The 288,358-nt window shown below is 40.9% G+C and overlaps 1 protein-coding gene across 2 annotated transcripts; it reads right to left on the bottom strand.

Moving 5' to 3' along the window:
* Positions 1-63,614: 63,614 nt before the first annotated feature.
* Positions 63,615-272,663, bottom strand: SOBP (sine oculis binding protein homolog). 2 transcript variants are annotated; one of them, XM_070733306.1, is made up of 7 exons: positions 272,065-272,663; positions 227,532-227,670; positions 218,980-219,165; positions 202,547-202,698; positions 138,729-138,824; positions 84,285-86,242; positions 63,615-64,432 (listed from the first exon to the last, which is right to left on the bottom strand). In XM_070733306.1, the coding sequence occupies exons 1-6, from the start codon at positions 272,158-272,160 to the stop codon at positions 84,287-84,289; spliced, it is 2,625 nt and encodes an 874-aa protein (XP_070589407.1). In that variant the 5' UTR covers positions 272,161-272,663; the 3' UTR covers positions 63,615-64,432; positions 84,285-84,286. The 2 variants fall into 2 exon arrangements, with proteins under 2 accessions (XP_070589407.1, XP_070589408.1); XM_070733307.1 differs by lacking the exon at positions 138,729-138,824.
* Between the last annotated feature and the right edge of the window lie 15,695 nt (positions 272,664-288,358).

Here is a 288,358-nt window from a genome sequence, read left to right as displayed (position 1 = left end):
CACCGTGGTCACCGCGCCTTTTCCTCTCCCTCAGCTCAACCACGGTGGCTCCCTGAGTGGAGGCAGAGGTGGCGGCAATAACCTCTGCACTTTCTATGGCAGCGTGGCTGGGCTGCCTGGAAGGAAGCGGCAGCTCCGAGGAATGAGGCGCTGGCGGTAGACACAGGCGGAGGGAGGAGAGGGAACCAGGAAGCCACCATAAAGCCCAAGACCAGCCACAGGACGACCTTCAGCCAGGGGCACCGGAACCGCGCGCAGCCATGGTGGGAGCAGCATGAGGTAGCAACGAGGCGCGAGGACAAGCAGGCAGCTTGGCGGAGGGGAAGCGCTGAGGGGCTCTCCTCCTTCCCCACCCCCGCGCTTCTCTCCCGCCCTGGCTTTCGCTTCGCCCCATGATTTCCCCGCAATTTCATCCAGGCCACCTCTTGCCTCCTTTTGAACTGCGGGGAAATCTGCGGGCAAAGCAAAAGCCAGGGCGGGAGAGAAGCGCGGGGGTGGGGAAGGAGGAGAGCCCCTCAGCGCTTCCCCTCCGCCAAGCTGCCTGCTTGTCCTCGCGCCTTGTTGCTACCTCCTGCCTTTTTCCAGGGGCCTTTGGAAGGCACCCAGGGAAGGGGGAGGATTGGGGGTGGCTGCAGCGGCTTCTCGTCCTCCTCAACCGGCTGCTAATGCCCGCCCGGCCCCTCTTGCAGTCCCTTCACGGAGCGCTTTTGTCCCAGGCTGTCAGCGAAAGGGCTGCAGGACAGGCGGGGCAGGCGTTCTTCTCACAGCTGAGGTAGAATTTGGAATGTCGGGGGTGTGTGCGTGCGGGCTCCACATCCCCCTGCCACCCGGAACATTTAAAATAAGAAAAACCTTCGCTGGCCTCCGCAGAGAAGAAAGGAAGAGAGAGAAAGAGAGACAGAACAAGAGAGACATAGCAAGAGAGGCAGAGAGAGAGAGACAGAGAAAGAGAAAGAGAGAGAAAGAGAGCTAGCAAGAGAGAGAGAAAGAGAGACAGAGAGAGAGAGAAAGAGAAAGAAAGAAAGAGAGAGAATGAAAGAGAGATAGCAAGAGAGGCAGAGAGAGCAAGGGAGAGAGAAAGACATATAGGGAGGGAAGGAGGGAGAGAGAAAGAGAGCAAAAAAGAGAGGAAGAAAGAAAGAGGGATGGAGAGAGAGAAAGAAGGGAAGGAAGGAAGAGAGAGAAAGAGTGAGGGAGAAATAGAGCGAAATGGAGGAAGATTTTTTTTTTGTCAAAACATTTCTTTAGCTACCCCCCCACCCCCCTGTTCAGTGTTCCCCAGGATTTTGAAAATATGAATAATGTGCCGCGGCTCAAAAAAGGTTGGGAAACACTGTTCTAGTCCAACCCCCTGCTTAGGCAGGAAACCCTACACTACTTCAGACAGATGGTTATCCAACATCTTAAAAACTTCCAGTGTTGGAGCATTCACAACTTCTGGAATCAAGTTGTTCCACGGCAAAAAAAAATTTGCAGCCCTTCACTGGTCATAAACAGAGGTGGGTTCCTCTGGGTTCGGAGCAGTTCACCTGAACCAGCAGCAACCCACAATGACATCACAGAACCAGTTCTGCTAGTGCCAGTCCATGGACACTGCCCTCTTTTTAAAAAAATAAATAAATTATTTTTTGGGGGGATTTATTAATTTTTCTTTTGTGCATGCATAGAAGCTGAGTTTCCAGCACTCTGCATGTATCACCATCTTGTTTTCAGCTTTTTTTTTTTTTTAAGTGATATTTTTGGCACTGTACATGTGTGCACTCACAAGGTGTGGCCACACGGCACGGGAGGAAGAGAACTGGCAGTGAGGTAAGTTAGACCCCCATCTCTGGACAAAAGTAACTTTTGAGTTGTATGTGTGATAATTTCAAACATTAGTTAAGAAAGGGGTACCTGTAATCGGGAACAACCTCACCATTTTACTGTTCTGTAAATGGGTGTCTTGGGATTGGCCATATCCACCCTACCAGCCATTGCACACAACCCGGCCTAATCCAAATGGTCGCACAGTTCATATTTGACAAAATTGCTTTTCTGTTTGTTTGTTTTTTAAATTTTGCACAATCTTTGGGATTTTTAATATTCCAGTGCAGGGATGAAGATACAATGGTCCTGTTAGTTATCGCTGAAAACATTTAACAGCAGTGGAGAAATGGATTGAGTTTGCTGAGACTCGGAGATTAGCAAAAAGTTGGAGACGACTGGTTCTCATGGGAAATTTAAAATTGATTGATTTTCCTGGATCGGCTCAAAGCATGACCAGCCCAAGCAAATATTTATTTACAAATCACATTTAAGATAGGATAATGGGCTAAACTGGATATTGTTGGGTTTAACTACTCTACTACATGCTTGCACTGTCTTGTAAACACATCTCTATGGTCAGGTCACAATTAAATGAACAGTGTGTCACCTTTTGATGACCAAAAGGCGCAGATACCCTGCAGGCTATATAAACCTCTGCAGGATAGATGCTCCCCCCTTCTTCTTTCTCTTCTACCTCTTCTACCTTCTTCTGTGTGTGCTCCATTGTCCTCGGCTGAGGACACATGTGTGAGATGAAATCCAAAGCCATCCTCACACATGGGACCATCCAGAAGTTATTAATATGGACTGGAATATAAACGTATCTGCCTGCAATCTATCAATTGCATGAATCAACATAATTGTAAGTAAAGATTGTATTTTTCATCTTTATGAAGGAGTGATCATTCATTGCTACCAAATGAGATTCTGAACCACGTGTTATTTCTTGCCATGCTAACTCCGCTGCAAATTAAGCCAGCTGAACTCTGCTAATACAAATAATATTAATAATAATCAAAATACCCAACAGATATAGGGTGAAGTTAGAACACAAGAGTGTGGGTTGTATTGGGAGAAAGTAGCTGTGGTGCCAGGTTCTTCAGTTTTTGGATTATTGTTTGGGGTTTTAGTGTGTTTTTGTTCTTGAACATAAGCTGCCCAGAATTTGGTTGAAGATGGGAGACTATAAAAATATTTGAAAGAAATAAATCTTAGCATCCATAAATGCAGTAACCCCCAAGTGTAAGAACAACATACATATATCTACAGACGGGTGAAGGGGAAGGCAAAAAATTAGGACACACACAAATACTTTGAATTTCCTTTTACATGTTGCTGCTGGATTGTGCTCAACTGTTTGTGGGCAATTAGCTTTCTTATTTTTGGAAACTAGACATTTCTCCTCTCTTCCTACCACTTTTATTCATTGCTGTAAGTTAAATATTATGGAAACAAGTCTGCTTATTATTTGCTTTGTAAGATTTGTGCTAATGCTAATAAGCAGCAGCTGTGAAGCATTTCCTCGCAAATGGTTTCTAGGCTGTGGTTCTATTAACACACATGTTCTGAGAAAGTATGAAAAATGCACAGTGCCCCTTCTGCCCCCACTCCCTGCATGACACAGCATGAATTCCAATTTGATTCAAAATTCATTTGGAGTTAGGAAATGCATTGGAGCAGTGATGGCGAACCCTTTTTGGTTTGCATGCCAAAAGGAGCTGTGTGGGTGTGCTAGCCTGTGTGCACATGCACACACCCCTTCCCCCCCATATGCACACACACACACGTGCCAACTTACGCCCTGCACACAATCTCCCCTATCCAGTAATGGGCAGCCAAATTTTTTAATGCCACACTGTGGGTGTGGCTTATTTGGTGGGTGTGGCTTAATGGTCATGTGACCAGGTGGGAGTGGCTTGAACGATCATCAACTTTCAAGTGAACTCAACTTACAACCAGCCATGTGACCAGGTGGGAGTGGCTTGAACGATCATCAACTTTCAAGTAAACTTGACTTACAACCGGCCATGTGACCAGGTGGGAGTGGCTTGAACGATCATCAACTTTCAAGTGAACTCGACTTACAACCAGCCATGTGACCAGGTGGGAGTGGCTTGAATGATCATCAACTTTCAAGTGAACTCGACTTACAACCGGCTGTGTGACCAGGTGTGAGTGGCTTGAACAATCATCAACTTTCAAGTACTCGATTTACAACCTTACCAGTGTGGGTGACAATTTGCTTTGTACGCTCTCCTTCCTGGGTTGCCCCCCCCCCACTTCAAGTTGGGTAGCTAGGTGAATGGGTGCTGCCAGAAGCATAAATGCTGCCAGGGCCGCTTCCACCCACACCTTCTGCTTGCACCTCAGGCAGAAGGTGGCCACGTGAGGCTGGAGGGGAACCAGGCAGGAGAGAGGGAAGCTCGTCCGAGGCCAGGAAGGAGGAAAGAGGAAAAAAGCGAGGAGTGCAGATGCAGCAGCAGCAGCAGGGGAAAAAAGGAGAGCCGAGCCAAGACCAATAATCCAGGAAGTGACAGCTACAGATGAGCTGGAGCTGCACACGCATCTTCATTTCTGTTGTACATACTCCTGGTCAGTTGGAGGATGATGAAGAGCTTGAGGACTCTGATACTGATAGTGTTTATGAATTAGTGATAGGCCCTGGGTTACAGGTATTAGAACAGGTGGGAGTCCAGCCAGAGGATGTTGCTATGAGTCCAGAATCTAGTGAGGAAGAAACAGACGTTCGCTGGGTCAATCCTCAATTCAGAAGGGTCCAAAAATGCAAGGAACGGGTGTTTGGAAAAAGATATTAAGGGGAGGAATGGGTTAAATACTGGAGAGACGTATTTGGTACGTCAGGGGGCCAGTGGGGAAGAAGGGTGGAGTTTCAATGTTGTAGTGCTAAAATGAAATGTGTTTCTGTCCAGCTCCCGAGCGAGCAAGTTCATTCCGTTATTTTACAGTCATTCCTGCTGCTTTTGAATCATGCTGTGAGTACATAAATCTTGGGAGACGGCAGAGGCTGGGAGGAATGTATGTGGAATGTAATTAAGAGAGATAACGGGAGAAAAGGAATGTGCTAGTCTGAACTGCATTTTGAATACGGAAGTGAAGAGAATAAAAATGGAGTTTCTTTGTTTATGAAATACTGCATTTAGTAAGAGTTATTTTTAATAGCTAAAGTTCTACCAGAATCCAGAACACCACCAGTGGAACTATGTTCCACCCCAACCTGCCTGCTGCCTACCCCTGCTCCTATCCTCTCACATGCACACAGGCCTTACAGCCTGGGACGGTTAAATAATATGCAAACTGGCAAACCGGAAGTTTGAAAAACCCACTTCTGGTTTGCCCATTGCTTAGTTCTGATGCTAAGGAGTTCTAGTCCCCACTCCCAACCTGAAAATAAATCTGATCCAAATGCAAAACTCAAGCAGAGGAGTTTCATTTTCACTTTTGCTTTCACAGCAGCTAGCAGCTTTACTACAGAATGGTTGAACTAAGCCACACGCAAACTCCATCCTGTCTCCTTCTTGCTCATACAACAAATACTGTTTGAGTTTCCAAACACCCCTCAACTCCCTCACACACTAACGGGACCCTAGCCAGATGAATGCCAATGGATACTGGTAGGCAGAGACAGATTTTTCCCCCTTAGTTTCCTCCTCAGTTCAGATGAATCTTTTGCTTCTACTGTATCACCTGTTAAAGGGAAAAGAGGCAAAAACATAGGAAAAGATTTACAGATGTGATTAGGAAACCACAAGTAAGGGAAGCTGCTTGTTTCTTCCATGGCCTATGTGGCATGCTCCGTTCACCTGACAATCTGGTCATCCTCCAGCCAGACAGAAAAAAACAGGAATGTGGTTTACTGGGGGGGTCCTGAGCAATTCATCTGAGGGACCAATTGAAAGTCTATGCTATGCAAGTGTGTGAGTGTGTGTGTGTGTGAGTGAGAGAGAGAGAGAGAGAGAGAGAAAGAGAGAACTCAACAGAATTGTAAAGCAATAAATACAAAAATTCTCTGATGTATCACGTTTTGCCCAAGTTTGAATAGGATTTCTGTAAAATGGTATAAATCCCTTAAAACTGGTATAGTTTGCAGTTTTACAGATTTTATGTCTTGGTCATATTTCCATGAATGTCAATCTCTTTGAGGAATGCCTTAAGCAAGGCCTTGAATATTGCCATGGGTGTGCCATGAACTTGAAGTAGGAAATATAAATGGAAGTACAGTGATACCTCGTCTTACAAACGCCTCGTCATGCAAACTTTTCGAGATACAAACCCAGGGTTTAAGATTTTTTTGCCTCTTCTTACAAACTATTTTCACCTTACAAACCCACTGCCGCTGCTGGGATGCCCCGCCTCCGGACTTCCATTGCCAGCGAAGCGCACGTTTTTGTGCTCCCGAGATTCCCCTGAGGCTCCCGTCCATGGAAAACACAGAGCTCCGGAGGTGAGATTTCGAGGACTTCGGTGTTTTTGTGATGCTGTGGTTTCACTGATGCTCCCTTCACTGGGAAACCCCACCTCCGGACTTCCGTTGCCAGCGAAGCGCTTGATTTTCCAATGCTGGAATTCCCCTGCTGGGATTCTCCTGCAGCATCGCAAAAACACAGAAGTCCAGAGGTGGGGTTTCCCATGGAGGGGAGCCTCAGGGGAATCCCAGCAGTGCAAAAACGGGCGCTTCGGCTGGCAAAAGGAGTGAATTTTTGGCTTGCACGCATTAATCACTTTTCCATTGATTCCTATGGGAATCATTGTTTCGTCTTACAAACTTTTCACCTTAAGAACCTTGTCCCGGAACCAATTAAGTTTGTAAGACAAGGTATCACTGTATTTATTTTTAAAATTCCTCAGCATTTAACTATTTCTTATTAAATGCTTCAAGTGTTTTGCAAATTATATATGATATATTATTATATTATATATGATATCTGCACCTGTAGGAAATTATATATGATATATTATTATATTATATATGATATCTGCACCTGTAGGAAACTATATATGATATATTATTATATTACATATGATATCTGCACCTGTAGGAAATTATATATGATATATTATTATATTACATGTGATATCTGCACCTGTAGGAAATACACAGTACATGAAACATTTGGAAGGTCCAATGTGTTTTCTCTCTGTGTCTTTCTCTCTCTTCAAACCGATAAAGCAATTTGATTTTAGGAGACATCAAGCAGGGAGGGGAAAAAGAGAGTTTGGTTTAATGGTTAAGGCACTCGGCTAGAAACTAGGAAAGTGTAAATTCTAAGTCCTGAAGCCAGCTGAGTGACTTTATGCCAGTCAAAGGCATACAAACGTGGCAAGGATAACCCACTTTTGAAATCTTGGCAAGAAACCTACAGGGTCTAATCCAGGCAGTCACCAGGGGTCAACGACGACTCAAGAAACCAAAAAGAACAAGGAAGAAAATTACAATCGAAACCACTTTCCAAAAGTTGCTAGTAAGTTTGTTTGACTTATGCAACCTTCAACATTGAATCAGGAGAACGGCTTCGGATTTCGCACAAATGCTTACACGACAACCCTCTGCTAGTCATCAAATCAACTCCATTTTTGTATTATTTATTTTTTTTGTCCAGGTTTCTACATCAGCTTTTTAAAAAAGGCATTACTTAATAAGAGCTGCAATTACTTTAATTAGCTGATGGGTTCCTGAAACAATGAAATCTACTTTCAAGGTCTCAAAGAAGCCCAAGGAATAGATTTCTTTTATTTCTTTTATTTTTATTATATTTATATGCCAGCATTGCCCGGTTAACGGGACCTGGAGAAGGCAAACTCTGTGGGACATAACCGGCCACTGGGAGATTATATATAACTTACTTACTTACTTACTTATTTATTTATTTATTGTTAGAGTTGAAAGGGACCATGAAGGCCATCGAGTTCAACCCCCTGCCCAAGCAGGAACCCTATAGTACATCAGTCAAGTGGCAGTTCAATCTTCTCTTAAAAATGTCCAGAGTGTTGGAGTTCACACCATCCGCTGGTAGGTTGTTCCACTGGTTGATCGTTCTGACCGTCAGGAAGTTCCTCCTTATCTCCATGTTGAATCTCTCCTTGGTCAGCTTCCAGCCGTTGCTCCTCGTCCGGCCCTCTGGTGCCCTGAAGAATAAAGTGATCCCCTCCTCTCTGTGACATCCCCTCGTATACTTGTAGACTGCTATCATGTCCCCTCGTATACTTGTAGACTGTTATCATGGATATGAGGCAGAAGACAGTCCCGTAGGTAATCTGGTCCCATGCCACTTTTTAGGTCACTTTACATGCTGAGCATTTATTCCATTTTTTAAATAATTGCTTACAGTATGTACAAACGAAGGAGAGCGCAGTCAGCCATTAGGTCTTGACCAAACCATCAAAAATATCTTAAAATATTCATGTACAGTGGTCCCTCTACTTAAGAACTTAATTCATTCTGTGACCAGGTTCTTAAGTAGAAACGTTCTTAAGTAGAAGCAATTTTTCCCATAGGAATCAATGTAAAAGCAAATAATGCATGCAAACCCATTAGGAAAGAAATAAAAGCTCAGAATTTGGGTGGGAGGAGGAGGAGGACAGTCGCTGCCGAAGGAAGAAGATGAGGTGAGAGGGATCAAAAAAATCCAAAACTTTAAGGGTTAAAAGAAAAGCAGGACTCTGAGGAGGCGAGGAGGAGCACACGCCTCTCTCCATTCACTCTGGACTACCAAACCCTCCTTAATTGCCGCCGAAAGGCTCCTCTGGCAGCCCAGAAAAGCCCAAGATGGCTGGGATTAAAGGGGGAATGTCAGGAAACTGTCCGGGCCTTCGTGCCACTCTCAAATTTCCTGGGAAATTTTTCCGGGCTCGGATTCTTCAGTAGAAAATGGTTCTTAAGTAGAGGCAAAAAAATCTTGAACACCCAGTTCTTATCTAGAAAAGTTCTTAAGTAGAGGCGTTCTTAAGTAGAGGCACCACTGTATTCCAATTTCCACTGTTCTGTCAGAGTAATGGGATATCAACACAGCTATTCTGATATACTTTTATGACCATATTTCTCAACTAAGAACACCGATTATTTATGAATTAAAATGTAATGAACTGATCAGATCTCTCTATTGAGAACAATACTGTCAATTTATAAATTAAAGATACACATAAATGAGATTTACCACAGATCCGTTGTAATAAGAGGACGGTGGCTCCCAATGCCTACATTTCTGTGACTAAACGTAACACGTGTTTCATCTTTGATTTATTTCTTAACAAATGACTGGTTCTGTTAGCTTCTAATTAGATTCACATTTCTGCTGGAAAATTGCATTGCCGTTTTCCTATATTGGTCTCGTCGGCTTGCATCATAGCAACACCTACTGCATATAAAAACCAACTAAGAGGCTGTTTATATTTTGAAACCAAACGACTGCTGCAGAACTTGCATATAAATACAACTGGCTCTGATTTGGGCCTTTGCATACAATGACGGCCTTTCTCCCCTTGTGTCACTCAGCGGTTCAACTGCATGACATCATTTGCCTCACTATTCTCGACCTTCTCATCTAACGGGGCAGTTTCTCAGCTTTCCGTTTCACGACACAATTGCTTTTTTCATTTTTGAGCTTTATTTTCCCCTCTAATTAGTATACAGTGGACGTAATTCCGCTCATCTTGGATTAAGAGTCACAGTCAGGAGGAGGAAGAGGAAATTATAAGTTACCTCAGGTTCCATTTCCACAGGCATCTTTGAAATATTTAACTATCACGTCTGCCTTCGGTCCTATATTCAATTTATATTAATGTTATTAAAATGACATATGAAACACTAACCATTTTATTACAGCGTGAGAGTTCCTGGAATACAGTCCAATTCATGACATATGAGGAATATTGACTTGAATAAAGAGTGTGTGTATGTGTGTGTGAATGTATAAATGCACATTCTGGTAGTCCTCTTTAGCAGCTGCCTCAGATAGTGAGTCACAACAGTGATGGAAAAGTAACTTGGCAACTAATTCTCACATTTACAACCTTTGCTCTTCTCCCCCCCCCCCCCCCCCAGCATTATAGACAGCTAGTACGTGTCTGAATGGTTTTGTTTTTCCCTTTTCCTGAGTGGAAATATTAAAACTCGGTCAATAAGTGAATAAGTAAATGAAAAATTACATGACCGCAACCAAGTCTACGGAGAGGGGCGGCATATAAATCTAATAAATAATAATAATAATAACCATGCTTGCAATTTTACCTCAGCTTTTTCTTTGCTTAACTGCACGGCTCTCTCTTTCTCTCTCTTTCTCTTTCTTTTTCTCTTTCTCTTTCTCTCTCTCTAGCTCTCTCCCCCCCGAGTTGCTTTACTCTGCAATAGCAATAGCACTTAGACTTATATACCACTTCACAGTGCTTTACAGCCCTCTCTAAGCAGTTTACAGAGTCAGCATAAATTGCCCTCAACAATCTGGGTCCTCATTTTTTACCAACCTTGGAAGGATGGAAGCCTGAGTCAACCTTGAGCCTGGTGAGATTTGAACTGCTGAACTACAGCCAGCAGTCAGCAGAAGCAGCTTGCAGTACTGCACTCTAACCACTGCGCTCATGTAGTGCAGTGCAGACCGATCGTCAAAAGCACTCACAGTTTTGTGACCTTAATTAATTGAAACTTCCCTTGACCTGCTGCAGATGCTGCCTGAAATTGATGAGACTCTAATCAGTCTAAAGACCTTTGTTTCTCTCAGATGGGCTTGGACTTGTTGTAACCTGTCCGCCGCCTGCTCAGCTGATCAGAGATTCTGAGAATCGAGAGACGGGTGTGGGTTGGTATCCTAGGCCAGTGTACTTGGCACCTGAGTCTGATAGCGAGGAGGTTGGAGATGATGTGGAGTCAAAGGCTGAAAGCCAACCAGGGGCTGTAGCCCCTCCAGACATGCTCATGAATTACTCAGGGGAAGAGGAAAAGCCTCTTATTGATGCTAGGGTATGCAGGAGTGTCAGAAGACAGGACAGGAACAGGAAACTCTCCTCACGACTCAGGGCAGTTTACAAGAGTAAAAATAGACACAATGTTCTGTCGGGCTCTCTGGTAGACTCCTCCCAAAAATTCACAGGTACAAATTTCAGGCACACACACGTTTGAAAATTCAAAACAATGTTCTTTATAAGGAAAATTCACTTAAACCAAGCCCTCTTTTGGTATAGTAAAGAGCACTCATCTCCAAACAAACTGGTAATTTGTACAAGTCCCTTATCAGTTCTGTGATACTTAGCTTGCAGCTGTGAGGCAATTCACAGTCCTTCTTCTTTCACAAAGTGAAACACACTTTGCTCTGGTTTAGTTTCAAAGCGGGGAAAAATCAGCACAGAAAAGGTCAAAGTCAGTAAAACAGTTACGAAACACAACGATCAGATAATCCTCCACAATGGCCAAACCCACAGGCTGCTATTTATAGCAGCACCACTAATTACCACAGCCCCACCCAACCACAGGTGGCCTCATTTTCTTTGATAATAATCTCTCAGTTGTTGTTGCCTATGCATCGCTCTCCGCATGCGTGGCTGTATCATTAACTCTTGTTCTGAATTCAAGGAGGAGCTAGATAATTGATCTCCTTCTGAGCTGTCTGCCACACTCTCCTCCTCCCTGTCACTCATGTCTTCTTGGTCAGAGGAGCCTTCATCGGCAGATTCCATCGCGGGGCAAAACAGACCTGCAACATGTGGATGTCTCCCCCACATCCACAGTCCTTGGGGCAGGAGCTGGGCCAGAGCTAACCACAACACACAATATAAATAGAATATAATTTTAAAAATTAGGAAAAAAAATAGATAAAACCCAATGTAAGAACAATCAATCATCCCTCATTCATGCTAATGGCCCAAAACTATCGCTCACGGTCCCCAGGCCTGCTGGCATAAAAGTGTTTTTAACACCTTTCGAAAGGCGAGGAGAGTGTGGGCAGTGCAAATCTCCAGGGGGAGTTGGTTCCAGAGGACCGGGGCCACAACAGGGAAGGTTCTCCCCCCACGGACCCACCAGTCGATATTGTTTAGCTGACGGGACCCGGAGGAAGCTGACTCTGTGTGACCTAACTGGTTGCTGGTATATGTGAGGCAGAAGACGGTCCCGTAAAAATTACAAAATTGTTTCAAAAAAACCTGTTCCAAGTGCGACCTTACCAAGGTCTTTTAAAGTAGTATTAACACTTCATGGGATCTTGATTCTATCTAGCAATGGGCTATGAGCCGGAACGCCAAATTGCACTCGCCGCTGCGGCTCGTAAGTTCTTGTGGGACCAGTGCGATTTTGCTGCTGCACCTGTAGAGGTAGCAAAATTGCACCCGTGTTTCAGCAAGGTTTTACCTGCGGATCCGTGTGTGATTTTGCTACGTCCACAGGTGCAGCAGCAAAATCACGCCGGTCCCGCAACAAGTTACGAGCCGCAGCAGCAAGCACAATTTAGCATTCCGGCTTGTAGCCCACTGCTGATTCTATCACTCTTAATGCAGCCTAGAACTGTGTTGGCTGTTTTGGCAGCTGCTGCACACTGCTGGCTCATATTTAAATGGTTGTGTTTTTCTCACCTAAATGTAGAATCTTACTTACTATTTTTCTTGCCTAAATGTAGAATCTTACTTCTGCGTCTGAAGTGTGGTGATGAAAAAACATTGCAGTTGGTTGTCTATGCATGGTTGGGGGAGGATTCACAAAACCATGAGGCACCCTTATGCTATTTACTGCCTATCTCTGCAGAAGTGTTGTTTGTGTGGGCAGTGGTTGAAACAAAATATTTACTCTGCATTTGGGCCGGTAATGTGTAGTTACTACTGTGTTAGGGATGCCCAAATCTCCCTATTTCCTACCAGCCGCTTGGAGTGATGCTTCCAGAATCAACTCTTCTTCTTTCTCTTTCACCTTCCTGTCATTTTTTATCCGCTGTGTGTAAAACGGACAGCTTCCTGCTTCCATCGCTGATTTATAGTTTGCATTCAATCAGTTCCCCACAGCCTTTGTTGCTTCTCGGCCCTAATCGAAGCTCTTTGTTGCGCAGAAAAATGAGTGCTTTTTAAAAGACCGCATGCTTTTTCTCCATGAACACCCTCCCATTCCCCCCACCCCACATCAATGGCTTGCCATTAGTCAGGAAGTTTCTGTTAACTAATTGTTAACCTATTATTTGAGCCCATAAAAATTATTGAAAGGCCAAGGGAAAAAGCTGCTGAAATGAGGAATATTTCTCTGTGATCGTCCAGGGAGGAATAAAAAGTGCTACAGCCAGCAGAATCTATAAATGTATATGGAAAGGATATTTTAGTAATGGCAATTAATCAGTAAATCCCCACCCTAATAAGACAATCGCTGCAGGATGGAGATGATTATTACACGTAACATTTCTCGGAGGTGAAAGAAAAGGCTTCTTTTAAAGACAAGCCTGGATGCTATTTACATAACCAATGAAATAACAAACGCTATATATTATCATTTAATTGTTATTCAGAGCCACAAAAGTAACAGGACGGACGCTTGAAAATTTCAACCTATGTTCCATAATATTAGTAGATTAAAACAAAGTTACTCAAGTATTTTACCGCTCTGCATCTGAAGTGTGGTGATTTTGTTTTTCTAAAAAAATATTTATGAGAAAGTAAACACATTATCTTGAAAAAAACTGTTCCGGCTGCAAAGTTCTAGGAATTGAAAGATTATGAAGATTTACACATTTAAAGAGCTGAACTGACATTAAGGTTTGTTTTACGCAGTTGGTTGGCATATGGGCAAAGACAGCCGAAAGTGACTCCTGTATGTCAGCAGGAAAAAAGAGCAAAATGTGTACCACAATGTTGTCACACGTAAGTACAGATAAGCAACATTCCAGGAGAGCCACAAAAAGATGGAGCTTGTGTCATATTGTCACTACGGAATATTTTGTCATTCTGACTGATGCTGAGCAATGGGCACCTACAAGTGAGACTGGGACACAACTGCAACCCAAAATGTCTTTTTTAGCAGCCATCAGAGTCCCTCCATTTTGAGGCGGGAAGCACTTTTGAGAAGATTGAACAAAGCTTGAAGAAATATCTTAGAAGGCTTTGCAGATACCCGGGAAAATCAGAACAAACGTCAGAACAACAGCGGTGGAGAACTTGTGGTGGTACATGGAGCCATATGTGAGGGCATGCGAGGTATTGCCTATGTCAGCTCCAGCACACATACGCGTGATGGCTAACTGATTTTCAGCCTTCTTTTTGGCTGTTTCTGCTCTCCCCAGGCTCCTGAATCCTGGGGGTGGCAAAAAACGGCCCAACGAGCCAACTGGAAGTTTAGAAATAAACTTCTGGTTGGCCTGTTGGGCTGTTTTTGCTGTCCTAACTTCCCAGGCTTCAGGAGGCTTTCCTGTATACTGGGGATGGTGAAAAACAGCCCAATGGGCCTACTGGAAATCTATAGGCTTCAGCGAGGATGGTGTGCATGCCTGGGTGGGACTGCTTTGGAGGGGGGTTGTACGCATACCCAGAGGGAGGGCATTATGAGTGTGGGCATACACAAACTATAAATCAGCAATGGAAGCAGGAAGCTATCCGTTTTACACACAGCGGATAAAAAATGACAGGAAGGTGAAAGAGAAAGAAGAAGAGTTGATTCTGGAAGCATCACTCCAAGCTGCTGGTAGGAAATAGGGAGATTTGGGCATCCCTAACACAGTAGTAACTACACATTACCGGCCCAAATGCAGAGTAAATATTTTGTTTCAACCACTGCCCACACAAACAACACTTCTGCAGAGATAGGCAGTAAATAGCATAAGGGTGCCTCATGGTTTTGTGAATCCTCCCCCAACCATGCATAGACAACCAACTGCAATGCTTTTTCATCACCACTCTTCTCCCCCCACACGTAAATATAAAACACCACACTTCAGACGCAGAAGTAAGATTCTACATTTAGGCAAGAAAAATAGTAAGTAAGATTCTACATTTAGGTGAGAAAAACAAAACACACAGGGACCGTACATGTGGTACATTGCTCAACAGTAGTAGTTATGAGAGGGATATGGGAATCCTAGTGGACAACCATTTAAATATGAGCCAGCAGTGTGCAGCAGCTGCCAAAACAGCCAACACAGTTCTAGGCTGCATTAACAGAGTGATAGAATCAGAAGTGGGCTACAAGCCAGAATGCTAAATTGTGCTCTCTGCTGCGGCTCGTAACTTGTTGCGGGACCGGCGTGATTTTGCTGCTGCACCTGTGGACGTAGCAAAATCACACACGGATCCGCAGGTAAAACCTTGCTGAAACACGGGTGCAATTTTGCTACCTCTATAGGTGCAGCAGCAAAATCGCACTGGTCCCACAAGAACTTACGAGCCGTAGCGGCGAGTGCAATTTGGCATTCCGGCTCATAGCCCATTGCTAGATAGAATCAAGATCCCATGAAGTGTTAATACTACTTTAAAAGACCTTGGTAAGGTCGCACTTGGAACAGGTTTTTTTGAAACAATTTTGTAATTTTTACGGGACCGTCTTCTGCCTCATATATACCAGCAACCAGTTAGGTCACACAGAGTCAGCTTCCTCCGAGTCAGCTAAACAATATCGACTGGTGGGTCCGTGGGGGAGAACCTTCCCTGTTGTGGCCCCGGTCCTCTGGAACCAACTCCCCCTGGAGATTTGCACTGCCCACACTCTCCTCGCCTTTCGAAAGGTGTTAAAAACACTTTTATGCCAGCAGGCCTGGGGACCGTGAGCGATAGTTTTGGGCCATTAGCATGAATGAGGGATGATTGATTGTTCTTACATTGGGTTTTATCTATTTTTTTTCCTAATTTTTAAAATTATATTCTATTTATATTGTGTGTTGTGGTTAGCTCTGGCCCAGCTCCTGCCCCAAGGACTGTGGATGTGGGGGAGACATCCACATGTTGCAGGTCTGTTTTGCCCCCCGATGGAATCTGATGATGAAGGCTCCTCTGACCAAGAAGACATGAGTGACAGGGAGGAGGAGAGTGTGGCAGACAGCTCAGAAGGAGATCAATTATCTAGCTCCTCCTTGAATTCAGAACAAGAGTTAATGATACAGCCACGCATGAGGAGAGCGATGCATAGGCAGCAACAACTGAGAGATTATTATCAAAGAAAATGAGGCCACCTGTGGTTGGGTGGGGCTGTGGTAATTAGTGAGGCTGCTATAAATAGCAGCCTGTGGGTTTGGCCATTGTGGAGGATTATCTGATCATTGTGTTTCGTGACTGTTTTACTGACTTTGACCTTTTGTGTGCTGATTTTTCCCCGCTTTGAAACTAAACCAGAGCAAAGTGTGTTTCACTTTGTGAAAGAAGAAGAACTGTGAATTGCCTAACAGCTGCAAGCTAAGTATCACAGAACTGATAAGGGACTTGTACAAATTACCAGTTTGTTTGGAGACGAGTGCTCTTTGCTATACCAAAAGAAGGCTTGGTTTAAGTGAATTTTCATTATAAAGGACATTGTTTTGAATTTTCAAACGTGTGTGTGTCTGAAATTTGTACCTGTGAATTTTTGGGAGGAGTCTGCCAGAGAGCCCGACAGAACAAATGAGATTAGATTAGATTTATATTAGATTTATTGGATTTATATGCCACCCCTCTCCGCAGACTCAAGGAGCTTTGCAACAGGACGTGAACCTGTTGATTGTGTATGTCCGCTGCCGACACAGGGACCCCAAAAGCAATTTCTTTTGTCTCCCCAGCTAAATAGGCATTCTGTATTTTATGACATTCATACCTGCAGATTTAAATGCAGCTAATCTCATCGTCCTATAAACTATGAATACGTTTAATGCAGTGTATCGTGTAAAAGGATAACATGTTGAATGACAGGCTCTACATGGGGGTATTGGACCTGAGTGACAAAAACAATCCTCCTTTATGTAAATGAGAATTTTTATATTTTATTTTTACATCTGTGAGTGAAACAGCCTTCCTGATTCTTTTTTCCACCCAGTCGGGATTCATAGCTTGCATTACAACCCCCCCCCCCCTTTATAGCCAAAGTCATCAAAACTTGCCATAAATAGGAGAAGGGATGAGTGGCTGTGGAACCAGAGCACAGGTGGCGGAGCTCACCCAAAGGCTATTTGAGCCGTGGGTGATCTTCCACTTTCATTAAATGCATCTCTGGCTCCATTAATTAAATGTTCGGTTTAAATCCCATTCTACAAAAGACTGAACATTTCATCTTCAAAAAAAAGCCCAATTTTCTCTAATATATAAAAAAGGCTACAGAGCCACAAATCCCCAGAGCTGCAGGGAGGGAGAGAGAGCAGAGAGAAAAATTCTGATGGAAGGGATGCAGGTGAATGACACTCTCCGTGGTAAAGGGCTACTAGGAAACCATCCTTTCGCAGGACACAACAAGGGTCCCACAACCCTGAGGACGTGTCCATTCCACACCTCTCTTGGTAAGCACTGATGCATATGATGTGTATGCAGTAATGTGCTGGTAATGACCTATAAAGCCCTACATGGCATCTGACCAGAATACCTCCAGGACTGCTTTCTGCCGCACGAATCCCAGTGGCCAATCAGGTCCCACAGAGTTGGCCTTCTCCGGGTCCCGTTGACTAAACAATGCCATTTGGTGGGATCCAGGGGAAGAGCCTTCTCTGTGGAGGCCCCGGCCCTTTGGAATCAACTCCCCCCGGAGATTCAAATTGCCCCTACTCTTCCCGCCTTCCACAAGATGTTGAAGACCTATCTATGTCACCAGGCATGGGGGGAATAACTATCTTTTCCCCCCAGCACCATCTTTTTCTGACTGTAATATATGAGAATGGTGTGATTGTGTAGTAATGATCGTTTTTTAATATTTATGGGTTTTAAATTTGTTTTTAACTTATATGGGATTTGTACTTTGTATATTGTATTGTTGTTGTTGTGAGCCGTCCTTAGTCTTCGGAGAGGGGCAGCATACAAATCTAATAAATCTAATCTAAATCTAATGGGAAGCCAAAATTTTTACTGCCACACTGTGGGTGTGGCTTATTTTGTGGGTGTGTGGCTTGATGCTCATGTGCCTGGGTAGGAGTGGCTTGCTGGCCATGTGACCAGGTGGGAGTGGCTTGAACGATCATCATTGTTCAAGTGAACTTAAGTCCTCAACTTACAATCTCATCAGTGTTGCTCGCTGGGGTGACAATTTGCTTCACGTTTCCCACACTCTACTTCCTGGGTCGCCCCCGCCTCAGACTGGGTAGTTAGGCGAACAGGTGCTCATCAGCTGTTGAGAAAAGATGGGGGAGGAAAAAGCCCCCCCCCCCCCGGCAACTTCTGCCAGTGCTGGTCTCCCTGCCACTTTTCGAGGAGGAGGACGGGAGTGTTTTAAAAAAAAATATCGGAAAGCAGAGGGAGAGTCACAAGGCTATTATTGCCGCATGACGCCTTTTCATTTCAGCTGCAGGCAGAGTGAGGGCTTCGCATGGGGGAAAAGACCGCAGCCCAGACTGCTTTGGCGTGGCTTGGCTCAACTCTCCTTTTTCCCCTGCTGCTGCTAAGCGCTCCTTGCTTTTTTCCTCTTTCCTGGCCTCGGGAGGTGGCCGTGTGAGGCTGGAGGGGAGCCGGGCAGGAGAGAGGGAAGCTCGTCCAAGGCCAGGAAGGAGAAAAGAGGAAAAAAGCAAGGCGCGCGCAGAAGCAGGGAAGAAAAGGAGAGCTGAGCCGAGACCAGTAATCCAGGAAGTGACTGCCGCCTGTCAGTTGGAGCTGCGCTGCCCCTGGTCAGTTGGAACTGCGCATGCAGGTTCATTTACGCCGGTGGAACTGCATTCCACCTCGTCCTGCCTGCTGCCCACCCCTGTGTGTACGGAAAAGGATCTTCCAAGACATTCTTCCCAAAATCCCAAGGCTGGATTAAGAGACAGATTCAGGAAACCAAATTAAAGTATCATCTGTTTTTAGTTCACAAGTTGGCTTGGTTACCTAAGGATGAAGACTTGGGCTTGCTTTCCCCAGCTTGTTCTGGTTAGTGCATTATTTACATTTCCTGCTAAGAGAGCAGCTTACAATTTCCAACTTAGTAAGGTTTTGGGCTGAGATCTGAAGATTCCAATTCTGAATATTATGCACATTTCTTCCCTCTCTTCTCTTAATGTTTTTGTCCCCTTCCTTCCTTCCTTCCTTCCTTCCTTCCTTCCTTCCTCCTTCCTTCCTTCCCTCTTCCTTCCTTCCCTCTTTCTTTCCTTCCTTCCTTCTTCCTTCCTTCCCTCTTTCCTTCCTTCCTTCCTTCCTTCTTCCTTCCTTCCTTCTTCCTTCCTTCTTCCTTCCTTCCTTCCTTCCTTCTTCCTTCTTCCTTCCTTCCTTCCTCCTTCCTTCCTTCCTTCCCTCTTCCTTCCTTCCTTCCCTCTTTCCTTCCTTCTTCCTTCCTTCCCTCTTTCCTTCCTTCCTTCCTTCTTCCTTCCTTCCTTCCTTCCTTCTTCCTTCCTTCCCTCCTTCCTTCCTTCCTTCTTCCCTCCCCCCCTCCCTTGCAAGTTACAGAGGGAAACAATCTTTGTGTATATAGACACAAATACTGAAGCCTTCAGCAAGAAGGGAGGTTCATTACAGCCAGGGAAGGCAAACAAACACAAGTGATTTGGAGCGGCTGAATTTCAATCCTTCTCAACATGCAAACAGATACATGCATAATTTGGTACAGCAGCAAGCTTTAATTTGGACAACGTGACTTTCCAAATTCCCTAACACAATGTTAGAGGCAGAAAGACATAGCAAAGAGCCTGTATAAAAGACAATAAGGCAGCCAGTAGAGATGTTTCATCCATATGGGGCCACAGCAAGGGAGGCTTTCTTTCTGCTGCCAGGCAATAAGGCATGCCCGTTAATACACTAAGCTACTTGGACAGATACAGTTACTGTCTTTATATTGAACAGCAAACAGAATCTTTACATCCCAGAAGAAAACAAAACATATTACAACTGGATAGCCTTCCAAATACATTTCCCCACAAAGATACAGGCATGGGTCTTTGTGTGTTGGCAGGACCTTAGATGCAGTGATCATTCACTGTAAGGATACGTGTTCTGCCGGCGTGTCCCAACTGCCTGTAATTACAGGGTAATTAGTCCAGAAGGACACACACCACACAATAGAAGAAAAACCAAAAGTCTTTATCAACAGAAAAGCAGAAAAAACTCCCTTTTAAAATGTCAAAAGGATTTTCTGATGCACACAAGGCACAGGTTAAATGCAATCCAATTTCTCGCCCAGTAACTGGGAAATTGAGTCCAATTCCAAAGTCCAGAAAGTCCACACACTTGAACAGGGAAACAGCAAAACCACAATCTTGACGAAACTATGAATCAGATAAACTTCCACAAGGCTAAATCAGCACGCTGCTCTTTTTATCTGTAGCACTAATTACAGCAGCCCCACCCAACCACAGATGGTGTCACTTATCTCCTGTAATAATCCTTCAGTTGTTCTCTCCTATGCATCACTCTCCGCATGCGTGGGTCCGTCATAAGTTCTTGTTCAGAATCCAGGGATGATACAGATGATTGATCTCCTCCTGGGCTGTCTGCCAAACTCCCCTCTTCCCTGTCACTCACGCTTCCTTGGTCAGAGGAGACTTCGTCGGGAGATTCTATCGGGAGCAAAACAGGCCTGTGGCATGTGGCTGTTTCCCCCACCTCCACCTCCACATTCCTTGGGGCAGGAGCTGGGCCAGAGCTAACCACCACAGATACGGTAGTCCATTTAGGCTTTGTGAAGCCTGGAGAGGCTCAATGTGTTTGTCTGAATGTTGCCTTGTAAAGAATGCTTTAAAAAAAACCCCAATAGATAAATACATCATTGAGCCATACAGGAACCCAAATACGCCCATGTTACACCAACACTCCGCAGTCTGCATTGGTTGCCGATCAGTTTCCGGTCACAATTCAAAGTGTTGGTTATGACCTATAAAGCCCTTCATGGCACCTGACCAGATGATCTCAGGGACCGCCTTCTGCTGCACGAATCCCAGCGACCAGTTAGATTCCACAGAGTGGGCCTTCTCCGGCTCCCGTCAACTAAACAATGTCGCTTGGCGGGACCCAGGGGAAGAGCCTTCTCTGTGGCGGGCCCCCGCCCTTTGGAACCAACTCCCCCCAGAGATTAGAATTGCCCCCCCCCTCCTCACCTTTCGTAAACTTCTTAAAACCCACCACTGCCATCAGGCATGGGGGAACTGAGATATTCTTTCCCCCTAGGCCTTTACAATTTACGCATGGTATGTCTGTATGTATGTTTAGTTTTTATAATAAGGTTTTTTTTTAGTTATTTTACTATTGGATTGGATTGTTACATGCTGTTAAATAAATGAATGAATGAATGAATGAATGAATGAATGAATGAATAAATAAATAAATAAATAAACCCATAGTCTGCTCTTCCATTTTTGGATGAACATCACCATGCATGCAACCCGTTATAACTAATTAACCTAAAAATCCAGATCCGTTCTAAATATTTGGTGACAATTGTGTTAAATGTATACTGGATCAAGAGTGCATTCTTCATAGGGTAGGAAGGCAGATTTATGTATTCCTAATTATATTTCCAAATGAGCGCCCCAGTTAACAGATTAACTCCCCAGGGTAAGAAATAAAACAAGTCCAACAGAAATGCAGCGATTAATTCCTGCAGCTTCCTGATCATTTGATTTCGCTGCTCTGCATATCAATAAGGGCAGTGAAGGCCCTGTACAACTGGTGGCACTAATGAATGTTGTACGATGCAAATTAGTTTTTGCATTGTGGATGCACGGCCAAGAATTTAATGCTGAACGTCCATATTATAAAACACTAGCATTCCAGCCATTCCACAGAGCCTATAGGTACAGTAAATGTTATTCCAGATACCATGTTGTAACCACAGAGCCTCAGTTGATTCAGTGAAAGTTTGTTTCATTTTATTTGTAAGCTGTGGTCCAGCCACACTAATCCCCCGATGCAATAACTTATAAAAAATTAAGAGAATCAGTATGGTAAGATGGGTAACATCAGACCAGGATTTAGAGATCCAAGTTGAAATTCCAATATAGCTACTTGAAATACAGTATTGGCCAAATACTAATTCTTTAGTTAACATCTTAACATATTCACCATGAGGCTAAACTAGGATAGTATGAACAGGGACTATCAATTGAGATTCTTGGGCTGGAGGAAGTAGTATGGTACAGTAATCAAGAAATGCAAAGTCAGTACTAAAAGTAATAAATTCACTGGACAGTTTTAAAGATTATACCAATTTTGCAGCAGCAAACAGAGTTAAAAACTGTAACTACAATTTAAATGACTGCAAAGGACCATGAACATAGAAAAATATATTTCATTACTGGTATTTTCTAATAGAAAACAGGACAATGACCAACTACATTTCTGTGAAAGACTTTGGCCAATCTCAGAGGATTTAACTAAGAATTTGCATGCTGGTTTTGCAACCCAACAAGATAGTCACAGACTTCAGAGGATAATCAGAACTGCAGAAAAACAGTTACTGCCAACCTGTCTTCCATTGAGAACCTGTATACTGCACGAGTCAAAAAGAGGACTGTGAAAATATTTATTGACCCCTCGTATCCTGGATATAAATTGTTTCAACTCCTACCCTCAAAATGACGCTATAGAGCGCTGCACAGCAAGACAAGTAAACACAATAACAGTTTTTTCCCTGAACGCCATCACTCTGCTAAACAAACAATTCTCTCACCACTGTCAAATTATTCATTAACGCTGCATTACTATTAATATTAGTCTTCTCATCTTCTCCCACTTATGACTGTATGATTGTATTGCTTGTCTCCTTACAATTTATATTAATATTGATTGTTTCCAGATTGCTTATCTGTACCCTGTGAAAATCCTGTGATTCTTGTGATTCTTGACAAATGTATCTTTTCTTTTATGTATACTGAGAGCATATGCACCAATGACAAACTTCTTGTGGGTCCAATCACACTTGGCCAATAAAGAATTCTATTCTATTCTATTCAGAGGTCTCTACTTTCTGTTCTCACCACTGAACTTGAAGTAGATGTGGGTTATCAAAAAGAGACTTTTTCACATATCAAATGGCTGGATAACTCAGAAGTAGGTAACTCTCCCCTCAAAATAAAGATATTTTGAACTGGCCTCAGAAACCAAGCAGGTGCCTCTACAGAGTGGAGAATGAATATATTCCAAATAATTATCAGCCCTTCAGAGCTGTGGTTCCAAAACTATTTCAAAAGCAGCCCCATATCAAATTCATTGGAAGATCCTGGATGCAATTGTAACTCTGACCACTCCTGTGTTGGCCCCGAGTCAGTAGAATCGTTTGCCGTGCTGTGGATTGTGCTCAACACACTGTCTATGGGTGCCTATTCTAAAAGGAGGGGGAAAGGTGCTAGTTCTCATTACTTGGTGACATGAAAATGGACATTGGTCTATGATGAGAGTTAGTGTTTTCTTGAAATGCGATCCAATATTTGGAGATCCAGTTTGTGATTCAGTAGGAATTTGCTAAAATAAAGTATACGTAAATTCTTGACTGAACAAAATCTTTGCCACATAGATTTCTGGTTCATTGAACTTGTGCCATATCAATCATTTTGTAGCATGTAAAGTGTTTAACTCTTCCTTTACCTAAGACTTCTGCTGGATACAATCCAGAAATATTCTTCAGGAAAATATGGATGGGAATAATCTATAAGGCGAGTTGCTGCTAAATAGCCCTTCAAAACGTGTTCCCATTGAGATGTGTATAACTACTACTCCATCATTTTGTTGCCCACAGCCAAAGGACATTGTAACCAACCTTCTCAAACAGCAGCTCCTACTTTCTAGGAACACACAAACCGGGATTGTACTCTCCAGGACCTCTTTTCCCTGGATCTCTGGTGAATAGCCAAGCAATTCTGAGGAAAGCACTTGCCATTTTTAGAAGTTACAAACTCATCAGCCCCTAAACTAGCAGCCTAATCCTTCCTTTTCCATGTGGTGTCTTCCCATTTCCATTTATGCCTCAATATCGGTGCTTGAGGAAACTGTCTTCTTGAAGAAAGCAAAAACCTTTCTTCTTCATAGATAACGAAGGTGGTAATTCATAGGTTTTGGATATTACCTATAAAGCCCTACATGGCTTAGGGTCTGACTATTTACTGGATTGTCTCCTGCAACATAAACCTATAAGATTGCACAGAATCAGCCTTCTCAGGGTCCCATTGACTAAGCAATGTAGGTTAATGGGACCACAGGGCCTTCTCTGTAGCTGCTCTATGGAACCAACTCCCCCCCCCATTTGTTTTTGTACTGTTCCCACTCTACTGGCCTTTCGAAAAGCCATCAAGACCTAGCTTTGCGGAAAGGCCTGAGGGCCGTGAATCTTAACATCTGGCACAACCGAGTCATGTTTGATTGGTATGTACACTGTTGATAGATTGAGTTTAGGGATTTTATAGGGGGTTATTGTTTTAGTATAATGGAGTTTTTGTAGTTGTTATTAATATTTGACTTCTTTTTTATTATTGTATTATATTTGTATTGTTGTAGGCCGCCCCGAGTCCTACGGGATTGGGCGGCATAGAAGTCTCCTTAAAACCCACCTCTGTTGTCAGGCATGGGGAAATTGATTCCCCTGGACTGTTTCTGCTTTATGTATGGTTGATATGAGATGTATGATTGCTTTTTATATTAAGGGTTTTAAATTGTTTTAATCAATTGGATTTGTACTGTTTTGTAGTTGTGAGCCGCTCCGAGTCTGCGGAGAGGGGCGGCATACAAATCTAATAAATAAAATAAATAAAAATATATTTCATTACCGGTATTTTCTAATAGAAAAAAGTACAATGACCAACTGAATTTCTGTGGAAGCCTTTGGCCAATCTCAGAGGATTTAACTAAGAATTTACATACTGGTTCTGCAACCCAACAAGATAGTCACAGACTTCAGAGGATAATCAGAACTGCAGAAAAACAGTTACTACCAGCCTGCCTTCCATTGGGAACCTATTTTTATTTTTATTTTTATTTTTATTTTTATTTTTATTTTTATTTTTATTTTTATTTTTATTTTTATTTTTATTTTTATTTTTATTTTTATTTTTATTTTTATTTTTATTTTTATTTTTATTTTTATTTTTATTTTTATTTTTATTTTTATTTTTATTTATTTTTTATTTTATTAGATTTGTATGCCGCCCCTCTCCGCAGACTCGGGGCGGCTCACAACAACAATAAAAAACAATATATCACAAATCTAATATTAAAAAGTCTCTAAAAACCCCTTACTTAAAAAGCAAGACACACACACAAACATACCATGCATAAATTATATAGGCCAGGGGGAGATGTCTCAATTCCCCCATGCCTGATGGCAGAGGTGGGTTTTGAGATGTTTACGAAAGGCAAGCAGGGTGGGGGCAATCCTAATCTCTGGGGGGAGCTGGTTCCAGAGGGTCGGGGCTGCCACAGAGAAGGCTCTTCCCCTGGGTCCCGCCAGACGACATTGTTTAGTCGACGGGACCCGGAGAAGGCCATCTCTGTGGGACCTAACTGTATACTGCACAGAATCAAAAAGAGGATGAAGATAGATAGATAGATAGATAGATAGATAGATAGATAGATAGATAGATAGATAGAATTCTTTATTGGCCAAGTGTGATTGGACACACAAGGAATTTGTCTTGGTGCAGATGCTCTCAGTGTACATAAAAGAAAAAGATACATTTGTCAAGAATCATGTGGTACAACACTTAATGATTATCATAGGGGTCAAATAAGCAACGGAGAAAAAATATTAATAAAAATCTTAGGATGCAAGCAACAAGTTACAGTCATACAGTCCTAAGTGGGAGGAAAAGGATGATAGGAATGATGAGAAAAAACTAGTAGAAATAGAAGTGCAGACTTATGGTTAAGAATAAAACACCATACATACAGCCAACGCAGACTTGTTAAAGTTGAGACAGACCTTTAACTCCTTTATTTCCCTCCAGCAGGGAGGGAAACACAACTGAGTGTACGTTTGTCCATGTGTGTGTGAGAGAGGGGGGGGAGAGAGAGAAAGAGAGAGGGGAGGGAGGACTGAAAGGGACCAAAACTGAGTGATGCATTTCCTTTTTCTTTCTTTCACATACATTATAACAAAAAAGCACAAAATTTCCATGTTTTATTTGTGAAATATTGCACGCCCCCCCCCCATCTTATTAGGAAGGAATTATTGGAGCTGTTTTATAAAGTGAGAATTATTGGGTTGAAAGGGTGAAACAGCAATTCCTGGATGAAGGTTTAAGATGAATTACACTTTCCGGAATTGGATTTCTTTGTAGAAATTTTTCTTTTTTTTACCAATTTACAGAATGCGGCCTGGCATTTGGCGTAAAAATTATTAATGATTTCCTTAGCTTACGGTCCAAATGGCTTTTTATTATTATTATTAGACCTGTGATCTATCTCATGGATTCTTCCTCTGTGGAGTACTCTCTGATACATTTATGAGCCCCAAGAGACTTATGATGGTTTTACGGCCACCCAAGGGAATAATTGCTCCTCCACCCTTCACTTTCAGGAATATGGTTCACTCCACCAGTGAGTTTGAAAATAGAAGTGTGCCAGGAGAGCAGAAAGGCCTGAAGGAGGTTGCTGGGGAAAATGTAAACATTTTCAGAGTCATTACACTATTCTAAAGCTGTTGAGATTTACAGTGCTCCCTCGATTTTTGCGGGTTTGAACTTCGCAAAAAGTCTATACCACGGTTTTTCAAAAATATTAATTAAAAAATACTTTGCGGGTTTTTCCCCTATACCACGGTTTTTCCCACCCGATGATGTCATATGTCATCGCCAAACTTTCATCTGCTTTTAATAAATACTTTTTAAAATAAACGTTAATAAATAAACATGGTGAGTAATAATCTAAATGGTTGCTAAGGGAATGGGAAATTGCAATTTAGGGGTTTAAAGTGTTAAGGGAAGGTTTGTGATACTGTTCATGGCAAAAAATAGTGTATTTACTTCCGCATCTCTACTTCGCGGAAATTCAACTTTCGCGGGTGGTCTCGGAACGCATCCCCCGCGAAAAGCGAGGGAACACTGTACTATCCTTTCCGTCTCCCTCAACCTCCAATAGCTTTAGTGGGAATCCTTTGGAACATGGAAACTGTAAAGCCAATGGAACCGTGTTTCTGAAGTAAAATGGCGCCCCAGGATTCTGTAGGCTATCATGCCAAATTAATCATGTTAGGCTTTCATGTCTTATTTTATGCCCAAATATCACACAATCACAATGGTTATTGTCTCACAAGTATCTGCACAGATGTGCCTCCTTTTGCATTTTAAAATATGGCAGGTAAGTTCTCGACTTACAACCACAAAAGAGCTCCAAATTTGTGTAATTAAGTGACACATTCGTTAATGTGTCTCAACATAGTTGTTAAGTGAATCATTACAGCTGATACGTTGATAGTAAGGCAGTTTAAGTCAATGGTTAAACCACCTTTCTAATGCCGTGACCCCTTAATACGATTCCTCATGTTGTGGTGACCCCCAATCATAAGTCTAGCACCAATTCTTCCAACGGAGCTTTCACTTGATTGGCAGGAAGGTCAGAGGGACACCCCCACTGTAAACACCTGATTGGTCAGATTGTAAAAATATGTTCCAAAGCGCCAGGATAGAAGCTTTAGTTCCTAACACTGTGGGAAATTTGTCTTTTCCCATGGTCTTAGGTGATCCCTGTGAAATGGTCATTTGACCCCCAAAGGGGTCCCGACCCCCCAGGTTGAGAACAACTGGTTTAAGTGAATCACGCTTGCCCATTGACTTTGATTTTGATTGGATTGGATTGGATTGCATTTGTATGCCGCCCCTCTCCGTAGACTCAGAGCGGCTAACAACAGTAGTAAACAGCATATGACAATCCAATATAAACAGCTAAAAACCCCTATTGTAAAACCAAACATACATACAGACCTACCATGCATAAAATTGTAAAGGCCTAGGGGGAAAGAGTATCTCAATTTCCCCCATGCCTGGCGGCAGAGGTGGGTTTTAAGTAGCTTACAAAAGGCAAGGATGGTGGGAGCAATTCTAATCTCTGGGGGGAGTTGGTTCCAGATGGTCGGGGCCACCACAGAGAAGGCTCTTCCCCTGGGTCCCACCAAGCGACATTGTTTAGTTGACGGGACCCGGAGAAGACCCACTCTGTGGGACCTAACTGGTCGCTGGGATTCGTGCAGCAGAAGGCGGTCCCTGAGATAGCCTGGTCCGGTTCCATGAAGGGCTTTATAGGTCATAACCAACACTTTGAATTGTGACCAGAAACTGATCGGCAACCAATGCAGACTGTGGAGTGTTGGTGTGACATGGGCATATTTGGGGAAGCCTATGATTGCTCTCGCAGCTGCATTCTGCACGACCTGAAGTTTCCGAACACTTTTCAAAGTAGCCCCATGTAGAGAGCATTATAGTAGTCGAGCCTGGAGGTGGATGAGGACATGAGTGACTTTGCTTGTAAGAAGGTTACAAGTGGTGACCACAAGATCCTGGGACACTGCAATTATCAAAAAATGAGTCAGTTGCCAACCATCTGAATTTCCGTTATGTGACCATGGGGGTTGTAAGTGGAGGACTTAACAGTTCACTTGAGCGATGATTATCATTCAAGCCACTCCCATGTGATCACATGGCTGACAAGTCAATCCTACCCAGTCACATGACCATTAAGCCACACCCACAAAATAAGCCACACCCCACAGTATGAAAAGCGATCATAGGTCAATTTTTTCAGTGCCCTTGTAACTCTGAATTGTCATTAAATGAACTGTTGTAAGTCAAGGACTACCTGTATACTCCTTTAAATGCAGAAATACATAGATGTCTTACATTGTGACATTGAAGCAAGTAGATAGTTCAAAATATTATATTTTAAAAAAACAACAACAGGTGCTTTCTCAGGCTGTGGAGTTTTTAAGTGCCATAAAACGGCAACAAAATTGCTTATGTTTTTTTTTTACTTCCAGGAAAAGAAATGTGTGTGTATTTCTCTACTCAAAATCACAACCTGTTCTGGATATTTTTGGGTACTCTTGTTTGGCATGGGTGGACTCTGTGCTTCTGCCTGAGGCAGCAAAGTGTCTTGTAGAGACAGTTAGCAATAGCATTTAGACTTATATACCGCTTCATATGGCTTTGAAAGCCCTCTCTATGCGGTTTACAGAATCAGCATATCTCCCCCAACAATCTGGGTTCTCATTTTACCCACCTCGGAAGCAGTAATGAGCAGCCAAAATTTTTACTGCCACACTGTAGGTGTGGCTTATTTTGTGGGTGTGGCTTAATGGTCATGTGACTGGGTAAGATTGGCTTGTCAGCCATGTGATCACGTGGGAGTGGCTTGAATGATGATAATCGCTCAAGTGAACTGTTAAGTCCTCCACTTACAACCTTACCAGGGTCGCTCGCTGGGGTGACAATTTGCTTCGCGTTTCCTGTGCTCTCCTTCCTGGGTGGCCCCCCCCACCTCAGGCTGCGTAGCTAGGCAAACGGGTGCTGCCAGAAGCATAAATGCTGCCAGCGCCACTTCCACCCACGCCTTCTGCTTGCACCTCAGGCGGGAGGTGGCCAGGGGAGGCTGGAAGGGAGCTGGGCAGGAGAGAGGGAAGCTCGTTCAAGGCCAGGAAGGAGGAAAGAGGAAAAAAGCAAGGAACAAAGACGTAGCAGCAACAGGGGGAAAAAAGGAGAGACGAGACGAGACCAGTAATCCAGGGAGTGACAGCTGGAACAGTGCATGCATCTTCATTTCCGCTGGTGGAACTGTGTTCCACCCCGTCCTGCCTGCTGCCCACCCCTGCTTGGAAGGATGGTAGGCTGAGTCAACCTTGAGCTAGTTGTGAGATCTGAACTGCTGAACTACACCTAGCAGTTAGCTGAAGTAGCCTGCAGTACTGCACTCTAACCACTGTGCCACCCCAGCTCTAGTTAGTTTACAAGTAGTAGTAGTAATAATAATAACAACAACCACCACCCTCCAAGGTGCTTTTGCCTTCTCTAGTTAATAACCCTCACAAGAGCTCAGAAAATAGGACCCACTTGTTACTCATCAGTCACTTAAGGATGATGTGAATCTTGTGACAGATTGCTAGGTCAGGACCCCAGAAGCACAATGGCTTATTCACTTGAGCACTGAAATGGTGGTGGGGCTGAGAGCCCTGACTTAACCCATTCAGCATTCTGTGAGGATTAGGAAACAGGAGGTTCCATTAAATCCGAACTTCACTTGCATCTGGATTTGACTGTCATGGGCTCAGCATAGCATCAAGCTTCCACTTTTTATCCTTCTGTGTTCTGCAATTTGAAAGCCTAAACACTGAGTTGCCAAGGCAGATTGCAACTTTCAGATGTTGTTCATCTAAATAGGACATATCCATTTTGTAACGTGGCGCTGCTATGACCTCTCTTTTTTTTTGGTTGCTGTTTAATGCTGAGGGTTTAAAGTTTTTGTTTTCATTGAAATGGCAGGCAGCATGAGGCCCTGAGGGAATGGAGATAGCAAGGGGAACATTTGGGAAGGCATGTAGAGAGCTACAAATCTGAACTTTTGATTTCTAGCCATCTGTGCCTTTAAATTCAAATATTTGATTCGGTGCAGAGACTCTAAATTTAGAGGCTACTGCTGAATAAAAGACAGTCACTCACTCTTAATGATTTTCTCCCCCTCATTACGGCTTCCTTTCATTTATTTATTTTTTTTACCTCCCATTCTGATCTTTCTTGCCATGACTATTTTGGTGTTCAGTGTCTCTTGTTCCTTTCATCGGATGGTTATTTTTTCACTGCCTGTGGGCTAATCACTGCTCTTACAAATATACTTTGGCCCTCATCCTAGAATCAGCCTAGTGTGTCTATCTATCTGTCTGCCTATCAATCATCTAACTATCTATTTCCCTTTGGGAACATTTCTGTCACTTAAATACGTTCATGAATTCGCCCAGGTGTGTTCATTATACAGTGAATCTGATTTCAACCCATAACCTCTCCATTTATTGGTTGAGATTTTTCTTCTACAGGTATAATGCCGGAATCCCCAAAGACCTTTTGAGAGGCAAATCAGACAATGGCTGAAAATTGTTTTCCCTAAATTACTGCCCTTGAGATAGAGTTGATTATAATTCCCAGCACTCAAAGGCAACATGATGGGAATTGTAATTAAATGCAATACAGGGGACATGGGAAAAATCTGGCTAGAACAATTGGACATATCTCTGAAGAGTAAAAACCCAATTTGATACAGCTGAATCTTTCTCTGTAGGCCCAGTTCTATACAGGGTGTAAGCAAAAATAAGGTGTGTAAAAGAAGCAAACACTGGATCAGGGATGAAATCCAGCAGGTTCTGGAGAACCGATGGTAGAAATTTGGAGTAGTTCGGAGAACCAAAAAATACCACCTCTGGATGGCCCAAGAGTGGGATGGGAATGTGGATTTTGCAGTATCCTTCCCCTGGAGTGAGATAGGAATGGATATTTTGCAGTGTCCTTCCCCTGACACGCCCACCAAACCACACCACGCCCACCAAGCCATGCCCACAGAACTGGTAGTTTAAAAATTTGGATTTCCCCACTGCACTGGATCCATTTGGGGGCTGGTTTTATTGAAACTGGGGAAAAATAGAAAGCCAAAATGGGAGCACTTCTAAATTCAGAGGTGAAAGATTAAGTCCTCCCACTGGAAAAAGGGAGAGACTTGTCTGAAATGTTGAGCAGCAAGACGAGGGAATGGATGAACATGTTGGGGTTTTTTTCTGAGCTTCCCTGAGCCTCTTTGGATAAGATCCCATTTCAGAGGTTCCCCTCTAGCTGGTATCAAATATTTTGGGTGTTTGGTTGTGCATTCCTTTTGTCCCATCTGTAGAAATGTTAGGAGAGCTCATATTTTATGCTCTTTCCATTCTTTTGTTTGCAATTTTTCCCCCTTTCCATCAAAAATGTTGAAGATAAGACGGATCAGATGCACATCACCAAAAACACCTCTAAGAATAGACAACCAACCCTCTTGGTCTGAAATCAGCCTTTTCCACACATTTTCTAAACTCTTTGGGCAGATCAGACCATTAAACATGGTCTTTGCAGTAAAATAAAGTACTGTACTGTATTGTTTATGCAGTTGTTGCATATTTATAGCCAGGCTTGCTCCACTGTACATAATTTTCACATTTTCTTTTCTCCTTTTCTTTAAACGTAGGGGGGAGATGTCTTCAGACTTTTCCTATACAGTGTCTCTTTCTTACAACTGGTAATCACATCTGTGAGATTTAGTCTGAGAATGACTTGTTTGTCTTCTTTACTATGATGTTCCCTCCAGCTGTATCAGAGGCTGATTCAGTTTAATCTTCATTAGGAAAAAAAAGTAATGAATACATATAAAACATCCATGGCTGATCACAAAAGAATAAACTGATCATTACTTACCGGTAATAGTAGGGGGACTTTATTATTACCAATGGAAAGGGAAATATCCTAGACACATTGATTGAACAGTTGTGCTATCAAGTCAATGTTGGAGTTAAGTTACAATTCTGATCCACTCCCCCTATTTTTATTAACTGCTCTGCATTTTCAAAGGAGGCTTTGAAAATCCAGAGCAATCGCACTGATAGATTTTCTCCATGACACTCTGTGGCTAACCTGGTCTTTTGAGTCTTGCAACATTACACTCATTGCCACTGCAATTGAGTCCGTCCACCTTGCTCCCTTTCTCATCCTCTTCATCTCTTTCCTTCCACCTTTCCCAGCATTAGTCTCTTCCAGAAACCTGTCTTGGCAAGCTACAGATATGCAAGCTATGCATATCTAAGAATTTGCTAAGGAATTATTCCCACCGTTACACAGATAAAAAGTCTTGCCTGGCCAAACAGACCTTGTGGAACATTCTGTGCTGTAGATATCAATTTGTGTTACTTGCATCTGAATACAAGACCTCCAAAAACATTAGCAAACATATCAATTATGTGCTTCTGTTTAGCAACTTCTGTTTTTAACAGAAGGCGTTCTATGCCTCTAATTCATATCCATAATAAGTATCCATCAACAAAGCTACCTCCCTATACAAGACAATAGAAACAATGAAGGTCTACCTACAGGGCCAATGCTCAAAAAAAATAAAGGGAACACTCAAGAACACATCCTAGATCTGAATTAACGAAATATTCTCATTGAATACAGTACTTTGTTCTTTACAAAGTTGAATGTGCACAACAACATGTGAAATTGATTGCCAATCCGTGTTGCTTCCTAAGTGGACAGTTTGGTTTCACAGAAGTTTGATTTACTTGAAGTTATATTGTGTTGTTTAAGTGTTCCCTTTATTTTTTTGAGCAGTGTATATTACAATTCTATGAACTTAAAAGAGACTGGTAGAATGATGATATATCACTGATGAACACACTCTAAAGCTCTCAGCAACCTAAAAAAAAAAAAAAACCTGACTCTTCTTTCGATAAGAGTCTGACCCCTCGCATCCTGGACACAAACTGTTTCAACTCAAAACATCGCAACAGAGCACTGCATACCAAGACAACTAGACACAAGAACAGTTTTTTCCCAAACACCATCACTCTGCTAAACAAATAATTCAGAGAGGGGCGGCATACAAATCTAATAAATTATTATTATTATTATTATTATTATTATTATTATTATTATTTCCCTCAACACTGTCAGAATTTTTACTAAATCTGCACTTCTATTTCTACTAGTTTTTCTCATCATTCCTATCGTCCTTTTCCTCCCACTTAGGACTGTATGACTGTAAATTGTTGCTTGTATCCTAAGATTTTTATTAATATTGATTGTTTTTTCTTTGCTTATTTGACCCCTATGACAATCATTAAGTGTTGTACCACATGATTCTTGACAAATGTATATTTTCTTTTATGTACAGTGAGAGCATCTGCACCAAGGCAAATTCCTTTTGTGTCCAATCACACTTGGCCAATAAAATTCTATTCTATTCTATTCTATTCTATTCTTATAAATGCATTTTTTTCTGAAAGAGAAGACTAACGCTTTGTAATAAACTGAGGCTTCCTCCAGCATTTCATCCGTCTATTTATTTTTTTTAAAAGGTTCCATAGTAGAATCGTTCTGGGGGGGGGGGGGAGACACAAGTTATCAACTTTAACCCAGTTTCACAAACAGAGCGAACTAAGGAAACAATAGCACAATAACAGCAGCGAAAGGGAAATTGCATGCAGAGAAGAGGACAAAATAATACATTATAATGAGGATAATGGAATTCTATTCAAAGGGAGGAATGGTAGTTGATTATCGGCGCCGGTAGAATTCGTTTCAAAAGACAAACCTCGCCATCGCATGCTTGCCCCCTTGTGGTCGAGAGCGGAACATTTCTTGTCTCTTCTCATCAGTCAAACAGTGAAGCGTTTAAGAATATATTCCAGGTTTTTTTGGGGGGGGGGAGCGGAAGGGAGCACTCAATTCATTCAGTGCTAAATATACTTTACCGCGATAGTTGGCTGTTAACTGTTCACTTTGTCCCGTGTAGCTCTTCCAAAAGCGGCGGAAATTGTGATTTTTTTTCCCCCTTCTGAATGTAGGAGCGGATCTCGGCAGCACCACTAGATGGAGCCCTAGAGCCAGATACCGCCGCCGCGTTCTACCTACGCTGTTGGGGGAAGGGAGACGCTGTACGGCGCTTCTCAAAAGGGAGAAAAGAAGATTTGCGGCCGTTGGAGTTCAGTTACTATTCTGATTCCCCCCTCCTCTTTTTATTAATTGCTCTGGATTTTCAAAGGAGGCTTTTAAAAGGGAGGAATTGCCTCCAAAAGTTGTCAATAGCAATAGCAATAGCACTTAAACTTATATGCCGCTTCACAGTGTTTTACAGCCCTCTCTAAGCGGTTTACATTTTGCCCCCAACAATCTGGGTCCTCATTTTACCATTTTGTAAGGATGGAAGCCTGAGTCAACCTTGAGCCTGGTGAGATTTGAACTGGTGAACTACAGCCAGCAGTCAGGAGAAGCAGGTTGCAGTACTGCACTCTAACCACTGCACCACCAAGGCTCAATGTTCCAACTCTGGAAATTTTAAAGAAGATTTTAGACAACCATTTGTCTGAAGAAGTGTAGGGTTTCCTGCCTAAGCAGGGGGTTGGACTAGAAGATCTCCAAGGTCCCTTACAACTGTGTTGTTGTTGTGGTTGCTGCTGCTGCTGCTGCTATTATTATTATTATTATTATTATTATTATTATTATTATTATTATTATATTATCATCATCATCATCAGATGTGCCCACCCCTGTGATGGCATGGGAGGGTGCACCAATAGTGCTAAAGATGGCAATCCTTTGCTGGTGCAGAAGCTTTTTTTTAAAGTACTGTGCATGATCACGCATGCACAGTCACGCCCCACGCCCCTGCGCAAACCAGCAGCAGGAGAAACCAGAACCCACCCCCAGAGAGAAGCCACTGCTTTCCGTGGGGAACCCAGTTGCCTAGTTCCAGCACCTCATAACGACGGAATCAGTTTGTAAACACAATCGAGTATTTCTCCAGCAGTCTTCGGAGAGGGGCGGTGTACATAATTATTAAATTATTAAATTATTAAATTATTAAATTATTAAATTATTAAATTATTAAATTATTAAATTATTAAATTATTAAATTATTAAATTATTAAATTATTAAATTATTAAATTATTAAATTATTAAATTATTAAATTATTAAATTATTAAATTATTAAATTATTAAATTATTAAATTATTAAATTATTAAATTATTAAATTATTAAATTATTAAATTATTAAATTATTAAATTATTAAATTATTAAATTATTAAATTATTAAATTATTAAATTATTAAATTATTAAATTATTAAATTATTAAATTATTAAATTATTAAATTATTAAATTATTAAATTATTAAATTATTAAATTATTAAATTATTAAATTATTAAATTATTAAATTATTAAATTATTAAATTATTAAATTATTAAATTATTAAATTATTATTAAATTATTATTAAATTATTATTAAATTATTATTAAATTATTATTATTATTAGTTCTCCTCCAACCCCCCACCATCTCTTAATCCTGCCTTTCCTCTGCCATCAGGAAAATAATCTCACCGCATTTTGCTCCATTGGAGGATGATAATCATATGGCCGATTCTACACTGGGATGGGATGAAGAGATGCTTGGGAATTGTCATCCCTCCATCCTCAGGTTTCCTCTCCAAACTTCAGGGTGTCATATTTCACAGGATGCTTTGCTGGGTGAACTGAATTGAACAGGGGGTGGACAAAAAAATGGAAACACTTGACTTTTTGGCATCATAATGTTTGAAGATGTTCAAACCAATCAAAACTTGACATATTTTAATGTTGTTGTTTTTTAATTCTGTTATTTGATATGTTTTTTTAAACTACCTTTTTTTTTAAAACAGAAATTTAAGGAAATTGGTTATAACCTTCTAGAAATGGCAGACCTCTCAGACTTTCAAAGAGGCCAAATTGTTGGTGCTCGAATGGCAGGCGCTAGTGTAACAGAAAGTGCTCGAAGTTTTGGCATTTCAAGAGGTCATGTCTGAAAAGTAATGACTGCCTTTGAAACAGAAGGGAAAATGTCCTCAGCCAAGCACAGGTCTGGTCGAAATTTGAAGGTGTCTGAGAGAGACCGTTGGACTGTAAAGCGAATTGTTAGAGCAGATCGCAAGACCACAGCTCCTAAAATCACTGCAGAGCTCAATAGACACGTACAGAACCCAGTTTCCACAAAAACTGTTCAAAGGGAGCTTCACAAATCTGGATTCCACGGAAGAGCTGCAAGGTGTTTCCATTTTTTTTGTCAACCCCCTTGTGTTTGTGTGTGTGTGTGTGTTGGTCCCCTGCTTTCCCAAAACTCCTCCTGATTAGAACTGATTGACTAGTAAATGCATCGGGCAGGGCCCCACCATTCCTGGAAGATGCCAGCATAGCTAGCCATAACCCCAACAGATGCTTCCGTTTATGGGCCAAACGAGAGCCCGCCAGGCCAACCCAAAGCCGACACTACAGATGTGGAACTGGGCCACTTGACACCAGACAGGCAGCCTGCCGGGCTGTCTAGCAACGCTGGGCTTTCCAGGAGAGCAGAAGGTCTGAGAGACTAATTAGCCCATAGAGGCAATGTGCTAGCCTCGGCTGCGTTGCTGTACTATTTGCAGAGCTCTTTAATGGCAGCCTGGTTTAAGCAGCCTCAGACAAAGCCCCCCCCCCCCCATACACATACACTCTCTGGGTCTGGCAGGCACCTGAGCTCATTTTGTCATCCCCTCCTCCCGGGTGCCAGGGGGGCCATGTGGTGGCTTGTTTCTGCTTACCACCAGCTGGATCGAGGAGGCGAGTGAGAAGTGCCGAAGTTGCAACTGCCTGGACCGTTCTTGCAACTGAAGGATTTTGCTCAGAACAAAGTGAGAATAAAGCCAGCTGCACTCTCAAAACACACACAAACACACACACACACACACTACTTGCATTTCTTGAACTAATAGTATTGCAGGCCACTAAAGCTGACTGCTACCGTGTTTCCCCGATAGTAAGGCAGTGCCTTACTTTCTTTTTACCCCCAAAAGCCCCACTATGTCTTACTTTCAGGGTATGTCTTACATTGGAAAGGAGGCAGGCGAAGGAGGGCGCAGCTCCGGACACCCCCCCCTTTCCACCCCTTGTCGCCCGAGACAAGGGGCAGCGAGGCAGGGGAAGAGGCGGTGGCTTCCGAGAACATGTTGCTGTTATTTCGTTGACAGAAAGCCTGCAGCGAGGCACATCGGAGCAGTAAATGGAATTACTACTCGGGATACAATCTTGCGCCCGGAGCGCCTCTTTAGCCCCAAAGCTGTTTCCCTGCAAGTGAGCGGATGTGCACCATCCCCGGAAGCGAGCCAGTTTATGCCCTGGAAACCAGCTACTCTTCCAGCCAAGGCACCTTTTGAACTTGGGGAGACCCCCACCACCTGGCAATGCACAACGGCCCTCCTTGCTCTCCCTTCTCCCCCACCCCACCCCAAGGTTGGGCTTCTCCACGTGCTTCTGTTCAGCCCCAACTCTGAGCAAACCACCTTCCCTCTTTCCCCAACGGAGCGGCGTTGCAAAAAAACCCAAACACATCTTACCTCTCCCCTTCCCCCAACCCCGGCCTCTTTCACACAACCCGACCCGGAGAGAGCGCTGGAGACGGCGCACGATTTGCAGAAGTTTCTCCTTTGTCGGGCGAACGCCGTCAGGGGGGCGCTTGGCGACCGTCTCTCCACTCGCCAAGTGGCGGTCGCCAAGCGCCCCCCTGATGGCATTCGGCGGCTTCCGAAGCGACGCTGGGCGAAAGAGGGTGGCCAGCAGCGGCGGAAGGTGAGAGGTGCTTCTTCGCGTGCTCGATCTGCCGGAGAGCCCGAGAAGGAGGCACCTCTCACCTTCTGCTGCTGGCCGCCCGCCCTCTTTCGCCCAGTGCCGCTTGAAAGGACCCCCCCTTGGCTTCTGCTGGGGGTGGGGGGGGTCCAGACGCCCCCTTCTCCGGCTCTCCGGCATATCGAAGAGCGGAGCGGGGAGAGCCGCCTGGCAGAGCGCTTGCAGGCGGCGGGGGGGGGGGACGACGGTGGGGGGGACATATGTCGAGGTTCTACTGTCTCTTCATACCGTGTTTCCCCGAAAGTAAGACATATGTCTTACTTTCGGGGTATTGCTTATATTAGCCGACCCCCCTGAAACCCCCCATATGTCTTACAATCGGGGGGGTCTTACTATCGGGGAAACACGGTAGATCTGCAGGTCAGCGGTTCAAATCTCATCACCGGCTCAAGGTTGACTCAGCCTTCCATCCTTCTCAGGTGGGTAAAATGAGGACCTGGATCGTGGGGGCAATATATGCTGGCTCTGTTAAAAAGTGCTAAATAAATCAATCCAGAGTAACACAAAGAGAAACACTCAAAAACAGTAATCACTTATAAGACTCCTTTATGAAGATTAGTTCAAATAAGAATATGTTCTGTCAGGCTCTCTGGTAGACTTCTTGCAAAAATTCACAGATACAAATTTCAGACACACACACACACACGTTTGAAAATTCAAAGCAATGTTCTTTATAATGAAAAGTCACTTAAACTAAGCCCTCTTTTGGTATAGCAAAGAGCACTTGTCTCCAAACAAACTGGTAATTTGTACAAGTCCCTTATCAGTTCTGTGATACTTAGATTGCAGCTGTGAGGCAATTCACAGTCCTTCTTCTTTCACAAAGTGAAACACACTTTGCTCTGGTTTAGTTTCAAAGAGGGGGAAAATCAGCACACAAAAGGTCAAAGTCAGTAAAGCAGTCAGGAAACACAACGATCAGATAATCCTCCACAATGGCCAAACCCACAGGCTGCTATTTATAGCAGCCTCACTAATTACCACAGCCCCACCCAACCACAGGTGGCCTCATTTTCTTTGATAATAATCTCTCAGTTGTTGTTGCCTATGCATCGCTCTCCGCATGCGTGGCTGTATCATTAACTCTTGTTCTGAATCCAAGGAGGAGCTAGATAATTGATCTCCTTCTGAGCTGTCTGCCACACTCTCCTCCTCCCTGTCACTCATGTCTTCTTGGTCAGAGGAGCCTTCATCAGCAGATTCCACTGGGGCAAAACAGGCCTGCAGCATGTGGATGTCTCCCCCACATCCACAGTCCTTGGGGCAGGAGCTGGGCCAGAGCTAACCACAACAAGAATATATAAGTCAATTTTATCCCAAGCGATTAACTTTCTCCAGTACATCTGCCCAGACATCACTCTTCACTGACTTCATCCCATCTGTGGATCCATTTTGTTTGGTAAAGTAACGAGCAATTAATTAATTGTACCAGAGTCCTGATTATGGAGAAAACTTGCTATTAGCATGAACCGACGTCTATCTCCAGAGAAAATAACACAGTCATTGGGAAGGATAAGTAACAGCCTGGAAAATGAAATGTTATAATACAAAGAGCAAATTTCTTTTCTATATTACAAATGTAACAATCGGAAGCATTTTGATCGATGGCCAGGGATCATCCAGGTGGGATGAAATAAAAGGTGATATAAAAAAGAACCATAGAAGAGTGACTGACAAGATTCCCCTCTGAGTTCTTGTGCCAATTTTTGCAATGCTTTGGATGGAAATGATGGATTGCACAAATTCTACTAAAAGCAGTACTTACACGTTTCAGATTTAAAAGGGCCAAGTAGACACTGTAGCAAGATGTTGCAGCAATCCAATCTTGTCCATTAGCAGCCGTAATCTTCCCTGGAATAGTCCACTTTACTGATTTCCTACCCTTTCCCTGTTTTGAAATTGGTTTGCATTTATCTGTAAAGACGCTTCCTCTCTTATGCATGGACAATGCTTTTGGTGTGTGTGGGTGTGTGTGTATGTTTTTTCTGTTGGATCATTTTTGATTCAACAAAAATATGTTATGCACACATACACATATGTTTTCATAGATTTTCACGGATACAGGTTGTGGTTAGCTCTGGCCCAGCTCCAGCCCCAAGGAATGTGGAGGTGGAGGTGGGGGAGACATCCACATGCCGCAGGCCTGTTTTGCTCCCAGTAGAATCTGCCGACGAAGCCTCCTCTGACCAAGGAAGCGTGAGTGACAGGGAAGAGGGGAGTTTGGCAGACAGCCCAGGAGGAGATCAATCATCTGTATCATCCCTGGATTCTGAACAAGAATTAATGACACATCCACACATGCGTAGAGTGATGCATAGGAGACAACAACTGAAGGATTATTACAAGAGAAAATAAGGCCACCTGTGGTTGGGTGGGGCTGCTGTAATTAGTGCTACAGATAAAAGTGCAGCCTGGTGTATTAGCCTCATGGCAGTTTATCTGATTCATTGTTTCATCAAGATCATGGTTTTTGCTCTTCAGGATTGTGTGTGTGGACTCTCTGGATTTTAGAATTGGACTCAATTTCCCAGTTATTGGGTGAGTAATTGGACTGCATTTAACCTGTGCCTTGTGTGTACCAGAAAATCCCTTTGACATTTAAAAAGGGAGCTGTGTCTGCTTTTCTATTTATAAAAACTTTTGGGTTTTCCTTTTATCGTGTGGTGTGTGTCTTCCTGGACTAATTACCCTGTAATTACGGGCGGTTGAGACATGCCGGCAGAACACAGGTATGAAGGTCTTGGCATATTTGGGATTTTTCCCCATCTAAGTTTCGGAGATTCCTGGCAATGTTTCAATGAGGTCCCACTCGTCATCTTCAGGCTGGTGCTTTTGGTTTTGTGCAAGAGCGAATATGTTCACCCTAGCCCAAAGCCGAAAGCACTAGCCTGAAGATGCCAAGTGAGGCCTTACGTAAAGGCCAAGTCTTAACGGATTTCCAGAAAAACGGTAGGGTGGAGATACTACGGATCTCTGGAGGAAGTTGGTTCCAAAGAGTTGGAGCCACCACAGAGAACGCCCTTCCCAGCGGCCCCGCCAGCTGACATTGTTTGGCGGACAGGACCTGGAGAAGGTTGACCCTGTGGGCCCTTACTGGTCGCAGTAAAGAATGAAGCAGGAGGCAGTCCCATAAATAGTCTGGCCCTGATCCATTTAGGGATTTAAAGGTGATAATCAACATCTTGAATTGCGTCTGGAGACCAACTGGTAACCAATGCAGCTCGTGTAAAGTTGGAGTGATATGGGCATACCTTGGTACAACCACTGCATTTTCCACTAGCTGAAGTCTCTGAATGCTCTTCAAGGGAAGCCCCTTGAAGAATAGTCGATATATACAGTAATGGAAAAGTTCATTATTAGTATACAGGTAGGTTTTAAATTGCAACAGTTCATTTGGTGACCATTCACATTTTAAAAAAAGTTAGGACAGCTGCAGCATCCCCCCACGATCATGTGATCAAAGTTCAGACGCTTGACAACTCATATTTATGACGATTGTAGTGCCCCAGGTCATGTCATCACCTTTTGTGACCTTCTAGCTGTTCTGTCTGGGTGCCCCCAGACTTCAACACCAACTGAAAAAAGCAGCCAGACACGCTGGTAAAAGCAAAGGCCTCAGACGGAATCACAACACTAACAAGCGAAGTTAATGGGGAAGGCAACACTCCCTTACATTGAACTGAACAATGGCGCCTCCTGTGGCTCCTGCTTATAAGCACTGGAGGTAAGGAAATAACATTTTGGATTTTTCTCCCTTCTGGTAAATCAAGACAACATGACCCTTCACATAACATGTATGCCACCCCGAATCCTCTGAAAAGGGCGGCATTATTATTATTATTATTATTATTATTATTATTATTATTATTAATTAGATTTCTATGCCGCCCCTCTCCGAAGACTCAGAGCGGCTCACAACAACAAAACAGTACAAATCCAATAGTTAAAAACAATTTAAGACCCCTTAATATAAAAAAACAGTCATACATCTCAGACAAACCATACATAAAATGGAAAGGGCCCAGGGGAATCAATTTCTCCAAGCCTGACGGCAGAGGTGGGTTTTAAAGAGTTTGTGAAAGGCAAGGAGGGTGGGGGCAATCCTGATCTCTGGGGGAGTTGATTCCAGAGGGTCAGGGCTGCCATAGAGAAGGCTCTTCCCATGGGTCCCGCCAGACAACATTGTTTCGTCGACGGGACCCAGAGAAGGCCAACTCTGTAGGACCTAACCGGTCACTGGGATTCGTGCGGCAGAAGGTGGTCCCGGAGATATCTGGTCAGATGCCATGAAGGGTTTTACAGGCATACAAGTCTAATAAATAAATAAACAAACAAACAAACAATAATAACAACAACAACAACCATTGAATAGCCAGCTTACAAAAGAGGCTGAACCCATCCACTGTGTATCTTCCTTCCACATACTGTGACCCTTTCTACCCCCCTAACACCAAAATCTAAGTGCAGCTTTTGCCACCAAAATGTTTGCTCATGTCTGTCTCGAGATGTAAGTGAACATTCCCCCAAACCTAGGATTTTATCTTGTATACTGGAGTTTATTTATTTTATTTATTTATTTATTAGATTTGTATGCCACCCCTCTCCGTAGACTTGGGGCAGCTCACAACAGCAATAGAACAATTCATAACAAATCTAATAGTTTAAAAACATTTTTAAAACCCCATTATTAATGAGACATACACACAAACATACCATACATAAATTGTATAGGCCTGGGGGAGGTATCTCAATTCCCCCATGCCTGGCGGCAGAGGTGGGTTTTAAGGAGTTTACAAAAGGCAAGGAGTGTGGGGGCAGTTCTATTCTCTGGGGGGGAGCTGGTTCCAGAGGGTCAGGGCCGCCACAGGGAAGGCTCTTCCCCTGGGACCCGCCAAACGACATTGTTTAGTCAACAGGACCCGGAGAAGGCCAACTCTGTGGGACCTAATCGGTCGCTGGGATTTGTACAGAAGAAGGCGTTCCCGGAGATATTCTGGTCCGATGCCATGAAGGGCTTTATAGGTCATAACCAACACTTTGAATTGTGACCGGAAATTGATTGGCAACCAATGCAGACTGCGGAGTGTTGGTGTAACATGGGCTTATCTGGGAAAGCCCATGATTGCTCTCGCAGCTGCATTCTGCACAATCTGAAGTTTCCGAACACTTTTCAAAGGTAGCCCCATGAATGGACAGCAGTGCCTCAATATTTAAGATGCTGGGCTGTTGACTGGAAAGTCGGCAGCCCAGGTTCAAGGCCTGAGACAAACGCAAATAGATAAATACGTCCCACCAAAAACTTTGGTGGGAAGGCAACAGTGTTTCATGACATCATGCTGGCCACATGACCATAGAAATGTCTTCAGACTGCTGGCTCAGTGGCCTTTGAAACAAAGATGAGCACTGCCACCTATAGTCGGAAATGACTAGCGGAGTAAAACCACAGAGATTCCTTTACCTTTTTTTAACCATATGGTATAATCAGTGAAGGGCTGCAATAATTTTTACTACCACACTGTGGGCGTAGCTAATTTTGTGGGTGTGGCTTGGGAGGTGGGAGTGGTTTGATGATCATGTGACGGGTGGCTTAAAGGTCATGTGACTGGCTTAAAGATGGACAACTTGATGTCACTCACGTCAAGGGTTTAGGTTAGGGTTAGGGTGCCTGGCTTCTCCTGCCTCAAAGAGATACAATTTCACTATCTATTTTCTATTACTGAATATCCAAAATATACTATTTAATTCTATGTATATATGCCATATGTGTACATACATATTACACGCAGGCACACAAAAATATACATTATCTACTATATAAACTGTATATGTATGTGTTGTGGTTGGCTCTGGCCCAGCTCCTGCCCCAGGGAATGTGGAGGTGGATGCAGGGGAAATGTCAACATGTCATAGGCCTGTGTTATTGCCGACAGAGTCAGTTCAGAGTTTAATTTCCTCAGACGAAGAAGAAGGTGGGAGTGACTTGGAAGAGGGGGGCTTGGCACACAGCCCAGGCAGTCAATCTCCATTATCTTCCATTGATTCGGATGAAGACGTCTTGGACCCATGCAAGCGCAGAATTATGCGTAGAAAAGACCAACTAAGGACATATTACAGGAGATAAGAGAAGCCACCTGTGTTTGGGTGGGGCTCCAGTAATTAGGGCTGCTGCTATAAATAGCAACATGTGGGTTTGGCCGTTGTGGAAGATTATCTGATCGCAGTTCTTCAGGAATCGTGTGTTGCTGTTTTCTGGACTTTGTTTGTTGATTTTTCACACCTTTGAAACCAAAGCAGAGCAGTGTGTGTGTGTGTGTGTGTGTGTCTCACTTCATTGGAAGAAGAAGGGGTGTGAAGTTTCTTCACAGCTGCTAGCTAAGTACTTAATGACTGCTTAAGGGAAATTGTACAGACTACCCGGTTGTTTTGGGATGAGTGCTCTTTGCAGTACAAAAAGAGTGCTTAGTTTATTTTGAATTTTGTGATAAAGAACATTGTTTTGAATTTTCAAACGTGTGCGTGTCTGAAATTTGTATCCTTGAATTTTCAGGAGGCTCCTACCAGAGAGCCCGGCAGAACAGTATGTACACACACACACAAACATGCACAGCTCTTCTAAAATTATACACATTCAAATTCATTTACTGCGATAGGAAAAAATACCCAGAACTCAGAAGGGAAAAAAAGGGGAGGAATCCATTTCCCCCTCCCTCAATTCTGCGTACCTGATGAAAAATTTTCTACCATTTCTGCATACCTGACCATACCCGTAGGAGCCCATCACTGGATAAACAAAATGAAAAAAAAAAACCCAATTTTTTAAAAAATTAAAACAGCAACAAAACCTGGGCGGTGGTGAATGTAAACAGTGACCTCATGTAACAATGTGGAATTATGGAAAGAAACAACAATGCTTCCGTCTACAAACCAGTAATTTTTATTCAGGATTAGTAGGCATTAGAAGCATCTTTATATTATCATTCAGAATTCATGTTTTTGACTACCTTTAAGCTCTACGGTTAGAATCTGTAGAGGTTTCAGGAGACGGTTTGCCAAATGGAAAAACATTTGGAGGTTTGGAAAAATCATGCACATAAATTACCAAAGGCACGAAAGCGTCTGAAGGATGGATGGAATCAAATGCCAAGAAAAAGAAGGAAATGTGCCAGAAAAAAAGAGGAGGAGGTGGTGACCAAGAAGGAGAGCCGCAAAGGAGCCATGTCATGCTTTCTTTTAACGAATCCCTTATAAAATGGAGAGCCAGCATCCAGACCATGACATCCACTCACTGAAGATCCTCTCTTGGCTGATGGGAAACATCCTCCAAAATGATTACAGACTTTGCCGCTCATATCTTTCATTCTTTCGGCTCAGAGATGACCATTGATTTTGCTCGAGGTCGAGGTCATTTGCTCATTAAAGATGAAGAAAATGCTTGCCTCTCCCCACGGCACCGTGTTCCTGTTTGTTAATGGTCTTGATTTATGATGCCACGTGAATGGTGGCAGGTAAGCTTGGGAAGGAGAAAGGGGGAAAGGGAAAGGGGAAAGGAGAGGGAAAGAAATGGAAGGGGGGAAAGAAAGAGAAAGGAGGGAAGGGGAGGAGAGGAAAGGAACAGGAAGAAAAAGACAAAAGGAAAGGAAAGGCAGAGGAAGAAGAAAAAGAAAGGAAGAGGAAGAGGAAGAGAAAAGGAAGAGGAAAGGAAAGGAAGAAGAAGAAGAGGAAAGGAAGAGAGAAAAGGAAAGGAAGAGGAAGAAAAAGAGGAAAGGAAAGGAAGAGGAAAGGAAAGGAAGAGGAAGAGGAAAGGGAAGGAAGAGGAAGAGGAAAGGAAGAGAATGAGAAAGAGAGGAAAGGAAAGGAAGAGGAAGAAGAAGAAGAAAAGAAAGGAAGAGAGGAAAGGAAAGGAAAAGAAAGAAAGAGGAAGAAGAAAAGGAAAGGAAGAGGAAGAGGAAGAGAAAAGGAAGAGGAAAGGAAAGGAAGAAGAAGAAGAGGAAAGGAAGAGAGAAAAGGAAAGGAAGAGGAAGAAAAAGAGGAAAGGAAAGGAAGAGGAAAGGAAAGGAAGAGGAAGAGGAAAGGGAAGGAAGAGGAAGAGGAAAGGAAGAGAATGAGAAAGAGAGGAAAGGAAAGGAAGAGGAAGAAGAAGAAGAAAAGAAAGGAAGAGAGGAAAGGAAAGGAAAAGAAAGAAAGAAAGAAAGAGGAAGAAGAATAGGAAAGGAAGAGGAAGAGAGGAAAGGAAAGGAAGAGGAAGAAGAAGAAGAAAAGAAAGGAAGAGAGGAAAGGAAAGGAAAAGAAAGAAAGAAAGAGGAAGAAGAATAGGAAAGGAAGAGGAGAGGAAGAGGAAGAGAGGAAAGGAAAGGAAGAGGAAAGGAAGAGGAAAGGAAAGAAAAAGAAGGGAAAAGGGAAGAGGGGAAAGGAAAGAAAATAAAGAGGAAGAAGAAGAGGAGAGGAAGAGGAAAGGAAGAGGAAGAGGGGAAAGGAAAGGAAAAGAAGGGAAAAAGGAAGAGGGGAAAGGAAAGGAAGTTCATGATTGGAAAAAGGCAGACTCCCAGCAGATACATGATCTCTCCTTTGGCTTTCACCTCCTCCTACAGGGCTGGCCCGTCCACTCAGGTTTCAGTGCTCAATCTGAGTCAACAATCTGTAATCCGGACCCTGCCTCAGGATCCAGGCTCCGGTTTCAGTCAGAGGCAGACAAGAGGGGCTGGAAGGGGTGAGGATGCCGAAAAGGCAAGCTTTGTTTTCCATTGGTCATCCTCCGCAGGCGAGGGTAGCCTTTCCCATTCGACACCAGAGAAGGGCTGGTGGGACTTCTGCTGTTTTAAAACCGCCCAACTGACACTTCGTTGAACAACATCACCAAGACATAAACACCTCAAAACCTCAAGGGCAGAAATTTGGAGGCCGAGCTCAGATTTGGAGCTCTATTCATCTTTTTTTTTTTTTTTGATATTTGATCCCTTGGCAAAAGCTGCCCGCAGTGAAGTTGCTATGCAGATATACAGTTTCTGGAAAGTTACACCAAGAAAGTGAAGCCTTACCCAGTGGCTTAGCATTTCATAAAGAGGCAGGATAAAGTGGGCTGCAGTTAGATTTAAAAGCTTTTTTAAAAAAAAAAATGGTAAGAAAAGGAGGGAAAAAGAGAATTAAATCTTTATGGGGGGAAAAAATATCCTTCTGCCCCAACCGTACTGAAGGATCGATAGGCAGGAAAATATTTTGTTGCTTTCCTGGTTTTTAGATTGGCTCAGTGTAATTATTTATATAATGTGTGGCTCTCTGTGTTTAAAAAGCAGTCATAAAAAAAGAGGGAAATGATATTGCGTTCATGTCTTAATGTTATTTGTTACTTTACCATTAATTTACTTTGGTTAAAAAAAGAAAAGAATAGAAAAGAAATTAAAAGAAATCTGATGTCTGGGGCAGAAAGCCAAAATTACAGCAGCCGTTTTCTGCTGTAATTCATTCAGTCAAATCTTGGAACAAAAGCCTGATTCTCTCTGCCCCCCAACCGCCCCCCCTGAATTTTTCCCTAGCACAGGAAATGTATTATATTTTTTTCAACTCTAGGGTGTTTTCCCCCCCTCCTTACAGTGAAAGAAGTTCTTTCAACAACGTTTGTGGATCCTAAAACAGAACCAATTCAAAGGATCTCATTCTGGAGAGAAAATTCTGACTTTCCAATGTGGTCAAACGTCTCATGTTGGCTACCAAGAATATTATATTAAAAACTGAATAAAACTCAATCAGTAAAGCTGAACTTAATTAATTCTTCGCAGCTGCCTCTTCTATAGAGTTGAGTTATGTGATCTTAGGTCAGAGCCCCCAAACCTGGCAACCTTAAGACTTGTGGGAGAAACTTCTCGTAGGAGAAGAGAAACAAGGAGAAACAAGAAAGTCCGATTGCCTCTTGAAAAATCTGTATGACTGAGAATCTCCAGAGACAAATCAATTTTGTGCTACATCATTATGACTAGGGGTTCTAATAATGGCCAGGATTTCTCCATTATTCCCCAAAGAATGTAATGCATTGTGGGGGGGGGAGATGTTTTAAGATGCTTAAAATGTCTGAAATTGTCTTAAGTGTTTTTATTCAATGTAAATTTATATCCAAATACTGAGATTTGTGTACTACCAAGAGTCTTTTAAAACAGAGATGATTTTTTAAATGAATATTTAAATCAATATGTATTAAAGCTTACTCATGCCCTCCCTTCATTGAAATAAGTGGGCATTTATTTTTGTTTTGTGATATTTGTCAGCCACCTCAACCTGAAAGACCCTGGGCATAACAGAAGAGAACAGGACAATGTCAAATGCAACATCAGACAGTAAAGAAAACAAGAACGTAAGAAGAGCCATGCTGAATCAGGCCAAAGCCCATTGACTCCAGCATTCTGTGTCACACAGTGACCCACCAATTGTACATGGGGATCTTGAGCAGAAAGAGAAGGCAAGACCCTCCCTTTCCTCTGACCTCCAACAAATGGTACTCAAGGGAATCCTGCCTGCCTCAACAAACATAGAGGCGGCGCATGGGCATCCGGTTCAATAACCACCAGTAAAGAAACAACCTACTACAGTGAGCTATGGTAAAAGTTCACCAAAATAAAATGGTTTTAAGGGCCATCCAGAATATAACAAGGGTTTGGGCAGGCATATCTCTGGGGGAAATTTATCCTGCAGTCTGAAGTTCACTGCTGAAAAACAATTTGAACTACAGTGATACCTCGTCTTACAAACCCCTCTGCATACAAACTTTTCGTGATACGAACCCGGTGTTTAAGATTTTTCTTGCCTCTTCTTCCAAACTACTTTCACCTTACGAACCTGAGCCGCTGCCGCAGCTGGAATGCCCCACCTCCAGACTTCCGTTGTCAGCCAAAGCCCTGGGATTCCCCTGAGGCTCCTCTCACTGGGAAACCCCGTCTCCGGACTTCCGTTGCCAGCCAAAGTGCTGGGATTTCCCTGGGCCTCCCCTCGCTGAGATTCAAAGCAACGCCGGCAAAAATGAAGGGAATCCCAGCGAGGGAAGCCTCAGGGATATCCCAACAATGCAAGAAATGGGGGCTTCGGCTGGCAATGGAAGTCCAGAGGTGGGGTTTCCCAGTGAGGGGAGCTTCAGGGAAATCCCAGCGCTTCGGCTGGCAACGGAAGTCTGGAGGTGGGGTTTCCCAGCGGCACAAGGCAAAAGGGGTGACTTTTGGGATGGGGTTGCACACACTATTTGCTTTTACATTGATTCCTATGGGGAAAATTGCTTCGTCTTACAAACCTTTCTACTTGCGAACCTGGTCATGGAACGAATTAAGTTCGTAAGATGAGGTATCACTGTATATATTATAGATATATTCTTTTCTTTCCATATCAATGTTACTCATGTTGTCCCACATTTTAATGGAAAATGTGGAAACTTTTGCATCTCATTTGGAAGCCAAGGACCCAGAGTACGAAAGGAGAATGTAGAAGTAATATGTTTAAGGTCCATTGTAAAGCTTCCACATTCTGTGTTGATTTAGGGAGCCATGTCATCTGCTAGTATTGGTCCACTGGTGCTTCATTAGGTCCAGGGCCAATGCAGCCATCTACTGGAGATTTTGGAGCACTCCTTGCTTCCATCTGCACACGAGCTTTATGGGGATAGTGACGTAACTTTTCCAGCAGGAAGTGGCATCCGCCCGCACTGCCAAAAGCACCAAAACCTGCTTCAATGACTGTGGGATTACTGTGCTTGATTGGCCAGCAAATTTGCATGACCTGAACCCCACAGAGAATCTATGGGGCATTGCCATGAGAAAGATGAGAGATATGAGACCGAATAATGCAGAAGAGCTGAAGACTTCTATTGAAGCATCCTGGTCTTTCATAACAGCTCAGCAGTGCCACGGGCTGATAGCTTCCATGCCACATCACATTGAGGCAGTAATTGCTGCGAAAGGGACCCAAACCAAGTATGCTTATACTTTTTAGAGGTCTGATATTGTTCTATATACAATCCTTTTTTTAAATTGATCGCATGTAATATTCTAATTTTCTGAGATGGTGGATTTGGGGTTTTCATGAGCTATACCCCACAATCATCACAATTATGACAAATCACAGCTTGAACTATCTTGCCTTGCATGTTATGAGTCTCTCTCATATATTAAGTTTCCCCTTTTAAGTTGCATTACTTAAATAATATTAGAGAGTAATAAATGGGTTAGATCGGAAAAAGAGATTAATAAAATAAAAAATAGAGAGCTGTTATTCATAAATAAATGCATGATATTCTAATTTTTTGAGATTCACTTGAAGCTGAAACTTGTTCTTTTCTTTCCGTTCCTTACAGAGAATTGACACTGACATAGTTTACTGAAATAAACCATGATGGTCTGACCACAAAGATCATTCTGAACTGAGAACAAAACAGTCGCCTGTCCTCTTCTGGACAAAATATTTTTTTTTAAAAAAATAATTTTTATTTCAAATATATACATTTAAAAAGACATTTTCTCGACCATAGCATCTTTACATTCATCAAAACAGACAAAGAAAGATCTCACACTCCCTTCACAATCGGCTCTCCTACGACCGACAGGACAAGTGAAACGGGAGCATTTCACCCCTGGGATAGAACCATAAATTTATAACTATGAATTGGTGCCAGGTGGGTTGTAGCTAGCTACAGTACTCAGTGGACAAAAATCTATCTCAGTTACCAGGATTCACTCTGAATTTCTACTTTTTCTTCACCTGGAGCCCAATCATGTCTAGATATGTTAAATTAACACATTTATGCTTTGCAGAGCTACCCCAGTTCTGGGTACTGGAATTCTATACTTCAATACAGAGTAGAAAAGCAAGATACTCTGCTTCCATGCCTCCAATCTAAAATATGTGTGCGAAACCCCACTGGAGGCTAACAAAGCAGCTGTGATGCTACAATAGGCTGGCTTTTATTTTGTGTTGTGTCACTTTCGAAGTAGCAACAAGGCCTCTATCAAAATAAAGTGCCCTGTAGAGCGGCATAGGCTACAGATTAGTGCATGTACTAATAACACACACGGACACACACATGGATACTGAGTGTTGTGGTTGGCTCTGGACCAGCTCCTGCCCCAAAGAATGTGGAGGTGGGTGCAGGGGAAACATCAACATGTCATAGGCCTGTTTTATTGCCGACAGAGTCAGATAGTGATGTTTCCTCGGAAGAAGAAGAAGGTGGGGGTGACTTGGAAGAGGGGGGCTTGGCATACAGCCCAGGAAGCCAATCTCCATTATCTTCGGTCGATTCGGATGCGGAAGTCTTGGACCCACGCAGGCGCAGAGTTATGCATAGAAGAGACCAATTGAGCACATATTGCAGGAGATAAAAGAGGCCACCTGTGGTTGGGTGGGGCTGCTGTAACTAGTGCTACAGATAAAAGAGCAGCCTGCTGTTTTAGCCTCATGGCAGTTTATCTGATTCATAGTTTCGTCACAATCGTGGTTTTTGGTGTTCAAGATTGTGTGTGGACTTTCTGGACTTTAGAATTGGACTCAATTTCCCAGTTATTGGGTGAGCATTTGGATTGCATTTAACCTGTGCCTTGTGTGTACCAGAAAATCCCTTTGACATTTAAAAAGGAAGCTGTTTCTGTTTTTCTGCTGATAAAGACTTTTGGGTTTTCCTTCTATCGTGTGGTGTGTGTCTTTCTGGACTAATGACCCTGCAATTACGGGCGGTTGAAACACACCGGCAGAGTGTGTGTACCAAGTATACACATAAAATGTGATTTCATTTTTCTGAAACATGAATATTGTTTATTTTCCTGTAAGTATTTTTAAAGTGTTATGTCCCAATCTGAAGTAATTGAAGCATTAGCTAAACATTACCTGACAGTTGCAAATCTGATGCAATTATCTTCCGCTTAGAAATTAAAGAGGCATTCTCCAAATTGTTGATGCAATAATGCGTGAAGATTCTGTGTTTATGACACATCTTTGACAAGTCCCTTCTGTGTACACATGGACTTGCATACAGTTGTGAGCAAAGCGGGATTGGCAACAAGCCCACTGGAAGGAAATGCAAAAGACTTGATGATTTTTATATCCAGCTGCTTATCTGCCCAGAAAGATCAGACCTGGCACATACCCAGTAATATTCCTTTCTATTGTATGTAAAGAGACAGAAGACCAAGATTTTCTCTACAGAATTATTATGGATATTACAATGAGGTTCGTTTTGTACAAAGTCATCGTAAATGAGTGAAGTGGGATATAACAACACAGTTAAGTAGTAAAGTTAAGTAGTAAAATGATAGGATGGCACATGCAACCACTGGTTTTGATTCTAATTTGGCATCCGTGGGATGAGAGACACTGGATAAAAGCAACATGGCAGGACCACTTCAGAACGTTTCTTGCCTGAAGGGCAGTAGTAAATGGCACCATTGTGATATGTTGCCATTCAAAGTATATTCTAGATCTCCCAGTTGCTCAGCTTATTAAATGTCAGGAGATTGACTGAGGCTAGTCAGGTCATTTATTCACTGCTTTTTCCTCCCTGTTCTCTTCTCTCCCTTTCTCTTTCTGTTTTTATTAACATGTTGAACTGCTGTACTGCAGATCTATGGCACTTGTTCCTGATTTTTCTCTTTAAATAATAATGGAGTCAGGTTTGAGAGAAGACAACAGCCTGAACCAAGCTGGCCCTGTCTTTGGAAGCATTTAGCATTTAGACACTTGATTCCTGTTCTGCCGGGCTCTCTGGTATGAGCCTCCCGAAAAGTCAAGGGTACCAATTTCAGACACACACACGTTTGAAAATTCAAAACAATGTTCTTTATCACAAAATTCAAAACAAACAAAGCACCCTTTTTGTATTGCAAAGAGCACTCGTCCCAAAATAACCTTGTAGGCTGTACAATCCCCTTAATCAGTCCTTAAATACTTAGCTAGCAGCTGTGAAGAATAGCCCTTCTTCTTCCAACAAAGTGAGACACACACCCTTTGCTCTGCTTTGGTTTCAAAGGCGTGAAAAATCAACAAAGTCCGGAGGCACGGTCCTGAAGAACTGCGATCAGATAATCTTCCACAATGGCCAAACCAACACGCTGCTATTTGTATCAGCAGCTTCAACTATTAGAGCCCCACTCAAACACAGGTGGCCTCTTTTATCTCCTGTAATATGTCCTCAATTGGTCTCTTCTACGCATAACTCTGCGCCTGCGTGGGTCCAAGACTTCCACATCCGAATCGACCAAAGATAATGGAGATTGGCTTCCTGGGCTATATGCCAAGCCCCCCTCTTCCAAGTCACTCCCACATTCTTCTTCGTCCGAGGAAACTGCACTACCTGCCTCTATCGGCAATAAAACAGGCCTATGACATGTTGACGTTTCCCCTGCATCCACCTCCACATTCCTTGGGGCAGGAGCTGGGCCAGAGCCAACCACAACAGTTCCCAATGTAGGGCCCACGCCCCACAGGGAGGCAATTTCATTTTTAATGCAGGCAATTGGAACCTTGTTTAAACCTAGTTAATGGCCTCCTCCACATGCATAGGAGTTCACTTTTTGAATAGGAAGAATTATATATCATGAGGAGGAGGCGTCAGGATTTTAGAGATATTTAGGTGGGGTATGGCCAAAAAAAAGGTTGGGAACCACTTCACAGTGCTTTACAGCCCTCTCTAAGCGGTTTACAGAGAGTCAGCATATTGCCCGCAACAATCTGGGTTCTCATTTTACCCACCTTGGAAAGATGGAAGGCTGAGTCAACCTTGAGCCTACTGAGATTCGATCTGCCAAATTGCTGGCAGCTGATGAAAAGATGAGAAGCTGGGATAGGCTGCACTGGGGCAGTACTGCACTCTAACCACTGCACCACCAAAGCACTGAAATGGTGAGAAGCTGGGATAGACACATCCTCAGAAATATGTGTTTGATTGCTCACCTATCTGTTGTCTTCCCAATCTGGGAAAAAATGCTTTGTTTCAGTATTGTAGTCCTTTTGCTTTTCAGCACATTATGCATACACGCCACTAAAAACCATGCCACTGGAATCTTGTTCAGTAGCCCAGTGCTGTCACATGGGCTTCCCCAGGTATGCCCATGTTACACTAACACTACGCAGTCTGCATTGGTTGCCGATCAATTTCCGGTCACAATTCAAAGTGTTGGTTATGACCTATAAAGCCCTTCATGGCATCGGACCAGAATATCTCCGGGACCGCCTTCTGCCGCACGAATCCCAGCAACCAGTTAGGTCCCAGAGAGTTGGCCTTCTCCGGGTCCCGTCGACTAAACAATGTCGTTTGGTGGGACCCAAGGGAAGAGCCTTCTCTGTGGCGGCCCCGACTCTCTGGAACCAGCTCCCCCCAGAGATTAGAACTGCCCCCACCCTCCTTGCCTTTTGTAAACTCCTTAAAACCCACCTTTGCCTCCAGGCATGGGGGAATTGAGATATCTCCCCCGGGCCTATACAATTTATGTATGGTATGTTTGTGTATATGTCTGCTTAATAACTGGGTTTTTTAAATGTTTTGAAATTATTAGATTTGTCATGAATTGTTTTATTGCTGTTGTGAGCCGCCCCGAGTCTACGGAGAGGGGCGGCATACAAATCTAATAAATAAATAAACAAACAAACAAACAAACAAACAAATAAATAAATAAATAAGGTGCAATGTTTTTCCAATTTTTATTTTTTTAATTTTTTTTATCCTTCTAACCATGTGCAGAAGCTGAGTTCCTGCATTGTACATGCGGTCATCATCTGTTTTTCAGCTTTGTTTTTTTTACCATGGGGCGCAGGAGGAAGCAAACTGGCAGCAAGGTAAGTTAGAACCCACCTCTGCTTTCATGGTCCCCCCGTGTCCCTTTTGATCCAAGGGGGCTGTGTAGGGAGGCTTGATAGGCCCAAAATGGTGTGTGGTGGGGGTGCCTTTTTTTTCTTCCAGGAGTTGTAGGTAAGCTTGCTAGATCAAAAATGGAGCACGGGGTGTGTGGCATCCCCCATACCCCTTTCGGCTCCACCTAAGTGGTATCACACACCCATTCAACTTGCATATTTCCTGCAGAATGTTAAAATTACTTGTTGGCATGTGTGTCAAGATAAAGGAGTGTTTATGCACATGCTTTGGGAATGCCCGGTAGTGCAGAACATTTGGAAAAAAGTGCAAGAAGATATTAATAGGATGTTAAATATACGATGTATATTTAATGGCAGTATTAGTTAAAAACAATGAGATGGGAGAATTTAGAGAAATAAAACAAGCAGTGATACAAAGCACTCAGGCGGTAAATCTTAGGTTGGAAGGATGCGACAAAAATGACAATACAAAATTGGTATCGCTACATGGTGGATCATATTCAATTTGAGATTATGGACAAAAGGATGAACTCGACTAATGAAACTGATTTGCGAGAACTGATGGGACGCTAGGACAAGGTAAGAGGATATATGGTTAGTAGAATCCCAAACCAAGCTACAAGGAATAAATTGGAATCACTTTATAATATGTAAATAGATATATTGCTCTTGAGTTAAAATGGTATATATAAGATATGCCCCCATTTTGGTGGAGGGGTGTGAATGTTGTCTGGTGGTGGGCACAAATCACTGAGCACTTGTTGTATGTTGTATATGTGTTTTATATTTTAAAATCAATACAAAAATATTTTTAAAAAAAACATACCCCTTTTGGCTCCCAGGGGGCTGTAGGGAACTTGCTAGATCTAAAACAGGGGGCACACCATCTTGTTTTTTGCTCTTTTTTGCTTCTGCACATGTACAAAAGCTTGGTTTTTGGATGCGCTTGCACAGCATAGCTACACAGTGTGCAATGCACGTGTGCCCACGTGCCGTGGGAGGAAGTGAACTGGTGTCGAGATAAGTTAGAACCCACCCCTGAGCTCTGTCCATCCGCCTGGACCCCGCCATTTTGTCTCTTTAACCCTCTGCACATGTGCACAGCATTCTGCCTATGCGCAGAGGGTGAAAAAGCATGTGCGTGAGTGGAGTGGGGGTGGAAAAGGGTTCACATGTCCGAACTGGTAGGAAAGATTTCACCACTGGGCTAGAGCCATAACTTGGGTATAGTCCGATGCTTACAACTGCTGTTGGATGTGCTGTTGGATGTCCTTTGCCCAGTTTCAGCTGGTATTCAGTTGTGTCCACTCAGGAGTGGGAAGGCTTGACAGTGGTACCAAGATATTACTAGCAGGATAGACTATTTCAGCATGTTGTACAGGTAGTCCTTGACTTACAACCGCTTGTTTAATGACCATTCGAACTTACAACAATGAAAAAACAGCACTTATGACCAGCTTTCTCACTTATGAATCTTACAGTATTTATTTATTTATTTATTTATTTATTTATTTATTTATTTACTTACTTACTTACTTACTTACTTACTTATTAGATTTGTATGCTGCCCCTCTCCGTATACTCGGGGTGGCTCACAGCATTTCCATGGTCATATGATCAAAATTCAGATGCTTGACAATTGACTCATATTTATGAGTCAATGTCCCAGAGTCATTTGATCACCTTTTGTGATCTTCTGACAAGTAAAGTCAATGGGGAAGCCAGATTCACTTAACGACTCTGTTACTAACTCAACAATTATGGTGATTCACTTAACAAAGTGGCAAGAAAAGTCATGTGTGATCGTATGACTGTAACTTGTTGCTTGTTGTATCATTAAGATTTTTATTATTATTGTTTCCTCATTGTTTATTTGACCCCTGTGACAATCATTAAGTGTTGTACTTCATGATTCTTGACAAATGTATCTTTTTTTTTAATGTACACTGAGAGCATATGAACCAAAGACAAATTCCGTGTGTGAGAAGTCATACTTGGCCAATAAAGAATTCTATTCTATTCTATTCTATTCTACTCTACTCTAAACGTGAGACAGAAATCTACAGGTACTCTATGTCATTCAAAACTATTCCTTTTCTTTCTCCTACTTTTCTAACCCAAGGATGAAAATATTTGTCTCTTTTGATAAGATACATTCTATCGCCACAGATTGCTCTGGAAATGATTGCTAATCTTTTTACCACTCCAATGACATGAATGTCATATAACATCTATAATGTGAGTGCTGCAGTGGCTTTCACTCTATTTTAATGTACTATTCAAGGTGTGCTGATTTATTTGCTTTTAATCCTTAAAATCTTAGATTAGTATCCCCTTTGGCAAACTTTCACAAAGCTATAAAAACTGGAACCTTGGTTGCCCCATGTTTCAGAGGCACCTATGATTATTTAAGGATTATTGTTTTTAATTTAGGGATTATTCTATTCATCCCCAACTTGGTAAGTGTATAAGCCTTCTGAAGCCAATCCAAATGCTCATGTTTGCATACATAATCTTTTTGCATTTTATGAATATTTTCCATAAGCATTTGATCTTCTTTTTTGTACTTTATTTGGACAATATTTCCGGTAAGGACCACGCTATCCACATGAAACAGTTGTTAGTCAGTCTTGCAGTGTCCTTTTCACTACAACTCTACCTAATCTACAGAAATGTGACTTTGATCTGCCTTTGAGTATTTGGAATATCACTTTCCTCAAAAGAATTGCAGATGGATCTAACTAAAGTACAATCTATTTTGGCTTGAAACATGCAGCCACCCACTCAATATTAATGACATACAAAGGCTTTTGGGCTTTGCCAATTTTTGCGTCAACTTTCATTCCGGTCATAAATATTCTCTCTCCAACATGCAGGTAGGAATATAAAACCAACGCTGAGATTTTAATGCCTAAACCTGACTTTATGCTTAAAGTAACAAACTTGTGGGTGGAGCAGACAATGTAAGACAAAAGACTGCTACAAGGCACATCTTTCTGATTTGTTGAGGCTTTGAGTGTCGAATGCCCGTCTTTTAATATTAATATTTTACCTTGGCTACTATTTTTGCCACATATGCATTAAACAAATCAGTTAAAATGTGAAAGTAAAGGGACCAGAGAGGCGAAAGGGACACAAATATTGGAGCCTGAGATACCATATTTTTTGGAGTGTATAAGATGCACTGGAGTATAAGATGCACCTTAAATTTTGGGGAGAAAAATAGAGAAAATAATCAGTTTACCAGGTATTCATCTGGCTAGCATCCTTAGTCTAGTCAGCTTCAGCACATTATTTTATCCCCTGGTTAGGGCTTAAAAAAAACTTTATTTAGAGAGAGTAACAGTGAAAGAGCTTGCAAGCCAGTAAGAGCTGGGAACATCATTAACACCTGGAAAGAAACATTCGGAGCAAGTAGAGCAAAGGGAAAAACCCTGCGAAGACTTGGGGCTTGGAAAACATTCTTCGCAAAGAGTAACAATGAAAGATCTTGCAAGCGGGTAAGAGCTGGGATCATTGTTAGCACCTGGTTAGGGCTGGAAAGAAACTTCTTTGGAGCAAGTTAGGGCAATGAAAAAACCCTGCAAAGACTTAGGGCTTGGAAAACATTCTTCGCAGAGAGAAACAATAAAGAGCTTGCGAGATAAGAGCTGGGAAGACCATTAGCAGCTAGTTAGGGCTGGTGGGGGGAGGTACATTCAGAATATAAGATGCACCCAAATTATCAGCCTCTTTTAGGGAGGAAAAAGATGTGCCTTATACTCAGAAAAATACAGTAACTTCTCTGGTTTGCTTCCAGCAGTTTTACTTTCTTAGCCAATGAATAAGGCCAGAGTGTTGACCTTTATCTTTCCTGTTCCAGAATTTCCTTTTTGGCAGATGGACAAACTGGTGTTTCCCTTTAAGGCCCAGGCAAAGAAGTAAGACTGGAGCCAACTGCATGAAATACTGTGCATACTTAGTGAAAGTTATAATGAGCTAACAACTATCAATATATCATTCCAGGGCTCAGGAACTGAAAGACCAAGATTAGGGGCAACCTAACTGTCTTAAAAGAACACCAGGCAGCAGATATTTCCAGTTTCCAAGCTGTCCAGAAATATACATGGAAGAAGCAATGACGCCCACAATAAGATTTTACTAACAATTTACTTAAAGTAAAACTGAATAAGATGGTATGTTCTTAAGTTTTCTCATTTTATCTATGAGAATGTAAATATATTTAAAAGATATAATCAGATTTTTGTTCAGAGGGGACTCCACTTTATTTTATAATAATTATTTTATAAAACTTTATTTTATAAAAAACTTTTAATTCTTGACTCCCACTTCCTTTTCATAGCAAGGGAATACAAAGCTGTACAGAGAAGATCTTTGTTAATTTCTCTTTCTATGAGCTCTTAAAAATATACATAAATGCATGTGTACATCCAAGTCAAAATAGCTAAGATGGTTTGCCTTTGTCTAGCATTTCGGAAACTTCAGATCATGCAGAACGCAGCCGCGAGAGCCATCGTGGGACTTCCAAGATTCGCCCACGTTTCTTCAACACTCCGTGGCTTGCATTGGCTGCCGATCAGTTTCCGGTCACAATTCAAAGTGTTGGTCATGACCTTTAAAGCCCTACATGGCTTTGGACCAGATTATCTCCGGAACCGCCTACTACCGCACGAATCCCAGTGACCAATAAGGTCCCACAGAGTTGGCCTTCTCCTGGTCCCGTCGACTAAACAATGTCGTTTGGTGGGCCCCAGGGGAAGAGCTTTCTCTGTGGCGGCCCCGGCCCTCTGGAACCAACTCCCCCCGGAGATTAGAACTGCCCCCACCCTCCCTGTCTTTCGTAAACTACTCAAGACTCGCTTGTACCACCAGGCATGGGGGAGTTGAGATATTCCTTCCCCATAGACCATTACAAGTTATGCATGGTATGTTTGTGTGTATGTTTTGTTTTATAATGGGGGTTTTAGTTGTTTTTTATTAGTGGATTGTACATGTTGTTTTTATTATTGTTGTTAGCCACCCAGAGTCTACGGAGAGGGGTGGCATACAAATCCAATAAATTATTATTATTATTATTAATTATTATTATTATTTGCAACTTAAATTTCCTCTTGTCAGGTGTCACACTGGCAGTGAAGGGGTACCAAAATTTTTACTACCACAGTGGCCATGGCTTGTGCAGGATGCGCTGAATTTTCTTTCAACATCTTTCAGTGAAATTGGGTGCTCTGGGGTGGGGCTCCATTTTTGCTACTCCACTGTATCCCCCCCTCCTGGGCAGTAGCCCACCTTTGCACACTGGGGTAGGGGATACAATGTACATTACTCATGGCAATGCTAAGGACATCAAGACACAAAGTACTTTATTTTAATAGACACCAATTTGCTATCAAATGCTTTTTGAACAAAGAGAAAATGGTCTTAAGAAGAATTTCCAGGAATAAAGATGTGGATTCGGTGCTAGGAGTCTTCAAAACCAATTCATTAGATGAATAATAATAATCGTTGTCATCATCATCATCTATTGTGTGATTTTATCTTCTCTTCTGCTGTCTCCAAAAAATTCTGGATAGTGGATGTGACAGTAGCTAGAGACAGCAGAATAGAAGAGAAAGAAATGGAGAAAAATCACAAAATGCAAAGACTTGCAAGAAGTAATAGAACAATTGTGGCAAAATAAATCAAAGGTACTACCAATAGTATTAAGTGTCTTGGATGCAATGCAATCCCAAAACATCTGGAGCTCCACAAAATCACCATCAGTGAATTGCAAAAAGGCAGCTTGACTTGGAACAGTTTACATTTTGCAACAATACCTTTAACACCATCAAACAACACCAGCCTATTCCCAGGTTTCGGGACGAACTTGATAGGTGGATAAAAATGCCAAATGCAGTCTAAACATCTGGCTGAGTATATGACGAACCATAATAATACGGAAAGATATTATTCCTATACTTAATTCACACTTTTCTTTGCTGTTATATTTCATAAGATTACTCTGCCTTATGGTTAGCATTATGCATTCAGCAATAAGGGCTTTTTTATAGGATTCATCAGAAAATTAGTCCATAAAGAAAGCAGCATGGCCATCTGTCAGATTCCTTAAAAATAATTATTAGGATACAAAGCAAATATCTTCAGGAATGATGTAAAAATCTATCATATGCATCATTGGGTGAATATGTTACATGAGGAATTGTTAGCATTTATTGATAAAAGGTCACCAAAAGGTGAGCGGAAAAAAGTCAAATAGCTGTCAGACAATGAAGTAATCATTTTAACATTGGATTTCACATTGGCAAATTAAGGCAGACAATTCAATCCTTCTATTTACTAGGGGCCAAGCTTATTTTTCATCTTTATCACCCCGCTCAAATCCTTTTGTTAAAGGTTTCATTTAACACTAACTTTTACCATATTGGTTTTATCTGTGGACTTCCTGAAATAAATAAAGAGATTTGTGCTCTGATATATATGTGTGTGTATGTGTCTCGGTGTGTAAGTGTGTGTAAAACATACAGTATTTGTGTGTGAGTGTGTGTATGTTTGTGTAACATATTTTTGCTGATAATGAAAAGGAAGGGAGATTAGTATAGATCTATTTCAATCTATTTTGGTCTCATTATGTTGTGGTTAGCTCTGGCCCAGCTCCTGCCCCAAGGAATGTGCAGGTGGATGTGGGGGAAACATCCACATGCCGCAGGCCTGTTTTGCTCCCGATGGAATCTGCCGACGAAGCCTCCTCTGACCAAGGAAGTGTGAGTGACAGGGAAGAGGGGAGTTTGGCAGACAGCCCAGGAGGAGATCAATCATCTGTATCATCCTTGGATTCTGAACAAGAATTAATGACACATCCACGCATGCATAGAGTGATGCATAGGAGACAACAACTGAAGGATTATTACAAGAGAAAATGAGGCCACCTGTGTTGGGTGGGGCTGCTGTAATTAGTGCTACAGATAAAAGTGCAACCTGGTGTTTTAGTCTCATGGCAGTTTATCTGATTCATTGTTTTGTCAAGATCGTGGTTTTTGTGCTGTTCAGGATTGTGTGTGTGGACTCTCTGGACTTTAGAATTGGACTCAATTTCCCAGTTATTGGGTGAGCAATTGGACTGCATTTAACCTGTGCCTATGTTTCTATGTTTCTATGTGCCTTGTGTGTACCAGAAAATCCCTTTGACATTTAAAAAGGGAGCTGTTTCTGTTTTTCTGTTTATAAAAACTTTTGGTTTTTCCTTTTATCGTGTAGTGTGTGTCTTCCTGGACTAATTACCCTGTAATTACGGGCGGTTGAAACACGTGGCAGAACACATTAGCTAGACATACCGTACCGAGATTTGAACCTGGGCGATCTGCCTGTAAGGTGGTAGCTTTAACCTTTAACCTAATTTGAAGGGAAAAAACATATAAAGGAAACAACAGCAAAATTAAGTACATTTTTACTTGGAGATTTATTTTGTTTTATTAAATCTGATACCAGTCAGGGAGAAGAAAAAAGAACAACAAGAAGCACCTTAAAAATGCTTCGCATTTTCCATAGAAATTTGTCTTCGTTAGGGTTTTGAGAATCCATGGGTTTCATCAGCTCATCCACTGACCCTCTGGCCCTCCATCCCACACATCTATTTTTTTCTTGTATTTGTTTTTTTTTTTAATCAAAGTGAATTTGCTTATTGGGTGTAATTTTCCAAGCCTTTCACAGACCTAATAAATAAGGAGCCCCTGTAAAACAGTAGCTTGACTTAAGTGAATCTGTACAAAGGAAAAAATATATATAGAAATACAGTATGTACAAAGTACCATCAGTGCACCATCGCTACAAAGTTCTGATTTGATTGGCTTTAATTTAAGACCCTGCCTGCCAAGCTCTTCGAATCACAATCTTCCCACATGTTTTTCCCCTTTTGCTAAGCACAATAGCCTTATAGTGAAGGTGCACTCTGATCACTATTCTGTGAACAATTGCTTTATTCAAGTTAGTAAACAGTTACACTGAATCACAAGGTGATTTGAAGGTATTCCCCCCCCCCCTTAGCCTTCCGTCCAAAATGGGATACTACTTCCCAATTGTTTTACCAAATCAGTGCTCTAGTGTACTTTTGGATTCTTGGCTACCACTATACAAGTGCACACAAGTGAATCCTACCCTGTTATCCTCCACCCACCAACTGAGAATCAGATTGCACATTTCTTTTAACCATGGCAGGAGAAAGCAAATAGTGAAACTAAATGATGGGGACTTGCTTCTCACTTTACCCCCGTGTTTTCATTGGCTTGGCCATACCTTTACAATTATCATGAAAGAGCTTTACATCTGGAGAGATTGTCTCACTGGCATCCTGGATCACTGCAAAACCATCGGGGTTGAAATTTCATCCAAGTCTTTCATAACACCCAGCAAATATTTCCCCCGGATAGTTTTACACCTTGAGGGGTTTCGTCCTTTTTTTTTTTTTTTTTTGGTCTTTAGTTCAACACTCTTGCTCTGTTCCCAAAAGGGGTGCTATTTTAGGGGAATTGAAAGAGAAAACCGAGAGGAATAAACATTTACTGAGTTCTCTTGGCATTCAGTCTCTTGAAAAACCACAGTATAAACTATTCATGCTGCTTCTTACATCTGTCAAATAAAAAAATTTTTTTTTTAAAAAAAATTAAAATTAAAATTAAAATCCAGAAAAAGTGTAACACTGAAAATATGGCAATTAAAAAGGATAAAGGTGGCCTTTGTAAAAAATAACACAGAAAAAGTATATTAGCCAATAAAATATTCTAATAACTCTTCATTTAAAAGTGCATCGTGGGTAGGAAATAAAGATGACCTCTGAAGTGTCAATACTCCAGTATAGCCCCTTCAACCACCTTCCATTACAACGCGAATAGGTCCAAAACCATACAATGCAAATCACAATTCTTCATGTAGCAGCAAAACCACAGCAGGTTTTTTTTTTGGGGGGGGGGGGGATCCATTTCATCGTCCAACTTCAAATATTTGAACCTTGAAGTCTATGGGAGGGGGGAGGAAAAGTACATACATTGGTCCATGTGGCTTTAGAGTCAGAGGGAAATCCTCCCATCGGCAAAACAACCAAAGGTCTAGGGAGAAGGGGGCGTGTTCATCGGAATGCTGAGAGTACTTTTGAGGGGTCCGTGATGTGCTTACAGTCTTCTGACCCAAAGGCACCCTAGGGTTTGAGCCTTCCCTCTGAGAGAAATAGTGATGGGAAATGGCTTTGTTTTCTCGATTTCCGACCAGATATGGTGGTGAGTAGACCAGCTGGTGTTGTCTGGCAAAAGTAGCACTGATTGCTCTGTTCCCTTTCTCCATGCAAGGTACCCTGCCAATATCAGCATTCCTGCAACAATAAAACAGACATGTCAGTATCTACACTACATTGTAACGATTCAGTGCAGTACAGTGGTACCTCTAGATATGAGTTTAATTCGTTCCAGGAGGGAGCTTGAATGTTGAACAACTCGTATCTGGAACAAATGGCTTTAGCCTTTGTTTTTCCCTGCCGAGATAACCAGAAGCAAGGATTCTTGCGCCACCTAGTGGACGCTCGGCTCGTATCCCGAATTTGAGCTCGGGTATCGAAAAGAAATTTCTCTCCCCTCGTGGCTCGTCTCTTGGAATACTCACATGTGGAGCAGCTTGTATCTAGAGGTACTACTGTATTGTGTTTGACATAATGAGAATACTCAGTCCTAACCTTAAGGTTCTTTCAGGAGTAGAGAAAATAGAAGATTAAGGACAGAAAACATGCAGAATAAATAGAACAATTAGAAAACGGTACAGTTTGGCTTAATTTACATTCCTGCAAAGGTGTCAGATTGGCAGCTGCCGGGCCTACCCCAGCTCCCCAAATGGGAAAAATGCCACAAGATGTCAGGTGAAGGTAACATGACCCTGTGAGTTTGACATCCATGCATTAATGTATATGGAACCCTAATCTTCAAAGAACTTTTGCAATACCATTACTAAATTCTTCTTCATAAAAATCCAACTCATTACAGAATTTCCTTGGAATCATTGCTCGGCAAAACTTTCAAACTTCTAGAGCGGTCAGTGGTTTGAGGCTCAAATATTCTGTTTCCATTTAATAATATAAAGAAAAGAGATTATAACTCAAATTTTGGTTGGTGTGTTAAATAACTCTTCCTGTGGCTCATTTCCTGAGCTTGTCTTTCATCTGAGATCAAGCACTGAAACATATAAAACTTCTGGACTAGAGACAATAGAGAAATGAAAATATCCTCTATGGACACTGATATCACATCACTTTCCACTTGTCTGAAAAACCTAGCCCCTCGACTTGGATACCGATTCCACCATTATTTCATCATTAAAAGAGCTGTGGTGACGCAGTGGTTAGGATGCAGTACTGCAGGTTAACTTACTGCTCACTCCAGGAGTTCAATTCTGAATGGTTCAAAGTTGACTCAGCCTTCAAACCTTTCAATGTTGGTAAAATGAGAATCCAGATTGTTGGAGACAATATGCTGACTCTTTAAACCACTTAGAGAGGGTTGTAAAGCACTGTGAAGCTGTATATAAGTCTACGAGGTGCTATTGCTGTTATAACATTGTCAATTCAAATCATGATATTCTCAGATTCTTATATTATATGATGTGTGTGGGTGGGTGGGTGTTGGTGGGTGTTTTTGTGTGTGTGTGTGGAGAAATTTGGCTTAGAAATAAATGGACTAATAAGCCTCCTATCTGAAATTCAGGAATTAGTTAATCCCATTTATTTCCTACATGAGAGGAAGGAAAAACAGTTAAACCTGTTTCCTTACATGGCCTAACTGAATAATTTCATAGTTCAGGTGGAAAAATCCAAGAGCAGAGAAACTAAGCAAGCTAATCAACATAAGCAAATGACTGTGTTTCTTCCTAATAACTAACTATGTGCCATAATTCCATGGTGGAATTGATGGAAGAGGTACTTGGAACAGAAGGTCCTATATTATCCTATTACCTGGCATTTTAATTTATCAAGGGTCAGCGCTTGTATGAGAAAGAATGTCTTGTGGGTTTCAGAACTATTTAGGCATTGTATCTGGATTCTGAAATATCAGAAACCCATATTATGATAGAGCAATTCATATTCCTGTATGAACATGTCATGTGAAATTGGAGTAATGTTGATTGCAGCATTATAGGCAGTACTTTCCCCTTCCCCCTCAATAGGGGTTCACATCAACAGTGTCTTAAGTTGCACAGAAACTTGAACAGTCTCTAATAGTTTTCCATTTTTAAAAATGATATATCCCTTGTAATTTAGTTTGTTAATATTTCTTAAGAGATACATTCAAAATATCTCAGTTTCTGTGTTTATTCAATGCCCTGATAACTGGGGACGACCACTGATAATTCGCTCTACTCTATAGTAGGTGCAATCACATAATTCACAAAGCCCCGGAGAAAAACTCTGTATATTTGCTTAAAACAACCTTATATTTCCAGTTTTGCTTTTTAGCGTAATTGACTGAAAAAGTTGGCACAACTGGAGAATCCTGTTTGCACCTTCAATCTCACATGCTCCTGAAATATCTTGAGAATTTATTTTGGATCAGACACAATATGGACATCTTGTCTGCAAGCACTCCATTTCAGAGTTACTCTACAATTTCACTGGTTTATACATAAAAATGCCACCTTTTCAGTATATTAAGCAACATATTTTAGAATAGAATAGAATGAATAATAAAAAATGTAGAGTATCCAAGTTGAGCTTCATTCCTGGTGACTTTATCAATCACAGCCGTATAGGTTTCTTGGCAGAAATATATAGAAGTACAGTGATACCTCATCTTACAAACGCCTCATCATACAAACTTGTCGAGATACAAACCCGGGGTTTAAGATTTTTTTGCCTTCTCTTACAAACTATTTTCACCTTACAAACCTACCACCGCCGTTGGGATGCCCCACCTCCGGACTTCCGTTGCCAGCGAAGCACCCGTTTTTGTGCTGCTGGGATTCCCCTGAGGCTCCCCTCCATGGGAAACCCCATCTCCAGACTTCCGTGTTTTTATGATGCTGCAGAGGAATCCCAGCAGGGGAATCCCAGCAGCGCAAAAACTGGTGCTTCACTGGCAACGGAAGTCCGGAGGTGGGGTTTCCCAGCGAGGGGAGCCTCAGTGAAATCACAGCATCACAAAACCACAGAGGTCCGGAGGTGGGGTTTCGAGGACTTCGGTGTTTTTGTGATGCTGCGATTTCACGGACTTCTATTGCCAGCGAAGCACTCGTTTTTGTGATGCTGGGATTCCCCTACTGGGATTCCCCTGCAGCATTGCAAAAACACAGAAGTCCAGAGGTGGGGTTTCCCATGGATGGGAGCCTCATGGGAATCCCAGCAGCGCAAAAATGGGTGCTTCGGCTGGCAAAAGGGGTGAATTTTGAGCTTGCACGCATTAATCACTTTTCCATTGATTCCTATGGGAAACATTGTTTCGTCTTACAAACTTTTCACCTTAAGAACCTCGTCCCGGAACCAATTAAGTTTGTAAGACAAGGTATCACTGTAGCTAGTTTTGTCCTGTTTCAGGATTCTCCTCCCCCTGCCCAATCTTCAATACAGCCTTCAAATTCATGAAAGAATCCCACTAATTATTAACCAGGTCAAACCCCATTTAGCTTCTAAGCCCATTGAAGATCACCCTTGATTCAATGTTCCACCAACCAAGACAATTAATATTATGAGCTTATTATTCATAGCCAATGTTGTCAGAGTTCCACTACAATAACAGGAAAGTTTTGCCTATTGGGAAAATATTGGTATAAACAAACAATCCACTATTATTTTTAAATGACTCTAATTTAGCTGACTAGTCACAGTACAGGGTTATTCAAAAAGAATGAACCGATTTTATAACGCGTTGCTTCATTTCTCAAGCATTGTCATGTAATGAGCCAGTGACCATTTGAAAGAGGAATTATCTAAGTTTTGAATGGCTGCCACAGGGGCCATGTAGTTGTGCCGCCACCCCAAGTCTTCAGAGAGGGGCGGCATACAAATCTAATAAATTGAATTGAATTGAATTGTGCCATTCTTCTGGCAATGTTCAATTGTTTATTTACCCTCAGAATGGTGAGTCCTCAGGAAAAGGAGTTCTGCATTGCACTGGTTGGAAGGGGCCCCAGGATCTTGCTCTTTGTGCTTGGCCTGTGAGATCCCCAGACCTAACTATGATTTTTTTTCTTGTTTATGTTCCACCGCTACCCAATCTCTATGATTCAACATCATGTCAACATCAAATAACAGCAGCGAGCAACTCAGTGGATTATGATATGCCGATACACACCTGGGAGGAATTCTCTTACCACATTGATGTTGCCCGTGCTGCAAGTGGTGGCTACATTGAACACTTGTAAGACAGGAAATAAAGGTTGATCGTGAGTAGAATACTTGTGACTAGGCTGGAGTTTTGAATTACCATATTTTTCATAGTATAAAATGCACCCTTTTTTCCCGTAAAAGAGGCTGAAAATTCAGGTGCATCTTATACTCTGAATGCGGCTTTTTGGAAGCTTTTTCCCCCCAGCCCTAACTAGGTGCTAACAATCTTCCCAGTTTTTTTCTTGCAGGTTCTTTCATTGTTACTGTCTGTAAAGAATGTTGCACTAAGTCTTTGCAGAGTTTTTTTCATTACTCTAACTTGCTCCAAGCAAGTTTTTTTCCAGCCCTAACCAGGTGCTAATGATGTTCCCAGCTCTTACCCACTTGCAAGCTCTTTCACTGTTACTCTCTGTGAATAATGTTTTCCAAGCCCTGCTTTGTAGGTTTTTTTAATTGTTCTACTTGCTCCGAAAAGTTTTCTTTCCAGCCCTAACCAGGTGCTAACAATGTTCCTAGTTCTTACCGGCTTGTAAGATCTTTCACTGTTACTCTCTCCAAGTAAGGTTTTTTTAAAGTCCTAACCAGAGGATAAAATAATGTGCTGAAACTGACCAGACTAAGGCTGCTAACCAGATGGATATCTGGTAAGCAGATTCTTTCCCCTATTTTCTCCTCCAAAATCTAAGGTGCGTTTTATACTCTGAAAAATACGGAACTTTTCCTTAATAAAATATTGCATCACAAAATCAGTTCATTCTTTTTGAATAACACTGTAAATGAACAACAACAACGATGATAATTTGCTTGGCTCCTTTGGAACACAAATGGGCTCAGAGCAAAATCTTAGAGAGGTTTCGCTGAAATAATCATAAAACAGGCAGCATGTTCAAACCCACATATACTTTGGCAGTAGAAGGGATGTCACTGTATATTTGTATGAATTCTATTCTCAAAATCTGAATGCATTCAACATTTTTATTGAAGACTGTTTTTGAATAACCATTTACGTCTCTTCCCTATAAAATGAAATAAATGACATATCGCTAAAATTGAGAGAAATATTATATAGGGGAAAATAAGAATGTGGAAGCCATGGAGAAAGCAGTACATAGCTTATCTCTAAGCATTTTTAATCCGCACTATCTGCTACTAACATTTAGTGTATTTTGTTTTCTACATCAAATTCCTTTGTTAGTTTCTGCTCTTGTCTCTTCTTGCCCTGATGTATTTTCTTCCAAATTGGAGGGGGGGGTTGAATTATGGGTGTGGGCACTTGCACATGCGCGATAGTGTATGCCCACACTTGTTCCGCACCCAAGGATAAAAAGGTTCACCATCACTTCTGTAGGGCTTTCTAAGTGAGCATGTCCATTGAATGAGGGAATCGCCATGATTATGCGACTGAGAGCGCTTGGAGGTCTGCAAACCAGGCCCGCCGAGGCCAAAACGATGCCACGAGTATGAGCTCTCCCTGTTCTGACAGAAGCTTCTGAATGAGCTGTGGTATCACTGGAAGTGGGGGGAAAGCATATATGATGCCCTGGGGCCATGGACTCCAGAGGACATTCACCTGTTCTTCTCCTGGAAAGGGAAAGCGGGAGAAGTACCTTGGTAGATGAGTGTTCTTTTGGGTTGCAAAGAGGTCGATGAGAGGGGTTCCCAATCTCTAGGAGATCTGAAGAAATAGGCCTGGATGGAATCACCACACTACCTGATCCATTCAGACATAGCTGAGAGGAGATGTTTCTCTGCCCACAGCCCCATCTTCCTAGCTTCTGACTGAAGGGACCTGGAATGGGTCCACCCCTGCTGGTTGATGTGTGCTTTTGTGGAGATGTTATGGGCATGGATCCTGCAATGATCCAAAAATGTTTGAGGGCCAGGTAGACAGCTCTCAGCTCTAACCAGTTGATTGAGTATGAAGCTTCTTGAGGTGACCCCTAACCCTGGACGCCTGACAGTGAGCTCCCCAGACCATTAGAGTGACATCTGTTGTCACTACCATTCTGGTAGGGGTTCAAAAGAAGCTTCCCAAGGAAATAGCTGAGGAAATCCACCAGGAGAGAGATCTGCATATCTGCAGGGAGAGGCGAACTTTGATGTGAGCTTTACCCTGTCCCATTTTTGGGAAGGGAAGCAAGAACCATTGGAATTCCCTGGCCCAGCCCAAAGTGTGATGTTTATACATGAGATCATCTTCCCCTCAAAAGAAGAAAGGGTGTCCAAGGAGGACTTCTGTTCCTCCAATACCTGATTGATCATCTATCTGATGTGATTCTGCCTGTCAGAAGAAAAGTAAACCTTGCCCTCTATTGAATCAATAACTGTTCCTCGATGCTGGATGGAAGTATTGGGGGAGAGATGGCTCTTTTCCAAGTTAATGGAGAAGTTGTGTCTCTGGAGGCAAGCTATGGTAATGCCAAGGTGCTGTTGGCCTAGTTCTCTGGAGGGCGTATACACTAGGATGTCATCCAGGTAACAGTGAATGCACAGCACTATGGTGTGTGGGTGGGCTGCTAATGCTGACATGATCTTGGTGGATACCCTGAGGGCTGAGGAAAGACCAAATGCGAGGGCTCTGTATTGGAAATGGTCCTGACTGTAACAAAAATGAGAAATCTCCTGTGTGGCTTGAAGATCAGGACCTGAAGGTATGCCTCCGTGAGATCTAATGATGCTGTGAAGTCATCCCAATGGATCAGGGCGAGAATGGAGGGGAGAGAATGCAACTTGAATCTCTTATAAACTAAGTAACGATTTAGCCTTTTGAGGTCTAAAATCACTCTCCAGGCCCCAATGTCTTAGGAACCACAAAGAGTACAGAGTAGAAACCTTGCCCCCTCTGGTTCTTGGGGATCGGCTGGATGGCTCTGATGCCGAATAGCCTCCTCCATCAAATGGCCTTTAGATGGGATCTGAGAAATAGAGCAGCGTATGAAGAAGTCGGGTGGTGGTGATGAAAAATCCAACATGAGGTCCCTGCATATGGTTTCTCGTACCCAGAAATTCTCTACGGACCCTTCCCAGGCTGCCCAACATTTGGTCAGCCTGCCTCCGATTGGAAATCGGAGGGAATTACCATATGCCCTTTCAGAAGGGCCTGGTTGAAGAGGTCCCTCGTGGTGCTTACAGAACTGCTTCCCCCTGGCTCCATGTCTGAGGTTCTCTGACAGGAGGAATATTGACTTAGGGCCTGGAAAGAGGAGAAGCCCTGATCAGTGACTAGAAAGGGCCGACGGTCATAAGAAGATACCCTTGGCATCCCTTTTCTTGTCACCACTGGGAGGATCTTTTGTTTGTCACTGGTCTCCACCAGAAATAGGTACAATGCTTCTCTAAACAGTGATTCACTTGTGTTGCGAGTGTGCTTGCCATCACTTGAGCCATTGCAGGTGCTTGGCCACTACAGAAGAAGACGTAGCCATGGCTGCAAAGCAGGATGGTTGGAGAGTGTAGTCTGCCAGATCCTGTTGAAGTCCTGCTGTGCTCTGACATTGGAAAAAAGCATATGCTTCTGGATTTGACTCAGTCACAAGAAGGCCACACATGCAAAGAAGGAAGAAGTGGCTGCCGATTTAATGGCCCATGCTGCTGACTGGTGTATCTTAACCAGAGCCTGCTCTATGAGCTTGTCTTCCAGCTTCAGCACCTCATCTGCCTCTCCTGGAATCGATGTGGATGAGCGTAAGGCTCTTATTGGAATATCTACTACCGGCACAGAAAGCAAATCAGAAAGGTTAGAGGCCACATGAAAATATCTTTTGTCCTGTGATGGGGATGAAGGGACCAGCTGCAGGAGATGCCTACTAGTTTTCTACTGCCTCCACCGATAGCTTCGGGATAGAGATGATATCCACCTCTGGCCTTGTTTCTGGCTCTCTGAAGTCATTTATCCTTGGACACTTTGCCCAAGAAGATTTCTAGGTCCTCTTCCAATATGGCAGCTCCCTGTCCTCCAATATGGCTGCCCCCTAAGAGACATACATAGCCTTGTGGAGAAGAGGGTGTGGTATTGTGTTTGCCTGTGAAGCCGTCCCCAAAGTCCTGGAAGCTCTCTGCATCACTATGTTGCCAGGGAAACAAAGCTTCTTTTTGTGCTCCTCTCCTTTCCCCCTCCACTCAGGTCCAGCTTCTGAACAAGCTCAGGAGGTAGTGGCCAGATGTCTTGTCTTTGTTCTTTTGTTTCAGCTTGTGGGTGAGCTGAAGGCGTCGGGAGACAGGGGAACAGCCTGTCTTGAGGGGACTACAGCTGTGCAGCCATTGCAAGAAGACTCAGTGGCAACCGGCTTCTCTCATCTGCTTCTGGGGCTTGCTTGTGGCCTGAACACGGGAAATACGAAAGATCTCTATTCGGGCTCCCCTTGTCACTCTCCGCTGGGAACATGAAAGGGGGGGAGTTAAGGGGGGCTTCCCCAGTACCTTAGGAATTGCTCCATTCCTGTTGTTTTGCCTCTCAGCTGTATTTCTTTCTCTGGCAAATGAGGGAAGGAAAAAGTTGGCTTCCTAGCCCTAAAAAGTATAGAGTTTAAGGTTAAAAAATGGAAAGAAAGATAAAGATTTCAGGGAGTAAAATTAACCTTGACCTATCCCCTGAAGGATCAAGTCATATCTGGGGTTCTACAGAGCGGATCTTAGCAGTAATGCAAATGACTGATTCGATCCTCCAGATGATTGGTTGAGGATAACCCATTCTGAAGGCTGGTTCCACTCCAGGATGGAGAATTACAGTATTTTTGTGCTACTAGGCTTAATAAGAATATTGTGTGGAGGTTGGTGGGTGTGCTTTTAAGTCAGTGTTGACTCTTAGCAGTTCTCCGGACAAGTCCCTGCAGTTTTGTTGAGAAGTTTTCCTAAGTTATTTACCATTGCCTCCTTTTGAGGAAGGGAAGGAGAGAAAGAGAGAGGGAGAGAGAGAGAGAGAAGGAGGGAAGGAGAGAGATTGGCTCAAGGTCACCCAGTTGAATTGTCCATAAAGTGAGAGTAGAACTCAACCCCACCCCTCCATTTCTAGCGTGATGTTTTAACTACTATACAAAACTGGCTTTGACTAAGAATCTTGGCGAATCTTATTACCTTCTTGTAATAAGTTGTTTATAAGTGCATTGTCATTGTCTTTCATGAACAGAATCATATTGTTCTTGTACTGGCCTATACCTGTACTGCTTCTACATTTTAGTACAGTACATTTTAGAACAGTTTTTATGCAATCCTGGGCCATCCACATGTGTTAAATATCAGCCCCAATAATGGTTGATGTTCGACATCTCTGGAGGACACTGTACTGGGGAAATCAGGTTTCAGGCTTCCATTTTTATCAGCAATGCATGTTTTAAGTTAGGAGTTAGTAAATTGTGGTTAGCCTGTGCAATGGGACTTCCACTTGGTCATGAAGGTGCACTAAAAATAGATATTGTGAGTAAAAGAAGAATGTAGCTATTTATGAAACTGCAGTTTGGTGTAATAGTTGGTTCCAGGCTAGAAATGCATTCTAAGATGGCTTTAGGCATGAAATCAACTGAGTGCCCTTGGGCCTCTTATCCCAAGGAAGGAGGCGGTGGCAATATAAAATCTTGCCAATGTAAGTGCAGAGACTTGTTCAGGTAGTTGGCAGGAGTCAATATTGACTCAAAGACAGTCTCGAGGACAGATAGACAGACAGATACACACACACACATACTCAAAATTGCCATCAGCATACTATGCATCCTTATGCATAACTGATCATATCCTATGCTTTTCAAAATGTCCTAGACCAGTGATGACGAACCTTTTTTGGTTCGCATGGCAAATGGGTATGTGTGTGTGTGGTAGCATGCGTGCACATGCCAGCAGCCCTTCTCTCCCCCCCATGCATGCGCATCCCCTACACCAGTGATTTTCAACCTTTTTTGAGCCATGGCACTTTTTTTACATTTACAAAACCCTGGGGCACATTGAGTGTTGAGGGGGGGGGAACGGCTAAAAAAAGTTTGGACAAATTTTTTTTCTCTCTCTTCCTCCCTTTCGCTCTATTTCTCTCTCTTCCTCTTTATCTCAATTCTTTTTTCTCTCTCTCTCCATCCCTCTTTCTTTCTCTCTTCCTTCCTTCCTCTCTTTTTTGCTCTCTTTCTCCCACCCTCTCTACCTCCCTACCTCTCTATGTCTTTCTCTCTCCCACCTTCCCTCCCTCTCTTTCTCTCTCTTTCTTTCTTTCTTTCTCTCTTTCTTTCTCTCTCTCTTTCTTTCTCTCTCTCTCTTTCTTTCTCTCTCTCTTGTTTTTTCTCTCTCTTGCTTTCTTTCTCTCTTGCTTTCTCTCTCTCTCCCTCTCTCTCTCTCTCTTTCTTTCTCTCTTGTGTTCTTTCTCTCTCTGAGCTTCGCGGCACACCTGACCATGTCTCACGGCACACTAGTGTGCCACGGCACACTGGTTGAAAAACACTGCCCTACACTGCTCATGTGCATGCACATAATCCCCTCTCTGTCGCCTTGCATGCGCACAGGCCTCACTGAAGCGTGGGATGTAAAAAACCGGCCAAACAGGCAAACCGGAAGTTTAGAAAAATGCACTTCTGGTTTGCCATTGTGCTGTTGTTTGTACTCTGGAAGGTTCAGGGAAGCTTCCTGAAGCCCTGGAGTGCAAGAAACAGCACAAGAGCAAACTGGAAGTACGTTTTTCTGAACTTCCGGTTTGTCCATTGGGTGTTTTTTTTAGAAGCGTCTGAGGGGCAAAATGGCCTTTCCCAAGGCGGAAAATCAGCTGGCCAGCGCAGACATGCACTGCAGTGGACCTAGGGCAACCTCTTGAGTGCCCTCCGATATAGTTCTGTGTGCAACCTGTGGCACATGTGCCATAGGTTCGCCATCACGGTCCTAGACAAAGGGATGACATCTTTGGGGAAAGATCTTTAAATAGCAGCTCAATTAAGCCGTACAAAATGTAGCATTCATACCAGCATGCAGGAGATAGTATCAAAGGCAAGTTTTACACTTCGGAAAGATTCTCAGAAATTGCTTAAAATGACTCAAAATTAATAGCATAAATAGGGTAATGTTGGTTAACTGCAGAACTGCAAATCTAATTGTTTTGCATTATTTTATACTACACAAATAGTTCAACATGTATACTTCCAAATCAAATAATTATGTTACACACATAATTATGTTACACACTGAGTTTTCAAAACAAAGATTGGAAGTTCAAATTTAATTGAGGTGGACATTAAACATAGAGATTTTTAAAAAAAAAAAAATAAACAGTTTGCTCTTTTTGTCTTAGAAATTTATTATTGTACATTGGCTTAAACTTTAGAAACATTTTAGCAACACTGGAAAAACTAAGCCAGCTGTTGGGTGGATATTCTTACAGATGGAGACATTGTTAAACTCAAATGTCATTCTTTCAAATACCAAGAAGTATTTGGGGAAATAAATCCATGGATACCAAGAAAGAGACCTAATACTGTAGAATACTTATGCAATGGGAAGTTAGCACCTGATTTTCATTGAGTTAAATAAACAGATTTTTTGCTAGGACATAAAATTCAGGTGTTTTTCCAGGCTTGTAGAATTTTCATATTTACCTTTTTCATTCCTTTTCTGGTGCATAAATATATTTCCAGCCACAAACACCTTTCACAAGGGGCACAACAGTTCCTACATGGTACCTAATAGACAATGCACAGTGGAATCGAACAATAAGGCTCCAATCTAGTACAAAATTTACTATTATTTAATTCATTTTTACCCCCGCCTTTTTGAGAGTTCAAGGCAGCTCAGGCAAGCTCACAGTGGCTTACAAAAATCCTGGTTTTTGGGTTGAGCCAAATATAACTAGCCTAAAATCACCAGGTGAGTTCTACTGACCGAACAGGAGTTGAACCTGGTCAAGTTATGAAGACATTAAAGCATAAATTTATTTGATGATTTGCAGATTGGAATATAGTTTCAATCATCCCCACAAAATATCTATGATGGGATTTTAACTCACTATATTTTTTTGAATTCCAAAATTCTAACTAATTTAGAATTAAAGTAATTAGCAAAAGTAATTAATGTTGAATTATAGCTACACCTTTTTAAATAGTGAAAGCAAAAGACATATGTGTTAAATATTCAGTGAAACTGAAACTGATTGAAAAGAGAAAGAGGGCAAGTTTGATTTTAGACCAAGGAAGTTTCACTCTATGGGTATAGCTCATAGTCATAATGAAAATTTAATTCTCCATTTGAAAGGATAGAAATTTAGTTTTAACATATAACATTTAGAATGCTTCTCCTTTCCATTAATTGTCCCTAACAAGCAGCCATCTTGTCTGCTATATGTACAGTGGTACCTCTACTTACGAACTTAATTCATTCCGTGACCAGGTTCTTAAGTAGAAAAGCTTGCAAGAAGAAGCAATTTTTCCCATTGGAATCAATGTAAAAGCAAATAATGTATGCCATTGGGAAAACCACAGGGAGGTAGAGGTCCTGTTTCCTCCCCGGAGATTCCTAGAGAGGCCCAACAGAGGCTTCTCCCTGCCTTTTTCTGGTTACAGTTTCGGAAGCTCGGTTTTGTAAAATGGTTCTTCAGAAGAGGCAAAAAAAATCTTGGACACCTGGTTGTTATCTAGAAAAGTTCATAAGTAGAGGCGTTCTTAGGTAGAGGTACCACTGTAGTTGTATTCCTCATTAATTTTGTAAAGCACAAGATTGAGGATATGCACTTTCTAAACCAGTGCTATAAGCGGGGTTGGTTTGCATATTCTTGCCTTAAATGCAGGGATAAAATAGTTTCGAATTCTGCCATAACTAAGAATCTACTCACTTGTTCCTTATCTAAGGATTCAAAATGTTCTATCTTTATTATTTTTTTATATAATTTTATATTATTATATAATTTTAAAAGCTTCAGATGTCTGCTGAAATTCACCTTTCACTCATGCTTGCTCAGTCTGTTCTCCTGCCCCATATCTGTCTGTCTTGTAGTCTCTTTTTCTGTTTATAAAAGGTAAAAGACAACAGTTTCTCCTACCCAGTCAAGCGCAGCTCTAGGGTAATCATCTCCGTTTCTTAGCCAAGGGAACAAGCATTGTCTGAAGATGCTTCTGTAGTCATGTGGCCAGAATGACTATACACTAAAGCTCATGGAACACTATTGCATTTCTTTCTATCTGTCTATCTCTCTCTCTCTCTCTCTCTCTCTCTCTCTATCTTTCATCTACCTACCTACCTACCTACTGTTTACTATCTCTCTCTCTCTCTCTCTCATCTACCTACCTACCTATCCGATCTATCTGATCAGTAGCAATGATTTGCACACTTTCCTTGCTCAGGATTTTAATTCAAAAGTAATAAGAATTCACACAACATACTAAGCCACTATCAAATAAATAGATGTAGGTGGCACAATGGATTGTAATGGAAAAATATTTTAGTCCTAAACAGATTTACTCAGAAATAAACCCCATCAAATTCAATAGAGTGAATTAAATAGATTTGGATAGGATTTTAGCCATAAAAAGTGAGCAAAAAGTGGTAAAACTAAAGGAGCTGTGACGTTCCTTCAATATACCAGGATGATCCAACATAAAAAAACATATATATATGTGTGTGTGTGTGTGTGTGTGTGTGTGTGTGTTTTAATGCCAGATCGAATCCCAGTAAGGAAGGGTGTGGCTAGCTGATGAGACCAGAACAAGGCCGAAATGGTGCCCTCCTAGTCTCCCTTAATTTTAAAATTTCAGCTAAAAACATTTGATACATACATACATATATATACATATACATATACATATACATATACATACATACATACATACATACATACATACATACATACATACATACATACATTTGAATGAAGGTCTTGGCATATTCGGGTTTCTTCCTGTGTATGTTTCAGAAAAACCCAAAACAATCATTTTCCCCCTTTCTTTATATGATTAATAGATGGGAAATAAACATAAATAGAATAGCAACAAAATTTACATTGGCATTGCAAATACATGCTGCTTTTTCCCTGTTGCAGTAGCTTTTAACCAAAACTTCAAAGTGAAGTTAATCAAATACCACAGATCCATGGAGCATCTGGGACCAAATATTTGAATGCTCAAATATTTCAGCATCAGTATTGATCCATTCCAACTATACAACTACAATATTTAAAAGTTTAATACATTTTCCATGCTACCTGATTAAATATGATTCAGCATATGTTTAATAAAAAGAACTTAAAAGCATATTGAACACTCTTTATTTATCCAATCCCAAAACAACTTGACTCCTTGATGATTCTGGGCAATATAAATATAAAATAAGGAAAACATAGATAAATATGAGTTTAAAAGATTCTGGCTGACCTGATAAAAGTGACAAAATTGGATTGGTGATGGTTCCAAGTTTGTTGATATAAAATAGGGGCAGTGGAAGAATCCCTGCATTTTAATAAACACATATATGATATCACTCTAAATTGTAAATTTTTATTTTAGCTTCTGTGAGGGACAGAGAAGGTGATTAGAAAAAAATAGTCACATTACGGGATAAGTGGGAAGAAAGTCAAGAAAGCTCAGAGTCAAAAAAAGGGACTGATGTAAAATGAGTGAGAGACACAAAAAGACAAAGCTTGAAGGAAAAAGTTTATAAGAGAAGAAATACTTGAGAAACACCATAGTACTTTAGACCGCATCCTACACACAAAAATGCTAGAGAGATTGCTCCTGTGAGAAAATGAAGAAGGGGAATGTAACATAATCAGCAACGGTTTGAAAAACAAGATTCTTAGGAATTATTATTATTATTATTATTATTATTATTATTATTATTATTATTATTATTATTTATTAGATTTGTATGCTGCCCCTCTCCGAAGACTCGGGGCGGCTATGTAGGGGAGGCACAGAGTTGGGAAACAATAATTGAAAGCTGGGGCATAGAATTATTTAACAACAACAACAAAAGAATTATATAACACAGAGCATGGGGCTACCCTTGAAGAGTGTTCAGAGACTCCAAATGGAATCAACTCCCCCCCCCCATGTCCGTACTCTTCCCACCCTAACTGGCCTTCTGCAAGGCCACGTAGACTTGGCTTTACCGACAGGCCTGGGGGCCATGAATTAACAATTATCATGGCCAAATCGTATGAATTATATGCATGTATGTTGCTGTGACTGGTTAATTATAGATTTTTAATCAGGATTATATAGTAATCTGCATCTCATACATTGCAAAAACATTTGGACCTCTCAACTTGATCAGGATAAAGCAATAGATGCAATCTACATAGATTTTTGCAAAGCCTTTGATTCTATGGTACATTAGAAACATCTGTTAAAGCTAAGTTCTTACAGCATTTCTAGATCCTTGCACAAATGGATAGTTGCATTCCCATCAAACAGGCAAAAAATAGTTAAAATTGGAAACGCTATATCAAACCCAGCACTAGTTAATAGTGGTGTTCCCCAAGGCAGCTTTCTAGGATCAACACTCTTTCTACTATACAGTGGTACCTTGACATATGAGTTTAATTCGTTCAAGACCCGAGCTCGCAAGTCGATCAACTCGCATCTCGAATGAATGCCTTTAGACTTTGTTTTTCGCGCCGAGATAACTGGAAGCAAGGAGATTCTTGCGACACCTAGTGGAAGCTCGGCTCATATCCCGAATTTGAGCTACAGGTGTCGAACAGAAATTTCGCTCGCATCGTGGCTCGTAACTTGGAATACTCGCATGTGGAGCAGCTCGTATCTAGAGGTACTACTGTATATAAATTACCTTTGTGATCATATTGTAAGCAGCTACATCCTCTTTGCTGACAATGTAAAACTATTTTACACCACAGATAAGTCTACTACCCTACAAAATGACCTATATTATGTATTTAAATGGTCAAACAATTGGCAACCCTAAATCTCGGCTAATAAGTGCTTAGTCTTGCATATTGGCAATAAAAATCAGAATATCAAATGCAAGCTGGAAGGAAATGATCTAAAAGGTGACCCAAACTCTGTCAAGGACCTTGATGTACTAATTTCAAAAGAGCTAAGCCCCAGAGCTCATTGTAACAACATTGCTAAAAAGGCATTAAGAGTTGTCAACTTTATTTTACGAAGTTTTCTCTCCGGTAACGTTATACTTCTAACTAGGACATACAAACACTTTGCCAGACCTATCCTTGAATACTGTTCACCTACCTGGAACCCACACTGTATTTCATTAATACATTAATATATTAGAGAGGGTCCAGAGATATTTTACAAGAAGAGTACTCAACTCCTCCGCTCACAATAAAATTCCTTATTCCACTAGACTTGACATTTTAGGCCTGGATAACCTTGAACTACACCACCTACATTCCAACCTAAGCTTAGTACATAAGATCATCTACCTTAATGTCCTACCTGTTAACAACTACTTTGCTTCAATAACACTAGGGCTGTCAATAGATACAAACTAAATGTACCCCACTTTAATCTTGATTGCAGAAAATACGACTTCTGCAATAGTGTAGTAAATGTCTGGAACACTTTAACTAATCCTGTTCTTAGTTTTTCTAACCCCCATACCTTCTACCCTAGGGGGCTGTGCAGAAGTGCACCAGTGTACCTACTGTCCCTGTCCTACTGTACCCAGTTGTATGTACTCATTTTATGTGTTTATGGCTATGTTTTGCTTCTTTATATCCATTTATTTGTGCCATTTTTTCCATGTGTCCTGTTTCCTTGCACTTGTTGAGAAATGAATGAATGAATGAATGAATGAATGAATGAATGAATAAAATAAAAAAGGTCATAGCTCATTTTTCTCAGCATTCAGTTGCAACTTTGAAGGGTCACTAAATGAACTGTTCTAAGTTGAGGACTACTTGTACATGGGATCAGTCAAATTATTTATCCAATTCACCTCTCCTCTACCTTAGCTTCATTATGAACAGTCAATAGATGTAATAATTTATGTTAGAAGGTGAGGCATTTGATTGACAAGGGTATCCACTTTTTTGTGTTTGCTGCAGAACCAGGCAGAAAGTGGAATAATTACTTTAAAGTAGCTTGTTATTCTTTACTGTTAGTTTAAAAAAAACTGATTTATTTGTTCATTTATCCAAATTATATAGCTGCCCATCTCTCTCAAAGGGGACTACATTAAAATCCTATTTTTTAAAATTGGCTAGGATGTGAATATCACTTAAGTAACATTCATCATTATTACTTCTGTTAACTTTTAATAATCCGTGGAATTTTAATAACTACATGACACTCAACAATCATAACAGAAACAAATGCACAAATCTATAGGAATTACGGCATTCCCTGAAATACAAAATGTTCTACTTTCTGAAGTGTTGCAAACTTTATAATATTGGCAACAGAATACTGGGCAGAATGTGGACAAGAAATGCTTAATTGTATAAAAACAATCACATGGAAAGATCCTTAGCATATTTGTAGGAATGCCTGTTGGAATGTGGGCGTTCCAACCTGGCTAGTGCATTAAAGTTAAGTTAATTCAGGGTTCTTCCTCACAGCTGATTTAAAGTGCTAGTTATCAGTGCTTGATTCTGCTGGCAGAAAATTATTCCAGTGTAAAAATTGTTCTCCTTCCCCACCTCCCAAAACCTTTTATGGCCATAGCACAATGTTATCAAAGGTGCTATACAAGGTAGACACTGGTATATTTTCCTGACTTTGTTTTCTGCCCGTCCACTGAATGTCATCAGCCAGTGAGAAAACATGCACTTCCTGTGGGTTGGGGCTGGCAGATAAGGTGTGTTTTGACAGATGGCCAGTTCAGCTCTGTTCTGTCTTAATCAAAACTCACTGCCTTACAAAAGTGTTTTGTGAGTTACCTTAAAGCAGAGTTCCCCAGTGTTTCTGGCTTTGCGGACTGGCCGGAGGGATGGGGAAAAGGGATAATTCCATCTGAGTGGCCGGTAAGCGCACATGCAGCTCCATTTTCGTGAGTGGCATGCACAATGACTTACCGCTCATGTGAATTGAGCATGTGTATGTTTGCAAACCCCATGCTCACCTACAGTTTCAACAGTCTGGTTGCAATCCCCTCACAGCCCACTAGTGGGCTACGACCCACAGGTTGCAGATCCCCACCTTAAAGCAAATATTTTAAGCCCTGTTTTGGAATAGCATAACTCTGGTACTAGTTTAGAAGAGTGATAAACTTACACTCAAAAGCATTTTGCACCTGAAACACTAGACCTACAGCCAGCAATCTTTCTTCTGCTTTATTAAGCAGCCTTCCCTTCCTCACCTCTGCCCTGTTGTTGCTCAACTGCTGCTTGAAGAGGAAGCACTACTTTAACCCCAGTACAAGTAAGAACAACTCATGGAGTGAGATTAAGCAGGGGTGGGTTCTAACTTACCTCGCTGCCGGTCCGCTCCCTCCTGAGCTGTATGGCTGCACTGCACTGCATGGCTGCACTGCACTGCCATGCATGCGCAGTGCCCAAAATTTGCAAAATTTCCCTACCCCAAAAAAGCCATAAACAAGATAGTGGAGCATGCATAGTGTCAGAAACTCAACTTCTGCGCATGTGCAGAAGAAAAAAATCAGGAAAACATTCCAAAAAAGGGACAGAACCAGCTCTGTGACATCACCAGTGGTTTGCTATCAGTTCTATAGAACCGGTGCGAACCCATCTCTGAGATTAAGGCAAAATCATGAAGAGAAAAACAATGCTCCTAGGGATCGGTCATGCTATGACTAGATGCTAATGGGGAAAGCTTTCAGTATAGCATCACTGTATATTGAAATGTCAGAAGCTCGTATCTGCTCTGTAAGCATAGACAGAAAGCAGGACCAGAAAGCAGTGTACATTTCTCATATTATGTATTCTTTAAGAATGTATATTTGTTTGTTTAACTAACCAATTTATAAACTGCCCAGCTCTCTCAGAGAAGGCCTCTGGGTGGTGCACAAATAAAATATTAAAACACAAAAGTGTACATAAAATTTAAAATAGGCAAAGATGATTAAAATACAATGTTAACAATAATTAAAAGAAGGGTATTCAAGTTTCTAAATAACCCCATAGCTGTATGAGCGCCAAGCAAACTTATCAACACTATTAACAGCTTTGATACAAAGATGTAATGGTCAATTACACATTTGACAATTTTCTATTTAAAAAGACTCTTTTGTGTTGTTTGAAAAATGTTGTTTTTGAATACTAGGTTGACCTAACCAAAGATCATTAAAAGTGTCTATTATAGCGGCATAGACATGCTTTTAAAAGGCAGAGAAAATACACAATATAATTATGGAGAAGCGAACCCACAGCAGTGTGATTTAATAGTTAAGAATCAAACTAGTAAACAGAAACTGCACTTTTATCTCCACTCAAACAAAGCTTGGGAAAAGGCATGAAAATTGTATTTAAGTCCTACTTTTAAAAATTGTACGCTTCATAAAGTATTTGATAAAGGTTAAAAAGCGTGCTTTTACATTTCATGTAATTCCAAGTTTTAGAATTGCTCTTCCTAAGATTATCTTAAAATGAATGGTGATCGTTAAACCCACAAGTCCCAAATTGCCACTTTACAGATGACTTGGCCCCAGAGACCAGGTTGATTTCCTGGTCTTAAAAACTAACATTGTAAAGGACCTTTTTGTTAGCCTAGATATCCCACTACCGTTTCTTTGCCAGAGTTGTAACAGAATATTCCATGAGATAAAGAAACAAGACACTGCTGGTGTGTGTAAAACAAATACAAAAATGTTGCATGAAAAACACAAGACATATGTAATGAATTTAAGGGAATGAGTTGAACAACTTGAACCTTTGCCCCTGTTCCTCAAACGGCAACCTTCTTATGTCATCCTACCTGAAAACATCGGTATCAATTCTACTCACACAGAAGACTTTAGGGATTGCACGAACCTTTACTTATTCTGATTTCGAATTCGGAGACACCTCCTTTTCAGTGGTGGCTCTAGATCTTCTGGCCCTGTGCTGAGAATTGGCGTTGAAATAATGCAGGGTCCAATAGCAGTCTTGTCCGCTGGTCTGGGTACAGGCTGGATGACGCAGCCTGCTTTGGGTAGCATCCGCAAAGCATATGCATGATCCTCATCGGCTGGATTGTTAAGGTTGGGGTCTTGTTTGTCTCCCCCAAAGAGAGACTCTTCCCCCGTCTTCTTACCAGACTCCCCTTCTCGGCGACAGTTTGATGTGCAGTTATTCTCCTTAACGGATTCCAGCTCACTCACTGGCAGCTCCTCCAGCAAACAAGGTTGAAGCGGAGTCTTTTTCTGCTCTGGGGGTGTTTCTGAGTTCTTAGAAACCTCGGGGCCTTTTGTGCCATTCACAATGACATTGCAGGCAGTAGCGGCAGCGTTTTCGAGAGTGGCAGAGGCAACTGGGAGGGAGCCGCAGTGAGGTGGATCACCACCTGGTAATGTCTTTGTTTCGGTGGGGCTGCTATTTTTCCTGCAGTCACTGCAGTTCTTTTTATCTGAGCTACCCAAAGTCAAATTCACAACACTGCTAGCTTCATGTTCAACTTTGACTTCAGCATGCAAAGCCCTGTGGATAACGTTGTGTAGTCTGGACCTGTGACCAACAGTTAAGTCTATCACGCCATCCTGTGGTCCCTGTAGTACTGTAGGAAAAGCAAACTTGTTGTTCACAGGACTACTCGATCTCACAGTCAAATCAACAACTTCATTTTTACTGGGCTGCTGATGCACTTGGCTTTGATTTAAGGACTGGCCTGAGCAGCTTGGTGATGAGTCAGAAGGCTTGGAAGGGCCTTGTTTAGAATTCCTGGGGGACACAGAGTTACTTGTTGGCTTAGCCCCTGTTGCGTCGTTGGGTGTATTTGGAATGAAGCTTTCCCCGTTGCTCGAGAAGCCATTTGGGGGCTTGGAATCATTGATGTGAGGAATGGGGATTGGAATTGGGATGGGGACAGGAAGTGGAACAATAACAGGATATGGCACTAAGAGGGTTGGTGGTGGCACTAATGGGGCAAGAGATGGCAAACCAAAGTTCATCATCTGTGGCATGGGCATAGGACCATTTGGCATCATGCTTACAGGAGGGAAAGGCAGGCCGGGCAAAGGAACTCCTGGCGGCGGAGGGGGTAGTAAGCCTGGAGGATTTCCAGGCATGGTTGGAGTCGTTGGAGGATGGATATGAGGGGAGAGCATTGGCCTATGCATTGGGCTAGAAGTGGGTCCCATATTTCTAGGACCACCTGGTGGCGGGCCAATTCCAGGAATCATTGGATTGGACAGAGGGCTATTTGGATTTGAGGCATGATGAGGTGGCCCTCGGATAAACGGTGGACGAATCTGCTGCAGAATTTGCTGCTCCATGAAAATGGGCAAGGGAACTGGACCACGGTTTGTCATCACCATTGGCGGACTTCGCGGTGGGACACCGATTGGAGGCACAATACTAGCAGGTGGCTGAACAGAAACTGGTGGCATATTTGGATTCTCATTGATGGGAATAGGTTTGGGAACCGGCGTTGGGATTTTAGTGACAGAGCAGTTGGCAGTATCAGACGGAGAGGCAGTGGTAGACGTGGATGGTCCTTGAATTTGGCCAGCTGCAGACACTGGGGATGGGGCCTTTCTCCGAGCATCTGCTAGTGATATATTCCAAGAATCTGGAGTCAGCAGCTGCACTCCAGTGCCTTCTGCTTTATTTTCTACTGGAGGATGTAATGTGCTGCAGAGTCCAGCTGGAAGATTGGCCTGTGTCTCTTTGTAGAAAATGTCCATTTTGTACTGATTGAGACATTTTGCACTGCAGAATTGAAGCCTTCTTTCCCCGTCCCCAAAATCCAGATACTCTTTTGTGTGTCTTATGTGCTTACACCAGTCACACACCTACAACACAGTAACAAAATCAAAACAGGTAAGAAAAAAGTGATTTCTTTTTTATAATGTCATTTGCATTAAACGTATTTTTTAAACTTTTATAACTGATTTTTTAAACATCTGAATTATCCAGAATATATATATATATATTTCATGAAACTTACATGCCATGATCAAACATTGTTGTGCATATAGGCAAATATATAGATATATACTGACATACATGACTTCACAGAACTTATTTTTATAATATTTAATATAGTTAATATAGTATCTAAAATACTGAGAACCTTTAGTAAAAGAAAACAATAGTATTGTGCATGTATATGCATATCTAACTGATGTTCTGGAAAAGCAGTAGGATTGTAAAAAGATTTTAAAAAATTGTTACATTAAAACATAAAGTAATATATTTAGGGGAACTGAAATAGTGCTAAATATAAAGGGACTGTCCTATCAATAAGAAAATCCTCATATCAAGTCTTATCTCTGCCATGAACTAAGAAAAAATTACACTATATTAGTTTACTCAAACTATTCCATTCAAGATGAGTTAATGCCTATCAACTCTAAGTAGGTTTGCAGGCTCAGAATTTATCTCTACATTCAACAACACAGATGTAATACCATATGATTTTTGTCTGGACTTGCCCTCTTTTTTCAAAAAATATTAAAAGTACTAAATAAAATGAGCTAGAAGTAAATTTCATTGAGCATATTGAGACTTTTGAGTAAACACGTATAGAATTGTACTTTGAAACTTTGTATAAATGTTGGAGATTTTATTATAAAGCATGATCAGAGTCCAATATAATAACATTAAGAAGCTTAAGATCAAAGACTATAATAGGCCTTGGTTCAGATTATGGTATTTATGCATAAGCATAGTTGAATTGGTCATGTGGATTTTGACTTAAAAATGGAACTCTAGTTATAAAAATAAGATCAAGGAACAATTGGAAAAAAACCCCATGACTTTTGAAAACTGAAAGCAACTCATCTATGGTATAAGAATGCAACCTGACATTTTAAATTGGGGAAGTGCAATGGTGGGATAGTATTATTTTGTGTATCCAAAAAGCAAAACCATCATATAGCGTTAAATTTGAGCTCTAATTATGAAGTAGAAAATAATAATAAAACCTGGATGAATTTCAAGTATTCAGAAACTGTGATATTTTAACAAGCTGGAAAGATTATCCAAGCTGTTTGCTGATGCTTTTTAAACTAGTCATTTTTGAATATACTTTTGGCAGACAAAAATCGATATAACCAATTTTCAAAAAAATAAGACAAAACCTCTTATTATGACGCTAGTCTTTCTGTACCAAATACAAGTTATTTTCTATCCGACTATTTGGTGGGGTAAGGAAGAATACTGCCAATTAAAAAGAAAAAGAAATTATGGTTCCAGAACTAATTAAGCTATGAAAGGTTTTCCCAGTTGTAAACCACTAGAAACCAAAGTTCAAAAAATAGACATTCTAGGTTTCGGAATCCATTACTTTAGAGAAATTATTATGATTTCATTAACACATTAATACTGCAACACCAACAGCTCTCACAGATGGCAGAGACATGATCTACAATGCAAATACGACTCTTGTTTGCACAAATGCCTTTTCCTTCATATGGCATTTTAAACAAGAATTAAAATGAATAATCTTTCCACAGCTATAAACAGATCAACAGATGTCAGAATTTTCAGTGCCTTTTTTACAGATTTGATACACAGTGACATTCTCATTTTTTTGTCATTCATTCCATTCTAATAATATTGCAAATATTTTTTTTCTCATGCTGTCTATGATATGTATATTGAGATAAAGGTATATGAATGCACTGTCCTTTGTACACAGTATTCAGAACTGGAAAACTTTATCTTGAATATATACAAAATGATAGTATTAAAGTAAACAATGTAGATTTAATAACCATTTGCCATATAAACATATTAAAAACAACATATGCTGGGCATTTGACTAGTTGTATTCAATACTTGATTTTTTTCAGTGATAACACTTAAATTGTTTAAAGCTTGCCCATTTGTTGAACATCTCACTGGCATTTCAATAAAAGCCAGAAAATAACCCATATCAATCAAGCCTTTTGACTTAATTTAGTTCAATGGGCATTTATCATATACCCTACATCCTCAACCAGGGTGTCATTGATGTTTATTCCTTGTAAAAAGTCACAATATTCTAGCATATGTCTCTTTGGAATCAGCTTGTTGTAGTGTGTATGAAAACACATCTGTGCAATCGGTGGCACCAAGAACAAGCAATTCCTTAACTTAAATTTTTCTTGGTTTTACGGGCAACAAACAGGCTCAGACCTCAACTTCATATGAATTAGTTTTACTATTGGCCTAAATACTAAAAAAATATTGACAATTATTTTTTTCATGTTGTGTTGCTTGAAGATTCTTTTCCCCAAACTGATTCTTTTTCTATTTCCAATTAAAACAATGTTATAGTTGGCCAGCTACTTTTGAATATCCAGTGCTATTTTTGATGCTTTGATCTCACTACTTTTATATATCCAAAGTGAATCCAGTCAATTTACCAATTTTCAAGCTGTTCTGAAACCCATGCTTTAACATAAAATCTAAAATCCTTGTTCAATTTTAGAGCAAACTTTTTTTTTTTTTTAAAAAAAGCCCAATATTCTTAATTGGGCAGAAAGATTAGTAGAACAGCAAAATTCTACAATTAAAAAACACATTTATTTAATGCAGTGTTTTTCAACCAGTGTGCCGTGGCACACTAGTGTGCCGCGAGACATGGTCAGGTGTGCCGCGAAGAAGGAAGCTCAGGTTCCGGTCTCGCAACTTTTTGCTGAGAGAGAGAGTGAGAGTGAGAGAGAGAGAGAAAGAAAGCAAGAGAGAGAGAGAGAGAGAGAGAAAGCAAGAGAGAGAGAGAGAAAAAGAGAGTGAGAGACAGAGGGAAAGCAAGAGAGAGAAAGAAAGAAAGCAAGAGAGAAAGAGAGAGAGAGAAAGCAAGAGAGAGAGAAAAGGAGAGGAAGGGTGAGAGAGAGAGAGAGAGAAATGAGCAAAAAGGGGAGGAAAAAAGAGAAATGAGAAAATGATGGAGACAGAGAATGAGAGGAAAGAGAGAGAAACAAAAGAGAGAGAGAGAGAAGTGACTCTTGATTTTAAAGCATATGATAAAAAGCACCCAAAGAATAAGAGAGAGAAAAAACCCAGTCCTCACCTGTTTTGGGAAATGGTTCAAGAGTGTGTATGTATATACACATACACACACACAAGGGTGGGGAGAAGACAGGGATGGAAAAAGAGAGGAGAGTGTCTTAGAGTGTCATTTTGTGTCATTTTTGGTTGGGGGTGTGCCCCAGGATTTTGTAAATGTAAAAAATGTGCCGCGGCTCAAAAAAGGTTGAAAATCACTGATTTAATGGATATGGAGATAGCGAGAAAACTCACTGATTCCAGGAGAAAAAGAAAGTTTAGGAAGTATTAAGACTTACTAATTTATATGTAAAAAGAGCACTGGCAATAGTTTAGAACACACAAATTGCTTTCATTAACACTTTCTGTAAAATAATGATTTAAAAAAATAGAAAAACCAAGTGCAGTCAAAACTAATTCTGGATATGAAGATCAGAAATATAATAATAATGAATTATATTCTTTATTCACACAGCAATGCTGACAAACTCTACTTAACCAAGGAGCATAGGGGACCATGGGAAATTACAACATTATCATATACCGGTAATTGAAGATAAAAAAAGCATTGGAAGGACAATGAAGAAGAAACACTGAAGCTAGTATACCATGAAGGCTTACTGAATACTGGAGAGACTAAACTAGTTGACAAGGAAGACCAGAAGAAAAGACCAGGGGGGAAAAAAGATACAGCAAGGCAAAATATTATGTGGCCAATCCAACACACACACCACACAAGCAAAAATACAAAACCTAGAAGGTGAAGCAGATAACAATAAGATCTGGCAATGACTAAAAGCAGGGAAAATTTAAAAAGAAACAGAGGACCTAATTCTGGCTACACAAGACCAAAGTTTCAGAACAAATACAATGGTACCTCTACTTAAGAACGCCTCTACTTAAGAACTTTTCTAGATAAGAGATGGGTGTTCAAGATTTGTTGGCCTCTTCTTAAGAACTATTTTCTACTTAAGAACCCGAGCCCGGAAAGGTTTCCCAGGAAATTTGGGAGTGGCACGAAGACCCGGTCAGTTTCCTGCCATTGTCCCTTTGATCCCAGCCATCTTGGGCTTTTCTGGGCTGCCAGAGGAGCCTTTCAGTGGTGCTTAAGGAGGCTTTGGCAGCCTAGAGCGAACAAAGCATTTTTCTTTCTCTGGGCGCTTGGAATAAACCTCTGCTAGTGCCCAGAGGAAAAAAAATGCTCCCTTCGGTCTGGGCAGTGACTGTCCTCCTCCTCTTCTTCCTCCTCCTCCTCCCAACCAAATTCCGAGCTTTTATTTCTTTCTAATGGGTTTGCACACATTATTTGCTTTTACATTGATATCTATGGGAAAAATGCTTCTACTTACAAACCTTTCTACTTAAGAACCTGGTCACGGAACAAATTACGTTCTTAAGTAGAGGTACCACTGTATGTACAAAGCCAGAATTGAGATGACAGCAACAGATAGCAAACACTACTTCTGCAAATAAGTTAAAGAAACAGTGGATTATATAGTTGCTGCTGCAAGAAGATCACACAGACTGACTACAAGCAACAGCATGACAAAATAGCAACAATGGTATATTGGAATATCTGCAAGAAATATCATTTGCCTGCAAGCAAGAACGGGTGGGACCATAAAATAGACAAAGTAAGAAAAATGAAGACGCTAAAATGGTCTGGGATTTTAGAATTCAAGCAGATAAGCACCTGCCACCTAACACCCCAAACTGAACAATTTTTGATAAGAAAAACAAAACAGTCTGAATAGTGGATGTTGCAGTACTTAGAGAGAAAGCAGAATAAAAGAGATAAAATTGGAGAAAAGAAATGCAAAGGCCTACCAATAGAAGTGGAATGATTATAGCCGTGATGACAAACCTATGGCATGAAGTGGCATGCAGAGCTATCTCTCCGGGCACGCAAGCTATTGGTCATTGCATTTCTGGGTTCTGGCGTATTAGCCAGCTGGTCTTCACACATGCGGGAAGTGCACGCATGCAAAACCAGCCAGCTGGCTTTCAAGCATGCAGGCACACCAGACATCAGAAGACCAGGTTTGCATGCGTGCCCCAAAAACCGGAAGATCACCTTCTCAGCCTGCGCATTTGCACCGGACGGCTGCTGTTTATGTTTTCGGTCTGCTCATCAGCCAGCTGGTCTTCACATGCATATGCTTGCCAGAAACTGGAAAACCAAGTGGCATGTGCGTGCTGGAAACCAGATATAATCTTCCTGTCGTGCACATGCACATCAGATGCATGTGCATGAGTTTCTGGCATGCATGTGCACCTGTTTTGACACTTAGTGCCAAAAAGATTGGCTAACACTGGATTATAGCAAAAAAAAGAGAGGAAAGATAATAATAGGCACTTTGGATGCAATCCAAGTGCCACCTCTATGTTGGTTGAGGCAGGCAGGATTCCCTTGGATACCATTTCTTGGGGGGTGAAGGGAAGAGGGAGGGTTTTGCCTTCTCTTTCTGCTCAAGATCCCCATGTACAATTGGTGGGCCACTGTGTGACACAGAATGCTGAATGGGCTCATTCAATGGGCTTTGGCCTGATTCAGCATGGCTCTTCTTATGTTCTTATGTTCTAATCCCAAAACATCTGGCGCACCCCTTAAACACTATCAGCATTAATAAAATTACGCACAAATACAAAAGGCAGCTTTACTCAGAACATGTTACATCTTGCAACAATATCTTTAACAACATCAAACAACATCTGCCTATCCGAGGTCCTTGGAAAGGACTTGACACATGAAAGAAAATGTCAAATTGAATATAAATATCTCACTGACTGTGTGATCAACCATAGTAATAAGGCCAGAACTGAAAAACAGCAAATGATTCAAAGTGCAGATTGGGGAAAGAAGCAGAAGAAACAGTAGTTTCAGTACATTCAGCTTATGTAACAAGATCTCACAAACTGATGATAAACAATGACATTACACAGTTGCCAGAATAATTCACTGGAACATCTGTAAAAATTATCATGTGCCAGTAATGAAATATTGGTGGGAACATAAAGTTGAAAAAGTAACTGAAAATGAACAGGCTAAAATACTTCAGGGTTTTTGAATACAACCTGATAAACATTTGGCACATAATACACCAGATTTAACTATGGTTGGGGGGGGGGGGAGAGTGTGGATAATTAATATGGCAATACCAAAGGATAGTAGAAAACAAAGACCTAATCACAAAGCATCAAGATCTGAAAATCAAAGCTGAAAGATTATGGCATAAACTGACCATGGTGATCCCAGTGGTTATTATACCAAAACCCCTCAGATGGCAAATCTGTATATTGACAAAATTTCCATCTATCAGTTAGAAAATGCCATACTTCTTGGATTCACACATATACTATGCTGACACATAATAACATCCTAGATTCTGAGAAAAACGTGATGCAGATGAAAGCAAATACCAACTAATGAACTGGAAGCTATAATGTCACATTATTATGCATATAATAATAATAATAATGACAAATTCACCACCAGTCAATTGCAAAAAGCTTTGTTTAGAAAAGCTTATATCCTGCAACGATAGCTCTAACACAAGGCTGTCAAACTTGCGGCCTACAGGCCAAATGCACTACCCACTGGCCACACCCACACCTGGTTTAGTGAACCAAAAATAAATTGTGACATGTCATGTGACATTGATGCGACGATATGGCTGTAACACCATCAGACATCAAGACCTGCCTACCCCAGGATCTTAGAAAGGACTTAATAAGCGGACAAAAATGCCAGATCCAGTCTGAACCTCTGGCTGACTGTGTGACTAATAGCAATAAGGAAAAACAATAAGTAAATACTGTGTAACTAATAAGGAAAAGCAACTGGAAAAATTACGAAATACGAGGAATGCTTATGAAAAATGCTTATGAGACAAGAAACCTGTTTTCATATCAATCATGATTGGAACCCTTAGAGTGATACTAAAAGGAATTTCTTGATATCTGGAAATACTTAATTTATCAGACCTGATAAATAACCTAATTTTACTAATTTTGCTTGAACTGCCAATATTCTTAAGTACCACTTTAATCATTCTTAGGTATTGGCTAGGACGTGAATAATAAATTTATGCCAGTCTTAGACTGTGAATTTAATTCAGATTACCTACATATAATAATAGTAGGAAAGAGGAGGAGGACTGGCACCTGACAAGATACTTAGCTACAATTTATGTTATCACACCATTCTTCTGAATGAGTGTTTCACTTTAACACATTATTTAATAATATTAATTGTATCTTACTACAACTAATCTCAGGAGTATCCTGTTAACAAAACTTGTAGAATCATTTGTTAGAATTCAAATTGATTTGAATTAGTTGAATTATTCAACTAATCATTTGCTAGAATTAAATTGAGTGTTCCCTTTAGAATGCACAGCACTGGTATATGTTTACATAGCAGTTAATATCTATTTATTCCAAATGAATAGGAAAATGGGTTTAAAATCATGCCTTCTTAAAGGTATAATAAAATGATCAGCGAAGTAGTGGAAGTGATGTGCCGGTTCCTGGAGGCTATTGGGGTCTGGATGGGTGTCAACAGACTCAAACTCAACCCTGATAAGAGGGAGTGGCTGTGGGTTTTGTCTCCCAAGGACAATTCCATCTATCCATCCATTACCCTGGGTGGGGGGGGAATTACTGACCCCCTCAGAGAGGGTCCGCAACTTGGGCGTCCTCCTCGATCCACAGCTCACATTAGAGAAACATCTTTCAGCTGTGGCGAGGGGGGCGTTTGCTCAGGTTCGCCTGGTGCACCAGTTGTGGCCCTATTTGGATCGGGAGTCACTGCTCACAGTCACTCATGCCCTCATCACCTCGAGGCTCGACTACTATAACACTCTCTACATGGGGCTACCCTTGAAAAGTGTTCGGAAACTTCAGATCGTGCAGAATGCAGCTGCAAGAGCAATCATGGGCTTCCCTAGGTATGCCCATGTTACACCAACACTCCATGGTCTCCATTGGTTGCCGATCAGTTTCCAGTCACAATTCAAAGTGTTGGTTATGACCTATAAAGCCCCAGCAACCAGTTAGGTCCCACAGAGTTGGTCTTCTCCAGGTCCCATTGACTAAACAATGTTATTTGGCGGGACCCAGGGGAAGAGCCTTCTCTGTGGCGGCCCCGACCCTCTGGAACCAACTCGCCCCAGAGATCAGAATTGTCCCCACCCTCCTCGCCTTTCGTAAGCTCCTTAAAACCCACCTTTATTTATTAATTAATTTATTAATTAGATTTGTATGCCGCCCCTCTCTGTAGACTTTGTCATCAGGCATGGGGGAATTGAGATATTCCCTTCCCCCTAGGCCTATACAATTTATGCATGGTATGCTTGTGCGTATGTTTGGTTTTTTAAATAAGGGTTTTTAAAATTATTTTAAATATTAGATTTATTACATGTTGTTTCATTATTGTTGTTAGCCGCCCCGAGTCTATGGAGAGGAGTGGCATACAAATCTAATAAATAAATAAAATAAATAAATAATGTAAGAAGAAATAGCCACACGGGTAAAGGAAAATGTCTTTTTAAAAATACTAAAAGGAAAAACAAGTTTTAAGATTTGAATCTTAATTTGGGATGGAATGTAGAATTTTAACCAGCTGAATTTACTCAGCATGCAAATTACTTCTTAAAATAGATCACATGCTGTATATTTTACAGATAGAAAAATGTTGTTTTATTGAACTGAAAGATATATGTTCAATCTGTCACAACTTAAAGAATCCGAAAGAGCTCTTAGGAGAAATGTGTAATTACTCTGAGCATAATATTAGTCAGAAGTAAAATGAATAATTTTGCTCCATTTTATTACCTTGGGGATATAGCCATTTGTACCATAAATTCATTGACCTCATCTGAAATGATAAATCTGTAAGACAGATCCGATCCATTAATTCTTAAGTGACATTATTTCTACTCCAGTAATTTTTATTCTATGTGAATAAATGTGCTGCAACTCTGGTATAATCTGAGAAAGAGAAATAAAGACAGAGAAAGAAAACTAGCTGTGTGTGACTTCATAGAGTTAAGTAAAATCAATTGGATAATTACTGGATATTTAGTTCATCAGGGATGTTGTCAGAAACTGATTTATTGCCATTACTCTCCATATTCTCATTTTTATCTAATCGGAGAATGTATTTAGTAGTCTGTGATTAATATGTGAGTGAAGAAGATTAATATTACACTTCTTTCATCTCAATACATCAGATATTTGTATAGACAGCAACATTCTCCCACCAGGCCATGTCCAGATATATTGGATTACAGCTCTCATATTTCTAGTAAACACAGCCTAACACCAAAGCCATACTGGGGAATTGAGATTTCTAAAACTGAGTAAGTTCTCAGAATCAGCTCAAAGAAGTAAGACAGTGGAGTTTAGCAGGAGATTGTAAGAGAAAAATCTCCCAACTACTTTTTTCCCTCTATATTGTTAATGTGCTCCTGGGATCTTGATGAAGGAACAAGATAAAAAAACAACCTTTCTATTGTTAAACAGAATATTTAACAATAAAGAATTAATGGGTCCACCCTGCAATTTGCATACTGAGCAAACAGATCAACAGATGATGCTGTTAATATGGCTCTACACTACATCCTACAACATCTTGAATTTCCAAACACCTATGCAAGGGTCTTCTTTGTAGACTTTAGTTCAGCATTCAATACCTCCATTCCAGACATTCTTCTATTATTATTATTATTATTGTTATTGTTAATAATAATAATAATAATAATAATAATAATAATAATAATAATATTTGTATGCCGCCCTTTTCCAGAGACTTGGAGCGGCTCAAAACAGCAAAGCATAGTACAAATCCAATGATTAAAAAGAACAGTTAAAAACCCCTAGTAAAAAACAGTCATACACCGCAAACAAACCATACATAAAATGAAACGGCCAGGGGGAATTGATTTCCCCATGCCTGGTGGCAGAGGTGGGTTTTTAAGAGTTTGCAAAAGGCAAGGAGGGTGGGGGCAGTCCTAATCTCCAGGGGGAGTTGATTCCAGAGGGTCAGGGCCGCCACAGAGAAGGCTCTTCCCCTGGGTCCCACCAGACGATATTGTTTTGTTGACGGGACCCGGAGAAGGCCAACTCTGTGGGACCTAATCAGTCGCTGGGATTCGTGCGGCAGAAGGCGGTCCCGCATGTATTCTGATCTGATGCCATTAAGGGCTTTATAGGTCATAATCAACACTTTGAATTGTGACCGGGAACTGATCAGCAACCAATGCAAACTGCAGAGTGTTGATGTGACATGGGCATATCTGGGAAAGCCCATGATTGCTCTCGCAGCTGCATTCTGCACGATCTGAAGTTTCCGAACACTTTTCAAAGGTAGCCCCATGTAGAGAGCATCAAAGTAGTCGAACCTTGAGGTGATTGCTGTGTCCGCATAGTAACAGCCGGCTGTCAGAGCCGCGCTCGCTCGTCCCTCTCCAGGGTGCTGATTGGGCGCGTATGCCCCAGTTACAATGTAAGCGGGAACTTTCCACTGTTTGGATTGGTGGCTGCCTCAGGCAGCGAGCTGTATCAAAGCCTGTGTATTCATGATTGTTTTAAGCCTGTACCTGCCACTGCTGGCACGTTGTTTGATTAAACCACTATGTTATAATAAGGCCTCAGCTATTATACTGGCGACGAGGATTCGAGCCTGTCATTACGGAATTCTTGTTATATATTAACAGTAAGTGAGGATGTCTGTGCAACTTACTTTTCCCCCTTTCGATCCACAAGGGGAGACGTGGGACTCTTATGTCGCCCGTTTCGACTGCTTTCTAATTTCCAATGGGTATACTGAGATTTCTGGGGACCGGAAAAGGTCTTATTTCCTCGGTTTCTGCGGTCCCGAGATGTTTGAGACGGCCAGAGCCTTGTTTGCCCCAGTCTCAATACATGACATGCCACGGCAGACTTTTCTGTCGACTCTGCAGGACCATTACGCCCCGGCCCCTTCCCGCTGTGCGCGAAGATACAAGTTTTACCAAAGGAACCAGGCAGAAGGGGAATCGATTAATGACTTTGTGGCCGCTCTCTGCCGGGCGGCTTTGTACTGCGAGTTCTCCGATTTAAATGATTATTTACTTGACAGACTTGTGTTTGGGGTACGGGATGGTCGCCTGAAGTGACGCCTCTTAGCCACCCGGGACTTAACCTTTTAGGCAGCTCTGGCTGAGGCTCGTGCTTTTGAGCTGTCAACCCAGTCTTTGGCGGCCATGGACAGCTCCGTGAATGCTACGGCCAAAGGGCCTGCCTTGCCTGACAAACCGAAAAACCCTGTTGAGAAAGAGGATAACAGTGAGGCTGAGGAGGAGGAAGTTTGCCGGCTGGGGGCTTCCCGGGGTCGGGATCCACTTGCCGCTCGTCCCCGTCCCCCTCTGTTGCCATGCCGGGGATGCGGGGGCAACCATTTTAGGTCAATTGCCCCTTCAGGGACGCGGCTTGCCAGCGTTGTGGTGCCAAAGGCCACATTGCTCGGGTCTGCCGTTTCCGCAGATCCCCACCTGCCGCTTCGAGAGAGCAGAGGGAGTCCCAAGGCTTCAATCCCCGTTGGCAGAGGAGATTTTCCTCGAACAGGAGGGAGGATTGCAACACTGTCTACAGCTGTCCGCGCCCGGCAACCACTTATGTCAGGGAGACGTCTGATTCGGCGGAGAAAATCTCAGTGACAGTTCGTCTCGGGGAAGCATCATGTTCCATGCAAGTGGACACCGGCTCGGCACATTCATTGGTTTCCTGGGCCACTCTGAAGCAGTGTGTTCCTCGACTGAGTAAGGGTCGCCTGCAGCCGTGTAACTTGACTTTAAGGGACTACCAAGGAGCCCCGGTTCCGGTCCTGGGCGAGGGTAGATTTCTGGTTAAGTTTAAGACTTTCGTGGGCAAATTGCCTCTGATCGTAGTAGACGGGCCATTTTCCAATCTTTTAGGGCTAGACTGGTTTAAGTCTCTGGGTCTGTCTGTCTCGGGGGTTAATGCAGTTAAGGGGGAGTCTGCTTTTGACGAATTGGCTAAGGAATTTCCCTCAGTTTTTGATAATGATTTGGGTTGTTACACCGGGACCCCAATTTCTTTTAGCCTCGATCCCCAAGTGCCCGCAGTGCGGCTAAAAGCCCGCCGAGTTCCCATTCCCCTCAGACCTAAGGTTGACGCTGAACTGGACCGGCTGATTGCTCAGGGGGTGTTAGAGTCAGTTGACCAAGCGGCATGGGAGACCCCGCTGGTCATCGCTTTCAAGGGGGATGGGGGCATAAGGTTATGCGGAGACTACAAGTGTTCTGTCAATAAGGCACTGGCCCACCGCTCGTACCCGCTGCCAGTGGTGCAGCAGTTACTCCACACCCTTGGTAACGGCAGGGTTTTTGCCAAGCTTGACCTGTCTCAAATGTACCAGCAGCTCCCCATCGACCCCATTACTGCAGAGGCCCAGGCGATCATTACCCACAGGGGGGTGTTTAAATGCCATCGATTACAGTTCGGGGTCTCTATTGCCCCTGGGATCTTTCAGGGATTGATGGAACGTTTATTGTATGGGCTGGAAGGAACTGTGCCCAACTTTGACGACGTCCTGGTCTCGGGGAGTTCCGAAGATGAATTGTTATGGAGGGTTAAGAAAGTTCTGACCAAGTTTCAAGAGGCGGGTTTGAAACTTAAATTAAAAAAATGTGTTTTTGGGGTGCCAGAGGTTGACTTCCTGGGATTCAGGGTGGATGGGAAGGGAATCCATCCCACCCCGGAGAAAATGAGGGCAATCTGGGATGCCCCCAGACCCCAGTCAAAGAAACTACAGGCCTTTTTGGGGCTTCTGAATTTTTATGCGGTTTTTATCCCGCACAAGGCTTCGGTGGCAGAACCTTTACACCGGCTACTTGACAAGCGGTCTCCCTGGCGCTGGGGTGAGCGGGAGGAAGCCGCATTTGGGGCGGTTAAACGGATACTCACCTCAAACAATGTCCTGGCCCAATATTCCCCAAGTTTGCCGCTAGTCCTCACTTGCGATGCTTCCCAATACGGTGTGGGAGCAGTCCTTAGCCACCGGTTGCCCAACGGAGCTGAAGCCCCATTAGAGTTCTTTTCCCGAACCCTAGCCAAGGCAGAAAGGAACTATGGGCAGATAGATAAGGAGGCATTAGCACTTGTAGCTGGAGTCCGCCGTTTCCATGAGTATTTGTACGGCAGGAAATTCGAGTTAGTGACCGATCACCAGCCATTATTGGGGTTGTTAGCCGGTAACCGCCAGAGCCCAATAGTGTTGTCCCCGCGCATGACGCGCTGGATCGTTTTTCTGGCCAATTACACCTATACCTTGACATACAAACCTGGTCGCCACATCGCACACGCTGACGCTCTCAGCAGATGCCCGGTAGCCGAAGAGTTAGCAGACCCCGCTCCCGCTTGCTCCATTTTAGCATTATCAGAAGGACCCTTGGTGTTGGCCGCTCCTGATGTGGCCAGGGAGACTGGGAAGGATCGGATTTTAGCCCAGGTAAGGCAATGGGTCCTGAGGGGGTGGCCAGTCTCTGCCCCAGCTGATCTTTACATTCCTTTTTTTCGTTGTCGCAGTGAGTTCTCAGTTGAGAAGGGAATTCTTTTGAGGGGTGGCAGAGTAGTTATACCTGGCAGGCTGCGGAACCAGGTGTTGGCTCTTTTGCACAAGGGTCACCCTGGCATTGTGAGAATGAAGGGCCTGGCAAGGGATTACGTATGGTGGCCAGGTATGGATAAGGAGATGGAACAGCAGGTTGCTGACTGCGCTGTGTGTCAGGAGAGCAGGTCTATGCCCCCCCGTGCTGAACCTTTGGCATGGGAGCCGCCATCAGGCCCCTGGACGTGCTTACATATAGACTTGGCTGGCCCCTTCATGGGGCAAACCTTTTTGATAACTGTGGATGCCTTTTCCAAGTGGGTGGAGGTGGCCCATTTACAGTCCACTCAGTCTCAGGCAGTTATTGATTCCCTGATGGCCCTTTTCGCCACACATGGATTTCCGGACCTATTAGTCTCGGACAATGGCCCGCAATTCACATCTGTCCTCTTCGAGTCGTTCTTAACAGCAGCGGGCATCAGGCATGCCTTGACCTCGCCTTGGCATCTGGCCAGTAATGGTCAGGCAGAACGGGCAGTTCGTTCAGTAAAGGAATCTCTCAAAAGGATGCCCCAGAGTTCTTGGAAAGAGAAGTTATCTGATTTACTATTGGCCCAACACACTACCCCATGCGTGACTACAGGTAGGACCCCGGCGGAACTCTTGATGGGTCACAAGTTAAGAATAATCCTTGATAGGCTGCACCCGGGGTACACAGCGGCGGTGCAATGGCCAGAATCTGCGGGGCGAGAGGTATCAGTGGGAGACGCGGTGTTTGCCCGCGCCTATTCCGGCCAAAAGACATGGGAAAGAGGTACGGTGTGCAGGGAACTGGGGCCCCGCTCATTCGAGGTGGAGTTACAGGATGGACGAATATGGAGAAGGCACCTGGATCAGATCAGGCTGAACAAAGGAGGGAATTGTGGAGAACCAGGGGCCATTGAGATTCACGGGGAGAGTTTCCAGGGACCGCCCACTGCAGCCAGGAGTTCCGGGGAATCAGCCATGGCAGAAAGCCAGGAAGCAGAGGTGGTTCAGACTCCCCAAAATAGCCAAACCGTACCGGCCTTGGAACCAAGCTTAGGGCATTCCGCAGAGCCCCGGCGCTCTGAAAGAATCTTCCGCAGACCGTCATATTTAAAAGATTATGTTTGTGTTAACCAAGGGGATAGGAGTGCTGTGTCCGCATAGTAACAGCCGGCTGTCAGAGCCGCGCTCGCTCGTCCCTCTCCAGGGTGCTGATTGGGCGCGTATGCCCCAGTTACAATGTAAGCGGGAACTTTCCACTGTTTGGATTGGTGGCGTATAAAAGCCTGTGTATTCATGATTGTTTTAAGCCTGTACCTGCCACTGCTGGCACATTGTTTGATTAAACCACTATGTTATAATAAGGCCTCAACTATTATAGTGATGAGGGCATGAGTGACTGTGAGCAGTGACTCCCGGTCCAGGTAGGGCCGCAACTGGTGCACCAGGCAACAGGGCCCCCGATAGACGGGTATTACTGGGACTGCTGTCCCGGGCCCGGGCAAATTGGAAAATTGGGGGGGCCCGGGCCCCGGCGCCCGCCAAAAACTCCCCAACCCCGAAGAGAGCCGCGCCTTTCGGCCTCCGGAAGTGCTGGGCCGGGGGACGCCTCCACCGCGCAGGTTTAGGAGGTGGAGCGGCGCCGGAGGAGCGTTAGCGGCTCAGAGCCTTTCCTGGAGCGCTCCGGACGCCCCTCTCGACGGCCCGGCTGCCAACCCGGGCGGAGGCGCGGTTAGGGAAGGCGCCGCCCTTCCCGCGTAGCGCAATGCCAAGGCGAAAGCGCTGCCCGTCCAACACCTCCGTCTGACGTGCCCAACGTCCCCCAAAATGCCCCCTGCGCACCCTTTTCCAAAGGCGCGCACGAAGCCACGGCTGCCCTGGGCCTCCCCCGCGCCTCTAGCCCCCCCGCGCCCCCCCAGGCTACTCGCCGCTGCCCCCGCCCGCCCACCCGCTCCGCCACTCTTTCTTCTCTGCTGCAAGAGAGGCGGCCCGGGGACTTCGGTCCGCTCCTCCCGCACCCAAGGAGAGCTGCCTCCGACCCAAAAGTTTCCCGTCCGCCATTCGACACCGAGCCACGCGGGGCTTCTCTCGGCAGGTAGGCAGGGCAGGTAGTGGGGCTCGGCTCTCCCCCCGTCACACGCACATACACCGCGGCTGCCTAATTCAGTCCCGGCTTCGTTTCACCCACCGCCCCCCCTTGCCCGGCTCTCCACTCCCGCGCGCGTGGCGGGCGCTCCCGGGTGGCGCACTTGGTGGATCCAGCTGCGCGGGACGGAGAGGGCTCGGGGCACAGGTAGGGTGCGGGCGGCAGCGGGGAGGGGGGCAGCCAGGGTCCGGGTCACACCCTCCGCTCTCCCGGCGCTGTTGTGCCTGGAAGGGAGGAGCGGGGAGCCCCGAGGAGGAGGAGAGGAAGGGGGGGCAGTGCAGGGGGGCTCTGGTGGCACGAGGGAGCCACTCGATGGGGGAGGGCCGGACGGGGGAGGCCGGAAAACCGGGCGCTTCCCGGCAGCGCTCCCCCGCAGGTTAGGGGGTGGTGCCTGAATTCCCTGGCAGGCGGAGGAAGAAGTCGGCCGGCCGGCAGGCTCAGATGCCCTTTGGGAACTCTCTCGGGCTCTCGATGGCGCTGAGCGGAATGAGGAGCACGTAGCTGGGGGTGGTGGGCAGGGGGCAGGCATTCTCCCAGCGGGGGCTGCCGGCCGGCGAAGGCAATTTTCAATGTCGGGTGTGCGGGCTGACGCGCGCTCTCTCCATCTCCCTGCCAGCCCGCCCAAAAATTCAAAGTAAGAGCGAAGGTTTTTCACTTTCGCCAGCCTCTGGAGAACGAGAGAGAGTGAGAGCGACGACAGAACAAGATAGAAAGTGAGAGAGAGAGAGAGAGAAAGAAATAGGGGGAGAGAAAGAGATAGCAAGAGAAATAGAACGAGAGAGAGAAAGAGTGTGAGAGAGAAAGCAAGAGAGAGAGAGAAAGAAAACAAGACAGGGAAAGTGAGAAAAAGAGAGAGAGAGAAAGAGGGGGAGAGATAGAGAAAGAGAGAGAAAGAAAAGAGAGAGATGAGAGAGGAAGGAAGAGTGAGAGAGAGGAAGAAAGCAAGATAGAGAGAGAGAGAAAGTAAGAGATGAGAGAGGAAGGAAGAGAGTGAGAGAGGAAGAAAGCAAAATAGAGAAAGAGAGAGAGAAAGAAAGAGATGAGAGAGGAAGGAAGAGAGTGTGAGAGAGGAAGAAAGCAAGACAGAGAAAGAGAGAGAAGGAAAGAAAGAAAGAGATGAGAGAGGAAGGAAGAGGAAGAAAGAGGAAGAAAGCAAGATAGAGAAAGAAAGAAAGAGATGAGAGAGGAAGGAAGAGAGTGAGAGAAAGAGAAAGAAAGCAAGAGAGAGAAATCGAAAGAAAGAAAGATGAGAGAGGAAGAAAGAGAGAGAGAGAAGAGTGGAAGGAAGAGATAGAGAGAAATGATAGAAAAAAGGGGAGAAAAAAGAGAAATGAGAAAATGATTGAGGCAGAGAATGACAGAAAAGAGAGAGAAACAGAGAGAGAAGTGATTCTTGATTTAAAGCATATGGTAAACGCACTTAAATAATAACAGAGAAAAAAACCCAGCCCTCACCTGTTTTTATTAATAGTTTTGCTGGTTGTTTTAGTTTTAATAGTAATGGATTTTGGTTTTTTAAAATTATTATTGACAAAATTGAATGGGTCCAAAGACGGGCTACAAGAATGGTGGAAGGTCTTAAGCATAAAACGTATCAGGAAAGACTTCATGAACTCAATCTGTATAGTCTGGAGGACAGAAGGAAAAGGGGGAACATGGTCGAAAAATTTAAATATGTTAAAGGGTTAAATAAGGTCCAGGAGGGAAGTGTTTTTAATAGGAAAGTGAACACAAGAACAAGGGGACACAATCTGAAGTTAGTTGGGGGAAAGATCAAAAGCAACCTGGGAAAACATTATTTTACTGAAAGAGTATTAGATGCTTGGAACAAACTTCCAGCAGACGTAGTTGGTAAATCCACAGTAACTGAATTTAAACATGCCTGGGATAAACATATCCATCCTAAGATAAAATACAGGAAATAGTATAAGGGCAGGCTAGATGGGCCATGAGGTATTTTTCTGCCATCAGTCTTCTATGTTTCTATTAATTTCTTTTAATAAAAAAGAAGGGATTTATTTATTTATTTATTTATTATTTATTTATTTCTATGCCGCCCAGTCCCAAGTTTTTCCTTATTTCCAGATTGCATTTCTTCTTGGTGAGGTTCCGCCCATTGCTTCTTGTACTACCTTCAGGTGGCATGGAGAATAAATAGATGCCATCTACTCTGTGGCAGCCCTTTAAGGATTGGGAAACTACTATTATATTCCCCCTCAGTTTTCTATTTATTGAGCTAAACATACTGGTTCTCTTAGCCCTTGTTCATAGGATTTAGCCTCTAGGCCAGGGGTGTCAAACTCAATTTCATTGAGGGCAACATCAGGGCTGTGTTTGACCTCAGAGGGCCGGGGGAGGGCTTGCCCAGGGTGTGTGGCCATGGTGGCATGGCACGGGATTTGGGGGGCAGTAGTTTTAAAATGGCCGGGGGGGGCCCAGACACTTAGGCTGTATGGGGCCCCAAAATTCCTGATGGCAGCCCTGCCAGGCAAACCTGGGCAAACGCCCCCCTCGCCACAGCTGAAAGATGGTTCTCTAATGTTAGCTGTGGATCAAGGAGGACGCCCAAGTTGCGGACCCTCTCTGAGGGGGTCAGTAGTCCCCCCCCAGGGTGATGGACGGACGGATGGAATTGTCCTTGGGAGGCAAAACCCATAGCCACTCTGTCTTATCAGGGTTGAGTAAGCTAAACCAACTAGTAGTACCTGAACACACTTGTAAGTAGATCATAAGCTTTCTAACAGACAAAGAAGCAGCAGGTGAAGCTAAGCAGAATTATATCAGTGACCTGTACAATTACGCAGATAGCTTCCCCCCCCCCCCAAGGGTGTATGCTCTCTCCACTTCTCTTCTCTCCTCTCTATATACCAATGACTGCATCTCAAACAATCCATCTGTTAAACAACTGAAGTTCGCAGATGACACAAAAGTGATCGGTCTCATTTGAGACAATGATGAATCCGCATACAAACAAGTGGTTGAACAATTAGCCTTGTGGTGGGACCGGAACAACATGGAACTGAATGCACTCAAAACTGTAGAAATTGTGGTAGAATTTAGGAAAAACCCTCCCGTACGACCACCTCTTACAATAATAGACAGTAGAGACCTTCAAATTTCTAGATTCTACCATATCTCAAGATCTAAAATGGATACCTAACCTAACATCTAAAACATCATCAAAAAAGCACAACAAAGAATGTTATTTCTGCACCAACTCAGAAACCTCAAACTGCCCAAGGAGCTGCTGATACAGTTCTACAGAGGAATTATTGAGTCTGTCATCTGCACCTCTACAACTGTCTGGTTTGGTTCTACAACCCAACAAGACAGACACAGACTTCAGAGCATAATAAGAATTGCGGAAAAAACAATTACTACCAACCTGCCTTCCACTGAGGACCTGTACACCAGTCAAAAAGGGGACAATGAAAATATTTACAGACCCCTCACATTCTGGAGATAAACTGTTTCAATTCCTGCTCTCAAAATGACATTCTAGAGCACTGCACATGGTATGGCGGAGAGCAAGGGAAAGGCCAAGGGAACCTTCACCCATAGCGGCTTAGAAATGTTATGATAGGGATTCCACTCCATTTTGTTTATTATTTATTTATTGGACTTTTATGCCTCTGCAGGTCTAATGCAATTTAAATAACAATAAAGTGACCCAATTTTAAACCCAGTCTGGTGTCCGTGGGTTATTCGGTTTCTGCCGCAAAGGACGCAGCTTTATCAGGTCAAACAATAGGAGCCGACAGAGGAAAAATATTCTGTCTTGGATCCCTTATACTTCAATGACTTTATAAATGACTTGGATGAGACGAGAAATGTACAAATGACACAACGTTCTTTAAAACACAGAAATAAAAATCATAATATCAATAAATAAAATGAATTTCAACAGAGAGAAGTGTAAACCAGTGAGAGATAAGCGAAAAAAAAGGTGTAAAAATGATCAACAGTGGTGGTTTACAAACTAAGAAGAACAGCTGCAATTTAAGGTTGCACCACAGGAATAATTCCATTTTATTTTGCATGGATGAAACCCCACCTCTCTTCATTAAGGAGGATTCAGATAAACTGGAACAAATTGAAAAAGCCAACAAAAATAACTAAGAGATTAGAAGATAGTCTAAATCCTTTAATGAAAGATTAAAAGATCTGGAGAGACTGAAGGGAATACAAAGGTACTCTGACAAACTGAAATAGAAAATAGAATAGAATCTAATAGAAAAATAAAGCTGCAAGCTATTCTCTAGAGGTTAGGGCAAAGAATAATGGATTTTACTTGCGAAAAGATTATAACAAGTTGCACACACACACACACACACACACACACACCTAAAAATCAAGCAAGAGAGCAAATAAAGTAATATATACATTTTGTAGTAAATCAATCAACAAGAAAGCTTTTAGATGAGTGCTCCCTTGCGTCATATACTCAAGCAGAGACTGGGCAACATCTAAGTGTAAAGTTTTAACCTGGATTCCTACTGAGTAGAAAGTTAAGTTTCAGTAGCTCCTTCCAACTCTGATTTTTTAACTATGATCTATACTTTGAAGAGCATCAAATAAGGAAAGACCCTGAAGATCAACCATGTGAGTTTTATGAGCAAAGAAAATCAGCTGAAATTTCACTTTTTCCATGGTCAACACCAGGCAAATCAGTCTCATATCTTCAGCTATTCTTTATAGGTTACATTAACTTAACTACATACCGTGTTTCCCCGATAGTAAGACCCCCCCGATTGTAAGACATATGGGGGGTTTCAGGGGGGTCGGCTTATATAAGCCATACCCCGAAAGTAAGACATATGTCTTACTTTCGGGGAAACACGGTACTAAAAGCGAGGGAGGCGTCCGCTACTCCCGCCGCCGCCTTTGGTCTCCCCGCCGCGCCTGGGGCTGCCTGCCTGCCTGCTGCCGTAGCCGGGCTGGGCGTGGGGCATCCTCGGTGTTGGGCAGCAGCGGGAGGAGCCGCAGCCTCTGGAGCCGGTCACCCCCAGGACGCGCATCGCAGACCGGCCCCGCCGCGGCGCAGGAGGGATGGAGGCCAGCCGCGCAACGCCGCCCGCCCGGAGGAGAAGAGGCCTCGCCCGGGCCGAAGCCGCCTTTGGTCTCCCCGCCGCGCCTGGGGCTGCCTGCTGCCGTAGCCGGGCTGGGCGCGGGGCATCCTCGGCGTTGGGCAGCAGGCAGGCAGGCAGCCCGAGGCGCGGCGGGGAGAGCAAAGGCGGCTTCGGCCCGGGCGAGGCCTGGGGCTGCCTGGGGCTGCCTGCCTGCCTGCTGCCCAACGCCGAGGATGCCCCGCGCCCAGCCCGGCTACGGCAGCAGGCAGCCCCAGGCGCGGCGGGGAGACCAAAGGCGGCTTCGGCCTGGCCCGGCGGGGAGAGCAGGCAGCCCCAGGCGCGGCGGGGAGAGCAAAGTCGGCTTCGGCCCGGGCGAGGCCTCTTCTCCTCCGGGCAGCCGCGCCTGCCGCGCAACGCCGCCTAACACCGCCTGCCCGGAGGAGAAGAGGCCTCGCCCGGGCCAAAGCCACCTTTGCTCTCCCCGCCGCGCCTGGGGCTGCCTGCCTGCCTGCTGCCGTAGCCGGGCTGGGCGCGGGGCATCCTCGTCGTTGGGCAGCAGCGGGAAGAGCCGCAGCCTCCGGAGCCGGCCAGCCGGGCGCCCCCAGGACGCGCATCGCGGACCGGCCCCGCCACGGCGCAGGAGGGATGGAGGCCGGGCCCGACGGGCTGCCGCGCAACGCCGCCTAACGCCGCCCGCCCGGAGGAGAAGAGGCCTCGCCCGGGCCGAAGCCCGAAGACGAGCCGGCCCTGGTGCCCGGGACAATATAACACATACCCCCAAAGTAAGACACAGTGGGGCTTTTGGGGGTAAAAAGATAGTAAGACACTGCCTTACTATCGGGGAAACACGGTAACATATACAGTATATATATAACATATAATATATTAAATATTTTAATTAATTGCAATTTATTAAAGAGTTTTGAGATATTTCTGCCACAATATTTCCGGTTCAAATAAATCCCTCTGAATTATAGTAGCACATAAATATAAAAATAACAAATGAATAATAAAACCTTGGTTTGTAACTGCTTGTACCATTATTGTTCTTGTGCATGCACAGATGACTGCATCATATTTTAAATTTATTGTTTTTAGTAACCCTTCGTTGATTTCATATGATAACAGCTGGATTCAATCTTAAGTAATCATCTGACAGGTTTATAGTGTTTGAATATGGAAAATGCACATTTGTGTCTTTATAGACATCAATATAGATGCTGTAATTGCACCTGATTATCATTCAGCTTATGTACTATACCATGTATTCGGTGAGATGACACATTTATACTCATGACCTGTAAAGCAGCTTCCTGTGGCAAATTATTGCAAAATATTTCCTAATAGGTCTAAAGTATTCATCCTATTATACAGTGGTACCTCTACTTAAGAACGCCTCTACTTAAGAACTTTTCTAGATAAGAACCGGGTGTTCAAGATATTTTTGCCCCTACTTAAGAACCATTTTCTGTTTAAGAACCCGGGCACGAAGGCCCAGCCAGTTTCCAGTCATTCCCCCTTTAATCCCGTCCATCTGAGCTGCCAGAGGAGCCTTTTGGTGACGCTTAAGGAGGTTTTGGCAATCCAGAGCGAACGAAGCATTTTCCTTTCTCTGGGCGCTTGGACAGGGAATAAACCTCTGCCAGAGCCCAGAGAAAAGAAATGCTCCCTTCACTCTGGGAAGCCGAGGAGTCACCACAGCGAAGGAAAGGTGCTGGCTACAAAGCAAGTGAGCGAGAGGAGAGGGGAGCCCTTCAGCATGGGAAGGAAGAGGCAGCAGGTAGCAGCAGCAGCAGCCAGTGTATGGGAGGCAGCCTCGTGCCGGGTTTATTGGAGGTGTGTGCTCCTCCTTGCCACCTCAGAGTCCTTTTTTTTTTAGACTTAAAATTTTGGATTTTTTTTATTCCCCTCACCTCACCTTCTTCCTTCGGCAGCGACTGTCCTCCTCCTCTTCCTCCTCCTCCTCCCACCCAAATTCCGAGCTTTTATTTGTTTCCTAATGCGTTTGCACACATTATTTGCTTTTACATTGATTCCTATGCTTCTACTTAACAACATTTCTACTTAAGAACCTGGTCACAGAACAAATTAAGTTCTTAAGTAGAGGTACCACTGTATTTTGTTTGCACAATTAACAGAAGATGATGAAAGATTTAGCTTCTTTAGTACCTAATACTATGCAAAATTAAGATGAGGGAGCCTTATATGTTAGTGCTTGGATACGTATTGAGACAACTGAGCATCTTAAGCTCTCTTTTAAATTTGTTTGTAGAAACAGTGTAGCTATTTCACTGATTGACAGTTCTTACAGTATCTATCCTGAATTTATTTCCCTATAGTGTGTAACCTTTTGGTTCTTGTCCTGCCTCCAGGGTAAGAGAATATAATGCTGTTCCCTCCTCTATCTATAGGATTACTCCTTAGATGCTGGAATAATATTGTCGTAACTTGCCCCAATCTTCACTTTTTGCATGCTAAATGTGTTACATTTATTGATTCTGGTTTTTTTCAGCATCTTGATAGTGTCTTCTAAACTTGCTCCAATTTGTTTGTTTTAAACTATGCTGATCTAAAATAAGTCTAGGCAAGGCAGAATGGGGCTAGCTTCTCTGCTGTAGTTTTCTGCCAATATCTGATTTAAACACTTATCCTGTTCTCACTTGAGTTTTTGGCCTCAGCCCTTGATGATAATTTGACAGAATTTTAATTTGATATGCTTGATAAGTAAATACCAACCTTTCAGCATTTTTAGAGTATAAGGTACATTTTGTTTCTTTTTATATTCCTTTGCTATTTTAATTATCTCACATTTGAACATGTAAACATCATATACACATGGGAATGTAATACATGGAAATGTCAAAAAGGACATCTGCTCTGCTCAGGTTTGCCATGTGGAGTGGAAAACCAGAGGGGAAGAAGAAATGGGGAATGTATGCCAAGAAATAGCAAAGAAAGAAATCTAATAGCATCCATCAGCAAGTTCTGCCAAAATGTCATTGTTTTGTAGCTACCTATTCCTGATATTTTGCTCTTTTTCAGACTGTTTAAATTCTGTACATATTATGCCTTGAATTAAGCATTTCTCCATGTTATCACAAAAACTAGCATGTACAGCAAAGTGTTGTTGCGAGCCCATGGCCTTTCTATTCTCTACTATCCTCTGGAGTCCATTTAAGCTCACACCTATGGCTTCAGTGACTCCATCCAGCCACCTCATTCTCAGTCGTCCCTTTCTTCTTTTGCCCTCAATCTTTCTCAGCATTACGCTGAGTGGGCCAAATTAGCACTGAAACTAATATAATAATGGGGTTTTGATGACTTGTTTTTTCCCAAGATGGTTTTTAAATAGATATGTTTGCCTAAGATCTTCTAGTTCATATATAATGTTAATATTAACACTAGAATTCACCCAGTCTCTGAAAATGGAGTGGCATTTAAGTTGTAGGAGTTAACCAACAAACCTGTGCTAACCCATCATTTAAGTTGCTTGGTTTTGGCTTAGCATATTGTACTATGCCAACCACCGTGATTTTGAAATGACGACTTATAAATCACCTACTGTGCGGTATTGTGCCTTTTTCAATAAATCACAGATACTCCGCAGCACTTAAGCTATTGCAGCCTAGTTATAATAGTCCACTTATGGATATATTAGAGCATGCTTTGCTTAGTTCATTGGAGAAATTACAGTATCTGCTGTCCACAAGATGGGGGCTGATGTCACTGGAAGGGACTTTAATCTCTGTTCTTTTATTTGTTTATCTATCAAATTTATAAGCTGCCCTGAGTCCGTCAGGAGAGGGGTGACTTCTAAATTTGATCATAGATAGGTAGGTAGGTAGGTAGGCAGGCAGGCAGGCAGGCAGGCAAGCAGGCAGGCAGGCAGGCAGGCAGGCAGGCGAACAAAGATTGAAATTAAAGCAAGATTTATTTTATTTATTTATTTATTAGATTTGTATGTCACCCCTCTCCGTAGATTCGGAGCGGCTAACAACAATAATAAAACAGCATATGACAAATCTAATATTTAAAATAACTAAAAACCCTTATTAATGCCATGTCCTTTCCATTGATCATGCAGAATGCAGCTGTGAGAGCAGTCATGGGCTTACCTAGGTATGCCCATGTTTCACCAACACTCCGCAGTCTGCATTGGTTGCCGATCAACTTCCGATCACAATTCAAAGTGTTGGTTATGACCCTTAAAACCCTTCATGGCACTGGACCAGAATATCTCCGAGACCACCTACTGCCGCACGAATCCCAGCAACCGATTAGGTCCCACAGAGTGGGCCTTCTCCGGGTCCCGTCGACAAAACAATGTCGGTTGGCGGGCCCCAGGAGAAGAGCCTTCTCTATGGCGGCCCCGGCCCTATGGAACCAACTCCCCCCATAGATTAGAACTGCCCCTACTCTCCTTGCCTTTCGTAAGCTCCTTAAGACCCACCTGTGTCATCAGGCATGGGGGAACTGAGACATCTCCCCCGGGCATATACAATTTATGAATGGTATGTTTGTATGTATGTGTGTTTAGAAAATGGGGTTTTTAAATGTTTTTAAGCAGTAATTTAGATTTGTTGTAAATTGTTTTCACTTTGTTGTGAGCCGCCCCGAGTCTGCGGAGAGGGGCGGCATACAAATCTAAATAATAAATAAATAAATAAATTGACATCAGCCCCCATCTTGTGGACAGCAGATACTGTAATTTCTCCAATGAACTAAGCAAAGCATGCTCTGATATGATTGATGATCTCAAATCACATGTTTATATAGTATGGAAGGAAAAAAATGTATTTTTCTCAATTCCTTTTCTTTGCTTACAAGCAGCCACTGTAATTCATAATTGTTGAAACCTGAATTAGCCATATGATCAGCATTGGGGGCAGGGGAAAATGATCTCATCTTATTGTGGCATACCTCTCAGAATGATTATGCTTTTGGGGGCAGGTTCTAATTTGGAGAAGGAAGAAGATCAGGTTCAAGGCTGCACAATGCACACACACACAGGTATCTCCTTTACACATGTCCCAAAATGAAACAACCTAATCCACTGTGGTTGCTGCTGAATTCTGGAAAGAGGGAAAGCACCAATTTTAAACAAGGCAACTAGAAGAGGAGAATGCAGCTCTTCGTCCTGTCTGTACCTCTGCTACACTGAGAAATTAATATTACTTGCCAACTGCTATTACTACTAGTGTTTTCCCCATCATTCCTATCAACCATTTCCTCCCACTTATGACTGTAACTTGTTGCTTGTATCCTTAATGTTTGTTTCCTCATTGCTTATTTGACGCCCATGACAATCATTAAGTGTTGTGCCTCATGATTCTTGACAAATGTATCTTTTATTTTATGTACACTGAGAGCATATATACCAAAAACAAATTCCTTGTGTGACCAATCACACTAGGCCAATAAAGAATTCTATTCTATTCTATTCAGGAGTGAGTGGGCAGGGATGTCTGTTTTAAATGGCATTGTAAATCCATGCTTGTCTTAATCAGTAAAGCAAATAATAACTGTGACCATGAGATCTGTATGAAAGAGGGATGGCCCTATAGGAGGAAAGTGTGAAAGAATGCAGACCTGACCTTTGGGAGCGACATGGTTAGCTAGGCCAAGAAAGAAGGAAGCAGCAGAGACCCAAACTTCGCCTCAATTTTGTTTGGTATAAGACAGAGACACACAATGCTGGACTCATAAGAACATAAGAAGAGCCATGCTGGATCAGGCCAAAGCCCATCGAGTCCAGCATTCTGTGTCACACAGTGGCCCACTAATTCTCCATGGGGATCTTGAACAGAAAGAGAAGGCAAAACCCTCCCTTTCCCTTGACCCTCAATAAATGGTACCCAAGGGAATCCTGCCTGCCTCAACCAACATAGAGGCGGCACATGGACATCCGTTTCAATAACCACCGATACACTTGGCATCCATGAATCTGTCTAATCCTGCCTTGAAGCTATCAAGGCTGTCACGACCTCTTCTGGAAGTGAATTCCATAAACCAATGTCCCTCTGGGTGAAGAAATATTTCCCTTTATTTGTCCTTGCTTTCTTACCCATGAGCTTTAGGGAGTGCCCCCCTGTCCTAGTATTGTGTGATAGAAAAAATAATTTTTCTCTATCCACCTTTTCTATCCTATGCATGATTTTATACATTCGATCAAGTCACCTCTTAAACGCTGTCTTTCAAGTCTGAAGAAACCAAGGCGTTGCAACCTGGTTTCATAAGGGAGCTGCTCCATTTCCTTGATCATACTTGTTGCCCTATTTTGCACCTTTTCCAGTTCCATTATATCCTTCTTGAGGTGAGGTGACAAGAACTGTGCACAGTGCTCCAAGTGTGGTCTCACCATCAATTTGTACAGAGACAATGCAACACTTAAAAAAGAGGCAATGCAACACTTAAAGAGAAAACACGATTTGAGTATTGCCCACAAGATCATATGCTGCAACGTCCTACCGGTCAATGACTACTTCAGCTTCAACCGCAACAACACAAGAGCACGCAACAGATTCAAACTTAATACGAACCGCTCCAAACTTGACTGTAAAAAAATATGATTTCAACAATCGAGTTATTGAAGCGTGGAACTCATTACCGGACTCAATTGTGTCAACCCCTAACCTCAAACATTTCTCCCTTAGACTCTCCACGATTGACCTCTCCAGGTTCCTAAGAGGCCAGTAAGGGGTGTACATAAGTGCACTAGTGTGCCTTTTGTCCCCTGTCCAATTGTCTTTCCTTTCTTTCACCTATCATATATATTCTCTTCCTTTCGTATATCCTCTCCTCTAAGTTCACTTTTACCCTTATATATATTATTACATGTCTATTTTTCTTCCTATGTATTTGTGTATTGGACAAATGAATAAATAAATAAATAAACAAAGACTCGATGGGCTTTGGCCTGATTCAGCATGGCTCTTCATATGTTCTTATGTTCTAATATATTGAAGTTCTCACAGCTTTTGTAAGACAAGTCATATATGAAATGTATAAAATCTAGGATTTCAGAATAAATCAGAATGAGAAAGTAACTTTGTGACTACCAGTAATGCCCACATTTACAACTACAAAATCTCTCTCTCAGTCAAGGGTTTATCATTATAGGTAGCTACTTCACATCCTGTGCTGACCCTTTTTCCCTTATAGAACAGAGAGATTGTCTAGGACAGGTCTGTCAAATGCATGGCCTGCAGACTGAATGCGTCATGCATTGGCCACGCCCATGTCCAGTTTAGCAAAAGGGGGGAAAGTTGCAATATGTCAAATGATGACACTGTGACAATGTGAGTTTGACACCCTTGGTCTAGATCAAGCTATCTCCTTATGAGCAGTTTTTCTCTTTTCTTTTTCTTCCAAAAAAGTGCTAACCATAAATTATCAGGCTTAGTTCTGTGATCTAGTTATTCAAAATAACAGTTAAGTTTACTTATTTATTTATCAATCAAATTTAGAACCCATCCTTCTTACTCTCAAAGCAATTCTGGGTGCAGTACAATTAAAAATGTAAAAATTATATGAAAATATTGTATCTCAATAAAAGGAGCCAGATAACCAAGGGTAGAATAAATTAAAAGTTTTTAAAGCGAGAGAAGGCGCTTTAAAGTGCTAACCAATCACAAGGTTGCACCTTCCTGTGAGAGCACCATGAGAATTGGCAGGCTCTGGTCTTCAAACTCTTCTCCAAAGACTAGGAGAGTGAAGTCAATGCTACCACCTATGAACCCCCTTCAGTTATAGTGGTTCCAGATTGTAATTATTGTTAGCATTACGGAATTAGATATAGGTGGTGGTACAGTGGTTAAAAGGCAATACTGCAGGCTAACTCATTGCTCGCTTCAGGAGTTCGATCCTGAAGTTGACTCAGCCTTCCATCGTCAGTAGAATGAGGACCCAGATTGTTGGGGGCAATATGCTGGGTCTGTAACTGCTTAGAGAGGGATTTAAAGTGCTGTAGTATGTACATCTAAGTGCTATTGCTATAGCTTCTGGCTACTTTCATTATCTACTCCATATGCGTCATCAGATATTAGTTATAGGATTTTTTTTCATCTTGATTTACCACAAAGACATGTAAAAAAAATAAAACTAAAAATAAAGCATGTCCATGAAGACAGGATATAATAGGCAAATACATAGCCATTAATTATTAAATAATATTAACATTCTGTAGTTTAATTATTACATATTAAAAACTTCTGTATAAAAAATATTTAAATGTATTTGTTCCAGCTGATGAAATTAATAGAGGTACTACAAATTACTTCCTCACAAAATAACTCTACCTAATAAATACAAAAACATTTAACTATGTAACTCTTGGTAGCATTGTATCTATACTGTGTTTGTGTTTGTGTGTGTGTGTGTGTTTGTATACTGATATAAGTAAAACACTTTTTCAAAATTTGCTGCCAGTTCCTCTTTGTCTGTTTTGTTTTGTTTATATTTGCTAACATTTTATATATAGAAATAGTTAATGTAGGATCGAGAAATTTTAACAGCAAAAATCATTCATTCTTTATCCAATTATCTCTCTGTATGTTTACAGTAAACCAAATAAACCTTAAATGCACCATTTTCTACACATCATCTTTCTCTAGTTCACAAATCACCTGACTTGAATATAAACACATTAATGAGATTTGTTGATGGATGCACTAATGGTGCTTGCTTAGACACCTACATTTTTAGCCTTAGGCTTTGCTCTAGGCTAGTGCTATTTCCACTGGGCAAAAACCTCCAATGCAATCTTATTAAATAAGACAGATTTCTTGGGACCAGTGAATAATATTTTAATACAAATACAATATATTGTCCTGTAGGCATTTAGTTATGGTTGCAAATAAAGCTAATATCTTTAAAAAGTTTATTTAAGAATAATTTTAAAATAGCCTCATATTGATTTTTTAAAAATTTTGCACTTACTTCATCATTTTCCAGAATTTATGCTACCATTCACAGTTATTAGAGCATAGCTACATTACCTACAATGGGTTCAGCCTTATATCTCCCTAACCACAGCAAAAACATTTTCTGTAAGCAATGTTTTTAATCAGTGAAGGGCTGCAAAATTGTTTACTACCACACTGTGGGTGTGGTTTATTTTGTGGGTGTGGCTTGCCAGCAATGTGACCAGGAGGGAGTGGCTTGACGATCATGTGACTGGGGGGTGGCTTAAAGGTCATGTGACTGGATTAAAAAGGGATAGGGTTAGAGATACAATTTCAAAGAGATACAATTTTCCTATTTACTATTACTGCACATCCAAAATATACTACTCATAACCTTGCAAGATAGGATATTGGTGGTGGAAGAAGTTATGGAAAAGTGGACATCAACACATTAACTACTGCAATCAGTTACAAAAGTTAATATAGGATGCTATTGGCAAATCCAAATGAGCATTTATATTTTATCCAATACCATCCTTCAGCTTGTAAGATACTGTATATTGCTGTATTGGTGCTGGATTAAATTCCTCTATCTGCAGTCCCCACTTACATATGCTGTGTCTGTTCCTAAAAGCTACGGTGAAAATATTGAGACAAAGAATGGCAGAGCATGAAAAAACTAAAACTCCCTTTGAGTGGAGGTCTACTTGCATAAGCTATGTAATACAACCATTACAGCACAACTGAGCATGCATTTCCATACCAAGTAACTGCATCTCACAAAACAGGTATTTTATTACCCTGTTTCCCTTGTCTTATATTTTTTTGAACCCTGAAATAAGTGCTTGTCCTTATTGCCATGCAGTCAAAAGCCCTATTGGGCTTATTATCAGGGGATTTCTTATTTTGGGGGAACAGGGTAGCTCTTTGAATGAATCTTTGTTAATAATCAATTTAGAAAAATCTGCATTCATATTAGCAGAGCAAGAATGAGACAGTGAATATTCAAGCATTATTTATTTAATAAAAACTCCTACATGATTACTGCATATCAAGTTGCGTACTAAGTATAATACATATTTTAGTAAGAAAAACTTTTTTTTGCAGCACAAATGTACATAGTTTGGCAGCAACAGACACACTGGTTAACCTCAGGCAGTTATCCAACTACATTGGAAAATCTGCTGGATATGTTAAGGCTGAAATTCCATTAAAGGGTTTTAATAATTAAACACTACATATCTGGAATCTCATTCTATCCTATTACTTTTTAAATAATTAAACTGTATTTACAACCATTGAACCTCATGGAATAGAATACATAAAACCAAATCAAGTTTAGGGACAGACATTTGGTTCATTTTATGATAATATTCACAAATATTTCTAGTTGTATACATTATTTAAAATGCATGTAGGCATTATAGACAACAGAAGCATGTAAATGTTTTTCTGTTAAATTAGCACTAAACTTTATATAAAAACAGACCATGAATACCTTGATCCCCTAGTTTTCTTGCCTATTTCTTTCCTATTCTGCATTTTACGCTTTGCCACTACTAATTTTGTGGATAATTCTTCATTTTCTTCCATTAGGAAAGCTGAAAGCAGAATATATATTCCTATAAAAACGTCTCATACTTAATCTATTTTTCTGTGATTGGAAAAAAAAATCACTGAAAAAAACCCCTAGTAAAAATGTAACATTTTTACAATTTTACTGAAGGAGATTTCATTTTCACAGGAAGAATGGTTGGCACAACCGTCCTCGGTGAACGACTGAGTCAAAAAACTGTCAAAGATAACAACAAGGGTGAGACCTGAACAGCTTTGACAGACTCAGTCCAATCAGAGAGCAGGTGGCGTTAACCTATTCCTGGATGCTATATCCACCACGAGGGAGAAAATATATATTTTTCTTTCCTTACCAGCTGGGGTTGCTGTATGCTAGACCTGCTGTAAAAGGAAGTTTAGAGCCACAATGAAAAGTGCCAGTAAAATTTGAACTTGGAAGCATCTGAAGGTACAATCTTTAAGCAACAAACTTTGCTGAGTCTGTCAAACCATATTCCTTCATTATGCTTGACCTATATATTTATAAAGGAGTGAGAATTACTATAGAATACGGTTTCTACTTCAATGACGTCTTCCAACAACTGAATTAGCAAAACATTATATGCCTGAATGTTCCTCACTGCTTGGCAATTTTATAAAAAACATAAAACAAACCCAATAGTATATTTATTTAAAATAAATTACAGCAACTATCAAATGACAGTATTGAAGAAGCACCTTATAAAGCCAGCTCAGAATTCTCTTGGAAGATTTCGCAAATCTTCACACCTGGGCTTACTAACCTGGATTTCTGTCATACATAGAGAAGTTCCACTAGCCCCTTCCTTGCCTCAATCCTACACTAGGAATATTACTGTGTCTCCACACTTTTAATTGCCATTACTCTATTGTATTGTTTATTTATTCTCCTAAAATTAACATGCTCCATTAGATATTTTTTGAGAAGGGAATCTCTCACTACTGACTAGAGCCTACAAAACCTATGCCAGACCCATTCTCGAATACAGCTCATCTGTCTGGAACCCACACCACATCTCCGACATCAATACTCTCGAAAACGTCCAAAGGTGCTTCACCAGAAGAGCCCTTCACTCCTCCACTCGAAACAGAATACTTTACGAAAATAGACTATCTTGGATCTTGAAAGCTTAGAACTGCGATGCTTAAAACACGATTTAAGTATTACCCACAAGATCATATGCTGCAACGTCCTTCCGGTCAACGACTACTTCAGCTTCAACAGCAACAACACAAGAGCACGCAACAGATTCAAACTTAACATCAAACGCTCCAAACTTGACTGTAAAAAATATGACTTTAACAATTGAGTTGTCGAAGTGTGGAACTCATTGCCAGACTCAGTGGTGTCAGCCCCCAGTCCCCAACATTTCTCCCTTAGATTCTCCACGATTGACCTCTCCAGGTTCCTAAGAGGCCAGTAAGGGGCGTACATAAGTGCACTGATGTGCCTATCGTCCCCTGTACAATCTTCTTTCCTTATCTCTTATATCACACTTTTTCTCTCCTTTCCTCCTACTTCTCTTCTTTCTTACTTTCTATCATTATATATATTACTTAATGTCTATTCTCTTTCATATGTATTGTATATTGGACAAAGAATAAATAAAATAAATAAATAAATAAAAATATAGAAAAGTCTCTATTTCAACTTTATGCAAAAATGAATTGTAAAGCAAGTGTAAAAATGCAGTTCTCTCTTTGTCGCTTTTTGTTTACAAGTCCTTCCAGTAGTTTTAGTGGAAGGAGCTGTTACATGAGCAAAGCCCCTGGTCATCAGAGCTGGTAGAGGCTCTGCAGTATTTCAAACAGGAGTTTCTCCTTCTTAAATGCCATAGATCCTCTTCTCACCCCTTGCCTACATCATTATAACATGCTCCACATGATTGCCCTTTGAAGACCACCCAGAAGCTGCAACTCAATTAACTTATTATGGCAACTTCTTGCTTCAAACACTACTCCTGTACTTCAAGAGCTATACTTGTTGAAGTTGGATTCCGGAGTTGGGTATGATTCAAAGTGCTGGTTGGGGCCTTCGTGTCACAGAGACCAAAATGTGAAGCTGCCTGTCTCCACATACTTCTTCCCATCCAATAAGATCTGAATGCTTTGACTTCTGTCAGTTATGTGGCAGGAAGCAGGAGATGTACCTTTTTTTCATCCTTCCTGGCTTATGGAACAATTTTTTTTCTTGGAGATTCAGTTGCTCCTGACCTTATCCGCCTTTCAGAATTTTATTAAGACCTGAAAAATATTTACTGACCCCTCACATCCTGGACACAAATTGTTTCAATTCCTACCCTCAAAACGTCGCTACAGAGCACTGCACACCAAGACAACTAGACACAAGAACAGTTTTTCCCCGAACGCCATCACTCTACTAAACAAATAATTCCCTCAACACTGTCAGACTTTCTACTAAATCTGCACTTCTATTCTACTAGTTTTTCTCATCATTCCTATCACCCATTTCCTGCCATGTTGACTGTATGACTGTAACTTGTTGCATATATCCTAAGATTTTTATTAATACTGTATTGCTTCTTCATTGCTTATTTGACCCCTATGACAATCATTAAGTGTTGTACCACATGATTCTTGACAAATGTATATTTTATTTTATGTACGTTGAGAGCATATGCACCAAGACAAATTCCTTGTGTGTCCAATCACACTTGGCCAATAAAAATTCTATTCTATTCTATTCTATTCTATTTCCCTCACAAAGCCAGATCAGGAGGTTTCACCTATAGATACAAGCAGTCCTCAACTTACAACCAGAATCGAACCCAAAATGTCTATTGCTAAGAGAAATACTGTAGTTAATTGAGTTTTGCCTCATTTTATGACCTTTCTTGCCATAGTTGTTCAATGAATCACTGCAGATGTTAAGTTAATAGCATGGTTATTAAATGAACCTGGCTTCCCCGATCGACTTTGCTTGTCAGAAGGTCCTAAAAGGTGATCACATGACCCAGGGCTATTGCAACTATAATAAATATGAGTCAGATGCCAAACATCTGAAATTTAATCACATGACCATGAGGTGCTGCAACAGTGTGAAAAATGATCATAATCACTTTCTTCAGTGCTGTTGTAACTTTGAACAGTCGCTAAACAAACTCTTGTTAATTGAGGAGTATCTCATGTTTACTGCTTTTAGCAGGCTTTTTTTTTCACTTTATGTTGTTTTTATTCATATACACCACTGTTGATTGGATAATTATAGAAATAAAATGAATGAATGAATGAATGAATGAATGAATGAATGAATGAATGAATGAATGTTTGAATGAATGAACCCATTCAACCAATCAACCAAATAGGAAATTGTGGAAAAATAAAACTTGGCATAATCTTTCAGCATTCATTAGGATTTTCCTCTGCTAGATAAGCCAACTATTTTCCTCCAAAATATATATTTTAAAAATGATGCACTGTAGTAAAAAAAATAATAGCAATGATATGGGAAGGAAAATCTATCTCCAAAAATACTCAAAAGGCAGAATAATGTTCAAATTTTAGTGGCGAACATGTGCATTAATAACATATTTACCTAAAAACTAGCCCATATTGCATTATAAATCTAATAATTTTTTGCACATTTATGCCCATGACAAACTAGTTGTTTGGGATTATAATCCAAATCTAAGAGTGATCATTTATCAGAATATCCAAAATTCTGATAATTTCTCATATAGAATATTTATATACGTGGACAAATTTTGTTAATTTAAATTTGGAGGAAAACAATGCGTTTTAAGAACAATTGTTCTTTTAATAGGTTTAAGTAAATAATTTTATTTGATGTTTACAGTATATATCATACTTATTGTCATCTCTTAATAACTACAATTATTACCTACAATTCAATCCATTAAGATGTTACTGAAAAAAATAATTCCAGTCCTATCTCTAAAATTTATACTGTATAAATATCACATCGCCATAAAGAACCCCAATCCCTAAGGTTTGATCCATTGATCCATTCCCTAAGATTTTATACAAATAATAGTGAAAATATATAAAAATAGATATAAAATAAGATAGGTACAAATTATGGATTTCTGAATAATTATGGGTTTCTGAATAATTGAAAACTAGTATAAAAGCATAAGTATGGTAGATATTCTGTGACTGTTGCTCAAAAGCAACAAGCTTCTTTTGTAAAGTCCTGTTTTGTTTTAAAGCTTTGCAAAAGTAACATTTAGTACATTACACTAGGTAATATTCAGTAATATTTATGTCTCCCAGGGATTCCTGACCAGTATTTAAAAAGGTTGAACAGATGGTCTTACAGTAAAATAGGAGTTTTACTGTTGTTAACATATAGGTGCCACATCAAATATATTAAAAGAAAGCAACAAAGACTCTTGGGATATTTTTAAAAATAACAAATTTACTATAACATAATACATTGGCATTGGCTATAATAAAGTTTGAAATATTTGGAATTATAGTATAAACTTTAACAAGCTTTAATAAATTTGCTGTTCTGGTAACAGATTAAAACAGCTACATGTCTGGAGAGTATTTTGTACAAGCACAGAAAATTGGTTTTAAAAAGAAAATATGCATTGTAAAATTGTGCAGCCATTCTATCAATTGAGTTTATTTCCCTCATGACAACTTTGGCTTCACTGCCTGAATTCAAAATATGTTTTATTACAAAATGTTACTGTTTAGCAATGAAGATTGCAAATAGCTGAAGCATAACAACCAAAGGAAGTGCATTTGGCACAATTCCATAAGTATAGCAGTAAAATCATATTAATGTGTTTTAAGCATAAATTATGACTATAATAATTGAATCTAAATAAATTGAATGTGTTAGGGCACCTAGACTTACTGAATTATTGTGATTATCCTACATGATAACTCTGAAATTTGTATCACAATAAGACCAGGAATTATTACCGTTATTTCACAAGTATCACAAACATCAATACAGTGATACCTTGTCTTACAAACTTAATTGGTTCCGGGACAAGGTTCTTAAGGTGAAAAGTTTGTAAGACGAAACAATGTTTCCCATAGGAATCAATGGAAAAGCGATTAATGCGTGCAAGCCCAAAATTCACCCCTTTAGCCAGCCAAAGCGCCTGTTTTTGCGCTGCTGGGATTCCCCTGAGGTTCCCCTCCATAGGAAACCCCACCTCTGGACTTCTGTGTTTTTGCGATGCTGCAGGGGAATCCCAGCAGGGGAATCCCAGCATCGCAAAAACAAGTGCTTCGCTGTCAACAGAAGTCCAGAGGTGGGGTTTCCCATGGAGAGGAGCCTCAGGGGAATCCCAGCAGCGCAAAAACGGATGCTTCGCTGGCAACGGAAGTCCGGAGGTGGGTCATTCCAGCGGCGGCAGTGGGTTTGTAAGGTGAAAATAGTTTGTAAGAAGAGGCAAAAAAATCTAAAACCCCGGGTTTGTATCTCGAAAAGTTTGTATGACGAGGCATTTGTAAGATGAGGTATCACTGTATTACTTTCTTTATAATACACTATAATTTCCTCTCTTTTATTCTTACCATATGAAATAGCATCATCTGAAAAAACTTTTAAAAGAGAGTGTTGATCACTCAACCACTCTATTTAAAAGTATTTGCATAAAAATCTTAGACTATATAGTTGTAGACCTAAATAACTGAAAACAGAAATAATTTTAAATACTTTGAGCATGAACATTTGGCTATTATGTGATCTATAAACAGTATTCCCCTTACAAAGCCTCAACTTTTAGTCTGAACAAACATACTTTCTACTGCTATTCCATCAACATATACTGTATATAACATTCTGTAATTCATAATCACAACAGTAGTTCTGCAATTGGTTCCTGCAATTTGATCCTGGAATGTGCTAAAAAAAATAGGCACAGTGCCTTTAGCCGGTTTTCAAGTCTCCATTTGGGGTAAGGAAAATACTAATTCTCCAGTTCTTATACCCAATTATGGTTACATTTTCTTGCATATTTTACAAAAGTGGCAAACATGGGATTCTATGTTGGGCATGAATAGTATTTTTGTCCTTTACAGAAAATTTGTGTATGTCCAACACACACCATGTATGTCATTTTATTCAGGGACATCTGAGTAATCATTCCATGCCATTTTGGTCATATCAAGTATTAGGTCAGATGAGAAAAGGTCTCATACTGTTGCCCTTTCATGTCAACTTTGCTCTAAGATGTAAAACTGGAATTGGAGACATATTATATGGATTCGACATAACCAGAGGTTTCTTAGATTACCACAACATCATAGACATACATTTACAATGTGATGATAAGAAAGTTTCCACATTATTAATGGTAATATAAGAAGAAATACCAGTCAAATACCAGTTAAATGGGGTCCATCAGCTTAATATATATTTTATTGTAAAATATGATTTCTAAGACAGGGTTATATATCAGAGCATCTCAGGTTCCTTACATGCAAAATTAGGAATATGAATTCTAGTTTCAAAGAAGTGTTGTTTTGAAACCTATGAAAAATGAAATCCTCAAATTGAATGGACTCCTGGTGACTTCATGGACAAGGTTAGTCATGCATTGCCACCTTCTGTTAACTCATATGCCAGTGTTTCTGAGATGTTCTACACCTGCATCACTAGCTAAAATTCCAATACTGCCTTTGAGTCAGTTTTTGAGTTTTGCTGACTACCTGGACCACCCCTGGAGTTTTCATGGCAATGTATTTTGGAAATGGTTTGCCATGGCCTCCTTCCTAGGGCTGAGAAACAAGGACTGGCCCAAGATCACCCAGATGGCTTCATGCCTAAAATGGGACTACAACTCTGGGGTTCCTACTTTTTAGCCTGGTGTCTTAACCACTATATAATAGAAACATAGAAGATTGATGGCAGAAAAAGACCTCTTGGTCCATCAAGTCTGCCCTTACACTATTTCCTGTATTTTATCTTAGGATGGATATATATTTATCCCAGGCATGTTTAAATTCAGTTACTGTGGATTTACCAACCACGTCTGCTGTTTGTTCCAAGCATCTACTACTCTTTCAGTAAAATAATATATTCTCACGTTGCTTCTGATCTTTCCCCCAACTAACCTCAGATTGTGCCCCCTTGTTCTTGTGTTCACTTTCCTATTAAAAACACTTCTGTCCTGAACCTTATTTAATCCTTTAACATATTTGTTAAGTCCTCCAAACTATACAGATTGAGTTCATTAAGTCTTTCCTGATAAGTTTTATGCTTAAGACCTTCCACCATTTTTGTAGCCTGTCTTTGGACCCGTTCTATTTTATCAATATCTTTTTGTAGGTGAGGTCTCCAGAACTGAACACAGTATTCCAAATGTGGTCTCACCAGAGCTCTATACAGCGGGATCACAATCTCCCTCTTCCTGCTTGTTATATCTCTAGCTATGCAGCCAAGCATTCTACTTGCTTTCCCTACTGCCTGACTGCACTGTTCACCCATTTTGAGACCGTCAGAAATTACTACCCCTAAATCCTTCTCTTCTGAAGTTTTTGCTAGCACAGAACTGCCAATACAATACTCAGATTGAGGATTCCTTTTCCCCAAGTGCATTATTTTACATTTGGAAACATTAAACTGCAGTTTCCATTGCTTTGACCACTTATCTAGTAAAGCTAAATCATTTGCATTATTACAGATGCCTCCAGGAATATCAACCCTATTGCATACTTTAGTGTCATCGGCAAATAGGCAAATATCAAACTGTCTCTCATTTGCACACTATTTTAAATCAAATCAAATGCTGGAATTCATTGCTACATAGTGACATCTTAGTGTTGCACATCAACTATGGTGAATTTGTTAATGTACTAAAAAAACCAAATTTTACAGTGCAAAGGCACAAAGTCTTAAAAAAACATTCAATAGTGGCTTTACAAATGTAGCAATCATCCAATTAAAAGAATATATACATTATATATTTATGTCTTTAACAGTATAGATCAGTGATGGCTCTTTTCCCCCCTGGGTGCAAAAGAGCATGGGCATGCGCTATCGCGCATAAGCAAGAGCCCACACCCATAATTCAATGCTTGAGGAGGGTGAAAACAGCTTCTCTCGTCCCCCCCAGGGGCCCTCTGGAGGCCGGAAACGGTCTGTATCCCAACTTCTGGTGGGCCCAATATTTTACTGTCCCCAGGCTCCAAAGCTGGGGGAGGGTAAAAACCTGGAGCTATAGGAGGGTAAAAACATCCTCCCCCATCCCCTCCGGAGGCTAACCTCAGATTGCCAAAAACACCTCCCAGAGCCTCTACCTGAGCCAAAAATTAGCTGGCTGGCACACACATGCACGTTGGAACTGAACTAGGGCAATGGCTTGCTTGCCAGCAGCCATGGCTCCGCGTGCCACCTGCGGTAATCGTGCCATAGGTTTGCCATCACTGGTATAGGTGTTTTAGGCACATAAGATGACAATGGTTGTGTGTGACTTTCCTTTCTTTCTATTAACTAAATTTTGTATCCCTTAAAATTTGCAAAATTAAGTATCTGTTCACCAGTTAAATTACAGGTAGTCTCAGTTATTAAGACAGCAGTTTCCATCTCTAAGCAAAGTAGTCATAAAGTGTAATGTCATGTGATCGCATTAGTTACCAATGACAATCCTAGATAGTTCCCCCCTGCAATTGTTACACAAAAACTGCAGGAGATTAAGTGAGGGCCTCTTCACAACTTCCTCCTGGTTTCCAACAAACTCAGTGGGGAAGCAGTCAGGAAGTTGCAAATCCTGAGCAACTTGCAAGAAGCCTGATAGGTGGATAAGTGGCCTCTGTGCATAACTACAGCCAGTTGGGGATGACTGCTGCTGGGTGTGAAAGGGCAAAGAGGTGGTTCCCGTGGCACTGTACAAACCTGTTAGATTAACGGATTCTATGGAGTGTGGGTAGGAGCTGCTGTGGATGGACTGCATTACAGATCATAAGAATGCCAGGATCTCATATTATGTAGCCAGCTTGCTTGGGAGCAAAGGCAGTGGAAGCAATTTACTGGAGTTACTTGCTATCTTCCCTACTGGCTTCACCATTGACTTTCTTTGTGGAAAGCTGGCAGGGAAGCTCACAAATGGCAATCGTATGACTGTAGGATTCTGTATCCATCCAGGTTTAGAATGATACAGAATCTGTATCATCCTAAACCGTTGACAACGTGCTGAAATTGTGATCACCTGACCATGGGAGTGTTGGGATAGCTGGAATGTTGAGAACCAATCATAAGCACCACTTGTTCAGTGCCATCATAACTTTGAATGGTCACTGAATGAGTGATCATTAAATCACGACTATGGTACTTCTATCTTACAATAATGTCCTTGCTAATTAAGAGATTTCTTCAGTAGAAATTACTGAGTGGAGAAGAGTGGCTCTCCTGTCTGATGAAATCATTATACATCTCTTAAGTGCAAATAGGAAATACAATATTTTATCAACTTCAAGCTTGGGATATCATTTGATTCAATTTGTTTCTCAGCCTTCTTTTTCTAAAGGCTCTTTTAAAAAAAGAGCATGCACTTTTAAAAGTTTGGCTCATATCCCCTTTAATGAAAATAAAGCTAAATAGTTAAAGGTTCAAAACTGAAATATTATGTAAATAGATCTGCTAGATGTAAGATATCTGACTAGCCTATTTATCTCTCCTGTTACATTTAAGCAAAGCCTTGGGGAATCAGTTAAAATAGAGACTAGATGAGGGCAGCTTCACTGTCCTTTTTTTTGCAATGCAAGATACGAATGGGTGTACTAGATGCTTTATTCTAGGAAACATATGTAAAAAACCTTCATACTTTTATAAAAGTTTTTTGATTTAGTGAACAAAGCTACCTTTCTAAAATATAACTTCTGCATTTCTTTCTGCTTTCAGTTTAGGCAAACCAAAAACCCAAACCTCTAGATGAAGCCATAGCTATAAAAACCTATTTATTAAACTATCTGTATCACAGAAAAGTGAAAAAAAAAATTCATACCAAAATAATGTATCTTCTAGGAAAAAACCCATACATTTATTAAATAACAAATAATAATTTTCTTGGTGGGTAGCTGATGGAGAGCAGGGTTTTTTACATACGTTCCCTAGAATAAAGCCTTTTATGTAATAAACGGGTTTGATTCTCTATTAGAAATGACACATTAAAACTCTCAACCTGTTGCAATGGCTTTAACTAGAAAAGAATTTCTGCTGTTGAAAGAGTTATTTTAAAAAAGTAAAAGAGTGATGTTTAGCAAGGGACAGGCACTAAAGGCAGAAAAAACTGCAAGGAAAGTGAAGCTTTATACTGTATTTCTCATTATAACTTGATCTAATAAATTCCAAAAAAAAAAAATCTTTAAAAAAAAATCAAGCTGGCTATCTGAAGATAAGGTCTATCACATCAGCACCAAAAGGACAGGACATCTTAGAAGAGTTAAGAGAATTTACAAACTCTGGCAAGCTAAGTCCTTGAACAACTGTAAGTGGATATCTCTAGGGATGTTCAGTTATTCAGATTCAAAGGGAAGGGGGGAAAAGGAGTCCGCTGCACCTGTTACCATTTTCTGTTGAGCTTGCAAGGTATCAAGATGAGAAAAACATGTTGAATTAAGAAGGATGCATAAAGGCATACAGGTGATCTTTGATTTATGGCCATAGTTGAACCCAGAATTATGATCATAAGTCATTATCATGAAGTGAGTCAACATGAGACGAGGCACAATTGTATCATTTTTTTTGTGGTGGTTTAATGGGCATTGTGGGTTTTTGGCAGAAACCCGAAGAAAACACCAGAAACCAACAAAAAATATACAGAATCACGGTCATGTAATGTGACACTGCAAATGGCCTTAAAGAAGTCCCAGTTGCAGTGACACTGTAAATGGGCTTAATATACTCTTGATCCATGTAATAGTTAGATAACTATTAGGATTTAGTGGTCATGATTGGGAATATTTGTTTCTTTTTAAAGGGTAATTATTATTATTATAATATATTATAATAATTTATTTATTTAATTAGATTTGTATGCATACAAATCTAATTAAATAAATTATAATAATATATTATAATAATAAAAGTAATGGTAATAAATATTATGAAATTGTTATTAAGGATACATGGAGAAGATTGAAGCACTACAGCCTAAATGATTAGATTTGACTAGAAAAGAAGAAATTTAAAAATTGTATTAGTTAAATTTAAAAATACACATAAAAAATTTGAGTAATTATTCTTGTCCAGATGTCAATTGTATTGGAGGCAGCATTGGATGGATCATGAATACCAAAGTTAAAAGAAGTTACTGTCATTATTCCTTTATTTTTTAGATGGAAGAAATGCAGTATCAGGGAATAGGGGGGGAAAGTAGTGTATTGTTTTGGTGGATCCTGTAACTCTGAACCTTGAGAAATGCCCCAACTAAATGCCTAAGAACTGAAATAATTATTTAAGTGTTTTATGGAGAATTTCATAACTTTAAAGCAACAATAGTCATAAATCCAAGATGCAATATTTTGGATAAACCTTTGATCTTTACCACTTCAACTCATATTATATTTTAAAAAAAGCTCTGATAGTACAAAGCAGGCAGGATAAAGACCAATTACACAAACATTATATAACATGGTTCTTTTTTCTTGCCAGAATTTTTTTTAGAAACCCAGTACAGTAGTATAAAGGAATGAAGCTGGCTGGTTGTATACTAATATATTTGTTTCTTGGCCTGGATAACCTGGAGAACATTGTTTTTATAGTTTTCATGGTACAAAATAGGGAAAAAGGAAAAATTAAGATGTGCAGATGATATTGTATGGCTGGGATTTGGGGGGAGCTCTCTAGTGTTTTTCAGTTTTCCTTTCATTTTCCTATTACATGTTTATTATGTATTAATTACTTCTACCGTGTTTCCCTGAAAATAAGACACTGTCTTATATTAATTTTTGCTCCAAAAGTTGTGCTACGTCTTATTTTCGGGGGGTGCCTTATATTTCTCAAATAAGACAAGCACTTATATGGTACAACAATATACTCCCGCTATTGCAGCTTCCTGCCCCCAGAGGAACTACAGTCTACGCACTGTAGTGGAGACTGTAATGGCGGTGAGAGAGCAGGAGACTGTGTCTGCTGTACTGGACGGTACAAAGCGATGGAAGGGGCCAGCAGGGGACGCCACCTTATTACGGTACCGCTATGAACAGCTTTGAATGGTACCGTATGTTTTTTCACCGTATCGTATGTAAACTTGATTATGCCTTATTTTTGGGGGTGCCTTTTTTTTTTAATATAGTTTTTTATTGGTTTTTTAAATTTTTTTACAAAAAACAGAAAACAGAAAACATAAGTGTACCATCACCATACAGAAAAAAAACCCCTTCACCAGGGAAGAATCAATTTTTGTCCTTCATATGCTTTGTCTCTGGGTTACATTGTTCATTCTTTATAGAGTGATTGAATTTTATTTCTTACATTTGCATCGCTTACTGATGTTAATATATAATTTTTTACCTTTTCCCACCGCCTCATTGTTGCTGCTAATTTCCCTTCATTATAATTATGTAGTCTAATTTCCATAATTTCATAGTGAATGTGATCCACCATATATTTGCACCAATTTTTTATCGTCCATTTATTGTCATCTTTCCACCCAAGCACTATAGTTGCTTGGGCACTTTCTATCGCTGCAATTTTGATTTCTTCATATTCTTTTACCTCACTATTTTTTATCAATAATGCTGCTTCCTTGGTTATTTTCCAATTACCATTTGTAATTTTATTCACTTCCACTTGTATTTGTTTCCAAAATTTTTGAACTTTATTACATTCCCAAAACATATGCATAAATACTCCTTTTTCCTTGCACCCATGCCAACAATTTCCTTTCTTCGTTATTTGAAAACGTGCTAATTGTACTGGTGTATAATACCATTTATGTAATATTTTTCTTCTCATCTCTCTTATTCTTGTATTTTTAATTTTTTTAATATTTTCAATTATACCCTCCATATCCCATTCATCAATTTCTAATTCGTCCTGCCAATATCTTGTCAATCCTTTTACTACTTGTTCTTCCACTTGTAATAATTCTCTATATATATTACCTGTTTGTGCTTTTATATTCTTACACTTGTCCCTTAATATCTTTTCTAAATTTGTTTCTTGTCTCATAAATATTTCTTTGTTTTCCCTTTTACTTAAATATGTACTTATTGCATTAATTTGTAACCAGTTTTGTTGTCCCAGGCACCTCTCTATTTCGTTTCTATTGATTCTTCCGTCCCTTTCATATAAATGTTCTAATCTCTGTATCCCTTTCCTCCTTAGTTCCCATATTATCTTTGTGAGGTTACTTTCTTTCTTTGTATTTATCACATGCAGCATTGCTAATTTAGAGTTTGTCATTTTCAATTTATCTTGCCATTTCATCCAACTCTCTATTATCGCTTTAGTAGGATCTAATAGTCTATTTATTTCTACCTTATTCCATTTCCTAAATAATAATTCCTGATTCTTAATATCATTAATTTCTTTCTCTAATTCTACCCATGGTTTTTCCTCTAATAATTGTAATTCCATTAGCCTATCAATATGATATGCATCCCTATAATACTCCAAGTTTGGATTTCCCCAACCTCCCTCATCCTCCGTTGCTATCAGCCATTTTTTTTAATTCTTGGTCTTTTGTTACCTTCTATCCACACGTTCAATTTAGTGTCCCATTCTCTTATCTTTCTTATTGGGAAGGTTCCATGCATTACTTGTAAAATATATAGCATTTTTGGGATAATCATCATCTTTAAAGCTCTTACTTTAGCCAATCTTCTCAAATTTTTATTTTTCCAGTTCTTAATTTGTTTCTGAATTTTTTTCCATATTAAATTATAAATTCCACCATTTGTCCCGGGTTCTTTAATAACCATACTCCTAAATATTTCATTTTCTTACTACCCAGTTTTAAACCCGATACCTTCCGTATTTCAATTTGTTCTTTAGGCCCTGTATTTAAACAAATGATTTCTGATTTTTCCATATTCACTCTTAACCCTGATTGGTTTTTAAACTCCTGAAGTATTGTGATCATTCTTTTAATCATATCTATTGGTGTTTCTGTAACTATTATAGCATCGTCTGCAAATAAATTTAATTTTAATTCTATGCTTCCTATTTGATATCCCTTCATTTTTGGGGGGTGCCTTATATTAGCAAATTCTGCAAAAACTCTGGCATGCCTTACTTTTGGGGTACGTCTTATTTTCGGGGAAACAGGGTAGTATTTTAACATTGAGCCCTACTACACTTTTGCATAGCGTTGGCTTCTTCTGTTATCCTTTTCTTTCTCATTGGCATTCAGCTGCTGTGATTTTTACAGTAGTTGTAGTAATTTTGTACAGTTGACCTCTCCCCATTTCTAAGAGATCTGTAAGGGACGTGCATAAGCACACCATTGTGCCTACCGCCCTTGTCCTACTATCCTATTGTCCTTTTTTATCATTACTTTTTGCTTATGTTACGTTTATACAAACTACTATCCTATACATGTTTGACAAATAAACAAATATTTTTCTTGCAACTGTGTTTTTACTATTTTCTTCCTTGTGAAAGAATATACATTTTCAGTTCCTGTGCCCATTATGTTCTCCTGCTACGAGACCCTAGTGTTTTGAGTTTATTGTAATCCTTTAAAAGAAAATTCCATATTTGATTATGCTTGGATTCAACTGTCAGATTTTATTCCTGAAAATTTCTGAATCATCAGATAAGGGGCCTTTTGCATGGATGTGGAATACATTTTTTTCTGCCTCAGTGAGTCTACTTTTTGCATACTTTCTGAATTTTAGACTATTTATCTAATATTTAAAAAATAGGGAAAAATGAGAAAGCAGGTGCCTTGTTCAAAAAAGCAATACACACAATTCTCTTTCCAATCATTCTCTCTACAATAAACTCTGAACAGCTTTTCAAAGTAAAAATCTTATTCATAGGTAATCTGGAAATTAGGTGATAATTATTTCAGCAAAATCCTTTTTATATCTAGATATTTGATTGTCTTAGTTCAAAAAGAGAATGATGTGTGAATTAATGTGTGAGGTTGTCTGGTTGCCCAGCTACCACTTCTGTTTCATGATCAGCACCAGTTCTGTCCTGCTGGTGTTAGACAGGAAAAGTCATGTGCATCTTTCTTCATCCTTCATGATTATGAGCCAAAGGGACAAATTTTCAGTGAATAGTGAAGAACTGGCCACCCAGATTAATTTGGAGGTACCAGAAGGTTCAGCCTCAATGGTAATAGTCTGTTGTAATTATATTTTACTTGGATATCAAGAAGCAGTTTGCATGCATTATCTTATTTAATATGAACCAAAATGGTTGCTATTTTCCAGAACTGCTCAAAAATATTTTTATGCAAATTATTGTTCTCCGTTTTGGTCCTTTGCTTTCCCTCTGGTTTGACAACACTGCTTAGTTATAATCACCCTCACCAGACTTGGTGCTCTCTTCATCTGCAAATAATGCCTCCTTTTTATATATTTTACTCCACTATTAAAAATTTAGATCAGTTGATAAATAACAGAAAACAAGTAAATCCATAAAATACATTTAGCAAAGAATCAAGAATCGTCTTAATCTATGCTATGAAATATTTGTGTTTCCTATTCATTTGCTATTTTTATCATGTGTTCTGTCTGGGTTCCCCCAGATGCCAACACCAACTAAAAAGAGTAGCCAGACACGCTGGTAAAAAACAGTCATTTTATATCTTTGAAAACAAACACAGATAACAAAAACTGTTCTTACAAACTGGAATGCTGTGAAGCTTCACAGAAGAGTCATGACGGCCAGACAATACAACAGGCTTCTTGCTGGCACACACACCACTGTAGATAATAAAACCCACGCCTCCCCCAAGTTTTCAGCCTTCGAGGCCACAAGCCAGAATCAGAGACGCCAAGGGTCGAAGCAAGGTCACAGGACTCCCAAAAGATAACTCTCCACAATACAGGAAGGGCGGGCCTGCCTTTTCAACCTTTCTGAGGAGAACCACACCCAAACCCAGCTGTTGCCTATTAGGGATGGAAATACCTGGCTAATTGTCCCCTTCGTTGTGCTGCTCTTCTCTGCCTCATATCTATGATGGCTTGTGCGTTCTCATCCAATGACTCCAGGCTACTTGCTGGGGAGAGCTCCCCCCCGGGGGTCTCAGGCTGTTCCCCCTCTTCCTCGTCCTGACATTCCTCTTCCCCATCTGCCTGGTCCTCCTCCTCCTCCTGTTCCTCGTCCTCCCCCTCTGAGCATGGAGCCAGCAGAGTTCCAGCCGTTCCCTGAGGAGCCTCAGACTGAATCACAACATCATGTGACACTAACCATCAGGAAACCTAATTTTCCAAATGACAGACTTCACTGGTAATTCATAAAGATATTTCTGAATCCTCCGTGATTCAAGCATCTTAACTGCCAACTATAATATCTGGTTTCTTATGTTCGGTATTGAATATTATAGCACATAACTCATTTTGAATTTATAGTGGGAAATCAATATTATAAAGTAGCATAATAACTGCATAGCGGAATTTCTTTGTGGCTATTTTCAGTAGCCACACTGTAATTTCGATGGATTTCCTAATAAATAGTCCAGCCATATTCATGATGGGAATTTGTTCAACAGCAGCTTATTCTGTCCTGTAATTCTCTCAAGCTTTTTTTTTTAAAGTTGTAAAGTTCTATGCAATACAACAAAGTATATAAACTTTACAAACATATGTTAACTACTGGTAAATTTACACGTTTAGAAATCTGTATGAGTACTTAGGGATGAAGGTTTTAATGCATGTTTGTGGTCCAGAATCTTAATATTCTAGCTATGTAATCATGTTCTTCTGGGACCTTGTTAATAAACAACTTCCATCCGTGCTTGATCCCTTCTAACTTTCCTGACAGCATCCCTACAGCAGAAACATTTTCCAAACTCCACTTACTGTAGAGATCCATGCTGGAAAATGGCTTTAGAAGCCTGAAGCTAAGAAAGCACTTTTGAGCCTGAATGTCCATTTTCTATGACAGACTACTATAAAACTTATTCTGTAGTGCATTAAAAGAACATCAAGGATTTCCTGGTACTTGTAAAAAAAATTATAGTCTCTCCTTCATTTAAAGTCTTAAACTGTCCCTCACCATTATTCTTGTCTCCAATCATCCAAAGTGACAAAGATGAAAGAAATTGTAACTCTGCATCTTTCACCATTGTCCATGCTTGTTTGGTTATTAGACACTGTAAATTAGCAGACTATGGGAAGTAGCTAAAGTATATTTCCAAAATAGATTGGACACATTCCACATTGGATCTGCACCTGTGCTTGAATGGATCTGCATTCAAACCTATAATTAGTCGTTTAAAAAAGGACATAACTAAAACTAGGCCAAAGAGGGCATTCATACACCAAACATTTCTAGGAAGTGCAATAGTGAAAGTACTGTATAATTATTTTCTATGGATGTCTATGGTAAGTATACACACACACACACACACACACACACACACACACACACACACACAAGCATGTTAATTAGAAGAGATAATCCCACCAAACTACTATTTTCTTCATAAAGCAAAATTTATGGAAGGGGGTGGCACTATTCCAGACAGATTTTCTGTGTATTTTGCAGTCCTCCTAGACTCACAATTCCTGCTTGAAGAGTAGATGTGGTTAGGGGAATCCTTCCATGCCCTTGGGTAGAACACCAGTTGTGCCCATTCACGCACTGGGAGGTCTGCTCACCATTCACCAACCCCTTGTAAATTCTTCATTGAACAGCATTCAGAAACTTCAACTGATTCAAAATGTAGCTACACAGGTAATAAATGGTGCCAGTTACACAGCACATGTAACACCACTACTCTGTGAGCTGCACTGGCTGCCTGTGCATTTCTGGGTGCAGTTCAAGATACTGGTTACCATCTTTAAAGCCCTATTTGGCTCAGGACTGGGATACCTGAGGTGCTATCTCTTCTCAACAGCTTGCATGCTGCAGATTCTGGTAGCCAAAGAGTATTGAATGGCAGGATATAGAAGGTGGCCTTTTCTGCTGTTGCCCCTGCCATATGGAATATTCTTCCCTTCGAAATTAGAAAGGCCTCAACCCTATTGGCCTTTTGCAAAGCTTTAAAAATTGGGCTAAGTAACCAAGTCTGGTGTTTGGGCACCATTACTTTTACTATTAGTTGATTAATCATCATAGCTGTTGTGGAGTTTGTGGACAGTTTTATTGTTTTCATGTTTTTAAAATTTGTTTTAATTGCTTTCTAATTTTAGAATTGTAAGCCACCCAGAGTCACTTGGTTGAGTTAGGTGACTATAGAAATTGATTGAGTGAAAAAATGAATGAATGAATGAACGAATGAATGAATAAATAAGTAAAATATATAGATAAATAAATACATTTAAAAAAATATTTCTTTAGGTAACAGCTATTTTTAGATTCATATTTTTCATGCGGTGCTTCAAGAATCAAATAAATTATTTATCTGATGCTTTTATGCAGAACTTGCATACTGGATTCTTTCTTACATTCTGTTATGCATGAAATCTTTTCCAGTGCATGTCTCCTTTCAGTGAGAATATGAAATATTTCAGAGGTTCAGGATAATATAAGGCTTTAAAGCAAATTCTCGGAATCACCCAATTTATATATTTTTGTAATCATTTTGTAGGGCCTACGCTGAAATTGATGGGTTTTCTATTGATTTAAATAGGAGGAGGACAGAGACCAAAATACATCTTTTAAAAATTCTTTAATTATAAAAATATACAGACTAATTTGGTATAGGGATAACTGGGAAATGCAACTAAAATATATGGTTTATACTCAGTGATAGAAAAAAAAATCAACAGCATACATTTATATAAAATATGTTTTTAATCATTTCTGACTTCCTCATTTGAAACAATTCCCCTGTATGGAGGAAAGCATTTCCCAAGCACGGATCATTCGTGTAATTTTTTGAGAGAAAGAAATACTAAAAAGCTTGTATTAATGTATCAAATGATTCACTGTATTTAAAACACTAATTAAAAAAAACCCTTACAAATGACCAAAGTGTTTTAGTGAAGGCAAGTCAATAATTATATTTTAATTATTAAGCAATATGCTTCTGTGTATGTATAATTTTTAAGATTAATTCCTAACAGAAGCAATTTAAGAAGCATTTTGTGAACAAATGTGTTGAAAGTACAGATTTGCAAAACTAGTAATTTGAGAAGGCAGCTTAAAAAATGAATGAATGAATGAACGAATGAATGAATAAATAAGTAAAATATATAGATAAATAAATACATTTAAAAAAATATTTCTTTAGGTAACAGCTATTTTTAGATTCATATTTTTCATGCGGTGCTTCAAGAATCAAATAAATTATTTATCTGATGCTTTTATGCAGAACAGCAGGACTAGGAAAGGATACTTTGAATATTCTGGAATAACAATAGGACCAGAATTGAGTATTTTCCAGTTTAGAGAAATGCATTAATAGATATAATTCTTAAGGGGTTAACAGTGCAATACCATATATGTTTACTCAGAATTAAGTCCCAATTTGTCAACTGAATGTTACTTCTAGTAAGAATGTTACAGTTTGGAAAGTACAAAATATAACTTGGATCTTCCTGAACTAAAATTCAGATATGAAAAGATGATCTGAGATAATTCTTCTCACTCTTGCCTACTCCAACAATAAGATTATAAATCATATAATATTGTGATACTATTCCAATAATAAATGGGGCTAGCACCAAACTAGATATAATCTTTTGTTTTGTCGAGCTTAGCTCAACTTGACTACAACTGTCTTTCTATTTTTAAAAATTAATATTATATAAAAAAATTATGAAATGGACAAATCTGAAAACCCTACTGAACAATATCTACCAGTCTCAATAAAATTGCATATTTCTGCTATCTTCCCTTTCACACAATTATAAAACAAAACTATACTCCCTAGCAAAATAGTTGTTTTGTCAAACTGTTCAGATTTTATCATTGATAGAGTGATCCTTTAAAGCATTAAATACAATGGAATAGAAACAAAAACATCAACAGAATAGTAATTGTACAGTCATCAGGATATTCCTTTAAATAAATGATCATTCTTTTTCTATTGACTTTAACTAAATGAGAAATATTAAAGCCTGAAGCACCGATCGTTACATTTTAATCAAAACTATTAAAAACTAATCTTTTTTGCTGTACAGAAATATAACATTCATTTATATTTACTGTTTATTTTGCATGCGGCAAATGCAAAAATGAACAGCAAATTAACCTTGCCTTTGAACGGATCTCTCTTCACAGCTGAGCTGCTATAATCTCTCTTTATGCCATGTAAACATTCTATCCTCTTCCTGAGTGCTTTGCTGGGTTTGCTCAGTCCCTACCATAGAGAAGAGGAGTGATTTAATGTATTTCCCCCCCAATATACTAGGGGAATAATTGAAGTATAAAAGGAGGACCATGTGAAAGTGTAGCTGAATGGAGTTTTAATGTTACCTAAAAACAATGGCAGTGTTAAAGTTAAAAAGGGAGAGATGGAGAACAGAAAATGACAATTGTTTAAGTATCATTTCTCTTCCTTCCTCCCTCTTTTTAAAGGTGTTTTGCTATCAATTCTTTGAATGATTCTCAAGGGATACAAGACTATTTTACAAAACCAAGCAGACTTACTAGGAAGCAAGCTCCATTGAACTCAGTGGAACTTTCTTCTGAGTAAACATTCTTTAGATGGCACTACAATTCAATTACATTTTATTCTATAAGAAAAGATTTGCAAGTAAATTGAGAATTCAGATCTGTTCGACTATAGCAGACTTAGCATTTTCAACTGGTACATGGTATTTTTTTTTAAAGCTATAATACTTCATAATGTATATAATCATGAACAAAAGCTTTTTCAAAAACTGTTTTCACTGTGCTAAAGTAACAATCTAGACTTGTTGTAAGTATATTATTCTTACAAGTAGTTCGCAGTTATTCTTGAAGGCAAGTCTTGGAGTTTCCTTAGCATAGTGCTGCTGGGGAAAATTTTCAGCATGTCCATCTTCATCTCTAGCCTGAAGGGAAATATAATGGCCTATTTAGGGACTTAGAAATAATGGAAGAAAAAGAATAAGCTAAATGCATAACAGCTCAGATCATTAAACAAATGGGAATTTCACATACAACAGTAGTAAAAAAAATTCTTATATATGCAGTATTAGTACTTTTGAGTGCTCATTACACCATTAAAACATGCAAATAGATTTTGGTGTAAGAGTGAAAGATTAGCAAAGAAACAAGCCCCAAAATGAAGGATTTCAGCTTTCTATTCTGAGTGTTTAATAGCACAGTACAGTGTTCCCTCGATTTTCGCAGGTTCAAACTTCGCGAAAAGTCTATACCACGGTTTTTCAAAAATATTAATTAAAAAATACTTCGCGGGTTTTTTCCCTATACCACGGTTTCCCCCCCCTGATGATGTCATATGTCATCACCAAACTTTTATCTGCCTTTAATAAATATTTTTTTAATAAACTTTAATAAATAAACATGGTGAGTAATAATCTAAATGGTTGCTAAGGGAATGGGAAATTGCAATTTAGGGGTTTAAAGTGTTAAGGGAAGGCTTGTGATACTGTTCATAGCCAAAAATAGTGTATTTACTTCCGCATCTCTACTTCGCGGAAATTCGACTTTCGCGGGCAATCTTGGAATGCATCCCCCACGAAAATCAAGGGAACACTGTATTACTCATGTCTATTCAGATGTAAGTCACAATGAGATGAATGGGACTTACTTCCCAATATATCTAGACTTGGAAGCAGCAGTGGGTCGCTCCGGTTCAGCCTGGTTCTGTGAATTATTAGCGGTGGCAGTGGGAGGCTCCGCCCACCCACCTGGGACACTTCTGCACAGTCTGCGCAGAAGCATTGTGTGCGCGAGTGTGAACCAGTAGCAACAGTATTTGAGAACTCGCTACTGCTTGGAAGTCTTAAAATTTTCAGTTTATTCCCCTTCTTTTTAGTACTTCAGGGATTATATTACATATATGCTATAGGTATTTCACCTTTTGGAAATGGTCAGCGAACAACATGTTTCCAAATTAAACATTTTAAGAAACAAGGTCTTATTTTCTGCATTGCTTTTTCCTGGCAGTCATTGTATTGCATGAATTTCCTCTCTTTTTTATGTAAAAAAAACTGGAACCAAGTTGTCATTAAGTGAGGGCAATCAAGTATGTTAAAATATTTAAGAATATAAACTGAAAGTTATGGGTTGTTTTGATCTAAACAGTTCATTAACGAAGCTGAAGTTTAAATGGATAAATTATTGCAGTTTCATTAGCAACTCTACTGCTTGCTTGCAGCAATTTATTCTAATCTGCAGCATATTCTGGTTTAGAGTTAAAGTAAAAAGAGAGAAGTAGGAGAAAGGAGGAGTGTCAGCGGCACGCTCATTACACCGTTCATTTGGGTGACACTTGCACTCTGTTCCACTCTCATCTCATCTAATCCCTGACTGTTCACTCTCCCTTTCTCCCGGTCTTCTGAAATTCACAGCTGAGCTGTCTCCCTCACATATGGCTTGCATATAATTATGCATATTCACATTTTACACTGCATTAAAATGATGAGCTTCTGGCTTCAGGCCAGCTTATTTAAATAAGACTCAGTGAACTTGGAAAAGGAGGTGGGGTGGGGAGAGATAGATAGGAAAACTATATAGCAAGCAGCAGGTAGTGCTCCTGCTGTTCGAGAAGGAAGGAAGGAAAGAAAGAAAAAGAAAGAAAGAGAAAGAAAGAAAAAGAAAGAATGAAAGAAAGAGAAAGAAAGAAAGAAAGAGAAAGAAAGAAAGAAAGAGAAGGAAGGAAGGAAGGAAATGACTACATGTTATATTAATCAAGAGGATCTGAGACAATATTTAATACATATCTAATTATCTCTGACAGTTCTTAAGATATTCTGTTTTCATAATATTGTGTGAACTATTTTCAAGTGTCATATTTCAGAGTATTTATCTTCTGTTGGCGTGGGCATAAAAGATGTCTGTCCTTTTCTATGTCACCCCTGCATTCCCCCCCCCCCCCCTTTCATGTAATTTCCCAGCTACAGAGGCAAAAAGGAGGTTTCTTGAATTGGAGCATCAAGGGTACCAAAGTTTAGCAAATAATTCAATTTCCACTTTAACATATTTTGGATTTCCAGACAGACATTCTTCTTCTGAAGTTGTACGCTAGTAGCAAAAACTAAAGGTTTACTAATGTAATTATTATATATTATTTAATTCCAATCTAAACTTTAGGAAAATAAAATAAAATTCTCTGTAATAATGGAATTCTATTAAATCCTTACAAATTAGTATCTCTAAAATTCTTCACAAACACTCCTATCTTCTAAATCCTGGTAGCTGTAAGAAGTAGCTAAGCAAGGTTTAGACAAGAAGAATGTTAAAAATAAAAACAGCAGGGTCCCCTGGCACCTTAAAAGCTAACAATGTTTATTGCAGCATAGGCTTCCATGGCCTAGAGCAGTGCCAGCAGACAAATACAGCTATTTCAATTTATAAATGTGATTTACTGTTTCTTTCATATAACCTCTTTGGGCCAAATTACTTATGACAGGCAGTTCCATAATTCTTCCTTCCAATATTTTAACGAGAAAGTAGACTGAAATTTGGAATAAGGGGCTGATAGGAAATTGTCTTTCAAGACTAAACAGCTGGAATCTTTAGGTTGGATCTAAGTCTTTTGATACGGCAAATAGCAAGAGTAGCTAATAGGCACACTATTGTAAGTGAACTGCAAAATAAAAATTGAGAAAAGGAATGGATAGCCCTAGGATAACTTACTGATTATAGATCACTTACACAAGCAAATTCTAGAAACAAACTCCAAATAAATATTTACATCAGGTTTTACTAATTTCTTATGGGCACAACTATTTTTTTAAAAAACCCAGGAATATCTTTAATACTGGATTCTCTGTAAACTAAGGTACTAGAAATCATGTTTATTTCCCCCCCAACTTTTTAATATCTTTTCCTTAAATAATACTCAAATCTCCAATTTAATCTTGTAATCATAGTTTAATACTTTTCTGTGCTGTTTCTGTGCCTATTCAAAATTATTGTTGTGCACTGATTGGGAAAGTAGCTTGAAAATATAGTTTTGAGAAGCCAAATTTAAAGAAGAAGAAAGGCATTGATCTAGTTTAATTAAGAGCCAAATTATTATGCACTTCCCACGAACATGACTTAGAAAACAAACTTACAAATCGTGACACCTGATATTAAAAAGTTTCATAATACAGTGGAACCCCGACTTACGAGCAGCTCTACTTACGAGCTACTCGAGATACGAGCTTGGGAGGGAGCGTCATTTCCGTTCGCCTCACGAGCTCATATCCGGGATACGAGCCTCGCCTCCCTGACTCTTTCGGTGAAGGAAGGAAGGCAAGGAAGCGCCCGGCTCGTCTCTGCTCGAAGTACAGTACAGTACAGTACTCCAACTTGGTAAGCATTCGCTTGGCTTCTGTTTGGGGGTGGGGGTCCTTGGCTTCTGCTTGGGGGTGGGTGGGGGGACGAACGGCGTCGGGAAAGCGAGGTCGGGAGGTTGTGCAATCGGCCATGCGGTCGGAATTTTTCCCGACCGCTCGGCTTGCTTTGCTTTGCTTTGCGGGGGCTTAGGGGCAGCCGGGTTGGGGGTTGGGGGGGGGGCGCTTGGCTTCAGGGCTCAGCTGGGGAGCGGCACGGGTGGTTTAAAAGGTCTCCGCCGGCATGGGGGGCTTCCTAGCACCCCCCAAACCTGGGTTGGGGGTTGGGGGGGGCTAGGAAGCCCCCCATGCCGGCGGAGACCTTTTAAACCACCCGTGCCGCTTCCCAGCTGAGCCCTGAAGCCAAGCGCAGAAGTTCGCAATCGGCCATGCGGTCGGAATTTTGCCCGATTTTTTTCTCCGCTCGGCTTGCTTTGCTTTGCTTTGCGGGGGCTTGGCTTCAGGGCTCAGCTGGGGAGCGGCACGGGTGGTTTAAAAGGTCTCCGCCGCCATGGGGGGCTTCCTAGCACCCCCCAAACCCGGGTTGGGGGTTCGGGGGGGGGCTAGGAAGCCCCCCATGCCGGCGGAGACCTTTTAAACCACCCGTGCCGCTTCCCAGCTGAGCCCTGAAGCCAAGCGCAGAAGTTCGCAATCGGCCATGCGGTCGGAATTTTGCCCGATTTTTTTCTCCGCTCGGCTTGCTTTGCTTTGCTTTGCGGGGGGCTTGGCTTCAGGGCTCAGCTGGGGAGCGGCACGGGTGGTTTAAAAGGTCTCCGCCGCCATGGGGGGCTTCCTAGCACCCCCCAAACCCGGGTTGGGGGTTCGGGGGGGGGCTAGGAAGCCCCCCATGCCGGCGGAGACCTTTTAAACCACCCGTGCCGATTCCCAGCTGAGCCCTGAAGCCAAGCGCAGAAGTTCGCAATCGGACATGCGGTTGGAATTTTGCCCGATTTTTTTCTCCGCTCGGCTTGCTTTGCGGGGGCTTAGGGGCGGCCGGGTTGGGGGTTCGGGGAGTGCCTATCACTCGCTGCGGCGGTCGCTGCCGCCGCCATCACCCTCCCGCTGCGCGCCGCCTACCGTGTGTGAGGGAAAGAGATAGCAAGAGAGGGAGTGAGTTGCCCGCGGCTGCATCGCCCAACGCCGCCCTTCCGCTGTCGCTACCGTGTGAGAGGGAGAGAAAGAGATAGCAAGAGAGGGAGTGAGAGAAAGAGAGAGGGAGAGAGGGGGGAGAGAGAGAAAGAGAGAGTGAGAGGGGGGAGAGATAGCAAGAGAGGGAGAGATGGAAAGAGGAGGGAGAGGGGGGAGGGAGAGAGAGGGAGAGAGAGAGAGAGAGGAGATAAAGGAAGAGGATAGATAGAAAGGAAGAGGGAGAAAGAAAGAGGGATAGAAAGAGAGTGGGAGTTGCCTTTCTTTCTTTCTTTCTTTCTCTCTTTCTTTTGCTCTCTTGCTCTTTCATTCTTTTTTCTTTCTCTTTCTTTCTTTCTCTTTTTCTTTCTCTCTTTTACCTTCCCTTCCTCTATTTCTTCTTTTCTTTCTCCTTCCTACCTTCTTCCCTCCCTCTCTTACTCTCCCCTTTCATAAGTTTCCTTGCTTCCTTCCTCTGTTCCTGTCCCTTCCCCCTTTCTTTCTTTCTTTCTTTCTTTCTCTCTTTCTTTCTTTTGCTCTCTTGCTCTTTCATTCTTTTTTCTTTCTCTTTCTTTCTTTCTCTTTCTCTTTCTCTCTTTTACCTTCCCTTCCTCTATTTCTTCTTTTCTTTCTCCTTCCTACCTTCTTCCCTCCCTCCCTTCCTCTCTTACTCTCCCCTTTCATAAGTTTCCTTGCTTCCTTCCTCTGTTCCTGTCCCTTCCCCCTTTCTTTCTTTCTTTCTTTCTTTCTTTCTTTTGCTCTCTTGCTCTTTCATTCTTTTTTCTTTCTCTTTCTTTCTTTCTCTTTTTCTTTCTCTCTTTTACCTTCCCTTCCTCTATTTCTTCTTTTCTTTCTCCTTCCTACCTTCTTCCCTCCCTCCCTTCCTCTCTTACTCTCCCCTTTCATAAGTTTCCTTGCTTCCTTCCTTCCTCTGTTCCTGTCCCTTCCCCCTTTCTTTCTTTCTTTCTTTCTTTCTTTCTTTTGCTCTCTTGCTCTTTCATTCTTTTTTCTTTCTCTTTCTTTCTTTCTCTTTCTCTTTCTCTCTTTTACCTTCCCTTCCTCTATTTCTTCTTTTCTTTCTCCTTCCTACCTTCTTCCCTCCCTCCCTTCCTCTCTTACTCTCCCCTTTCATAAGTTTCCTTGCTTCCTTCCTTCCTCTGTTCCTGTCCCTTCCCCCTTTCTTTCTTTCTTTCTTTCTTTCTTTCTTTCTTTCTTTTGCTCTCTTGCTCTTTCATTCTTTTTTCTTTCTCTTTCTTTCTTTCTCTTTTTCTTTCTCTCTTTTACCTTCCCTTCCTCTATTTCTTCTTTTCTTTCTCCTTCCTACCTTCTTCCCTCCCTCCCTTCCTCTCTTACTCTCCCCTTTCATAAGTTTCCTTGCTTCCTTCCTCTGTTCCTGTCCCTTCCCCCTTTCTTTCTTTCTTTCTTTCTCTCTTTCTTTCTTTCTCTCTTTCTTTTGCTCTCTTGCTCTTTCATTCTTTTTTCTTTCTCTTTCTTTCTTTCTCTTTTTCTTTCTTTCTCTTTTTCTTTCTCTCTTTTACCTTCCCTTCCTCTATTTCTTTTTTTCTTTCTCCTTCCTACCTTCTTCCCTCCCTCTCTTCCTCTCTTACTCTCCCCTTTCATAAGTTTCCTTGCTTCCTTCCTCTGCTCCTGTCCCTTCCCCCTTTCTTTCTTTCTTTCTCTCTTTCTTTCTTTCTTTCTTTAAAGGAAGAGAAAGAAAGAGAGAGAGAGAGAGAGAGAGAGAGAGATGTCCATTGAGCATTTCTTTCTTTCTTTCTTTAAAGGAAGAGAAAGAAAGAGAGTGAGGGATGTCCATTGAGCCTTTCTTTCTTTCTTTCTTTCTTTCTTTAAAGGAAGAGAAAGAAAGAAAGAGAGTGAGGGATGTCCATTGAGCCTTTCTTTCTTTCTTTCTTTCTCTTTCTTGCTTTCTTTCTTGCTCTTTTTCTTTCTCTCTTTACCTTCCCTTCCTCTAAACTTTCTTACTTGGCTGATTTTAAGTTTTCTGCTTGCAGGCAAGTTGGCTTCCGGTTTTTTCGGTGGTAAAAAAGAGGTCTCGGTGGTGCCAGTGTTTAGAGCGAGCATGGCTCCAAAAAAGGCCGCTGAGAAGAAGAAGGTGATGATACCCATAGAAGCGAAGCAGGAGATAATCAATTTGCACGAAAAAGGGACTCGTGTTGTTGACCTTGCGAGGAAGTTCCAACGCAGCACATCCACCATCTGTACAATCCTGAAGCAGAAGGACATCCTTAAAGGTGTTAAACCAGCAAGAGGAGCGACAATAATTTCCCAACTCAGGACGTCTGTTCATGAAGAGATGGAGAGGTTATTGCTAATTTGGATAAAAGAAAAGGAGCTGGCCGGAGATACAATAACAGAGGCGGTCATCAGCGAGAAGGCTCGTGCGATATTCGCCGATCTGAAGAGCAATGAACCATCCTCGTCGGGAGATCCAGATGAGTTCAAGGCAAGCCATGGGTGGTTTGACAGGTTCAGAAAAAGAAGTGGCATTCACTCAGTGGTTCGGCATGGGGAGGCAGCGAGTGCAGACATCAAGGCAGCGGAGGAGTTTGTTGTGCATTTTGCTAGCCTGGTTGAACAAGAAGGCTATGTCTCTCAACAGATCTTTAACTGTGATGAGACTGGGCTGTTTTGGAAGAAAATGCCCCGTAGGACTTTCATTACTGCCGAGGAAAAGAGCCTGCCAGGACATAAGCCCATGAAGGACCGTCTAACCCTTGCATTGTGTGCAAACGCGTCGGGTGACTGCAAAGTGAAGCCACTTCTCGTGTACCATTCGGAGAATCCTCGCGCGTTCAAGACGCACAAAATCCTGAAGGAAAGACTCCATGTCCTGTGGCGCTCCAATGCAAGGGTATGGGTAACGAGGCAGTTCTTTGTGGACTGGGTAAATCTTGCTTTTGGTCCTACGGTGAAGGAATATCTTTTGGCTAATGAACTCCCCCTACAAGCCTTACTGCTGCTCGACAATGCTCCAGGCCACCCACCTGCTCTTCAAGACGACATCCTTGAAGAATTTCAATTTGTGAAGGTTGTCTTTCTCCCACCCAACACGACTTCAATCCTGCAACCAATGGATCAGCAGGTCATAGCCAACTTCAAGAAGCTGTACACGAAGCATCTGTTCCGCCGATGTTTCGATGTAACAGAGAACACCAACTTGACACTGCGTGAGTTTTGGAAGGATCATTTCAACATCGTTTCTTGCCTTAACATCATTGACCTTGCCTGGCAAGAAGTGTCAAGGCGAAACTTGAACTCGGCGTGGAAGAAGTTGTGGCCTGCTGCTGTTGCACCAAGGGACTCTGCTGAGCCCGAGGGTGAGACCGAGGACATCACCGAGACTGACACCCCATTGGAGGAGATTGTGTCACTCGGTAAGTGTATGGGTCTGGAGGTAGACGAGGGTGACATCAATGAGCTTGTCGAAGAGCATGAAGAACCGCTCTCTACAGAGGACCTGAAGGCGCTCCATGAGATGCAACAGATGGATCTGACCCAAGAGATGAGCAGCAGTGAGGAAGAGATGCAGGAACCACCGAAACCCATTCCTACCAGTGAGATAAAAGCGATGCTAGCGCAATGGGAGAACGTTGTCAGTTTTGTGGAAAAACATCACCCAGAGAAAGTAGCCACGAGTCGTTCAGCAGCACTTTTCAATGACACCTCATTGAATCACTTTCGGAACATTTTGAAAAGCAGGCAAAAGCAGATGTCATTGGACACATTTTTTACAAAAAGAGCTGCTCCAAGTGAAAGTGCAGAAAGTGCAGCCAAAAAGGCAAAAACATGATTAGGCTAGCTACTGTGTACATATGTAAATTTAAAAGTTTAAGAAAGTTTACAAGTTCAGTTTATTCATTTATATGTACATGTACATTTTTTCATTAAAAACATGTATTTTTGCATAATTTAGACTAACTTTGTGATTTTTTTGAGGGCTGGAACCAATTAAAATGATTTACATTAATTCCTATGGGGAAAAGTCGTTCGAGATAAGAGCTGTTCGACTTAAGAGCACAGGTCCGGAACGAATTAAACTCGTATCTCGAGGTACCACTGTAGATGGATAGACTGTACCACACCAATTGTGTAATTGTGGTGTATATCTTAGCTCAAATTCAAATATTTTTGGTAATCAAAAGATTTTAACTATTTGCGTCGATTATATGTAGAATCATTTACACCCTTCTGTATTTGAGCATTTGTTAAAATGATCACAGGAGGAACTGCTGTTAAGATCTGTAAGATAATAACCAACAATGAAATTATCTTGTTTATGGTATAGCTTATCCATCTTTTATTTCATATTATGCTTTAAGACTGCAGCTCAAATCAACTTATATGTAAGTAAGCACTATTGATTATCCTGGAAAGTTTTGGATTTGGTTTATTTTTAACTGGTTCATCTTGGTTTTTTTAAACCAAACTTTCCAATATTTATGCTACCGTGTTTCCCCGATAGTAAGACACCCCCGATTGTAAGACGTATCGGGGGTTTCAGGGGGGTCGGCTAATATAAGCTGTACCCTGAAAGTAAGACATATGTCTTACTTTCGGGGAAAACACGGGGGTATTGCCGGGGGGGGAGCCCGATGACGTTGCTTCCAAGCTCCCCGCGCACCCCTCGCCTTCGCCTCGCCGTGGCGCCACTGCCTCTTCCCCTGCCGAGGCTCGGCTGCAAGCGGCCAGCGAGGCCGACCGGCTCCGAGGCAAGCGGCCGGAGCTGCGCCCTCCTTCGCCCACCTCCTTTCTGGCAGCTCCCCACGCGCCCCTCGCCTTCGTCGCGCGGCGCCACCGCCAGCGAGGCACGGGAAGAGGCGGTGGCGCTGCGGCAAGGTGAAGGGCGCGCGGCGAGGTGAAGGGTGCCGGAAAGGAGGCGGACGAAGGAGGGCGCAGCTCCGGCTGCTCGCCTCGGAGCCGGTCGGCCTCACTGGCCGCTTGCAGCCGAGCCTCGGCAGGGGAAGAGGCAGTGGCGCCGGTGGCTCGGCTGCAAGCAGCCAGCGAGGCCGACCGGCTCCGAGGCGAGCGGCCGGAGCTGCGCCCTCCTTCGCCCGCCTCCTTTCCAATGTAAGACATACCCCGAAAGTAAGACGTAGTGGGGCTTTTGGGGGTAAAAAGAAAGTAAGACACTGTCTTACTTTCGGGGAAACACGGTAGATAGTATTTTTTTAATTGTTAAACTACTTGATAAATCTTGAAAAGAAGCTAAAATTGCATTACTTGAGAATCTTTCCTATCCCCAAAAAAAGACAACAACTATGCACATTCTCCTATCCAGATTCCATCCACCACCACCCCCCAAAAAAGACAATAACTATGCACATTAGAGCTGTTAAAAACATTTGGAAGAGACTTTTTATAAAACACATTCATAATGCTAGCGTGTTAATGCAGCTGTATCATCTAAAATGTTCTGCATAGTTGCTTTGAAGAACTCTATGTTATCTGCAAATGCTTGCAGAAGCTTAATCATTTTGATTCATAGCACCTGGAGGGTTAAAAAAATTGTTACTGGTTCTGGAGGCATGACATACCTTGGTGGGCATGATTTGGTGGGCTTGGCAGGGGGAAAAAATACTGCAAAATCTCAATTTCTTCCCAACTTCATGGGAAGGTTACTGCAAAATCCCCATTTCTCCCCCATCAGCTGGGACTCGGGAGGCAGAGAATGGGGTAGGGCAGTCATAGATTATATTTACCAGTTCTCCAAACTACTCAAAATTTCTGCTACCAGTTATCCAGAACTGGTCAGAACCTGCTGAAACCCACCCGATTCATATTCAGACATAGATGAACCGTGATCTATGTAGGCATGGGGGGAAAGTTCAAAAGGATTTACACTAAATTTTCTAAAATATGTAGTTACTTCTTTAAAGAAAAATTGAAATTTCACCTTCTAACCTACACAAGGTTTCTGGCTTTAAAGGAAATATACAGGTAAAGATTCAATAATTATTTGAGACAGATCATTAGGTCACCAAGGTTAATGTGTCATCACATGCATAAGTTTCATATAAGAACAGAAATGAATTGTAAAGTGGGTTTTTTCTCCTTCTGAAAAACTGGCTTTTGGTAGTATAAATAACAACAATGCCATAACATGTAGCTTACATGTTATCAGATGTCCAGATTATATGGCTCTTTGAAAATATGTATTTATAGCTGTGGTACCATTTTTATGTACCTATTCTGGATTGGAAGAAGAATACTCTGGTTACAATTTGGTACTGGAAAAATTATTCTAGGGCTTTGAGAGATTTATACAGAGGTTTATGTGTTACTTTCTATATAGAATACAAATACCTGCAATCTTTGTGTCACATCATTTTGATAACTCTTGCAATCAAAATTTCTCCTATCTCACTTTTTGAGATATGCGGATGATAATGGTTAATTTTTTTGAATATATCTTCTGTGACACTGAGAACAAATTAGACATGTACTTCACAATTAAATAATAATAATCTCACAGTTTTGGGCAAAGTATGTAGATCAGTGTTTCTCAACCTTCGTGACTTTAAGATGGATAGACTTCAACTCCTAAAATTCCCCAGACAACATGAGAAACACTGTGTTGAAAAGGACTAATATAGACTTTACATTTTTTAAAAAAAACTTTCGTTGTAACTTTTTTTTAATTTTTAAACTTCAGTTTTAACTTTTAATAGATTTAATTTAATATATCCTTTTAAACATAAGTCTTGTTTTTTATTATAATTGGCCTACAATCACCGTTCCCCGAAAGTTGCACCCGCGCGTGCCCGCACGCCCCAAAATACACCCCCGCGCAGCCTTTTTCACGGCCGCGCGCTCCCCATCCCCATGCCAGCCCGCGGGGGGGTGGGGCGGGGAGGTGCTGGCAGCAGAAGGGAAGGGAGCCGCGGCCGCCCCTGCCTCCCCACAGTTCCTCCGGCCCCTCGGCCTTTCGGTGCTGGCAGCAGAAGGGAAGGGAGCCGCGGCCGCCCCTGCCTCCCCACAGTTCCTCCGGCCCCTCGGCCTTTCGGCGCTGCCCCCCGCCCGCCCCCTCTGCTCCTCCACCGCTTCCTGCCTTTCGGCGCGGCTCCTCCCACACCCGGAACACACACCCTGCCCGTCTCACCTTTGCCGAGAGCACTTTCATCCCGGGCTCTTGGCAAGGGGATTGCAGGAGAGGCGGAGCAGGCATTCTCTCAGCGGAGGCCGGCGAAGGTGATATTCAATGTCGGTGGTGCGCGAGCGGATCCCCCTGCTAGCCCGCTCGGAATATTCAAAATAAGAAAAGCCTTCGCCGGCGAAGGCTTTTCTTATTTTGAATGTTCCGGGGGGCTAGCAGGGGGATTTGGAGCGCGTGCAAATGCCCGCGCCCCCCCGACATTGAATATCACCTTCGCTGGCCTCCGCTGAGAAGAACGGAGAGAGAACGAGAGACAGGGAGAGCAACAGACAGCAAGATAGAAAGTGAGAAAGAGAGAGAGAGAAAGGGGGGAGAGAGATAGCAAGAGAGAGAGAACAAGAGAAAGAGTGTGAGAAAGAAAACAAGAGAGAAAGAGTGAGTGAGAGAGAAAGAAAATGAGGGAAAGTTAGAAAAAGAGAGAGAAAGAGGGGGGGAGAGAGGGAAAGAGAGAGAGAGAAAGCAAGAGAGAGATGAGAGGAAGGAAGAGAGAGAGAGAAGAGTGGAAGGAAGAGATAGAGCGAAATGATAGAAAAAAGGGAAGAAAAGAGAAATGAGAAAATGATTGAGGCAGAGAATGACAGGAAAGAGAGAAAAACAGAGAGAGAAGTGACTCTTGATTTAAAGCATATGGTAAAAGCACTTAAATAATAACAGAAAAAAACCCCAGCCCTCACCTGTTTTTATTAATAGTTATGTTTTTGGTTTTGCTGGTTGATTTAGTTTTAATAGTAATGGATTTTGGTTTTTTTAAAATTATTAATTTCTTTTAATAAAAAAGAAGGGATTTTTTCTTATTTATTTATTTATTTATTTATTTATTTATTTATTCTTCTATGCCGCCCAGTCCCAAAGGGACTGTCGCTCAGACACTATACTTTTCCGCCCACACCGAAAAAAAATTAGAGGGTACATTGCCTACAATGTTGTTATTTAGTGTAATTATAATCTATGATCCTATTTGATGGATTGCCTATCTTCAATGTTTTCCCCACTAATTTGGACAGACAGGGTGGATGCATTCAGTACCCCTTCAATTAAATAGTGTCATTTTGGGGACCAAGGAAACATAATGTCTTGTTACATATCATGTTGCCTGCTTTTCCCTGAAATTTGGGTGGCTTCCATTCTGATGTCATTTGGAAGGCCTTAAAGACCTATCTTTAATCCCAGTCCCTGGACTAGGATGATTAATGGACCTGTTGGGTATATGGTATTTATTTTCTATATTGTTTTATGCAGATTGATATTTATATATTGCCTTGCACTGTGTGCCACCCAGAATCAGTCTTAGGTTGGGTAGCACCTAACAAACCTAGAAATAATATGTAATGATACTAAAGGTAGCTAACTATAAGAAATACTAAAGTATTATACAGCAGAATAAAATATATATGGAAATATGGCTAGAATCCTTCAGAGTCCTCTTGAAATCACCTACCAGTAATTGTTAATTATCCATTTGCTATATGTGTAGAATTTGGTGTGCTAACTATGTATGATTGTTCTGTGTTTGTGTGTGTGTACGTGCAGATATGTGTGAAACAGACAACTGAGAAACGCAATATAAATTGTGATGTGCCTAATTATCTACCAATAATCCTTCTGCTTCATAAAGTTATTGCATTTTTCTGGCAAGCCTCCAGGGATGGCAGGGTCCTTAGCCTGATTTTATGGATTAACCTTCAGATCTCATTATAAAAATGAGCTATAAGAATTAACATAATTGAAAACTAATAAATAGTGCCCCTGTCTTTCATTCTATCAGTAATGCTTTCAAACACCAACATTATGGTAATGGATAAGAGAAATTATTTTCTGGATTACTGTCTTCCAGGCTTTTTATCCTCCATATATTTGAGGGGAAGGGAGGAGGAAAGGAGAAGGGTAGAGAAGGAGAGAAACAAAGAGTTGTATGCATACTGGATTTCTATTTGTTGGAATGTTATAGTTTTTCTTTAAGATTTTTACATATAATCTCTGATAAGACTAAGAAATTACCAGAGTCAAACATTGGCAGACATCCAAGGCTTGTCAAGAGCACAGCTTACTATAAAATACTAAAAATAAAGAGATCAAATAAATCAAATCATTCCACTGCTGAAAAACAAACACAGTATTGTTACTGCCTTCTATATTTTAGGACCTTGTTTACTTTTTTTCTGCTCAGTTACTGAACCAAACTTTATGCTAAAAATGTTTAAATCTTAAACAGTGCCAATTTTTACATTACAATTCTTCCTGAATGTCAATTTTTGCATATTATTATAGAGTGCTGAAATGTATGAAACATAAAACAAAAAATATAGAAAATAATAATCTAGCAGAATATAATGCAAAACATATTTGAATGAATGTACAAAAGAGTCTATCCCTTCACTATGCTAATAATAGTAGCTTTTCTTAGCTGCTGTATTTATTTTAGTACACGTGGGGTGGTTTTTAAAAAAAACATTTTAATATTTTTAGAAACCCAGTCCCATGTATTGTAACCCAGTCCCATATGTTTTGATTGAAGAAATAATAAAAATAGATCATTTCATACGTTCTAACAAGCTGAATTGATGCATTGGACAGAAAACAGTAATATAATCAGCCATTTTGTCAATAACTTCCCTGGTTTTTATTGTTTGTTTATTTTAAAAGTCTAATGCACTTTTGACGGTCAAGGAAATCATTCTCTCTTGTTCCCTGTCAAGTCGTATCACTGTTGCTTTTAACAGGTTCTCCACCTAGCATTAATAGAACTGAATGATACAAATGGAAATCTCCCATAGTGAGAAGGGGGGAAATGACCAATTATCCTGACAGTCAATGGAACAAGAAAAGTATATGGCTTTTTCTTAACATCAGGTGCATAACAGAGTAGGACGGGGTACAGTTAATTGGAGCTCAGCAATTGAATTTATCACTATTGCTGATCAAACTGAATTTATCTTCTCTTGGGCTTATCTCTTTCCATGAACTTCACCATATTATCTTGTTCAAAATTAATTTATTAGGATTGAAGTATTCTTTCATGGAGGCTTTTATCTTTTCTGAGTTGGACAATGGGTGAAATTCAGCAGGTTCTGACAGGTTCTGGAGAACCGGTAGCCGGAATTTTGAGTAGTTCAGCTAACCGGAAAATATGCCCCCAGAGTGGGGTGGGAATGGAGATTTTGCGGTATCCTTTTCCTGCCATGTCCACCAAGCCACACACACACAGAACCGATAGGGGAAAATTTTGAATTTCGCCCCTGGTTTGGCAACTAATTTTTCCTCACCCATATTAATGCACACAAGTGCAGATCATAGTATGCATCATAAGTAAGGGAATTACACAACCTTTTCCTTTCATTTTAAAGTACATTCATTCATTCATTTATTTATTTATTGGATTTGTATGCCGCCCCTCTCCGCAGACTCGGGCCGGCTAACAACAGCAATAAACCAGCATATAATAATAATCCAATACTAAAACAGTTAAAAACCCTTATTATAAAACCAAACATATGTACAGACATACCATGCATAAAATTGTAAAGGCCTAGGGGGAAAGAGTATCTCAATTCCCCCATGCCTGGTGGCAGAGGTGGGTTTTAAGCAGCTTATGGAAGGCAAGGAGGGTGGGGGCAATTCTAATCTCTGGGGGGAGTTGGTACCAGAGGGTTGGGGCTGCCACAGAGAAGGCTCTTCCCCTGGGTCCCGCCAAGCGACATTGTTTAGTTGACGGGACCCGGAGAAGACCCACTCTGTGAGACCTAAATATTTGCAAAAACTAAATAAGCTTGAAAAAGCAGAAACAATAAAGCAAAAGTCCAGTTAAAATTCCACTCCTCTTGCTATAGTTCTAGATTACACCTTCCATATAAGCAATGAAAACTGCAAGTACAGAAAATGGCAAGTAGAGTTACTTGGGGGTGCTAAAGTGCAAAAGATGTCACACTTTTGTTGTCCATTCAGGAGATTGTCAGTTTTCTGTTACTTTTCAACAACAGAACTGTATTCCTCTGAATTTTTTGAAAGCCGCCCTAATGGTGTTTAACCTTCCATGACAATAGCAACTATGTTATCCTCTATCTGAAGGATAGCATTGGTGTAGACAGACAACTGGTAAATTCACATACCTTTACTCTGTTTTTACTCTTCCTTAGCGGAGGCCAATCACTAACTACTAGCCACACTTTGGCTTAGCATTATGTGTGCATCAATACATGATCATTAAGAGAAACAATGGCCTATTGTGAAATGGGAAATCAGCCACTATCTGATTCCATTGTTTAGTTTATATGCAGAGATATTACCTGCTTAGGACAGATTGCATTTGCCATTTAAAAATTAGGCATTCTTGCCCCTTCCTCCAGGAGTCAGCAAACAAAAGATGATTCTAGCAAATGTTTTCTATATTCACTCACTGCAAATCTGGGAATTTAGCACTCATCTTTCTTGCTTTTTGACAAATAATTTCTTTCTCCTCTCCATACATGCATATAAATAACTCTCTTGACAAAGAGGTTTCATGGTCACAGCCCAATGTAAGTTAGGAAATACAGTGATCCCTCGAGTTTCGCGATCTCGATCTTTGCGAAACGCTATATCGCGATTTTTCCACCCGATGACATCACTTCCTTCCTTTCTCATCTTTCTTTCTCTCTCTTTCTCTATCTTGTTTCTTCCTCTCTCACACTCTCTTCCTCCCTCTCTCATCTCTTTCTTTCCTTCTCTCTCTTTCTCTATCTCTCCCCCTCTTGCTCTCGAGCGGCGGGCGGCACCCAGGGAAGGTTCCTTCGGCCGCCCAGCAGCTGATCTGCTCGGCAGCGCAGTAGCAGCGAGGAGCCGAAGATGGGGTTTCCCCTTTGCGTGGGCAATGGGGAACCCCCATCTTCGGCTCCTCGCTGCTACTGCGCTGCTGAGCAGATCAGCTGCTGGGCGGCCGAAGGAACCTTCCCTGGGTCTTCAACTCCCAGAATTCCCCACCGCCCACGCAAAGGGGAAACCCCGATCGTGCACCGAGCGGCGGACAAGCGGCGGCCGGACAAGCGGCGGACAAGCAGCGGGCGGACAAGCGGCGGACAAGCGGCGGGCGGAAAAGCGGCAGCCGGACAAGCGGCGGGCGGAAAAGCGGCGGGCGGAAAAGCGGCGGAAAAGCGGCGGGCGGACAAGCGGTGGACAAGCGGCGGGCGGAAAAGCGGCAGCCGGACAAGCGGCGGGCGGACAAGCGGCGGCCAGAAAAGCGGCGGGCAGGCGGGCAGGCAGGCGGCTCCTCAGCTGCTGGGCGGCGGAAGGAACCTTCCCTGGGTCTTCCCAGGTGTGGAAGTAAAAACACCATCTGCGCATGCGCGGCCATGGAAAAAGGGGCGCGCATGCGCAGATGGTGTTTTTACTTCTGCACCACTACATTGCGAAAAATCGAGTATCGCGAGGGGTCTTGGAACGTAACCCTCGCGATACTTGAGGGATCACTGTACACAATGTGTTCTATATAAAAATGACTGTACTTTCTGCAAGACACAATTCTGCAAGACCCCAGGAGTTTTTTGTGGATCAATTATGATTTTATAGCGAGAAAAAGTAGTTGAAAGTCTAATGAACGGTGATATGAATTATCATTTGTAATATTGTCATCTATTGCAGTATTCAGCAACCAAGCAAAATTTCATCAAAACAACGAAACTACTAAGTGCTGCTTCTCATTGCAATAGACAGCCACATTAAAAAAAAATCTTCATCTGATTTTAAATGTCTGTTCTTTTTTGCTGACTTTCAGCACTGGTGAGCTTGCAGATGTTTTCTTGCAGATGTTTCATTACCTGACTAGGCAACATGATCAGTGCACCATCATCTGCAAGAAAACAACCAAGCTCAGAGAACACCAAAACCCTTCATTTGAATCCTCAGTTGCAGATATCTCCTTGTATTACTTTCATCACCGTTCTCCTATGTGGTTAAGGGCTGAGAAAGTAATAATGTTTATCATAACATAACTGTTAAATGTATAGGTTGCACATAAAATCCTTTGGAAAATCCCTCTCTTTCCTCAGGCAAGCATCAATAATACTAAGATATTTAAGGTAGGCTTTAAAACAAAATAAGTAGCAATAGCAAAAATGATTCACTTGATACATATCTTAAAGGAAGAACAAAATAATTTTTAAAAGGCTCCGCACTTCATCTACTCTATCAGATGTAACTAAATCCCAAGTTATAAACCCATTATTTTTTGCATGGATGATGCACCCCACTGGTTCCAGTAAAACTAATTGCAGATAAACATGTTTCGTTTTGCAGTTTGTCATAGACTTCCATAGTTGAATTGAAGTTGCTACAACTGTAGTGCATCACAGTCACTAAAAAGGCATATGACAGTGAGGAATACCTAATCTGCACTTCTGAAACATGCCCAAGATTTAGAGATGATTAGCGTTCTTTTAAACATTAATTATTTTTTGGGAATGAACTTTATTTATGTACAGTATTCAGTTTGCCTATATGTTAAATGTTGGGCTGCTTTCCTTAGCAATGGTCTCACTGATTTTGTTATTCTTACTGTTTATTTGTTTATTGGATTTACGGTATATGCTGCCCCTCTCCATGGACTGTTTGTTAAATGGACATTCCCAATCATAAGAAAAAAGGATCTGGGAGAATTTTGTTAAACTGGGAAATGGCATCAAATCATCTCTGTAAATGTCATTATAATTTGGATTAATTTAGCCTTGCAGAAACCACAATGGTTTTTGGCATATGTAATACCATTTTTGTGTTGTTTCTTCTGGCAGCTTTGATTGTGGGATATTACAGAAAAATGTACACTACTCTTTTTTAATCTGGTGGGAAGAATATGGTGTAATATTTAATGTATATTTTATATTTATACATTCTACTTTATTTCAAAATGCAACTATATTGTAACGGCATACAAAATGCAATACCTTCTGTGAAGAGCAACATACTAATATTATGATATAAACCGATGTTCATATCTCTACCATAAATCTCTAAAAGAAAAGAAAAATCAAGAATCAGCTAATCAAGTTCTTATCATATGAATGTTTTTCTGTGTAGCATTTCTTAACTAATCTCCTTTAGAAGGACAACAAAAAGTAGCAATTCACATAAAAATAATGCATGGCTTTCAGCTATAAGCATGTAAATAAAAGATTCAAATTGTGTCCCACATTCTTCACTTCTATTCCCCCAGAACTCTAATAACTTCAACAACTAGAACAAGTTGGCCAATTCAACAAAACACATACATTTCCACAATTCCTATGCTGTCTTCTTTACCAGCCTACCTAGATAATTTTAGTGACAAACGAGACAACCCATGACTTTTTGGCATCATCCTTTCATAGATATATCCTGACTTAAATAAAGAAATAGAACGAACACCGGTGGGAAAAGAAGCAGTGGGTACCAAAGCAATTTCCAACTTGTTACTGGCTTCCCCAGTGATATGGTTATGGGAAACTGGCAGGGAGTTCAGAAATCCCCCTTCTTTGTCCTTGGCTGATCCACAGGATTGTCTGCCATTTTCCCAAGAGAAAGGGGAAAGGGGGAACTGTGGACCCCAAGGAAAACTATACGTGTTAGCAAAAACTTCAGAAGAAAAGGATTTAGGGGTAGTGATTTCTGACAGTCTCAAAATGGGTGAACAGTGCAGTCAGGCGGAAGGGAAAGCAAGTAGGATGCTTGGCTGCATAGCTAGAGGTATAACAAGCAGGAAGAGGGAGATTATGATCCCGCTATATAGAGCGCTGGTGAGACCACATTTGAAATACTGTGTTCGGTTCTGGAGACCTCACCCACAAAAAGATATTGACAAAATTGAACGGGTCCAAAAACAGGCTACAAGAATGGTGGAAGGTCTTAAGCATAAAACATATCAGGAAAGACTTAATTAACTTAATCTGTATAGTCTGGAGGACAGAAGGAAAAGGGGGGACATGATTGAAACATTTAAATGTGTTAAAGGGTTAAATAAGGTCCAGGAGGGAAGTGTTTTTAATAGGAAAGTGAACACAAGAACAAGGGGACACAATCTGAAGTTAGTTGGGGGAAAGATCAAAAGCAACGTGAGAAAATATTATTTTACTGAAAGAGTAGTAGATCCTTGGAACCAACTTCCAGCAGACGTGGTTGGTAAATCCACAGTAACTGAATTTAAACATCCCTGGGATAAACATACAGTATATCCATCCTAAGATAAAATACAGAAAATAGTATAAGGGCAGACTAGATGTAACATGAGGTCTTTTTCTGCCGTCAGACTTCTATGTTTCTATGTTTCTATACCCGTTTTTCCTCCTGGCATTTCCCCAAAGATCCCCATCTTTGTGCCACACAACCTACAGGTTTCTAGGAAATATAATCAGAAAGTGTGGTGGCATTGAAAGGGCTAAAACTTCTCCAAATTTCATTTCCATCAGAGTCATAAATACCAGCAAGTTAGCCCACTAAAATTATCTTGGTTTAATAAGTGTTGTCCTATACTTTCCAATGTTTGCTCAACTGAAGGTTACAAACAAGGAGATGTGTGAGTTTTAATAGATAGATAATAAGAATGAAACCTAGACAATATTTTTAGTCATGAATGACAGGAGTTAAATATAGATAATAGCAGGAAAGAAACATAGATAACTCTGACACTCACTCATACTCTAATTATCTCACATAACAAATATTACATGGTCTATATGGGGTTGCCCTTGAAGACCATTTGGAAAATCAATTGGTCCAGAATGCAGCAGTGTGGTCAATTATGAGCTAACGAGGTTAATGAGGGCTTAACTGACCATGTTTTTAATTTACTATGCCATTTTTTTCCAATTTATGCATGTCCTCAAACATTCATAATCGTTTATGGCCTTTAACTTAGTTTTGTAATCTAAAGGCATAGAAGTTTACATAATGGAACATTCATTAACTCATAATTCCCCCGATACAACTGGGAAAATTACAGTAATATCTATGTTAGTGACTATAAGGGGCTAAATAATCAAGTGTATGAACAAACTTAATTAATAGGTGGTTTATGAGAAACTGCTTTTCATGAAGAATCGGATTGGTAAATATACTCCCTAAGATCACAGATGCGGGAACTATAGTATTTGTAATGTATTACATACATTACACATACTGTACTTTGATCTAATGTGAAGCATAGAGCAAAATAAATGTAGGATATTAACAGTCTTAGAATAACCATTACTCAACTTGGTATATTTAAAAAATGCTTTCAGAAATTATACCTGTCACAGTCCACATCCACCCAGCAAAACAAAGCAAAGCAAAGCATATTTCCTAATATTCATCTGCCAATGAGAGTTTAGTTGTAGAAGAATCTCACTAAACCTCATCCTTGGTTTCATGAACTACATCATCTAGGGAACAATCTGTTGAAAAGATGATAGGGTTATTTGGAACCTTCTGTTGTGGAGTAGAGAGGGAGAATTTGGCAGTTCTAATTCAGCTGTTTTCTGGCCCGGATTTTACTTTATATTTAATGATTATGTCAAATATCAATTGCTCTATTCAGATAATTAAGACAAACATAGATTTAGGTGTTACTTTGAATCTCTCTTGAAGTTTATATTATTTTCTAGAAAAATATTCCCTTTTTATTAAATTGTGAAATATATGCTAAGGTTTTCAAAAGTTTGGAACTCTAGTTATTTTTGGGAAAATATTTCATGAACGTCCCTTCCAGCTTGTGTGAGTGAGCACACAAACTAGTAGTAAAGGCTTTTAGATATAATCTAAAAGTGAGCACAGGGATTAGTAGTAAAGGTTAGTGAGTAAGCACACAAACTACTAGTAAAGGCTTTGAGATATAATCCTTCCTTTATTGGGTAACTGAAAGGTTACCCAACAAAGGAAGGGTTTGTTTGTTTGTTTATCTATCTATCTATCTATCTATCTATCTATCTATCTATCTATCTATCTATCTATCTATTTATTTGATTTATATGCCGCCCCTATTTATTTTATTGGATTTATATGCCGCCCCTCTCCGAAGACTTGGGACTCAGTTGTCCTGGGACTTCCATTCACAGCAATGTTATGACTGGTGGATGGTTTGTATGGTGAAGGAAGATAGAATCATCTTTGCTTAACCTGCCCCATACATTGTAATTCAGGATACTGCCAAATAGGCTCAATATTTTAAAGGCAGAACAGAGCTTGTCAGCAGTGACAATCAATTGTATGCTGATTACTTTGGAACAGGTAGAAAGCACTTTAATTTGACAGTGGGTTAGGTCGTATTAGTGTAGAATCTTAAGACTGTTAAGAACATAAAGAACAATATAAAGAATAAAAAACACTATGCCTGGATAATATGAAAACCCCAGCCTGCAGTTTAGAATAACATCATAATAATTACCTCCCAACAATCTTTTTTTTCTCTCAATCTCCCTTATTTAAATTTGGAAGGTAGTGTGGAAGGCACTGCATAAGAGCAGTTCAGGCGAATTCAAACTCTTCCACATAGTAATATTTTATAAGGATATAAATATGTAATCCTACATATATTTTCCACTTACGTTGCACATGGATTTATCTATTCACATAGTGACACTTCCTTGTCTTCCTCCCTGCAGTTTCTCGATGCCTTCTCCAAATCTGCTTTAGTGAGTCTCCATTCTTTCAGCAGAGATATTTAGGGAGAGTGAAAGACTACAAGTGAAAGAGGAAACATCCCTGGTTTCCTGATGATAACTATCAATAAAAGCGCTACTTAGTGTTTCTTTCAGGTTAGGATAATGCTACTATTTGTCTTCCAGTGGCCCTAATAAAAGTTTCATTTTACAGTCCAATATTGTATGGTAATTATTGTATACTGGGCTTCAGTAGGCAATAGACTAGACCAGAATAGGTACAACAGCATTTATTGACTTAACTGGGACTGGGGAAGTGCAGGCAAATCCATGTAATGTATACTCTGACCCACAGTGCCTTAACCAACCTGAGCCTGGGTGGCGCAGCAGGTAGAGTGCTGTACTGCAGGCCACTGAAGCTGACTGTAGATCTGAAAGTCAGTGGTTCAAATCTCATCACCGGCTCAAGGTTGACTTAGCCTTTCATCCTTCCAAGGTGAGTAAAATGAGGACCCGGATTGTGGGGGCAATATGGTGGCTCTATTAAGAAGTACTATTGCTAACATGTTGTAAGCCGCCCTGAGTCTAAGGAGAAGGGCGGCATAAAAAATGAATGAATGAATGAATGAATGAATGAATGAATGAATAAATAAATAATACTTGAAAAAGTCACCTAAATATGAATGTTCTAAGTTTCCCTCCAAAACAGTTGGAGATAACAGTTACGGTCATCTAAAAGGTAGTTTCACTTAAACAGGACTTAATACAATTTTACATACCGTATTTTTCGCTCCATAAGACGCAGTTTTTTTCCTCCCAAAGTAGGATGAAAAATCAGCCTCGTCTTATGGAGCGAAGATGCAGGCAGGGAGGGGGGGAGGCTGCGAATTCGGAAGCGCCATCCCGCCGGCTGGCTGGCTAGCTGCTGCCTGGCCCACCGTTCCCCGTAATCTGCGCCCGTGAGCAGGCGTGCACCCCTAAATACACCCGAGCGCCCTTTTCCACGGGCGCGCGCTCCCCATTCCCCTGCCAGCCCGCGGGGAGGTGGGCGGGGGCGGGGAGGTGTGGCAGTAGGAGTAAAGGGAGCCGCGGCCGCCCCTGCCTCCCCGCTGGCTTCTCCACGCTGCCCTATTGCCCGCCCGATCCGCCTCCTCTCCTCCTCTGCCACCTCCTGCGTTGGGGCCCGATCTGCCTCCTCTCCTCCGCTGCCTCCTCCTGCCTTGGGGCGCAATCTGCCCCCTCTCCAACGTCGCTGCCTTCTGCCTTGGGGCGCGATCCGCCCCCTCTCCTCCTCCACCGCCCCCTGCCTTGGGCGAGCAATCTGGGAGTCCGGGACAGGGTGGCTTTACGCTATGAAGAGAAAACGGCCGACTTTTCCCTGCTGCCGGAGCCGTTTCCTCTTCATGGTGCAAAGCCACACAGTCCCGGACTCCGGGATTGCTCGCCCAAGGCAGGAAGCGGCGGAGGAGGAGAGGGGGCGGATCGCGCCCCAAGGCAGAAGGCGGCGGAGGAGGAGGAGAGGGGGCGAATTGCCATCTGCCCAGACAGAAAGGAAAAAAGAGAGAGAAAGTGAGAAGAAGAGAGAGAAAGAGAGAGAGAAAGAGAGAGGGGGAGAGAGAGAAAGAGAGGGAGAGGGAGAGGGAGAAAGAGAGTGGGAGAGGGGGGGAGATAGCAAGAGAGGGAGAGAGAGAAAGAGAGAGGGAGAGGGGGGAGAGATAGCAAGAGAGAGAGAGAGAAAGAGAGAGGGAAAGGGGGAGAGAGGGGGGAGAGAAAGAGAGAGGGAGGGAGAGAGAGGAGATAAAGAAAGAGGAGAGAGAGAAAGGAAGAGAAAGAAAGAAAGAGGGATAGAAAGAGAGAGATAGTGAGAGATGCTCAGTGAGCCTTTCTTTGAAGTTGCCTTTCTTTCTTTCTTTCTTTCTCTTTCCTTCTTTCTTTTTCTCTCTTGCTCTCTTGCTCTTTCATTCTTTTTTCTTTCTCTTGCTTTCTTTCTCTCCTTCCTTCCCTCATTCCATTTCTTTCATTCCCCCTCTCTATTTTTATTTCTCTTTCATTTTCTTTCTTTCTCTCTTTCTTGCTTTCTTTCTTGTTCTTTTTCTTTCTCTCTTTTACCTTCCCTTCCTCTATTTCTTCTTTTCTTTCTCCTTCCTACCTTCTTCCCTCCCTCCCTTCAGTCCTTCCTCTCTTACTCTCCCCTTTCATAAGTTTCCTTGCTTCCTTCCTCTGTTCCTGTCCCTTCCCCCTTTCTTTCTTTCCTTCCTTCCTTCCTTCCTTCCTTTCCTCCCTCCATTTCTTGCTTTCCTTTTCCTTCCTCCCTTCTTCCCTCCCTCACTCCCTTCTTTCACTCCTTCCTCTCTTCCTCTCCCCTTTTTGGCTCAAAATATTTTTTTTCTATTTTCCTCCTCTAAAATCTAGGTGCGTCTTATCAGCAGGTGCGTCTTATAGAGCGAAAAATACGGTATTCAATACATAACAGTAATCTTCCCTAATCTACACAACTTGGTCTTCAGCTCCATAATCTCCCAGTCAACATGGCTATTGGTGAAGGCTGCCCTCTGGAATATTTTGTTATACATACACTAAACCGGCTATTTTCACTTTCTGTTAATTTTTCAAACATTTTTGTTTGACCTTCATCAGATTTAAAATAGTCTTCATTGATTCATGGAAGTGATTACAGAAGGGAAGCTTAGTACGGCTTCCTCTGCCTTCATTTCTTAAATGTATATTAATGTGCCAAAATACAAGAAAAAAACATTTTTGTTATTTATTTATTTATTTGTTTGTTTGTTTATTAGATTTGTATGCCATCCCTCTCCGCAGACTCGGGGCAGCTAACAACAATAATGAAACAACATATAACAAATCTATTTAAAATAATTTTTAAAAAACCCTAATTTTAAAAAAACCCAAACATACCATGCATAAATTGTACAGGCCTAGGGGAAAGGGCATATCTCAGTTCCCCCATGCCTGACGACAGATGTGGGTTTTAAGGAGCTTGCTAAAGGCAAGGAGGGTGGGGGCAATTCTGATCTCTGGGGGGAGTTGGTTCCAGAGGGTCGGGGCTGCCACAGAGAAGGCTCGTCCCCTGGGTCCCGCCAAATGACGTTGTTTAGTCGACGGGACCCAGAGAAGGCCAACTCTGCGGGACCTAACTGGTCGCTGGGATTCGTGCGGCAGAAGGCAGTCCCGGAGATATTCTGGTCCGATGCTATGAAGGGCTTTATAAGTCATAACCAACACTTTGAACTGCAACCAATGCAGACTGCGGAATGTTGGTGTAACATGGGCATATTTAGGGAAGCCCATGATTGCTCTCGCAGCTGTTATGTATGATTGCCATCTCTACTAATGGTTAGCTGATTTGTTCAGTTGCTTTGTGATACAGTTTTTCTCTACTTCTCCTCTCCATGCATTTTTTTTTCAATTTGGGCATCTTTATAAAAATAAATTATTCAGTGCTATAAAGTGAAAAGGCAACTTACATTGAAAATGTTATTTGTATAATAAATATTTAATGTTTCTAATAAAAATGGCCTTGTCTTTTATTTTTACAGAATCTATCTTTCTTCATTTAACTTAATTGCTTCGATTTATATTATATAATGAGCAATAATGAGTTTATGGAGTTTACTTTTTCAATAAAATGACTCTGGTTGAAGTATCATTACAGTTACCAAAGATAAGACTGCTTAAGTGCCTCTGGGTTCCCTGGGAAAAAATTAACATGCCTAATTCACCAGATTATTCTTCTGGGATGTGCAAAAACCTCACAAAGAGTCACTAAGCAGCCATAGAAATATCATTAATAAATAAATAGACTTCATTATTAATATTGTTTTAAACATTGGACTATAAATATTAAAATATTTTTCATGAATGTATTTTATACATTATTTTGCTACCATAAGCATCGCTTTTACCTGGATTTTCTTGGTAAGCATAAAGAATAAAATAATTTTATTCTGTATGTTTGATTATTTACTATTATTTTATATTATGTTCCCTTGAAAGTAATTTTACTAGTGTGCATTTATAGATATGAAATATTTGCCTGCCAGGGCAACCCTATAAATATTTAACCTTAAGTAACTCTCAGTGGATATAAAAAAAATAATTAAAAAATCATTGTCAGAACTGTAAGGCAGGCCAGACAGTTGAGAAAAAACTCTTGGTGACTTTGCATAGGCAGTATCATTTTACCATACAACTTAATCAAATGTATGTCTACAGGGAGCTAGTCTGGTGTAGTGGTTAAGGCTACAGACTAGAAACCAGGTAACTGTGATTCCTAAGCCCATCTTAGGCCCAAAGCCAGCTGGATGACTTTGGGTCAGTCATTTTCAGCTCTAGGAAGAAAGCAGTGGCAAAACCACTTCTGAAATCTTCCCAAGAAAACTGCAGAGACTCATTTGAGCCATTGTCAACAGTCAAGACTGACTCAAAGGCACAAAATCAAAATAAACAACAGTGAGACCCACACCTATCCATAATAAAAAGGCAATATAAAAGCATAATTACTCAAAATGATTTAAATAACATAGTTTAGAAAACCAAAATTCATTATTCCCCTTATCCTCAAGGGGAAAACCTTTGGGTCTGGGAATTTGGCTGGTATGATTCCAGACTTAAACTAGAAGTATAAAGTTTTTCATCTTATGTGTATGTTCATGTTTGTTTTTGATGCTTCTACAGTGTTTTTGTTTTAATCTTTGTTCACCACCTAGACTCACTGAATTGTGAAATGGGCAGCCAGATAAACTGTACAAAATATATTGATTAAAACAGATCACCATTAGTTGCTAGGGAATTTTATTCTTATTTATGCTTCTGGCAAGGTTTTTATTGCTAAACTGTACGTTCCCTATAGCAGTTATCTTTCCTTTTGTCTTTGTATTAATCTGCCCTTTGCTTATCTAAGACGTATCTAAGTTGGTAGGTAAACATTTGATACTTAAAACAACTGTTAGAAGAAAGTTTAGGATAGCTCAGTGTGTTATCTAAATATGCTCACTGAATCAATTAGTTACATATAACAGAAGCCTAACATTAGGATATATAAAGGGTATATTACAGTCATGTAGACAGACTACGAAACTCAAAAGCAAGTTGACACCATATTGTAATTTCAATATAACAATAAAAATATCAAATACATAAATCAAGAACAATCCTCTCAGTCATATTTAATTTTAAATTGATTTAAATATTATTTTAATATATCAATCAATCAATACTCAATCACAGTAGGGCCTGTGATTTACTGTAGGAATGCACTCACTTCCTTAGGATAAAGAGAAATAACTCTTCTCCAGAAATTTAAAATTATAAATGTTAGTTCAAACAATATTCAATTTCAATTCAATTTATTAGATTTGTATGCCGCCCCTCTCCGAAGACTCTTTCTGATGCCTCAGAAAGATAGTTCTCTTTTGAAGACTCCCAAAATATTTCTACAAACATTTTTTAATTGAAAAGGCCTGAAATTGTGTATATTGTACAGAAAACCAATAGTAAAATTAAATAGTAGCTACACTGAGATAACTATAAAAGTAGTGTAAGCAATTTTGGTTTTGGTGTGTACAAATGCAACTACCCAGAAAACAACAAACATTAAAATAAACTACTTTTAAAAGGCCATTCACAAATGAGCTCATCTGCTTATCACATATTTTATTATAATTAGCCCTGAAAGCATGAAAGAACTGATGTGAAAGCTACAAACATTAATTTATTATTTGGCTTATTTAACTGTATAGGTTACTGAAGTATGAACACAACTAGGCCTAGATGGATACAGCTGTACTGTTTATGATTGCCCTAACTGGGCAGGGGGTGGGATGGGGAGAGAATGTGAAGACAATAAAAAATACTGCCAATAATGTCTACACACAGTGAATTTGTGTGTTCTCTGGGCAATTATTGACTTGCATATTTTGCTTAAACCGGCCCACAGATATTCATCTTCCCACTGAATTCAGGGCAGCCATATAAGTGGTACGCCAATATACAAAAATAAAAATCAGATCCACAAATCCCCTGTAATTCTGCAGACTGCTTCATTTATATAATAGGCTTTGATATTGGTGCATGAGATGTTGCTTTTTATCAGATGGAATCATTATCCTAAAATACACATTATATCAGCTATGCTAATTATAAGCAAATTGCACTGAACGTGCCATAGTGATTTGTTAGAGGATAAGGTGACCTCAGCAATAAAGCCTTATTCTTGGATTCTCTTATTCCTGGCTATTCCAGCAGGAGTATCTTCTGGACATCCTAGATGACTTCTGCCGACCTTTCAATCCGTTGCTTCATGGATTCATGGAGTAGATCCAAAAGATGTTGCACTTCCCTTGAAAAATGCTAAATCTAATAAAATTAGATTTCTTGCCTAGCCTAGATGGCAAGGATCAAAAGGAGAGAACAGTACTGTCTTGAAAAAGAAAAGAAAAATAATAACTATTCCATAATGTTTTGCCTTGGCTGGCATGATTGGAGAGCTGTGAAAAATCACATCATTGTTTTCTCCAGGCAATATCATCATATATGTAGATGATGATGAAGACATTTGTTTTGAATAAGACCAATGGATTTGTCCTTCAAAAAGGAATACTGTATGTAGAAAAATATTCCCTTTTAGAAAGATGTAACAATCTCATGATAACAGGTAAAACATCAATATTGTATAATTTTCAGAAACGGAGGAAGAAAATTTATTTATTTATTTGTGTGTGTGTTTGTTTGTTTATTCATTTGTTTGTTATTAATTGGATTTATATGCTGCTCCTCTCCAAGGACTTGGGGCAGCTTACAATATACAAAATGTCCTTACCTGGTAGGGCTAGGAAATCCATATTGCTCCTGAATGAAATAGTGTCATTTGAAAGCACAAGCTAGATTTCCTTGTACAGTATAAATAACTCAGAAAGCCCTAATAATTATTCTATCTGGGTGTTTCAGATCAAACAGATTTTGGACAGCTATCAAAATGCAGCCTCCTGGAAGCTTTTATTGTAATTAAATTCATTAAAGTTATTAATAGAAAATGTAATTTGTCGTATTTCAGAAAACTAGATTAAAAACAACTTTTTAAACTGATAAGTAGGTGGCCTGACCCAGCAATTCTACTTTTACAGAAATTCTTTATGTATTAAATAAATACACTGAAATCTGTGTAGATTGCTTTTAAAAAAAGAGTATTAAAAATTCCAAAGAATAATAAGAACTTGACTACTTGGGCTTAAATTCTTTATGCTTGTAGTACTATTCTGAACAACTTGCTGATGAAAAGTGACAGCCAATAAACTTCCTGGTAAATTATTATGACAACTGTTTCTTCTGAGCATGGAAAAATGAAATGTGTTTTCAGACATGTATTAGGAAAGTTGGTAAAATGTGATTTGTTGTACTGAAGCAAAGAAATTTGCTACTGTACTTTTTAATCTGACTACTGTATATGTGATCTGCTATAATATATACTGCTTAAAAGTCAAAGATAATAAAACTGTCACGTATTAGTTTATAGTCCTTTTGTTTGTTCCTTGCTCCAGCTGGCAAAGCATCGATTTTGGCTGCATTTATATCCACATAGTTTGTGCAGCTTTGTTTTAAAATGCTTGATTCACACAGAGTGTAAATTACAGCTATTATAGGGGGCTTAGAAAGGCGTCTTAGGTTGTTTTGTAAATTTTTGTAAAGTAAAATTTTAAAATATTTTCCCATTGGTCTTCAAAGCCCAGAGTCCAGGCATCCATGGGTCATTCCATCAAGCTGATATTATAATTACACAGGTATCTCAACTACTATGATAACCAGCCATCTATCTAAAAAACAATGTTCTTTGCTTGATCTGCTTCTGTTGACAGAGGTATATCATATCACATATTTTTTCATCTACTTTTTCCCATTCCTACTAGGGTTCCTAACCTTTTCCTCAGATTTTTCTAATAAACAGGACCACACATAGAAATGTGAAACTGAAAAAAACCATTGCTCACTTCTTTTTTGTTAAAATCTTCTAGGGCCAAATTCTTAAATTACCTATCTTTTACAAAATGATGGACCACAATTGCTTTCTAAATAATTTTTTGAGGAATGAACACAGATTTTTTTTCAAAGAAAGATGACGCATTAATACTTCTTAATAAAGCTTTTTTTTTTGTCTGCTCAAACATTCTGGTAGTGATTATTAAAGCTCTTTAGTCAAATATTCAGCTGTATTAAAACAATAATCCCTTATATTTTTAACTGAATAGCCACTATTCTCACATTATTTCTGCAGTGATTTTATAGAAGTTTGCCCTCTCTCAAATTTTAATTTCAGTGGGAAAATAATTGACTGTAAATCATTTTCACTATAGCAAAGTCAGAGTTTAAACCCTGTTCTTATTACTGTTGTATTTTAACACACTCTGTATAAACTCTGCATATTTAGGGCCTACATAACAGAACCAGATTCAGTCACACAGTGAGATATCAGGACCTCAGAACTGTCAAGTGTTTAGCATTTTTTCCCATTAGTAGCCATGATTACCAAATGTTTTTAAAACCAATTATGTTAATAGTTCACTATATTCCTCAGATCTTTCCTGTTCAGGAATATCTCAAAAGTCTGTAATTTTTTTTTTTTTAAAAAAGAAGTATTTAACTATCAAGCAATTATTTCTTCCATCTCATAACCATGCATCGTAGATTATTGTTGTTGCTGCTTGCTTTGTTAGGCGTGCATTAATGCACTAGGAGATCTGTAATTTATTCACAGTATTCTGTAAAGACTCTTTTCAAGAAAATGAATGCTAGAAAGAAAAAAAAATATTACTCTTTATAGCCATTCTCAGAAGGAAGTCTTTTCTTAACTATTGCTTTCTTATTTCTGATTTTTGCTTGTATCTTGCTCTAATACATCCCATTTAAGTCGTTAATAGATTTTTCTATTAAAGTCTGTAATTAGGACAGTGACTATTGGCAAGTTTAGATAGTCCTTATTTTTAAAAATACATTTACAGTGGTCTCTCTACTTAAGAACTTAATTCGTTCTGTGACCAGGTTCTTAAGTAGAAAAGTAGCAATTTTTCCCATAGGAACCAATGTAAAAGCAAATAATGCATGCAAACCCATTAGGAAAGAAATAAAAGCTCAGAATTTGGGTGGGAGGAGGAGGAAGAAGAAGAGGAGGAGGACAGTCACTGCCCAGAGCGAAGAGAGCATTTCTTTTCTCTGGGGTTTATTCCCTTTCCAAGCGCCTAGAGAAAGGAAAATCTTTCGTTCGCTCTGGACTGCCGAAACCTCCTTAAGTGCCACTGAAAGGCCTCTCTGGCAGCCCAGAAAAGTTCAAGATGGCCAGGATTAAAGGGGGAACGGCAGGAAACTGGCCGGGCCTTCGTGCCATTCTGAAATTTATTGGGAAATTTTTCAGGGCTCGGGGTTCTTAAGTGGAAAATGGTTCTTTAGAAGAGGAAATAAAATCTTGAACACCTGGTTCTTATCTAGAAAAGTTCTTAAGCAGAGGCGTTCTTAAGTAGAGGTACCACTATATTTTGTAAGTTCATGTATATTATTAGAAACGTTACATAAGGCTGATGGAAGCAGATTTGCCCACTGCAATTTCTTTACAGCAGCCATTCCAACCCATAAAATCATCAGAGTTGCAAGGTCCTATTAAATACGGTAGGAAACAGAATGAAGAAACAGCAGGCATTCTTTATTTAGACAATTTGGTCTAGTGCAGGGGTGGCGAACCTTTTTCAGCTTGGGTGCCAAAAGGGTGCACACATGTGCAATAGCAGGTGTGTGCGCGTGCCCATACCCATAATGCAATGTCCTCCCCCACACACATGCACACAACCCTGTGTGCATGTGCACAACCCCCCCACACACACACTGCCCCTCCCCCCATGCATGCACACAGATCTCATTGAAGCCTCCAGACTTCCGGTAGGCCCACTGGGCTATTTTTTGCTCTTCCCAGGGTTCAGGAAAGCTTCAGGATGCTTTCCTGGGGATGGTGAAAATGACTAAAAATCAGCTGTCCAGCACTCACATACATGCTGAAGCTGACATAGGGCAATGCCTTGCGTGCCCTCAGATATTGTTGCTTGTATCCTAAGATTTTTATTAATATTGATTGTTTCTTCATTGCTCATTTGATCCCTATGACAAATTGACCTCTTCTAGGGAGGCTACTTTCTGGGAAAGTATTTGCATTTCACTCCTCTTTTGTTTATTTTTAACCGCTAAATAAGATATTGATAGGCCTCTAATATAGGCCTTAGTAGTATCCCAGAGATTAGCTTTATTTGTTTCTCCATTGTCATTTATTTCTAAAAAATATTTTAGCTCTTTTTCCATCATTGATATATATTTCTTTTCTTTAATTACAGATTGATTTAGAGACCATCTTTTTTTAGTATAGCTTTCCTGCTCCCTCCATTTTAACCAAATTGGATTATGATCTGCCCAAGTGTTGGGCAAGATCTCCTATTCTGTTATATTTTTAATAAATTCTTGGTTAGCCCAAGCCATGTCTATCCTAGACCATGACTTGTGCGGATATGAAAAAAATGTGTAATATCTATTATCAGAATGGAAATGTCTCCAAACATCTTTCAATAGAAATTCTTCTGTCATTTGATTAAAGGTAGATGGCAGGACTTTCCTAATCTTTTTTTAATTATTACTTTTATAATCTTTTTTCCTATCAACTATTGAGTTGTAATCTCCGACAATCACTATTTTTTTAGGATCAATATCTAATAAAATTCTATGTATCTTTGCATAAAATTCAATCTGCTTTATGCTTGGAGCATATATTGAAATTATAATTGACAATCATTAAGTTGTACCACATGATTCTTGACAAATGTATCTTTTTCTTTTATGTACGCTGAGAGCATATGCACCAAGACAAATTCCTTGGCCAATAAAATTATATTCTATTCTATATAGCTAAAATCACACTTGGCCAATAAAATTCTATTCTATTCTATATAGCTGTGCGTGTCACTTGTGGCACCCATGCCATAGGTTCGCCTTCACTGGTCTAGTGGTTAAGGCACCAGGCTACAAAGCAAGAGACCATGACTTTAGCCACGGAAGTCTAGGCCAGTCACGCTCTCTCAGCCCAACTCATCTCATAGGGTTTTGCTATGGGGGAAAATCGAAGCAGGAAAGTATGTGGGATATATCTGAGTTATTTGTAAAAATAATAAAGGTGGGAGGGATGAGGAAAAGGGAGAAAAGTAAAACTAATCATTTATGCTGCACCTATATGTCTGGAATGCTTGTACTGGAGGAAAAATCACTACTCTGTTGCAGAGCATAAATCTGGATTTAGTCCAGAATCCTCCAATTTCTTTTGAGCTGGCAACTGTAATAATATGTAGCTACATTTCCATCAACATTAGTACAAAACATTTTTATACAAAGTATCTTCTTTTGTTCCTTTTTGGATAATCCATTTTCCTTTTCTTTTTATCAATAAACAAACTTGCAATTTCTCCTACTTATACCACATTCCTGGACATTTCCACATTCCCTAACTGCTCAAAAGCTTTTTGAAGCTAACTTGCAAATTGTTTTCACTTCCTTCTGCCACAAAAGATTGAAAAATGTAGAACAAAACAAAACAATATTTTATGGCACCATCCAAAGCTACTACCGTACTGCTCTTAGAGGAAAATCCTCTCACCATCCCTACACACAAGAGGAAAATAATAAATTGCTAGTACTCCCACCTTGTACATTTTTAATTCCTGCTGTACGCTTCCATTTAATCTGATGCAGAAAAGAAATCTGAGCAATTGCTACACTGCAAAACCACCAAGACATCTTCCCTTTAAAAATGTGTGAAATTATAACAGGCAACTGAAGCCAAGTTCTCACCAATGGGATACCAAACTGTCCACAAGCCTTAAAATAATAAAACATTGCAAGGAAAAAAAATACCTTTTATTCCCGTTTCTGATCAACAGATATAGAAGTAGGAAGGAAAAAAAATGATTTACTCTTATCCACAGCTGCCATTTGAAGACTGCAGAGTTGTGCATTGTTTTCAGAAAACAAAGACTACATATGAAAATATATTCCTAGACTCCCATATAGCAACACTACTATTTATTGTTTAAACTAAATTGGGAAGGAAAAACTGTATTTTTGCAAAGACTGTTTATATGGAGTAGTTGTTAAAATGCTGGCGAAAACTATTCTGCAGTCAGCAGAATTAGCCTGCAGTACTGCATTCTAACCACTGTGCCACCATGGTTTAAAGTTACAACAACATTGAAAAAAATGACCTATAACTAGTTTTCACACTTACCACCATTGCAACATTCCCATGGTCGCATGATCAAAACTAAAGCAACTGGCATGTACTTATGATAGTTGCACTTTCTCAGAGTTGTGTGATCACAATTTGTAACCCTCCCAGCTGGCTTTTGGCAAGCAAAATCAATGAGGGAGGCCAAATTCGCTTAACAACCTCAGTTGATTCACTTAACATCTATGGCAAAAAAACAGTTTGCAAAGCGAGGCACAACTCACTTAACAACTATCTTGTTTAGCAATGAAATTTTAGGTTCAATTGTGGTTGTAAGTTGAAGACTACCAGTATCTACTACCATTGTAAAGGAAGTCTAACATTTTGTAAAGTTGTCACTATGGTCAGACTATATTTAGTATGAGAGAACTGTCTTATTTTAGCTGAATTATGGGTAACTAACTTACTGATGATCCAACAGCAAATGATCCGATAAGCATATGGCTGCCCCAATTGCATTAAAAGAGCCTTCTTATGATGCAAGGTAAAGTGATCTAAAAAAACACTGGAGATCCTGTGAAGTGATGAATGGAGGCTAGGTTTTCCTGTTGCAGTTCCCCAAAGAATCCATGGATTTGTGCAAATGTTCTAGGTTTCCATCTCAACAAATGCTTCTACATATGGATAGCACGGTCATATCATTAGGATAAGGAACCACAATCAATGCAAGATATTTTGAGAGTATTTGGAACTTGATCCTGATCGGAACATCATAATAATAATTTGTTCTTTGTCAACAAGATGAAAACGGAAGCTGTAAACTGTTCAGTGTTAAAGATTTTGTTACTTGTCTGGATCATTGCAGAGAGAATAAATTATGAATCTAATACATTTGGACATTTATTGCCTTTTGAAAGAACATGGCTTTATTGCTTCTAGCAATGCCATGCAGAAGGCTGGGGAGAAGCATGTTGAACAGATGACTTGGGTTATTTTAAATATGTTTTACATATTTTAGTCATATGACTAATTGTTTTCTGCTGGGTTTCTGTGGCAACTGCTTCCTAAGGGCTAGTGGCCATTGTAGCTTGTGTGTTGTGTAAAGTGCCTTTTAGACAGCAGAGGGAATCAATACAGTTAGGAATGGAAAGTATTCCTGCTGAGGCTTCAAGCAACAAAATGTTTGCTACTGCATTTCTTTTTGCCTTCCAATAAAATGGAATTTGCATTAGATTTATAAGGGTTGTGATCAATATTATTTTATTTTTCATATTTTTTTTCCATTGTAATGATCTATATAGTAAACAAAGATAATGTACTAATATTTCCTACAAGGTAAAGCAGATTAAGAACTAGATACCATGTAGATCTAAAGCTGTTTACTACTGCAGTTATAATGAGATAATCTTGCAAGACTCAATATACTTTCATGCCTCCCTCTTTTAGCTTCATGAGAATTAAGGCTGAGGGGGTATTTTTTGTAAACTGCATACTTTTGTAAACTGCATACAACCCAACAGGACCGACACAGACTTCAGAGGACAATCAGAACTGTAGAAAAAACAATTGCTGCCAACCTGCCTTCCATTGAGGACCTGTATACTGCACAAGTCAAAAAGAGGGCGGGGAAAATATTTACTGACCCCTCACATCCTGGACACAAACTGTTTCAACTCCTACCCTCAAAACGCCGCTACAGAGCACTGCACACCAAGACAACTAGACACAAGAACAGTTTTTTTCCGAACGCCATCACTCTACTAAACAAATAATTCCCTCAACACTGTCAGACTTTCTACTAAATCTGCACTTCTATTCTACTAGTTTTTCTCATCATTCCTATCACCCATTTCCTCCCATGTTGACTGTATGACTGTAACTTGTTTCTTATATCCTAAGATTTTTATGAATATTGCTTCTTCATTGCTTATTTGACCCCTATGACAATCATTAAGTGTTGTACCACATGATTCTTGACAAATGTATATTTTATTTTATGTATGCCGAGAGCATAGGCACCAAGACAAATTCCTTGTGTGTCCAATCACACTCGGCCAATAAAATTCTATTCTATTCTATTCTAATCTGGGCTCAAAACTCAGTTATCTGTTGTTGCCTTGTAGCAGATATTATTTCTGTCCTTTAAGACCAAGTTCTATACTCACTACATGCATTCAGACTGAAAGGTCATGAGTTATGCTACTTTCTAAAAGTTACCATTCAGGCTATAGGTGATATAAGTTCCATGTACTGTATATTACTGTACACAGGTGGGTGGTTCCACATTCAGATCAGTTCTATAGAACTGGTGGTGGGAATTTCCTCCCATTTGTCAAACCGGAAGCAATCTCCGGTTGGCCATGCCCCTGAACTGGCTCTAATGGCAGCACCATCTTGTTTTTTGCTTCTGCACATGCACAGAAGCTTGTGTTTTGGCACTGCGCATGGGGGGCACGTCCAGCTGTGCAGTATGCAATGCACACATGCTCACACAGCATGGGAGGAAGCGAACCAGTGGTGAGGTGAGTTTGTACCCACCCATTACTGTATTCAGTATATCATCCTATTAACATCCTTCCAGAGTGTTAAATACTTTGAATTTTTTTACATAAGCTATTTTATTCTTTGCAACTTTTTGGCTAAGTATTGTTTGTACTACTTGCACTGGTTGTTCAACTAATACTTGTGAAATATGTCAGAGTGGACAACACTGGCACATTCCCCCAAAATTGTTCTCGAAGAAGCTGAATGAACATATATATATGTCAGGAACTGAAAAACCATCTTTTGCACATGTTCTTATTATAAGAATAATTATTATCCTAATGAAATAAAATGTATGGCACTCTACATTTCTGCATGGAGATAAAATATTATTATATGTTGGATGCCTCCCATTACTTTAATGTGAGACATAATTATTGTTAACAAATGAAACAAAATTATTCCAAAATATTTCCTGTTTTAGTCTATGTTCAGGACTGTAGAAAAAGAAAAGAAACTATTACTTTTAGGCTATAAAAGATTTTTTTAACAGCCTCTACTACATAAACTCTGGAGTGTTGCAAACTATTGCTTTCTTTAGACATAGAAATAATTCAGAAATCATTACGTTAGTATGGATATACATATATATTTATACATTAGTTCCTTTGGCTTACATTTTAGATTGCAGGAGATTTTATAAGTAATTGGAAAGCTGAATTTTAAAATTCTTAGCAACATTACTCAAAACCACCTATAATAATAATAATAATAAATGATCAAAACCTAATAGTAACAATATAATATAATTATAATAGACGAGTGAACAAGATTCAAGATGATTTTATAATGATGTCATAAATACTTTATAACTAATTAAATACATTTTAAAATAATATTTGAGTATCAGCTTTGGTTCAATTATGAGTTGCCAAGAGGCCAGAATACTCCACTAAAGCATCTTATCCCATCCATTGGCAGTAAGTGTATAGAAAACTGCAATGTAGGTGAGATATCTTTCTCATGGCCTGAATAATGTACTGTTTAAAAGCTCTACAGAAGAATCCACTCTCTTGATTTAGGAAATTCATGTAAAAATCAACAGGACTCAACTTTTAATTACCAAGAAAGGTGACTGAGAAGGGAGTAACCTTATACTCTTAAATGAAACTGTTGGGTTAAAAAAAGAGCTATACAGAGATGCAGCAAAGATGATCCGATAGCAGAATCACACTGACTGCAAAGTGATTTGGAACTTGGCCAAAGCCAGAAAGCAATAAAAAGAGCATTTTAAAGTACAATTTATTTTAGCTTCTGCATTTATGGGTGTTACTTGTCACAGTAGCAGGTAACAAATTTTTCTTAAGAGGTGTGATTTAAATTGACAATATCCCTTATGAATTTGTAAGTTTTACTATGGCATATTTACTTTTTTATTTTTCTTTGTAAAGAGGTATACAAACCATCTGTGCCTCTAATATGTTGTTCTTAAATAGTCTCAAATATGTTTCAAATGTCCCTTTTTATCACTTTTGCAAACCTTTCTTTTTTGTTAACTCTTTCATTTTCTGCCCTTGCAACCACCCTTGAAGATTACTTTAGGGACAGAATCCACAAGAACTTGCTTGAACATTTTTTTAAAAATTCCAATTGCAATTAAGAAATTTCCAACTATTTCTATGAAAGATACTTTCTGAAATCCTCAACAGCAGGCAAGTCCCTGGAATTGCAAGACACTGTAGATTAGATTAAAGAGAACTGGGTACTTTATGGTTCAGTTTTCTTTCAAAACCCAGACACTGGCTATGTGAATACAGGCAACCTGTTAAGCCATATTATGACAGATATATGTAGATGTAACATGTTATATTAACCTCACCACCGTGTTTTTGAATTAGGTTTATTAGGTTTAGAGTGTTGTATGAAGTCAATGTGCTGTTAGATGTCAGCTACCCTTTTAAGTACTAGATCCCACTGTGGGGGAAAACAATAAAACAAGTAAAAATTAAAAGGAATTAATTTATCAGAAAAAAATGTTCTCTGACTTTTCTAATAAGCTTAAAATCAAAGAATGGTCTAGACAGAAAGAAAGAAAGAAGGAAAGAAGAAAGAAAGAAAGAAAGAAAGAAGAAAGAAAGGTAGGTAGGTAGGCAGGTTAGGTAGGTAGATTAGACAGACAGACCAGAATTGGCTGCCATCAAATTTCAATGCATTATTTTAAAGAATGGGCCAATGAGTGACAAATTCTTTCCCATAGTTTTTTTAAAAGAAGAAAGATTTGCAGAAAATGGACCATAAAAGTTAGGGCAGTGGGTATCTATCCCTATAATTATAAAGTATCTCATCCTTCCCATTACATCTAACATTTTAGATTTTATTATAGAAGACCAATGAGTACAATGTGGACATTATGTTGTGCATTTTTCAATTCAATGGATATGTATTGCATAGCTCATTGATTCCAGGAGCAAAATAAGTCATTAGTAGTCTATTCAGATGAATTTAATCAGTGGTGTAACAAACCAACTGATATAATAATGGTGTAATACTGACAATTTTAACTTTACAAGCCTTCTAATTGGCTTAGATACCTGCTAATTATGTGGACATGAATATTTGATTCATATATAGGGCATTAGATTGCAACAGATGGACAATGAGCTGATCATTGAACATAACACTCTGATAACTTTGTTCTGCTAGGTAGCTCCATTAAGGTTATATTGGTGGCTGTAGTCAGTCCCTGAACTATTGCACTTCTGTGTTGAAGTAATTATTACTAGGGAAATGGCCTATGGCCTCATAGTTCCGTGGATAGTGGCAGAGAAATATTAAGTGCTGAATTCTTTAAGACAGGTTTCTATAAGCTGAATCAGGAAGAATCAGAAACTGATCTGAGCTGTCTTAGAGCAGAACTGTAAATTATGCAATGTTCTTTAACCTATGTAAAGGGTATATGAGCCTGGGAAACATTTATTTAAAATAATAAAAATTATGGATGTGATTATATAACATTCCCCATTAGTTTTCCAGAAAGTATTTTTCGGAGTGCAGTATAAGACGTACCTTAGTTTTGGGGGCGGAAAACAAGGAAAAAAGGCCTCTGCCTCCCAGCAATTTGCCAAACAGTAAACAGCACAGATGATATACATTTCTGTGCATGTGTGCCTGACCCATAAAAATAGCAAAAAAATTGGAGAAGTGTACATTCTGGCAGTATATTAATCCCACCCAGAAAGTTTTCTTAAATGTAGTGACACTAACTCCGCCCAATTATTTAAATAGATCTATTCCAAACATAACAGTCAGGGTTTAACTCAGCTGCCTTATCTTGGTACTAATATTTAATACTAATAACAAACAATAAAAAACAAGACATTGTAGATAATACTTTTACAGATCTTTAAAATTGATGTGGCTTTCAGGAAGTATTCCCTGCTATTTAAAAGAAGATACAATAGCACTGGGCCTCTTCAGATCAAGCATTTTTTAAATAAATTTTGTAATTCCAATTAATAAATAAATTAATTTATTTATTTAAAATAAATTATTTATTTATTTATTTATTTATTAGATTTCTATGCCGCCCTTCTCGAAGAAGCTCAGTGCAACACTGTACAACATTGTAAATAAACATAATTATACATGAAAAATCTAATTATTTTAAAAGACATATGCAAAATTAGTAAAAATCTAAAATCCCTTATGCAATCATCCACATTCATCCAATTCAATCATTCATATCAGCCAGGGACAGTCTTGTAACTCATGGTCCCCACGCCCGCTAACAGAGGTAGGACTTCAAAGCTTTATGAAAGACCAGGAGGGAGGGGGCAGTATGTATCTCCGGAGGGTGTTCATTCCAGAGGGCCGGGGCCGCCACAGAGAATTTTTAAATTTATTTTAAAATGCTTCTTTATTTTGTTAAGATGTCTAGAACAACATTAAAGCAGTCTTTAGAAAATAAATCTAATAATTTGAACATTCTATATAGCCTTTTAGTTATTGTCTTACCTCATTGCAGCAAAAAAACAAACAGCCAGTTTCAACCTTTGCCTTTTCCTGCAGCAATTTGCCTCCCTGCACTTTTAGTTTCACTTTCATTTTAGCATGTGGGCTTGCCACCCGCAACTTCAATCAATCAGCTGAGGATCGGGAGGCAGATAATCAGTGGCTTGTGCTGATGAGGCTCTGCTGCTGTTTGCTGCAAGGAGGTAAATTACTCTTTGGGTGTGGCTGGATGGGGCTACATTCGGTGTATAAGACACAACAAAGTTTTCACCCTCTTTTGGGGGGGAAGTGTGTCTTATACTTGGAAAAATATGGTATACAGTACTATATTCATTCCTTTATTTTACATTTAGGAAAACACTTCAAATATAGTTACAGTTCTGAAATAATGAAGAGCTATGGAATGTAATAAAAATCAATAATTTCATAATTTATTGTTCAGGCTTCCTCCAATTACTCTCCCAGAATATTGAAGAAATGTCATGAGTAATCATTTTGAATGGGAATTGGGGGACATGAGGAAAATGAAATCCTACTAAGTTTCTCCTTTATACATGTTTCAAGAAAATAAAACACTAACTTACTGTCATGGATAGACTATTTCATCATAAAGAATGGACTGTTAGTAGCAGTCCCTTGGATAACTTGAGAATTAATTAAATAGTTATTGTCCTCTTCTAAGATTTATAGAATCTAAAGAATTCCTTAATTTTAAGGCAATTTTTGACAAACTTTTAAAAAAATTAAAGAAGCAAACAAACATATAGTTAACTGAAGGAACAGATCACAAAAAGAATGCCCTCTTTCATACTGAACTTCAGATACTACAGAAAAAATTAATTCCTGTCTGAAATTAAACTGGAATCTTTACATGAATTGTGTAAGCTTATTTAAAGCTTTTATGGTGATGATGACGCTATGGTCACTTAAGTGTGTTAATTATGTATTGTTGGTTTTCTGACATTTCTGCCTCTTAGAATATCAAGGATTATATCTGAAGTCAAAAATATTGCTCAGTTAATCTTGTTTTCCATTGCTACGTGTTTATAAAATTGTACCTGTGGTTAAATATATTTCATACCCACCACGAAAATGTTCTTACTATTTAAGCAAATTGCTGGTTTGCGTACAGTTTATGTTGCAAATCTTACAAATATCAGACTCTCAAGATAGATTTAAGCAACAGGAAACAGAGAAAAAGTATAGTAAGATATAAATGACTTGTTTTTCTAATTCCCATGGATTACTTGAATAATCATACACAACTATCTTTTGCATCTAAGCGTCTTCCATGGGTGCTGAACTTCAGAAACTGAAGGCTACCATATCTGAAAGTCATCAAGTTGAGGAAAGCTCAAGCAACAATAAAATTTTTTACCTAGACCTGAAATGTTAAAATGAAAAATGTAAATATGATGATTTACTGAGTAAGGATATATTGCAGCCTTTTTCAGTAGACAAACAAAACAATAAGTGAAAGAAATATATGAGCAAAAGAGAGAAAGGTTACAGTATGCCTGAGTATAATACAGCGATGACTCTTTGGCATTTTTCATACTTAACAAGTTCATGTACTGTATAAGTTATCTTCCTTTAGCGTGGTGAAGCTTCTTGTACAGGAGGAAGCAGTGGAAGTGATGTGCCGGTGTCTGGAGGCTGTTGGGGCCTGGATGGGTGTCAACAGACTCAAACTCAACCCTGATAAGACGGAGTGGCTGTGGGTTTTGCCTCCCAAGGACAATTCCATCTGTCCGTCCATTACACTGGGGGGAGAGGGTCCGCAACTTGTGCATCCACCTCGATCCATAGCTCACATTAGAGAAACATCTTTCAGCTGTGGCGAGGGGGGCGTTTGCCCAGGTTCGCCTGGTGCACCAGTTGCGGCCCTATTTGGACCGGGAGTAATTGCTCACAGTCACTCATGCCCGCATCACCTTAAGGCTCGACTACTGTAACGCTCTCTACATGGGGCTACCTTTGAAGAATGTTCGGAAACTTCAGATCGTGCAGAATGTAGCTGCAAGAGCTATCATGGGCTTTTCCAAATATGCCCATGTTACTCCAACACTCCGCACTCTGCATTGTTTGCTGATCAGTTTCCGGTCACAATTCAAAGTGTTGGTTATTACCTATAAAGCCCTTCATGGCACCGGGTCAGGATATCTGCGAGACCGCCTTCTGCCGCATGAATCCCAGCGACCGGTCAGGTCCCACAGAGTTGGTCTTCTCCAGGTCCCATCGACTAAACAATGTCATCTGGCGGAACCCAGGGAAAGAGCCTTCTCTGTGGCGGCCCTGACCCTCTGGAATCAGTTCCCTCCAGAGATTAGAACTGCACCTACCCTCCTTGCCTTTCATAAACTCCTTAAAACCCACCTCTGTCGTCAAGCGTGGGGGAACTGAGACATCTCCCCCTGCCTATGTAGTTTTAGTGCATGATATGACTGTATGTGTGGTTTTTATATTGGATTCCTTGCTTTTAGATTTTTAAATGTACAAGTTTTATTTTAGATTTTGAATTATTAGATTTGTCAATGTATATTGTTTTTGTCACTGCTGTGAGCCGCCCCGAGTCTGCGGAGAGGGGCGGCATGCAAATCTAATCAATAATAATAATAATAATAATAATAATAATAATAATAATAATAATAATAATAATGTTAAAGGCTATGCTCCAGTTCAGTTTTCTCATTCTCAGCATCTTTGTTGGCTAGGGAATTCTAGCAGCTGAAAGTCACACCTCTGAAAATTGTTGAGATTGAGAAACATTGAACTAATTTGTCTATTGTTTATTTCATAACAAGCCTTGGAAACTTACCTTCTGTCATATTACTTCAGGTAGCAAGGTGGTAAATTTATATGTCACACTACGTAAAGCACCCTTAAAAATAATTTTTATAAATAAATTATTAGAATAAATTACAAAACAAATAATAAATAAATAGTTGAAATAATTTAATGAATAAAATTATTTATTAAATTATTTTTTTAAAAGAACAATTAAAAAAATTATATTCAAATTCCAATGTATAAGTTACTTTGCCAATCAAAAATATTCTGATTTCTCATTTAATGTTTCCATGTTTTTCTATGTCAATATACTGACATTACTTATTGGCTCAGAAAGGACATAATTATTAGGGCTGAGCAGCACTTTTGATTCAGAAGCAAAAAGGTGTTTCAGGGACATTCAAACAACATCTGTCTGCAGCACCTTAATCCATATTCTTCTTTTCCCAGGAGTGACACTGCATCTGTGAAAGACAGCTGTGCAATCCCAGGAGAAAATCAACTTCCTTCTGGAATTGCAGACAGCAGAAACCTAAGACTGGTTTAAAGAAGATCGTGTATTTTGCCTTCAAAGCTATTCCTCCCATGTTGACTGTATGACTGTAACTTGTTGCGTATATCCTAAGATTTTTATTAATATTGCTTCTTCATTGCTTATTTGACCCCTATGACAATCATTAAGTGTTGTACCACATGATTCTTGACAAATGTATATTTTATTTTATGTACGTTGAGAGCATATGCACCAAGACAAATTCCTTGTGTGTCCAATCACACTTGGCCAATAAAATTCTATTCTATTCTATTCTATAATAATTATATCAAGTTATTTCTATATAAATACTGTATCTATATGAATTCTGTTGAAAAATATTATGGAATTACTCCTAATACGTTATATTCATAAACATATTAATCATGCAAATAGTGAAAAAAAAATAGAAAAAAGTTTTCTCAAAAGAGAGGGCTCTGCAACATTACATCAGTATCTATTTAATAGGCAGCTTATTATTATTTTTAAATATACCTTATTGGAAATTAGAGTGCACTTTATTATAACATCAATACCTATTCTTTTCAAAATACTATTCTGCTTAAATTTTACATATATTTATTTCTACTCAGTTTGTACATACTATCTGCTTGCATTTATATTGTATTTATCACAATCCTACCAGGAAAACACATAATTTCCCATCTAAACATGCTCAAAATAAGATTAAAATTAGAAAACCTATGCATTTAAAGATTTATCACTGAATTATAATACAGTGAACCCTCGAGTTTCGCGTCCTCAAGGATCGCGAAAGGGCTATTTCGCGAGTTTTCAACCCGGAAGTAAACTCCACCATCTACGCATGCGTGCCCTTCCACGCATGCGTAGATGGTGGAGTTTCCCCGCCGGGCAGAGGCTTCCCTGGGTCTTCCCCCTCTTGCCCCCGTAAGACCCCAGCGGCGGCGCGAGCAACGGCGTGGGCGGGCGGGCGGCACGCGCGGGGACACCCCAGCTCGGCTCCCCAGCTGGGAAGCGGCCCCAGCAACAGCGTGGGCGGGCGGGCGGTGCCCGCGCGCTTGGGGACATCGCAGCTCGCTCCCCAGCTGGGGAGCCGAGCTAGGGAGTCCGGACCGCGCGCGCGTTGCTGGGGAAAGCGCGCGCGCTTGGGGAATCCCTAGCTCGGCTCCCCAGCTGGGGAGCGGAGCTAGGGATTCCCCAAGCGCGCGCGCTTTCCCCAGCAACGCGCGCGCGGTCCGGACTCCCTAGCTCGGCTCCCCAGCTGGGAAGCGGCCCCAGCAACAGCGTGGGCGGGCGGGCGGTGCCCGCGCGCTTGGGGACATCGCAGCTCGCTCCCCAGCTGGGGAGCCGAGCTAGGGAGTCCGGACCGCGCGCGCGTTGCTGGGGAAAGCGCGCGCGCTTGGGGAATCCCTAGCTTGGCTCCCCAGCTGGGGAGCGGAGCTAGGGATTCCCCAAGCGCGCGCGCTTTCCCCAGCAACGCGCGCGCGGTCCGGACTCCCTAGCTCGGCTCCCCAGCTGGGAAGCGGCCCCAGCAACAGCGTGGGCGGGCGGGCGGTGCCCGCGCGCTTGGGGACATCGCAGCTCGCTCCCCAGCTGGGGAGCCGAGCTAGGGAGTCCGGACCGCGCGCGCGTTGCTGGGGAAAGCGCGCGCGCTTGGGGAATCCCTAGCTCGGCTCCCCAGCTGGGGAGCGGAGCTAGGGATTCCCCAAGCGCGCGCGCTTTCCCCAGCAACGCGCGCGCGGTCCGGACTCCCTAGCTCGGCTCCCCAGCTGGGAAGCGGCCCCAGCAACAGCGTGGGCGGGCGGGCGGTGCCCGCGCGCTTGGGGACATCGCAGCTCGCTCCCCAGCTGGGGAGCCGAGCTAGGGAGTCCCGACCGCGCGCGCGTTGCTGGGGAAAGCGCGCGCGCTTGGGGAATCCCTAGCTCGGCTCCCCAGCTGGGGAGCGGAGCTAGGGATTCCCCAAGCGCGCGCGCTTTCCCCAGCAACGCGCGCGCGGTCCGGACTCCCTAGCTCGGCTCCCCAGCTGGGGAGCGGAGCTAGGGATTCCCCAAGCGCGCGCGCTTTCCCCAGCAACGCGCGGGCGGTCGGGACTCCCTAGCTCGGCTCCCCAGCTGGGAAGCGGCCCCAGCAACAGCGTGAGCAATGGGGTGGGCGGGCGCGAGCAACGGGGTGGGCGGGCGAAGGGCGGGCGGCAGTGGAAGCAAAAACACCATCTGCGCAAGCGCAGATGGTGTTTTTACTTCCGCACCGCTACTTCGCTAAAAATCGATCATCGCGTGGGGTCCTGGAACGGAACCCTCGCGATGATCGAGGGTTCACTGTACTGCCCTGACTTCTAAAAATGTTGATAAAATCATTTGCGATTACAAAAGTTCACTACTTTATCTTGTAGACCAGCGGTCCCCAAACTACGGCCCGCGGGCCGCATGCGGCCCACTGAGGCCATATATCCGGCCCGCGGGTGAGTGACAGGAAACCAGAAAACCTTGTATAGCCAATCAGATGTTAACAAAAGAAAATTAAAAACAAAACATAAACATATATGAATTTCAGACTTCTTCCCCACCTCTAAATAGTACGTTCCCATTTTGCTTTTTATTTTAAAATAAGGTATGTGCAGTGTGCATAGGGATTTGTTCATAGTTTTTTTTATAGTCCGGCCCTCCAACAGTCCAAGGGACAGTGAACTGGCCCCCTGTGTAAAACGTTTGGGGACCCCTGTTGTAGACTATATCAGTTGACTACTGAAATTCTACTTGACATTTTTTTTTAACATCAAATGCCAAAAAGTCAGGACATATGCTATAAAAATTAGCATTAGTTGGGTCTAAAAGTGGGTCTAAATTAATTAGGTCCAAAAATGACCTGGCAGCCAAGCCATATAAAGCTTAAGACACCTAGACAGAACACAATATTTTGCACCAGCTACAGTAGCTCAGAAAAGACAATCAGCTGTTTATCAGCTATTTTAGATGTCAACTTATACAATCACTTGTCAGAGTGACGATGATGGGAATTACTTTGTACTGTATTTTCCAATTATTTAAATAATCTCATGTGATAACTTTTCCTACAAACTGTTCATGTCGACTATTTCGATAGGCTCTCTGAATTTGCAGAAAGGATACTCTGAGAAGGGTGGATTTGCAGTATTAAAAAAGAAGAGAGAGAATGGTGATTTAATGACTGCTCTACTGGATTTCTATATTGGGTCCCAATTATCTGAGGCCCAGGAGTCCTCATTTGTACCACCCAGAGGGCTAATACACCTCCCTAGCTGTTTGGCAATATATCTACTCCATCTGTATTTATATATTCTTTAAAATATGTTTAATTTTTTTTAAAAATGGGAAGCTGACTTCCTCAAAGCAAAACATCATCCTCCAGAAAAATCATTTATTTTTGAATTATATTCCATCATTATTTTTATAAGAAGTCAAAGCAGCAAATATTCCAATATCCGTCCTTCTCCTATTTTCCCCACAGCAGTCCTGTGAGGTAGGCCGGGCTGAGAGAGGGAATGACAGGCCCAAAATCAACCAGTCACTTGTTAACTCACTGAACCATTTCTGAACTTTCCTGCAATGTGAAAAGGGGAGCTACCTGCAGCCAGTGTTTTGTTTAGAACTGCATCCACTTGTCTTGAAAAAGCAGAAAACTTATAAGCATAGGGTTGTGCATTGTTATAGTGGATGCACTTGTCTGCAACTCTTTAAACAAAATACTATATGATCTTTTATGGGGAAGAAAGGCAGATGCATAATCCCAGGAAAAGTTGCATAATCCTAGGGGGGAAACGGCAACTGCTTTAAAGAATTGCAAATGGGTCCAGCATTCCTTTCTCTGCTCTCCAATATATATATACTGGGAAGACTTGTCACAGATACGTTTACATACATATATATACATATATATGTAAAGTTATCTGTGGGTGATTCGACACAAAAATATGTAACCCTTCCCTGGTGCAGAGCTGAAGAGATTGGATACTGTAGCCTAGAGGATAATTATCTGCCTTATAAGGCAAAGGTTGCAGGTTCAAGTCCCAGTGGGTATGGCTAGCTGATGAGGCCAAAATAAGGTCGAAATAGATCTATCCTAGTCTCCCTTAATTTTCAAATTCAGCAAAAAAAAACATGTGACATATACATATATACATATGTATATGCATTTGAATCCAAAATGCAGTGGTACAGTACAAGGAGCAAGAAATGTTATCTGAAAGACCCGTTGTACCTACCTGAACGGTCTTCTCGATGCACTGGAAGGAGAGTCCAACATGGGTAATGTACCAATCCTATTGGTAGAGACTGAGTTATAATTAGCATAATAATAGCTACCGCCCCCTTACTGCTCCCATGAGCCCCAGTTTTAAAAACGAAAAAACCAATGTAAGAGGATAACCAACTTTTATTATTACAACTGAACTTCAAATTCCCCATCTCCGACGTCTTTGAACTGTAACTAGTCGGGTGGGTTTGGACTCTCCTTCCAGTGCATCGAGAAGACCGTTCAGGTAGGTACAACGGGTCTTCTCCACTGCATCTGGAAGGAGAGTCCAACATGGGATATACCAAAGATTTACTGCCCATGGGAGGGAGAAGGTCTTGACTGGGACGTTGGAGATGCACACACTTTCTGTAGCACACGTCTACCAAACGCTGCCTCAGCAGACGCAAATGAGTCCAACTTCTAGTGCTTAATAAATGTCGTAGGTGCTGCCCAAGTGGCAGCTCTGCAAATATCTTCTATCGAGGCCTGTGTCGTCCAGGCCGCCGATGTGGCCGCACTCCTGGTTGAATGAGCTGTTAAGCCCATCGGGGGGTCGTGTCCTCCCGCTCTGTAGGCTTCCAGAATGCAGTCCTTTAGCCAACGACTTATCGATTTAGAAGATAGTCCAAGTCCCATTCTGTGTTGAGAAAATGAAATAAACAAAGTCTCAGACTTCCTGAATGTTTCAGTCCTCCTGATATAAATCTTTAGAGCACGTCTTACGTCGACTTTATGCCATCTTAACTCTGATGGATGGTCTCCATGCGTGCAGAAGTCAGGCAATATAAGTTCCTGTTTCCTGTGGAACAAGGTGTTCACCTTGGGAATGAACGACGGGTCTAAGCGGAGTACCACTCTATCTGGATAAAAGATACATAAATCTGGTCTCACAGAGAGGGCTGAGATCTCTGACACTCTGCGTGCAGAAGTGACCGCTACTAAGAAGGCTGTTTTCAAGGAAAGGAGCCTAAGTGGAATTGATCGCAAAGGCTCAAAAGGTGGTTTTGTCAAGGCCTTAAGTACTATCGATAGATCCCATGAGGAGAACCTCCGTACCGGTGGTGTATGTGAATTTGAGGCTCCACGTATAAAGTCTCTTACCCACGAGTGATGGGCTAGCGAATGAGACTCCGGTATCTGAATCATGGTGGAGAGTGCTGCCACCTGTCTCCTTAACGTGTTAGGAGCCAGTCCCCGGTCTATTCCTGCCTGCAGGAACTCCAGCACCGTGATCACCGATGCCTCCCTGGGGTTCTTGCCCTCCTTGCTACAAAATGTGCAAAAGGCAGCCCACGTGGCCTGGTATATCCTGGAAGTTGAGGGACGTCGAGCAGCCTGAATTGTATCGATGACCTTCTCCGGCAGATCTTGATGCTTTAACCTGTGCCTTTCAAGTGCCAGATGGTTAGTTGTAGCCACTGGGGATCCGGGTGTTGTAGGTTCCCCTGGCTGAGGGTGATGATGTGGTCTGGCATCCTCCATGGTGGAGTTACTGACAGAGCCATCAGGTCGGCGAACCACGGCCGGCGTGGCCAGTGTGGTGCCACCATCAGAACCTCTGCCTTTTCTTGGAGAATTTTCTCTATGACTCTTGGTATCAGGTTTACTGGAGGAAATGCGTACAGCAGCCCTGTCGGCCAAGCTGACCGCAAGGCGTTGACCCCCTCCGTCCCCGGTTCCGGAAAACGTGAATAAAACCTTCGGGTCTGTGCATTCCAGTGGGTGGCGAACAGGTCGACAGATGGAGTCCCAAACTTGTGCGATATCTGTTGAAAGAGCGCTGGGTCCAGCCTCCACTCTGATGGGTCTAATGTAGTCCTGCTGAGCCAATCTGCCTGGGTGTTGTTGGTCCCGGCAATGTGCTCCGCGGATAAGGACGCTAGGTGAAGTTTGGCCCAATCGAATAGATTTGCCGTCTCTTCCATGAGGCGACGCGACCTCGTGCCCCCTTGGTGGTTCAAGTGGGCTCTGGTCACCACGTTGTCTGTAAGCACTAGTATGTGTTTGTCCCAGACAATAGAGTGGAAAGTCTGAAGAGCTAGAAAGACCGCTCTGAGTTCGAGGAAGTTTATGTTTATAGGTGTCAATTCCTCTGCTGACCATGTGCCTTGCGCCATGTGGGGGCCGATGTGAGCTCCCCAACCATAAAGGCTGGCGTCTGTAGTTAGGATCATCTTGTCCTGCATCTGAAAGGAAGAGCCTTTGAGTATTGCGGGCGATGTCCACCATCTCAGGGAAACCTTGACGTTTTGCGGTATTTGGATTCGCTGATGTGAGTGGCTCACCTTGGCCCTTTGTGCCGGTAGTAAAAACCACTGTAGGGCCTGGATGTGGTGCCTGGCCCAGGGCACAATCCCTATAGCCGAAACCAGGGTTCCCAACACCTTTGACAACAGCGACATGGGGACCTGTCTGTGTTGGTTGAGTTCGGCTATCAAACATTGTATATTCACTATTCTCTCTGGGGAGAGTGAGACGGAGCCCGACAAGGTGTCTATGATCGCTCCCAGGTGTAACAGTCTGGTTCTGGGGATCAATTGGCTCTTTTCCATATTGATAGTAAAGCCATGAGCTTCTAATGTCCGTATAGTTTGGCTTAAGTCCTGTCTCGCCTGCGCTGGCGACCTGGACAGTATGATGATGTCGTCCAGATACGCCATCAGTCTGATGGATTGAGAGCGCAGGTGTGCCGTCAGGGCATCCAGGAGTTTGGTAAAAGTCCGGGGAGCTGACGAAAGGCCGAATGGCATGGCCTTGTATTGGTAGTGTGTTCCCTCTGAACAAAAACGGAGGTATTTCCGGTGTGATGGATGTATGGGAACGTGTAGGTACGCCTCTTTCAGATCGATGGACGTTAACAGATCCTGTGATCTGATTGAGGTCAAGATAGTTTGAAGCGAGTGCATGTGGAATCGCCTGTATTTTATGAAGATGTTGAGTTGCTTCAGGTTGAGAATCAACCTGCAACCTCCTGAAGACTTGGGAACAATGAAAATCCTTGAATAAAATCCTTTTCCCTCCTCCTGTGGCGGTACCGGTTCTATGGCTTGGATTTCCAGCAAATGAGCAATTTCGTTTTGTAATTGCTGCTTGTTTTGCGGTTCTCGAACCTTTGGGCAGTGTATAAACCGGTTGGGGGGTTGGCCTACAAACTCCAGGCGTAGACCTCCCAACACCGTAGCTTGGACCCATTGGTCTGAGGAGGTGGTGTGCCAGGAGGCGCTGAAGTGCTGGAGCTTCCCGCCGATTGGCAAATGGTTGGCAGAATCACTTAGAGCAGCGGAAGCCTCTCTGGGTGTTCCCCCGAAAGGGCCGCCTCGAGCTCTAGTAGCCCCTGGGTCGGTCTTGGAAGGACCCCCGGTCGCTTCTGAAGGTTTGGTTTGAGAACTGACCTTGCGCGTACGACCTTTGGCCCTGACCTGCCCCTGTGGAGCTATCCCAGCGGGGCGTTTGGCGCCTCGTATATGGCGCTGATCTCCGGTCCTGCCGTCTGCCCGTTCTGGGGAGGACCTTCCTCTTGTCCTTGTCCTCAATTAGGACTTTGTCCAATATATTCCCAAAGAGCATAGAGCCTTGAAATGGAGCTGACGCCAGTCTCCACTTGGACTTCAGATCGGCTGGCCAGTGTCGAAGCCACAGGAGTCGGCGTGCTGCAAGTCTGGTAGCCATGCCTCTGCTGGAAAATTTAGCCGCATGCAATGTGGCATCTGCGGAAAATTCCACCGCAGCTCGTAGCTTAGCCAGGTCCTGACGTAGTCTTCCATCCTCCGGCCCCAGGCGAGATTGCATCTCCTGTATCCACCGGAGAGAAGCTCTATTGATGAAGGATGCAGCCGCTGCTGCCCTAAATCCCCAGCTCGCCATCTGGTGTGCCTTTTTCAGGAATATCTCCGCCTTCCGGTCCTCTGGCTTCAGGCTCTCCCCTGTTTCGGAGGGCACCAGGGCACTGGAGACCAAGGTCACGACCGGTTGGTCTATGGGTGGAAACTCGAGGAGTTTCTCCACCTCCTCGTCGAACATGTAGAAACGACGTTCCAGGTTGGATGGACCTTGAGCCGCTGCTGGGTATTGCCAAGGGCGCTTGGCTCCCTGCAGAAAAATATTTGATGCTGGGAAATGTTCTGACTCGGGCTGAGGTTCCTGGAGCAAGGCATCTGGGGTCTTGTCTGCATCTTCTGCTGTCTTAGTTGTACCTGGTAGGTTCATCACCTGTTTAGCCTTAAATAACAGAGTCCTGAACAGTGTTGGCTTAAACAGGCATACCGGTTGTGGTTGCTCGGGAGTTGTTTCGTCCTCAGAGAGGTCATACTCCCTATCGCTGTCCTCTCCCATGAGTGGCTCCTCTGATGAGGACCCCAAGCCCGAGGGGGGCAGTGCTGACCAGACCTGCCCTGTTGTTGCTTGAGAAGGTTGCTGGCCATATTTATTGGCCCCAGCCGCCATGCCTTGAGAATAAACATTTGCAATAAGATCCTGCAAGTCGGGTGGCATATCCTGCCAAGTGCTTGCCTGTGCCTTTAATCCCGCCGCTGTGGGCGTGAACGTGGCAGCTGGGCCCAGAGAACTTCTTCTAGCATAGCTAGCTGACTCAGGTCTGTTCCATGAAGGGCCTGGGGAGGATATGATGCGTGGCAACGCAGGTGATTGCCTGTCAGGTGACCAGTCCTCCTCAGGTAAGCCAAAGGCCGGCAGTGTGGTGACTGGGTCAGGTGTTGCTTGCCTCTGGCCCAGTGGTACTGTGGAGGGGGAGGCCTGTAGAGCCGCCTCCAGTCTTTTTTCTAAGGCCTTAATATGTTTTTCGGCCTCCTTCATAGATGAGGCTGAGGCTGGGGACTGTGAAGTCTTAGACTTCTCCTTGGCCTTCCCTTTAGGCTTTTCCTTGGCCACATTGGGGGAGGCAGCCCTCTCGAGTCCCGCTTGTTCCTCCATGGTACTCACAGTGTTCGTGTGACTGAGGAACCGTCGGCGTTTTGGCCTTGTAGCCTCGTTGCTCAGCAATTTTGGCTCTGGGTCAGAAAAAGATGGCCACCGTCCTCTTTTGGCCAATCGCACCTGCGCACTGAGGCTTGCAGCCCCTTCGCGCCTACCAGCTGCAGGAAGGACTTCCTGTTGGCGCCTTTGGGTTGCGCAAGTAGCAACCAACATGGCGGCCCCCATGCCGTTCGCGGCTTTTTTTCCCTTTCGGGGGGGGAGCGCTGTGGCTTCCAGCCCCCACTGCGGCTTATGGCAGCTCCCGCTGCTTCTCCGGCAGCGTGCTCGCGGCTCCACTGGCCTCACCGGGGTTTCCGGCAGTCCCAGCGTCTTTCGCTCGCCCAGCGGCTTCCTAGCCGCCGCCGGCTGCAGCGGCAGCTTGTTCGGCGGCTGCCGAACAGCTGAGAGGCGCGGCTCCGCTCCTTGCCTAGAGCCCAGCGATAGCGCCTTCAAGCTTCCCAGTGGAGGGGGCGGACCCCTCCACCTTCAGCTCACAGCCCTGGTCTGGCCATGGAGGTCAGGGACCCCAGGCTGGGTGTTCCTCTACGGGGTGTTCCCACGGAGGGAATACAAAACCCCTGAGGAGGATCGTTGGGGGTGCTGCCCGCGGAGGGCAGAGACCCCTTTCCTCTGTTCTTCCTTCTTCTGCGATCCTTTCAATCTGAAAGACAAAGAACAGGATTAAACAGGTCAACAACAATCAACTTATTTTTATTTATAATTTATTTCTATATATATAACTCCTAAGAGCAAAACTCAGTATGTCTCTACTCTTGGACTGAGTTTTTAAAACTGGGGCTCATGGGAGCAGTAAGGGGGCGGTAGCTATTATTATGCTAATTATAACTCAGTCTCTACCAATAGGATTGGTACATTACCCATGTTGGACTCTCCTTCCAGATGCAGTGGAGAATACAGTAGGTGCTTTGTAAACTTATCTGTGGCAAGTCTTCCCAGCCACTGTTTTGCAAAAGCATTCACAATAATAATTATCCATCGGAACCCAAATATAGGTGACAGTTCCAACTTTAGGTGACAGTTATGGCTGCTTTTTTTTTTCTATTACCAGTAAAGAAATGAGTGAGAAATCATCATTTTTATAATTATTTCTGAAGAAACAATATATAAAGGGGTTCAAATTTAATTGAATATATTATTCCAATAAAGCCAAAGACGCAATTCCAGTAAATTAGAATTTGCTCACAGAAATTCCCAGATTAACCCATGATATCTCCTGCAAGTGATAGGATAAAAATAGGATTCAACAGAATAAATTGTCACGAAGTTCTGAGAAAAGTACACATATTTTAAACAGTTGTATTACTTTTCAAATGTTTGTTGTTATTTAGTTAGTTAGTTAGTTAGTTAGTTAGTTAGTTAGTTAGTTAGTTAGTTAGTTATTGGATTTGTATGCCGTCCCTCTCCGTTAATTAAATAAATCTGTTAGTTAAATAAATCATTTGAATACAATGATGCTGAAATTGCTCCTAAAAGTCAATGGACCCTTCATGCTCCTACATTCTGATTTATTTTTAAGTTTGTGGCTCACAACCCTTTTCCAACTGAAGGAGCTGGAAGACATCAACTGTGTTTCCTAACTATAGAATCTTCAAGTTCTGAAAAATCTCCTTTGGATGTATATGCATATGATTATGACTGTTTTTTATACAAATAGGTTTTATTATGAGGTTTAGTTTTAGATGGGTATATTCAACTTCTTTTTATGGCTTGTACCTTTTTGTATTGTATTATATTATCTTGTAAGCCGCCCTGAGTCCTTTGGGTTTGGGCGGCATAGAAGTCAAACAAACAAACAAACAAACAAACAAACGTGTAGCAGATTTTAGGAAAATAGGAAAGCTGCAATATACACAAATTCCTGATAAATAATCAGATTTCCATTATTAGAAAGCTTGATTTTGCCCCAAAATTTTGTAGCATATGTTCTTGTGATTAGTTGGATATATTTTAACACAATATGCAGGTGGTTCTTATAATGACTCAGATTAATATTTGTAAATGAATGGAAAATGTGCTATATACAAAATCCCACAGAACACTTTAAAATATAACATTTAATAATGAGAGATTTATTGTTGTATCTTTTTTTTTTGGAAGCATTTATAATGATTCCCCCTGCTACTATTTTTTCCCATGCTAGTCTAAATGCTTATTGCTGCATTTCTTTTTCAGGTCAGATAAGGAGTCTGCCTAACACAACCCTTTAGGAATTGAAGCCGTAAATGAAATGACCACAAAGACCTATCAGTTAGCAGAAAATAGCAGCTGTACATATTTATCGTAACCTAACACGATATTGTTGCAGAGATGTGCTGTACAAAACATGCATAAGACAGGTGAAATCTGACTATAATTCTCTATTTGAAAAATGAGAAGCTGTAGAATGGCATAACCTCAAATATATAAACAAACACTAAACCAATGGGGAAGACAGGTATACAGGGTGTGTTCCAAAAGTAATGCAATTATTTTTTAAAAAATAATTTATTGAACAGATTTGCACAAACACTTAAAATTCTTCAAAGTACTGTCCTTGGGCCTCTACACATTTTTTCCAGCGACTCTGTCATGACCGGTACGTGCCCTTGAAGGCTTCTTCGAAGACCTCTTGCAAGGTCTTCGTCATGGCTGATTGGATCTCTTCTATGGACGAAAAACGTGCCTTGCCACAACACACTGAGTCCGCGAGTTTCTGGCCAAACACTAGGTGCCAACGCTGCCCTCCCCCCTATAGTCCTGATGTCGCCCCAGCAGACTTCTTTTTGTTCCCAGCCCTGAAAGGAACCGGTTTTTAGTCCGTGGGTACTGTATGTTTTATGTTTACTGTTGGATGCAGAATAAGCACATGGACCAAAGAGCTGGGTTTTGTGGGTCACTTTATTTATTTAAATCTGGACCTGCAGAGGAAACCAATGGGGTGGAACCTCCGTTCCAAACATCCTTGGGCAACTATGGGCGAAAACTCCTTGCCGAGTAAGGGAAGGTAGCCCTTGGCCTTGAACTTGACCTTTCCTTGCCCTCTGTCATGCCCAATGCATGTGGAAAGGCTCCCCCCCCATTTGTGGGCTTGCAGTGAGTGAGCCCCAAGGGATCCTTCCCCAACACTCAGGCGGATTCTGCCCTGAGCTTCTGGTGAAGGGCAGCCCGTGACCTTCCAAAAGGTGCCTTAAAGAAGATCACACAGTTGCTGCTAGCCCCTTTTTCTGCCCCACACAACCCAGTGACCAAGGGAATTCGAACCAATTAACCTAATCCTGAGAGCAACTACTGCTAAGCACCCCCTAACCTTTCCCATCCCCTGACTCAGTGTGGAGTAGGCGGAAAAACGCCCCGCCCAAGAGCTCTGTAAGGTTACCTATCAGTAATGTCTTTCTAGTCCAAGAATAACTTCCAAATCACACATTTAAATATCAACTCCCTCCTCAGATCAGGAATCCAAATTGAAACACTGCAAATAGATAGCTATGTAGCCTCTACTTAACACATCCAACAAATATACATAAACGTTCTGTATAACTGATTCAAGTATCAAATCACTTTTCCTGTTTGGTAGCTTTGTCTAATACCTAGTTGGCAGTTTTCGGAGAGGGGCGGCATACTAATCTAATTAATAATAATAATAATAATAATAATTATTATTATTATTATTATTATTATTATTATTATTATTATTATTATTATTTACCTTTGAATATCTGTATCATATTCATCCTGCATTCTACAATGGGAGCAAGCCAATTCTTTTATGGAATATCTTTTAGATATCTGAACGGAACGATCATGCCTTCCTTCATTTCATTTTCAGTTCATTTATTAGATTTGTATGCCGCCCCTCTCCGTAGACTCGGGGCGGCTCACAGCAATAATAAAACAATGTACAATAACAAATCTAATATTTAAATATATCTAAAAACCCCTTATTTAAAAACAAGACATACACACAAACATACCATACATAAATTATATAGGCCTGGGGGAGATATCTCAATTCCACCCATGCCTGGCGGCAGAGGTGGGTTTTAAGGAGTTTACAAAAGGCAAGGAGGGTGGAGGCAATCCTAATCTCTGGAAGGAGCTGGTTCCAAAGGGTCAGGGCCACCACAGAGAAGGCTCTTCCCCTGAGTCTCGCCAGATGACATTGTTTAGTCGACGAGACCCGGAGAAGGCCCACTGTGGGATCTAACTGGTCACTGGGATTCATTCGGCAGAAGGCGGTCCCAGAGATATTCTGGTCTGATGCCATGAAGGGCTTTATAGGTCATAACCAACACTTTGAATTGTGACCGGAAACTGATCGGCAACCAATGCAGACTGCGGAGTGTTGGTGTAACATGGGCATACCTAGGGAAGCCCATGATTGCTCTTGCAGCTGCATTTTGCACGATCTGAAGTTTCCAAACACTTTTCAAAGGTAGCCCCATGTAATTGTTTCAATTTCAATAATTCAATTGTTTCTCAAGGCTAAAATACCCCAACTCTTTCACAGACTGTTGACAGAGAATTCATAATCATTTCCCCATTTTTCTTGATGGATGCAAAGTACACTGATCATGTATGTATGTTAATGATACAGTAGAGATATTATGTTTCAAAGTAAAGAATGTTAGATTGCCTACTATAAGGCAAAAGTGTTGAGGATAACACACAGTAAAAACAAAGTGGCAAAATGAGATTATATCAATACCCAGAACAAAAGATCAATTAATGCCTTACAATAATACAATGCCCCTCCTTTAAATATTTAGGCATTTATTTCTATCACCTGGAGGTATACCTAAATATGGCATTAACAGCTGCCTAATTGCATGGTTCTGATTATTATTATTCTCCATAAAAGAGAGAGTTAATCATCCCTACATTCAAAATGTTCCAGGGCAAAGTATTTCCACAAATTTTATGTAAGACAGAGATTTGGAATCAGAATAGTGTCACCCAGCTGTAAATAGTCAAAATTAATATCTGCTGCATACTTAAGAATAACCTCTGAAGCTTATTAAAACTCACCTAAAATCACTAAATGTTTTAAGAAACCTGTTAGCCTCCCAGGTGACTACTTGCTATCTACTTGGATTTTCTTATTGGCCTTATAGTGGAGGAAAGCAATGGGCAGGACAAGCCCAGCCTTATATACTGCAAATGCCACTCAGGAGCAATTAGATCCTGAGATAGTAAAAAGATGCACGATTGGCTCTGGAAGCAGAAATGTAGACTTCATCTAAAGCTCACGTTTCTCCCTTTTGTATCCCCATGTTAAGAAAAAAATGTTCTATACAGTGCCTATTCAATCTGACAAGTTGCCTCATTTACCAAAATACATGTCTAAATGATATACTCATTAGTTTAGCTTAGTTTAGTTTATTTAGATTTGTATGCCGCCCCTCTCCGAAGACTCGGGGCGGCTAACAACAATAAAAAACAATGTAACAAATCTAATATTAAAAAGTAATCTAAAAAACCCCCAATTTAAGAGACCAATCATACCAACAAACATACCATGTATAAATTCTATAAGCCTAGGGGGGAGAAAAAATTTTCAATTCCCCCATGCCTGACAACAGAGGTGGGTTTTAAGGAGCTTGCGAAAGGCAAGGAGGGTGGGGGCAACTCTGATATCTGGGGGGAGCTGGTTCCAGAGGGTCGGGGCCGCCACAGAGAAGGCTCTTCTTCTGGGTCCCGCCAAATGACATTGTTTAGTCGAGGGGACCCGGAGAAGGCCAACTCTGTGGGACCTAACCGGTCGCTGGGATTCGTGCGGCAGGAGGCGGTCCGGGAGATATTCTATTCCTTCCTTGAAAGCAAATTCCACACAATATCTAAAGCAAAGGTCCCCAAACTTGGCAACTTTAAGACTTATGGACTTCAATTCCCAGAATTCTCCAGCCAGCTATGCTGCCTGGAGAATTCTGGGAGTTGAAGTCCACAAGTCTTAAAGTTGCCAAGTTTGAAGACCTCTGATTCTAAAGAATAGCATTTTTGCCCATATGGACAGAGAGAGATGGAGAACATCACACATAGCAATAGCACTTAGACTTATATACCGCTCCATAGTGCTTTTACAGCCCACTCTAAGCAGTTTACAGAGAGTCAGAATATCACCCCCAACAATCTGGGTCCTCATTTTACCCACTTTGGAAAGATGGAAAGCTGAGTCAACCTTGACTGAGATTTGAACTGCTAAACTTCAACTAGCAGTTAGCTGAAATGCAGTGCTGCGTTCTAACCACTGTGCCACCCTGGCACTTACATGATGTGCTAGGCACGTATGCCAGAGATGGTACACAGAGCCATATTCGAGGGCACGTGAGGTATTGCCCTGTCAGCTCCAGAACACTTGCATGCACTGGCCAGCTGATTCCAGCCTTCCAGAGAAGTGAGGCCATTTTCACCCACCCCAGGCTTCAGGAAAGCCTCCTCCAAAAGCTATGTGCTTCTAGTGAGCTGCGGAGTGCCAGAGCTGGGCTGCTCTGTCAGAAAGACAAAGCAAGTAGATATCAACCATTTCCTGGCACACCAAAGGTAAAGGGCTGGGACGTCAACAGGGCTGGAGTCGGTCTGTGCAGGATTGATGGGTAAACTCCATTTTGGCTGAAACAATGGGTGTTCATTGGAATCCGGGGTTCTTTTAAGGGGGGGAGCTCTACTTATGTTATGTTATGTTAATATGTACTATAATACTATACTTGTTTGACAAACGAATTATTATTAAATGTTGCATTTCATAGAATATCTCTAGTGAGATTGTTTCCACTCATATCTTAAAATTGTTTTTTTTTAAATCTCCTAATGAAAAGTAATTTTAATCAGTGCATCTTACATCTTGTCCTTTATGCTTTATAATCTAATTCTCATTATCTCAAAACGTAATTATACACCTATCTGATAAAACACAGTGGGAATATTTTCAATCCAGGAATAGATTGAAAATTTGAGTATGCATCCAAAAGTACATGGATCCAAAAGTAAAAACTGTATGCATTTAATATGAACCATCATCCAATAGGAGAGGTGCATTTAAAAGGCAGCCTACTCTATGGACTTCTGCACTATATTGGTGTAATTACTTCTGACTAAATGGCATAATGCAAGCACAAGAAGGTCAAATTGCTCACAATACTAATTATTTCATCTGATTCCTGAGGCATTTTTAATCTACCATTTGCAAGTATTAACTTTAAGAAAAGAATGGCATTTGAAAGTTCTGCGAGCAAAAGGTAGAATTAAAAAATGGGTTGCTTTTGATTTGTTTTGAAAAAAGTTATTTATTGATATGTTTTAGTGTTTGAGAAAGTGACATACTGCCTGATAAGCTCTTAGAAAAACACCACCACTGCTTGAAGAACAAGAGTGAACTCAAATAATTTATCAGCCTTTCTTATGTAAAATATTTTCAAACAGCTAGCATAGGGCTTGATTTTATTAAGAGGGCTTTGGAATAGAAAAAGAATTTCTTATTATGGTCACAGACCAGAATGATAGATTTTTAAAAAATAAGAAAGAAGAGTTTATAGGTGGGATTTGTGCAAAATCTTGTCATTTATTTCACTGCTTTCTACTTTGGCAGTTTTACAATTATCTTTAAATATTTCTATTTTTATAGAAACATAAAATAGATTTTTTTCCAGCCTAATATTTCAAAACATATTTCATTCCTCCCTCCAAAAATATAGTTAAAAATTAATTCCATCTCTTTTAGATTTGATTACTGTAATTTTATGGTGTACCTACCCTTATTTAAATTCAGTTTGAATGCTATTTACAAGCATATGTTTAAATATTTCAATATTATTTCTCCCCCCATTTATCTCATTTTATCTACCATACTAATTTTAAATATATTAAATATTGCCAGTATTTGGAATTTTTTTAATGCTTTTCAATGACAGAAAAACCTTGACAACCACTGGAGAGTCAGATATTTTTTTTGTTTCTCTTTGCTGACATCTAATATTCAAATGGATTTTTGCAGCCCAGATCAGATAGCTCTCTCACAGGAATCCTTTTATTTAATGATTATGATTAGGTGTTTTTTTTCAATACTTTTCCTTACATAAATTTTCTCTTTAGTTTTACAGTTTTTTCCCTACAAACTATGGCTTTGGAATGTTTTCTCTCATGACAAATTATGAACTACTACCTTATTCAGACTTTTAAAGTAAATACTGAAAAATTATTTACTTATTCAACAATCTATTACTAATACCCTTCTCTTTGCACTTTATTTTCTTCTTTCTCTTTCCCTTTTTTGATTAAATTGTAACAATTTAATTGTATCCATGTTATAAATGGTAAAATATGTTTTATTTTTATTTTTATTGGTCTTTCTGTGATGTAAATTGTTCTGGAAATCTAACTGAAGAGCAATATCAAAACATCAACAAACTTTATGCTACTTCAATGCCTTCTATAAGTAAACACAATTAAAATTCAGAGTGATATTGCTATCATGGACATGGCAATAATTGAGATACAATTAAATTTTGTTTTACACCATTCATAAAAATTTGATTACAGCAATTACAAATCAAATTTCTATTAATAGTAAAGGTATGCAATTTGATTCAATGAATGGTACATTAGTATCATTTATATATTCTTTATACTAATAAATGATGTCTCATCATTTATTAATATTGGTTATAGCATGTGGAATAAAATTTGTTTCATACCCTTAGCTTCTAACTATATGTAAATGAAAGCTGTTCCCATTGCTTTAAATAAACCTTAAAACAGAATTTTATTAGTGAATATTAAACCTGCATTTCAGTTCAAGATAAAATAAAATATTAAATAATCCCTACAATGCTTATGAATAATAAACCAAAATTTCAAAAATGTTTTAAAATGTGCTAAATTAATTCATGAGAGAAAAACATAAATTTCAGACAATTCAAGTCTTTACAAAACCCCTCAGAATCAATGTTCTAATCCTGTTGTCAGATGAAGCAACACATTTTAATTAATGTAATCTAACATACCTCTGAATAAGATTTGTATTCCTACAGCTTTGAAAACACTAGATTTTAAGATTGTACCAGTTTTGGCAACAAGACATACAAGACTGTAACCCTAATAATTGTGGCTTTTATATAATCCAGCATGAATAGCCTTATTCTGTAGCCCTACTACAGGTAGTCTTTGACTTACAACCACAATTGATCTTAACATTTTTATTGATAAACAACACTGTTTTAATTAAGTGAATTTTGTCCTATTTCAGTGGTGGCAAACCTATGGCACAGGTGCCACAGGTGGCATGCAGAGCCATATCTGCTGGCATGCGAGCTATTGCCATACCTCAGCTCCAACATGTATGTGTCTTCCAGCCAGCTGATTTTTGGCTTGCACAGAGGTTCTGGGAGGGTATTTTTGGCTTCCAGAGAGCCTCTGGGGAGGAGGGAAGCCTTTGGAGCCTGGGGAGGGCGAAACACAAGCCTAATGGGCCCACCAGAAGTTGGGAAAGTGTTCATTTCCGGCCTCCAGAGGGCCTCTGGGGGGGAGGTTGTTTTCACCCTCCTCAAGCATTGAATTATAGCTGTGGGCACTCGCGCATGCACGATACTGCGCACACACACTCTTTCATCACGTAAGGAAAAAAAGGTTCCCCATCACTGTCCTATTTCATGATTTTTCTTGTCACATTTGTTATGTAAATCTGGCTTCCCCATTGATTTTGCTGCCAAAAAGTTCACAAAAGGTGATCACATGACCCCATAGGTCATAAGCACATGTCATTTGCCTTGCATCTGAATTTTGGTCACATGACTATGGGGATGCTGCAACTGTTCTAAATGTGTGAAAACCAGTCCTAAACCTCTTTTTAAAGTGCTATTGTAATTTTGAACAATCACTAAGCAAATGTTGGTAAGTCGAGGGCTACCTGTATAGATTGCCTAACTAATAAGCAAATGATAACAGCGTTTTATTAAATGTATTGGTAGCTCAGAAGGAAATACGCATGTGAAACAGGATTGAAAAGGGTAAGAAGGGAAGGAAGAAACATATGCCATTAAAATACTAATACTAAAATGCTAAATTTCAGATTGAGTGTGCATTACAATCCTATTCTCTTACCTTGTTTCTTTTGAAGTATGCTCTCCGGCAAGCTGCAAAGCATTTTTCACTGCAGAAGCATTTCACTTCACTCCCCATACTCAGAGAATAGCGCTTGATTCCTACTTTCTGGCACCAGGCACACATGATTTGTACATTTGATATATCATCTTCTGCAACAAAAAGACAAGGAGAGCATTTGTACAGCAGGAGAAGCACTGTGTCAAACATCCATTAAATATTAATTTTCATGTCTACCTTTTTACAAGCATAGATGTTGCACCTTTTGCATTGTCTGCTAATTTCGAAAGCAAATGACCATTGTTAAATTGAATGGCAAGTACAGCTATTTTGCAATAATAGAGCATATGTTGCAACTATTAAGAAATTTTGGCATTTTGGAAATGCCCAGGACTTTCTATATTTATCCCCATGCCCCTTCCTCCCAATTAATTATACTTCCAGGCAGTAACAACAGCATCACCAGCTTACAATGATTATAAATTCAGTTTTGTTAGACTTGAACATTTAGAGAGAAAAGTAATGAAATTGCATTAGTAAATGCCATATTATTTACATGCATTGAAGAGAAGCTAAATAAATACTTAGGAATATTGGACCATGTAGATTCACTGAAAAATTAGTACCCATTATTTTATGATAGGAGTCTCACTCACAACTCACAAGCCACCTTTGGGTGGTTTGCTCTTTAGTGTCAAATAGAGCAAGGCAAGTAGGGCAACAGCTTGCTCATCTCCTAACGCTGCATCAAGATATTATGTGTATGGACATCTCAGTCATCCAGGTCATGGTTGTCCCAAAGGTGCTTTTTCAGGAGGCAATTGGACTTTCTTCTTTTTCTTTGAAGATGTTTTGCTTCCAGAAGTGAAGTGTCTTCAAAAACCCCCAAAAAAAGTCCAGTTGCCTCTTGAAAAAGCAACTATGCAGCATCAAGGTATTATGACAGCTCAGGCCAGAGCCAATCAGGTTTCTATTAGCAGAGACCATGTCAGGAGTGCTTACTTGTCCCTATCCTGGAGGCATCTGTAATATGGTAAATGATTTAGCTTTACTAGATAAATGGTCAAAGCACTGGAAACTGCAGTTTAATGTTTCCAAATGTAAAATAATGCACTTGGGGAAAAGGAATCCTCAATCTGAGTATTGTATTGGCAGTTCTGTGTTAGCAAAAACTTCAGAAGAGAAGGATTTAGGGGTAGTGATTTCTGACAGTCTCAAAATGGGTGAACAGTGCAGTCAGGCGGTAGGGAAAGCAAATAGGATGCTTGGCTGCATAGCTATAATTATAACAAGCAGGAAGAGGGAGATTATGATCCCGCTATATAGAGTGCTGGTGAGACCACATTTGGAATACTGTGTTCAGTTCTGGAGACCTCACCTACAAAAAGATATTGACAAAATTGAATGGGTCCAAAGACGGACTACAAGAATGGTGGAAGGTCTTAAGCATAAAACGTATCAGGAAAGACTTAATAAACTCAATCTGTATAGTCTGGAGGACAGAAGGAAAAGGGGAGACATGATCGAAACATTTAAATATGTTAAAGGGTTAAATAAGGTCCAGGAGGGAATTGTTTTTATTAGGAAAGTGAACACAAGAACAAGGGGACACAATCTGAAGTTAGTTGGGGGAAAGATCAAAAGCAACATGAGAAAATATTATTTTACTGAAAGAGTAGTAGATCCTTGGAACAAACTTCCAGCAGATGTGGTTGATGAATCCACAGTAACTGAATTTAAACATGCCTGGGATAAACATATATCCATCCTAAGATAAAATACAAAAAATAGTATAAGGGCAGACTAGATGGATCATGAGGTTTTTTTCTGCCGTCAGGTTTCTATGTTTCTATCACATGGCAGCTCACCATTTTTGGGCTGTTCTCGGAATTCAAGTCTAGCACAGTGTGCTGAAAGATGCTGCTTCTGCTTCTAACTTCTCATGTTGGGAGAAAAAAGCAGCATAAAGAAGAACAAGAGACCCTACATGCTCTGCCACTTGTAAGTGACCTGAAGAAGCCCTGTGTTTTCTACACAGCTAGCCCTATAACACTCTTCCTTATTCTAGCACAGGCAGGTAATGGCCCAGCTCCCTCCAGACAGTAAGTTAAGACCCGATTTGCAACAGACCTGCTATATAGATAACACCTGACCTCTGTAGATAACACCTGCTATGCAGATAACACATGAACTTTAAAACAGTTACATTGAAAAATACCAAATGTCAATTGCTTTTTTCCTAATGCATTTATTTAATCAACTTTTACCTTGCTTTCAATTTAGAAGTCATCTGAAACTGAGCTAAATCTGCAAGAATTAGGTCTTGGGAGAGAGCCCTGCGTGCCAAATTGAAGACAAAGTAATTTTTTTCCCTTTTCTGTCCTGAGATTCACCAATATCATTTTATTTCTTGGCAGAATTGAAAATATTTTCCAAGCATAGTTCTTGCAACACTCTTCTGAGCAGATAAATCCTGCCCAGTTTCATATAATTAAGTTTCAAGAGTTTCATGCCATTATTCAACAACAAGCAAACCAAGCAATGAAATATTAACCACAGAAGTAGCCAGAGAAGTGGCCAACGTGAAATAGCTAAGAAGTATGTTTTGCATTTAGAAAAATCATTTAATAAGTGCATGGTTAAAATCATACGGTGGTACTTTATTTATTCATTCCTTGTTTTTTTTTACGAGTTAGAGAGTTTTTTCAAATATGTGTTAACATTATGTTACTCATAAAGAAGAATTTTAGTTAACATAAACCTGGGATTGCTCTTGATAAATAGTTTCAGTTACTCCTTGATTTAAGACCACAATTGAGTCCAAAATTTCTGGTGTTAGTAAGACATTTGTTAAGTGATTTTTGTCTCATTTTACGACATTTCTTCCCACTGAGGTTGATAAGTTGGTAATCTAATTTTTAAGTGAATTTGGCTTCCCTATTGACCTTGCTTGCCAGAAGGTCACAAAAAGTGATCACATGATGCCGAGACACAGCAATGGTCATAAATATAAACCAGTTGCCAAGCATCTAAGTTTTGATCACATGATCATGGCGATGCTGCAAAGGTCACAACCATTAAAACAGTCATAAATATGTGACATTAGCCACCATTAAAAATCAAACTATGTTTAAAACATCAGAGAATCTGTTTGGTCTAATGGTTAAGCACCAAGCTAAAAAGACCATGAGTTCTAATCTTTCCTTAGCCAGGAAAGCCAGTTGCTCTCTCTCAGCCCAAGCCAACTCACAGGGTTGTTGCTGTGGGAAAAATAGGAGGTAAGAAACTATGTTGGATATGTTTGCCTCCTTGAGTTATTTTTAAAAATAATAAAGAGAGGACACAAACTAATAAATGATAATATATTGTAAAGAAGGGAAATTTGGAAAATTGGTGGTGTGATCACTGCTGTCTACAACAGTTCTACAAGAAAGAGAGCAAATTGTGTTAAGGTTGATTTTATAGCCCCTACTAGATTTTAAAACAAAGCATTAAATCAATTCAGCAGCAATATTATTGACAGCTTGTTACAGTTTAATTTTTGGATAGCCCTTTTTATTTAAGCAATAATCTCTTTTTATATCATAGTAAGTCTAGATTTTCATTTGCTGTATTGTCTGCCACATGTGAACTCTATGCTCCCTGAAGTTTCAACTTCTAATAACTAAAGAATAATCTTAGATAAAGGAATTAAAACAAATAAAAGGAAACAGGGAAAAAAGAAAAATCTGGCTACATTGATGAAGTGCTGATACATGCAAGATTGCTGTGAGTCAGTGATCTTTGAAGCAAGGCAAATCCAGAACCCGGGGAAAAGTATCTGATCCCATAGTTGTTGTTGTTGTTGTTGTTGTTATTATTTATTGGATTTGTATGCCGCCCCTCTCGGCAGTAATCAATACTCTTAGCTCTGGCCAAGAATAGTATTGTATAAAGTAGAATCTGACATTTTTTTCTTTTATCTCCAGCTTTTAATTTCTGGTGCTTATTATTCCTTATTTTTGTACTCTGCTTTGCATAAGATTGCTTACACCATAATAGAAAAGCAATAGAGTAGGCATGACGATGAAGTACATATGGAGTAAAAAGAAATCTAAATTACTCAATGAATATATTTAATATGAGAAAAATAGTGAAATAACATGAAACAGTGAAATAAAAGAATGGGACATGGTCTTATGACAAAAATAATTCTTTGAGATAATTAAAATCATAACTGATTATTTGGAAGGAAAAATTTGTAAAGTACTTACCGAGTAATTTTTCAAATTGCTAAATTATGTTTCTGTCAAACATTCCAGGCAACTTGGCTACTAACATGATCTCTACTTCAATATTTCACACAATTGGATTGCAACAGGTAGTAATTGTTAACTATGGAGCTCTCTGAACTTGGTTGCTTGCTTACAGCTGTTTTATTACCCAACTATGCAACATCATCATTGCTTATAACTGTCTGCCTTGTATTTTCTTCAATCTTGATGTTTTTGCTGCCCATAGCTGTTCAAGCGGTCACAATGGCCAATGGCCTAGAATGAGGTACCCTTAGATGCATCTTATAGTAATTTAACCCTGAATGTTTCAGTAACAGCATAAACATATTCATGTACTCCTACACAGGATCACAGACACAATAGATAGATTTTAAAAATATTTGGAATCAAATGGTATCAGTGGCACATAAAGTGCTCATGGTAAATTATTGCATTTATTATGGATAAGAGAAGGAGAAAGTGAACTATCCAAAATGTATTTCCTTATAATAATTAATTAATATTTCCAAGGATTATCACTTGTAGCTAGCCAAATATTAGAATATATTAGCAGGCTTAGGAAAAGCCCAAAGTTTGCAGAAATAATAATTAAAAATCTTGGTATGCAGTGGCCACAAAGTATCTTAGGAAAAAACTTTACCTGATTCTCAAAAAACAAAGACCAACCAGCAACATTTTGTAATTGGTTGGGCCCACTTATTTTCCTTTTGTTTTCTCTAAGAATGATTAACAATGGAAACAAATATTCTGGATGGCAGAAACAAGTTCTAAATCCATACATCAACTGAAGTGAATCTGGAATTATTTCTCATTTACGAATAAGACAAATTTTCAATGGAACTGTAAATCTAGCCAATATTTCAGAGCAGCCTGGCTTTCTTTATAAAATAATATGTCCATACCAAATTTATCCTTTAAAAAAATTATTCCAACAATAAAGTTCTTCATCGTAAAATATCATGTTTATGTGTTGAAATGAACAGGAAGTGTTCAGTTATCTTGGCTCTAACTACAGATAGTCCTCAATTTGCTATCACAATTGAGCCCCAAATTTTTTGTGGGTAATGAGACAGTTTTGCCTCATTTTATGACCTTTCTTGCCACAGTTATTAAGTGAATCATTGCATTTGTTAAATTAGTAACACAGTTGTTAAGTGAATCTGGATTCTCTGTTGATTTTGCTTGTCGGAAGATTGCAAAGGGTGATCATATCAACATCCTGGGACACCACAACTGTCATATATATGAATCAGTTGCCAGGTGACCATGGGACTGGTGCAAATTTAAGTGCAAAGAACAGTCACAAGTCACTTTTTCCAATCATTGTAACTTCAAACAATCACTAAGTGGATTGTTGTATATTGAAGACTTCCTGTATCATAGATATTTATAAAATTCAGATAATCTAAAATTATTACTCTGGACAGTTTTCAGAACCAGATACCACGAATATTATTTTTGTGTGCCTGAAATCTAGAACAAGTTTATTTACCCCTAGGCAAAAAAAATTAAATCTTCATATTAATATCTTTAAAATGAACTACAACAGAATAAAATCCTTCTAGTTACCTACCACTTTTTCTATGATGCTGTAAAAACATATTTAGAACAGCATGTGTTAAAAAATGCAAACGCAGTTTTGGAAACACAAACAATAAAATATCTGCACTGTTTATCTCAATAAACATCTGTGCTGTTGTAAACAGAGCAGTAATATCAACACAAATTCCTTGCTGTTAGAGGACTAAAATGATTGCTGCTATTATTCAGAGTTATGCAGGGCATTCCGAGTTATATTTCCTACTCCAAGGTTATAACTTTATAGGTGGAAATGGGTCAAAACTAAACTGTTGTAGAGATAGTAATAACTGTCTCCTTATTGTTTACCAGCCTTTGTACATTTCTTAATGAACAATGCAATAAACACAGTGTTCACAGTGTTAAATCATGCTCCCCGTGGGATCTGTCTGTATAACAAGATAAAATTATCACATTATAATAACTAAATATGCATCAGGAAAACGCATGCTTCAATTAATCATCAAAGGTTTGCAGTGCCATTTTAAGTCTTAATTAAGAACATTCAACAGCTTCCTGTTCTACACCATCACTAGCTGCTTCTCCATTTAAAATGATTGATTTACAGAAGAGTCTGCCACCAAAAAGTTAATGAAAGTTAATGAAAGTCATTTTGGCCAACTGGCCCCCAAATTACATTTCCCTCCCTCCCCCGACTTTACTCTGTAAGAATACCATCACTATAAAAGAATTTTAAATTTTAAAACAAATCAATTCTAACAAATGCTATTTTGTTTAAAGAAAACTACATATACTAGGTCATCTGACTTATCCTTGTAAATATCCTTGCTTTCATTCTGTGCACGAAGTGCTTCAAATACTTCTTGCTTTTATGTTTGTCTAGAATGGGCAGAAACCCAAAACAAAATGGGCAGAAACCCAAAACAGATTACAAACCATACACCATCTATATCCTATTACTTCTTCTTCCAGTTTACCATCTTTAGTAAATATTCTGTCAAATACATAAATTCCTCACCTAATTTGTCTACTATGGATTTTGATACTGTATATTCATTTTATGTTCATGTTCCTCCATCACACAGTTCAGTTAGCACTAACTACAAATCACCTGTGTTTTCAACCTATAACATGGTCCTTTCTCTATGTAAAAGTACATGCATATTCATATCTAAAATCAACATACCTTACATATTTATTCTAAATATAGGTAGTCCTTGAATTACGACCATAATTGAGCCCAACATTTATGTTGCTAAGGAAGTTTGCCTGATTTTATGACCTTTCTTGTCACAGACATTCAGAGAAACATCACACATTCTGGTCCTACTCTCTGTTCACTGTTTAATCATCTACTATGTATTCCATTTATACATGCTTCATTTCCTTCATCCACTATTTTTATCTACTTTAGCAACTCCATATTTGTGCAAAACATTCCATAACCCAAGATTATTCTCTTTCTCAAATGCAGCCATACAATATCAAACAATATCAATATACAATATTTTTTTCCTTTCAGTTATAGATTTGTGAATGATGAAAATATGGTCTTCACAGCTTCTGCTCAGATACTACATTCAGCTTTATTCATTGTCATGTCTAACACGCTTTCAAACAGAATTCTGCCAAACGTCTTCTCAGGCATACTTAAAGACATTAATCCCCCTAATTTTTTTGCATTCACTCTTGGTACCTTTCAGTTTGTATACAGGAACAATGATGGCATTCTCCCAAACGATTATGCCCCCTTAATAGATATATGAACCTGATGAGAGAGGACACATAAAATTTTACAGTGCAGTAAAGAGTCATCAATATGCTCACTATACTAAGTATGGTTGAGCTGTTGAGGTAGTACTGAGTACCCTTGAAGAAGCTGAAATTAAATCCAGATAATTGAACAGTGCTGTTTACTGCATCGATTAAAACAGTTCCTAAGCTGTTTGGAAAAGCATAAAGATAACCATGCTTTGGTTACATGATGGCTAGACTATTACTATATGTTGCTTGGATCTAACCTTGAATGGCTTTGAATGGTGTAAAATGATGTTATTACACTGCTAACCTATAAACTGTATTATTATCCTATCATATTCTAAATTTTAACCTGAGCTGCCAGTTGCTACCTGAGTTGCTACCAATTCAAGGTTGTGGTTTTATCCTTTAAAATCATAGATAATTTAGAACGAGACTCTTACTAAATGGATCCAAAGTAATATTAGTGGTGAAAACATTATATCAGTAACATTATGCAATTTGCTAGACATTGCATAAATATAACATAACAGCTATCACATATAGCCTATGCAACTATATGTTAGCAAAACAAAGGTATAATATACTGTACTTCGAAAATGTGCATGAAAGACCAACCGAAGAGGAACAATATGGGGAAAGAGTGTTTTGCTTACTTCCCCCAAAGCAAGAAAAATTGATTAAGTAATACTTCCTAATCCTTTTCTTTCTAATAGAAGAACGAACTAGAATAAGAGAAGCTTGTATCTATATAGGCATCGCTAGTATAAAGGTTTTCACAAGTAATCTAGATTGTGGAGTTTTCAAAACTCCATAAAAATGATAAAATTACAAAAAATAAAGAATTACTAGAAGTGGAAACTTCTAATAGATACTATTTCAAATACAGAAAATGTGCATAGACAATATTTGAGGTGACAAAATATATTTGAGCCTTGGGGGGCTTTTCATCTGTATTCCCCTGAAATTAGTGAAGGACAAAGTTCAGAATAGCATGCCTCACAATAGATTTCTGCATCCAGCAACAACTTTTGCCTTTCTGCTTTTCTTAAAAAGCCAAAATTAAATAAGTTATATTCCTTAAGAGTTTAGCAGAAGCTTCATTTGCAAAAAAAACCCTAAAAGCATGTTTTAAATAAATGTATACATGTCTAAATAAACAATACAGTGGTACCTCGAGATACGAGTTTAATTCGTTCCGGACCTGCGCTCTTAAGTCGAGCAGCTCTTATCTCGAACGACTTTTCCCCATAGGAATTAATGTAAATAATTTTAATTGGTTCCAGCCCTCAAAAAACTCACAAAGTTAGTCTAAATTATGCAAAAAGACATTGCAAGAATAAATGTAACTTTACTTATTAATAAGATGATAAGCTGAGAGCTTTCCTTCCCTTCCTCTTTTTACCCAAAACAATCAACATGGCAAACTTTTATTTTTATTCATTAAACTGTAGTTATTTATTCAACTTCACTGCCACCCAATCCTGTAGCGGGAGGAAAGAAGGGAGGAAGGAAAAGGAAAGCAAGAAATGGAGGGAGGAAAGGAAGTAAGGAAAGAAAGGAAGGAAGAAAGGAAGAAAGAAAGAAAGGGTGAAGGGACAGGAACAGAGGAAGGAAGCAAGGAAACTTATGAAAGGGGAGAGTAACTTCACTGCCACCCAATCCTGTAGAGGGAGGAAAGAAGGGAGGAAGGAAAAGGAAAGCAAGAAATAGAGGAAGGGAAGGTAAAAGAGAGAAAGAAAAAGAGCAAGAAAGAAAGCAAGCAAGAGAGAAAGAAAGAAAATGAAAGAGAAATAAAAATAGAGAGGGAGAATGAAAGAAATGGAAGGAGGGAAGGAAGGAGAGAAAGCAAGAGAAAGAAAGAAAGAAAGAGAAAGAAAGAAAGAAAGAGAAAGAAAAAAGAATGAAAGAGCAAGAGAGCAAGAGAGAAAAAGAAAGAGAGAGAGAAAGAAAGAAAGAAAGAAAGAAAGAAAGAAAGAAAGGGCAACTTCAAAGAAAGGCTCACTGAGCATCTCTCACTCTCTCTCTCTTTCTATCCCTCTCTCTTTCTCTCCCCCCTCTCCCCCCCTTTCCCTCTCTCTTTCTCTCTCTCCCTCTCTCTTTCTCTCCCCCCTCTCCCCCCTTTCCCTCTCCCCCCCCAGGCCGGCAGCGATGTTTTAAAACAGCCGCGCCGTTTGCGAGCTAACTCCTGAGGTGCGGAAGTTCGCCTTTGGCGTTTGGGCCACTCGGAATGTGAAATTCAAAACAGCGTTCGGATCCCCCCACCCCCAGCAGAAGCCAAGGACCCCCAGAGTGGGGCGGCAGGGGAGGCGACCGCCTCTCCACTCACCAAGTGCCGGGATACGAGGAGAAGAGCCGGGCTGGCTTACTTTCCTTCCTTCCCGCGCTGATGCAGAGCCACTCGAACAAAGCGTCACGCCCCCCTGACGCTTTTGGCAGCAAAAGAGCCCAGCGTCGCTTCGGAAGCCGCCGAAAGCATCAGAGGGGCGCGACGCTTTGTTCGAGTGGCTCTGCATCAGCGCGGGAAGGAAGGAAAGTAAGCCAGCCCGGCTCTTCTCGGCTCGTATCGCGGAGAGGGGCGGCATACAAATCCAAGTAATAAATAAAATAAAATAAAAAAATGTCTCTCCTCTCCCAGCTCTTATCTCGAGTAGCTCTTAAGTCGAGCAGCTCTTATGTCGGGGTTCCACTGTATACAATTTTACATGCTAATCACTTTCTAGAGAAAAAATGAATATTTTATAAAATAATAAAACTGTTGAACAACTATAAAAGGCAAACCCGTTCATAGAAACCAATTTTTCATCAGACTAACTAAATAAATGTCACAATGCAAACTCTACTCATAACTATATGTACATAATGTACAAAACGAGTAACACAACCTCACTACCAGTATATTTCTTCCATCTTTTGTCCCTGCTTGGCACTCCAGAATGGCCATGGTAAAAAGTTGTAACAATATATATATATATATATTTATTTATTCCCATATTCTTCACTGTGTTCCCAAACCTCAGGAAATATTGCTTCAAAATTTCCAGAAACTAAACATCTCTAGCATAAAGGTTTTCACAAGTAATCTAGATTGTGGATTTCATTTGATAAAAATTGGAAAATAGAAACATGCTATTTTAGCTATCATCACTTTATATCCTGTGTATGAAAATCAACATTTATTATTTGTACCAGGCTAATTTTACACTGGACATTACAAAAATGTAGTGGCCACTGTAAATAATAATTAATAATAATAATTTATTAGATTTGTATGCCGCCCCTCTCCGAAGACCTAGTTATAAATAATAAATAATCATTTTATCTTTTACAAAAATGTAAATAAACAACAACCCAGTGTTTCCTCAAAATTCTAATGCCCCTCCATAGTCAACATTTAAAAGAATTTTTCTGTACCGTTCTGACATGAACAACTGTTTTCGTGCATATCTATTCATAGCATTAAACTAGCCTTGACAAAGGTATGGTTTTGCACATTACTGACCTTAAGCAAAATAATACAAGGAAGGAAACCTGAAAATAAATGTTAACATAAAAAAATGACACCAAGAGATTTGCAAGTCACAAATAAGGGGATAAGTGGGTTATAATTGACAGATCATTGCCAATATACTGTATATATTTGAATTTGAAATTCTCCTTTTTGTACAGGTGGTTCTCAAATTACGACAACAATTGGGACCAGAACTTTTGTTGCCCAAAAATGCAATAATAAACCATGACCACATCATATAACAATCCCTTCAGAATTGGCTGCCACTGTTAACTGAATCCTACAGTGGTTAGGCAAGGCAACTTCCTGTTAGATTCCGTCAATGGGAAGCCAGTAGGAAATTTCATATCAGATAGGAGAGAATTGGGGGGGGGGGCACAAGGATGCAGGGGAAGTTCAGGGAGCTTGTGTGGAAGTGCCCAAGAGGTCAATGCAAGGCAAGACACTAGGGAGTGTGTGCAGGTGGCAGAGACTTACCCCAATGACTTGCAATCTTCCCTACTGGCTCCCCCATTGATTTTCTGGACAAACTGGCATGGAAGGTTTCAAATGATGATCAAGTGACTGGTCATAAAGGCAAATGGATTGCCAAGCATCAAGATTCACGAGAATTATTAGTATCACTTTATAAAACCTTGGTAAAGCCATGTCTGGAATATTACATCGAGTTTTGGTCACCACATTATAAAAAGGATATTGAGACTTTGGGAAAAGTGCAGAAAAGAGCAACAAAGATGATTAGGGGCCTAGAGACTAAAACAGGGGTATCCAACCCCAACCCATGGTCCACTACTGAGCCTTGAGTCTTTTAGAACCAGGTGCATATCTATTTGCATGAGCAGCAAATCTGGAATGGTTGGAGAACTAAATCACGTGAAGAACGACTGCATGAATTGGGTTATATCTAGTGTAGTGAAAAGAAGGACCATGGGTGGTATGATAGGGGTGTTCCAATATTTGACGGTCTGCCACAAAGAAAGGGAAGGGGGGTCAATTGATTTTCCAAAGCATCTGAAGGCAGGATAAGAAATAAGGGATGGAAACTAATCAAGGAAAGAAGCCACCTAGAACTAAAGAGAAATGTCATAACAGTGAGAATGGCTTGCCTTCAGAAGTTGTGGGTGCTTCATCCCTGGATGCTTTTAAGAAGAGACTGGACAGCCACTTGTCTGAATTGGTATAGCTTGAGCAGGGAGTTGAACTAAAAGACCTCCAGTCCAAGGTCTCTTCCAATTCTATTATTCTGTATTCTGTAAGATCAAGATCATACGATCACAGGGGTGCTGCAACAGCCCTAACCTCAGGGCCTGGTCATAAATTGTAAGTCAAGGCCTACCTGTACAACAAAACAAACCTGGGCTACTCACACTCATATATTCTTTGAATATATTATTTTACATCCAGCCCTTCTAGACCAAATATTGTCAAAGAATGCAGCTGTGAGAGCAATCATCGGCTTCCCTAAGTATGCCCATGTTACACCAACACTCCGCAGTCTGCATTGGTTGCCGATCAGTTTCTGGTCACAATTCAAAGTGTTGGTTATGACCTATAAAGCCCTTCATGGCATCGGACCAGAATATCTCTGGGACTGCCTTCTGCTGCACGAATCCCAGCGACCAGTTAGGTCCCATAGAGTTGGCCTTCTCCGGGTCACGTCGACTAAACAATGTCATTTGGCGGGACCCAGGGGAAGAGCCTTCTCTGTGGCGGCCTCGACCCTCTGGAACCAGTTCCCCCAGAGATCCCAATTGCCCCCACCCTCCTTGCCTTTCGTAAGCTCCTTAAAACCCACCTCTGTCATCAGGCATGGGGGAATTGAGATACTCCTTTCCCCCCAGGCCTATAAAAGTTATGCATGGTATATTTGTCTGTATGTTTGGTTTTTAATAAGGGTTTCTTAGTTATTTTAAATATTAGATTTCTCATATGCTGTTTTATTATTGTTGTTAGCTGCCCCGAGTCTATGGAGAGGGGCGGCATACAAATCAAATCAATCAATCAATCAATCTATCAATCAATACCTTCCTTAGAGAAGGCAGACAGAGTCCAGGGGATATTTGAAGAACCCTTTCTTTTACACAGTTTATTGCTGCAATAATCCACCTTTCCCCAACTTTCATTATACGGGTAGTCTTTGTTCCACAACTGCCTTGTTTAGCAACGATTCATAGTTTTGATAATGCTGAAAAAATAAGTTTATAACTTGTTCTCACACTTATGTCACAGCACACCGACTGTCATGTGATTAAGATTCAAGCACTTCACAACCAGTAGTAGGTATTTACAACTCTTATAATGTTCCATGATTATGGGATAGCCATGAGCATGTTTCACAGCTGGATTCTGACAAGCAAAGTCAGTGGAGAAGATGGCAGTAAAATTGCAAGCTGTGGTTACATGAGGTCTTCCTTAATAATCATGGGTGATTTGTTTAACAACTGCAGGACAAATGAGGTTTTAAATCCAGCAGGGTCACGTCATGTTTTGCACAACAACATCATCACATAGCAACAGAGTTCATGGTCCCTATTGTGGTTCTTATGTGTGGTTCTTACCTGTATTGTTGTCATTGTTCATTTTATTGATTCTGGATTTTTAGGAGTAGTATCGGGGTGAAATGCTCCTAATTTGGCTGTGCTTTTCAGTTGTTGGAAAGCAGGTCGTGAAGGCAGCACAAGGCTCCGCCTACCCACCTGGATGCCGCCATTTGGGTTCTTTTACTCTCTGCACATACACAGAGGGTAAAATAATCCAAATGGTGTAATCCAGGCAGATGGGTGGAGCCTCGTGCTGCCTTTGCCACCGGCTCTCTGACAACCAGGTTACCTCCAGGACCACCTTCTTCTGCATGAGTCCTAGCGCCTGATCAGGTCCCACAGAGCTGCCCTTCTCCAGGTCCCATCAGCTAGACCAGTGTTTTTCAACCAGTGTGCCGCGGCACACTAGTGTGCCGTGAGACATGGTCAGGTGTGCCGCGAAGCTCAGAGAGAGAAAGAAAGAGAGAGAGAGAGAGAGAGAAAGCAAGAAAGAAAACAAGAGAGAGAGAAAGAAAGAGAGAGAGAAAGAAAGAGAGAGAGAAAGAAAACAAGAGAGAAAGAAAGAAAGAAAGGGAGAGAGAAAGAAAGAAAGAGAGAGAAAGAGGGAAAGAAAGAGAGAGAAAAAGAAAGAAAGCAAGAGAGAGAAAAAGAAAACAAGAGAGAGAGAGAAAGAGAGAGAGAAAGAAAAGAGAGAGAGAGAAAGCAAGAGAGAGAAAGAGAACAAGAGAGAGAGCAAGAGAGAGAGCAAGAGAGAGAGCAAGAGAGAGAAAGAAAGAAAGAGAGAGAGAGGAAGGGATAGTGGGAGAGAGAAAGACATAGAGGGAGGAAGGGAGGGAGAAAGAGAGCAAAAAAGAGGAAGGAAGGAAGGAAGGAAGAAAGAGGGATGGAGAGAGAGAAAAAAGAAGGGAGAGAAAGAGGGAGGGAGAGAGAAATAGAGCGAAAGGGAGGAAGAGAGAGAAAAAAATATTGTCCAAACTTTTTTTAGCCCCCCCCCCCAATGTGCCCCAGGGTTTTGTAAATGTAAAAAATGTGCCATGGCTCAAAAAAGGTTGAAAATCACTGAGCTAGACAATGCTGTTTGGCGGGACCTAGGGGAAGAACTTTCTCTGTAGGGGCCCCGGCCCTCTGGAATCAGCTTCCCCCGGAGATTCACACTGCCCCCACCCTCCTCACCTTCCGTAAAAAATTAAAGACCTATTTATGCTGCTAGGCTTGGGGCCATTACACCTTAGGCCCTGTCCGACGAATGTAGTATGTTTCGATGTGTGACCGTTTCACAGCAGTCGCCTAAGACCATGGAAAAAGACAAATTTCCCATGGTGTTAGGAACTAAAGCTTCTATTCTGGCACCTTGGAACGTATTTTTACAATCTGACCAATCAGGTATTTACAGTGGGGGTGTCGCTCTGACCTTCCTGCCAATCAGCTTAAAGTTCTGTTGGGAGAATTGGCGCTAGACTTATGATTTGGGGTCACCACAACACGAGGAACTGTACCAAGGGGTTGCAGCATTAGAAAGTTTGAGAACCACTACTAGAGCAAGCCAGTATGGTAGATCAGGGCAGTTGTAATCAAAAAACATTGAAGCCCACATTGTCCACCCCTGTTCTAAAGAAAGCCTTCTGGTTTTATAAGGATACACAGTCCTCGACTTAGCGACTGTTCAAAGTTACAATCGACTTCCCAGGGCCACATACGACACAGATTTAAAATTCTGACCTCCAAGCGCCTCTTCCCGTGATCACATGATCACACGGGTGATCAGTCTGCATCTCTTGCTGTTCGGCATATGCAAACTCACTGATAAAAGAACGGAACATCTCCAGAACATTTTTGATTCTTCTCCCCATGATGTACACTCAGACCATGCCTTTCTGAGGGCAGTTAGTTAGTTAGTTAGTTAGTTAGTTAGTTAGTTAGTTAGTTAGTTAGGTTAGTTAGTTTGCTTGGTAGGTTAGTTAGGTTAGTTAGTTAGGTTAGTTAGTTAGGTTAGTTAGTTAGGTTAGTTAGTTAGGTTAGTTAGTTGGTTGGTTGGTTGGTTGGTTGGTTAGTTAGTCAGTTAGCTAGTTAGTTCATTCATTCATTCATTCATTTGACTTCTATGCTGCCCAATCCTGAAGGACTCGGGGCGGCTTACAACAATATAAAATACAAAAACAGTAAAAAAAGAAGTCAAATATGGAATTTGAGTTATAAAACTTTAATTGAAAGCCATAATAAACATAATAGTACTTTCCAAAAGCAAACTCTGTTCATTATGAGTTTGCAACGTTCTACAGCCAGTCCTCAACTGACAGCCATTCGTTTTGTGATGCTTGAATTTACAACTGCACTGAAAAAAGAGACTTATGAAGAGTTGTCACACTTAAGACCATGGCAGCTTCCCCATAGCCGCACCATAAAAGTGTAAGCATTTGGCAAACAGCATGTACTTATGATAGTTGCAGCCAGGGGTGGATTCCCATTACTGCCGTTACCGGTATGCTACGCACACAGCTTCAGTTATCTTGCGTGCGTCCCCAGTGTGTTTTTGTTTCTGCACAAAAAATCTTGTGAGGAGACATGTGCGCATATGAGATTTCAGCTATTTTTTTGCTTCTGTGCATGCATGATTCACTTAACAACCATGGCAAAAAAAGGTCGTAAAATGGGCTGTGACTCACTTAACCTTGCTTAGCAATACAACTTTTGGGTTCTGTTGTTGTCCTAAGTCGAGGACTACCTGTATGCCTGAACTTTTTAGGTTGTAACTTTAAAACATTTAAGAACATTATCAAAGAAAAACAAAACATTACAGTATAAATTAGTTACCTGCTGGTGGCTTTATAAAAGGCGGTGGAATTAACGGTACAATAATGGGTACATTGCTATGTTCTTTTGATCCTGCTGGTGAATCTGAAATTCCATTTCCCGTGGTAAGCCCTGGATAGTTTGTGTTTATATGGTACGGTGACATAATACTGTCTTCAGGTAATTTTGTTTTTGGCAAAGAATTTTCTGTAAAGGAAAAATAATTAATTTTAAAATATATTTCAGCTTTTGATCAGAGATGATATATTTATCTTTTGCCAACTTGATTAACAATTGAGCAGCTAATATACTCTTATTTAGACAAAACTTGGTATGACAGGTTTGCAGGATGAACCCATTTTGTAGTTTAATATATCAGTAATCTTTCCAAAACTGCACTTAGTGATAAAGTGCTCAAATACAATAGGAAGCATAATTCAGATCGCACAAGACTATAATCAGTTTTTAAAACTAACAGCATCTAAACACAATCATAAACTTCATTAATCTTGCCCAATTCTACGCTTTTAGTGTGAAGTCCCAAAGCTAAATGGGACAAGATCAACATTTTATAATAATATTATGTAGATATTATTTAAATACTGCATTAAAATGTAGATGCTCTATTTACAACAATTTAAGATATACAGTAGTACCTCTACTTAAGAATGCCCCTACTTACGAACTTTTCTAGATAAGAACTGGGTGTTCAAGATTTTTTGGCCTCTTCTCAAGAACCATTTTCCACTTACAAACCCGAGTGTCCGAAACTGTAACCTGAAAAGGCAGGGAGAAGTCTCCATGGGGCCTCTCTAGGAATCTCCTGAGAGGAAACAGGACCGGAAAAGGAGGGGAGAAGCCTCCATGGGGCCTCTCTAGGAATCTCCTGGGAGGAAACAGGACCGGAAAAGGAGGGGAGAAGCCTCCATGGGGCCTCTCTAGGAATCTCCTGAGAGGAAACAGGACCGGAAAAGGCAGGGAGAAGTCTCCATGGGGCCTCTCTAGGAATCTCCTGAGAGGAAACAGGACCGGAAAAGGAGGGGAGAAGCCTCCATGGGGCCTCTCTAGGAATCTCCTGGGAGGAAACAGGACCGGAAAAGGAGGGGAGAAGCCTCCATGGGGCCTCTCTAGGAATCTCCTGGGAGGAAACAGGACCGGAAAAGGAGGGGAGAAGCCTCCATGGGGCCTCTCTATGAATCTCCTGGGAGGAAAAAAGGGCCTCCAACCTCCCTGTGGTTTCCCCAATTGCACGCCTTATTTGTTTTTACATTGATTCCTATGGGGAAAATTGCTTCTTCTTACAAACTTTTCTACTTAAGAACCTGGTCACAGAACAAATTAAGTTTGTAAGTAGAGGTGGACACATGTATGTGGACACATGTATGTGGACACATGTATGTGGACACATTCAGTATCCACATATTATCAAGACACGTAACTGAAGTATTTTACTTCAGTCATGTGTCTTCATAACAACTGCAAAGTGTATCTTACTAATGTGAAATATGCCTATTTTAACATAATAGTAAATGTTTACCAAGACAGCTGACAAGCATCAATAAGGAAAAACAATTATTCAGCCTTTGCGTTCAGATAGAACAGTCAACCAAATTCTAAGAAACTTGTTTTCATGACTTAGCAGTTATGCTAGTCACTAGCAGCTAGTGCATTTTTCAAGTCTCTTAACTTGATTCCTCCAGTCAGCAGTGATTAAATACTATAAAGCAGGAATCAGCATTTCCCAACTTGAGTGACCTTGGGATGTGTGGTCTTCAGTTTCTAAATCGAGTGGCCATGCTGGCTAGGGAATTCTGGGAGATGAAGTCCATAAATCATCAGTTGATCAGGATGAAAAACGCTGCTGTTGATAAAATCTCTGATTTTGTCACTTTTAAAATTAAACATCTTGGAAATGATACGTATTTGATTCTCTAATATTAAAGAGAACATAACCTAATATTTAGAGAAGGAAGAAATTTCCTTAAGAAGTCAAGGACAGTCATATTTTGCTAAAATGGAGAATTTAGTGGACAGTAGAGGAATGTAAAAAATAAGAAAATCAACCCCACCTCCCCAGATGATTGGAGTTTATTAAAAACCATAATAATAGCTCAGAGAAAATGCCTACTGTAGGGCAGGAAAAGTGCAACCCGGTGCAAGAGATCACACACATGTATAATGAGTTGTGTCAAGAAAGCTATTAGAGAAGACTTGCGCTAATGGGGAGCAAAGTCACCCAAATTTATAAAAATAAATCCTTGGAAAAGATTCTGAGCAGCATACTGTTCAGCTTTAAGATCAGTAATTTACAAATATATCAGAAGCAAAAAAGCTGGGTGCAGAGATGACAGATAAAGATATATAAAGTAGAATTAAAACGAGATGAACAGAAAATGTTCACTAAGGAGGACACAGAGTTGTCTGATACCTGACCTGATGTTTTCACAAAGTTGAGTCAGATGAACTGTGGGAAATAGGGACAAGATAAGTTTTATACTTTAATGATCTTAATAACATGGGAATGACAAGATGAGCTTTAGATCTTAATGACAATGTGAAAAGAAACAAGTCAGCAGATGTAGATGCTATACATCTGAGTATCATATTACATTGCATACACTTCCAATCTACCATATTACATTGGTAAATCAGCAATGTAATATTTTGGTTGCATTCTGTAATGCAACCAAATATTACATTGCAGGCCTTTAATAAATAAATAAATGAAAAAGTTATACTCCTAATATAATAAGGCTATCAGAACTAGAATATAAAAATTATGGATGACAGCATATAAAATTCTAAGCAGTATTTATGCAGATTTTTGTAGTCCCGATTTGGAATCTCAATAAATTTCTATTATCAATTTTTAAAAAGTGTTCCTGATAATTGTAAAACTAGCTAGCATGTGTTATGAATAGAGTGGTACCTTTACTTAAGAACTTAATTCGTTCTGAGACCAGGTTCTTAAGTAGAAAAGTTTTTAAGTGGAAGCAATTTTTCCCATAGGAATCAATGTAAAAGCAAATAACGTGTGCAAACCCATTAGGAAAGAAATAAAAGCTCTGAATTTGGGTGGGAGGAGGAGGAGGAAGAGGAGGAGGAGGACAGTCGTTGCTGAAGGAAGGTGAGGTGAGGGGAATCAAAAAAATCCAAAACTTTAAGGTTTAAAAAAAAAGAGGGACTCTGAGACGGCGAGGAGGAGCACACCTCCCATACACCCGGCACAAGGCTGCCTCTCATACACTGCGCCAGAGAGAGAAACCCAGAGGGAATGACAGGAAACTGGCCAGACCTTCATGCCGCTCTCAAATTTCTTGGGAAATTTTTCTGGGCTCTGGTTGTTAAGTAGAAAATGGTTCTTAAGAAGAGGTAAAAAAATCTTGAACACCCGGTTCTTATCTAGAAAAGTTCTTAAGTAGAGGCGTTCTTAAGTAGAGGCACCACTGTATATTGTTGAGAACACCATATACAAACTGACATCCATTCATATCCGCATATATGTACTTGAAAATATGTCCCACTGTTCCGAACAGATGAAAGATTATCCCATTCCATATGACAGAAAATGCGCACACATGTACACATACGTGTACACAGACACACACACACCATTCAAACACCATGTAAAAAATTTTGGAAGGAAGCTTTAATTGTTCCTCTATGTCATACTGTCTCTCCACTATTAACAGAAACACACAATGAGCAATCTTTTCTCTATTTCCCCATGCATACATAGTCTCATTGCTAATTATAATATTTTTCAAGTGCTAAAATAGGACTCTTCAGAAATCTTCTCAGAACTGGTAGTTTTAGCAGTTGAACTGGAAGATACATTAAAAGCGCTGTATGATCAATCATAGAATTTGCTCATAGTAGTTGCCAAAGCGATTAGTAAAAAGGACTGAGTTGCCTACCAATATTAACTATATTTTAAGAAGAGGCAAGTGGCTGGTGGCAAAATAATTATTCTAGGATCATAGGTTACAACTTAGAACACACCAATACCAGTTAAGAAATAAAGCAAAGAGCAATATATTCAGTTTTCAGTGAAGGGTAAATGTGGTTTATCATACATACTGATCTCAGGTTAGGGTTTAATTGTCTAGACTGTACATAATTCAGGAGTGTGTTAATGCAAGCTAAAGCATCGCTCCTCAATGGATTAAAAGAGCCACAAGTCTCATGCAGCTGCTTTAAAGGTCATCAGCTGTATCTCCATGTATGTTGGGAAAATGTGATTGAAAAGATTGGCGATGTGATCTATAGGCTAGATCTTTCTCTCCTATAATGGTATATTTAAGATGTTTTGGAAGATCACGGTAGGGTTTATAATATTATGCACAATAGTTTTACCACATTAATTCAGAATCCTATTTGAGGTTGCATTGCTGTCAATACAGGAACCAAAAATGAAAGGCATCAAAAGCAAAAGTAATTTTGCTCAATCCTCCTTTCAAATTTTATGAACTCAGTTCTCCCATAGCCTCAATTCTTCAGGAGATAATAAACTATTATTTGTTTCAGGCTTAAAATATACTGTATACGTAATTAATAACCAATCAATACACTAAAATATAAGGCAGGTAAGTAATAAGCTGACAATTAAATATGAAGCAATAACACACAGTGTATGAATTTAGCAAATTATTCAATTCAAAAGAAAAACAGACAGGCAATTCAAGGAAAAACACATTGAATTCAAATGAGGAAAGGATAAAGCAGGAATTTAGAAAGTAACAAAGCTTTCAAAAAGTTGTTCATTCAGTATTTCAATATCTTGTCACAACAAAGGCAGACAGAATTTTTGAGATTTCCTGCCATCAAAAAGAGAAAGAGAATTTGACAAGTGGTAAGGTTTATATACACTCAGAGGGGGGGACGCCTTTTTCACAGAAATTGCTTTATTTGATAATGGGAAATAGATACCGTATTTTTTGGAATATAAAACGCACCAGAACATAAGACGCACCTTAGTTTTTCTGAAGGACAATTTAAAGGACAGGAACAAATCACCTAATAAAATGGTGGCATATGCTGTTATAGTATCACAGATCGTGATCTATATCAGTGTTTCCCAACCTTTTTTGAGCCGCGGCACATTATTCATATTTTCAAAATCCTGGGGAACACTGAACGGGGGGATGGGGGGCGGGGCGCGGGGGGGCTAAAGAAAAGTTTGGACAAAAAAATATCTCTTCCTCCATTTCACTCTATTTCTCCCTCCCTCTTTCTCTCTCTTCCTTCCTTCCCTTCTTTCTCTCTCTCCCTCCCTCTTTCCTTTCTATCTCTCCCTCCCTCTTTCCTTTCCATCTCTCCCTCCCTCTTTCCTCCCTCCCTCTTTCCTTTCTATCCTTCTCTCCATCCCTTAGCGGCGGCAAAGAAGAAGGAAGGCAGGCTGCAGAGGGCACCGAGGACAAGAGCGCTTGCTCGCTCCCTCGCCCTCTGACTTTCCTCCCTCGCTGCTGAAGGGACGAGCACGGGCACGAGCGCGCACGCGGGCCTGTTGCAAGAAGTTTTTGTTTGGTTTTTTTTCCCTTCCCCCGGCTCACGGGAGAGAGAGAGAGAGAAAGAAAGAGCGCAGCCAGGGAAAGCGGCCTCGAGCTGAGTGCGAACTGCAGGATGCGGCAAAGGACTCCTTACCAACCAAAAAGGGGGTGGGGGTGGTGAAGGCAAAGCCTGGGAGGCGGGGAAGGGAAGAGCGGGAGACCCCCAGACAGAACGGCTGAGGGGAAGGAAAGACGGAAGGAAGGAGGGATTGAGAAGCGAAGCCAGGGAGGGCTGAGAGAAAAGGGGAGCGGCGAGAGAGAGAGAGGGGTGGGGCGGGTATTCCCGAAACGGACGGAGAAAGCCCTCTCTCGCAGCGAAAGCGCTCCCAGCCAGGGGGCTGCGAGAGAGGGCATTCTCCGTCCGTTTCGGGAAAGCCCGCCCCGGCACCGGCAGCGCCCCGCCCAGCTGGAGCTTCCCTAGGAGCTCCGTGGCACACCTGGCTGTGTCTCGCGGCACACTAGTGTGCCGCGGCACACCGGTTGGGAAACACTGATCTATATTAATTCTTCCAAAGAATTCAATGGAGACTGAAGTATTTCTTTCCCTTCCCCGATTGTATTATATAGCCATAATTTTTTAAAAAAATATTCCACGGCCAATTACAATGAAACTACATCAATAAATAATCTATAAATCAAGATCAAGGAAGACTCTCCAGGCTAGATTTTCTGTAATGATGGTAATAATGCTAATGATAATGAAAGATAATTAAAGCAAGAATATAATTGAAAATATATGTGTGCATACAATAAAGAACTCCCCCTTGCTGTAGTTCAAATAAAAATAAAAATTGCAGCAATATAAGTTTTCTTCTTTACCTATCATGATCTCCTTTCTCCCTTAGTGGCTATTGTTTTAAAGGGGAAAAACAAGATTTATATTATATATTAATATATAGAGAAAAGTTCACGGCTTAAAGACTCAGGGCAGCCCACAAAAACCATGAATTGCAACTCCCAAAGATCTCCAGAAATAGTTACCATTGATACTTAATTTTTAATAACAGTAGCACTTAGACTTATATACCACTTCATAGTGCTTTTACAGCTCTCTCTGAGCAGTTTAGAATCAGCATATTGCCCCCAACAATCTGGGTTCTCATTTTACCCACCTCGGAAGGAGGGAAGGCTGAGTCAACCTTGAGCCTGGTGAGATTTAAACTGGTGAACTGGATCCGTAAAAGGAAGTTAATTTCATGACTAGACTATATTATAAAATCATTTAAGACATTAGGCTATAAACTAGGACACTGTGAGTTCTAGCCCCACCTGAAGCACAAAGCCAGTTGGAAGACTTTGAGTCAGTCACGTTCTCTCAACTCTAGGAAGGAGGCAATGGCAAACCACTTCTCAAAACCTGCAGAGATTTGTCCAGACTTTCTCCAATAATTCAGACATAATTAAATGGAACAAAACAAAACAAAACTACTTTTTGGTTTGTTCTATCCAGTATTGGGATATGCATTTCTCTCTCACTGAAAATTATTCAATAATTATATGCAACTCTAAACTTCGAGTTATGTTATTGGGAATGAATCACTTCATCTTGTCTAGAAGTAAACATTTGCATTTCAAATTAAAAATAAACACAAAGAATTAAGAAAAACAAAACAGTTTTCTTTTTAAAACTCTTCCAGAAAGCCACCCTCAAAATTCCAGACATCCAAACTAACATTCAAAGGAAATTCAATTCAATTCAACTCTTCTACAATTTAAGATGTTAGGACAATGTGGGATTCAAAGGAGATGCAATAATAATACTCAGCCAAAACTAAACAAATTATATTGTGGTTTAGTGCAATGCTTGTTTTTATCATTATCTCCATCTCTCTCCTCCTTTCTTTTCATCCCTGTTAAATGTTTTTCCATAGTGTCTCGTAAGGTTTGTTATATGCACTTCATATCTCCTGCTGTGTGCTGTGTGCTACTGTTCAGAGTAAAAAATCCCTACTCCCCTGGGCAAAAAAGGACATTCCCCAGGGTCATGTGTCCCCTCTGGTACCACTCCACGCCCGCTCCACTATTTGAGAAACACTTGTCTAAGTTAACACTGGTTTTGTTTTAAGATGAGGTTGCAGGTTTCTAGTAAAAGTTTAGGCACAACTGAGATGTGTTGGCTTTTTCTCCTGATTTTTGTCAGTACCCACTGGAATTATAGTGTCTTGGAGTTGATTATATGAGGAAGAAAATTGCTGTTGTCTTGCAGACCCATGGTTACTATCCTTTGCTCCTTCTTTTATGTGCTAGAAGACACCAACATGAACACATGTGAGGCCATCTCTAAGACTCTAAAGTAGAATTCCCCCTACCCTGTTTCCCCGATAGTAAGACACCCCCGATTGTAAGACGTATCGGGGGTTTCAGGGGGGTCGGCTAATATAAGCCGTACCCCAAAAGTAAGACATATGTCTTACTTTCGGGGAAACACGGGGGTATTGCCGCCTCCCTCTCATCTAGCTGCGCGCCGCCTCCTGCCCACATCCGCACCGTCCCCCTCTCCATACGTCGCCACGTCTGCCACCTCCCTCTGATCTTAATGAGCGCCGCCTCCTACCCACTTCCGCGCCGCCTCCCCTCCATACGTCACCGCGTCTGCCGCCTCCGTCTGATCCAAATGAGCGCCGCCTCCTGCCCACTTCCGCGCCGCCCCCTCTCCATACGTCACCGCGCCGTCCCTTACACTTGTCACTGCCGCCTCCTGCTTAAAATACGGTAATGCACACAGTATTAATCATACATCAGTAAAACATACACACTGGCATACTGGGGTATCATCTGCTGTTTTGTGGTGAATACAATACTGTTCAGGTTGTTAATAAATGTTAATTTTATGGTTAAAACAAAAAATTCGACAATTTTTTTCCAATATAAGACATACCCCGAAAGTAAGACATAGTGGGGCTTTTGGGGATAAAAAGAAAGTAAGACACTGTCTTACTTTCGGGGAAACACGGTAGGTGAATTTGGGAAGTTGTTATGGCTAATCCTGTTTAGCATGAACAAACAAACCTTAAATGGCATTACCTTTCAGAACAGAAATGTGCTGTCGGCTCTCCCCATCTGTAGAATAATTCCTGAATTCAATATCTTCTCCATCTTTTAATTCAACCTTATCATAACCATACCAGCCAAGGAGCTCATTCATAGTGTTTTCTGCAAAATTCTGAAAGAGAAGAATTACCTACTTATTTATGCAATCAATAATCATTTAGAACCAAAAGATGAATACATAAATCAAAATCTATTTGCAGTGTACCGTGAAATAGCAGCTTTGTCCCACCTACTCTAGACTAACCTTCATTTATCAAGTCACATACAAAGAATGTAAAGCATTTAAATCTTTGAATGAGATATGTAATTATGATAGGTCTGCATGAATTTGTAATTTAAAGAAAAGTATGAGAGGGAAGAGAGCTATTTATCATTCCCTGCACATGAATTGATAGTCAGTAATATATTTAACACATATTTTTCATAAAACTTTATATCCTGTGCTTCTATAAAGTGTTTAAAGCACACCAGGAAAGCAATAGAAGAACTGGAATTGTTTCAAAGGCACTAGTCAATCAATCTCACTAGATTGCCGCAATTCAAATTACTACTTCACTTCAAGTAAAGATTCATTTAAGCCAAATCTGATAAAATAGAAATGCAGATAATTACAGAAAACAATGCAGATATACTGTATTTTTCAGAGTACAGTCATACCTCGTATTACGAACCTAATTGGTTCCAGGGGGAGGTTCGTAAGACGAAAGGTTCGTAAGACGAAACATTGTTTCCCATAGGAAACAATGTAAAGTCAATTAATCCGTGCAACCAAAAAAAACCCCCGCAAAAAACCCGCTGCCGCCCGGCTGTGACCTTTTAAAACAGCCGTGCGGCTTCCCAGTCGTCTCCCGAAGCCGAACGCCAAACCCAAACTTCCGCGTTTGGCATTCGGAGGCTGCTGGAAAGCCGCGTGGCTGTTTTAAAAGGTGACAGCCGGGCTGGGGGGCTTCCCAGCAACCCCCCCCAGCCCAGCTGTGACCTTTTAAAACAGCCGCGCGGCTTCCTAGCCATCTCCTGAAGCCGAACGCCAAACCCGAACTTCCGGGTTCGGCGTTTGGAAGCTGCTGGGAAGCCCCCCAGCCCGGCTGTCACCTTTTAAAACAGCCGCGCGGCTTCCCAGCAGCCTCCGAACGCCAAACCCGGAAGTTCGGGTTTGGCGTTCGTAACACGAAAAAAGTTCATAAGAAGAGGCAATTTTTTTCTGAACCCCGGGTTCGTATCTTGAGTTGTTCGTAAGACGAGGGGTTCGTATCTTGAGGTACCACTGTATAAGATGACCTTTTTCCTCCCTAAAAGATGCTGAAAATTGGGTTCGTCTTATACTCCGAATCTATTTTTATCCCAGCCCTAACTACGTGCTAACTATCTTCCTGGCTTCCCATTCCCTCCAAAGAAGGTTTTTCCAGCTCTAAGTCTTTGCAGGCTTGTTTATGTTCCTACTCCCTCTGAAAAAGGCTTTTTCAGCCCTAATGCAGTGCTAATGATCTTCCTGGCTTGCAGCATTTTTTAAAAAAAATCTACTCCCTCCAAAGCAGTTTTTCCAGCCCTGTCTTTGCAGGCTTGTTTTCATTCTTACTCCCTCTGAAAAAGGCTTTGTCAGCTCTAACCAGAGGATAAAATAATGTGTTGAAGCCAAACAGACTAAGGATACTAGCTCGATGAATACCTGGTAGATAGATTTCCCCCCCCCCTTATTTGCCTCCCCAAAAACTAAAGTGCATCTCATACTCTGGTGCATCTTATACTCCAAAAAATACGGTATTTAAGATTTTGTTAGAAACCACGTATTCCTACTCTCCTATATTGTTCTTCCTGAGTAGTCTCTACCATTTCTTTTCTATTTGGTAAACATTATGGAGCTCTGCATTATTAGCTTGTTTTGCATTTTTACAAAATCTTTTTTATCTTTCAAATGGACTCCGACTTTTCTAACTATAAATAGTTTCTTTATTCAGGTAAACTGCTATGCTGTTTTCTTTCCATTTGCAGAAAGGCCCTTTCCCACTTTCTTCCCACCCGCAATTGGTAATTAATGCAGATCTTTCAACACTGAAATGGTACGATCATGAAGTCATGTCCTAATTAGTAATTAGAAAGTTGAGCTCTGTGGCACTCCAGAAAGCAGGAGCCTTGGGCTGGACCTCTCTCCCTTCTATCAATGCTTCACACAATATTAACTGAACAACAGTGCCTCCCTCTCCCAACCCACTCAGCTGGCTCAGAAGGATAGCACGATCATGGAACTGAAAGCTGTTGAGACATCAAGTAAGGCCAGGATGGATATTCCATGCCCAACCCAGGCCCACCAGAGATGACCCACAAGCACAATTAATGCCATGTCAGTGCTTTAATTCAGCTTGAAACAAGATGTTAAATGGACAAAAAAATCCAAAGACATAAAATTACTTTACCATAATATATAATTTTCTCTATATAATCTAGAGTTTTGCATCTAGTTTCTGAAATACACACATTATTGGGGGTGGGAGTATATGTCTATGTAATTAGGGCTCAAGACTGATTTTTTTTTTGGACATAATAATGCATCAACGTAAATGAAAATGTAGCACAGTACCTGGTACTACTTATTGAATTTCTCATTTATGCTTATCTGTAACTGTGTTTCCATATATAACCATAAATGAATGAATGAATGAACGAACGAATGAATGAATGAATGAATGAATGAATAAATAAATAGCTTCAATCAGATACAAAAATGTTCTATGTACAAGATTTTCCCCAGTTGCCAAAAAAACTCTCCCCACAAGATTATAATTAGAATTGAGAAATTAAGTGAGGAGGAGGATGGGATGATATGCCCTAATAAACATAAACATGTATTTATAATAAACAACATCAAATCTATATATAAGTCAAATACCACTCAAGCATCATCACAAAATCTCCAGAACCATAAAGTCTACAAACTTGAAACTTGGCACACATGTCCCTCTTGGCTTCTAGGTGCTCGCTAAGAAAGGATTTTTCAAACTGACCATCAGATCATAAGGAGTTAGACGTTTTACTCCCCCTCCCCACCTGAAAACAATTCTGTTCCAACTGCTAATGGGTGTGGCCAGCATGTGACTCATCCGGCCTGCGGGCTGGGAGTTTAGACATTCTACTCCATGCTAAGGAGTTCAGTTTCATAGCAAAGCATAGGTATCCAGCTATTATGAGCCGGGGTGGCGCAGCAGGTAGCTGAAGCTGACTTGTAGATCTGAAGATCAGCGGTTCAAATCTCATCACCGGCTCAAGGTTGACTCAGCCTTCCATCCTTCCGAGGTGGGTAAAATGAGGACCCAGATTGTGGGGGCAATAGTCTAGCTCTGTTAAAAAAGTGCTATTGCTAACATGTTGTAAGCCGCCCTGACTCTAAGGAGAAGGGCGGTATAAAAATCAAATGAATGAACGAATGAATGAATGAATGAATGAATAAATAAATAAATATTAGTGGTTATATATGCACGCACATGAACAGCAATTTCTAGGATTTGAGTTGTTTAAGAGTATCATTATTATTATTATTATTATTATTATTAATTAAATTTGTATACCGCCCCTCTCCATAGACTTGGGGCGGCTCACAGCAGTAATAGAAAACAATGTACAATACAAATCTAATATTTAAAAACTAAAAGCCCATAATTTAAAAAACATGCACACAACATACCATACATAAACTATATAGGCCTGGGGAAGCTATCTCAGTTCCCCCATGCCTGACGGCAGAGGTGGGTTTTAAGAAATTTATGAAAGGCAAGGAGAGTGGGGGCAATCCTAATCTCCTGGGGGAGCTGGTTCCAGAGGGTCAGAGCTGCCAGAGAAGGCTCTTCCCCTGGGTCCCGCCAGACGACATTGTTTAGTCGATGGGACCCGGAGAAGGCCAACTCTGTGGGACCTAACTGGTTTCTGGGATTCGTGTGGCAGAAGGCGGTCCCGGAGATATTCTGGTCCAATGCCATAAAGTGCTTTATAGGTCATAACCAACACTTTGAATTGTGACCAGAAACTGATCGGCAACCAATGCAGACTGCGGAGTGTTGGTGTAACATGGGCATACCTAGGGAAGCCCATGATTGCTCTCGCAGCTGCATTCTGCACGATCTGAAGTTTCCGAACACTCTTCAAAGGCAGCCCCATGTAGAGAGCATTACAGAAGTCGAACCTCGGGGCGATGAGGGCATGAGTGACTGTGAGCAGTGACTCCCGGTCTAGATAGGGCTGCAACTGGTGCACCAGACGAACCTGGGCCAACCCCCCCCTCACCACAGCTGAAAGATGTTTCTCTAATGTAAGCTGTCTTTATATCAATGAATCAAATGTTTTAATCTATCCATCTGTTTTGGGAATCCAAAATACTTTTCATTTGTATTCTTCCTCTCTCAAAAAAAGAACAAATGGAACAGGATGATTAATGAGTGCAAGGGCCATGGAAAGCACTCCAAAACTAGCAGGAAGTAATGGAACAATGGGCATATTTTGATCAAGGCTGGCAATTGCAAGCAAAATGCCATTGGGCTAATCCAACTCTCTACAGAGAAGGGACCAATAAACTTCAAATTCAATTTCTTGGAGAGGAACAAGGAGGACAAAGAGTCAGAAAAACCATTTTAAACTGCACTTTAAGAACACTGAGGAAGAGAAAAGGAAAATAGTGCTCTTATACAGTTTGTATTTCTGAATTCAAGTGGGAGAGGAGATAACTGGTTTTAAAGGGAAATTCTATTGGCTGATTGTGTTTTTGAATTCAGGGAGGAGGGGTCTAGACTGGGAAGTATAAAAGAGTCAGAAAAACCATTTTAAACTGCACTTTAAGAACACTGAGGAAGAGAAAAGGAAAATAGTGCTCTTATACAGTTTGTATTTCTGAATTCAAGTGGGAGAGGAGATAACTGGTTTTAAAGGGAAATTCTATTGGCTGATTGTGTTTTTGAATTCAGGGAGGAGGGGTCTAGACTGGGAAGTATAAAAGAGTCAGAAAAACCATTTTAAACTGCACTTTAAGAACACTGAGGAAGAGAAAAGAAAAATAGTGCTCTTATACAGTTTGTATTTCTGAATTCAAGTGGGAGAGGAGATAACTGGTTTTAAAGGGAAATTCTATTGGCTGATTGTGTTTTTGAATTCAGGGAGGAGGGGTCTAGACTGGGAAGTATAAAAGAGTCAGAAAAACCATTTTAAACTGCACTTTAAGAACACTGAGGAAGAGAAAAGAAAAATAGTGCTCTTATACAGTTTGTATTTCTGAATTCAAGTGGGAGAGGAGATAACTGGTTTTAAAGGGAAATTCTATTGGCTGATTGTGTTTTTGAATTCAGGGAGGAGGGGTCTAGACTGGGAAGTATAAAAGAGTCAGAAAAACCATTTTAAACTGCACTTTAAGAACACTGAGGAAGAGAAAAGAAAAATAGTGCTCTTATACAGTTTGTATTTCTGAATTCAAGTGGGAGAGGAGATAACTGGTTTTAAAGGGAAATTCTATTGGCTGATTGTGTTTTTGAATTCAGGGAGGAGGGGTCTAGACTGGGAAGTATAAAAGAGTCAGAAAAACCATTTTAAACTGCACTTTAAGAACACTGAGGAAGAGAAAAGAAAAATAGTGCTCTTATACAGTTTGTATTTCTGAATTCAAGTGGGAGAGGAGATAACTGGTTTTAAAGGGAAATTCTATTGGCTGATTGTGTTTTTGAATTCAGGGAGGAGGGGTCTAGACTGGGAAGTATAAAAGAGTCAGAAAAACCATTTTAAACTGCACTTTAAGAACACTGAGGAAGAGAAAAGAAAAATAGTGGCCCGCGCGCCTGGCGGCGCGCGAATTATATAACTATAAACCAAAATCAGCAAAGTTTGGTAGCAATAGGGGTTCATTTTCTTGCTAAGTACCTGTATTTCAATACATTGTTAAGATGATTGGCTTGGTGCAGTGTAAAACTTGTTTGGCTGTTGTGTTCCGTAGTACCTTGTGGAACTTGGGGTACTGCCCTCTTTGCATTAGGACATCTAGGTTAGATGGCGAGATCTCTAGATTGCAGTCCTTAGTTTGTAGCTTGCAGGCAGAAGTGGAAAGATTGTCCCAGCCACGTGCTGTAATGCAGCCATGTGTGCAGCCTCCACTTCCACAGCGCCCCCCGAGGAGGAGGGCTGTTTGGACAACTGTTGGTTCAGGAAGATTACGTGCGGTTGAACAAAAACATAACAATTTTGGTCTCTCTGTATCCAATTCCTATAATGTTCTTGCGGATTTAAATAGTAGGGATGTTGTAGATATTAGCAAGGCCCCTCAGGCGGAGAATGAGGGGATGTTCAAAGGAGAAGTTGTTGTAAATGAGGAGCATAGTGTCACCATACCAAGTCCAGTTAGTAGAAATAAAGAGAGGACACATGTTCTTGTGGGTGACTCGATTGTCAGAGGTGTTGATTTGGGACAGAGGAAGGATGTAGTGAAGGTGATGAGGTGTCTTCCAGGAGCCACTGCCCACAGGGATAGGAGGCGGATTACAAACATTATCAAGGCTGTGAGTAAAGATAATAACGTTGATGTGGTGGTGCATCTTGGCACAAACGATTTGTCCCAGAGAAATGTTAATGTAGTAAAAAGAGATTTTCAATGTCTAAGTGTGGAGCTGGGTAAAATAACTGATTCAGTGACATTCTCAGAGGTGTTACCGGTTTGTGGCCAGGAGGGTAAAACAAGTTGTATCAGAGAGTTTAATGTGTGGTTAAGGCAGTGGTGTAAAGCTGAAGGTTTTGGTTATGTAAGTCATGATGTCAATAGGTGGTCTAATAGGGAGTTGTTTAAGAGGGATGGTTTGCATCCATCATACAGAGGTGCCCAGGTGCTTGGTGAGGAATTCAGAACTTTTTTGGACAGGCATTTAAACTAGGTAAAGGGGACAGAGATGTACCAGATGTGGAGGATTTCTGTCCCCGACCAATGAGGATAAATCAGTTTCTGGAAGCTTATGAAAAGGGAGCTGTAAATAAAATAGATGTAGTTGCTGATGATAAGGGGCAAACTAATAATGAAAATAATGTCCTTCGGGTAATGTACACAAATGCTCGAAGCTTGAGCAACAAGCTCTGTGAGTTAATGGCCATAATATCTAGAGATAATTTGGATCTGGTTGCCATAACTGAGACATGGTTTAGGGATTCTAATGAATGGGAAATATCCATACCAGGATATACACTGTATAGGAAGGATAGAATAGAGAGAAGGGGAGGTGGAGTAGCCATTTATGTTAAAGAAAGTCTAAAAACAATACTAATTCAAAATACATGTAAAGATCTGGAGACCCTCTGGATTTGCATGCAAAATAAAGACGGTTCTGTCATTAGAATTGGGGTGATCTATAGGCCTCCAGGGCAATCTGAGGAACATGACAACAAGATGGTGGATGAGATTACCCTAATGGCAGTAAAGGGAGATATTGTGGTTATGGGTGATTTCAACATGCCTGATGTTGACTGGAATATCCCCAGTGCCCTTACATGCAAAAGTAAGAATATAGTAGAGGCCTTTACAGGAGCAGCTATGGCACAGCTAGTTAAGACACCAACTAGAGGGGAGAATAGGCGTTGATTGCTTACCTGAACGCCTCTTCTCGTACGGTGAGTGGGTACAGCAGTCACATGGGTTGCTCCTGTCCAATCCGTTGGAACTGAGCCTAGTATTAAAAAAGACTGCTGGATCCGCCCCTTCCCCAGAATTCGCGAATCCGTAGACTAGGCTCAGTAGTGAAGCTCTTTAATGTTCAACTCTCATGTGTTATAAGAAAATAGAATAGAAGGTAAAGAAGACCACACATAGGGAGGGAAGTGACTGCTGTACCCACTCACCGTACGAGAAGAGGCGTTCAGGTAAGCAATCAACGCCTATTCTCCGTACTGAAGGAGTAGGTCCAGCAGTCACATGGGACATACCCAAGAGATAGGTCCCTAGGGTGGGAGTACATTGCTATCGTGAGAGATAACGGATTGGAGTACTCTTCTGCCGAAGGCAGCGTCCGCTGATGCGTACAAATTGATTTTGTAGTGCCTTATGAAGGAATTTGGCGAGGCCCAAGTGGCTGCTTTGCAGACTTCTTCCAACGGAGCCTGAGTCGCCCAAGCGGCAGATGTGGCAGCACTTCTGGTGGAATGCGCTGTAATATTCCTTGGAATGGAGAGGGAAGCTGTCTCGTAGGCCCTAGAGATGGTCCCTCTGATCCAACGACCTATTACTGTAGAAGACACTCTGGATCCCAAGGATCTGGGATGGTAGGCTATGAAGAGTGCTTCAGACCTCCGGATGGATCTTGTGCGTTGGATATAAACCTTTAGCGCTCTAGTGAGATCCAGAGTGTGCCATCTAGTTGCCAGGGAATGCTCTCGTTGGAGGCAGAAGGAAGGTAATATGATATCCTGAGATCTGTGAAACATGGAACTAACCTTTGGTAGAAAGGTGGGGTCCAGTCGCAGAACCACCTTGTCCTGGTGAAACTGACAAAGGTCCTGTCTGATAGAAAGGGCTGCCAACTCAGATATGCGTCGGGCGGATGTAATCGCCACCAGGAATGCTACCTTAAAGGATAGGTACCTGAGGGACGCAGAATTCAGGGGTTCGTAAGGAGCCTGAGTAAGAGAGTGGAGAACCCGTGGCAAGTCCCAGGTAGGATATCTGTGGATTTTAGAAGGCCTGAGGTTGGCCACTCCTCTTAGAAATTCTTGGATTTCTGGAAAGGAGCGGAGGGGCTGCCTGCGAGGCCCCGCCAAGACGGAAGAAATGGCGGCCAGGTGTCGGCGGATGGTGCTGGTAGAGAGGCCCTGGTGGAAACCCTTCATGAGGAAGGTGATTATCCTGTGGATGGGAAGACACAGGGGGGATAAGCCCTCCTGCGAGCACCACTGATGGAATTTGGACCAAGTATGGTCGTAGATCCGGTTGGTAGACCCTCTTCTAGACTTCAGGATGATTTCCACTGTGTCCGGGTCATACCCTCGCAGGTCTAAGTCCCTCCGGATAATAGCCAGGCGGTGAGGTGGAACCACTCTGGGTCCGGATGGAAGGAGGCCCCCTGTCGCAACATATCCTCCGAAACGGGGAGTCGCCAGGGGTCCTGGACGGACAGTTGTTGGAGGTCCGCGAACCAGGGCCTGCGAGGCCAGTGAGGGGCAATCAGAATTACTCGGGCCTTCTCCAGGAGGATTTTGTTGATCACGTCTGGCAGAATTGGAATTGGAGGGAAGGCATACAATAGACCTGGAGGCCAAGGGCTCCTGAGAGCATTGATTGCCTCTGCTCCCGGAGACGGGAACCTGGAGATGAAGCGAGGGAGCTGGGCATTGGCTTTGGTCGCAAATAGATCCAACACTGGATGGCCGAACCTGAGGCAGATTTGGTGGAACAGTGACTGATGGAGATTCCACTCGCCTGGATCTAAGGTCGCTCGCGAGAGCCAGTCCGCTTGGACGTTGAGGCTCCCCGAGATGTGGTCGGCTAGAAGCGACTGGAGATTCTTCTCTGCCCAAAGGCCTAACTTCAGGGCCTCCCTCATGAGGGCCTTGGATCTTGTGCCTCCCTGTCTGCAAATATGGCTTTTGGTGGCTATATTGTCGGTGAGAATCAGCACATGCTGGTTGGAGATGTGAGACTGGAATTGTTTTAGAGCTAGAGACACGGCTCTTAATTCTAGCCAATTGATGGGCCTGGAAGCCTCCTCCGGTGACCATGTGCCCTGAGCTAAAAGACCCTGGGCGTGGGCTCCCCAGCCCGAGAGGCTGGCATCTGTGGTGACTACAAACTGGTCGGGGCACCGGAAGGGAGATCCCTTGTCTAGGGCTGGAGAAGTCCACCACTTGAGGGATCTGCGAACCGTCGGTGGGATGGTGATGCGACGATTCGAGTTGCTGTGGCCCGATCTCTGGAATGGTAATAGAAGCCACTGTAGTTCCCTGGCGTGAAGACGGGCCCAGGGGACAATACCAATACATGACACCATTTTACCCAAAAGGGAAGATAGGGTGGCAATGGAGGCAGATTGCTGGGGCAGGATGCGAGCAATGAGATCCAAAATGCTGCGTTTTCTCTCAGTGGAGAGGAAAACCTGGGATATCTCAGAATTAATGATAGTTCCCAGATGCAGAATGGAAGTGGATGGATCAAGGTGGCTCTTTTTAAGATTTATGGAGAAACCATGATTCTGTAGAACCGACATGGTAAAAGAGAGGTCTGCAGCCACACCAGTTCTGGAATTTCCATGAATTAAAATGTCATCTAAATAACATAAAATATGAATGGGAGAGGCCCGGATATGAGCTGCCAAGGATCCCAAGAGTTTAGTGAAGACTCTGGGAGCTGAGGAGAGCCCAAATGGCATAGCCCTATACTGAAAATGCCTGCCTTGAAAGGCAAAGCGCAGAAATTTCCTATGGACCTTGGCAATGGGAATATGGAGGTAGGCCTCCGTGAGATCCAGAGACACCATAAAGTCTCCCTGATGTAGAGCTGCTAAAATGGAAGATAAGGAATGCATTTTGAATTTCCTATATTTTATGAACCGGTTCAATTTCTTTAGATCCAAGATGGCTCTCCAGCCTCCAGAGGTCTTAGGGACCATGAAGAGGATGGAATAGAAGCCTAAACCTCTCTGGAGAGAGGGGACCGGTTGAATAGCTCTAATAGTCAACAAATGAGAAATAGCCTCCTCCATTCGGATACGAGATGGAGTGGAACTGGGAGAAGGACAAGAAATAAAACGGATAGGGGGAGGTGAAATGAACTCTAACCTTAGGCCCCTTTCCACAGTGTCAATGACCCAGGGGTCCTTACAAGAACGGTGCCAGGCGGAAGAGAACCAGGCTAGGCGACCGCCTATGGGAAAGGGGGAAAACTTACCATCTGGCTCTTTTGGAAGCCCTGGTAGAAGAGGATCCTCTCTGATAACGGGAACCTCTGCCCCTGTTGGTTCTAGATTGGGATCGAAACCGAGGGGAATACTGACCTGGACTCCTTTGAAATGCGAAGCCCTGATCCTGTTGACGCCCTGTGCGCCGAAAGGGCTGCGGTTTAGGGGCCTTCTTGGTGGTAGGTCCCAAGACCTTTTTCTTGTCTGTGGTCTCCGTAAGGAGAGGGTCCAGAAGGTCTCCGAAGAGGAGGTTACGTTTCAGCGGACCCATGGCTAACTGCCACTTCTGTCTTACTCCCGCCTGCCAAGGGCGGAGCCATAGAAGTCTTCTGGCCGTTGTGGAGGCTGCTACTGACCTGGCTGCAAATCTGGAAGATTGGAGGGTAGCATCTGCTACATATTGGGCAGCTGCGAAGATTTTGTTGGCCCCGTAAGTCATCTGGAGGCAGGTGTGGTTGGAGCTGACGAAGCCACAAGAGCATAGCTCTGGAAAAGAAGGATGCCGCTGCAGCACTCTTAATGGCCCATGAGTCTGCAAGGAGACTCCTTTTGAGCATTTGCTCAAGTCGTTTGTCCTCTGGCCGGAGGACCTCCTCTGCTTCGCCCGGCATGGCGGCAGTCGAGTGGAGTGTCTTCACTGGTTCATCTGGCTTGGGACATGTTAGGAGTTCCTCATAGGAGGAGGAGAGCTTGTAGAGCTTCTTGTCCTTGGGAGTGGGAGTAAAGCCAGCGGTTGGGTGGTCCCACTGTTTAAGCAAGGCATCCTTAAACAACTTGGGCATAGGAATTACCTCATTGTCTTCCTGTTCTTCCATGAAATAAGGAAGATTTTCCTCCGGAGGGTCTGAGGAAGAAGTAGCCTGTTTTTCTTGCCCGGCTAGCCCCGTGGATACTCTAGCTTTAAGCAGGAGAGATTTGAAAAGCTGCGAAGGAAAGATAGCAGCTGGGGCTGGAATCTTAATCTGAGATTCCTCATCTTCCGACAGACGCTGAAATGGGTCATCATCCTCTTCTGCATCCACGTCCTCATCCTCTTCCTGAGAGGAGTCAGAGACCTCCATGGCTGGGGCTCTGTAGGAAGGAGAAGAACTCACGGGACGGGAGGAGCGTGGAGGGGGATGAGACAGAGAAGGCACATTGAAAGATGAGAGTTTAGCGTCAATGGTGTTAGTCAGAATAGTCAAGATAGACTGAAACTCCGGTGGCAAGGAAGAAATATCAGCCGGAAAAGCCGGAGGATCCCTGAGGGCCTGAGCAGGTTCTGGCTGGGAGGAATCCTCGGTAATATCTGGCTCCTCTGGACCTAAACCCCATAGGTTAGGTTGGGGTGGATTTAGGTTTGGCTCATCCAGGGATAGCACAGGAACCCCAGAAAGAGGCAGGTTAGAGGCCTCCAGGGGGGTTGGATTGATATGCACTTGGGCCTGCACCTTAAAACGTTTGGCTGATTTATCATGTATTTTTTGTAGGGCTAGGTCCCTTCTCTTCTCAGCCCTGGTGGGCTTGGCTAAGGAATGGGTGCCTGAGGAAGAGGAGGAAGAGGCCTGGGGAACCTCAGTAGAATTACCAGTAGGCCTAACCTCTTTGGGACCTTTGGTAGTGCCTCTCTTGGGAAAAGAAGCCATAGTCTGAACAAATTACAGAAGACGAGGCTTGAGCCAAGAAAATAGGGGGGAGAAGAATTTTTTTGTGGGATTTCCCAAGAGGATAAGTGACCCTGCTCCTAGGCTCAGGAGCTGCTGCGCCTTAAGGGGCAATCCGGACGGTACCAAGAGTTCTTGTCCCTAAGTGCAGCGTGGCAGGCCTCGCTAACTTAACTTTAAGAAAAACCAAGGCACACTGGTTGGAGGCCACTTCCGTGGAGAATAGGCCTGAGGGAACTCAAAGCGACGACTCCAGGGTCAGGCGGCGGGCTGGAAGCACTAATGGCCGATCCCTTAGGGTAAAACCGAAAGTGCTAATTACTGGGCGCGAGAGCCTTGGCGCCAAAAAACCGCTCCGTTAATTGCAATCGGAGAAACTAAGCCCGGGAGACAATTCAAGTCCCACACCGCGGGAGGTAAATAGCCCTTAATTATTTGTTTTTCTTTTTAAATCAATCAAGCTTGCCCCCGGCAGGACCTCCAAGGCCGTAAAACCAGACCGGCCGCGGCTACAGCACGGAGGGAAAAACCGCAAATGGCTGAGCCGCTAACTTCTCCCCCAACTCAAAGCCCTGTAGGGCTGAGTAAAATCCACTGCCGGCAAGCTAAAATGGAAAATTCTTACTGTTTTTAGTTGAGAGAGATCGAAGGGAAGGTGTTTTATCGAGAGGAACGAGCATTCACACACATCCGAGGATGCGAACTGAGCGAATTCTGGGGAAGGGGCGGATCCAGCAGTCTTTTTTAATACTAGGCTCAGTTCCAACGGATTGGACAGGAGCAACCCATGTGACTGCTGGACCCACTCCTTCAGTACGGAGAATATTCTAGATTTAGTTTTTACCAATGGGAATCGGGTTTCAGAGGTCAAGGTGGGAGAAAATTTAGGTTGCAGTGACCATCTATGTTTGAGGTTTGATGTAAAAACTGATGGTGAGCAATCCTATACTGCAACCAAAGTATTGGATTTCAGAAAAACAAATTTTAATGCAATGGGGGAATATTTAAATAATGAATTAAAGGGGAGGGATAAAATGGCAGGAGCAAGCACCCAGTGGACTGTATTAAAAAAGGCCATCTTAAAAGCCACAAGACTTTATGTAAAGCAAGTAACTAAAGGTAAAAGGAAGAAGAAACCGCTATGGTTTAGCAATGATGTAAGGGCTATAGTCAATGAAAAAAAGGCTGCCTATAGGAGGTATAAAGAGTCTGGAAGTATAGCTGATAGAGAGGTGTATAAAATGAGACAGAAGGAGGCGAAACAGATAATATATGCTGCTAAAGCCTCAAAAGAGGAAGAAATAGCAAAATCTGTAAAGAAGGGGGATAAAACCTTCTTCAGATATATTAGTGATAGGAAGAAGAAAAACTGCAGCATCACAAAGCTTAGTACCGGGAATAATACATACATTGATGGGAATAAGGAGATCGCTGACCATTTCAATAGCTACTTCTGTTCAGTTTTCTCAAAAGACACCTTACAAAATAATAATAATACTATAGAGGGATATAGCATTGCTTCCAGCTGTACGGATTCAGCTCCAGTGATCTTAGAAGCCGATGTCTTAGAAGAACTTGAAAGATTAAAGATAAATAAGGCAATGGGTCCAGATGGCATCCACCCCAGAGTTCTTAAAGAACTCAGATCTGTCATTGCTACCCCCCTGACTGATTTGTTTAACAAATCCCTGTTAACAGGAGATGTTCCTGAGGATTGGAGAATGGCCAGTGTTGTGCCTATCCACAAGAAGGGCAGTAGAGATGAAGCTGGTAACTACAGGCCAGTTAGCTTGACATCAGTTGTAGTTAAAATGATGGAGACTCTACTCAAAAAGAGGATAAATCAGCATCTAAAAAACAATAACTTATTGGACCCAAATCAGCATGGCTTTACTGAAGGCAAATCGTGTCAGACTAATCTCATTGAGTTCTTTGACTATGTCACAAAGGTGTTGGATCAAGGTGGTGCCGTGGATATTGCCTATCTGGACTTCAGCAAAGCCTTTGATACGGTTCCACATAAAGAGCTGATAGATAAATTAGTGAAGATTGGACTTAATCCCTGGATAGTTCAGTGGATTTCAAGCTGGCTGAAGCATAGACATCAGAGAGTTATTGTTAATGGCAAGTATTCTGAGCAGAGTCAGGTTACAAGCGGTGTGCCACAAGGGTCTGTTCTGGGTCCTATTCTTTTTAATATGTTTGTGAGTGACATAGGGGAAGGTTTGGTAGGGAAGGTTTGCCTATTTGCCGATGACTCTAAAGTGTGCAATAGGGTTGATATTCCTGGAGGGGTCTGTAATATGGTAAATGATTTAGCGTTACTAGATAAATGGTCAAAGCAATGGAAACTGCAGTTTAATGTTTCCAAATGTAAAATAATGCACTTGGGGAAAAGGAATCCTAAATCTGAGTATTTCATTGGCAGTTCTGTGTTAGCAAAAACTTCAGAAGAGAAGGATTTAGGGGTAGTGATTTCTGACAGTCTCAAAATGGGTGAACAGTGTGGTCGGGCGGTAGGAAAGGCAAGTAGGATGCTTGGCTGCATAGCTAGGGGTATAACAAGCAGGAAGTGGGAGATTGTGATCCCCTTATATAGAGCGCTGGTGAGACCACATTTGGAGTACTGTGTTCAGTTCTGGAGACCACCTACAAAAAGATATTGACAAAATTGAACGGGTCCAAAGACGGGCTACAAGAATGGTGGAAGGTCTTAAGTATAAAACGTATCAGGAAAGACTGAATGAACTCAATCTGTATAGTCTGGAAGACAGAAGGAAAAGGGGGGACATGATCGAAACATTTAAATATGTTAAAGGGTTAAATAGGGTTCAGGAGGGAAGTGTTTTTAACAGGAAAGTGAACACAAGAACAAGGGGACACAATCTGAAGTTAGTTGGGGGAAAGATCAAAGGCAACATGAGAAAATATTATTTTACTGAAAGAGTAGTAGATCCTTGGAACAAACTTCCAGCAGACGTGGTTGGGAAATCCACAGTAACTGAATTTAAACATGCCTGGGATAAACATATATCCATCCTAAGATAAAATACAGGAAATAGTAAAAGGGCAGACTAGATGGACCAAGAGGTCTTTTTCTGCCGTCAGTCTTCTATGTTTCTATGTTTCTATGACCAAAACAAAAAACAACAAAACAACCCCTAATGGAAACTTTGACAATCCCAACAAACAATTGCACTTTTTCTATTAATGATGATTAGAAGCACATTTGTAAGATGTCTTGGCAAATTCTAGCAGCACTTTGAAGAGTAGTTGTGCTACCTGCATCTCTCTCCTAAAAATGTAAAACCTTTAGGACAGAAGGGGTAGCCTTGGTTAACCTGAAATGATATGTCAATAGAAGAATGAATTAACTTGTTAAAAACATATATAACCAGAGTTAGGCTGATTTGTCTGCAGACAGTTGACATGAAACATTGATCAAAAGTAGAAAGATTATGAAGAGCAGAGAATAAATGGATCTTAACATTCAGTAATTGGAACAAGGCTTTCCAAACACATGCTGTAATTGCACTGCTCTATCTGAAATTCAGATGATTAGCCATATTTTTCTGCTGAAATGCATTATCGATCAAGAACTTGGTGGTTTCTGGGGCAGACTGAAGAGCCTTACCTGAAACAAAGTGAATCATTTTTGTAAACAAATCTACCCTTATCAAACTACCAATCATAGACTCAATGACTACTAATAGCATTCAAAGAGACCGTCCCAAGATCTTTCAAGAGAGGAAATTCAGTGTTAAAAATCTCAAAAAAGGACTACCTATCATGTTAGTTAGTTAGTTAGTTAGTTAGTTAGTTAGTTAGTTAGTTAGTTAGTTAGTTAGTTAGTTAGTTAGATAGATAGATAGATAGATAGATAGTTAGTTAGTTAGTTAGTTAGTTAGTTAGTTAGTTGTTTGTTTATTAGATTTGCATGCCGCCCCTCTCCTTAGACTCGGGGCAGCTTGGGTAATGCAGAAGGTTATATAGTAGACCCAATCGGAAAGCACAGAATAATAGGATGGATAAAACAACTGAACTTTCGGTTGGCATCATGGCAGGAATGGCTGGAAAATAGTGAAATAGCTCCGTGAAATGCAGACAGCAACTGCTAGCCAGGAGATCCTATGGGGTCAAACATCAGAGGGATGGTGAAGAAAGGAGAGGCGGGGGGACTTATTTTGGGGGGATGCACTCAAAAGCCCAATTGAGCTTATTATCAGAGGATGTAGAAATATAAAGAGGACACATTTTCTTGTGGGTGATTCGACTGTTAGGGTGTTGATTTGGGACAGAGTAAGGACGTGGTGAAGGTGCTGAGGTGTCTCCCAGGGGCCACTGCCAGCAGGGACAGGAGGAGGATTACAAACATTGTTAAGGCTGTGAGTAAAGGTAATAACATTGATGTGGTGGTGCATCTTGGCACAAATGATTTGTCCCAGAGAAATGTCAATGTAGTAAAAAGAGATTTTCAATGTCTAAGTGTGGAGCTGGGTAAAATAGCAGATTCAGTGACTTTCTCAGAGGTGTTACCGGTTTGTGGCCAAGAGGATAAAACAACGTGTATCATAGAGTTTAATGTGTGGTTAAAGCAGTGGTGTAAAGCTGAAGGTTTTGGCTATGTAAGTCATGATGTCAGTAGGTGGTCTAATAGGGAGTTGTTTAAGAGGGATGGTTTGCATCCATCATACAGAGGTACCCAAGTACTCGGTGAGGAATTCAGAACTTTTTTGGACAGGCATTTAAACTAGGTAAAGGGGACAGAGATGTAACTGATGTGGGTGATTTCTGTCCCCGACCAATGAGGATAAAGCAGTTTTTGGAAGCTTATGAAAAGGGAGCTGCAAATAAAATAGATGTAGTTGTTGATGATAAGGGGCAAACTAATAATGAAAATAATGTTCTTCGTGTAATGTGCACGAATGCTCGAAGCTTGAGCAACAAGCTCTGTGAATTAATGGCCATAATATCTAGAGATAATTTGGACCTGGTTGCCATAACTGAGACATGGTTTAAGGATTCTAATGAATGGGAAATATCCATACCAGGATATACACTGTATAGGAAGGATAGAATAGAGAGAAGGGGAGGTGGAGTAGCCATTTATGTTAAAGAAACTCTAAAAACAACACTAATTCAAAATACATGTCAAGATCTAGAGACCCTCTGGATTTGCATGCAAAATAAAGACGGTTCTGTCATTAGAATTGGGGTGATCTATAGGCCTCCAGGGCAATCTGAGGAATATGACAACAAGATGGTGGATGAAATTACCCAAATGGCAGTAAAGGGAGATATTGTGGTTATGGGTGATTTCAACATGCCTGATGTTGACTGGAATATCCCCAGTGCCCTTACATGCAAAAGTAAGAATATAGTAGAGGCCTTTACAGGAGCAGCTCTGGCACAGCTGGTTAAGACACCAACTAGAGGGGAGAATATTCTAGATTTAGTTTTTACGAATGGGAATTGGGTTTCAGATGTCAAGGTGGGAGAAAATTTAGGTTGCAGTGACCATCTATGTTTGTGGTTTGATGTAAAAACTCATTGTGAGCAATCCTATAATGCAACCAAAGTATTGGATTTCAGAAAAACAAATTTTAATGCAATGGGGGAATATTTAGATAATGAATTAAAGGGGAGGGATAAAATGGCAGGAGCGAGCACCCAGTGGACTGTATTTAAAAAGGCCATATTAAAAGCCACTGGACTGTATGTAAGACAAATAACTAAAGGTAAAAGGAAGAAGAAACCGCTATGGTTTAGCAATGATGTAAGGACTATAGTCAATGAAAAAAAGGCTGCCTATAGGAGGTATAAAGAGTCTGGAAGTATAGCTGATAGGGAGGTGTATAAAATGAGACAGAAGGAGGCGAAACAGATAATATATGCTGCTAAAGCCTCAAAAGAGGAAGAAATTGCCAAATCTCTAAAGAAGGGGGATAAAACCTTCTTCAGATATACAGTGAACCCTCGATCATCGCGAGGGTTCCGTTCCAGGACCCCACGCGATGATCGATTTTTAGCGAAGTAGCGGTGCGGAAGTAAAAACACCATCTGCGCGTGCGCAGATGGTGTTTTTGCTTCCACTGCCGCCCGCCCTTCGCCCGCCCACCCCGTTGCTCGCGCCTGGGGTGCGCGCGCGTTTGGGGACTCCCTAGATCCGCTCCCCAGCTGGGGAGCGGATCTAGGGAGTCCCCACCGCGCGCGCGTTGCTGGGGAAAGCGCGCGCGTTTGGGGACTCCCTATATCCGCTCCCCAGCTGGGGAGCGGATCTAGGGAGTCCCAAACGCGCGCGCGTTGCTGGGGAAAGCGCGCGCGTTTGGGGACTCCCTATATCCGCTCCCCAGCTGGGGAGCGGATCTAGGGAGTCCCAAACGCGCGCGCGCGTTGCTGGGGAAAGCGCGCGCGTTGCTGGGGAAAGCGCGCGCGTTTGGGGACTCCCTATATCCGCTCCCCAGCTGGGGAGCGGATCTAGGGAGTCCCAAACGCGCGCGCGTTGCTGGGGAAAGCGCGCGCGTTTGGGGACTCCCTATATCCGCTCCCCAGCTGGGGAGCGGATCTAGGGAGTCCCCAAACGCGCGCGCTTTCCCCAGCTGGGGAGCGGAGTTGGGATGTCCCCAAGCGCGTGCCGCCCGCCCGCCCACGCCGTTGCTCGCGCCGCCGCTGGGGTCTTACGGGGGCAAGAGGGGGAAGACCCAGGGAAGCCTCTGCCCGGCGGGGAAACTCCACCATCTATGCATGTGTGGAAGGGCACGCATGCGCAGATGGTGGAGTTTACTTCCTGGTTGAAAACTCGCGAAATAGCCCTTTCGCGATACTTGAACACGCGAAACTCGAGGGTTCACTGTATTAGTGATAAGAAGAAGAAAAACTGCGGCATCACGAAGCTTAGTACCGGGAAAAATACATGCATTAATGGGAATAAGGAGATCGCTGACCATTTCAATAGCTACTTCTGTTCAGTTTTCTCAAAAGACACCTTACAAAATAATACTATAGAGGGATATAGCATTGCCTCCAACTGTACGGATTCAGCTCCAGTGATCTTAGAAGCCGATGTCTTAGAAGAACTTGAACGATTAAAGATAAATAAGGCAATGGGTCCAGATGGCATCCACCCCAGAGTTCTTAAAGAACTCAGATCTGTCATTGCTACCCCCCTGACTGATTTGTTTAACCAATCCTTGTTAACAGGAGATGTTCCTGAGGATTGGAGAATGGCAAGTGTTGTGCCTATCCACAAGAAGGGCAGTAGAGAAGAAGCTGGTAACTACAGGCCAGTTAGCTTGACATCAGTTGTCGTTAAAATGATGGAGACTCTACTGAAAAAGAGGATAAATCAGCACCTAAAAAACAATAAATTATTGGACCCAAATCAGCATGGCTTTACTGAAGGCAAATCATGTCAGACTAATCTCATTGATTTCTTTGACTATGTCACAAAGGTGTTGGATGAAGGTGGTGCCGTGGATATTGCCTACCTGGACTTCAGCAAAGCCTTTGATACGGTTCCACATAAAGAGCTGATAGATAAATTAGTGAAGATTGGACTTAATCCCTGGATAGTTCAATGGATTTGCAGCTGGCTGAAGCATAGACACCAGAGTGTTGTTGTGAATGGCGAGTATTCTGAGCAGAGTCAGGTTACAAGCGGTGTGCCACAAGGGTCTGTTCTGGGTCCTATTCTTTTTAATATGTATGTGAGTGACATAGGGGAAGGTCTGGTAGGGAAGGTTTGCCTATTTGCCGATGACTCTAAAGTGTGCAATAGGGTTGATATTCCTGGAGGCGTCGGCAATATGGTAAATGATTTAGTTTTACTAGATAAATGGTCAAAGCAATGGAAACTGCAGTTTAATGTTTCCAAATGTAAAATAATGCACTTGGGGAAAAGGAATCCTCAATCTGACTATTGTATTGGCAGTTCTGTGTTAGCAAATACTTCAAAAGAAAAGGATTTAGGCGTAGTGATTTCTGACAGTCTCAAAATGGGTGAACAGTGCAGTCAGGCAGTAGGGAAAGCAAGTAGGATGCTTGGCTGCATAGCTAGAGGTATAACAAGCAGGAAGAGGGAGATTATGATCCCGCTATATAGAATGCTGGTGAGACCACATTTGGAATACTGTGTTCAGTTCTGGAGACCTCACCTACAAAAAGATATTGACAAAATTGAACGGGTCCAAAGACGGGCTACAAGAATGGTGGAAGGTCTTAAGTATAAAACGTATCAGAAAAGACTTAATGAACTCAATCTGTATAGTCTGGAGGACAGAAGGAAAAGGGGGGACATGATCGAAACATTTAAATATATTAAAGGGTTAAATAAGGTCCAGGAGGGAAGTGTTTTTAATAGGAAAGTGAACACAAGAACAAGGGGACACAATCTGAGGTTAGTTGGGGGAAAGATCAAAAGCAACATGAGAAAATATTATTTTACTGAAAGAGTAGTAGATCCTTGGAACAAACTTCCAGCAGACGTGGTAGATAAATCCACAGTAACTGAATTTAAACATGCCTGGGATAAACATATATCCATCCTAAGATAAAATACAGAAAATAGTATAAGGGCAGACTAGATGGACCATGGGGTCTTTTTCTGCCGTCAGACTTCTATGTTTCTATGTCTTATTTTGGGGGAAATGTGGTGCATAGTTTTTAATCTTTCAACTTCTAAACTTAATATATAATAATATAACTATATACAGTAATCCCTCGCTACTTCGTGGTTCATCTTTTGCGGATTCGCTACTTCATGGGTTTTCAAAGGCGCTTAAATCCATTGAACATTTTAAATCCATTAAAAATTCATAAAATTCTCCTACAATACTACTGTACTCTATTAAAGAAACTGGTAGGATATCACATGTAGTTCCAGCTGAGAAACATTATAGAATGACTGTTTAATGCAAAGGGTGGGTTTTAAAGTCCAAATACTTGTTAAATACATTAAAAAATATTTTTCCTCTACTTCGTTTTTCATGGGTGGTCTTGGAACGCATCCCCCCGCGAAAAATGAGGGATTACTGTATTCTTTTATATATCAATATATATATAACTATTTTCCCAATTTGTACCTATTTCCTCCCCATCTCCCTTGTTGGGGTTCTTCATATTCACCTCTTTATCTTTAAACAGTACTGTTATCTCTTTATAATACTTTATTGCTTTCTCCAAAAATATATTTAAACATCAATTATATTTCTTCATACAATGTATTTATTGAACTGTTAAGTCATCAGTATTTTAATATTTAAGTATTTCTTAAGTTCCACTTATTTCCGATATCTCAGTTTTCTATAAACACCAATAAAACAAAATTTCAATAAAATTTAATCGATCGTGGCATTATATCCCCAAGTCTCCTGAATTTGTAATCCTTAAAAGCTATGGATTCCAATATATTTTTGCACACTATTAATCTTAATAATACATTTAAATATGCTTAATCACAGTCTTCCACCTCCTAACCTTAGTATATTTGTAGTTATAATAAATTCTGTTATATATCTATATATGTGTTACTGTTTTCCCAATTTACACTTTCTATTTGTTTCTATTAGTTTTTAATACAAACATAGTATTACAAAATATTATGTCTCTATTTATCATCTCTCAGGCATTTTTTAGAATTTCATCATTTATTGACTTTTTGGTGATTCTTTTATATTTCTCTCTTGGGATCCTATATTTCTTTCTAACATTTTTACATAGACTAAATCCATCATTTGGATACCCATCCATAATTCTTTTGTAAATGCTTAAGGGATTATCTATTTGATTCTTAGTATTTATTGTTATTGTCTTTTCATTGTTTTTGTTTTCTTGTAGCTTATTTTGATTTATTTATTTATTTATTTATTGGATTTATATGCCGCCCCTCTCCGAAAACTCGGGGCAGCTAACAGCAATCATAAAACAGTGTACAATAGTAATCCAATACTAAAAACGAATTAAAAACCCCTTAATATAAAAAACCAAACAGACATACAAACATACCATGCATAAAATTGTAAAGGCCTAGGGGGAAAAGGAATCTTAATTCCCCCATGCCTGGCGGCAGAGGTGGGTTTTAAGTAGCTTACGAAAGGCAAGGAGGGTCGGGGCAATTCTAATCTCTGGTGGGAGTTGGTTCCAGAGGGCCGGGGCCGCCACAGAGAAGACTCTTCCCCTGGGTCCCGCCAAGCGGCATTGTTTAGTTGTCTCCTCCCCACTCCTTCTGATTTCTGATATTCTCTGTCATCTGAATATTTTGTTCATCTTTTCCCACCATTTGTTGAGCATCTTCTACACTCCTTTATCTTTGAATAATTCCATCATCTCCTTAGGATTCTTTGTCATACTTTCATAAAATTGTTTAGCCATCATTAATATTTCTTCATAGAACTTTATTGTCTCCTGATGAGTAATTTTATATCAAATTAATATGTTAAAATTTACTCAATGTATCTCTAGTATTGTTGTGCCCCCCCCCAACGGCCAGCAGACTTAGTGGTACACTCAGACAGTGAATCTACCAAAAAAAGGGAGGGATGGATGTTGCTTTTTTGCATCTTATTTTATATATTTATATTTATATTTATATTTATATTTATATTTATATTTATATTTATATTTATATTTATATTTATATTTATATTTATATTATTTATATTTATATTTATATTTATATTTATATTTATATTTATATTTATATTTATATTTATATTTATATTTATATTTATATTTATATTTATATTTATATTTATATTTATATTTATATTTATATTCATATTCATATTCATATTTATACTTATATTTATTTATTAGATTTGTATACCGCCCCTCTCTGTCCTGGCTCTCTGGTAGCCTAAGGCTTTCCATCTGTTCTAAAGTCTTGAAAGGGAAATGTCTTTGCTGAACGCTCAGCTGAGGGCAATTTGGACTTGATTCTATAGATCACGGGTGTCAAACTCGCTGCATCGAATTGCTGTCACATGATGTTTCATAACATTTTCCCCATTCATTGAGCTTGGGTAGGTGTGGCCTGTGTATAACACATCCGGCCCACAAGCCACCAGTTTGACACCCTTGCTATCGATAGAATATCATTATTTTTTGTAATAATTTTATAATTTATTTTTTATTAATGTAAAGATAAAAGATATATACAAATGAAGAAAAATATAAAAAAACAAAGGGAAAAAAAGATAGAAAGTGATAGAAAAATAAGGACAATAAAGAAAAAAGATATATAAAGGATGATGATAAATTCAGTAACATAAAACCTTCTCCAATATTTCAATTTTTAAAAGGATACATTCTTCCCATACATCATCCTTTATAAAAATTTAAATTATAAAAACTTTCATGTACTTCTAATCTGCAAAGGTTTATTAGGAACTGGCAGAAATAGTAACATATTATATTTTTACATTGATCTAATAAAACTAAATCAGCTAGCGGTACCTGAACACACTTGTAAGTGGATCACAAGCTTCCTAACAGCCAGGAAGCAGCAGGTGAAGCTAGGAAACATCACATCAGATATATGTACAATTAGCACAGGTGCCCCCCAAGGCTGTGTACTCTCACCACTTCTCTTCTCTCTATACACTAATGACTGCATCTCCTACGATCCATCTGTTAAACTACTGAAGTTTGCAGATGATACAACAGTGATCGGACTCATTCAAGACAATGATGAATCCGCATACAGACGGGAAGTTGAACAACTATCCTTGTGATGTGACCAGAACAATCTAGAACTGAACACACTCAAAACCGTAGAAATGGTGGTAGACTTTAAGAGAAACCCTTCCACCCTTCCACCTCTCACAATACTAGACAACACAGTATCAACAGTAGAGACCTTCAAATTTCTAGGTTCTATCATATCTCAAGACCTAAAATGGTCACCTAACATCAAAAACATCATCAAAAAAGCACAACAAAGAATGTTCTTTCTGCGCCAGCTCAGGAAGCTCAAACTGCCCAAGGAGCTGCTGATTCAGTTCTACAGAGGAATCATTGAGTCTGTCATCTGCACCTCTATAACTGTCTGGTTTGGTGCTGCAACCCAACAGGACCGACACAGACTTCAGAGGATAATCAGAATTGCAGAAAAAACAATTGCTGCCAATCTGCCTTCCATTGAGGACCTGTATACTGCACGAGTCAAAAAGAGGGCGGGTAAAATATTTACTGACCCCTCACATCCTGGACACAAATTGTTTCAATTCCTACCCTCAAAACGTCGCTACAGAGCACTGCACACCAAGACAACTAGACACAAGAACAGTTTTTTCCCGAACGCCATCACTCTACTAAACAAATAATTCCCTCAACACTGTCAGACTTTCTACTAAATCTGCACTTCTATTCTACTAGTTTTTCTCATAATTCCTATCACCCATTTCCTCCCATGTTGACTGTATGACTGTAACTTGTTGCGTATACTCTAAGATTTTTTATTAATATTGCTTCTTCATTGCTTATTTGACCCCTATGACAATCATTAAGTGTTGTACCACATGATTCTTGACAAATCTATATTTTATTTTATGTACGTTGAGAGCATATGCACCAAGACAAATTCCTTGTGTGTCCAATCACACTTGGCCAATAAAAATTCTATTCTATTCTAAAACCATTTTGTATTCCAATTTATCATTTTCCCCCCTAAGAAATCAAACAAAAGAAATCTGTCCACATTTATAAACATATTTGAAGCCTCATTGTTCAGCCCTGGCCAAAAATAAATTCCATTAATAGCTATCATAAACCACAACATATATATTAACCGTAATCAAATAAGTTCATTTTGAATCCCTTCTGTTTACTTTTCTTGATATTTAATCCCATCAAATAATGTGCCACAAGATGATTTCTTATCAATTTCTCTTTGTCTCCTCTCAGAAACAACTTAATTATCACATTCCTTTTGTAAATTCAAGATAAGGCAGCTTTCCAAGTTACTCTTCTGGTTCATTATTTGTGTGCATCCTTTAATTATTAAAATATCAGCTAGTTTTGTTTGTAAATGCATTGTGCCATCATTTTCTATATCCTTATTTTCCACTTCATAGACCAGGGGTGTCAAACTCACATCATCACGGCGGCATCATTTGACTTTTTCCACTTTTGCTAAACCGGCGCGTAGGTGTGGCCAGTACATGACAGATCTGGCCCGTGGGCCAGGAGTTTGACAGCCCTGTCATAGTCAATTTACAGGAAGAGAGTTTATCAAAGCCAACTACAGTAGTCCCTCACCTATCGCTAGTGTTACGTTCCAGACCCGGCTGCGATAGGTGAAATCCGCGATGGGGAATTTATCGACTGATAGTACTTATTTAAGTATTTATATTGTAATTGTTTGGTAAGTTTTCATTGTTTTAAATGTTTATAAACCCTTCCCACACAGTATTTATTTTAGATACAGTATTTAAATACAGTATTTACAATTTTAGATATATATTTTTTTAAAAACTTGCCGATCGAGTTTGGCCGGCTGTTTAAATCTGCCAATCGACTTCCTCAGAAACCCACGAACCAGCGAAGATCCGCTAATGATTTTTCTCATTAATATTTCTTGAAAACCCGCGATGAAGTGAAGCCGCAGTAGGTGAAGCGCGGTATAGCGAGGGACTACTGTAGTCCAAAATGATCAGCAATTTTTTCCAGCATCGTTACATGCACAAAACCTCTCAAGATCATCAGAAGTTATGAGATTTCAATAACCATACAAGAGATTTGGATCATACTTTAAAGTATTATAACTTTTGAGTTGACGTGGTGTATTTCATTTGATGGCTGATGCTATGGTACCTGCAGATCAGTGGTGAAATCTAAAAATTTCTCCTACCAGTTCTATGGGAGTGGCTTATTTTGTGGGTGTGCCTTAGAGGTCAGGTGGGCATGGCTTGGTGGTCAGGTGACCGGATGGAGGTGGCCAACTTATAAAATATGATGAAACTCACTTAACAATGCTCTTGTTAGCAACCAAAATTTGGGGCTCAATTGGGGCTCTTCCTTCCTTCCTTCCCTTCCATTCTCTTCCATTCTCTTCTTGTCTCTCTTCCTTCCTCTTTTTTCTTTCTCTTTCTTTCTCTTTTTTCTTATCTCTCTCTCTCTCTTCCCCCCCCCCCCTTTCCAAGAGGAACCATTTGCCCATGGCCAAAGGCCAGTGCTTCTGGAGATAGACCTTCGTGCAATGTGCCTCCTTTGGGTTACATCGCAACTGGAGTCCTGTCACTGCCAGAGATCGTGCTGAAAAGCCTCTTTCCCTGGGCCGCAGTGGCTCAGCAATGCAGTGTCCACCTCACACATTGTGCATATCGCCTTTTTTCAGGGTCGCCCTGATAGTATTACTGGCCAGGACACCGAAAGAACCTCACTTTAGCCAACCGCATGGCCTCCAAGAGCACAGTAATTCGCTGTTTTCTTCTCCCAATGGAGAACCAAAAGCGAATGGCACCACCATGGTGGTGTTCTGGGAGGGCAGGCGCTGTGCATGTGCAGCAGCTCTGGGACATCTGCCTGGTACCTACCCTACAGGAGCACCACCATGGCGGTGCCGTTCACTTTCATTTCGCAGCTGTGTCTCCACCAAGGGTCCCCCACTCACTCACTGGCCAGGCCAGGCTGGATGTTGACCATGGAAGGCAAGCAGGTTTGGAGGAACCGCTGGGAAGGCCGTGTGGAAGGCAGGAAAGCATGTCAGGGCTGCAGGGAAGGGAGTTGACTGCTACCTGCCTTCCCCACCACTCCAACATGTTTGCCTGCCTTCCATGTGGTTTTCCTCTTTCCCTCCTTTGCAAGCTGGCCACCGAGACACCGGGAAAGCCATATGGAAGGCAGGAAAGCATGTCGGGGTGGCGGGGAAGGGAGTAGCCTCCTACCTCCCTTCCCTGCCACCTGACATGCTTTTCTGCCTTCCACTTACCTGCCTTCACAATCTGGCCACAAGGAAGGACATGTGGGAGACAGGAAAGTATATCAGGGCTGCGGGCCATGGGGAATGCAGGGTGGGATGAGGGGGGAGCCAGGCAACCAGGTAGGCTATGACTTTGCAGGTTTACCTGGCAAGCAGATCAGGGCTGCAGTGCTTTAGGCATGCAAGCTGCAGAGCAGACTAGTGGGGTAGAGCGAGCAAGCGGTGACTGGTGGACTGGTTCGGGGACATGGCCAGCCAGTTGTCGCTACTTGCTTGGCAAACCACCGGTGGCAGCCGCTACCAGTACACAGGAACCAGTAATAACCAGGAGTATTTCACCACTGCTACAGATGCTGTCTTGTATCTTTCATTTCAGATTGTGGACAAACTGGAATTGCTAAGCTTTCCTAAAACGTTACTTAGATGGAAAATGCAACAGCATGTTTTTATTTTGTGTCCTGTATATAGAAGGCTTTGATCCTTCTAGCAACTAAGTTTGGTATTAAAATAATAATTGAAAACAATTATGTCAGTATCACAGAAAGTCCACCCATGTCCAAAAATTGTGTGTTACATTTCTTTCAGAGTTGGCCTTCTCCGGGTCCCGTCAACTAAACAATGCCCCGGCCCTCTGGAACCAACTCCCCCCAGAGATTAGAACTGCCCCCACCCTTCTTGTCTTTCGTAAATTACTCAAGACCCACCTTTACCACCAGGCATGAGGGAGTTGAAACACCTTCCCCCAGGCTTTTTATATTTATGTTTGGTATATATGTGTTGTTTGATTTTTTAAAAAATATGATAGTGTTTTTATATACTTCTTTTTAATATTAGATTTGTTCCGCCATAATATTGTTTTTCCTATTGTTGTGAGCGCCCCGAGTCTCCAGAGAGGGGCGGCATACAAATCTAATAAATAATAATAATATTATCAACATTATTTTCTTTAAACTGCCTCCTTGTTTAATAATGAGAAATTGTTGTTGTTAATGTTCTTCTCCTCTTTATTATTATTATTAGTATTATTATTACTATTATTATTATTATTATATGAGGTAAGGGCAACTATCAATTACAACCTTAAATTAATTATAGTATTTGAAAAATACTCTGTCTGAAGCTATATAGAATGGACTATATTAAATAAAATTAGTCTTAAACCATGTCTGCCTATTTATCATTACAGTTCATTTTATTTCCACTATACAATGTGATGAAAATATTATTCTACTGCTAACTTCAGCTTTATTGCTGCAAAGATCTTAAATATTTGCCAAATATTAGCTCATGAGTAGTCTCATTGAATTTATTGGCAGTATTTAGTTTTTTAAATGTAAAACATGTGTTTAGGAATACTGCATGACCAAGGCTATAGTTATTGAAGGATTAAATTTACATAAAGCTATAAAAAAACAGATGTGTAAAATAAATACAAATTCTTTGTAATCTTTCATTATCACTTTTTGAGATAGATATAGATAGATCTCTCATCAAAGCAACAACGATTTATAGGTACTTCTTCAATAGGTAGCATGATTATTCTTTAATGTGTGACTTGTCCAGTGGAAAATCTTAGCTAACATTCTTATTAGATTCTATTGTAAGTTCCTCCTACAATTTTAAGACTTTGTTCTGTTCAGTCAGGAAGTCATGGCTGATGTCGCAGTTAAAAGTTTTCAGCTAGTATCTGTTGCCTTCACCTTCTTTTCTTTGCCTCAATGAAAGTTTGAAGGAATGAAATTGAAAGAAAGAAAATACAATTGTTTCAGAAAGAATGAATAAAGAAATAATGTGTAATCTCATCCAAAATGGAAATTGGACCTCAGACAAAATAGTTTTGAAGGAAATTGTATGTCAATCCTCTCAGGTAAACCAGAAGGAAAAATGGACCAAATGAGCTACAGTAATTCTAGTTTGCCATAAGGCTATAGAAGCAGCACCTTATCACTATTATACACTGCCAGGATCCTGTTTTTGAGATGTGTGTGGCCAAATAAATCTTCTAAGTCTGAAATTATAAATTTCCTATTGCAGTGGTGAAATCTAAAATTTTCCCAACCAGTTTTGTGGGCATGGCTTGTTGGTCATGTGACCAGGTGGGCATGGCTTGTTGGTCATGTGACTGGGGGGCATGGCTTGGCTTCATAATCATGTGACCAGGTGGGGTGTGGTGTTAAAAACCAACTATCACACTTTCCACAAAAATAACACAAAAGCTACACAACTGTCTCACAGTTGGACTTGAACTGAAGCAGCAGGACTTCACACAAAATGGCCCCTGCAACAAGCAGAGGTCACAGAGAGTTTAAAAAGCAACTATCACCCTTTACACAAAAATAACACAAAAACTGTACAACTGACTCATACAAAACTGACTCACACACAATGCAGAAGCAGCTGGACTTCACACAAAATGGTCCCCACAACAAACAGCAATCTCACAGAGTCGCCATTTTGGTCGAATAGGTAGTAAAAAATGGTTTAAAAAGTGGGGGGGGGGATGGTTCATCGGCTGTGACAATCAGCTGTGCCGATCGTTGGAACATTTTTTCATGTTTTAAAAGCATTTTTACTACCAGTTCTATGAACTGGAAGCATTTGTTACTATGGATTCAGGCAAACAGGCCTGAACTGGTGAGTTTTTCCTAAATTTCTCTCACCGTTAAGCACTTGTGGGTTCCTGCCTCTCTTGTCTTATTGGTCCCTAGGCAGCATCTCTTCCATTAAGCCTGCAACTTCATTCCCTCATATTGTATAAGCACATTCAGATCAAACTCTAGCAGCACTCTTATTCCCTGCACCTAGAAATAAAACTCTATGGGTTAAAAGTCTTCTTGGATCCTGGAGAGTTTCATCCTATAACCTGGCAGAGAATCCACTGATTCCTTTTTTATTTTTCCAAGTCTCCAGCATAACCTGCCCTGCTATTTAGTCCCCTGGGAGAAGGGTTTTCTTGCTCATGGATTTCATTAACTGGCACTGATAAGTTTCTTCCACACAGCCATAGTTCTCCTATTGTCCAGATGGCAGGAAAGTAAGCCACTGCCCCTAAGCCTACATTTGTGGGTGTGGGTGTGAGCATGTGCATGCGTGCCACAACAATGGCTCCCAACAGTATTACTGCCTTCACAGAATGTAATTTGGGTCATTTTCAGTGCAGCCTTTGGTTCCCTTTTTCCAAGACAGCACTGGAAAAAAGCAACTCCAGGTATGCAGAATCTAGAGCAGTGTTTTTCAACCAGTGTGCCGTGAGACATGGTCAGGTGTGCCGCGAAGCTCAACTTCCGAGACCGGAAGCGGAGCTTCATTCTTCGCGCCTTCCTTCTTCGTGGCAGATGAGCTTTGGGGCCCAGCGGGAGAGCGCCGGCAGCAGCGACATCGGACAGTAGCAGGGGGTGGCGGTTGCGAGTGGGAGCTCCAGGTCGGAGGCACCGGCACCAGCAGCGACCCGCCCAGCTGGAGCTTCCCTGGCGGGGGCAGCAACAAATCTCCTTTGAAAGAGAGAGATAGCAAGAGAGACAGAGAGAAAGAAAGAAAGAGAAAGAGAGAGATAGCGAGAGAGAGAAAGACAGAGAGAGAGAAAGAAAGAGAGAGAGAGAAAGAGAAAGCAAGAAACAGAGAAAGAGAGAGAGAGAGAGAAAGAGAGAGAGAAAGCAAGAGAGAGAGCAAGAGAGGGGGGAAGGAGGGAGAAAGACATAGAGGGAGGGAAGGAGGGAGAAAGAAAGAGCAAAAAAGAGAGGAAGGAAGAGAGAAAGAAAGAGGGATGGGGAGAGAGAAAGAAAGAGAAAGGAAGAGAGAGAAAGAGGGAGGGACAGAGAAATAGAGTGAAAGAGAAGAAGTGAGAGAATTTTTTTGTCCAAACATTTTTTAGCCCCCTCCGCCACTCAATGTTCCCCAGGACTTTGAAAATGTGAATAATGTGCCGCGGCTCAAAAAAGGTTGGGAAACACTGGTCTAGAGGTTATCTTGCCTAAATTAAAACTCTTCTTCCATGGGCTGAATATTACACCATATATTTTTAAACAGATGATCAAATTAAGGAGTTATTTTGGCTGCGGGTAGTACAATGTAATCATTTTAAAATCCTCCCCTAAATATGTTTATATTTTAAAACATATGACTTGGGTTTTTTATATGCAAGTTCAAAGCTCCATCCAATTTAAACTCATGGAAGTCAAGCCAAATTGATGTGGGCTTAGATATTATGTTAATTTCCATTGTTTCTGTTTTTTGTTGTGGTCAGGATGTTTTTGTGTGAAATTAACCTTCCAGTAGACCTATATTTGGTCTTATATGAGGTCAATATTCCCATCTATGAAACCCAGAAAAGGAAGAATAAAATATTTGTGCTGGGAAGTATTCAGTAGAATAGAACAGAACAGAATAGATTTTTTATTGACCAAGTGTGATTGGACACACAAGGAATTTGTCTTGATCCATATGCTCTCAGAAAAGAAAAGATATACTGTATTTGTCAAGGATCATGAGGTACAGGGACAAATAAGCAATCCAATCATATTAGAAACCAGTCAATATAAATTATAGGGATACAAGCAACAAAGTTACAGTCATGCAGTCATAAGTGGGACGAGATGGGTGATGGGAACGATGAGAAGGTTACTAATAGTACAGACTTAGTAAATAGTTTGACGATGTTAAGGGAATTATTTGTTTAGCAGAGTGATGGCGTTCAGGGAAAAACTGTTCTTGGGTCTAGTTGTTCTGGTGTGCAGTGCTCTGTAGCATTGTTTTAACGGTAGGAGTTTAAACAGTTTCTGTCCAGGATGTGGGGTGTCTGCAAATACTCAGTCTCCCTGAAAGTTTTAGTATACAGTACATGGATATGGAGGTCAATAAGCTGGAGGAGAGGGCAATACACACAGCTGACCTCTGAGTCCATTTGAAGCCCAGAAAACTGCTCACTTCCAGAGGCCTTCTTCTTTTCACCACTAGAATGTCCAAATGGGAAGTCTTCTGCCATAATAGTAAGCAAACCATTAGTCTCCTTCCACAACCTCTTGAATAAGGTTACAGTCTACCTCTTGGGAAGCCTGGCAATGCGATGGATGTTGTCCAGACATCCATTTAAGGAAAAGCAAATAAAGTGTCTCTTTTTGACAAACTAAGTAGATGCGTCCAGCAAACTACACAAATGAGTCCATGGATTTACATGATAAGAGGCTGAAATAATTGGTCTTCGAGTGAAATAACCTACAAGGAATTTTGAGAAGCTTGCATTGCATTCTACCAATTGTCAAGTATCATCTATATTTAGGCTGACATCCTGAACATTGAGTTTATATTTTCCATAACAGGTAAATATAATAGTTCTATGCCATAAATGCAAAGCTCTATGAGCAACACATTCTTTCTGAATCTACCCTTAAAGGCCATTAGGAGCCACAATGTAGTGGCATGTATAGTTTTGCCACAGTACATATGTGTAACACTATTACTTTCTGAGATAGTCTTCTGTATGCAATTCAAAGTTCTGACTATTATGTATAAAGATTATGGGATTGAAATAATTTTGGCTTGAAAATCTGGCTTTTCTGCAGGACTGGGCCAGGGAGATAGATGATTCTGTCTTTAACAATGGTTTTAAATTACTGTGGGTTGGTCTCAATTTTTTTTTCAAACTGATCATTTGATTTAATTCTGTGCTGTTTTAAACAGGTCTTAGATTCTCAATTGTGAATTGAGCAGCCATAAACATTGATTAAATGAATAGTATTCCAATATATTATGATGATTATTTGTCAGAAATGATCTTAACAGATTCCTATACTAAACATAAAATTGTGCTAGATTATCTATAAAGTCCCCCCTCCAACTCATTCATCCCTTAATCGTAAGTCAATGGATTGAAAAGCAAAATAATGATGTACTTTGCAATCAAAAGAGGATTTAAGTATTAGAAATTAGAACAAATTTGCCATTTAGTTCCCTAAAGAACCATTTGCCATGATAAATCTTTCAATGCTTATAGAAATAAGTAGAGCTAATGTCACAATTATGGCTAGCTGAACAAGAGACAAGACAAATGGCAAGCGACAATCTTTTATGAACTCTTCTTGACTCCATTGTGTTTGAAACTATCATAGGATAATTTATATTTTAACTGTGCTTAAAATAAAAAAGAAGCAAAATTTTTGATGTTCTTCTCAAAGCCCTCCAAGAGAATTTGGGAAGGGTATGTAAACTTAAATTCACACTGGACACAAAGAATTACATACTTGGTTCTAAATACTGTGATCAGTATCCGAAGTAGTCTTATGAAGAGTCATGTTTGATATGTTACTATACATATTTTCACTCTCATTTCTCAGCCACCATGGACAGCATCTTCAACATCCTCCTAATTTAGCTTTATGACTAAAAATGTTTCTTACCACTCAGTGGAATGTCTGTACAGTATTCACATTCACATTCCATTTTTCTTTAAGACAGATTCCCTATTACAAACCTGTCACCATTCATTAAATACACTTTACTATGTGTTCTTTTTCATAGAAACATAGAAGATTGACGGCAGAAAAAGACCTCATGGTCCATCTAGTCTGCCCTTATACTATTTTTTGTATTTTATCTTAGGATGGATATATGTTTATCCCAGGCATGTTTAAATTCAGTTACTACCGTGTTTACCCCCAAAAGCCCCACTACGTCTTACTTTCGGGGTATGTCTTACATTGGAAAAAAATTGAAAGGGTCGCGTTCCCGAAGGCATCTCCCCAGAGTCCAGAAGGGCAGCCGCGGGACAGGAGCCTCGTGAGCCCTTTTCCAAGTTCAACCTCAGGGCTCCAAGCGGCGTGCACGTGTGGAACCACAGACGCGTGTCGGGGAAGCGTGTGTCTGGAGGGGAGGAGCCGCTCTGTGCAGTTGGGCAGCCCCACCTGCCTGCCGGAAAGGAGGTGGGCGAAGGAGGGCGCAGCTCCGGCCGCTCGTCTCGGAGCTGGTCGGCCTCGCTGGCCGCTTGCAGCCGAGCCTCGGCAGGACTCGGTTGCTGGGACGAGCGCCTTCACTGCAAGCCGCCACCCGCTCGGCTCGCTTCGGACCAGCGCCGTCCTTCGCTTTGCCAAGTCGGGGAAGAGGCGGTGGCGGCGAGGCGAAGGCGAGGGGCGCATGGGGAGCTTGGAAGCGACGTCATCGGGCTCCCCCCCGGCAATACCCCCCATGTTTCCCCGAAAGTAAGACATATGTCTTACTTTCGGGGTACGGCTTATATTAGCCGACCCCCCTGAAACCCCTGATACGTCTTACAATCGGGGGTGTCTTACTATCGGGGAAACAGGGTATGGATTTGCCGATCACGTCTGCTGGAAGTTTGTTCCATGCATCTACTACTCTTTCAGTAAAATAATATTTTCTTACGTTACTTCTAATCTTTCCCCCAACCAACCTCAGATTGTGCCCCCTTGTTCTTGTGTTCACTTTCCTATTGAAAACACTTCTCTCCTAAAGAAAACTTCTACTTCTTTATTAAAGTCCTGCTATTTTAAAAAATAATTTAGACCCCATTATCGATATACATGTGGGACATTTCTACTCTTCAGTAGAAGAGTCCTCTTTTTCAGCTTCTGCAGGAGGCTAAAAGAAGGTACCAAAGCTTTAAAAAAAAGCCTCATTAATATTCATGCAATTCTTAAAGCAATATTGTCTATTTTTTTTCAGAAGCACTCAAGAGATTTAAAAATGATGGACCTTTTTTCATAATTTATCATTTAGTTGAACATTCAAAGTTCCAATATTCGAACTTTATCAAGGTTCACATTAAAACAAAGAAAATACTCCTAAGGAGGAAAAACGGTTCTATTTGTATGTTAGGGTCTGTTATCATCTTTAAATTTATTATTAATTATTGCTGTTATTATAATATGTTCAGTCTTTTTTCTCATGTACATTGAGATAACAGGCTTCTAATGAGGATTCCTAAAAAATATTATAATTAGAAAGTTATTATTTTTATTAATACCTTATAATAAACTAATAAATTATAATAAATATGTTACCTTTTTCTGATACTCTTTCTACAGATAGTCTTTGCTTACCGACTGCTCATTCAGTGATCATGCAAGGTTATAATGGTGCTGAAAACGGAAATTTATGACCACACCTGGGTAGCAATTATCAGTGTCCCTGCAACCGCGTGTATAGATATATCCTATCTTTATTATTTTTATAAATAGCTCAAGGTGATGAACATACACTTTCTCCTCGTTTTTCCCCATGTACCATAGTCACAGCAGGCCACAGTCACATGGTCCTACTTTGCGACCTTCACAGTCAGCTTCCAACATGCAAAGTCAATGGGGAAGCCTGCAGGAGATTGCAAGTCTTCATCATTTAACATCATGTTCAACACCTATCAGTTATTCACTTAACAACTGCAACCAGAACTGACATTGTAAGCCAGTGTGGTCACATGATATTTCACTTGGTACCAAATTGAGTTTGACAAGTGACAACTACTGTAATATATTAAATGTCTTTTCAAAAACATATGTCTGTATATACTGTATATATTACCCTGATCACATGATGTATTTAATTTTTCAAAAGCTACATAATTTGTGATGCGATAATTTCATGACATATGAGATATCATTATGGCATCTTCTGGATACCTGTGAATGAGCTACTGAACTACAAACTAATCAACCTTCCTCCAACCTTCCTGAACCCATCATATGTGTTCAGCATGTGTGTGTCATGTAGATATAATTAGGTTAATGTGTTATAAAAACACTACTATTGTTTAACATTCCTTAGATTTCTAAACTCTTGTGCATTTTACTGTATGGGATCAAGCTAATATTAATATTAACCATTGTTGCTGCTCATCAAGTTATATGGCAGCACCTTACCACCTAATTTTGGCTAATACTAAAGCATTAAGTGTGATTGGACCTAATTACTGTAGTATTTGTTGGATGAGAAATCATCAGGACAAGCCAGTGAAACTATTTCTGTATTCTTGCCAAAGAAACCACATGGATTTGCCTTTGAAGTCACCAGGAGATAAACTCAACTCGAAGGAAATGTTATTTACTACTGCAGCTACAACTAGCATTCAGTATTTATTTTTGTATTAATATTGTGCAGAACGTATATATATATATACAGTATATATATATTGCCTCTCCTAGAGGCAAAAAGGAGCTGTAACATTCCTTCAATATACCAGGGTGATCTGACATAAAAAACATATAGTCCCTCCCTGGTATAGAACTGAAGGGATCAGGTCTGGTGGTCTAGCGGTTAATTCTCTGCCTTACAAGGCAGAAGCTGCCGGATCAAATCCCTGTAAGGGTGTGGCTAGCCGATGAGGCCAGAACAAGGCCGAAAAGGTGCCATCCTATTTTAAATTTCAGCAAAAAACATGTGATATATATATATATATAGATATACTGTATATGATAACACTCCCGTTTACTTCATAATGAAGTAATAATAGGATAATAAAACTAGTAACTTTCAATGGAATAACTAACTCTGAATTAAAGTGGAAAGGAACTTGACAAATGGTGTTGTTCATTCAGGCCAAAACACTTTTATGCCTAAAATTAAGGAAAGATAATGGCAATTTTTTTTCATCTCAATAAAACACTAAAATTGTTCACCATTATGTAGCCTAGAGAGTGCTAATTAGCAATCATAGCAGGAAATTCTGTCCTACAACACTGGAGAATGTCTAGAGAACTAACTGGATACAGCTAACAGAATCCTGCTGAAAGGAGATGCCTCATTTGCCATATCCACACTAGTGATTTTATGGCTTCCTACCGCACCACTCAACAGTTGCTATGATATTATATGAACAATAAAGTCTGGTTTTACAGTATCACAGCAATGACTGGATGAATCTGTAAAATGCTATAAATGACTGGTTTGGAAATGTCTCCTGGCTACTGGTAAAAAGCCAATCCTAGAGAAGAGAAAACTCTTAGACTTATAGAAAGTAGTTCTGCAGAAGGGAGATATGGGAAGAGACTAAGGAGCTGGCTATAGGCGGTCTCATTAATATATGCAAGGGTAAAATGGAATGAAAGAGGGAAAAGGGGCCTTTCCATTCTGAAATTATTATGAGTACATGAGAGCCACTGCATTGAATTTCCCTTCTTCTTCTTTTTTGCCATAATATCAAACACAAAACCAGCAATTCTAATACAGAGATCTGGACCTTGCTATATTTCTTCTTCTATTTGTCTTTCAATATATGGAAAAAGGTATGCATTGTGGTGCATTGAGGTGCATTGTTACACCAAGTGCTGGGTTGCTGCCGGTTCAGAGCAGTTCGCCCGAACTAGTGACAGAAATTTGCACACACACCCGCCCCCCGCTCACCAAACCAGCAGCAAGGCCAGCTGGCCATGCCTCTAAACTGGTTCTCCGGTCGCCACTTCTTGAAATCAGCCGGCAAAGAATCCTCTGCATATGTGCAAAGGCTTTTGAGCATGCACAGAGGGTCATTTCCCCAACGTGACATAGGCGGGTGTGAGAGCACACTTCTGACATGATGTGGACCAGTAGGGAATGTAAGTGGAATCCACCACTGGTTACAGCCCAATAACGTTTCTAATGGTATAAAAGTCCCATAAAAATCTAGATTAAGAGAAAGAGGATAAAGCAGGTAAACAGAACAACACATGTCTTTCCTCTAACATGCAAAAGACAGGAAAATATAAATAATATTTACTTGGGAGTAATACAAAATGAAACTGATTTCTGAATAACAGGGTTGGTTTCAGATGAACAATGAGAACATTTATTTATTTATTTTATTTTATTTATTAGATTTGTATGCCGCCCCTCTCCGTAGACTCGGGGCGGCTCACAACACAATAAAAACAGTTCCTGACAAATCTAATAATTTACAATTTAAAATTTAAAACAGTTAAAAAAAACCATTTTTAAGCAGACATACCTACAAACATACCATACATAAATTATATAGGCCCGGGGGAGATATCTCAGTTCCCCCATGCCTGACGACAAAGGTGGGTTTTAAGGAGTTTGCGAAAGGCAAGGAGGGTAGGGGCAGTTCTAATCTCTGGGGGAAGCTGGTTCCAGAGAGTCGGGGCCACCACAGAGAAGGCTCTTCCCCTGGGGCCCACCAACCGACATTGTTTAGTTGACGGGACCCGGAGAAGGCCCACTCTGTGGGACCTAATCGGTCGCTGGGATTCGTGCAGCAGAAGGCGGTCTCGGAGATATTCTGGTCCGATGCCATGAAGGGCTTTATAGGTCATAACCAACACTTTGAATTGTGACCGGAAATTGATTGGCAACCAATGCAGACTGCGGAGTGTTGGTGTAACATGGGCATACCTGGGGAAGCCCATGACTGCTTGCGCAGCTGCATTCTGCATGATCTGAAGTTTCCGAACACTTTTCAAAGGTAGCCCCATGTAGAGAGCGTTACAGTAGCCACTTTATTATTATTTATTTATTATTATTATTATTATTATTATTATTATTATTATTATTATTATTAAGATTTGTATGGCGTTCCTCTCCAAAGACTCGGACACCACCATGCCAGTGGAATAAAACAGTTGGAAAATACATTTAATTGACCCAAAAAAACCTGAGGAGAAGCAGGAGAAAGCAAACCGTGGGAAGCATAGAAAGAAGACCAAGGAATGAGGGGAAAAGATGGAGGTCAACACTGCATTTCAGAACAGTAGATAATCAAGAGTTAATAGTCAAGATTTTTTGTGCCCAGACTGCAGAGGAAGGGAGCTTAAGTGACTGAAGTGATTTCAAGTGATTGAAAATAAAAATGAAAAATGCAAGAAAATAGATGTGTTATATTTGTTAATGCTATGACACCACATGTCTCTTTTCAAGACTCTGATGCCAAAATTTATATACAATCAAATAGTTAAAGCCAAGAAATAATTAAAAGCCAGATTCTCTAGAACACCTGGACTGACAAAGCAAATGATTGCTTGGATGCTATCAACTGCTACACAGTTAAATTATTTTTTTACCAAAGGAACTGATATAAAAACACCTTTTGTTCAGTTTGTATCAGCAAATAAATAAAAGTATAGTGTTAAATGCTTTTCCTTATTTCCATGCTCATTTCCACGTATGCAGCCCAAACCACATTTTACAATAACTTTAATTTGCATGATTTAATTGTATATTTTAATGAATTTTAGTACATAAAATGCTGTTTTGGGAAGTAAAGGACTATTTATGTACATTTTTCTCATATGTGATAGTGGGAAAAAATCTGACGAGATTAAAGTCTTTAAAAAGCAATGAAAATTATTTCTATTTTCATACATGCTCTATTTAAAATTCATTTAAAATCATCACCCAGATAACACAACTCTTGCATAAAAAATAATTGGTTCTATTTCTGAAATGTAAACTTTCACCGCATTTTTATATACAGCTTTTTTCTGTCAGAAAATGGGGGAATGATACCAGACAAATGTGGGTGGAAATGCAAGAGAAATTGAGTCTCTTATTTTTAAAAACAGAATCTACTAATTTTTTTTTAATTAAGTGGAAGCAACTTTTCTTTTTCCCTATTTTTTTCTTGATATATTGATTGAAACATGGAAGATGAATCTGGAGCCATATGATAAATGGAAAATGTATGTCTGTCATGTGATATTATTTCCATTAAATCTTTTTGGATATTACAAATGGATGCCAGTATGACAAATAAATACACATTAGCCTATAGATCAATTTCCAACATTATTTTAACTGTCTTGTAGATTCTTATATTTTCTAGATAAGGATTCTCAAACTATTGTGGATATTCCTTGCCAAGATTTATAGTTTCTTGTATGATGTCTCATAGTAGTTTATCAGAGGACCTGAAGAAACTTATATGTTTCTTTTCTATGTTATTATTTCCCAAAGTAACTTTTAAATCTCCAAATGTCTTGTATAGTGTATAGTGAAAGGAATGACTAAGCTATCCATCAGTTTAACAGAATCTACTTGAAGCATGATTAAATTTGGATTCCACCTATTTCTTTTGTCTTTTTCAGTGAGCAGTCAATTTTAAGCTTTTCAGTTGTTTGAAGAATATTTCAATGAATTCGCCAATTAATAACAGATAAAATAATCTAGAATGACATCTATTTAAGTTAAATTACTTACTTATAATCTGAAAAGTAATCAATTTGTCTGCATAAGATCAGCTCTGAATGTCATATGACAGATCTATCATTCATCTCAAAATTGGTTTTTTAAAAACAACAGATACAGATGTTCAAAATTTTCAGTACTAGCTTCAACATGTAATCAGATCATTCAAGTAAACTTTAAATTATAAGGTTTTTGAATCATGACTCTTATTTTCTTGTCATTTATGACATTATACTATTACATTTACACATCAATATAATCCATTTAGTATAAAACAACCATTTTAAAAGTTCATAGTACTTATCTGAAGTAGGTGAAGATTTATGAATGGAATGTACTATACTTCTCTATGGTTTTAAAAAATCTACATATTCACAGTGCTAAGCAAATTGTTTTGCTTGATATTTAGTTCATTACAGTACATTCTTAGCAATCCTATACTGTAATCTGGTGTATTATTTATTTATTTATTAGATTTGTATGCCGCCCCTCTCCATAGTGCAATCACTATTCCTAAAACGTCCAGTCTTTGGCTGGAAATTCTGAGAGTTGCTAAATGAAAATTTGGAGGATGCAGGTTTGGTAGAGGGTGGATTTATACTTTTTCTCCATTTGTAATTTACCATACAACACAATATCAGAATAGTAATAAAATTTAAGAATACAGGAGGCAAATAAAAGGAAAGAATTTGAATTATACTGATGGTCACAGTGAAACAAAACATTATGTCAGAATCTTTTAGTGAAATTTACACTGAAGAGAAACCAAACAATCATGTAGCTTGGTATCAAACTGAAGTTTCTCACAACTGTCATGTGCATCAGGCCAGAGATAACAAAAATGTAACCTAATATCTACCATTATGAAACAGCAAACAACATCAGTTTTCAACCTTATTAAAACAGAGCAGCAATTGGTATTACTGATGTGACAGAGAGTGCTCGAGTTTCTTTCCATCATTATTAAGCAAATATGTGGCTCTGTCAAAGAGCAAATCTTCAAGAAAATCTGTGTGATGAGGTAATTTTATTACTCATTCATAGTGCCTTGTATTTGCTGTACTTAAAATAGACACTTGTACCCAGTGGCTTTTTATTACTGGAAGGAGGGTGGAGAGAGGGAATCACATACACGCTGGTCTTTTTTTTCTTACTCCTAGCAAATGGAAGCAATTCAATCCAACATGGGTTGAAATTTGAGTAGGTCACTGTATACCGTGATAGAATTCCCTAATCCCTGAGCCAAATTTCCCGAGGGGGCCCTCCTACTAGTCCTTCACTTTCCAAGCTGACTTTTCCATTCCTTCAGCCCTCTCCACTCTCCCTCCTCTTCATTTCTTCATCTCCCTCTACCTTACAGCCTTGATATCCGATCTGCTGCTAGGATTCAGGTTTCAGTTTTTACAGCTTAGGCTGTCTATTGCTATATACATTCCTTTCTTTCTGCTCTGTCGTGATTACTTAGCAGAGCTTATTTTACACAAGTCCACATGAAAGCAGTTCAGATGAAGGGAAGCAGTCAAGCTGCTTGAACAGTTCAGATGTGCACCTACACAAGGACACATTGTGTTCACCAGAAGACGTTGCATACATTTCATACAATATGACTAATTTGTTAAGTTACTGTATCTTTTAACTTAAGCGAAGAGGAGGAAATCTTTTTCTGTATACTTTTCTTTCAGTAAATGAAGAATTATTGAAAGAAAGACAAGCAAATATCCAGTGTACCTAAAAGAAAACAAGATGCAAACCTGCTCAGAACTTTAGTTATAAAACACAGAATAAGAGTTAATAACACAACTAACTCTAGGCTGCCTGAAAGCTTCTGCTGTTATTCACATTTCAACCGTGCAATCTATAAAAGCTGTCCCCAAGCCTATATATCAGATCCACAGCCTTGGGTTAAATTTCTCTTATAAATGAAACTCTGATATATTTATTTCTCTTATTTCTTTTCTTCCATTATCAGAAGCTTAGGGGAAAGTGAGGTTTACCTGCATTAAGATTAGAACTAATGCTTAATAGACTTTCATAAAAGGAAAAAAAAATCTTGTGTAATTTTCCTCCTTTCACACACAGTGTTGTTTTTGTTTCTTCCTCACCATTTCAGACAAACATCTGTTCTACTGCAGAAGAACAACTATCTCCCAAACCACCAAGTGTGCCTGCAGCCAAAGTAAACAAAACAAACCCAGAGGATCCAGCATAGTCAGCCTTTATATATCCAGCCAGGATAGCATTTCATATGTTTTGATTAAAATTAGCTAATTTGTAATGCTAGAACCTATGAAACTTAAAAACTGCAGATCGAATGAAGCACTGTCTTAAACAGACAGTGCATAATGGGGCAGAGTTCCATGCCCACTGCCCCCCTTCCTCTCTACCCTTACCAAAATAAAAATGCAAACAAGGTCTGAGTAAGCAATTATTGTTAAATTCAAGTGCACACAAAGCTTCTCCTGAGATAGAAAGTGTATGTATCAAGAGGCATATGTATATATGCCTTGAAACTGGATAAATGTTATAGATATGCAAAGCACTTTGTTCTTACATGTACGCCACCACCTTTGTTCAAATGTCCATCTGCTGTTGGACAAGCCTACAACACACCACAGAAAGAAACAATACAAATAACAGAGAAGACTTTTAATTGAGTTTAAAAATTAAAGAAGAAACTGGGCATTCTCTTCCAAATCGATTTGCTAAGCCCAATAAGTAAAATGGTCTTGTTGATCCCTTTAGGTTGCTAGCCTTGGACCACAGAGGCAAAGATTCCATAATGATGTATATTCAATTTCACACATGCAGTTTTTTAAATCATTATATACCAACAATGCATATTGAGTATTTCAATATAAAACCCTTTAACATGATTATTATGAATGCTCCATTTCACTAAATGCAACTTGAGTGAATGGATTTTTATCCTACCTCAAAACTATACTGTTTTATTATTTGAAGCAAAGCAACTTCACTTCAGCCCCAGAGGGGAGGTTCAGGGGGAAATAGGTGAGAACATTAAAAATTTATGCTAACATTCATTTTTATTACAGTACTTATCAGGCAGTGATTTCATCTTCACCCAGGTGAATATTGCTTATTTATTTATTTATTGGGCAACTTCTCAGATATTAGCCTCTGGAGTGCCAGCCTATCGAATTACCACTGGAACACAGCTGGACTGGCACTATTTCCTGCCAGGATGCTGCTTTTACCTCTCCATACACAACCTCCAAACAGATATAGATGCTACACAGAATGTAAACACAGAGAACATACATATTCATGCAAACCCTTCTAGGACAGCTTTCAATTCAACACTCCAGCTTCTTTGATTAACTGTGAAGTGGAGTACAGAAAACAGGCACAGAAGGAAAAGGCAGAAGGAAAAGACAAGAGCTCCTGTGTCTAAGCCCAAGAAGGATGTGCCGTTCAGACCATAACATTTCACTTTTGACAATTTAATTACACAGTTGCAGCTGGGCTACTGGAAAGGGGGGCGGAGGGAGAGGGTGCTTCAATGACTTCCTTTTCTTTTCTAACTTTTAACAGCTCCTAATCTAGAGGATCTGGCCAGGATGGGCACTTTGGAAAGGGAACCGACCCTCCTTTGGAGAAAACATTATAAATAATAGTGATTAGCCATCAACTCTGCTTAGGGATCTGGCTTTGTCGCCTATGGACTGTGCAGTTAGGAGGAGGAGGAGTTCAGACACCTTTCGTCCACCCCATCTGAGGGGTCCCCCCCAGTCACAACAAAACAAGAGGTCCTTTATAACATCTTATCTCATTGGGGGGGGGGGAGGGAAGCCGTAGTACCGGGAAAAGGGGGGGGGGCTGTCTGCAACAAGCTTCCCTCCTCTCCGCCGTTACCCCTCTTCCCTTTTTTCGCATCCGACGAGAGTGACAATAAAGGGGGGAGCGCAGCGACGTACCTTCATCTCTTCATTGATTTCCCTTTTCACGGGATGAGCCGGCTTCCTGCTTCTTTTATTTTCCGGAGGTCTCCCTTCTTTCTCCATTTCTGCCATTTTTTATTTTTATTTTTTCTTTATTCCCCACCCCCACCCCCTCCTTAATTCAATTTTTGTTTGGCGTGCGTGCGTGTATATGTGTGGGTGCGCGCGCGCGCGTGTGCGTGCGTGTATGTATCTACTTCGGTGGAGATGAAATGGCTGCTGGTATTATTTGGGAAAAGCTTTTCTGGAGGGGGGGGTTAAGGTCGCGGAGAGAGAGGGAGGGAGGGAAGGAAGACGGGGGCGGCTTTTAGCGCTCGGGCGCCAAGCGTCAACGGGTGTCAAAGGAGAAAGCGGCTCCTCCAGGAGGGTTGGGGGTGCGGGCGGGCCGGACCGTGGGTTGCCCTGGTGAGTCAGCCATCTTCTGTCTCCCAGTCTGTCTGCAGGACCGAGCGCGCGAGAGACGGGGCTCTGTGCGTTGCATGGGGAGGGGGGGCGGCGAGGGAGAAGGAGGGGAGTCGGGAGGGAGGGAGGGAGCGAAAGAGAAAGAAAGAAGCCAGTCCAGTTTCCTTCCAAAGAGCAGGGGGGGGGAGCGCGCGAGGGAAAAGCAGGACCTCCCTCTGGCCAGGCAGTGGGCGGGGCTTCCCATAGCATCAAACCCTCCGCCTCTTCTTCTCCCGCTACTAGTTAAGACTCAGAAGCGGGGGGTGGGTGGGTTATATTTAATTGTCATCATCTCTCTCTTTCTCTCCTTCCCCCACTCCTCCGTGATTTCCCCCACTCCTCCATCACGGAGGGACTGTCGTCCCTTGTGGAAAACGTAACAAGGAACTCCTCGGCTCCTTTGCTTCCTCCCCCCGCTCCCATCTTTTGTTATTGTTGTTATTGTTGTTGGCCACCGGTGGTCCCCGCGTACGGTCCTCGGCCCGCGCCACGACGGGGACGAAACGGCCGCGGAGACCTTTCATTAAAACGCCCCCTGTGTTACAAAAGGCGCGCTGGTTGGGGGAGCGCGCGCGCGGCTGGCCTCCAAATGTGTGGGTGGGTGAGGGAGAGAGCGAGCGAGATAATTGAAAGGAAGGTCGCCTTAGGTTGCCGAAGTGGCAGCAGTGGGGCTGAAAGAACCTAAGAAATTGTGGCCAGGAATTTGTATGAGAGAGCGCGCGCGCAAGAAAGAAATAGCGCGCCTTCGAACCCACAGCCTGAGGAGGGAGGAGGATGCTGAGCGTTCGAGAGCGGCTGGCTTTGACGACGGCCCGCTAGCCAGCCGGGCTACGCAATTCCCCCTTCAAGAAAGGAGGGAGGGAAAGAGGCTCAAGCCGAAGCTGCTCTCCACGCCTGCCTGCCCTCGGCACTGGGAAAGGGGGAACGTATCTACAGTCGCGTTGAAACCTCTCCAGCTGAGGCGGAGCTTGACGTTTTCGTGGGTGGGCGGCATTTTGGAGGGGAGCTGGGCCGCTGAAAAGAACGGCGCTAGTATTCGACGAGCAAAGACGTTGCGCCGACGGAGGGCTTTGCTTTGTTTTGATTTTGGCGGGAGGGTCGTCTCCAGACCCGCGCAAGTAGCCCTCAAGAAAAGCTTCGCTTAATGCGTGGCGTCAGGCTTTGGTCCTCACATATTAGGTTCCATCCATGCCAATAATCGTGTGTGTGTGTGTGTGTTAAAGTTAATCTCTAGGACCATATTCTGAATTGGTGGAAAGGACTCAAAATGTATCCCATAACCAAGTGTTATTTTTAAATCTTAAAATCTGGCAACTAAACACAACCTATCTTTCCCAACCCTTTCATTCAGTTCTTCAAGGCTGGCTGATCTAGGAGTCCGAAACGCCATTGCCCCAAATTAGAGTTGTATTAGCACCGATCCTCTCATTCTTCCCTGTTTTGTTTCTGAGATACTTGACTTTACTTCTTTACCTCTGTTGAGACAAAAAATTGTATGATAGAGGATATTTGGCACTAAATGTTGGATTAACGGTACACACGGAAGCAGAATGCACTGATTATATTCGGTGTACACACCTACTATTTAATAGCTCATAATTATCTGATGCTATACAGTATGGAGGTTTTCATTAGCGAAAATCACCATTTCCATTAGTGAAAATCATAATTATGAAAAGATTTGTCATTAGGTCTGAAATTGATCTTAAACTAAGTGCACAATACCCAAAGAGAAAATTATCCAAAATGTGCAAACAAAGCTCTCCTTCAAAAAAATAAAAAGTACAATCTGTCAAAATTTATTTGGGTTCCAATTCTTGGTCTGCATTTTATTTATTACAGTTGGCTCATTGACACTAATGGGGCCCTGATTAGAGGGAAATGCATTCTAGCATTCTAAGGCACAATTGAAAAAAATATTTTAATCCAGATTCACATCAAATTGATTTAGTTAAGAATGGAGATTTGCTGTAAAGCTCTTTTTAAAGAGCTCTTTTAGGGAAAAAATATTCCCAAACAATTTTCAATATTTCCAAATTTGTAGGATATTGCTGCATGGGATATATAGATATATGCATATCTAATACGTACATATAAGCATATATCCAGTAGAGCTTTACAGTCTTTCAATAATAATCATTAGGTGTTATTATACCTCATGATTCTTGACAAATGTATCTTTTCTTTTATGTACACAAAGCATATGCACCAAAGACAAATTCCTTGTGTATCCAATCATACTTGGATTCCATTCCATTCTATTCTATTCTCACAGAAATTCAAAATTGTAATGCTATCTATTCTGCAACATTGATGCAATATTATAAAAACATTTTACCATTTTTATTGTATATATACTGCAGAACAGAGATTCCTAAATCATTTGTCCCCACACCTCCTTTGTATAATTTTAATGTACGTACCTCCCCAAAAAATCCAAAAATTAGACTACAGTATCTCATTCAAATCATGCAATAAATATACATCAGTTTTACATTTATGCATGGTGTGTAATCATAGCTGATCCCTTCACTAGTCAATATAGCCATTGACAGGTTTCACTTTTGGTTATTACCATAAATCCCAGATTTGGTTAATGGTGCTCTCTAATCTTTATGTTTTTTTATCATCAATATATTTATTATGGAAAAGTGGTAATAGTGAGATGTATAGTAAAATAATAAAATTTAAAATAGTAAAATGCCAATCAGCAAACAGCCAAACAAAAGAATCCCCAAAACCCATGCAGACAGGCAAGGCACCAGAATATAAACTGACAGCAAACAGCACTGCTTATTAACACTGATGATATTACCTAGTTAGGATAATGAAATATCTGCAAGTATACAAGCTAGCTCAGAGGATCCATCATTTCAACCCTGAGCTACAAATAGTTTCCTTTAATAGTACAATGTATGTCTGTACAATTTACAGTATCTATGTTCTTTATTCAATAAGAAGCTAGAAAATTCCTATGGTACAAGGCAAGCATTTCACTTGGACTTAAGGCACCCTTGTCATTATTGCCAGCAGCCAGTAGTAGACTGTGAAACTATTACATTTGTCTCATCAATCTGCTAATCTAGACTAAAGCTTCATCCATGAAATCAAGAAGAAAAAGCATCCTTACCTTATCATGAGCAGGTCAATGTGTAAATTGTCACTAAGCCACCAGTGGAAGTTGGCAATATCTGAAGTACAGTGATACCTTGTCTTACAAACTTAATTGGTTCTGGGACGAGGTTCTTAAGGTGAAAAGTTTGTAAGATGAAACAATGTTTCCCATAGGAATCAATGGAAAAGCAATTAATGCGTGCAAGCCCAAAATTCACCCCTTTTGCCAGCCAAATGCCCGCTTTTGCACTGTTGGGATTACCCTGAGGCTCCCTTCCATGGGAAACCCCACCTCCGGACTTCTGTGTTTTTGCGATGCAGCAGGGGAATCCCAGCAGGGGAATCCCACCATCGCAAAAATGAGCACTTCGCTGGCAATGGAAGTCCAGAGGTGGGGTTTCCCAGTGAAGGGAGCATCAGTGAAATCACAGCATCGCAAAAACACCGAAGTCCTCAAAACCCCATCTCCGGACCTCTGTGTTTTTGCGATGCTGCGATTTCACTGAGGCTCCCCTCGCTGGGAAACCCCACCTCCAGACTTCTGTTGCCAGCGAAGTGCCAGTTTTTGCACTGCTGGGATCCCCTGCTGGGATTCCCCTGCAGCATCACAAAACACGGAAGTCCAGAGGTGGGGTTTCTCATGGAGGGGAGCCTCAGGGGAATTCCAGCAGTGCAAAAACGGGTGCTTCGCTGGCAACGGAGGTCTGGAGACGGGGCATCCCAGCGGCGGTAGTGGGTTTGTAAGGTGAAAATAGTTTGTAAGACAAGGCAAAAAAATCTTAAACCCCGGGTTTGTATCTTGAAAAGTTTGTATGACGAGGCGTTTGTAAGATGAGGCATCACTGTATTAGTTGTTGTAAATTGTCCAAGAAAGAGGTCTACGAGGAAGGAAGGAATAAAAATAACAGTGATATAGATGTAACGTTGTATCAATTCATTATCTTTATTTTTGCAAAGTGTGTTGAGATTTGAGTTGGTAGGATTTAACTATTACCAAGCAAACTCGCAGCTTTATATTTTTAAGTATTTATTTGTTTTGAGCTTATATAGTAGTTGTAATCAAGGTTTATTCAAATCAATGCATATTTTGCAGTTAGGTTTAATGGTATATGAATTGAATATTAAACATTAACTTTGTTTTAGAAAAAGATTTGCTTCATCAAAAAGCAATACAAATACAACTATGGGTGGGATAAGCTCTTTAATCATAATAATCATCATCATGATCCTCACAACAAAAATTGTATGTAAAGTATTTGACCGCTTTACAGCCCTAAGCAGTTTACAGAGTAATCTTGGTCATCATTTTACTGATGTCAGAAGGATGGAAGGCTGAGTCAATCTTGAGCCAGTGAAAATCGAACTATCAAACTGCTGGCAGTCAGCAGTCAGCCTGCAGTACTGCATTCTAACCACTGCACCACCACAGTTCTAAATGATGCTTATATAATGACATAGAAGTGCCACAATAATATGTTATCATTGGCCCTCTTCCTTCCCTGTGGATAACCACAGTAGCTTGTAATATACAAAGAGGTCACTTGGGCTTCTTGTATCTCCATTGACATTTGGGGCATCACTTGAGTCGGGTGGACAAAACTAAACGTGATAGAGTGGTACCTCTACCTAAGAAAAGCCTCTACTTAAGAACATTTCTAGATAAGAATCGGGTGTTCAAGATTTTCTTGCCTCTTTTTAAGAACCATTTTCTACTTAAGAACCCAAGCCTGGAAAAAATTCCCAGGAAATTTGAGAGGGGCATGAAGGCCCAGCCATTCCCCCTTTAATCCCGGCCATCTCGGGCTTTTATGGGCTGCCAGTGGAGCCTTTTGGTGGCACTTAAGGAGGCTTTGGCAGTCCAGAGCCAACGGAGTGTTTTCCTTTCTCTGGGCACTTGGAGAGGGAATAAATCACTTCACTGTGGTGACTTCCTCACACTGCCTCCCATACATCCGGCACAAGGTTGCCTCCCGGAGTGTCTGGGTGTGGAAAGGCAAAAGGGGGCGCTTCGCCCCGGCTCGATCAACTTGGCTTCAGCCAAACCGATGAGTCACCACAGTGGCTACAAAGGCGCCGGCTACAAAGCGAGTGAGCGAAAGGAGAGGGGAGCCCTTCAGCATGGGAAGGAAGAGGAAGCAGGTAGTAGCAGCAGCAGCAACAGCCACATTTCAGTCAAAGGAGCGAGAGGTTCCTCCCTCTCACCCGCCTGGGTTTCTCTCTCTGGCTCAGTGTATGGGAGGCAGCCTCCCGCCGGGTGTATGGGAGGCATGTGCTCCTCCTCGCCGTCTCAGAGTCCTTTTTTTTTTAAGCCTTAAAGTTTTGGATTCTTTTGATTCCCCTCACCTCACCTTCTTCCTTCAGCAGCGACTGTCCTCCTCCTCTTCCTCCCACCCAAATTCCGAGCTTTTATTTCTTTCCTAATGGGTTTGCACTCATTATTTGCTTTTACATTGATTCTTATGGGAAAAATTGCTTCTACTTACAAACTTTTCTACTTAAGAACCTGGTCACAGAACAAATTAAGTTCTTAAGCATAGGTACCAATGTGGTTATCTGCATATTAATGATTCCTCAACATAAAATTTGAATGAGTGCCCTTAGAGGTTAAATGGCATTGATGTCAAAGAGAATGCCATGACATCCTTCTAAATCAGCCCTGGGCAAGATGCGCCCACAGGCTGCATCCGGCCCACCCGCTGTCTGTGACTGGCCCACGGAGGTAAAAACCAAAAGCCGTGCGGCGTTCCCAAAACCCGTGCGGTGGAGTCGGATGGCCTCGCCACCTGCGCATAGAAGCAAAAAGCAAAAAAGCGGCAGTCGCATCGTGCCTGTTGCTCGGCTGATGGCGCTGCCTACACCGGAGCTCTCGCCTCACCCTCTCCACCTTTCCCGTAAGTTGACTTAACCTTCTTTGGGAATTCGCGGCAGAGCCTCTCCCACCCCCAGTGGGTGGAAATCAGGTTGGGGAGCAGGGAGAGAATTGGAAGACAGAGAATGGAGGGAAGGAAGGAGGACGGGAAGGAAGGAAGAAAGGAAGGAGAGAAAGGAGGGGAGGGAGGCTCCAGAGGCTTCTCCCATCCACACCTAGAGTTCTTCCGGAAACCTAAAATGCCCTCCCAGAGCTCCACATGAGCTGAAAATCAGCTGGCTATCACACATGCTCACTGGAGCTGACCTAGGGCAACGGTTTGCGTGCTGGTAGATATGGCTCTGTGTGCCACCTGTGCCACCCGTGCCATAGGTTTGCCACCACTGGGCTGGAGGTTAGTAAAATGAGGAACCAGATTGTTGGGGACAATATGCTGACTCTGTTAATTGCTTAGAGAAGCTGCCAAGCACTGTGAAGTGGTATATGTGTCTAAGTGTTATTGCTATTACCAATAATAACATTGCAAAGATGTACTTGGTAAACATAATTATATTAAACCATCCCTGCATGGAATGGTAGAAGCACTGCAACATAGTGCCCCAATCACCACAGTCAAACCAGGAGAATATTGTGCTCACTGGCATTGAAAGCTGCTAAAAAGTCAAGCAAAATCAATATACACTTCCTCTGTCTCTTGAAATGAATTTATTTGACAAGATGAGAAAGGGAGACTATGTTTGCTGGCCTAAACCCAAGCTGGGAAGGATCAAAATAGCTGGCAGTCTGTCTTTCAAGAATGTTTGCAGCTGCACAAACATTAATACAGTCAGGCACACGGCCGCAAACAGGGAAAGGTTCAGGGGTGAAATGCTCCCGCCATTTGGGTTATCTTGCCTAAAACGTTCTGTGCATGCGCAGAGGGTAAAAGAATCCAAAATTGTGGCATCCAGGCAGGTGGGCAGAACCTCGTGCTGCATTTACGACTGCCTCTCTGGCGACTGACAGGCACAAGCGAACTAGGAGCATTTCACCCCTGGAAAGTTTGATAGCTTAAGCCAGTGTTTCCCAACCTTGGCAACTTGGAAGATATCTGGACTTCAACTCCCAGAATTCCGCAGCCAGCATTCGCTGGCTGGGGAATTCTGGGAGTTGAAGTCCAAATATCTTCAAGTTGCCAAGGTTGGGAAACACTGGCTTAAGCTTAGGATATGGGAAAAGCTTCTCCAAGAATTCTTTAGGGAAAAAATGACTTCTGTTGTATTCTTTCAAGTAAAAGTTGGACCCAGTCAAGCTTTTGTTATCTTAGTCCATCTCCAGGTTAATTGGAGAGGCCTTGAATGGTATGGGGCATCTGCTTCCATGAAAGCTCCCCCCACTGTGCCAGCCTCGTGTTTGAGTAGCAAAATACGCAGCACCTCACTTCCCCCCTCCAGATTGACAAAATGTATTTCACAAAAAGCACACAAAAATTCCACATTTGAGAAATGTCATTTCTAATAAGGAGTGCATGTTTTATCAAATCATGTTATGTATGTACATGGTGGAAAAAGAACTAATAGATGTTTCGCTTTGAGTATTACACCACCTGTATTATCATTGCAATTTTAAGAAAGAAGCAAGATACTGTACACTAACGAAAAATGACAATCAAGCTACAGATCCATGGCAATCGACTAACCTCAATCATTATTAGAAAGAGTTATTCCTCTTGACTCATGTGACCAGAAATGAAGTGGCTAATATAAGTGTCACATAAAGTAGATATGTAGCATACAGTAAGAATGGGGATTTATTTTTGGGGGTGATGGTGTTGGACGAGACATTTGTTGTTGGATAATCACTAGGAAGAAAAGGGCATGATATACTTTTCTCAAAGCTAAGTGGGTAAAATCTTAATGTTGGGTAAGGTTTAACCAAGAGTTAGTGCTGTATTCAAAAATTGAACTTAAATTTCAGTCTTTGTCAGAATTGCTGGCATAAGCTAAAACCTCATATAATATACGAAAGCTGGTGGATTTTTTAAATTGAGAGGTTGTCAATAAAATCAGATTTCATCAAGAAAGCAAATAGAGTTGGTAGTCTTCAATTTATGACCGGTCATTTAAGTCAGTGTTTCCCAACTCCTGGGAGTTGAAGTCCAGATATCTTCAAGTTGCCAAGGTTGGGAAACACTGATTTAAGTAATGGTTCAAAGTTATGATGAACCCCTGAAAATATATTTATGAGCCAGTTCTGAAGTTTGATGGCCATCTCTACCCCACATGACAGCATTTTGGACACTCAGCTACCATCTACAGCTATCTGCAATATCCCATGGTCACGCGTGCAATTTACAGCGTTTTTGCTGAAAATCTGCATTTTTTTTAACAAAAGCATCCCATAGTTAAGTGGCAAAAATGCCTTAATCACTTAATCACCACTGCAAAATAAGGTCATAGAATCTGACTGGTCATGGGAGAAGATCCACTTTATGATCATCAATGCTTACATAGGCTGGTTCCATGATAGTTACAAGGCTTATCTTCAAGGAAATAACACCTTTACCATTTCTTAGGAGAGGTTCAGAACAATGCTCAATGCAATGGCTGCCAGGTTCCTGCACTTTATTCATGCAGTATATTGTTACTATTTATGATCATATGCAGTAACTAAGGAATTCCATTTGAATGTTTTGTGTATATACCATATTTTTTGGAGTATAAGACACACTTTTTTCCTCCCTAAAAGAGGCTGAAATTTGGGTGCGTCTTATATTTATGCTGTTCAATATCTACATGAAGCCGCTGGGTGAGATCATCCGACGGCATGGGGTGTGGTATTATCAGTAAGCTGATGATACCCAGTTATACCTCTCCACCCCATCCCAATTCAGTGAAGCGGTGGATGTGATGTGCCGGTGCCTGGAAGCTGTAAAGGATCTGGATGGGAGCCAACAGGCTCAGGCTCAACCCAGATAAGACCAAGTGGCTGTGAGCTTTTCCTCCTAAGGATTCCTCGTTCTGTCCGTCCATTGTTCTGGGGGGTGGAAACATTGTCCTCTTCAGATAGGGTCCGCACCTTGGGTGTCCTCCTGGACCCGCAGCTGAGTTTTGACCATCACCTTTCAGCTGTGGCCAGGGGGACCTTTGACCAGGTTCGCCTGGTTCACCAGTTGTGGCCCTACTTGGACCAGGAGGTTCTCCTGGCCCTCATCACCTCCTGTCTTGATTATTGCAACATGCTCTGCACGGGGTCCTCATTTTACCCACCTCGGAAGGATGGAAGGCTTTGAGCCAGTGATGAAATTTGAACTGCTGACCTACATATCTACAGTCAGCTTTAGTGGCCTGCAGTACTGCACTCTACCTGCTGCACCACCTCGGCTCTTCTTAGCTTGTGTTAAAAAAAAAGTGCTGTTTCAAAGGAATGCCTAATTCCTATTTATAAGTGTTCTCCCTGTGTGTCCCAAACTCCCGTAATTACAGGGTAATTAGTCCAGAGAGACACACACCACACGATAGAAGGAAAACCCAAAGTCTTTATCAACAGAAAAGCAGAAAAAACTCCCTTTTTAAATGTCAAAGGGATTTTCTGGTACACACAAGGCACAGGTTAAATGCAATCCAATTTCTCACCCAGTAACTGGGAAATTGAGTACAAAGTCCAGAAATTCCACATTCAGTCTTGAACAGGGAAACAGCAAAACCATGATCTTGACGAACTATGAATCAGATAAACTTCCAGAAGGTTAAACCAGTACACTGTTCTTTTTATCTGTAGCACTAATTACAGCAGCCCCACCCAACCACAGGTGGCCTCACTTATCTCCTGTAATAATCCTTCAGTTGTTCTCTCCTATGCATCACCCTACGCATGCGTGGATCTGTCATAAGTTCTTGTTCAGAATCGAGGGATGATAAGGATGATTGATCTCCTCCTGTGCTGTCTGCCAAACTCCCCTCTTCCCTGCCACTCATGCTTCCTTTGTCAGAGGAGACTTCGTCGGGAGATTCTATCGGGAGCAAAACAGGCCTGCGGCATGTGGATGTTTCCCCCACATTCACCTCCACATTCCTTGGGGCAGGAGCTGGGCCAGAGCCAACCACAACAATAAGCAGTGGCATAAGATACGCAAAGTGCTTTTGAAAAAACCCGTCATCGGCTATATGAGCTGAGAACTCTGTTTAAACTAGGTATCCAGAATATCCTATAGCCAGGGATGGCTAACCTTTTTCTCATCATGTACCAAAAGCGCATGTGTGCCTGACAGCATGTGCCTGCACATGCCTGCACCCATACTGCAATGTGCGCACAACACTCCTCGCACACCCCTGTGCGTGCATGCATGACCCCCACCCCACCCCATATATGCATGCACAACCCTCATGCTCCCCTGCTGCAACTCCCCCCATTTAGCAAGCCTCCCTGCATCCTCCTGGGACCAAAAATGGGCTATGGGAAGGCACACCGCACCCCCCCATCCCCTGTTTTGGGTCTAACAGACCTACCTGCAGCCTCCTGGGACCAAAAACAGGCCACGGGGGGCACTGTACCCCTCTGCACTCCAGCTGCCACTGTCCATGCGCACATGACCCCCCCCCACAGATGTGCATGTGTCTCCTGCATGCCCCCCACCCTCCATTCATATGCAGCAAATAGCTGAAAATCAGCTGGCCATGCACATGCACAGTGGAGCTGAGCAATGGTTTGCTTGCCCGCGAGAGAGCTCAACGTGCCACCCAGGGCACGCGTGCCATTGGTTTACCATTATGTCTTTACCAAAAGTATTACAAGAGGGCAGTTCCCTATGAGTAGAGAGATGAGGACTTGCAGCCCCCTTAAAGAAGCCAATAAGAGCTACATTTTTGTAATGGTGATTAATTACAACCACTAAATAACTTGAGTCAGAAGAGGAAATACAGTACTTTAAAATTGGAAATATGACTTTAATTGTGGATGGGTTGAGAAAAACCCCATGCAATCTATGTAAAAGAAATACAGTGGTACCTCTACTTAAGAACTTAATTCATTCTGTGACCAGATTCTTAAGTAAAAAAGTTTGTAAGTAGAAGCAATTTTTCCCTTAGGAGTCAATGTAAAAGCAGATAATGCGTGCAAACCCATTAGGAAAGAAATAAAAGCTCGGAATTTGGGTGGGAGGAGGAGGAGGAAGAAGAGGACAGTCGCTGCCCAGAGCGAAGGGAGCGTTTCTTTTCTCTGGGCGCTGGCAGAGGTTTATTTCCTCTCCAAGCGCCCAGAGAAAGGAAAATGCTTTGTTCGCTCTGGAATGCCAAAGCCTCCTTAAGCACCACCAAAAGGCTCTTCTGGCAGCCCAGAAAAGCCTGAGATGGCTGGGATTAAAGGGTGAATGGCAGGAAACTGGCCGGGCGTTTGTGCCACTCTCAAATTTCCTGGGAAATTTTTCTGGACTTGGATTCTTAAGTAGAAAATGATTCTTAAGAAGAGGCAAAAACATCTTGAACACCTATTCTTATCTAGAAAAGTTCTTAAGTAGAGGTGTTCTTAAGTAGAGGTACCACTGTATACCTGTATGAATGTCAATACGTACTAAGGTTTTTGTACATATATCCATTTCCCCAAAATTAAGACCCTTATATTTTTTTGAACCCTGAAATAAGAGTTTGGCCTTCTTGCCATGCACTCAAAAGTCCCATTGGGTATTGGGATGTCTCATTACGGGGTAGGAATGTAGATGTACCGTACTCAGTGAAGTAATTCTATTTACCACTGAGTCTCTTGTGAGTTAATAATCCGGTCAATTTATCTCGGCTAGAAGTTGTCATTAAATGTATTAATTTACAATTTGTGGTGGGTTCAGCATAAATCCAGAGATCTGGTATAGTAGAACATGGAAACAAAAATAAGTTATTGGGACAAGCTGTCCCACAGTTTGGGGAATGTGAAAGTCCACTGTCTGTAATCCTCTGAGCATTAGCACTTTTAAAAAGTCTGATCTCTAAATTGTATTTGATAAAAATGTGACTTAACAAATGGATTGTTCATTTCAATCCCTGTATTCTGGTACCGTGCCAATTACATTCCTGCAGCCAAAGCCCTCAGTATTTTATTGAAATACACAGAGACGTCTACGACTGATTATTTCTTTGAAAAACTATTCATTGGTTCTGACCTGATTCCATTCTTGATACAAATGAATTCACAAGCTTCTTCACTAGCACAATGGAAAGTATGTAATAAAGCCTGTTCAATGCAATAATAAGCACTGCAATTAACTTTGATACAATGGTTTTAATGATGAAATAAGGATCCGTTCAACACTGCTACCTAAGTTCTATAGCTAACTATAACTATAATTGTTGGTCACTTGCATATCTATTTAGCCAAAACATTATACAGTAGTCTGTAGAAGATTTAGTTATAAGCATAGGTTTTGAGAAAGTAATTTTAATGCAATAAACCTTTTCACCTCTATCAGCAAATTATCTCTGTATTTTTTGGAACAGATAATTATAATAGGAAATAAGGAACAGATGCAGGTTAAATAATAAATGTAATTGTACTGTGCATAGTAGTATTGTTGGAAAACAAATACTGTACAGTATAATATTTGCTTTTTACTGTTATTTTGTAAACATATTTCAGTCTTGCTACAGTTGGTAGATTTTAAGTTCAAAATGAACTTAATAATTATAAAGTTACCTCATTTTATTAGAAATCTCTACATTTCATATTTTTTCAATCAATTTTCCCTGTATCTGTGCAAATGTTGTCTTTTTTATTGTACATAATATCTAATATATATATATAAATATTATTCACTCAGTATTCCATTTTGGAGTAATTTCACAGACTCTTTCTTCTTTCTCTTACTCTTTTGCTTTTTAAACATATTTTAAAATTAATATTCTGGTCCACATGCCAAAAATGGGCCAATAACCAACATTTCTATTTTTGTGAAATAAGTGTTGTGTAAGCATCCTATGGAAACTCCATGCTTGTTGCTAAGGTACAGTATATGTACAATAAACATCTGTATAAATGTCAATACAGTGGTACCTCTACTTAGGAACTTAATTCGTTCCATGACTGATTCTTAAGTAGAAAAGTTTGTAAGTAGAAGCAATTTTTCCCATAAGAATCAATGTAAAAGCAAATAATGTGTGCAAACCCATTAGGAAAGAAATAAAACCTCAGAATTTGGGTGGGAGGAGGAGGAGGAAGAAGATGAGGTGGACAGTCACTGCTGAAGAAAGAAGGTGAAGTGAGGGGAATAAAAAAAAATCCAAAACTTTAAGGGTTTAAAAAAAAAGAGGGACTCAGGTGGCGAGGAGCAGCACACACCTCCCATACACCCGGCATGAGCCTACCTCCCATATACTGCGCCAGAGAGAGAAACCCAGGGGGAGTGGCAGGAAACTGGCCAGGCCTTCATGCCGCTCTCAAATTTCCTGGGAAATTGTTCCAGGCTCGGGTTCTTAAGAAGAGGCAAAAAAAATTGAACACCTGGTTCTTATCTAGAAAAGTTCTTAAATAGAGATGTTCTTAGATAGAGGTACCAATGTACTGAGTTTTTTGTATATACAGGAATGTAGGTGTACTCGGGGAACTAATTCTATTCACCCCTGAGACTCTTTATGAGTTAATAATCTGGTGAATTTGCCTAGGTTAGAAGGTTGTCATTAAATGCATTACAGTAATTTATAATCTGTAGTGGCTTCAGCATAAATCTGGAGCTCTGGTATACTATCATTATTGTGTGGGATTTTTTTAAGAATAGGAGAAGCAATCTAACATTACTGAATATTTAAGTCCTTTAGTAAAAATGTCATGAAGTAATAACTTAAAACCATTAAACCATTAATCAGCAGAAATGTGACCGCATACATCATTGCAATCTACAGTGCTAATTTATAACTTATATCCTATAAAATAGCTAAATTCTTTTTGTATAACAGGTATAATTTACATGTTACTTGGGTTTACAACATGCTCTTTGGAAATCCTAGTAGTCTGGAGGCTGTTTAGGTGCTCAGATTGGGATATATTATTTTGGCCATCCTAGTTGGACCTGATTTCTCTGTCCAACTCTTTCAATGGGCTCAGCTGCTATTCCCATAATTCTCAGTCGGTATGGGACTGATAGGGGCATATAAGAGTTACAACAGGAAGTATCCACTTCAAATCCCTAGCATAATTATTTAAAAGATTCATATAAAACCATATGACATTTGTTAAATCCTAAAATGTTTTAGAAAATGAATGAAACCCTGCAATTGTTTTGCTCTTAAAAGTAGTTGCATTACTCCTGAGGACGGATTTTCCCCTATATGTTATACTTCAAAAGACTATGTCAATCAGTGGACTAATTATAAAATACAGTATTACTGTAAGATATTAATGCATCCTTTAACCATGAATTGGGTTGAGCATGCATTCTCTATATGATTATACTGTTCAGATATGAAATATTATTATATGCTTTATTAAACTTTGTAGTATTTCAGTTTGCTCAAAGAAAACAAAATCAGTAAACCTAAGGTGAATAAACATACTGGAGCACCTGATGGTAATGATACTTATTGGGCAGCATTAAAATGCATTAAATAAATAATAGAGCTTACTTATTTTCAAACCACATGTCTGTGCTTAAATAAAAGCTGTGTTCTCATCTGTAATGAACATTAGTTCAAAATTTTATTGGGGTATGTATTCTTTAGCAATGTGATGATATATAATGACATGGAAACTTACAAACTCTTTTAATGGGAATCATAATTTTCTAGTGTGTCTAGCACTATACTGACAGCATATTTTTAGTCAACCAATGCACGTCTTTTAAAATCATGTCCAATTGTAGAACACAGAATTAGTAGGAAGCTTACCGTCAGAAAAGGATTTGCATATCAAACAAAACTATATTTTGTTAATTTGGGTTTGTTGAAGAGGTAACTTACAGCACATTATACAATAAAGCAAACAAATCATAGCATGGCTTAATGCCATAATGGATTTAAAATATTTAATATGGTTCAGTTGGAAAAAATTACAATTAGATACTATACCTGATTTTCAAACTCATTTAGTTGATCTTTATATTACTTATATTACTTTTCTATGGACTTATTCCCTACCATATTATGTGCTTAATGGTCATGATAATTGTAATAATAGCAGTATCAGTAACTGAAGCAAAGTAAAATCCTTAATTTTATCTGTGAAATATATAAAAATATATGTATATTATAACAATTCAGTCTTATATCTATTATAGATATATTATAGATATACTTACTGGAAACTAACATTATTGCACATTAAAAAAATGATTGGGAAGACGTCATTTGGACCTTACATAAATACAGCGCCTTTCTGCTACTCATCAAAGCAGACTGACTTTTAGGCTTCTACACTACCTTGAAAAAATGTAGATTCTAGATGTAGATTGAGTCATTAAAATCAATGCAATTTTTAAGTACTGTACTTGAATCTTTCCCACTCCCTCATGCAGAAAGGGTGGGGGAAACATCATCCAGTTCACAATTGGTCATTTTTGAAGCATGCACACCCATAAAATGAAGTAATTAAGGCTGAATGTCTTTAATTCAGTTCTGAGGATTTATAGCCAAAAAAGGGCAAACGGGATTTACAGCAAAGTGTTGGAATCAGTTGTGAAATCCATTTTTTAAAAATTACAGATTCTGTGGGCATGGTGGAAGAAGAAGGATACTGCAAAATCTCCATTCCTACCTCTGGCCAGCCAGTGGTGGTATTTGCCAGTTCTCCAAACTACTCAAAATTTCCGTTAACAGTTCTCTGAACTACTCAAAATTTCTTCTACCGGTTCTTCAGAGCCTGTCACATTTCACTCCTGGTTGGAATTTTTTG

Source organism: Erythrolamprus reginae, chromosome 1 (genome assembly GCF_031021105.1).
Source record: "Erythrolamprus reginae isolate rEryReg1 chromosome 1, rEryReg1.hap1, whole genome shotgun sequence".
Taxonomy (NCBI): Eukaryota; Metazoa; Chordata; class Lepidosauria; order Squamata; family Dipsadidae; genus Erythrolamprus; species Erythrolamprus reginae.
This window is presented reverse-complemented; position numbering and strand designations above follow the sequence as displayed.

Bases quoted from the DNA above. Each gene is read 5' to 3' on its own strand.
- SOBP (XM_070733306.1), bottom strand. From the start codon at position 272,160: ATGGCAGAAATGGAGAAAGAAGGGAGACCTCCGGAAAATAAAAGAAGC. The intron at 219,166-227,531 runs GTAATGCCATTT...TTTCCTTTACAG, and splicing joins GCACATTTCTGTTCTGAAAG to AAAATTCTTTGCCAAAAACA. The intron at 202,699-218,979 runs GTAACTAATTTA...TTTTTGTTGCAG, and splicing joins TTTTATAAAGCCACCAGCAG to AAGATGATATATCAAATGTA.